The sequence below is a fragment of the Suncus etruscus genome, chromosome 20, assembly GCF_024139225.1.
Source record: "Suncus etruscus isolate mSunEtr1 chromosome 20, mSunEtr1.pri.cur, whole genome shotgun sequence".
In the NCBI taxonomy this organism is placed as follows: Eukaryota; Metazoa; Chordata; class Mammalia; order Eulipotyphla; family Soricidae; genus Suncus; species Suncus etruscus.
The window spans coordinates 44,275,513-44,563,870 of NC_064867.1; the positions used below are offsets into that span (position 1 = coordinate 44,275,513).

At 42.4% G+C, this 288,358-nt stretch overlaps 2 protein-coding genes across 2 annotated transcripts; both read left to right on the plus strand.

Moving 5' to 3' along the window:
- The first annotated feature begins 25,486 nt into the window (after window positions 1–25,486).
- Window positions 25,487–53,508, plus strand: LOC125998027 (asialoglycoprotein receptor 2-like). The gene is made up of 9 exons (XM_049766232.1): window positions 25,487–25,529; window positions 25,919–26,047; window positions 34,858–34,977; window positions 35,114–35,209; window positions 35,751–35,822; window positions 35,975–36,061; window positions 36,145–36,290; window positions 52,993–53,099; window positions 53,352–53,508. Exons 2-9 carry the CDS (start codon window positions 25,924–25,926, stop codon window positions 53,506–53,508), a joined length of 909 nt encoding a protein of 302 aa, XP_049622189.1. The 5' UTR covers window positions 25,487–25,529; window positions 25,919–25,923.
- A 67,082-nt stretch (window positions 53,509–120,590) lies between these two features.
- LOC125997947 (zinc finger protein 345-like) lies at window positions 120,591–242,869 on the plus strand. The gene is made up of 3 exons (XM_049766128.1): window positions 120,591–120,745; window positions 239,632–241,441; window positions 242,842–242,869. The coding sequence occupies exons 1-3, from the start codon at window positions 120,607–120,609 to the stop codon at window positions 242,867–242,869; spliced, it is 1,977 nt and encodes a 658-aa protein (XP_049622085.1). The 5' UTR covers window positions 120,591–120,606.
- Window positions 242,870–288,358: the final 45,489 nt, after the last annotated feature.

Genomic DNA, 288,358 nt, shown 5'->3' on the forward strand with positions numbered 1-288,358 from the left:
CGTCCTAGGTAAGCCTTACAACTTGTGCCACTGCTCCAGCCCCAAGAGTTAGTTTAAAAAAATCAACAAGATCGGGGCCGGGCGGTGGCGCTCGAGGTAAGGTGCCTGCCTTACCTGCGCTAGCCTAGGAGACGGACCGCGGTTCGATCCCCCGGCGTCCCATATGGTCCCCCAAGCCAGGAGCGACTTCTGAGCGCATAGCCAGGAGTAACCCCTGAGCGTCACCGGGTGTGGCCCAAAAACCAAAAAAAAAAAAAAAAAAAAAAAAAAATCAACAAGATCAACGAACCATTAGCAAGACTTACAAAGAAAGAGAACAATAATAATTATTAGTCAACAGAATTAATTAAAAGAAAAGGTCACTACAGATACTACAGAAATTCAGAGAGTAATGAGATTACTTTTTTTTTTTTTTTTTGGTTTTTGGGCCACACCCGGTGGTGCTCAGGGGTTACTCCTGGCTGTCTGCTCAGAAATAGCTCCTGGCAGGCACGGGGAACCATATGGGACACCGGGATTCGAACCAATCACCTTTGGTCCTGGATCGGCTGCTTGCAAGGCAAACGCTGCTGTGCTATCTCTCCGGGCCCGAGAGCTTACTTTTATTTAGACTATGTTACAAAGAGAACCTGGAAGAATTAGATTAATTCTTGGACTTCTATAATCTTCCAAGATTGAACCAAGATGATCTGGAATATCTGAACAGACTTATCACTATTGAAAAAATTAAAATGGTAATTGAAAAGGCTTTCCAAAAAAAAAAAAAAAAAAAAAAAGCAAGCCCAGGCCCAGACGGAATCACTAGTGAACTCTTTCAAATCTTTAAAGAGAACCTTTTCAGGTTCTTCTAGTAAATTGAAGAAACAGAAACACTCCAAAATAGTTTCTTATTTTTTTGAGGGGTCATGCCTGGCAGTGCTCCTGGCTTTGCACTCAAAAATTACTCCTGGCAGTTTCGGGGGAACCATATGGAATGCTGGGGATCAAACGCGGGTCAGCTGCATGCAAGGCAAATACTCTACCTGCTGTGCTATTGCTCTGACCTCACTCCCAAATGGTTCTATGAAGTGAACATTACCCTGATACCAAAAGCAGACAGAGATACCACAAAAAAAGAGAGAGAACAACAGTCAGATTCCTTGGTGAAGAGAGATGCAAAGCTCCTCAACAAAATACTAGCAAACAGAATCCAATATCTCATCAAGAAGGTTATACACCATGACCAAGTAGATTTCATCCCAGAGATGCAAGGATGGTTTAACATATGCAAGTCAATCAATATCATGCACCATATAAATAAAAGGAAAAATAAAAATTATATGATCATATCAATATATTCAGAGTAAGCATTTGACAAGGCTCAGCAACCTTTCATGATAAAAATGCTCAACAATGGGACAGAGAGATAACACAGCGGTAGGGCTTTTGCCTTGAATGCAGCCAACCCAGGATGGATGGTGGTTCGAATCCGGGCATCCCATATGGTCCCCGAGCCTACCAGGAGTGATTTTTGAGTGCAGAACCAGGAGTAACCCCTGAGTGCCATCTGGTGTGACCCCCCCAATAAAAGCTCAACAAGATGGGAATTGAATTAACTTCTCTTTATATAGTTAAAGCCATTTATCACAAGACTATGACAACATTATACTTAATGGAGAAAAACTAAAAGCCATTCCTCTTAAGATTTGACACTAGGGCCTGGAGCAATAGCACAGCAGGTAGGGTGTTTGCCTTGCATGCAGCTGATCCAGGACGAATGGTGTTTCGAATCCTGGCACCCTATTTGGTTCCCTGAGCCAGCCAGGAGCAATTTCTGAGCCAGGAGTAACCTCTGAGCAAAGCCGGGTGTGACCCAAAAACAAACAAACAAACAAACAAACAAAAAAGACCTGATATGAGACAAAGTTGCCTTGTCTCATCAATTCTGGATGGGGCCAGAGCGATAGCACACTGGTAGGGAGTTTTCTTGCATGTGGCTGACCCAGGACAGATCTAGATTCTATCCCCAGTGCCCCTTATGGTCCCCCAAGCCAGGAGCAATTTCTGAGTGTATTTCCAGGAGTAACACCTGAACATTACTGGGTGTGGCCCAGAAACCAAAAAAAAAAAAAAAAATAATAGTACTGTGAATACTTGCCATAGCAATCTGGAAAGAAAAAGATATTAAGGGTAACCTGATAGGAAAGCAAGAAGTCAAGCTCTCACTGCAGATGATATGGTGCTATACTTAGAAAACCCTCAAGACTACCAAAGGGGCCAGAGCAGTAGCACAGTGGTAGGGCATTGCCTTGCCCGTGGCTGACCTAGGACAGACCACAGTTCAATCCCCTGGTGTCCCATATGGTCCCCCAAGACAGGAGCGATTTTTGAGCACATAGCTAGGAGCATACCCTGAGCATCACCGGGTATAGCCCAAAAACAAAAACAAAAACAAAACAAAAAAGACTCTACCAAAAATTTCTAGAAACAATAGATTTGTATAGTAAAGTGGAAGGTTATAAAATTAATATCCAAATATTTGTGTTTTTGTAAATACAAATAATGACAGAAAAGAGACATTAAAAGAACAATCCCATTCACAATTGTGCCTCAGAAAATCAAATACCTCAGAGTCAACTTAACTTTTAAGGATATGAAAGGCTATATACAAAGAAAACTACCAAACACTGCTTCAAGAAAATAAAAAGGACAGAAGGAAAAGGACACATATACCCTGCTCATGGACTGGAAGAATTAACATAATTAAATGGTAATGCAAAGCATTGTACAGCATTGTACAGCTTTAATTTAATCCCTCAAAGGATATTCATGGTATTTTCCAAGGGAGTAGATAAAACACTAGAAGTTCATTTGGAACAATAATCATCCACGAATGGCTAAAGCAATATTGAGAAAAAAAAAGATGGGAGGCATCACTTTCCCTAAGCCTAAATTGTACTATAAAGCAATAGTCATTAAAACAGCATGGCATTACTAAATCCCATGACAATTATCTCTCTCAATGTCAATGGACTAAATGCACCACTTAAGAGACACAGAGTGGCAAAATGGATCAAAAAGCTGAATCCAACATGTTGCTGCCTACAAGAAACACATCTAAATAGTCAGAACAAACACAGACTCAAAATTAAAGGTTGGAGGAAAATCATCCAAACAAACAAGTCTCTTAAAAAAGTTGGAGGGGCCATATTAATATCAGATGACACAACTTTAGACTTAGAAAGTTATAAGGGACAAAAATGAACTTTTTTTTTAAATAATCAAGGGATATGTACAACAGGAAGAAATTATACTTTGATATATTGTTGAGATCGAGTCAATATGTTCATCAGAGACATGGTTCTGTAATTTTCTTTTTTTGTTGTTTTGGGGTCACACCCAGTGACATTCAGGGGTTACTCCTAACTACACTCAGAAATCGCTCATCGCTCAGGGGACCATATGGAATGCCAGGAATTTAACCCGTATTTGTCTTGGGTCATCCATGTGCAAGGCAAACACCCTACTACTGTACTATCACGCCGACCCTTGTAATTTTCCTTTTAAAAATAGTCTCTGTTGATTTTTTTAATTAATATTGGTCTCATAGAAGATATTATAAATAATTCCTACTTCTTCAATTTTCTGGAAGAGTTGAAATATAAAGATAATAGATCCTCTCTGAGAGTTTTATAAAATGTCATTAGTTAACCTAGCTGAGTACAGCAAGGTGTGATATTCCACCATAAGAGAAAAAGGTAGATAGATAAATAGACAGACAGATGATAGACAGATGGTTGATAGATGATAGATGGATGGGTGGATAGATACACAGATGATAGATTGATAGGTATTTAGATAGACAGATAGATAATAGAGAGATTTGTCTTTTGACCCCCCCCCCCCAGAGAGTGTCAGGGTCTACTTCTGGATCCGACTCATGTATCAGTCCTGGAAGAACTAGGAGACCATATGCAGTGCTGGAAATCAGCCCAGCATCAGCTGTGTGTGAGGCAAATGTCTTAACCTCTGTACTATTTCTCCGAACTCTTACATCCATTTTTAAAAAGCATAACATTTTTTACACCAGTAACGGCAGCAGTCACCTTTCATTTATTATGTGTGCTCCGCATTTAGAATCTCTTATGCAAGCTTCAAAAAAGAACCAGGACAAGTGTTAAATGGGAATAGCATTTCTCCTGGGGTGTTCTGGGGTCACAAGCATTTAAATCATACAGGAATTTTATTAAATAGATTCCTGAGCCTCACCCCAGAACTTCTAAACCAGACCCTCTGGAGCTGGAATCTGGGAATACACATTTTGTGTGGTAGTGGTTTGGGCCACACTGGTAATGCTCAGGGGTTACTCCTGGCTCTGCACTCAGAAATTACTCCTGGCAGTGTTTGGGAGATCATATATGACACCATGGATTGAACCCAGTTCAGCTGCATATAAGGCAAACACCCTATCTGCTGTTCTATAGCTCTGTTCATAAAATATACTACTTTTTAAATATATAGAATAATGTGTCATAACCCATATAATTTTTTAAATTATGGCTAGAGAATATAGGCTGCAGGAGTCCTCAAACTATGGCCCACCCAAAGCAGGCCCAGAATTTTCCTTGAAATACTTGGAAATTTGTTGATATTACTTTACTTGTTCTTCATTTTAAGTATTGTATTTGTTCCCATTTTGGTTTTATTTTTGTTTGTTTTCATTTTTTGGGCCACACTAGGTGACGCTCAGGGGTTACTCCTAGCTATGTGCTCAGAATTTGCTCCTGGCTTGGGAGACCATATGAGACGCTGGGGTATCAAACTGTGGTCTTCCTAGGCTCCATTTTTTTTTAACTTCAAAATAAGATACATGCAGTGTGCATAGGAATTTGTTTATAGAATTTTTTAAACTATAGTCTGTTCCTCCAGCGGTCTGAGGGACAGTGAACTGGCCCCTTGTTTAAAGAGTTTGAGGGGAAAAAAGCTGGAGGACTCTGCTATAGGGAATAGGTGATTGCCCTGCATATAGTTTTTCCTGGTTTTATTTCCCACACTGCATATATGACCCCCTGAGAACCACCACATGTGGCCCCCCCCAAATAAAATTTTTAAATGGAAATTACTGTACATGCATTAAAAGCCATTTATGATTTACCCTATCATCATTTAGATCGCTGGAAGGTCTTGTTCCCTCATTTATGGTCATACTGCCACCTTGTGGTTCACAACATACTAGTCTACAAGGACTCATTTCCAAGTTTTCCACCTTCCTTTCTCCCAGTAGCTTAAGTGAAACAGTAAACAGTAATGGGATTATATACAGCTTTTCAACAAACCGAAGATTTCAACAAACAAACAGATTGAGCCCAAGTGGGCCTGTTTCTTCTGATTATTTTTCTTTGATAACTTGTTCTAATTCTACAGATTTTCTAGTTACAATGACACAGATTTTAGTCAGTAAAGGTTTACAGAGTCCTGAACGTGTTAAGGCAGTCTAGCATACACCAGAAGGTGGTAGTGTCTCTCTGCTTAGTCCTCAGGTGTGATGAACTCAAGTTCAGAAACTAGGGTGATTGTTCAGACATCCCAAATTGATGAAAGCTCCTCAGAAAGGGCCCTTTTGGGTTTTACTTTATTGAAAATTGCTTTTCTATAAACCCCACCAGACCTTCTCTTCCCTTTCCTCTCAGTAAAATAAGGAAACGGTGAGTGAAGTGAGAGCTGCTCTCTCCTGAGGACACAGACACAGAGTGCCTCCTAAGGAGCTGCTGTGGAGGACCACTGACCACAGCAGACCACTGACCATAGTAGGTCACTGACCACAGCAGACCACTGACCATAGTAGGTCACTGACCACAGCAGACCACTAAACACTGCAGACCATCGAACATAGCAAACCACCAACCACAGAGCATCACCGACCATGGTGGATCACTGGCCACAGCAGACCACAGACAAGCACTCTCCTAGCACTGTCCTGCAAGTGTTTCAACAGCCCACAGGCTTAACCAACTGCCTCCTCAAATACTCAAAACTGCTCATCTACAAATTAGAAAGCCAGCATTTCTTCACCAATGCTAATTTAACAGTGAGTTTTGGAACCCAAAGCTCTATCTGGTTTTGTGTGAAACCAATTGTACCAAGAACAGGGACTGAACTTGGGAGAGGGACTGAAAAGGGACACCCCCTTGGGATAAAACTGTTCATGGTCACTTTCCCAGAGTCCAGAAGAAGCTTTAGTGAAGGGAGACTGGGAAGATCCATCTTCTTCTCTGTACTGAACCTCTGCAAACTCGGCTCTGCCCTGAACAATGTGATCCCCATTCCCTACCCAGTGAGCTGTCCTCCTCCTGATCCTCTACCTTATCCACTGCAGTATTACTCCAGCCTTAGGGACACGACACTGCTGGAATTCAGGGAATGGGGTCACCCTGAGCAGGTCATGCACTAGTAGTTTAAAAGTTGAAATTCTCCACGGCCTAGGCATATCTGGTGGCTTAAAAAAGGTCAGAGCTGGGGCCGGGTGGTGGCGCTAAAGGTAAGGTGCCTGCCTTGCCTGTGCTAGCCTTGGATGGACCGCGGTTCGATCCCCCAGTGTCCCATATGGTCCCCCAAGCCAGGAGCAACTTCTGAGCACATAGCCAGGAGTAACCCCTGAGCGTTACCGGGTGTGGGCCAAAAACCAAAAACCAAAAAAAAAAAAAAAAAAAAAAAAAGGTCAGAGCTGAGTACAGGAAGGATAGATTGACTGTTCTTCCTAAGTCGTGAGAACTACAGCAGACCCACAATGGCAATTGCACAGCCACGAGGGACAACCTTAGGCTGCACGTGACCTGTTTTTAGAAGCACCAGCTGGTAGTAGTGGCAGAGAGAGCCAAGGAATAGGAAACGGAGCTGAACTGGGCCACATGCTTTGCACGTAGACACTCCTAGTTCAGGTCTAGGCACCCATAGTACTCTGGTACTGCCAGATGTGGTCCTGAAACACTGAACCAGGAATAGTCTCTGTTCATACCTGTATATGGCCTAAAAATTCACAAAAGAAAGAGAGGAAATGAAGCCTGCTGTGGATGATACCCTCTGGCTCTCTGTCTGCAAGGCATATGAAAGTAGGTCAGGCCCTTTTTATCTGCCAATCTCTAAGTTCTCAAAAACTTGAACAAGGGACTACTCCCTAGATGATATAGCAACAATAATTTTGAGCATGAGAAAGAGATAATTTTATCATACCTCAAGCTAGAGAAACCAGACATATAGGTAGCAATATTTTGTCTTCCTGCTTTATATGAAGCAGAGAAAGCCCAGAAGCATTGCTGTGGGAAAGAAGACCAGGATTCCAGTTTGATCTCCAACAGGCTACAAACGAGAGATGACTTAAATATCTCTGTGTCAGAGAAGCTGGCATCTCCCTGCCCTACAGGGCAGCTGTCAAAGCTGCACCTAAAGTCCACGTGATCTGCATGGTACTGGACTGATCCTTACCACCTCAGTCTTTGGGGAGTCATGGACTTAGGCAGAAGTGAGGAAAAGAAAAGTCAGTTCTAATCACTGCTTAGATTTTTCTCAGAGCATCACCTTCCCTTGCAGAAAAGAATTTCAGGAGATTAATTAGTGAAGTAAAATAATTCTACTTAAAGCAATTTATTTAGCGCAATGTGAGGGGAGAAAAAAAAAAAAAGATAGAAACATGTTTCAGAGAGAACATGGGCTTCTCCAAAGGGGAAAGCCAAGAGCTCATGTCTCAGCTCAAGATGCCGGCGAATCTCCACAGAGCCTTTTCAAAATTGGTTTTATCTTGGGACTTCTTTCAAACTGCTCCCACTTGGGTAAGAGTCTATTGCTAGCACAAAGAAAAAAGACTTTGACTCTTGTTTGGTGGTTTTTTCTGTATTCTTATCAATCTTATAGATTCTCTTGAGTTTTCTTTTCTGAAAGGTTCAATCTTCTCTGGTTTCTACATCTGGGGGTGACTTATTTTTTCTATCTCCAAAGTGCTAAGGGTTTGTATCACAAAGACATGTGGTCTTTATACCTTTGGGCTACTTCTTTTTATTTTTATAATTTCCCAGAAAATTCATCACTTCTCCCCCCGCATCTCTGCCTGCAACACTAGGTCTGTTTTCTACCACTTGAGTTATTTTCCCTCCCCTTTAACCTTTTCTTCTAATTAATGTGTGATTAACATTTTGCTTTGCGTTGGTTTTAAGGATATAATACAATGATTCAATATTTGGATGCCTTGCAAAATGATCAGAGTAAGCCTAGTAATGTCAGTCACCGTAACTTTTTCTAAAGATAAATACTTATATTGCCTACTTTTTTTTTTTTTTAGCAACTTTCAAACTATGAGCTAAGATCCCCAAAAGACTTTTTTTTTTTTTACTGTAATTTAAACTTTTTGACCACCTTTCCCCTTTTTTCTCACTCCACTCACTGACCCTACCCCACCTCTATCTCTGGCAAACACCAATCTCTTCTCTTTATTCATGAACTCATTTTGCTGTTTTGATTTTCAACATGATATAATGTTCTCACGGTTCACCCAATTCATGTTGTTACAAATGCCAAAATAAAAAAAAAATGGAGGTGGGGGATTTTGTGATCTCTGTGCACAGGGATTACTCATGGCAGGGTTTGGGATACCATATGGAATGCTAGGAATTGAATCCTGGTTGGCTGTACTATTGCTCCAAGTCAAAAATCAAATTTACTGTTTCAATTTCAATTTAAAAATTAGTTCAAATACACTGCTAAATTACTTAACAAAAATCACGAATTTAAGCACAATAATTTGCATGGATTTTTTGTTTGTTTTGTTGGAGGGGGCATCTGAGCAGGTTGTACCTCTGTCAAGGAATTTGTTTAAAACGTTTCTAACAGGGGCCGGAGCGGTGGTGCAAGTGGTATGGCATTTGCCTTGCACGCACTGACCTAGGATGAACCGAAGTTCGATCCCCCGGCATCCCACATGGTCCCCCAAGCCAGGAGCAATTTCTGAGCACATAGCTCTGAGTAACCCCTGAGCATCACCGAGTGTGGCCAAAAAACAAAAACAAAACTCGTTTCTTTTTTTTTTTTTTTTTTTTGGTTTTTGGGCCACACCCTGTGACGCTCAGGGGTTACTCCTTGCTATGCGCTCAGAAGTCGCTCCTGGCTTGGGGGACCATATGGGACGCCGGGGGATCGAACCACGGTCCGTCCTAGGCTAGCGAAGGCAAGGCAGGCACCTTACCTCCAGCGCCACCGCCCGGCCCCACAAAACTCGTTTCTAACCATTTATTATTTTGGGGTCAAGGGAGAGGTGGACAATATCTGGCAGTGCTCATGAGCTACTCCTGACTCAAGGCTTTCCCCTGGCCATGCTTGGGAGACCATATATAGTGCTGGAGATTGACTGGGGTTAGCAGTGTCAAGGCAAATGCCTTTATGCCTGTACCTCCTCTGGTCCTCTACTTTGTTGTTTTTGTATTTGGCCTCATTTAAAATTTATTTAAATACTTTTTATTTAAAACTAATATTGAGGGGCCAGAGTGGTAGCAAAGTGGTAGGGCGTTTGCCTTGCATTCAGCTGACTCAGGTTTGATCCCCGGCATTTCATATGATCCTCTGAGTCAGGAGTGAGTTCTGAGCTCCAAGCCAGGAGCAACCACTGAGCACCATTGGGTGTGGCCAAAAACCCCAAAAGAAAGAAAGAAACAAACAAAAACAACCCAAAAAAACCCTAATAATGATTTTTTAATGGTGTTGACATTTAGGATTTTAGGATGCACCTTTTTTTCACCCCACCACCACTGATGTACCCAAAGCTCTCTGTGCCATGTCCCTGTGTCACATTCACCCAATTTGTTCTTTTTTTGTTTGTTTGTTTTTGGGTCACACCCAGTGGTGTTCATGGGTTATTCCTGGCTTTGCACTTATAATTGCTCTTGGCAGGCTTGGGAGACCATATGGGATGCCAGGGATTGAATCTGGGTCAATTCCAGTTCGGCCCTGTGCAAGGCAAATGCCCTACCGCTGTGGTATTGCTCCAGCTCCCCAATTTATTCTTATTTGGGGGGGGTTGGCCCACACCCAGTGGTAGCTCAGGGGTTATTCCTGGCTCTGCGCTCAGAAATCGCTACTGACAGGCATGGGGACCATATGGGATGCCAGGATTCGAACCATCATCAGTCCTGGATTGGCAGTGTGTAAGACAAACATCCTACCACTGTGCTATTGCTCCCCCCAATTTATTCTTTTTTTTTTGGTTTTTGGGTCATACCAGGCGGTGCTCAGGGGTTACTCCGGGCTCTCTGCTCAGAAATAGCTCCTGGCAAGCACGGGGACCATATGGGACACTGGGATTCGAACCAACCACCTTTGGTCCTGGATCGGCTGCTTGCAAGGCAAAGGCTGCTGTGCTATCTCTCCGGGGCCCCCCCCAATTTATTCTTAAATGTGTATCCCACAAGCTCCAAATCAGAAAATGCTGATAATAAAGAGCTCATTTGTTCCTAAAACAAACCTAACCTTTTTATTTCCCTAGTGAAAATATGGGCATGATTCTTTAAGGCCCTTGAATATTTGCAATAAAAATACAGTTATTCAGCAGAACTGATGTGTTTGTTTAAGAATTTTCTGCTTCCCTTGATCAAAAGACTGTGGTATTCAATCAAGCAACTTCCTCTTTCTAAGAAACATTGACATTTATTGTGTCTCTAAAACAGTATCCAAGAAAAGTACTCAGTTGTTAAATAGAAAACTATTACTAAAGTTGGGCTGACTCTTAGGGCACTGATTTTTGTATTTTAGGCTTGTAAATGGTTCTCTTTTCATTCACAAAAGCAGCAAATTCTGCCCTGCTATGGAAGACAGTTGAGACTGTAGGATGATGTTGGAAAAGGAGGACAATCCGATCCAAACCACAATTTGGGGGTGGGGGAAATCTGCCTAACGTTGAACTTTGTTCCTCAGGAACTTCTGTACATAAAAATAAACCTCTAAAATACAAGAGCTTGTTTGATGATGAATCCTTTCTCTGCCTCTGGACAGAAGAATGTGGATGGCTCAGACCATGGCTGCAGCAGCCACACATCTTTGCTGCAATTCTCACACACCAGGCAGTCATGTCCCGTGTTGCTGTGCTAGGAATTCCAGGCAACTGAGCTGTCAGGACTAAGCTCAGTTGCAAAGGGTGCAAGGCTGCTGGGCTGCAAGGGCCAGGAGACCTGGCTGCCACGTGGGGTGAGGTGCCCACTAGGGTCGCCAATATGTAGCCAGAGTAGAGATGGGGGGAGAGGTTGGGGGTGAGGAGAGGGGAGGGGGGAAGAGAGACTTGATTTTCATCCCACCAAGTCCATTTGGGATCCCCAGCTCTACATATATTCTCCAAAGCCTTGCCTAAGGTTGTTCCTGAACACAGAACCATGATAGTCCCTGAGCACTGTCAGGTATGGCACAAAAGCCAAAAAAATTAATAAATGAAGACCTTATTTCCAAGTATGGTCACAGTCTGCAGTATTGGTAGTTAGCAAACATGTAACTTTGGCAGGAGTAGAGGATAAAGTTGATGAGCACATGCTCTGATGTGATGTCCAACGTAAGATTTGTCTTGTGTTGGGGTGTTTGCCTTGCATGCGGCCAACACAGGACAGACCCTGGTTCGAATCCCAGCAACCCATATGGTCCCCTGAGCCTGCCAGGAGCAATTTCTGAGCATAGAGCCAAGAGTAACCCCTGAGCGCAGCCGCCGGGTATGACCCCAAAACCAAACCAAACCAAACCAAACCAAACCAAACCAAACCAAACAAAACAAAACCCTGAAAAACAAAAAAGATTTGTCTTGTGAACAAAAAAAAATATACTGCTTGCAGACAGCACCTTTATTTGGAGACAGGTATGTTCTTGCCTTCATGAATCACAATCTCCTTTCTGTAGCTTTAACACAACTCCCCTGATTCTCACTGATTGTGATATTAATATTTGATATTTGATATTAATATTTGGTTGTCAGGGAAACTGATACCAATGCATTGGTCATAAATATCTAAGGTAGAATAGGAGAACTCATCCTGAGGCTCACAAATCTGGTCCTTCCCACCTGCCTGATCCTAGATGATCTCCAGATACCATCTCATTGTGATATCTCTCTCTGTGGTGTCTGCTTTTAAGCGTTTCTCGTACACGGGCCACTTTGAAGTATAATGACTGTACAACTATAGCAGTTCTAAAGAAAAGGTGGTCTGTGGGATAAGGACATATAAATAGGCAGCCCTTGAGAGACTTTTGTCTCGTTTTTGTGTTGTCTATTTTGATCCATCAGATTAAAGAAAAAGGTTAGTGTGCCACCTAGGTTTATCATTGACAAGGGTGTCCTTCCTAGAGATTCTACGTTCATTGAGTTAGTCATGTCTCAGACTGCCTATAAAAAGGAAGAGACAAAAAGACACATACTTGAATGAGGCATACAGAAGGCAAGTGAGGAAGATGAACTTTGCAAAAACAGGGTTACAGAATTTACACCACCCATCCCACTCAAAGATATGCACAGATCAGTCAGGCATATGGAGAGCAAAGTCATGGAACTTATGAACAGCCAACTGGTGTCATTTATACCCGGGCTCAGGCCACTGTGACCTATGGGCTGACCACCTGTGCAATTTCTTTCTTTCTTTTTTTTTTTTTTTTTTTGGGCCACACCCGGCAGTGCTCAGGGGTTACTCCTGGCTGTCTGCTCCGAAATAGCTCTTGGCAGGCACGGGGGACCCTATGGGACACCGGGATTCGAACCAACCAGCTTAGGTCCTGGATTGGCTGCTTGCAAGGCAAACACCGCTGTGCTATCTCTCCGGGCCCGCAACTTCTTATGGACAGCCTCCCACTGGTTATCCTGCTCCAACTGCTCCCCAGGCATTAAGCCAGTCTGTCCAGAGCTATGGCACTGGTGCTTATAATGCTGCCATTGCAATGGTCACTACCACCCATGCCTCCCACACAGCTCAGTCTGCATATGCCACTCAGCTAATTAAGGATCCAGCAACTGGCAGCATCCGGCAACCACCACATGTACAAGACCACAGGATGGTAACAAGCTCATCGAGACTTGTCAACCTCAATCTAGCACAGGATTTTTCTTCTTCTTTTTTTTTTTTTTTTGTTTTTGCTTTTTGGTCTTTTGGAGACCACACCCAACTGTGTTCAAAACTTAACTCCTGTTTCTGTACTCAGAGATCACTGCTTGCAGGGCTCAGGGGACCATATGTGGTGCTAGGTTGCTGCATACAAGGCAAACTTCTTACCTGCTATACTCTCTTTGGATCTATTTCTTTTTCCTTTTTTTTTTCTTTTTTTTTTGGCTTTTGGGTCACACCCGGCAGCACTCAGGGGTCACTCCTGGCTCCACGCTCAGAAATTGCCCCTGGCAGGGATGCTGGGATTCAAACCAGTGACCTTCTGCAAGAAAGGCAAATGCCTTACCTCCATGCTATCTCTCCGGCCCTTCTTTTTCTTTTTTTTAAGCTTTTAGGCCACACCTCTGATGATGCTCAGCAATCACTCCTGGCAGTGTTCAGGGAACCATATGGGATACTGAGTCAGCTGCATGCAAGGCAAACACTTTACCCACTGTACTTTTACTCCAACTTCTCTGGTCCTATGTCTCATGCACAGCGTACTCTTGAGCAAACAATTTATTTTACAGTAAGAGAAATACATCACCGAGTTCAGCCTATGAAATTCACTAATATTTCCATGTTCCTTATTATCTAAAAGCAACTTGCTTAGTAAACTGGCAGGATAGTTTAGTCAACACTCCACAATTTGACAAAATGGGTAAGATCAGTGCTATACAGGAGTCTCTGTGGGGAATGTGGCTGCCCTTCCTGCAGGGACACCCCAGTTAAGATGTGGTTATTCTTTCTTGGAGGGAGACACAAACACAGAGACAGACAAACAAAGACAGACAAACAAAGACAGACAGACAAAGACAGACACAGAGACAGACAAAAATGGGAAAAGGATTTCAGCCAAGACTGAACCCAATTCCAATTTATTGAAACCCAAGGCCCGGCTTAAATATTTTTTGTGGGCATAGTTCTGCTCGTACCCATAGAACAGGCGTAACAGGATCCATTAGCAAATGAGATAATGAGATCTGTCTCTACGAGGTCAGGATGAACTGATAATGGAACTTATCTCTGGCAGGTGAGGTATACAAGTCATGTGACCTTAAATGTTTTCCATTTAATTCTCAAGGTTACCTTCTTTGAGCAAAGTCACAAGGTCCTAAGTATTCTGCCTGTTCTAAGGGGCTCTCTACAGGGGAGTATATAATGATTCCTCCCATAGCTATTATCCTTAGAGCCCAAAATAAATTTTTCTCTCCCTATTTAACTATTCACTTTTGTTTGACTTCTGGCATAGTAACATTTTTTTTTTTGGTGGTTTTTGGGTCACACCCGGCAGTGCTCAGGGGTTTTTCCTGGCTCCGTGCTCAGAAATCGCTCCTGGCAGGCACGGGGGACCATATGGGACGCTGGGATTCGAACCGATGACCTTCTGCATGAAAGGTAAATGCCTTACCTCCATGCTATTTCTCCGGCCCAACATTTTTAAAATTTATTTATTTAAACACCCACCAGGATTTAAAATGTTACACATAATCCAGTCATTTCTGACACTCAATGTTCCATTATAAGTAGAATATTCCCTCCACTATTGCCTCCAGTTACCCACCCTCCTCCAAGACAACCCCTTGGCAGATACAAATGATTTACTTAATACTGCTTGTTAAAACTAAATGATAATGGAATAACAGGAGGAAAGACTTTATTAAAAGAAAATTTGTTTTAAGCTCATTACATTGTATGTTAAAAATAATAAGAAAGACGAAAGATGGAGCTGGAGCCATAGCACAGCAGAGGGCATTTGCCTGGCATGCAGACGACCTGGAATTGACCCAGGTTCAATCCCTGGCATCCCATATGGTCCCCTGAGCCTGCCAGGAGCTATTTCTGATTACTGAGCCAGGAGTAACCCTTGAGTACTGTCATGTGGCCTCTTAAAAGCATTCCGTGCTTGGAAATTAGGGCCTCTAAAAGTTGGTAGAACAGGCATCTGCTACCATGTCTGTCCATACACTCAACTCATTTAACTCTCTGATCCCTGGAATTTAGAGATTTTTTTTTTTTTGGTTTTTGGGTCACACTCAGGGGTTTTGGGTCAGCGCTCAGGGGTTACTCCTGGCTCTATGCCCAGAAATCGCTCCTAGCAGGCTCGGGGGACCATATGGGATGCTGGGATTCAAACCACTGACCTTCTGCATGCAAGGCAAACACCTTACCTCCATGCTATCTCTCCGGCCCCTAGAAATTTCTTTTGAAAAAAAAAAGAAAAAAGAAAGGGAGTATTCTTTTTTTTTTTGGTTTTTGGGCCACACCCGTTTGACGCTCAGAGGTTACTCCTGGCTATGTGCTCAGAAATCGCCCCTGGCTTGGGGGGACCATATGGGACACCGGGGGATCGAACGGTGGTTCTTCCCTGGCTAGCGCTTGCAAGGCAGACACCTTACCTCTAGCGCCACCTTCCCGGCCCCGAAAGGGAGTATTCTTATAAAAATTAACCCAATGGTGCTCAGAGACCACCAAGGCCATACCTGACTACGGACTATAGGGACCACAGAGTGGCAGAAATTAAACACCTCATGTTCTACATGAGCCACACCCCAGTCATATCATTCAGGGATTTTCATAGTGGCTTCTTCAGTAGGCACAATCAATTATTAACTCACTCTTGGCCCTCTCCTCTCCATGGAGGACAGAAGAGGATATAGAAAAAGAGTCTGAGTTGAAAGTTTCCAAATTTCCACATTTCGAAATTCTATGGAAGACACAGATTCAATCCCAAGTACCACCCAGAGTGATCCCTAAGTACAGAGCCAGAATTAAGCCCTGAAAATTGCTGTATGTAACCAAAAAAAAAAAAAAAAAAAGGCAAAACAAAAAAAAAAACCTAGAAAACAAAAATAAAGTTAATTTACAATTTACTCAGAGCATAATTTAGAACTGGTAACTAAGTTTGTACCTCCCAATTTACAAACTCAAGTCAGCAAACAAATGCCACTATTAAATTTGATCAAAATTCCATTCCCAAGTGTTCAATTGCTTTAGCAAATAAATTATAAGAGGGAATTACAAGTGGAAAGGGAACCCAAGGATGTATTCAGTGTTAGAGCACTTGCTTTGTAGTATGTGAGGCCACTAATTCTGTCCCCGGAAGTGCCCTCCATCTCATCAAATTCGAACTGACATTGAATCCTCAAGTTACAAGTGCAACAACCTCCATCATACTACAATCAAGTATGTGATCAGAATTCACAACAAAAACGAATAGAAATTCATAATTTATTTTTTAAGGGAAACACAGAGCTGTTTTAGATTTTGAAGTCCCAGGGGGAGAGGAGATAGAGAAATAGTTCGACAGAAGGAGCACAGATTTTGCCTGAGGCGCCCTGGATTCAATCCCCTGTACCACATAATCCTCCAAGCACTACAAGAACTGAGTACAAAGCCAAGAGTGATTCCTAGGACCAAAACAAAACAAAATAAAGATAGGAGTTAGCGAGTACAGTGGACAGGGCATTTGCCTTGCATGCAGAGTACCAATATTTAATCTCCACAGAGTAATTCCTGAGCTCAGAGCCAGGATTAACCACTGGCTGGGTGTGGTCAAAAAATAAAAAATGAGGACCAGAGCAAACCCTGGCATTCTAGATGGCCCCACAAGCCCTTCAGGAGTGATTCCTGAGCACAGAACCAAGAGAAACTTCTGAGCACTGCCTGGTGTGGGCCAAAAACAAACAAAAAAGTAAATAAATAATTTTAAAACAAATCCGAAAAATCCTTAAGAGATATTCCAAGCATATAAGCAGTTCAGGGACTTTGGATCTGGACTTGAACAACCCAGTTGTAAAGCAAGTACATGGTATGATAGCACTATATTGTTTGGCTTGTCCACCCACACCTCTAATTCTCCAACCAACACCTCCTGTAAATCTTCCTCTTCCTTTCCGTGAGGTCCCTGAAGCGACTGACCTTGGCTCCAGTTTACAGCACATAGTTAGCCAGATGACTCAGAGGGAACTAATCATTGTCTTCTGTGGGAATAGAGGCATGAAGGAAAAGGAAGAATTAGTATGTAAACTATAGATCTCAGGGGTGTTGCAAGGATTTGTGAACTGAAGAGCAGAGAAGCCAATGTGCTATTAAAGGAAAGATGAGGCAGCTGGTTTAAAAGAATGTCCTGGGTCTCCTGCAGGGCCCCAGGGCCCATTTTTATTCTTAAAACTCAGATGCCTTCCTCCCTAGAGATCCCATGATATTATCTTCAATCTTATCTCTGTTCACACTGTTTCCCACTGAATTTCTGTCATTTGAAAACAAAATAGTCCAAATAATTCCTTGGATTTATTTCTAAAGTATTTTCTGTGCCTAATTTAGCTACCATTCCTTAGTTTTTGTTTTTGGGCCATACCTTGTAATACTCAGGGCTTACTTCTGGTTCTACTCTCAGGGACCACCCCTGGCAAGATCTGATAACCATTTTAGGCTCATGTTGTCAAATAGATTTTTTTTTTATTCTTGGGTCACACTCCGAAGTGCTCAGGAGTTACTCCTGGCTCTACACTCAGAAATTGCTCCTGGCAGGCATGGGGAACCACATGGGATGCCAGGATTCGAACCACTGACCTGCATGCAAGGCAAATGTCCCACCTCCATGCTATCTCTCCAGTCTGTCAAATTGATTTTTAAAAAATTACAAAAAAATTTTGAATTGTAAGCAGCAAAAGTCTTGGATACACCCTTCCCACACCTGAAAGCTGGGCACTCTCAGAGGAGGGGTGGGCCAAAATCCTGCCCTGCCAAAACCACTACTCACAACCCACAATCATCACCACATCAAGGCCCAACTTTACTGCTTGCCACTGATCTCTGCAGAGACACCCAACCAACCAAAACTCCAGGTATTCTGGGATTTGAGTTGAGATCTTCTGTGAGAGTGAGAGTAGGCAGCCTCCACTTACCCACTTTCATATTTTTAGAAGCCCTAATAACCACAGTTATGCCCCACAGTTGACACCTTGTCAGCCACAGAATGTGGAATTCCAGGACTGTGTAAGTAATTTTTTTTTTTTTTTGGTTTTTGGGCCACACCTGGCAGTGCTCAGGGGTTACTCTTGGCTGTCTGCTCAGAAATAGCTCCTGGCAGGCACGGGGGACCATATGGGACACTGGGATTCGAACCAACCACCTTTGGTCCTGGATCGGCTGCTTGCAAAGCAAACACAGCTGTGCTATCTCTCCGGGCCCCCAAATTTTTAAATACTAACATCCCAATAGAAACACATTAAATTAAATCTCAAAGTAGCATAAAAGCCACCTCTTAAAGCCATCTGGATTTCATTTTTTGGGTGGGGGGGCCCACACCCAGTGACACTCAGGGGTTACTCATGGTTATGTACTCAGAAATCACTCCTGGCTTGGGGGACCATATGGGACTCTGGGGGATCGAATCTTGGTCCATCCTAGGTCAGTGCATACAAGGCAAACACCCTACCGCTGTACCACTGCTCCAGCCCAGCCATCTGGATTTCTTTGAGGAAGTTTTTGTTCATCTCTTCTCTCCATTTATTGATGGGGTTAGATATTTTTCTTGTTAAGCTCTACCAGTGCCTTATATATTTTAGATATGTGTAAAAAAATTTCAAGAGTTGTAACATCACCCCAGAAACAGTATTTCTAAACCCCACACAGCTGGGTCTGAAGAAATAATCAACCAAGCTAGTCAGGAGAGAGTCACTGGAGTCAGTCTGCTTTTCACCTCATGGCCTCTCTGCCTCAGCTCCAATCCAGAAATGCCTTTCCCCCCAAAAACCAATTCCCAATACCAGGAGGGGATAGAAGAGGTTTAGGGAAGGAGGAAGTTGCGAGTACACCTTTGTTTGGTGTTAATAGCTTGATATCATCTTATAGAAATGAACCCTATATCAGTTGGGTATTGGGTGAATAATCTCTCCTATTTAGAGTGGTCTTTTTAAAAAATGAATTCTATAATTGAACCACCATGAGATATACAAAGACAATTTTGTTAAGATTGTGTTTCAGTCATACAAGATACAAACCTCTTCACCAATGTACATTTCCCACCACCAACGTACCCAATTTCCCTCCTGCCATCTCCCCATTCCTACCTGTCTCTGTGACAGACATTTTTCTTCTCTCTGGTGGACAGTTTTATTCTCTATCTCTTTTTATTTTATTATTATTTATATTATTATTCCAAAAATTCTTGTTCAGTGATCATTTTCAACTATCATTGTCATAGTTTTCTTCTCTGCCCCAGCTGCACTTTTCTGCTCTTATATGGTGAGCTTCCTACCATGGGCTAATCCTCCTGTTCCATGTTTCTACAGTCTTTGGGTATTAATATCATACTGCCAGTTTTATTTATCCCACAAAAGAGTGTAATAATTTTTTTAAATTTAAATTTGTTATAATTTAAATTTGATTTTTAATTTAAATTTGTTTAATTTAATTAAATTTATTTAAAATACTTCAAAATGTTTTTCGTTTTAATGTTTGTTTAAAAGACAAAAAGCAAAGAAACATTTTATACTGAATTCAGCAGCGGCCTAGGGAAACATGGAAAGGGAAGGCCTGAGAACAATGAAGTCAAGGATTATACTAATAGAAGACAGACAAGGGAATAATTACTGCATTTTTAGTTCCATAAGATTCCCCCCAAAAAAGTCCGTCTTGGGGCTGGAGAGATAGCATGGAGGTAAGGCGTTTGCCTTTCATGCAGTAGGTCATCGGTTCAAATCCCGGAGTCCCATATGGTCCCCCGTGCCTGCCAGGAGCAATTTCTGAGCCTGGAGCCAGGAATAACCCCTGAGCACCGCCGGGTGTGACCCAAACACACACACACACACACACACACACACACACACACACACACACACACACACACACACACACACACACAAAGTCCGTCTTATGGAGTGAAAGCCTGAGTGTGGAGAGGAGAGCATCTCCATGTGTCTTATGGTCAGGTGCGTCTCATAGAGCGAAAAATAAGACAAATGAGCTGGATGGTTTACAACAGCTTTCAGAAACTCATCATTTTCCCAAAAGAGTGTAATAATTTTATGACTATTTCTCTCTGACACATTTTGCTCAACATAATACTCTCCATATTAATCCATGTATAAGCAAATTTTATGACTTTATTTTGCCTAACAGTCACATAGAATTCCATTATGTAGATGTGCCACAGTTTTTTCATCCACTGATCTGTCCTCAGGAACTTGAGTTGTTCCAAATTCAACAAATTCTGGCTTTGTGGCTAAAAGGGACATGACAAAATGCTCCATATCACTAATCATCAGGGAGATGCAAATCAAAACAACTATGAGGTAACATCTCATGCCACAGAGACTGGCACACATCACAAAGGACAAGAACAATCAGTGCTGGTATGAATGTGGGAGAAAGGAACTCTCATTCAATTACTGGTGGGAATGCCATGTAGTCCATATGGAGATTTCTCCAAAAACTGGAAATTGAGCTCCTATATAATCCAGCTATAGCACTCCTAAGGATATACCCTAGGAACAAAAAACACAATACAAAAAGACCTGGGCAACTATATTCATTGCAGCACTATTAACAATACTCAGAATCTGGAAACAACCAAGATGCCCTTCAACAGACGAATGGCTAAAGAAACTGTGGAACATATACACAATGGAATATTATGCAGCTGTCAGGAGAGATGAAGTCATGAAATTTTCCTATACATGGATGGACATAGGTACTATTATGCTGAGTGAAATAAGTCAGAGGGAGAAAGAGAGATACAGAATAGTCTCACTCATCTATGGGTTTTAAGAAAATAAAAGGCAGTATTGTAATAATGCCCAGAGGCAATAGAGATGAGGACTGGAAGGACTAGCTCACAATATAAAGCTCACCACAGAGTGGTGAGTGCAGTTAGAGAGATGACTACACTAACAACTATCATGACAATGTTAATGAGTGAGAGAAGTAGAATGCATGTTTCTAATATAGGCAAGGGGCACTGGTGGTGGGAATGTTGCACTGGTGAAAGGTGTGTGTGTGTGTGTGTGTGTGTGTGTTTAATGACTGAAACCCAACTACAATCATGTGTGTAACCATGGAGCTTAAATAAAGATAATATTTAAATTTTTTAAAATTCAATTAAATTTTTGGTTTTTGGACCACACCCAGCTGCGCTTGGGGTTACTCCTGTCTCTGAGCTCAGAAATTGCTCCTAGCAGGCTTGAGGGACCATATCAGATGCCAGGAATTAAACCCGGTCGGTCCCTGGTCGGCAGCATGCAAGGCAAACACCCTCCCATGTGCTATCACTCTGGTCTCCATTGAGGATATTTCTATTCCTCTCTTCTCCCCGCCTTTTTTTTTTTTTTAAATTTTTGGGTCACACCCAGAGGCACTTAGAGGTTACTCCTGGCTCTGTGCTCAGAAATTGCTCCTGGCAGGCTCGGGGGACCATATGGGATGCCAGGAACTGAACCTGGGTCCATCCTGGGTTGGTCATGTGAAAGGCAAACGCCCTACTGCTGTGCTATCTCTCTGGCCCCATCATGGGTATTTATAGGGACTTTCCTGAATCTATACAATGCTTTGGGGAGTATTGCCACTTTAATGATGTTAATCTCCCAATCCAGGGATGTTTTCATTTCTCATGTCCTCTTTTATTTCTTGAAGCAGCATTTCATAATTTTCTTTGTATAGGTCTTTCACCTCTTTAGTGGAGTTGATTCTGAGGTACTTGATTTTCTGAGGCACAATTGTGAATTAAATAAAAAATCTATTTCTTCATTAATTGCATATAAGGAGGCCATAGACTTTTTTGTTAACTGTATAGCCTGACACTTTACTGTAAAAACCTACAGTATGTATATTAGGCTGGCCAGTGCCAAGCCTGTCAGCTTTGTAAGCAAGTGTCCATCCCAGTCAGTCTGCTTGCCTGGGATGGGAAGGGCTTACCTCAGGAATGTTGGCCCTCAGCCTGACTACTAGTGGCAACAAGGGAAATGCCTAGTTCTAGCACCATCTGATGTTCTCAATGTACAGAACCAGTATCTAGGAACTGTGAGTGCTCAGTTTAATCCCTCCTTGTTTACTTGTGCCTTTGAGCAGAGGGAAGTTCTGTTGCTCCCAAGTATGTGTTCCTCTGCTTTTCCTCATCCTTTATCTCTGCTGCTGCAGCTACTTGTAATTTCTCTTCTGGGGGCTGCCAGAATTCAGTGATGTTCTGCTGGAACTCCCCCAGGATTCTAGATTTCAAACCTGCCATTGCTTCTTGTTCCACAGGGTAGAGTCTTTGAAACATAATGGCTGGGTTCATCAGTCATAAAACTTTCTCAGTGGCACTCCTGTTGAGAATTCAGTATTTAATTCTGCATTTGATGAAGTTTCTGTTCAGCAGGGTCCTAGCAGCACTAAGTTATACATTTTTTGGGGTTTTTTTTTGGGGGGGGTAAGGAGTTTCACCTCTCAGTGTTCAGGGGTTACCTGGTTCTACACTCAAGAATTACTCCTGTTGGGGCCGGAGTGATTGCACAGTTGCCTTGCACGTGGCCAACATAGGACAGACCCCGGTTCAAATTTGGGCATCCCATATAGTCCCCCGAGCCTGCCAGGAGCAACTTCTGAGTGCAGTGCTAGGAGTAACCCCTAAATGCTGCTGGGTGTGACCCAAAAGCAATAAAAAAAAAAAAAGAATTACTTCTGGCAGTGCTTGGGGGGACCATATGGGATAGTAGGAATTGAACCTGAATTGGGCTCTTGCAAAGCAAGTGCTTTATCCATTGTACTATTACTCCAGCCCCTTTGAAAAATATATATTTTTGGTCATAACTGGCAATGCTCAGGGGTTACTCCAGGCTCTGTGCTCAAGGAACACTCTTGATGGTGTTGCATTAATTATTAATTAATGAGCCCTATAAGTGGATGGATGGTGAGGCCTTTCTTGGCCCAGCCCAGCAACTGCAGCCCCTAAGGCCTGGTAGGTCTGAAGGTATCAGGGTGGTGGTGAAGAAATGATCCACCACAGGCAGTCAGATGAAGCTTCAGGAGACATCAGCTTTATTACAAGGCCCTACCCGCCATGTGCATATTCCTCACACGACTTTTAAACTAAGCAGCCCCTCTGCATCCTAAACCTCCATCCTGTGTCTCCTCTCTACCTGCTGTGTCTTCCTTGCTGACTCTGTCCCTCAACCCTCCCTTAAGCCACTCTTAATCCCAACCACAGACCGGAGCCTCCCAGCTGTGGGGTCTCCCTTTCCTGGTGAGATAGGCAGGAAGTTGGGGGAGGGATAACAGATGGTACTTGGGAGACTATATGAGATGAGGGATAGAACTCTGGTTGGCCATGTGCAAACCTTACCAGCCATGCTTTCTCTGAGACCCCTGTTAGACACTTTTTATAACAAATGCTGCACCAGGACTGGGGAGTTGGCTGAAATGAGTGTAGCACACACACATTTTGCATGTGGTAGCACCAGGTTTGAAACCCTAACATTATATTGTTGCCTAAGCACTGCCAGGAATAAACCCCAAGAACTGAGTCAGAAGAATTCCTGAGCCCCATTGGCTATAATCCTAAAAGAAAACAAAACAAAAACAAAGCACTAAACCATAAAATCTTTCTTAAAGAATTATCGCTAGTAGTTGGACACAGTGTAGTGGGTAGAGTACTTACTTGGACACAGTTGACCCAGGTTCAATTCTGGCACCAAGTATGAACTTTGTGTCAGGGGGTCCTTATCTGGTAAAACACATCCTTATCTGGTGGAACATTCGAACCCACCTGGTTCCTCTATTTCAGCTGAATAGGGAGGGTTCTGCCCTTTACAGGGTGGGTACATTTTGCAGTTTATCTTTGGGCTAATCCTCTGCCCATGGGGAAGTTATAGAGTGGAAAAATATTTTACAGTGGCTTTACTGAGGACTTGGTCCTAGCTCAGGGGGCTTTGTTTCTCACAGGCCTTATCTCCAAATACCATTGCACAGGGAGTTAAGACTGACACATGAACGTGTGGGTGATTTGTAAGACAATTTCTGTCTGTGTTCAGCAGCCCAAGTTTGTTTTTCAGCCACCTCCGGCAGTGCCCAGGGGATACTCCTGGTTCTGGACTTAGGAGTTACTTATGGAAAGCTTAGGGGATCATGGAATCATGAGCCATGGGATGCCAGGGATTAAAGCCAGGTGGGAAGCATGCAAGCCAAACACTCTACTCACTGGATTATCACTGTGGCCGCCTCAGCAGCCCAAATTTGATGAGGCTCAGAAAGTGAAGTATAGGGGATAGAGTGATAGAGCTCAGCAGTAGGGCGTTTACTTTGCACGCAGCTGATCCAGGACGGACCTTGGTCTGATACCCGGCATCTCATATGATTTCCCAAGCCAGGAGCGATTTTTGAGCACTTAACCAAGAATAACCCCAGAGCGTCACCGGGTGTGGCCCAAAAACCAAAAAAGAAAAAAGGAGGAAAAAACAGAAAGTGAAGTATAGAGAGTTAATCATGCTTCTCACTTAATGGGTCCCCTGCCCCCATCTTCCTCAGAAGATTAGGAGGAATCCCTCTTTAAGTCTGCATTAGCCTCAGCTTCTCTGCTCTCTATCCCTCTACCTGGAGCATGACATGGCTGTTTCATTTACCTCATGCTCCATTACCTCTCCTGGAATAATGAAGTTTCCTCCCTCCTGTGTGTCTTGTGGTGGGATTGCTTGAGATGACATCTGTGGGCATTAGGAATGATGACAGGACAGGAGGATCAAGGCTATGTTGTCTAAGCAATGGAGGCTTAGGAAAGGTTCTCTTTCAAGTTCTTTGGCAAATTTCTCTTCCTGCAGAATCTGGTTATGGAGGCCATTTACTCCCCAGTAATGTAGAACCAGTTAGGCCAGAGTTGGGGCCTGAGCCTGCAGGAAGCAAATGCTTAGACACCAGGATCACAGGCCTGAATTGGGCAAGAGAAGAGAGCAGGTTCCTCTCATTCTGGTCAGGGGTGTTTGAACACACCAGCAATTCTGGGAAATCTAGAGGCAGGAAGTGAAGGGGGCAGGGAGAAAGTGGGGACAGAAAACGGAATCCTTCACCCCTTCTGGCTGCCTCCCCCCTCAAACTGTGCTATAAGAATGAAGTGACAAGCCTATGAGGCAGAGGCACTTCTATGGAAAGAACAGAGAAAATACCACCCCTACCCCCACTTTTCCTGCCTGAGTTCCAAGTTCATTTCTATTCTATTTGCTGTCCAAAGTCCCGGGGCAGGAGATGTCAGGTTAATAACACATGACAGACAGACAAACGAACTCAGGGTCCTCAAAGGGTCCAGCCCCCTTCTCTCTTCACCTCACCAGTACCACCTGCCCCACTTTTCCCGAGTCAGCTTTTCCTTTGCTCTGGGCTGGGGCTGCCTGAGGGACTCAGAGGTCAGCCCTCCACCCTTTACAAGGTAAAGTAACCCTGTAACTATGACACTGGAGTCAGGTAGGGCTGAGGAGATTTGAGATTAAGAAGGAATCCCTCTAGTTTAGGAACAGTGGGGACCAGATGGGAAGGTATGTATGTATGTATGTATGTATGTGCGTGTTTTTCCATGAGAATGTGGAGGGGAGGTTCTCCATTACCATGGCCCACACAAACTCTTGAGAAAGGACAATGTCTCACATTATAGCCCACAGTTCTATTTTAGACTCAGATCTAGACTAAACCTTCACTTTGACCAGATAGATAGATCCTACACTGAATCCCTTCATCAGTCGGTTTTCATCTGGATTATTTTATTACAAGCATCAGCTCAAACTTAGCCTAAGAACGTATCAACCGGTTCAACTCTTGCACCAGAGCCAGTATGCATAAGGAGCTGCAAGATATCCAGCAGCTGGACCTTGAGGAAAATGACCAGGAACTTGGTGCAGGGGAACTACCAAGCACTCCTGGGGGCCCTGCCAGGAGAAAGACTCCATTTTGGAAGGGCAAGTATCCAATTTCTGAGGCTTTACTTCACTTCTCTATGGTTCTTGATCACTGTCTTTTCCTTGTGGCTTCTATAATAGTAATTCTATGATTATACCCCTCCCAATGTCGTTCTTTGACTCCTAATGTCACCTTCTCCATTCCCAAAATCCAAGAGAAGGATGTGTGCTCAGAGGTAAAAAGTCTGGAGCAGGGTGTGTTGAGTAATGCTTGTTGTGTGTGCACAGAAGGAGGGAGAGAAGAGAGAAGAAAGGAGAAGGAGGAGGAAGAAGATAAAGAGAGAGGATAGGTATAGAGAGACAGAAAGATTCTAGAAAAATTCCTGCTATACTCCCTGCCCAGAACCTTCTAGGCTGAAGGGCAAGGACTAGGAACATCAGGTTGTGGGGGTGTTAGTGACAGAGAGAGGTAAAGACAGGGTGGGGGCTGTACTGGGAGTTTGGGGATGGGGGTTTCTTAGCTTGACCTGGGAGGAGGCTTTTACATTCCTGAGACTAGCAGACCCAGGCAGACTGTTGTTGGGGTTTTGGAGGGGAACAGTGTTTCCAGCAGGGACCTTTACCAGGGGTAGACAGCATGGGTGTGTCCTTGCCCTCTGTAGTGCCCTTATGATATCTGGTAGGAAGCTTGAAAATTATTTTGGATTTTCTTTGATCTTCTATGGTAGAGAGGGTTGGCAAGAGTTCAGAGGAATCTAGACTTCACTGGAGAGGAAACTTATACTGTGTCGGTGGGTGAGGGATCAGTTGTTTCCTTCCAGCAGCCTCTTTCTGCTGGCCAGCACTTGAGTGGGCATCGCACATGCCCACTGGGTACCACCTATCTACATTCCTTCTTGCATTTTTGCCTGTGGTTTTCTGTAAATATGCAAATGTTCTTGCCATTGTTTCATCAAATATTTTCTGTATTTTCCTTCTCTCCTTTTTTTCTTCAGGTCACCCATCTTCCCTTATGCGAGGCTTATCTAGCTTTAATACACTGGGTACAGCATTTTGGTTCTTACCAGACATTTTAGTTGAGCCTCTCCCAGTTCGTGTGTGTGTGTGTGTGTGTGTGTGTGTGTGTTTAGTTTTCTGTCTTGTGTGTGGAGTTGCAATAACTATATGAACACTTATTTGGGCCACACCCGTTTGACACTCAGGAGTTACTCCTGGCTATCTGCTTAGAAATCACCCCTGGTGGGGCCAGGCGGTGGCGCTAGAAGTAAGGTGCCTGCCTTGCCTGCACTAGCCTAGGACGGACCGCGGTTCGATCCCCCGGCGTCCCATATGGTCCCCCAAGCCAGGAGCAACTTCTGAGCGCATAGCCAGGAGTAACCCCTGAGTGTCACCGGGTGTGGCCCCCCCAAAAAAAAAAAAAGAAATCACCCCTGGCTTGAGGGGACCATATGGGACGCCAGGGGATTGAACTGCGGTCCATCCTAGGCTAGCACTTGCAAGGCAGACTCTAGTGCCACCTCTCCAGCCCAATATATCAACACTTTTATCTGAAAAAATATTTTGAAATTTTTTGGGTTTATTTTTATATTGATTTGCCTATTTCATAAATATTTCAAAACTATTTTTTGCATTATTAGATGTGAGATGCATAAGTATATCATATATTTTATACATATATATACACAAATTCATACAAGTTGTGAGAATATTAGAGCATGAACACGAGATCATCTGGAATCAAATCTAGGCATTAACATCTATAAGTCATCTGCTCTACAAACGGAACCACATACCTAACCTCTTCCTTCTCTTCTTTCTTCTTCTTCTTCTTCTTCTTCTTCTTCTTCTTCTTCTTCTTCTTCTTCTTCTTCTTCTTCTTCTTCTTCTTCTTCTTCTTCTTCTTCTTCTTCTTCTTCTTCCTCCTCTTCCTCCTCCTCCTCCTTCTTCTTCTTCTTCTTCCTCCTCCTCCTCCTTCTTCTTCTTCTTGTTCTTCTTCTTCTTCTTCTTCTTCTTCTTCTTTTCTTCCTCCTCCTCCTCTTCCTCTTCTCACTCTTCCTCCAACTCCTCTTATTATTCTCTTAACCTGGGTCTCTGGGACTCCAATGATACTTTTTTTTTTTTTTTTTGGTTTTGGGGTCACACCTGGAAGTGCTCAAAGGTTACTCCTGGCTCTATGCTCAGAAATCATTCCTGGTAGGCTCGGGAGACCATATGGGATGTCAGGATTTGAATCACTGACCTTTTGCATGCAAGGCAAACACCTTACCTCCATGCTATCTCTTCGGCCCCTCCAATGATTTTTTCTTGGTGATACATGTTTTATTTATTTATTTTTTGCCTCCCCAGAGCACTTCATTTTTGTTCATTTGGGAGATTATATTACACTTTTTTCCACTGCAGTTTTCAAGTGTGGAGGGACTGCCAATCAAAAACAAAGCAAAACAAAACCCCGTTTTCCAGGATGAAAAATGTACAGGTGAGGTCTATGGAATTCTGATAGTTGTTAGAATATGTGCAAGGCATGAGTTTAATCTGGGCTTAAATCCCTGGAAAAAGCCACAATGGCTCTGGTGGTCCTCGACATTGTCAGGTCAGAGCCGCACTGGACCACCTGCTGGTGGGCTGTGAATGTTATGTTGCTTCTGTTGAGTTTATCAAAGACTTCTATTTTCATCTGTTCACATCCTTTGAGTAGTTTTTTCTGATCATTTGCTTTAAAGTTCTTTTTCAATCTCTTCTGCTGTATGGAATTATTCTTCATTTTATCTTCCATCTCACTGATCCTCAGATGCTGCGACTCTGTTCAAGATGCTCTCCATTGAGATTTTCATTTTATCTACTGAGATTCTCAATCCTGTTGTTTCAGATTGGAGTTTTCTGATTTCTATCTTTGTGGTCTGTTCAGATCAATCCATGCTTTCTTTGAGTTTTATGAACATCCTCCATATTTCTTCTCTAAAAACTTTATCTGAGAGGATAGCTAGCTGGTTGATACTTTCCGGGTCATCAGAGCTGCCATCTTCATTTTTATGCATGGTGTTGTCCTGCATTGTTTCCCCATCACCACATGTGTAGTGTGGCTTTTAATATATGCTGTGGTGGGCATCATGGGTTAGGAGATGTGTGCAGTCATAGAGCAAAGTGAAGTGGCTTTGCTCCTCTGGCTTCACCCTTATTTGGAGGAGACAGCTTCTTGGGTGTTGGGCCCTGTCATCTTCTTGGCTGCCTCATGCAGTATAGAACTCTCCCAGTTCTTTTTTTTTGGGGGGGGGTCACACCCAGCAGCTCTCAGGGGTCACTCCTGGCTCTACGCTCAGAAATCGCTCCTGGCAGGCTCGGGGGAACATATGGGATGCCGGGATTTGAACCACTGTCCTTCTGCATGCAAAGCAAACACTCTACCTCCATGCTATCTCTCTGGCCCCACTCTCCCAGTTCTTGACTGAGAAAGTGATAGCAGTTATTTTCTTGAGTCCCATCTCATTTGTCAACCGAAGTCCAGTGTCCTGAAAATGGTTACTTCTTATAGCTGTCTTTTTTTTTTTTTTTGGTCTGGTTTTGTTTCAGTTGTTTCTGGGAGAAAGTAATCTAGTTCCTCTTATTCTATGTTGGGGAGATCCTTCCTTTTATTTTCAAGCTTGTCCATGCAGCACTTGACTTGTTCTTCCTAATTTTATTATCAGGACAACCCAATCAGGTGATTAATGTTTTACTTCCATCATTTTTATTGTGGTAAGAATACTCTATATGACATCTAGCCTTGTAACAGATTAAAATAATTTTAATATAAGTATCATTGGTGATCACTTTTATATAGGCTTCAGGCATACACCATTATAAACTGACATATTCATATTCTTCATTATGATGACCATTAAAAGTCTTTTCCATCCACATTCTTTGAAATTATTATTATGGTTTTGGGCCACACTCACCTGTGTTTAGGGCTTACTCCTGACTCTATACTCAGGGATCAGTTATAGAAGGGTTCAGGGAACTATAAGTAATGCCAGAAATTAGACACAGGGCAATCAGATACAAGGCAAGTGAACTATCTGCCCCCTAAAAATTATTTTTATTGATTGATTTTAGTTTGGACCATACTAGGCAATGCTGAGGAATTACTCCTGGAAGTGTTTGGGAAGAGGGGAAACCATATAGGATGTTGGGGATTGAACTCAAGTTAGCTGCATGCAAGACAAGCATCTATCTACTGTACAATCACTCCTGCCCTAATCGTTTTGTTAACATTTTTTTTTATTGAGACCAATGTGAATTACAAGTCTTCACAGTTGTATTTCAGGCACATAGTGACAGTGAATTAGGGCCATTCCCACCACCAGTATCGACCTCTGTCCACCATAGTTCCCAGCATGCATCCCATACGCATCCCATACCACCCCCTTAGCCTCCTGAACTGCTAGTGTAACAGGTCCATTTTGTGTAGCTTGTTATAGTTTGGATCTTTTTATTCTATTGTCGTTGACTTTGGTTTGGGTATTTAGATCTGATCATTTTTTATTTCCGCTCAATGCTCCTGAGACCAGTTGGCTCCCGAGTCCCATCCACTTTTACCCCTTAATTTGTAGGAAGACATAGAAATATGAGGCAGAACAAGATGCCTAATCATTATTTTTAAAAGAGTGAAATTTGGGGCCGGAGAGATACTACAGTGGTAAGGCATTTGCCTTGCATGCCACCAATTCCAGGCAGACTTGGTTTGATTCCTGGCATCCCAGATGGTCCCCCCAGCCTGCCAGGGACAATTTCTGAGCACAGAGCCAGTAATAACCTCTAACTGCTGCTGATGTCGCCCAAAAACTAATCAATCAAGTTAAAAAATTAAAAAAAAAAGGAGTGAAATTCATTGTATTTTTGGTATTTTTATTTTTTATTTTAATTTTTCTATACTCACAACTTCAGGAGGTGCCATATAGTTCTAGAGATCAAAACTTATACATTATACCATTTGGGCCATGTTCACATTAACCATTTTAGGAGCATGTCATTGATAACTGCAGACACTGTTTGGCAGCAGATCTCTACACTTTATTCATCACTATGTCTTTTTAAGGTTTGAACTTCCATTTCCCCTCCAATGCCCATGACAACCACCATTCTTCTCTCTGTGTTTAGATCTAAAGTAACTTTCCTGGGGCCAGAGTGATAGCACAGTGGTAAGGCATTTGCCTTGCATGCAGCCTACCCAGGATGACCCAGGTTCAATTTCTGGTATTCCAGATGGTCCCTTGAGCCTGCCAGGAGCAATTTCTGAGCACAGAGCCAGGAGTAATCCCTGAGCTCTGCTGGTGTGGCCCAAATCCCCACCCCCCAATAAAAGTAACTTTTCTGGGGTTTGAACAATAATAGCACAGTGTGTAAGGCACTTGTCTTTGTATGTGGCTGACCTGGACTCAATATCCTGGCACTGACTATGTCCCCTGAGCCCCACCAGGGGTAATTTAAGAGGCACAAAGTGTTTATTTGATATGATACATTTATAAACTAAAATAACATTGTCACCTATCAGCTATCTTCTCTATTTCCTATACTCTCAAGATCCTATTTTAGTCAACAATTATTCTCAGCTTTGAGAATCCAGCAAAAATAAAAGCAGGAAAAGTGCCATTCAGCTTCTGTATGGTAATGTCACATTTCTCAGTTCGTTTTTTGGGAGGTTGTATATCTGGGGGGAGCCACACCCAGCAGTGCCCAGGATTATTTCCAGCTCTGTGTTAGGAATTCTGTGTTGCTAGGCATCAAACTCAGGTCTCTTGCATGCAGAGCTTTCACTTACCTCATTGAGGTATTTCTCAAGCCCACTTTCTCAGTTCTTTAATTGGACTTCCCAAGATTTCATTGATGATTTTGATCTTTTCGGAAAGGGATTTTGTGAAAAGAGAAGAAAAAGAGAAGAAAAGAAAGACGAACTGGGGTCTGGGGCAATATAGAATGGTAGGTAAGGCTCTTCTTATCTTGCATGTGGCCAACCCAGGTTCAATTCTCAGCATCCCACATAGTCCATGAAGCAGCAGTAGGAGTAATATCTGAGCACAGAGCCAGGAGCAACTCCAGTACATTGCTCAGTGTGGTCCCAAAACACACAAAAAGACAAACCACGAAATTGAGAACATAATAGCAAACTACAACTTCAACTGAAGTTTAATGTCTGAAATATATAGAGAATTCCTCCAAAATACCTCTCTCCCAAGTATTGCCACATGTGACAGGAAGAGAAGAAAGAAGAAAGCAAGTAAGTGAAAGAGAGAGAGAAGGGCTGGAATGATAGATAATATAGCAGGTAAAGTGTTTGTCTTGCATGTGGCTGACTGAAGTTGGATCCCTGTAATTCCATATAGTTCCCCGAGCCTTCCAGGAGTAATTTCTGAGTGCAGAGCCAGGAGTAAGCCCTAGCATTGCTGATTGTGAACCCTCCACCAAAAAGTAACATTTCTCAAGTAAATGGATATAAGAAAATAAAACCACCAAGAAGTTGAACATTATGTCATGATCTCAGACTAGCACAACTAAATTCAGCCATGGGGAGACTGGGATTAGGGTAGAGGTGTAGGGGCATTGCTGAAATGACTCAGAGTGAGGGTTTGGAAGTAAGATAAGGTTTCACTGTGGGGACAGTAACAGAAAGAGTGATAGGGTCCGGGGCAATGAGCACCCCCCCCGTCCTTTCGGCGCCTTGAGGTCCCAAAGAGACACAGACCATGCACAAGCAACAGGTGAGTTTTATTTTGGCCGGTCAGGGTCATCTGCCGAGATGGATCTCAGAGCATAGACCCTGAGGCTCTTTTCTGCAGAGCTTATATAGGAATTTTCAAAGCAAGAACAGCACTTTTTCCTTATCAGTCACAGATGCAGCTGTGAACAAAGGCTTACAGGTACATTAAAAAAAAGACATCATAGCTTTAAGAGACACATTCAATGACCAAAGAGATGACCATTAAAACTTATCAACCCTGGTGTTACATATTGCAGGTGTCAGCTTATCACAGTGGGCCAGGATGGGAGCAACCTGGCCTTGTTAGTTACAGAGAAGAAAGGGGATCAGTAAAACTCAAGGTTCAAATGTAGCTAATTGTTAGATTCCTTTGTACAGAGTGGCACATACGTTAACCTTAGAAGCTTTTTGGCGCCAGAGCCCCCTCTGCTGAAATCACTCTAGGCTTATAATTATTAGCAATAATATAAGAGTACTTAACGACTAACTTAACTTATTGATATACATATATATCCTATAAAACTTAAAACTTACTTAAAGTGGCAGCTATAACAAAATAGTAAGTATAAACGGGCCTTGACCCCACATGCACAAGTCTTTATCTCCCAGGCTTGCTTTTGTTTTTTTTTTTTTTTCTGTGAGAGCAGAACTTGCTTATCTTAATTCGAGCTAACTGTCTGAGGCCTCTTGTTTCTGCGCTCCCCACTCTTCTGACAGGGGTTTCTGTTTGCAGGCTAGAATTCTAAAATGAGACAGTCTTTGAAAAAGAGAAGTTTAAAATATATGTAAGACCTAAAAAAATTTAAGAAATTTTTCCTCATCAAGAGACGTCATGGCATCAGCCCTAGGTGAGAGAAGACTAGTTCAGGAGAAGCTTCTGGAAACAAATGCGGAAATTAGGACAGTCATGTGGAGGAGAGTTCAAGACATGGTCAGATTGGGTATGAGCTGAAGAAAAGGATGAAAGAAAGTCCTAAATACAGCTGATGTGGAGGAAGGTGGCATCAGAGATCGAGAGTTCTGGGTAGTCATTAGCCAGTCACATCCAACTCAAGATTGTGAAGGATAGTGAACTGGGGAGAATTATGGGTCCCTAATAGATTCCTCTTAGAATATTGAGGATCCTAGCTTCAGTGAGGAGAGATGGAATGTTATGGTCTGAGACATAGAAAAGGAAGGTTGAAAGGGTTAATCAAAAAATGAGAGATCAGGGGGCCGGGCGGTGGCGCTGGAGGTAAGGTGCCTGCCTTGCCTGCGCTAGCCTAGGACGGACTGCGGTTCGATTCCCCGGCGTCCCATATGGTCCCCCAAGAAGCCAGGAGCAACTTCTGAGCGCATAGCCAGGAGTAACCCCTGAGCGTCACAGGGTGTGGCCCAAAAACCAAAAAAAAAAAAAAAAAAAAAAATGAGAGATCAGACTTGGAGGGCTGCAGTAGGGAGGAGGCTAGCTCATTCATGCAAAAATGTGTGTGTGTGAGTGAGTGTGTGTGTGTGTGTGTGTGTGTGTGTGTGTGTGTGTGTGTAAGAGAGAGATAAAGAGAAAAAAAAGAGAGAGAGATAGAGAGATATCAGCCTCTACTGACCTGAAAGGAGAAAGTCTCTGGGATGACTAGGGATAAGGGAGAGAATTTAAACTGGAATCTGGACAAGGAATGGAATAGCGAGAGAAGAGGCCCTGAGTGTGGGGCTTGGCTGTACTCCTTGGGAAGAGTGACTTGGACTTATGGATTCCAGTGGAACTGGAAGGAGATTGTTCTTATTTTGGATTTGTCTAAAGGGTCCACTAATAGGTCTGGGTCTCTAAGAACTCCAGGTTTAAGACAGAAGAGCTACATTCAGAAGCGTCACGTGCTACATGTGTTATATGTATGCACCCATATTAGGGATGTATGCGTGCTTAACATGTTTTCAAGTGGATTCAAGTGTGTAAATGCGTGTGCAATGTCTGAACGGTGGGGTCAAAGCACACGTTTGACCCTCTTCCCTTCTGTATGTCCTCCTCTCACCCTCGTTATACTCCCCTTGCTGTGTTTCCACTGTGGACTCTAATTCCATTGTGGACCCTAATTCCTTGTGGACTCTAATCATATCCCTGATGCCTTTCCTCCTGACCTTCTCCTTTTTTTTTTTTTTGCAGGGATATCTCCACCCCAGTCTTCACTGTGGCAGCGTCTCTGCTCAAGTCACAGCTTCAGCCTGATTATCCTGGGATTCAACATTGTCCTGCTGGTGGCCATCTGTGTGATCATCTCCCGAAGTGAGGGGCCAGGGGCAGAGGGATGGATCAATGCTGCGGCAAATATGGGGAGGCAACGAGTGGGGGGCAGGCAGTGGAAAGCTCATCTGGAATATGGCCCACATCATATTGTCCTTTTCTTTTGTCTCCTGAAAAGGAGCCCATCTGCAAGTGGAGTTGCGGACCCTGAAAGAAAAATGTGGCAACTTCTCCTCTGGCATTCTGATGGAGTTAAAGTCTCTAAGCTCCCATGGTGAATGGCATACAGTGAGGGCTGGGCAGCCTGGTTCCTGTTTATCAGTCTAGGTTTGGGGGCCTTCATGTTGAGTGCCCAGTGCTTGATCTGGAGATTACCCCATCTGAGAATTTGACAATATTTAAAAATGCTGATTCTGGGTTGAGGGACCCAGAGGGATGAATGGGGTTAGGCAGGCAAAAGGGAAGGAGGTTGGTGATGGGCAGAGGAATGAAACCAGTGACCCCAGGAGGTGAGGGCACTAAGTATTGTGTCAGGAGAGAAGGGGTGAGGGGTGGGTTACAGAAATAGTAGGTATAGGTAGGCCTCCTGAACTACTCGGGGCTTTATTGTACTAAAACAAGGACCTATAAAGGGGTCTATTTGAGTAGTGATATGAACTTCAGAAAAATCACAACGCGGAGACTCTTTAGAGTTGGGGGAGCCAGAGTTTGTGATGTACCAGGCCAGGGAGAAGGTGGACTTGTCAGTGTCCAGTGGTGGGAAGAGAGAAGGATGGTAAGGAGGCAGGCAAACTACTTAAGTTTCTTGTTTCCAGGAGGCAGTAAAGAAAACAAGGTGACATCTCTGGAAGACAAGTTGGAGAAACAATTGAAGGAGCTGAAAGCAGGTTAGGAGTGAGAGCATGGCATGAGTGTGTGTGTGTGTGTGTGTGTGTGTGTGTGTGTGTGTGTTGTTCTCAGTGAAGATTGGAGTCCTGTGTCTGCTTTAATGGTTGCTTCATCCACACTGCTAACATCATAACTTTCTTCTGTCCCCTAGACCATAGTGCTTTGTCTATCCATCTGAAGCATTTTCCAGTTGATCTGCATACTCTGGCTTGTCAGATGGCATTCTTCCGGAGCAAAGGTAGGGACAGGGAGGTCTCCAGTTCCTTTATACCTGCCCCATTTCAGCAAGGTTTAACCTCTTTCTGTTCTATCCTCCCTCAGGCAAAGAATGCTGCCCAGTTAACTGGATAGAGAATAAAGGCAGTTGTTACTGGTTTTCTCACACTGGGGGTAACTGGTCTGAGGCTGAGAGCTACTGCCAGCTAGAGAAGGCCTACCTGGTGGTAATCAATTCTAGAGAGGAGCAGGTGAGTCAGAACCTTCCCAAAGGCAAGTAAAATCACAGGAATTAAAAGTTGGAGATCTCAGGCTTGCTTTACCAAGACACTGGGGAGTGAGGGGACTGAAGGAAGAATCCAAAGTCTGTGGCTGGAAATCTGTAGGCTGAACTCATGCTTTGCATACTAATGGCCTAAGTTTAATACCCAGGATTGCATGGTCCTTTGAACAGTACAAGGAAGGATTCCTGAGCACAGACCAGGAGTTAGAGCCTGTGTGGTCCCCAAATTAGAACCTGGCAAACAAAGAAACAGAAGTCTAACGGGGGCCGGGCGGTGGCGCTAAAGGTAAGGTGCGCCTGCCTTGCCTGCGGTAGCCTTGGACGGACCGCGGTTCGATCCCCTGGTGTCCCATATGGTCCCCCAAGCCAGGAGCAACTTCTGAGCGCATAGCCAGGAGTAACCCCTGAGCGTTACCGGGTGTGGCCCAAAAACAAAAAAAAAAAAACAAAAAAAAAAAAAAGAAGTCTAACGGGACTCCAGGAATTAATCGTGCTGTTTCCATCAATTCTAGAAGGTGGGAAACTATAGTTAGGAGCTAGGGAAAAGGCACAGGAGCCAGTGAGCCTGTGATGAAGGTTGCATCACAATGTCACAGAAGGTGAGGCAGTATCGACTAAAGAGCAGGAAAGGGGCTGACGAGATAGCATGGAGGTAGCATGTTTGCCTTGCATGCAGAAGGACAGTGGTTCGAATCCTGGCATCCCTTATGGTTTCCCGAGCCTTCCAGGGGCAATTTCTGAGCATAGAGCCAGGAGTAACCCCTGAATGCTGCTTACTGTGACCCCCCCCCCAAAAGAGCAGGGAGATAGAACAAGGGCTGGAGCCTCTGCTCTGCTGTCTGGAGTCCCAGGTTTGAGGCCTGACACTGCATGGACCCACAGCATCACCGAAGTGAGTCCTGAGTGCTGAGCCAGGAGTAGCCTCCAAGCATGGTTGAATGTGGATCCCTGAAAAAAGATCAAATATATATATATTTTTTTCTTAAAAACTTTAAAAATTAGGGGCCGGAGAGATAGCATGGAGGTAAGGCGTTTGCTTTTCATGCAGGAGATCATTGGTTCAAATCCCTGCGTCCCATATGGTCCCCCGTGCCTGCCAGGAGCATTTTCTGAGCCTGGAGCCAGGAATAACCCCTAAGCACTGCCGGGTGTGACCCAAAAACCACACAAAATTTTTTTTAAAATTAAATTACAGTGATAAACAATTAAAACATGTTTATTTATTTTTTGTAAATCACAAATATTTCACAGTTATATTTAAGGTACATAGTGACAATAAATCAAGGGCATTCCCACCACCAGTGATGTCCTTCCTCCACCTCAACTGTATTTTTTTTAACTGAAACCCAACTACAAACATGTTATAATCACGGTGTTTAAACAAAGACACTATTATATGAAAATAAATTAAAAATAAACTTCAATCCATTTTCTTCTTTTTTTTCCTCCTCTTTTTTTCTTCCTCTTTTTGAGATCAGACAAGATCGGGCACTTTCAGGGTGTTGTGGCTGTAGACTCTTCCTCTTTCTTCTCTTCTTTCTCTTATTCTTCCTCCTCCTCTTCTTTCTTTTCTTCCTCCTCTTCTTCTTCCTCTTCTTTTTCGTTCTCCACCTCTTCTTCATTTTCTTCTTCTTTTCCTTATTTCTCTTTTGTCTTTTTTCTTCTCTTCTTTTTCTTCTTTCTCTTTGTCCTCTTCTTTTTCTTCCTCCTCCTACTCTTCTTCCTTCTTTTATTCTTCTTCTTCCTCCTCTTCTTTTTCTTTTTTTACTATTCTTTGCCTTCTTCTTACTCTCCTTCCTTCTCTTCTTTTTCAGAAGAAAAGGATGAATCCTTTTCATCTTCCCCCTCTTCTTACTATTTTTCACAATATACTTCTTACTTCTCTTCGCCTTATTCTTCCTCTTCTTTGCCTTATTTTTCTTACTCTTCTTCGCCTTATTCTTCTTAAAATTCTTCTTCTACCTCTTCCTGTTCTCACTCTTCCTTCAACTCCTCTTATTATTCTTGTTCTGGGTTTCTGGGACTTCATTGATTCCTAAGTTGTTTCTGTTGAGTTTCTCAAAGACTTCTATTTTCTTTTTGTTTTGTTTTGTTTTGTTTTTGGGCCACACCCGGCGTTGCTCAGGGGTTACTCCTGGCTATCTGCTCAGAAATAGCTCCTGGCAGGCATGGGGGACCATATGGGACACTGGGATTCGAACCAACCACATTTGGTCCTGGATGGGCTGCTTGCAAGGCAAATGCCGCTGTGCTATCTCTCCGGGCCCAAAGACTTCTATTTTCATCGGTTCATATTCTTTGAGTAGTTTAGACATTGTCTGATCATTTGCTTTAAAGTTCTCTCCCAATCTCTTCTGTTGTATGGAGTTGTTCTGGATCTCATCCTCTGGCTCACTGACCCTGTTTGCAGCTGACGTTACTCCAGTGGAGAAGTTTTCCATTGAGGTTTACAATTCATAAGCCGAGTTTTTCAGACCTGCTATTTCAGTGTGAAAATTTCTAATTTCAGTCGTCAAATGCTCTTCATGCTTATTTGTGCTCCAGTCAAGTCTATCGATGCTTTTTTTGAGCTCCCTGAACATCTTCCATAATTCTACTCTAAACATCTTTTTTTTTTTTTTTTTTTTTTTTTTTTTTTTGTTTTTTGGGCCACACCCGGTGACGCTCAGGGGTTACTCCTGGCTATGCGCTCAGAAGTCGCTCCTGGCTTGGGGGACCATATGGGACGCCGGGGGATCGAACCGCGGTCCGTCTCCTAGGCTAGCGCAGGTAAGGCAGGCACCTTACCTCGAGCGCCACCGCCCGGCCCCTACTCTAAACATCTTATTTGAGAGGATACTTAACTGTTTGGTACTTTTTGGATTATCAGATCAGCCATCTTGATTCTTTAAACATGGGATTGTACTGCAAAATTTCCCCATTGTTGAGGTTGTAGATTGCTTTTTACAAAGTGGAGAAGTGGAGTTCAGGGGTCCTGGAGAGATTATGATCCTTGGTGTCTCTGGGCTAGCTCCCGCAGAAAGAAGGCAGAGAGCAGGGCAGCATTCCTTTATAATGTCTGTGGGTGCCCAATCACATGGCAGAAATCGGCCCCAGATTAGTTGGGTGGGGACATCTTACTGGGTGTGGGTCCTTGGTGTCTCTGGGCTGGCTCTAAAAACATGTTGATGGGGCCGGGCGGTGGAGCTAAAGGTAAGGTGCCTGCCTTGCCTGCGCTAGCCTTGGACGGACCGCGGTTCGATCCCCCGGTGTCCCATATGGTCCCCCAAGCCAGGAGCAACTTCTGAGCACATAGCCAGGAGTAACCCCTGAGCATTACTGGGTGTGGCCCAAAAACCAAAAAAAAAAATAAAAATAAAAACATGTTGATAATTGAGTTTCAGTCATATAGTGTTCTCACACCAATTCCTTTACTAGCGTTCATTTCCTGCCACAAATCCCCCAGTTTTCATTCCATTTCCTCCACCCTCAATCTGCCTTTATGGCAGACACTTTTCATCTCTCTCTCTCTCTCTCTCTCTCTCTCTCTCTTTCTCTCTCTCTCTCTCTCTCTCTCTCTCTCTCTCTTTCTCTCTATCTTTCCCCAATTTTCCTTTTAGGCACTGTGGTTTGCAATACTGTTACTGAAAAGGTATCATGTATATCACTTCCTTTCAGCACACAGTTCTTGTCCAGAGTGATCATTTCCAACTATTATTGTCATAATGGTCCTTTCTTTGTCTTTTTTGTTTGTTTGTTTTTGGGCCACACCCGGTGATGCTCAGGAGTTACTCCTGGCTATGCACTCAGATATCACTCCTGACTTGGGGGACAATATGGGACACTTGGGGATCGACCCACGATCCGTCCTAGGCTAGCACAAGCAAGGCAGACGCCTTACTCTTTGTACCACCGCACCAGCCCCATTTTTTTCCCTTCTCTATCTTAACTGCATTCCCATCTATCATTTCTATTGTTTTTGGGTATTACTCTCATGCTATGGGATATTTTTCTATATCCTGCTGATGAGTATGATCATTCCATGTCTGTTCATCTCCCTCTGACTAATTTCACTCAGCATGATACTCACCATATCTATCCATGTCTAAAAAAATGTCATGACTTCATTTTTCCTATCATTTGCATAGTATTTCACTAAGTAGGTATACTATAGTCTCTTTACTCACTCATCTGTCTTGGGCAGTTGGGCTATTTTTAGATTCTGGCTATTGTGAATAGGGCTTCAATGAACATAGGAGTGTAAATGCCTTTTCTACATTGTGTTTTTAGGCCCGTAGGTTATATTGTCAGGAGTGGTATTGTTGGGTCAAATGGGAGTTTACTTTTTAGTTTTTTCTGAGGAACATCCATATTGTTCTCTAATAAGGCTGGACAGGTCGACATTCCCACCAGCAGTATATGAGAGTTCCTTTTCCTCTGTATCTGCACCAGCACTGCTTGTTTGCATCTCCCTGATGATTAATGATATGGATACATTTTCATATGCCTTTTGACCATCTGGATTTCTTTTTTGAGGAAATTTCTGTTCATCTCTTTCCTCCATTTTTTAATCTTTTATTTTTCTTGTTAAGTTCTACCAGTGTTCTATATATCTTAAATATTAACCATGTATCAGGTGGGTATTGGGTGAATAGTTTTTCCTAATCGATGACATTCTTTGTATCCTGGTAATTGTTTGAGGTAGAAGCTTTTTTTTTTTTTTTTTTTTTTTTTGGTTTTTGGGCCACACCCGGCGGTGCTCAGGGGTTACTCCTGGCTGTCTGCTCAGAAATAGCTCCTGGCAGGCACGGGGGACCATATGGGACACCGGGATTCGAACCAACCACCTTTGGTCCTGGATTGGCTGCTTGCAAGGCAAACACCACTGTGCTATCTCTCCGGGCCCGAGGTAGAAGCTTTTGAGTTTAATGTAATCTCATTTGTGTATCGTTGCTTCCTTTTGCTTGGACAGTGGTGTTTCATTCTTGAAGATGCCTTTAGCTTCAATGTCATGGAGAGTTCTACTTACAGTTTTGTCTATGTGCCTTATGATTTGAGCTCTTATATCAAAGTTTTAGCCCATTTTGATTTGGCTTTTGTGCATGGCATTAAAAAAGAGATCTGGAGGGGCCGGGCGGTGGCGCTAAAGGTAAGGTGCCTGCCTTGCCTGCGCTAGCCTTGGACGGACAGCGGTTCGATCCCCCGGTGTCCCATATGGTCCCCCAAGCCAGGAGTAACTTCTGAGCACATAGCCAGGAGTAACCCCTGAGCGTTACCGGGTGTGGCCCAAAAACCAAAAAAAAAAAAAAAAAAGAGATCTGGAGCTGTGATGCAGCAGTAAAGCGTTTTGCTTCTGACCTAGAATGGACCGCAGTTTGGTCCCCCGGCGTCCCATATGGTACCCCAAGCCAGGAGTGATTTCTGAGTGCATAGCCAGGAATAATCCCTGAGTATCACCGGGTGTATCCCCAAAAGAAACAAAAAAAGAGGTCTGAGTTCATATTTTTGCATGTAGATGTCTAGTACTTGCTCCACTTCATATTTTTGCTAATTAATCAAAATTAACTTATCATATACCTGTGGATATCTCTCAGGTATTCAACTCCATTCCACTGATCTAATCACTGATCTAATCTAATAGATCTAATCTAATCTAATTCCACTGATCACTGTTTCATCTTTATTCCAATACCATGCTGTTTTTGTAGTAGTTTGTAGTAGATTTTGAAATTGGGGAAAGTGATGCCCCCATATTCTTTTTTTTTAAATAATTGCTTTAGTTAATTGTGAAGGATTATTGTTCTATATAAATTTTAGAAGTGTTTGATCTTCTTTGAGAAACATCATGAGTGTCCTTATAAGATCTGCATTGAGGCTATACAATGCTTTGGAGAGTATTGCCATTTTAATTATGCTAATCCTCCCAATCACTAAGAAGGGATGTGTTTCTATTTATTTTTTCCTCATTTATTTCTTAAAGTAGTGTTATGGGAGCTGGAGAGATAGCATGGAGGTAAGGCCTGGGGGGAGGTCTAAATTGACCTGGGACAGGTCTGCCTTTCATGCAGAAGGTCGGTGGTTCGAATCCCGGCATCCCATATGGTCCTCTGAGTCTGCCAGGAGTGATTTCTGAGTTTAGAGCGAGGAGTAACCCCTGAGCGCTGCCGGGTGTGACCCCCCCCCAAAAAAAAGTAGCGTTTTGTACTTTTCTTTATATAGGACTTTCACTCCTTTATTTAAGAAGGCTCTGAGGTACTTGATTCCCATGACAGTGTACTTCAAGGGCGGAGAAACCCTGTAACTCTTAGGCCAAGAGAATTCCCTATCTAATTTCCCCAATATTTACTGTGCCTATGCAGAAAGAAAAAAAAAAGAAGCACAAAATAATTTGGGGGGGGGGGCTGCTAATGTTGTTGCTGTTGTTGTTTTCACTTTGTTTGCTTTGTTTTGTTTTTAGTTCAGGACCATGGGTAATGTGTGGTGGTTATCTTTATTGCTGAGGTGCTTTTTGTGGATTTTTTGACTATTCCTTTTGTATTGTAGTTGTGTTTCTCTCCCCTTTCTTCTCTCAAATTACTATTTATAGCCTCTAGAAGGACTCCATCCATTTGTTTTGCTTGTTTGATTCACTAGCAAAATATTGATGAAAGTGTAATATCACTTTCTTTTCTTTCATTATAGAAAAGCTGCCAACTTTTGTGTGTTAATGTTGTAGCCCTACACTTTATTGTTAAAAAATATATTGTTTCTAAAAACTCTTTTTTGTGGGAAGGGGATCGGGGCCACACCTGGAAGCACTCAGGGTTATTCCTGGCTCTGTGCTCAGAAATTACTCCTGGTAGGCCCAGGGGACTACCTGAGATGCCAGGGATCAAACCAGATAGGTCACATGCAAGGCAAACAACTTCCCTGCTGTGCTATTGTACTTTTTGAGGGCACAGTTCAGCACATACGCATGTTGATATGGCATAGATACATTGAACAGGCTGAAATACCTAGGTAACAGGACCATTGGCTAATGGGTTGGAATGGAATCTACAGATAATGAGACCCATCTCTATCGGGCTGAAGTGTACTGATAACTGGACCCACCTAGGGCAGGCCGAAATGAACAGACAACGGAATGCTCTGATAAGTTTAGACTCAGTTTCCCAGGGTTAAAATTCTATGCCTTCATTGTTTCTGTGCAAACCTTAAATGGTTACATTGATTTCTCAGGGCTCCCTGCTTTACCAAAGTTCTCTGCTTGTCACAAGAACCTGCTTTTAGCAAAGTTTTCTGTTTGTCACAAAGGCCCCCGGCATGCTATCACTCTTGCCCACTAAAAGCTTTTTTGTGTTTGTTTTTGTTTTTGGGTCACACCCGGCAGCACTCAGGGGTTACTCCTGGCTCTACACTCAGAAATCGCTTCTGGCAGACTCGGGACCATATGAGATGCCAGGCTTTGAACCACCGTCCTTCTGCATGCAAGGCAAATGCCCTACCTCCATGCTATCTCTCTGGCCCCCCAAAAGCTTTTTATTTTATTTTATTTTATTTTTATTTATTTATTTTTTTTGTTTTTTTTGGGTCACACTCGGCGGTACTCAGGGGTTACTCCTGGCTGTCTGCTCAGAAATAGCTCCTGGCAGGCATGGGGGACCATATGGAACACCGGGATTTGAACCAACCATCTTAGATCCTGGATCGGCTGCTTGCAAGGCAAACACCACTGTGCTATCTCTCCGGGCCCCCAAAAGCTTTTTAAAGTCTTCTAAATATAAAATCATGTCATCTACAAATAGTGAGAGTTTGATTTCTTCCTTTCCTATGTGAATACCCTTCATATCTTTTTCCTTGCCTAACTGCTATTCTGTACTATATTGAATAGAAGTGGAGAGAGTGGGCAACCTTATTTTGTGCCAGAGCTTAGAGAAAAGGCTTTTGTTTTTCCCCATTGAATATAATTTTTGCTGTGGGCTTATGGTAAATGACTTTTACTATAGTGAGGAAAGTTTCTTCATTTTTAATCTGGTTGAGAGTATTTTTTTTATTAAATAATTTCTTTATTTAAGCACCATGGTTACAAACATGTTCATATTGGGTTTTCAGACTTAAAATACACCCCCCGCTTCACCAGTGCAACTTTCCTGTTACCATTGTCCCCCCCATTGCCATTCTCCCCCCATCCCCTGCCTGTCTTTTAGACAGGCATTGTATTTCTCTATCACTGTCTTGGTAGCTGTTAGTGTAGTTATTTCTCTACTGCATTTACCACTCTTTATGGTAAGCTTCTTTTTTTTTTTTGGTTTTTGGGCCACACCCTGTGACGCTCAGGGGTTACTCCTGGCTATGCGCTCAGAAGTTGCTCTTGGCTTCTCGGGGGACCATATGGGACGCCGGGGGATCGAACCACGGTCCGTCCTAGGCTAGCGCAGGCAAGGCAGGCACCTTACCACCAGCGCCACCGCCCGGCCCCGTATGGTAAGCTTCTTATCATGGGCCCTCATCTCTATTCTCTCTGGTGTTATGCTGTGTTTTACTTTTCTTAAATTCCACGTGAGTGAGACTATTCTGTGCTTATTTCTCTCCCTTAACTTATTTCACGCAACATTATAGTCTCCAAATCCATTCATGTATAAGCAAATTGTTGAGTTTTTTTTTTTATCATAAATGGGTACTGGATTTGTTCAATACTTTCTCTACATTATTATATGATTATTATATGATCAGGATTTCTCTTTTATTGATCTGCTGTATTACATTGATTGACTTGTGTATTAAACTATTTTGTATCCCTGAGATGAAACCTATTCAATCAATGTATATGATTTTTTTTTATGAATTGATGGACTCTATTTGCTAGTATTTTGTTGAGGATCACTGCATTTATTTTCTTTTCTTTTTAAAATATTTTAAATAAGTTTATTTAAAGAAAATGTATCATAGTTGACATAACTGACCATAATACATTCGTTTCAGGATGACAGAAAGAGAAGTTATCAAAAATATAAATATAAATAAAATGAAAATCTAAAAAGAAAGGAAAAGAAAAGAAAGAGAATTGGAAAAAGAAAAGGAGAGTTCATTAGCAGTTATATTTGTGACAATTATTGTATCACCAATAAAGTCATTAATATAAGTACAGAATCTTTAGTATGCTCTTTTTTTAAGATAGTAGATGGACTAGAAAAAAAAGAAATATGTGTGGGGCTGGAAAAATAGCATGGAGGTAGGGCATTTGGCTTGCATGCAGAAGGACAGTGGTTTGAATCCCGGCATCCCATATGGTCCCCCAAGGCCTGCCAGGAGCGATTTCTGAATGTAGAGCCAGGAGTAACCCCTGAGTGCTGCTGGGTGTGACACAAAAACCAAAAAAAAAAAAATGTGTGTGGTAGTTGTTGTTGTTTGCATAAGCACAGCAAAATATGGGAGAAATTGGAAGGAGAAACCTTTGGCCTAAAAACATGGAGAACTCACCTCTGAAGTATTTTGGCAGAACACCAACTCCATGCTCCAGGCCTAATAGATTGTCCAACCCCTTAAGACATTCTGTATGGTCCCAGTAATAGTTCCTCACCATCACAGTTGTTGCTGTCGAGTTTCTGTAGTTATAGATCCTGGTTTCTCTGCAGGTCCTATGTCAAAGGCCCGGTGGTGTGTAGCGTCTTCTGGTTTTGTTTCACCTTTCGGTAACATTGCAGAGAATCCTCCCCTAAAAGCAGACTATTGTTCTTCCTAGGTTGTCAGGTTGTCAAAAGTGTCATTTTTGGAGTAAGTCGGTGCCATGGTGGTAGTGAAGCCTTCCTAGTTAGAATTCTTATTCTTGGGCCCGGAGAGATAGCACAGCGGCGTTTGCCTTGCAAGCAGCCGATCCAGGGCCAAAGGTGGTTGGTTCGAATCCCGGTGTCCCATATGGTCCCCCGTGCCTGCCAGGAGCTATTTCTGAGCAGACAGCCAGGAGTAACCCCTGAACACCGCCGGGTGTGGCCCAAAAACCAAAAAAAAAAAAAAAAATTCTTATTCCTGGTGATGGTGTAGAAAACCATGTTTGTTTCTGCAGATGGTATCCACGGTTCAGGGGTGAATGGTCAATGTTGGATCAAATGAAGTTTAAGCCAAGTCACTATCGGCATCTATTTTCATCAAAGATATTGGCCTGTAATACTTTTTTGGTGGTGTCTCTGTCTGCTTTTGGTATTAAGGTGCCATTAGTTTCATAGAAACTGTTTGGGAGTGTTACTGTTTCTTCAATTTCCTGGAAGAGTTCGGAAAGAATCGACAGGTCATTTTTAAAGGTTTGATAGAATTTATTAGTGAATTCATCTGGGCCTGGGTTTTTGTTTTGAGGAAGACTCTTTTTTTTTTTTTTTTGGTTTTTGGGCCACACCGGTGGTGCTCAGGGGTTACTCCTGGCTGTCTGCTCAGAAATAGCTCTTGGCAGGCTCAGGTGATCATATGGGATGCTGGGGATAAGACACAGGTCTGTCCCAGGTCAGCAGCAAGCAAGGCAAATGCCCAACCACTTTGCTATCACTCCAGCCCCTAATATCGTATTCTTTACTCTCCTATGCACCTTACTTGTTGGCTTTAATAGATGGGGGCAGCTTTTGTCATTAAATTTCATTAGCTTCATCCAGATACATTGTGATATTGCTCGTTTTCTTTATATTTTTGCTTTGAGTGACTCCTTTTAATATATAAAGCTAGTTTTTTTTAATTTTAGAAGTTTTATTGGAGGGAATACTAGGGTTTACTACTGGATTTATATTTAGAAATTACTCTTGGTATCTCTTGGAAACCATATGTAGTAGAGAGGATAAAACCTGGTTTGGCTACAAGCAAGTTTGCTCTGCTCTTTGCCTTCAGCTTATAGAAAAAAATTTAAAGTCTTTTTTTTTTTTTTTTTACAAATCTTTCACAGTTGGGGCCTGGCGGTGGCGCTAGAGGTAAGGTGCCTGCTTTGCCTGTGCTAGCCTTGGACAGACCATGGTTCGATCCCCCGGCGTCCCATATGGTCCCCCAAGCCAGGAGCAACTTCTGAGTGCATAGCCAGGAGTAACTCCTGAGCGTTACCGGGTGTGGCCCCCCCCAAAAAAAAATCTTTCACAGTTGTATTTGTGGTATATAGTGACAGTGAATTAGCGCCATTCCCACCACCAGAGTTGACCTTCTTCTGCCATAGTTCCCAGCATGCCTCCCATAACTCCACGTTGAGCTCCCTGGAATGCTAGTGTAACAGGTCCCTTTTGTGCAGTTTGTTGTAGGTTGAAGCTCTTGATTCTACTGTCGTTGACTTTGGTTTGGGTATTTCAGTTTGAGCATTTTTTTTATATCTGAGACTAGTTGCCTCTGGGTCCCATCCACAATTTTTTCTTTTCTCAGTTTGTAGGAAGATATAGAAATATGAGGCAGAACAAGATGATTGATGTTCTATGATCTGTAAAAACAAAGTGGACAGGAGTCCCTGTCTAGAAGCTATACATATAAATAAAACTAAACGGAGAAAGAAAAATAAAAAATAAAACAATTAACTAGGGGGCAGATGTGGCAGTTTTTTTTTTCATAGGTGCAGTAAATATTGGGGAAATTCGAAAGGAAATTCCCTTGGCCTAAGAGATACAGGGTGTCTCCACCCTTGAAGCATACTGTCATGAGACTGACTATAGGCTCCAGACATGTTAGTTGTCAAATCTTTCTTTATGGTGCCAAGAAACATTCTGCTTAGTCACCGTTATCAATGTCAGTTTTCTGTAGTTAGAAATCTTGGTTTTTGCACAGATCCTAGGATGAAGCCTAGAATAGAGTCTTTATTTATGATCCCAGGAAAAGTTTTGCTCAGTCGTGGTTGTTGTAGTCAGTCTTCTGTAATTAGTGATCTTGGGCTTTTTTTCTTTTTTAAGTTTTTGGTTTTTGGGTCACACCCAGTGGCGCTCAGAGCTTACTCCTGGCTCTGCTCTCAGAAATAGTTCCTGGTAGGCACCGGGGACTATCTGGGATGCCGGGATTTGAACCACCATCTGTCCTGAATCTGCTGTGTGCAAGGCAAACACCCTATCATTGTGCTATCTCTCTGGCCCCTGACCTTTTTTTTTTTTGCACAGGAGGGTCTCCTGATTTTTATCTCACCTCTAGGTGATGAGGTAGGGCAACCTGACCTTAAATCAAGAGCCTTGCTCTTACCTCATCATCAGGGTGTCATATGAACCTACCCTGGCACAAATTGGTGCCAAGAGGCATTAGGTCCTCCCCCTGTGGGGAGTTTGATTCCTGGTGTTGGTGCAGGGCACTATGCCAGTTCTAAGGTTGGGATCCGAAGTTTGGACAGTCAATGTCTGATCACTTGAGGCCTAAGTTGAGTCCTCATGACAAATGTTCAGGGTGGAAGGTGCTCCTGTGTTGTTTTAATATAAGTTAAAGAGTCCTACTGTTGGTAGGAGGATCGTGAGGCTTTTTTCTGCTGGCTGGGCCCAGCTCCTGCAGCCCCTATGGCCTGGCAGGCCTGAAGGTTGTAGGATGAGGACAGAGATTCACCAAGCAGTCAGATAAAGTGCTAGGAGTCAGCCAGCTTTATTTCACGTTCCTAACCTAACACATACATTTTCTCTCGTGGCTTCTATGCGGAGCCTTTACCTAACAGTTACTTCTCTACTTTTTCTGGCTCTCTCAGTCTCTGTCTCTCTTTCAGCTGCTTTTTCCAGGTTTCCTTGTTGACTAACTCCCTTTGCTGCTTCTTTGTTGATGCTCAATTGCTGATGCTGAATCTGATGCTAAATTGCTGATACTGAATCTAATGCTGAATCTCTCTGTTGATTCTTGCTTCTGTCCCTCACTTCTGCCACTCTTCTGACTCTCTTTGACTCTCCTTCTTAATCCCTCTATCCCCCAGTCAGCCTTCCCTATCATTCTCTCATTCTAGGTATGGGCAATTCTGATCATTCAGGTGGGATAAATACCTTTTTGTATGATTATGATAAGTCTAGAATATCCGAGTTTCTTTTCATAAGCTTCTATAAACAAAATCACAAGAACATTTCTGCAGATAATACAGTTTGAAAATAAGCTGCTATGTAAGATACACAATATAACATAGCAATTGAGAAACATTCACTAGGATAGCTGAGAACTTTCAAAACTAACATATATTTTCCCAGAATTGTGCAAACAATTATTAAAGCACTAAGTTAGATACAACATTTTCTGTTTGCAATGGGGCTTAGAACAAAACAGTAAGACCATAAATAAAACACAATTTAACCAGCAAGACAATGACCAATGCAAATAGGGTCAAGATTTTTAACCTGAACCAAAGTGAAGATGCTGGAAGTTCTGAAAGCAGCTTCTCTTTTATTGGTTTTCAGTTGGTATTGCTCGAACATCTTCTCAATCTTCACCTTCTGTGTTAGGCTGCCAAGGGCAAGTGGGCTGGAATCTGGGTTGTGTGGAATCCACTCCTCTGCCTGAAACTAGTCCCTTTCCAAGGAGATTTCTTTCTGGCTTTTTTCCAGTCAGTGACCTCTATTTGCAGTTTGGGAGGCTGTGGTTCTCAGAAAAGACACCTTTGGGAGGAGAAAGGTCAGATGCCTAGGCCTCTGCAGGGAAGATCCAAGTTTTCAGCTCTCCCCCTTCATTTTTAGTGCATGTCCCACCTGAAGGAACCTCCACCATGTTCAGAACAGATGCCACATGTGTTTTTTGTTATAAAAGGAAATGTATATGTTAGGTTAGGGTTTTGAAATAAAGCTGGCTGACTCCTAAAACTTCATCTGACTGTTTTGTGAATTTTTTTTGCCATCATCCTACAACCTGCCAGGCCATAGGGGCTGCAGGAGCCTGGCCCAGCCAGCTGAGAAAGGCCTCACCAATCCCCTACCAACTCTAGGACTTTTTAATTTAAATTAAAACAACAAATGGCACCCAAACCTTGGACTGACTTGAACCCTGGGCCCAATAAGAAGACTGCAACAATGGTGATGTCTTTGACCTTATGATGACTTGTCACAGCTTTGTTAAGCTGGACTGAGAATGGAGAGCCCAGAACACACCTGGCATCTGTTTTGAACATGGTGGAGGCTCCTTCAGGTGGGACATACACTAGAAATAAAGTGGAGAGAGCTGAAAATTTGGAACTAGCTCCACCCCAGATGCCTAGGCACCCAGCCTACTCCTACAAAGGTGCCTTTTCTGAGGACCATGGCCTTTCAAACTACAAATAGAAGTCACTAATTGGAAAAAATCTAGAAAGAAATTTCCTTAGAAAAGGACTGGTAGCAGGCAGAGGAATAGGATTTCTCGAAACCCAGATGACCTTGACAGCCAACCACAGAAGGTGAAGATTCAGAAGATGGAGGATCCAAGACCAGGTGAAGACAAACAAAGGAGAAGCTGTTTTCAGAACTTCCAGCATCTTAACTTTGATTTAGGTTAAAACTCTTGACTCTTATTTGCATCGGTCATTGTCTTGCTGGTTAAATTGTGCTTGATCTATGGATCTTACTGTTTTGTTCTAAGCCACACTTCAAACAAAAATTTTTGTATCTAACTTTAATATTTGTTTGCACAATTCTGGGGAAATGTATGTTAGCATTTTGAAAGTTCTCAGCTATCCTAGTGAATGTTTCTCAATTGCCATGTTATATTGTGTATCTTACGTAGCTGATTATTTCTGAATTGTATTATCTGCAGAAATGCTCTTGTAATTTTGTTTATAGAAGTTTATGAAAAGAAACGTGGATGTTCTAGATGTATCAATAATACTTCTGTCATAATACGAAAAAAGTGGAGAACGTGGGTATCTCCTTCTCCAATTTCCTATTTATCTCACCTCAATGATCAGAATTGCCCACACCTAGAATTGGCAGGTAGAGGAGTCTCCATGGGGGGATAGAAAGATTAAGAAGGACAGCTAGAGAGAGAGAAGAGTGGCAGAAGTGAGGAGCAGAAGCGAGAATCAACAGATTCAACACCAGCAGTTGAGCATCAGCAAAGAAGCAGCAGCAGTAGCATCAGCAAAGAAAGTTAGTCAACAAGTCAGAAAGCATCTAAAAGGGAGACAGAGGCTGAGAGAGCCAGGAGGAGAGAAATAGCTGCTAGGTAAAGGCTTTGCATAGAAGCCATGGGAGAAAATGCATATATTAGGTTAGGACTGTGAAATAAAGCTGGCTGACTCCTAACACTTTATCTGACTGCTTTGTGAATCTCTCTGTCTTCATCCTGCAACCTTCAGGCCTGCCAGGCCATAGGGCTGCAAAAGCTGGGCCCAGTCAGCTGAGAAAGGCCTCACCATCCCCACAACCAAAGATAGGACTCTTTAATTTATATTAAAACAATTGTAAAATTTATGGATTCTTATCCGTTTTAGATAAGAACTTGTTTCTATACATAAAATTTCCCTATTTTAGTTTGCCTGTGCAAAAAGAAATGATATTATATTGTTAGTGCTTTTGGGGGGTAAAAATGACTATCTATACAATCTGTGTGCCCTGCTTTTGACCTGAGCTCTTATCCCAAGCAAGACTTTTCTAGTAGAATTTCCTTTTAAGCAGAATGTAAACAACAACAACAAAAAAAAGGGAGATGGAGGAAGCAAAGTCGTATTTAAAAATGTTTTTCTTATCATGCTCTCTTTTCTTCTGGACCATATTTTCCAAAAAGGAGCATCATTATCACTCCTCCCAGGCATCATCTTGTGACTATTTAAAACCACCTTTTTCTCTGTATTTTTTCATTCCTTTCTTTTATATTTTAGATGTGTTTTTATGTTGTCACTCTTTACCACTTATTTTTGGGGGGGGGTCACACATATCTGTACTCAGGGCTTACTCCTAGGTTTGAACTCAAGGATCAGACTTGAAGGGGCTCGTTCCAGGCTAGTTGCACGAATGTCAATGCATGAGCATCATGGGGTATGGCTCAAAAACAACAACAACAACAAAATAGGTGAATACATCATCTTACACCAGCTTTGCAACCAGGGAACATAAATCTTCCCAATAACCATAGCTGTAACAGAAAGTTATGGGGAGTGGGGAGTGAGTTTACCTTCTAATAGTATGCATGAGTCCTAGAGATCTCTGTCAGGCTACTTACAATCCAGTTCTTACATTAGGGGCTGGCTGGGTTTCCCCTTATAACAAGGACATCCTCTTACTCTCAGCACTGACTGCAAGGTGGGCAGCTAATTAAGTCAGAACAGGATTCTGGGGAGAGATACCCAAGCTTGGAAGCTTGGGGTCTGGCAAATCTCTGAAATAACAGCTATGCAACAGGATTAGGGGCAAATATAACACAAGAACCTTAGTGGGTTCTGAGATCAATGGGGTTCACAGACACAAGAATAGCCGCTGTGATTTGGGAGTAAAGGAGAACCAAGGCCAAGGCACAATAATGAACTTTGGCACTGGATTGACTCTCAGACACTACCTATTCTCATAAGCCTCTTTAAGGACACAATATAGAGGGTTATGTGAGGATTAAATGAAACAATTCTTGTAAAGCCCTTAGTGTGAGGCCTAGTCCAATGAATATTTACTAAATAGCTTCACTAAATAGTTCACTAAATGTTCACTAAATGGTTATAGAAAAAAAAGCAAAGATTTTGTTATATTGATGTTATACTTAGGGTAAATCAGGTTGGTGAAGGCTGAGGGAAATAACTAATGCCTGCATGGAGGTATAAGGAACTAGAACCTTCCTTTCTGCTTGCTTTCCAGAAATTTCTTGAACCACACACTCAGTCCTTCAATAACTGGATAGGTCTCACTGACAGTGATGGCTCCTGGAAATGGGTGGATGGCACAGACTATAAGTCTAACTACAAGTAAGGAAACACATCCCCTCCCCCCACCATTTGTTAATTTGGCCTGTGAACAGCATCTGACCTTCAATCCCAATATATGTCCATTTCAAATACACCTTCCCTCTCTCCGACCTCCTAGAAACCTCAACCTTCAACACTGTTTCTATTCCCTGAACAGTCCCTTCACCAAGATTGCATGCTATTTTGAAGCTGGGGTGCATGTGACTTGAATTGAGGGTAGTTCAGAGCTTGAGTTTTGTCTTGCCTTTATAGGAACTGGGCTCGACTTGAGCCAAATAACTGGAAGGGTCGTGAGGTGGATGCATATGAGGACTGTGCTGAAATCCGATGGGATGGCCTCTGGAATGATGATATATGCTCACAGAAGAAACGGTGGGTGTGTGAGATGAAGACTAACTTTACCATCTAGGAGCTCTTACTGTAAAGAAAAAATTTCCCTGAGTTTCCTGACTGCCCTGATCACCTACCCCCCTTCACAATTCTGGGAACTTGTCAACCCAGTTATAGTTTAACTGCTTTTCTGTTCTGACATGGTTTTGACCTGGTCATGTTAACCCTGTAAGCTTACAACTAAACCTTGCAAAAATGTGATTGAGCAAATGCCAGATGTCATGTACTTCCTGAAGCAAATCAATCTACTGTAACTTTCTATTGTTTGAAATACTATATACATCTTGTAAGCCCATGGCTCAGGGCTGGCAGTTTCTGGCTTATGCTGGATTCTAGCACAGCCCCTTCATATGCTTATAAGAAAATAAATCCCCTGCTTTTGCATGAGACTGTGGTCTTGGTGTCTTTGAATGGCACATCATTCTCCTGGACTTAACATTGGAGGTTCCACCGAGATATTCACGCCTGTTCAGGGACATCAACACCTCACCTCGAGGTTTTGAGGACATCGGAGCCTAGGAGGTAAAATTTGCACTTGGTGTGGGTAGTGTGACTGCCGTAAGGGTCCGCAAGGGTTCTAGGTGGCAGCTGACAGATGTGTCTAGAAGGCCGCAGGTCACAGATCTCAGTGAGGTTTGGGGATTCCGAGGATGCTCGGAAGCCCCTTCTGTAAGTATACCCTTTTGTAAGTAAGTGGTATACATTTGTAAACTGCTCAAGAATTAGGACCTAGGTCGGACTTTGTCTGTCTGTCTGCTACTGTTTTGTGTGAGTTGTTTCTCCTTGTCTTGTGTGACTTGCTTTTCTTGAGGAGCCCTAGGGAGAAGTGGCCAGAGGGGCCCTTCTCATCAGGGAGGAGGTCGGGCGAGGCCTCCTCAGCAGGGAACAGAAATCTTGGCTCCAAACGAGGAGACTCTACGGAGCTCCAAGGATCAGTGCAAGTCCCTGTCGGGCTTTCCAAATTGGGCGTGAGCCCTTCGCAGATCCTTTCAGGTTGGTTTGATTTCATTTTGATCTCATTTTTTTAAATTTTGGTTTCATTTTTTTTGGCTTTCCTCTTTGATTTATTTTCTTCTGTCTCTCTTTCCTCAAACTGGAAGTTACTCAGTGAGGGAAAAATCTCTCCTGGAGAGGTGTGGAGTTCATTGGGCATGGCCCAGAGAGCAAAAGAAATTTGTGAAAGTTTAAAGTGAGAGTGAGGACCGGTCAGTGTGAGTGATGAAGTGCTTCGCAGATGTGTGGGGAATCTGTGTGATATCTGATTTCTTGACTGTTATTATCTATTGCCTTTTCTTAGTCAACCATGGAGCAGGCTCAGACTGCTCAGGCCAAGGTCTCTTGCTGGCGAACTTCCCAGAGGTGCAGAAAATGGTGTTAAGTGACAATTTCTATACTTGTTATTTTCTGTTTAATTGTTTTTTTATCTGTTTTTGTATTTCAAGGCAGGCTCTGTTAGGGACAGGGCAGGGTGGTGGTCGCAAACTCTGCCTCCTTACTGGCAAGAAGGACTGAAATTTGTCCTGGAGAGGCCGGACTTTGTGACTAAACACCTCAGCCGAAAGGTAAAAACCAGAAAAATCTTAAGAGCTGCCATCTTGTTTCTGGCTGGGAAGCTAAGAAATTGGTCAGTTAAAAATTCTTTACTGGAACTTATCCAAGAAAGGGAAAATTACCCAACTCCCCTCCCACCCCCCCCCACCCCCGGTTTACATATCAAAGGAGAGATGTGGTTGGGAGTCCAGAAGGAAAAATTGCGTCTTTAAATCTCTTGGAGAAATTCCTCTGACTTAAAGGTTTCTTAGAATAAATAATTTGGTGGAAAATGTTGCAAATTATTGTAATTAACTTTTCTGATGAAACTGAGTTGTAATACAGACTGAAAAATGTCACCTGCCGTAAGGAATTCCACCCACCCTAAGAAATTATCAATTGGGCCCGGAGAGATAGCACAGCGGCATTTGCCTTGCAAGCAGCCGATCCAGGACCAAAGGTGGTTGGTTCGAATCCCGGTGTCCCATATGGTCACCTGTGCCTGCCAGGAGCTATTTCTGAGCAGACAGCCAGGAGTAACCCCTGAGCATCGCCAAGTGTGGCCCAAAAACCAAAAAAAAAAAAAAAAAGAAAAAAAAAAGAAAAAAAAAGAAATTATCAATCAGTTCAGAGACAGGTTCCAACAGCATTGTAATGTGGGAATAATACAAATTTTTATATTTCTATTTCTGTTAAAAATAATATTAATTTTAAGAGGCCAAAACTGTTGGAAAATGTTGTGGTTAGCATTTTGATAATATTGTTAATCTTGTGAACGCTTAATATTGTTGAGATAACTAAATCTAGATAACATTATGAAATTTAATGTGGTTTTAAGGTCTTAATGTAAAAATGCCTAGATTGTCTTTACTAAGTGTATTAGAGAAAACTTGGTCCTGTCAGATGGAAGTAATTCTAGCAATTTGTTTTCTAATTGGGAAAAATAAAAGAAATAAAAAAATTTAAGTATTTGTATAAAGTGAAGACCTTTGAAAATTGAAGTAAAATTAGTCATATTTAATATCTCTAAGGTTTTTATAACTTAAGTTACACTGTAGTGCTTGGATGGTTACAATACCTACTTCTCATTTGCTGAAGTTGCATCTAGTAAAGCCTAAGTAACTTGGTAATTGGAATTTAAGATATAATATGTTCTGGACACTGTTATAAATTTGGAATTTTAATCAATAAACAGGGTAAATTTATAGTAAACTCATTTGGACCTATGATAAGTTATAGAGCAGTAAGAGATTGTAAGATAAATTTTTAGAAACTGCAAAATGCTATGTCTAAATAGTTAAAGAAAAATGACCATTTTGGATAAAGTTCTAAGTTGTTTAGAAAAGTAAAGTAATTAAAATTGAGTGAAAAGATCAGACTTTAAGAATTATAACTCCTCTAGATTGTAAATTTAAAATACTTTTAAGAAAAAAAATTTTTTTTGTGGTTTTTGGGTCACACCCGGCAGTGCTCAGGGGTTATTCCTGGCTCCATGCTCAGAAATTGCTCCTGGCAGGCACAGGGGACCATATGGGACGCTGGGATTCGAACTGATGACCTTCTGCATGAAAGGCAAACGCCTTACCTCCATGCTATCTCTCCAGCCCCACTTTTAAGAAAATTTATGTTTTGCTTTGGTCTAGAAATTTTGTCATATCTGGTATATAGAAATTTTAACATGAAATACTTATAAGTACAATAGGAAATCATAGCTTTTAAAAACTTATTTAATGTTTTAATTAAAAGTCTTATCAAATATTATTTATGTAGGAGGATATGTGATTACACAAAATGAAAAGATATGAATTTAATTCTGGGAAACAAAACTCTGAGAAAGAGCAGCCAGTTAGAAAAACTGAAGGAAATTTGTAGAGTGAATTTAGAAAGGAAAAATTTGAGAATGTGTAAAAGGAACTGAGGAGGTGTACTAAGAAATAAACTATCAAATTAAGTTAGATTATTACTGTTATAACTATTAAAATGCTGCTAACTCAAGAATTAGCCAATGTTTTGTGTAAAAGAAGTTTGAATGTTTTAAACCATGTTATAGTGTTCATATGTTATTGGGTGAAAATGAAATAATAATGAGGTATTATAAACACCTAAAAATTACATAAAGGTTTTTAAAGGAAATAATCAAGAATATAAGAAAAACATTGAGGTTCAGTTTAAAGGTGTTTTAAAAAAATAGTGATTGTTAATTGTATATTTTTTTAGAAGTCTAAAGTCTGCCAGAAAATTTTGTATAATTTGTGCAATAAATTGCTGGTGTCTAATATGTTTTCTGCTTTAAACTGAGGCCAGAAGAATAAGCAAACTTCTACTCTCTGTATGTTGAATTAAGCATGATTAAAACGCTTTTCCAATTTTTCATTATTTGCTGCCAAGAATATTAATAAGTGTATTACAAGGAGTGTTGTAAATATAGTCATGGTTTAAAGAATTAAAAATATAGGAACTCTTATTGTAAAAGCCTCTAGACAATAATTAGGATTTTCTGTGCCAAATTTATTAACATTTGCTTTTTCTTTCCTCCTAGCACCTTTTAGTACCGTTTTTATGTCACAGCATCAGTTTGCTTTGCATGAAATACAAACAGGTGAATTTCCTCTCTGCATGAGGAGTAATCCCCGTGCAAACAGGGAATCTTAAAATTAGTAAGGGGACCCCAGAGCCCTCTTTCGGGGAAAATAATCAGGCTTGAGGTGGTGTGATGAGCAGGCACCTTTAGGCATCTGGCTAACAAAACCAGGAAGACACCAAGATGTATGGCCTGAGAAAGAAAATGGGAGATTTCCTAGGAGTTTCTGGACCTGCACTAACTGGCCACAGCCATTCTCACCCTCCACCCTCAGTCTCAAGAAAACAGGATTTGAGGTCAGAGTCTCTTCCAAACCTGAAGAGGAGTGGAACAGGCAACCTCTAGGAAAATCCTGCAGAGGGTGAAAGACAACAGCCATCCATGAAATCATCACGCTGAACTAACCAACTTGTTCTTACATCAGCCTAGCCTAAGTGACTGTGACGTGACAAACCTGCTGTGTCCCCACCTTATCCTCAGAAATTCTTTGTGAGTAATGGGGGTGCCCCAGATGGAGATTTCTCCAGTAGTATTGTGTTTATGCAAAGGAAAAAGCCAAAAAAATTTCAAATATCTGGCAAGGTGCAGGGTGGAGGTGGAGAGAAAGATAATTTTTATAATTAAAGTAAAGTAACCTATGTGTGGAAGCATTCTCATTAATTGTACTAGAACAGGTCATAAATTGTAAATACAAGCATTAGTCTAATTAAAAGTAAATCAGAGCTGTGTTTGTTAATAATGCTATGATGCTTTGATTTTTGTTGTTTAACTTGTGTTATCATTAATTGTTACACACCAGGTGTAAGAGACGGTTCTCTTAGATACAGAACAAGTGAGAAACCCCCAGGAACATCTTCATAAGTCTTTTTCAGATACTTCTCAGAAGCCCACAGCCCGGGTAGTCAGTGGCCTGGATGGACTATCTGGTGACCTCAAAGGACCCCCCCCTGCATATCCATCTGACTCAACTTCCTGGACCAGGGCAAAATGAAGATCACCTAATGTATCAGATGACACATGGGACTGTGAAACCACCGGCCAGGCATACTGGAAGCTCACTTCCAGTTGGGACTGGATTGTGATAACCAGAATTGTAGTAGGGGGCATAAAAAGGAACGCCTTGCATTGCCCTTGAAGTTTTTTATCTGGCCTCCAATTATTGTGTGCTAATTCAGGAGCTGCCCAGAGTGCTATATTATAATTCTGATTCCTTTAAGGCAAGGTTTAATAGCTGCTCCACCCGGTACCCTCTAGAACCAGTTTCCCTCACCCTGGCAGTCATCCTAGGGATGGGGGTAGCTGCTGAAATTAAAACAGGAACAACTGCGCTCTTAAGGGGGCCAATCAAATCAGTCAGCTTAAAACAGCCGTCAGGCAGGATCTAAGAGAAATAGAAACCTCAGTTCGAGCTCTCAAGGACTTGCTAACTTCCCTGTCAGAAGTTGTGCTCCAGAATAGAAGGGGGTTAAATCTCTTTGAACAGGAAAGTGGGCTTTGCGTAGCCCTCAAAGAAGAATGTTGTTATTATACTGATTACACTGGGGTCGTACAGGCATCCATGGACAGACTTAAAAAGAGGCTAGACGAAAGGGAACAAAAATACTGAGTTCAAGACAATTGGTTTCAGTCCTGGTTCAATCAGTTCCCCTGGCTAACAACCCTAATATCTGCCATTACAGGCCCGCTTGTGCTCCTGCTGCTATTACTGACTATAGGACCTTGCACCATTAATTGTCCAGTGACTTTCATTCAAGAACGAGTGGGGGCAGTAAAATTAATTATTATAAGGCAGCAGTATGAGGCACTTAATCAAACAACCCAAGATCTCTAGAGATCAAACAAAAGAAAAGGGGGATGTAAAGGAAAAATTTCCATGAGTTTCCTGACTGCCCTGATCACCTACCCCCCTTCACAATTCTGGGAATTTGTTGACACAGTTATAGTTTTTCTGTTCTGTTCTGCTTTTCTGTTCTGACATGGTTTTGACCTGGTCATGTTAACGCTGTAAGCTTGCACCTAAACCTTGCAAAAATGTGATTGAGCAAATGCCAGATGTCATGTACTTCCTGAAGCAAATCAATCTACTGTAACTTTCTATTGTTTGTAATACTATATACAGCTTGTAAGCCCCTGGCTCAGAGCTGGCAGTTTCTGGCTTATGCTGGATTTTAGCACAGCCCCTGCATATGCTTGTAAGAAAATAAACCCTCTGCTTTTGCATGAGATTGTGGTCTTGGTGTCTTTGAATAGCACATTGTTCTCCTGGACTTAACATGACCTCCTGTAGATCTATCTAACATGAATCTCACTCAGCCCTGATTTCAACTTTTCTACCAGGAATTTTGAAGAAAGGAATAAAGTGAGAAGCAGGGAGGAAGAATTACTAAATGAGAGAGAAGATGCCAAGCTGAGGTTCCAATTCATTTTGTAATTTATTGTCATTGTTATACTTTAAATTTTTTCATTGGAGCAGAAAAGAAGAAACAAATATTTGGAGTTCTGTGTAGACTGGTTGTTGGGAACTGGGAAAGACAAGGTGAAAAGTGGAGTAAATAGGGCTTGTTTAAAATTCTAGATAGCTGCTTTGATATAGTCATATGAGACACAGGTCAGAGAGGAGAAAGAATAGGCTTAAAATCAGAACAGTCAGTGGAAATCACTGAGGAAGGTGGAGAGGAACCAGTTGGATTAGTGTTTGGATAGGGGTGGGATAATATCCACATCCTGAGGAGTTCCTGAAAGAAGCAAAGTTCCCTGCAGTTTTTGATCTTCTCCAGGAGAGGTTTCATCTATCACCACTACTTCACTGGCATTCCAAGAATTGTGTACTAAATCTGCAAAAACAAGTAAAAATGTCTTCTCAAAGGAGAAGGAAAGATACTTTCCATTGTTTTTATCATGCTTTTTAAACTCCAAACAGTTCCTAGCTTAAGATATCTCCACTATTTTTTATAGTGGATAAAGATCACCTTAAAAATCAGTTGCAAACTAACCTTAAAAAGATCTATACGGGGGCCGGAGAGATAGCATGTAGGTAGGGCATTTGCTTTGCATACAGAAGGATGGTGGTTCGAATCCTGGCATCCCATATGATCCTTCAGCCCACCAGGAGCGATTTCTGAGCACAGAACCAGAAGTATCTCCTGAGCACCACAGGATGTGATCCAAAAACAAACAAACAAACAAACAAAAGATCTTTATGCAAGGGTTAAAACAAGGATTTGGACCAATAGCACACCATGTAGAACATTTGCACTCAGCTGATTATTCCATAGAACAGGTAGGATAAGGGACCAATCCAGAGGTACTTATAGTCCATGAGTGACAAGCACCAGTAAAGAATTACCCTGAATAGAATGAAAACCGGTTATTCCCACTTCTTAATTTCATAGAAAATACAGAAATATGAGGTAAAACAAAATAATTCATGTCCCAAAGTTCTATGAAAAAGGTGTGCCCCTATCTAAAAGATAAAAAAGGTGGCAGTTTGTTGTAAAACAGATTAATTATGGAGTGTTGGATGGAGGTGGATGATGGTGAGATGGATAGAGAGGCCTTTCTCCTCCAGCTCAGGTCTCTCTCCTGCAACTCTCTTCAGCCGGCAGGTCTGAGGATTCAGGCGAGCCACATGGAAATGATCCACAGACAGTTAGGTTTCAGGAGATATAAGTTTTATTCAAGACCCTAGCCAACAGGTGTGGCTCCTATCATAACCTTCTACGCTGGATTCATAATCAGTCCTGCATCCAACATGTTTCTTTTCCCTCCATCCTGCCAGCTCTCTCTCGCTGAATCTCTCTCATCCTATCCTCCAAATCCTCTTCCTGCCCCTGAGGCAAACCTTCTGATATCTCCCAAAGACCCCTCCCAGAAATGGGCAGGTCTTACTATCCTGTAAGGTTATGTAGAAGATGGGGGTGGGGTGACATCTCCCCGTCTCTGAATAAATAATGAGAAAGGGTAATAAACTTTTGTTTTCCTGACTTCGCCAGCCAAAGGCAGGAATCTTAATATTTCCATAGCAACAAAGTTTAAAGTGAAAATTAACATATCAGCCTTTCCCATAAACATAACTTCTCTGCAAAATATACCTGTAACTTAAATTTTTCTTAATGCTTATTTACCAAGCACTATCCTGGAACTTCCTTGCTCCTATTCTTCTTAATGCTATTTAACCAAGCATTTTTTTTCTAGAACTTTCTTGTTCCTATTAACCTTTTACTAAACCAATTACAAGAACATTTATACAGAAAATACATTTAAAGGGCCCGGAGAGATAGCATAGCGGCGTTTGCCTTGCAAGCAGCCGATCCAGGACCAAAGGTGGTTGGTTCAAATCCCGGTGTCCCATATGGTCCCCCCGTGCCTGCCAGGAGCTATTTCTGAGCAGACAGCCAGGAGTAACCCCTGAGCACCGCCGGGTGTGGCCCAAAAAACAAAAAACAAACAAACAAACAAAAAAAAGAAAATACATTTAAAAACAGGCTACACATTAATGCATATAATAAAACATTATGCAGTTGGGAACATTAATTATGGAAAACTATAAAGCACATTTAAATCAGCAAGAAAATGACTTAGATAAGAGATACACCTGAAACAAAATTAGATGCAGGTGGTTTTAAATCAAATTTTTCAGTTGGGTTTCGCTGTTTTCTCCCAATTTTTAAATTTTATTTAAAATTTTATTTCATCACCAAGACCAATTGTCCAAACATGAAAAGTCTGTGGGGTCTCCCATTTTAACCCATCATCAAATTGTCCAGAAACTGGGCTTCTCCCAGGAAACTCACCATGTGGCTTCACTACCATGAAATCCTGGCCTGCAGGTTTTCTGGGGCTTTGGTTCACTCACGTCATTCCACTCCTTTGGTCAGGAGGGCGAGTCCCAGTAGGAGCTGCACGTGCACCTGCCACCTCTGGCCTGCTTGCGAGCTTTCCACTGTTTCTCTGTCTTGCCCAGCAGCAGAGCCACAGCTTCTTGATTGCAGCTTCTCAGCTGGGCATGTCTGGGTGTTCAGAGTTCAAAGTTATCCAAGCTGAGAGTCCGAAATTTCAAAAGTCGAAATCCATGTCCAGGCTGAAGGTCATAATCTGAAATCAGTTCACTCTCAAAGTCTTTTTTCTCATCCTTTTCCAATCAAGGCTCTCCATCAATTTCTGAGTAGGCCGAGGTCTTTGGAAAAAGGACCTTTTGCAGCAAAATCCCAGTCTTGGGCCTCAGATAGGGGTGATCCAAGCTTTCATTTCCCCTTTTTCACTGGCCCCTCTGCCCATATAAGGGGACTCCTCCATCTTAAAAATGACTCCACGTGGCCCAAGGTATTGGGCTCACTCCAGCTGAAAAGAGCCAAAATTAATCACAAGAACAAAAATCTCATGATTGTTGGCTTCTTGGTTCAGGGTTTAAATCAAAGTTTGAGCACCATTGTGTTGTATAACAGTCCTGGATAGTGATGGATGATGGTGAGATGGATGGAGAGGCCTTTCTCCTCCAGCCCAGGCCACAGTCCTGCAACTCTTTTCAGCCAGCAGGTCTGAGGGTTCAGGATGGCCACACGGAAATGATCCATGGACAGTCAGGTTTTAGGAGACATCAACTTTATTTAGGACCCTAGCCAACAGGTGTGGCTTCTATCATAACCTTTTACACAGGATTCAAATCAGCCCTGCATCTAACATGTTTCTTTCCCTCCATCCTGCCAGCTCTCTCTCACTGAATCTCTCTCAATCTATTCTCCAAATCCTCTTTCTGCCCCTGAGGCAAATCTTTTGATACCTCCCAAAAACCCCTCCCAGAAATGGGCAGATCTTACTATCATGTAAGATTAAGTAGAAGATGGGAGTGGGGTGACAGCAGTTTTTACATAGGCACAGCAAAAGTTGGGAAAAATAGAAAAAATCTTCTGGCCTAAAAACATGTTATTCCCACACATGAAGCATCTCATCACAGGACCAACTACAGGTTCCAGGCATACTAATTTGTCTAACCTTAAATTCTTCCTTCCTGGCCCAAAGAAAAGTTTTTATTACCACAATTATCATAGTAAGACTTCAGTAATTAGAGATCTTATTTTTACAATGATCCTGTGTCAAAGTCAAGGATTCATGAAATCATGAAATGTCTCCTGGTTTTATCTCACTGTCAGGTAGCTTGGCAGGGAATCCCACCCCGAAGGCAAGTAGTTGCTGATTTCCAAGTTATCAGGGTGGCATAGAGCCCACCATAGGGCAAGTAGGTGCCAGGGCAGCACTAGGGCATACACTGGTAGGTGTTAGTATGCCCCTGATGTTGATGAAGAAAACTGCCAGTTCCAAAGATGTGTTTGAAGGTGAATGGCTGATGTCCTAAGTCAAGTCACTATGACAAATGTTTAAGGTGGCAGGCCCCCCTGCAACAAAAAAATTTGGGAGCCTCCATTTCTATAGATAGGAACTTTTATTTATTTATTTTATTAATATCTTTATTTAAACACCTTGATTACAAACATGATTGTGGTTGGGTTTCAGTCATGTAAAGAACACCCCCCTTTACCAGTGCAACATTCCCATCCCCAATGTCCCAAATCTCCCTCCTCCCCATCCCACCACTGCCTGTACTCTAGACAGGCTTTTTACTTCCCTCATTCATTTTCATTGTTAGGATAGTTCTCAATGTAGTTATTTCTCTAACTACACTCAGCACTCTTTGTGGTGAGCTTCATGAAGTGGGCTGGAACTTCCAACCCTCCTCTCTTTTGTCTCTGAAAATTATTGCAAGAATGCCATTCATTTTTCTTAAAACTCATAGATGAGTGAGACTATTCTGCATCTCTCTCTCCCTCTGACTTATTTCACTCAGCATAATAGATTCCATGTATATTCATTTATAGAAAAATTTCATGACTTCATCTCTCCTGATGGCTGCATAATATTCCATTGTGTATATGTACCACAGTTTCTTTAGCCATTCATCGGTTGAAGGGCATCTTGGTTATTTCCAGAGTCTTGCTATTCATACTTAAGATTTATCTATTTTATTTCATTTTTTTGGTTTTTAGGTCACACACGACTGAGATCAGGGGTTACTCCTGGTTCTATGCACAGAGCTCCTGCTCTATGCACAGGCTCGGGGTATCATATGGAATTCCAGGATTAAAACCACCATCCTCCTGCATGTAAGGCAAATGCCCTACCTCTATGCTATCTCTCTGGCCCCAATATTTATCTATTTTATTGTGCTGATGCAAAAAGGAACAATGCTACAAGATACTATTGGTGCCTATGGGGATAATAATAAAAAACTAAACAATCCTATAATCTAGTTCTATCGGAAACACAGAGCCCAAGAGATACATATCTAATAGAATTTTCTACTAAGCAAATAAAAAAGGCAACCCCCTACATCTACACGAGGAAGTACACAAGAAAGAATTATACTTACTTAGGAAATACACCTAAAGCAATATACAAAAGATATATAATTATCCCCTTTAAGTCTTTTGAAATAGTCTTGAGGGATAAAATCCAGAGCACAGCTTCAGCACACAATGTGTCTAGTGGAAATTGAAAAATAGTCCACAGCAGTCATGGATCAGGAAATGTCTTCGAGTCGAGGGTCTCTCCAATGCCGAATCCAGCTATAAGCAACAGACCAAGATGCAGGGAAGAGGGAAAAAAGCAATCTTCCTGGGGCTGAGAGGGGAGACTGGCTGGAAGTGGGAAGAAATGTTCCATTTCCTAGGAGTGACAAACTGAGGGTAAAAAAGGTTAAATAGGAAGTCATGACAAATCAGGGGTGAGAGAGTGAAAGGAAACAATATAAAAGAATTTGTAGGGGAGTCTAGCAGGAGGAGGTTTGGCAGGCCCCAGCCATGCCGGAGGCCTGCTTGACCAGGCCTAGTGGGGGTGCGGGACTTGGGGAATCCCAGCACCCCTCTACCGCCTTGCTCCAGATCTCCAGGGCTTCTCCGGGCCACATGCCAGTGAGTTGGGTCCCTTGGTGGAGCTTGAAGGTACCCTAGGCCTTCCCCCATATCCATTCAGCTCCTTAGGGAGGGTCTGGGTGGGGCTCTGAACTTCTGGCCTCCCAGTTTCTTGAAGTCACTGGTAATCTCTGTCCAGTCTATATTTTCAAAATATACAAGAAACATTAATAGTACTCACACAAGAAACATTAATAGTACTCACTATTATTGAATTATGTTTTTATGTATGCAGAATGTCCATTTTGTACTCTGCCCTTTTGCATACCCCTTCATAAGTTCATATTTCTCTTTAACTTCTTTAACTCCTATCATCATTACTCCTCATTTACCCTTTCTAACAAGTACTGTAGAGTCCTAAGTCACAGACCAAAAGTGGTGCCCTGGAGTTAACACCCACCCAACTATTTTTAAAGGCATAAAAAAGACACATATCTTTTCAACATTTTATGGGTATTTTCTTTGACGTCTATAAACTTTTACTGAATATTTTCTTATACAGTGACGATCCCCCCATGTTTTTTATCTTCTCTTTGTGAACTGCTCAATATGGAATTTGGTGTGAAAGAATCCCTCAGTTTAATACTTATGTTTGAACCAAGTCATGGGTCTTGTTGGAAATGTTCTTACGCCCCCATATATCTGATAGCACCACTTGGCTTTATTTCTTGTTTGCTTAGGCACACTAAAATGGGAAAATACTATACATACCAATAAGTTCTTATCTAATAGAGATGGGAACACACAAATCTTGTAGTGCAATGAGACCTTACACCCTGAACATTGACATAAAGTCCTGGCACAGGCCTCAGAAGAATGGGCATTCTCCATTCACCCCTTGATCTACAGAAGACATTTACAAAACATCCAAGGTTGTATATAACATCACCTGGAGGTATTCCTGTACCAGGGAAGACCCTACAGCTGCTCGGACATATATCTACTCAAAAGAGACTTCCCTGGGCTGGGCGGTGGCGCTGGAGGTAAGGTGCCTGCCTTGCCTGCGCTAGCCTAGGACGGACCATGGTTCGATCCCCCGGCATCCCATATGGTCCCCCAAGAAACCAGGAGCAACTTCTGAGCGCATAGCCAGGAGTAACCCCTGAGCGTCACAGGGTGTGGCCCCCCCCAAAAAAAAGAGACTTCCCTTAACACTGAGAAGACAACAAGAAAAATGACCTGCTTACTGGACAGGGCTTGCTGTATTGCCCCTTAATTGTGAGGTTTGTCTATAACATCACCTGGAAGCAATCCTCTACCACGGAAGAGCCTACCACTGCTCAGACATCGTCCTGCTCAAAAGAGACTTCCCTTAACACTGAGAAGACTTAACAACAACAACCTGCTTACAGGACAGGGCTTCCTGCATTGCCCTTTCATGGTGAGGTGAAACGAGAAGACACTCCACATCATGACTTCAATGTAGGACATACAGATTCCAGAATCTTTAATACAGAAACATGATACCAACAACAGAGACTGTGTGAAAAGTGTGTTGGCACTACGGACAATGTCTTGGATCGGACGATAACTTGCCTGAAACCTAGAGTTGGTCTTATGCCAGGAAACTTCAGGGGTAGGATCTCTTTGTATTTAGGCCAAGGTTATTTCTTTCTATGCCTCTCATATTTTGGTGGGCCTATGCAAACAACAATTGCCACTCTAACACCGTTTTTACTGTGCTCCTTTGACTCTAATCCTTAAAACGCACCCACTTAAAATTTGAGGTTAACTTAAGCTAATATGCATGTACATGGAAATGTAAAAAATACTATGCCTCTAATGTTTGAGGAGTTACGCAAGTTTGATGGCTTTAGATTGCCTTGTGTGCTGTTAAGAAATATTATAATGTGCTACAATCTGGGGACTTGAGGGACAAAGTAATTGCACATGGATTCTGTTTTATTTATCTTAACTTTCTTTGGCTGAAAGTTCAAAGTTAAGATATCAGCAAGGGGACTTCTGAGAATTATGTTATGGGTGATTGTCCTTCCACTGTAACTTTACCTTGTCCTCTTTCTTTGCATCTTTTGTTCTCATAATTCAAAATAAAAAAATAAAAAAAAAGAATTTGTAAAGTGGTAAGCAGGGAAAGGAAAAGAAGGAAGAGCTATATAAACAAGGTAAGGACTATATACAATATAGACATTATTTAAAATACAAACAGACTTTAGACATAGAGATGGTCACCACACACACACTGTCTTGTCTCTGTGTCTCTCTTTTCTCTCACACACATAGACAAATATTGAAGATCTATCATTAGGTTACAGTTGGAAAGGGTCAAAGCACTTAAGATCAGCTGGTAAGTGTCCCAATTCCTAGGAAAATTACATTTTGTGAGGGTAAACTTTGCTGAAAAAGCTTCATAGATCAGATTGTGCATAGAACATTCTCAAAACAATTATACTTTCCAAGTCTAGAATGCTAAGTAATATGGTAATGAGCCTTAAAATAGTTTACACTATAAAGTGTCATATAAATCGGTCTTGAGCATCCAAGTTCCTTTCCTAAAAGCAGAAAAAAAGTATTATGATATTAGCGTAAACTAGCTTAAATTAAAATAAGTTGTGAAGACATACTTTAAGAATTGTAGCAAGAGTCTATGGCATGCAGATGACTTTTCGAGAGATATCTGTGGACAGAAACATTCGATCATATTAGCAAACATAATCAAATAGAAAATGAATAGATTGTATAATGAGCATGGTATTAGAAGTCTAAGAGGCGATAAAACTAGGGCATCCAACCTATTTCTCCAAGGGTCATTATGAACAAAAACATAAAGCATTTATTATACTCCTCATAGCATTAAAATTAAGATACTAAAACATTATGTTTTGTTTGGTTTGTTGTTTTTTTGGGTCACACATAGCAGCGCTCAGGTGTTACTTTCTGGCTTTATGCTCAGAAATCACTCCTGGAAATCACCATATTGGATTCCGGGATTCAAACCACCAACCTTCTGCATGAAAGGCAAACGCTTTACCTCCATGCTATCTCTCTGGCCACACTAAGACATTCTTATAGTGAGCACTATAGTGGGAGTCCATATTCTCTAAACACATTATGCAGTTGTTTCTGTGGGTAAAAGCATTAGGACACTATTATGGACACTATATTAAAGATCAGATAGTTCGAGAGATAGACACAGAAAAGTCTCACTCATTTATGGTTTTTAGAAAAATTAGGACATTATTATAATAGTGCCCAGAGACAATAGAGATGAGGGCTGGAAGGACCAGTTCACAATAGGAAGCTCATCACAAAGAGTGGTGAGTGCAGTTAGGGAACTAACTACACTAACAACTATCATGACAATCTTAATGAATGAGAGAAGTAGAATGCCTGTCTCAAATATAGGCAAGGGGCATTGGTGGTGGGAATATTGCACTGTTGAAGGGACAGACATTCTGTTTATGACTAAAACCCATCTACAATCATGTTTGTAATCACTGTGCTTAAATAAAGATTTTATAAAAACAAGATCAGTTAGTTGAACACCTGACTAATCTGAACAGCTGTATTAGTAGCCTCAGGTCTCTTTCAAGTATGGAAAAGAATATAAGTTGCTGAAGATTTCACAGATGAGGTAGAGATTTCTGAAACTTCTTGATCATTAACTTTAAACCAATATCATCTTTTTGTTTTGGTTTTGGGCCACACCCATTTAACACTCAAAGTTTACTCTTGACTATGGGCTCAGAAATCGCCCCTGGCTTTGGGGGACCATATGGAATTCTGGGGGTTCGAACAGCAATCTGTCCTAGGTTAGCGCTTGCAAGGCCAACACCTTACCTCTAGCGCCACCTCTCCCACCCCAAACCAACATGATCTTGCTGCATTTTCACAATAGAGCATACAATGACCCTTTTCCATTTCACCATAATGGCTCAAAACAGAGAATAAAAATATTCTTCAGGTTGTCCTTAGAATCTATAGAGTACTGTAACAAGTCAAATCTTTCTAAAGGAAAGTCCATGTAGGTCTGTAGTTTTTTTGGGGGGGAAGAGGTCACAGTGCTCAGGGGTTACTCCTGGCTCTATGCTCAGAAATAGCTCCTGTCTAAGGATGGTGAAAAATGTTCCCTTTATTATTTTATTTCTCAAATTTCTGGTCCTTTGCTCTTAAAATAGCCTTAGTCACACAGAACTACAGTACTGTGGGAGAGAATAAATTGTGGAAATAACCCTATCTTTTTGTGAAAGAGTAATATGGGAAAGGGGCCCTGAAAACTAGAAATTTGGAAGGAGAGAGGCTGGAAAAATTCAAAACAGCAAAAGTCCCAGGGCTCATCTCAATGTAAACATGGAGAACCCAGAAAGCATGGAAAAGGAACAGAGAACTTAATTATCATATAAAACACCACTTAGTTCAGATTAAACCCAAGTGATCTATTTGCTGGACTTCTACAAACAACATATCGAAGGCTGATATGAGCTGACTTTGCAACTATTGCTCACAGAAGGGCAAACATAACTTGTAGTCTGAACCTAAATTGTCTGCTAAAAATAATTTCCAGAATGCCGAGCAATAGTCCAGTGGGCAGGATGTATGCCTTGTGTGTGGCCAACCCAGGCTTGATTCCTGGCCTCCCATATTCTCCCTTGAGCCCGTCAAGAGTAATTCTTTTTTTTTTTTTTTTTTTTTTTTGGTTTTTGGGTCTCACCCGGCAGTTGCTCAGGGGTTACTCCTGGCTCCATGCTCAGAAGTTGCTCCTAGCAAGCACGGGGGACCATATGGGACGCCGGGATTCAAACTGATGACCTTCTGCATGAGAGGCAAACGCCTTACCTCTTATCTCTCCGGCCCCAAGAGTAATTCTTAAGTGCAGAGCATGGAGTAAGCACTGAATACTGTTGGGTGTGGCTCAGAAACAAAAAATATTTGCAGAAACAGAGTCCAGGGGTCCATGCCTTGCCTGTGACCAACTCCAGCTCATTTCTCAGCACCACAAGGTCCCTGGATATTATTGTCTAATGTAGCCCCCAAAGTTCCCACATCACAGGTATGGCTTGAATGACTGACCCCTGGCTCTGCAGGGCCACACAGCAGCACATCCCAGGACCCTTAAATGGAATCACACATTATGTGCATTTGGCCAATAATTGCCAGGAGAGGCCTGGAACACTACTTGGGAGATGAAAGAGTGTTTTTCTCCAGAGAACTTTAACAAGATCCAGAGTTTTGTTCAAAAAACCCGAGGACAATCTCTGGATAACTCAGCAGAAAAATGCATACCTTAGAAGCATGACAATCCAACCAACTCTACTCTCGTGAACCACCAGTCCACAGGGATCACAGGCAACCTTATGGTCACTCCTTCCTTCCTTCCTTCCTTCCTTCCTTCCTTCCTTCCTTCCTTCCTTCCTTCCTTCCTTCCTTCCTTCCTTCCTTCCTTCCTTCCTTCCTTCCTTCCTTCCTTCCTTCCTTCCTTCCTTCCTTCCTTCCTTCCTTCCTTCCTTCCTTCCTTTCTTCATTACTTCCTCCTTTCTTTTCTTTTCTTCTCCCCTCCCTTCCTTCTTCCACCCTTCCCTCCCTCCTGCCTTTCTTCCTTACCTCCCATAGTCTCCCTCCCCTCCCCTCCCCTCTTCCTTCCTTCCTTCCTTCCTTCCTTCCTTCCTTCCTTCCTTCCTTCCTTCCTTCCTCCCTTTCTTTATTACTTCCTCCTTCTTTCTTTTCTTTTCTTCTCCCCTCCCTTCCTTCTTCCACCCTTCTCTCCCTCCTGCCTTTCTTCCTTACCTCCCATAGTCTCCCTCCCCTCCCCTCTTCCTTCCTTCCTTCCTTCCTTCCTTCCTTCCTTCCTTCCTTCCTTCCTTCCTTCCTTCCTTCCTTCCTTCCTTCCTTCCTTCCTTCCTCCATCCCTCCCTCCCTTCCTCCCTCCCTCCCTCCCTCCCTCCCTCCCTCCCTCCCTCCCTCCCTCCCTCCCTTCCTTCCTTCCTTCCTTCCTTCCTTCCTTCCTCCCTTTCTTTATTACTTCCTCCTTCTTTCTTTTCTTTTCTTTTCCCCCTCCCTTCCTTCTTCCACCCTTCCCTCTCTCCTGCCTTTCTTCCTTACCTCCCATAGTCTCCCTCCCCTCCCCTCTTCCTTCCTTCCTTCCCTTCTCTCCACTCTATCCCTTCTTTTTTTTTTTTTTTTTTTTGGTTTTTGGGCCACACCCGGTGACGCTCAGGGTTTACTCCTGGCTATGCGCTCAGAAGTCGCTCCTGGCTTGGGGGACCATATGGGATGCCGGGGGATCGAACCGTGGTCCGTCTCCTAGGCTAGCGCAGGTAAGGCAGGCACCTTACCTCCAGCGCCACCGCCCGGCCCTACTCTATCCCTTCTTACCTCCCTCTCTTCCTTCCTTTCTAACTTCCTTCCTTCCCAACTTCCTTCCTTCCTTCCTTCCTTCCTTCCTTCCTTCCTTCCTTCCTTCCTTCCTTCCTTCCTTCCTTCCTTCCTTCCTTCCTTCCTTCCTTCCTTCCTTCCTCCCTCCCTCCCTTCCTTCATTACTCCCTCCTTCTTTCTTTTCTTTTCTTTTTTTTTGGGGGGCCACACCCGGCGGTGCTCAGGGGTTACTCCTCTGGCTGTCTGCTCAGAAATAGCTCCTGGCAGGCACGGGGGACCATATGGGACACCGGGATTCGAACCAACCACCTTTGGTCCTGGATTGGCTGCTTGCAAGGCAAACGCCGCTGTGCTATCTCTCCGGGTCCCTTCTTTCTTTTTCTTTTCTTCTCCCCCTTCCTTCCTTCTTCCACCCTTCCCTCCCTCCTGCCTTTCTTCCTTACCTCCCATAGTCTCCCTCCCCTCCCTCGCCCTTCCTTCCTTCCCTTCCCTTCCCTCCACTCCCTCCCTTCTTACCTCCCTCTCTTCCTTCCTTCCTTCCTTCCTTCCTTCCTTCCTTCCTTCCTTCCTTCCTTCCTTCCTTCCTTCCTTCCTTCCTTCCTTCCTTCCTTCCTTCTTCCCTCCTTCCATTACCTACCTTCCTTCTTTTCGTCCTTCCTTCCTTCCTTCCTTCCTTCCTTCCTTCCTTCCTTCCTTCCTTCCTTTCTTCCTTCCTTCCCTCTCTCCTTCCCTCCCTCTCTCCTTCCCTCCCTTTCTTCCTTCCTCACTCCCATCCTTCCCTTGCTCCCTCCCTCAGTCTCTCCCTCCCTCACTATGTCCCTCTAGTTCCCAAATTAACCTCAAAGATTTAAGACTGACTTTCTTTTCCCACAAATGTATGCTGGGCCATTGTCTGTCTTTATGTTTTGGGGAACACCCATAACAGAAGTATGAAGGTACAAATTTCTTTACTTGTTATGAAGTCATTGAAATACCCCATATAAAATGAAAATATGTATCTACCACCATAAAAAGATAGAAATATTTTGGAAAAAATGTCAACATGTGTAATATCCATTTGCCTCAATTCATTAGTTTGTAATCATCAGGGGTTGGCCCGAGATACCTGCGTTCTTTAATTCAAAGGTGCACAAATGGTACATATATCAAATACTTGTCTGGCTTGCTTCCATGGAATGTGATAGTTGACATGCAAATGACAACATTTGTATGAGGGGCTGCATGTTCTTCTGCAGGTGACTTAAATATTGACATGGCCAAACAATCAGCAGTTTTATTCAACTAAAGCCATAGGTCCCGGGAGGCTAGAGTGGGCTTTTTATGAATATTAAATATTGGCTTAGAATATTTTTGTGAAAGAGCTTGTAATTGCTGCAGCAAATCTTGAACAAGTTGGTCATGAGCATAAAAAGGCAGTAGTTTTTCCTGGGAACAATCTACTATGTAAGCTGAAATGCTTACTACATTGCACAGCCGGGCTCAGCAGGCCACCAGCCCCTTGCCCAGCACTGATGCCTTCTCTTCCCCAGCAGAAAGGACAGAGCCTCACCTCGTGACCAGAGGTTCTGAGACCAGCAGAGACGCTCTTCTCAGTCTTAGAGCCTGTGACCACTGCTGCCCAGCTGCCAACCCACTAGGCCCAGCCCACCTGCTCAGGCGGCCTGGTGAGGAGGCCCAGCTTTCCTGCAGTCTGAGGAGTCTCGGGTACTCCCACCATTTCCAAACATCCTCCTAGCAGAGCCCCCTCAGAGTCTCGGGTACTCCCACCATTTCCAAACATCCTCCTAGCAGAGCCCCCTCAGGGTTCAAACAGTGTCTTCTCTCCCCTTACTCTGTCTTTCCAAATGGTACTCAAGTATTATCTACTTAGGCCTGGGTGTGAGGGCAGAAAGGGAGAAGAGTGTTGGCAGACAAAGCAGAGCAGGGCTGGAGGCCTGGGGGACCTGCTGGTGGACTGAGCAGCCATTATGTGAGGGAGGAGAGTGTCCTGTCTCCTAGCCCCATGGCCCCTCTCCTTTTTCTCCTTTTCAGAACTCTTCCCAGGACCTCTCCTTCTGTCAACTCCCTTCTCATGTCCTCCTGCTCCTGTTCCAGAAGCTCTCTTTGTGCTGTCTCCCCTTCTTAATCTCTGCTTTTTCCCACTGCTGGCAGCAAGTTTACTAGACCTTAGAGTCCCCCTGCCCCTTCCACCTCTGTCTGTCTTTCCTGAGCCCCCCCAGGATGGCTCTTCCATGACTCCAAAACAAGTCCCCAGCCTCGAGATCCTGTTTCTATTTCCCTGTGACTTAGACCATCACCTCGCTTAGCTGGACACTCAAGTGTGGTGTTGGAGAAGCTCGCACCTTCTCTCTGTTAATCTGGTTTGTTCTCGAAGCTCATGTGTAGAACATTGTGCTGCCCTAGGAGTGTCCTGTAGCCTGATGACAAGATACGCAAATATGCTACATTACCCTCTTCATGTGTGTATCCACAATGAATGGGGAGTATGCCCAACCCCATTCACCCCCGTTCTCCTAGCTCTGCGCACAACCTCTGTTATGCAGCTGCCTGCTGGGTCACTGATCCTCATCTAGACACAAGAGGGCTGGCACCCAGGCAGCCAGGATGGGGAGCGGGTAGGGACTGTCCTGGTGGGCCCTGGAGAGGGGGCACAAAAGAACAGCGGGAAGGAGAGGCCATGGAAGTGCCTGACCAGGAGGAAATGTTCAGGGCTGCTATTGCCCAACTCTCCCTTCTGAGACACTCTGCAATTGGTTAGACTGCTAACTAATAATGTGGACTCTTCTGGGCCTACCTGGGGGTGCAGGTGATATCTTGGAATGGAGAGGCCTCTGAGACAAATTCCCCACAATCCGGAAGCACAAGTCTTCCACTGACAGGACCCTCCCTGTCCAGTGACACACACCCACATGGCCTGGTGCAGATACACGGCCATTTAAGGGAGAAAATAAGACAGAGAATGGCAGAGAATATCTCCCCTTTCCTCTCTCCCCTGACTCCAATGATCAGGACACTCCAGCCATCACAAAGAATGCTCAATCGCAAAGCCAGCTATAGTTAGTGATGCTGCCATGGTACCCTAATCCTGGCAGATGAGATTTCAGAGCGCACAGCCAGAAGTACCCAGAGCACCACCACTTGTGAGCCCAAAACCAAAAATAAATAAATAAATACATAAAATTATGTCGGGAAGGGTCAGGGAGGAGGATCCAGTGATGGTGCAGACTTTGCAGGAAGGAATTTCAAGTTCTTTCTCTGGCACCACATGGTCTTCTGAGCACAAAATGGGAGTAACAGCAAGGCAACTCAAATTAAAGATCTATCAAATCTTTTTCAGTCAATGGTCTCTGTGAAACAATTGCCATATTTTCTTTGGGTATATAAGATGACCCTCTACTCTTCTGTTAAAACATTGGTTTAGGTCTATATTAGCTATATAAGAACTACCTTCTTTAAAACGCACCAAATGGAAATTTAAAAAATTAAAGAGAAAAAAGGGTAGAACCCTCAAAGGTTAACAGTATATGTTTAATAAAGCTAGACTTTGGAGTGCCAAAGATCATTTTACATTTTACATTTGTAGTGAGTGACTGTGATTTTTTTTAAAATAAATTTTTATTGTGACCAAAGTGCATTACAAATATTTCACAGTAATATTTATGGTACATAGAGACAATGAATGAGGGGCATTCCCACCAGCAGTGTTGTCCTCCCTCCACCCCTCTTTCCAGCATGCGTCCCATATCTTCCTCCTTTACCCCCCAGAATACTAGTGTAACTGGTTTCCACTTTACAGCTTGTGGTAGATTGGGTATCTATTCTGTTGTCTTTGACTTTGGGTTTGGTGTTCAAGTCTGATAATTTTTTATTTTCACTACATGTTCATATGACTGGTCCTGGTATCATCCCCCCACCCAATTTGTGAGGCTGAATGATTCAAGTTATGTAATTCTGTTGGAGATAAAAAGGATAAGAAAAAGAAAAGAAAAAATTTGGTAACAATTACCAAAAAAATGCACCCAGCAAAAAAAGTCACCAAATTATAACCACAAAAGTGAAAAAGAAAGAAAAAAGTGGAAGAAAAAAAAGAGAAGGAAAATACTATCAAAAACAAACAAAACAAAACAAAGCAAGAAAAAGGGAGTGCTGTTGTGACAGGGTTTGGTGTTCCCCAACTTTTTTTTTTTTTTGCATAGGCACAGTAAGTATTGGGGAAGACAGGGAATTTCCATGACCTAAGAGATTCAGGATTTCTCCACCCTTGAAGCATACCGTCATGGGAACAACCACTGGCTCCATACATACTCATTACCACATCCCAAGGGCTTTTTTGTGGTGCCCGGAAACTTTTCTCTCAGTCATGGATGAGGAAGTCAGGCCACTGTCAGGAAGTCAGGCTAGAGATCTTGATATTTGCACAGGTCATAGGACAAGGTCTAGAATAGACTTTTTACAGTTCTAGAAGTTCTGTTCCATCATTGTTGTTGTGTTCAGTCTTCTGTAACAAGTGTTCCCTCTTTTTGCTTAGTCCCTAAGCCAAAGCCTAGGATATTACAGTTCCAAAGGTTCTGCTCAGTCTCTGTTGTCCAAGTTGGGCCTCTGTAATAAGAAATCTTGATTTTTGCAAGAGTCCTAGGCTACAGGCTAGGGTAGGGTTTTCTTTATTAGTCCCAAGGTAAGTTCTGCCCAGTCACAGTTGTCAAAGTAATTTTTTTTTGTAGTTAGTGCTCTTGGTTTTTGCACACATCAAAGGACGATACATCTTCTGATTTCCACTTACTGTTAGGTGATGTGATAGGAAAACCTGGTCTTAGATCAAATTGTCATTTCCTCTTTGTCCTCATTGTCATATCAGAACTGGCACAAGTTGGTGCCAGATTGGTGTTAAAAATCTCCCAATGAGTGCTGGGAGGCTTGGCAGGCCCCCAGCCATCCCCCTCTTCCTCCCCTCATCTCCAGGGCTTCCCTGGGAACCGGTCCAGGTGGACTCTATAGGGGTCATCAAGCTTTCCCCCTACCTCTCCCTATACTAATGGGAATGTGCTTTGGGAGGAGGGCAGGTCGTTGCAGCGCTGGTTTATGATGGGACAGTCACTGGAAATTTTTTCTCCTTGGTCTCCATTTCCAAAACCATGCGAGGCTAGTGCCCCCATGCGTACAATATATATTGATAGTATTTTATGCATATAATTTATATATGCATAATATTCATCTTGTATTGTGACCTTGATACTGCCCTACAAAGCTCATTTCTAATCTTTTACTGCCTCAGTCCCAACCATTATTTCCCCCCATTTACCCATGTAGGTGCATCTCATGACATGAAGCTCACCACATAGAGTGATGAGTGGAGTTAGAGCAACAACTATAATAACTATAATAACAATAATAAACTATAATAACAATGTGAATGAATGAGGGAAATAGAAAGCCTATCTCGAGTACAGGTGTGGATGGGGTGGGGAGGAGGGAGATCTGGGAAATTGGTGGTGGTAATCTTGCACTGGTGAAGGGGGGTGTTCTTTACCTGACTGTAATCATACAACTACAATCATATTTGTAATCACAGTGTTTAAATAAAAATAATTAAAAATTAAAAATTAAAAAAATCTCCCAATGGAGCTTAGTTCCTGGTGTTGTTGAGGGGGGCTGTATCAGTTCTACATCTAGGATATAGGGTTTGGGATTGAATTAACACTGTCCAATTTTGTGGAGACCGAGTTGTATCCACATGACTGATATTCAGGATTGGAGACACCCTTGTGTTATAAAAAGTGTGAGTTCTTATCCCTAGAAGATAAGATCTTGTTTCTGTGTCTATGATTTCTCCTTTTTTACTATGCCTATACAAAAGTGTCATATTGTATTGCTGGTGCTATTCTGGGTAAGGATGACAGGCTACACAGTCTCTGTGGTCTGGTTTTGATCTGAGCTTTTATCCCAAGCAAGACGTTTTCTTGTTTTTTTGTACCAAGCAGCACAAGAACTGGTGAGGATAAATAATATATGTATATATAAAAATAGAACAAATAAATAAAACTGAGTTAATAAAAGGGCATTTTAAGAAAACAAGTGATGAAAGGATCTACCTGTATATTTAGAAGTACACATCTTTAAATTCATTATTATATAGATATTAAACTTACAAAGGCAATATAGGCCTCCCAATTAGGTCTTTTGAGATATTCTTGTAGGGAGTAGAAGCCAAGGCACTTCTTTGTATCACAGACCTTGGTCTTGAGTTTGAGACATGATTTGCTGCATTACAGAATCATGCAGTGTCCTTGAGCTAGGGGTTTTTCTGAAGCTGATTCCAGTATCATGCAACAGTCCACGATTTGATGGGGGTGAGAGGGGCCACATAGCATGAGTCAGCAGGCATGTTGGTTGTAGTTTCTTGCCGAGGACGAGATGGTTGACCGAGTAGGTGTCTTTCATTGAGGAGCTGGGTGGTGGTTTGCTGGGGCTGGAGGTCTGTCTTGGTGCCTAACGAGTTAAGAACTCAGGGTAAGGAGGGTTAAATAAGAGAAGATAACTGATCCAGATTGGGGAGTGAGGGATAGTAGGTACTCTGGGGTGGGGGAGAAACAAGATATAAGAGGAGCTATATACATTATATAAATGGATTGTTTTATGGTTTGGCTAGGCAGTCAGAGAGAAGACCACTGTATAGTCACGCTCGCATATAGACTGACTTTAGAGATCTATTTGAGTGTTATCCTCCAAATCTTGGGCAATCCATTTCCTTTTCTAGGAACAGTCTAAAATTAAGAAAACTGTTGGATAGTGGTTAAAAAGTGTATTTGTCCCGTGGGGGTATGTGCCCGCATACTTCTGAAAATGAGTACTAGTAAGAAAAGACACCCCTGCAGGAGGTCCAGTATGCGTAGGGGAGAAGTTTCACTCTCACCCCATCCCCCCAGGGACCCAATTACCAGGCCTGGCCCTGAAGGCCAGTCTGCCATGGGGAGAGTGTAGTCGCCTGCACTAGTGGTCAGCACAGGGGGCCCTTTGGCTAGCTGGCTCTCTCAGTGTCCCCAACATACCAGTGGAAGAGGAACAGAGAAGTCCTGGCATGTGGAGTCCTCTGAGGCCGACCCTAGCCTCTCCAGGTTGTGTATGCGCAGGGGAGGAGATTCTCTCCCACCCCATTCCCCCAGGGACCCAGTAACCAGGCTGGGCCCTGAAGGCCGGTCTGACATGGGGGGGTCTGTTGGAGGCCCTTTAACTAAAGAGCAAAATGGAGTCTCTGATGTCTGAGTTAAAACTGTCTATGTGACAAGCTGCATGTTGCAGCTGCTGGCATTTCCCCCCTGGACCTAAAGAAAGGAGGGTGTAAACTGCAAGCCACAAGCTGTTCCCATAAAGATAGGTACAAGATTAGATATCCTGTTGCTAGGGTCCTTGAGAAAGGATGCTGTATTCCTGTAACTGTAAGATAAGTCTCCTGTAAAATGTAACTTTGAAAAACAGAATGTTACTGTGAGAAATTACCACCCCCTACTCCTTTGTTTTGCCCGTGCTATATAAAGTCTTCTTCTCCCCCAATAAATTTGACTCTTGATCAGAATTTAGTCTTGAGTCCATCACTTTTTCCAGCCCTCTTTTATTTTTCAGGTCGAATCCTCTTCGTGACTCACGAATAACTTTGTGACCCTCATCCATCCTGCGGGCCGGGGTCCCCGGGGTCGCAGGGGTCTAGTCTCCTGCACTAGTGGTCAGCACAGGGGGCCTTTTGGCTAGCTGGCTCTCTCAGTGTCCCCAACATACCAGTGGAAGAGGAACAGAAAAGTCCAGGCATGTGGAATCCAATGAGGCCGGCTCTTGACTCTCCAGGTTGTATATCGATTTTTAATTGTGATCTACATTGAGAGCAGGGAGAGGGGGCTCCTCCAAGAGCAGTTGGCTGGGGTGCAGTGATTAGTAGGGTAGCTAGAAGGAGACAGAATGCCTCCTGTGTGTCCCTTAAAAGCTGAACAGAAGTCTGAGCACCAGAGAGCCACATACTAGACAGCTAGATGGGATGCAGAGCTCGGTAACTCAGCTCCTCTGTGTGCCCTGAAAGATGAATCAGGACAAACAGGGGACTGAGTGATGATGCCTGGCAGCTGGATGGGATGTGAAGGTAAGAGGGGGCAGATCACTTGCTCCTGAAGCTGGAGTAAGTTTTGGCATGCAGTATACCAGATTATAAGACGACCCCTGACTTTTAAGAAGTTTTTCATGGGTTAAAAAGTCGTTTTAGGGGCCCGGAGAGATAGCACAGTGGTGGTGTTTGCCTTGCAAGCAACTGATCCAGGACCAAAGGTGGTTGGTTCAAATCCCAGTGTCCCATATGGTCCCCCGTGCCTACCAGGAGCTATTTCTGAGCAGATAGCCAGGAGTAACCCCTGAGCAATGCCGGGTGTGACCCCAAAACAAAAAAAAATTCGTTTTAGGAGTTTCTGCCAGCATGGGGTTTGGCAGGCATCCACCATGCCAAAGGCCTTTTTAACCAGGCCTAGGATGGGTGCGGGATTTGGGTCACCCCAACACCCTGCTACCTCCTTCCTCCGGAACTCCAGGGCTTCCCCTGGACCACATGCCTGGGCAAGCCAGCAAGGTGGGTCCCTTGAAGGAGCTTAAAGGTTACCCTAGGCTTTCCCCATTTCCCAACCAGCTCTGGAGGGGAGGGTTTGGGTGGGGACTTTGAACTTCTGGCCTTCCAACTCTTGAAGGTTCTCTTTCTTTCCTGGGAGCCGAGAGTTTCTGCCAGCATGGGGTTTGGCAGCAGAAGAGGTTCTGGCTTCAGGAAGTCCCAAGAAAGTTTTTTTACTTTACCTCTCCATTGTGAAACCGACATATAGACAAATATTTGGATATCATTGTGTTTAATCTGTTTGTCATATTCAGAACATCACCCAGAAGCTCATTTTATTCCTTTATTCCCTTACTCCCACCTACTATTACCCCACACTTAACCATTTTTTTGTCCTAATGATTTTTGTTTTGGCCAAGGTGTATTGCATATCTTTCACAGTAATGTGTTGTGTATGTAAATATTTTGGGGGATTACTATGTTACTCACCCTAAACTGATTGGTGATTGTGCCCTACCCTAGGGTGTGACCTGGCATTCTGCCCCCACCCTAGGGTAGGACCTGATTCTGCTTTCACCATTGGTTGGTATCTGATCCCACCATTGGGTGGTACCTGATTCTGGAGTATAAAAACAGGGGTCTGTGGAAGGCCGGGGCTTTTGCTGGCTGGAACTGAAGCTGAGTCTTTGGACTTCAGTTTTGTCCTCCGAATAAAGCGAATATTTCCACGAGCCTGACTGTCTGTGAGCTGTTTACCCGCCGTTTCACCTCAGAACCGTGGGCTAGACAGGGTGGCAGACGCGTGCTCCGAGCTGGAAGAAAAAGGCCTCATTCTCCATCCCACCATCAGTCAACCTCTTCAGGGGCTGTCCTGCTACATAATGGCGCCTGAACAGCCTGAACCTGGACCCTCAATAACTGTAAGTGAAATACTTCATTGGAAATTTCCTATGCTGACCATCAAATGGTTTCTGTGGTTAGTCATGTGGATTTTACCACCCTTTGTCTTACGCATTGGTGCTCTAGTATACAAGTGGATTATTCCATTTTGTTTAAAACTAATTGGTTTTGATCTAAGGACAATCACTGCAGTTGGATGGTTGTGGTCTATATTTCAAATGAAAACTGCAGTGTCTCCAGCCATCATAGTTTGTGGAATTTCTGTGTTGACTAACATTATTATGAGCATAGTTATTGGCTGGTATTTAGGAAATAGAAAGTGTAGAAATGGTGAGGCTAAAACCAGTATAGATAATAAGGAAATCTATCTGACGAAAACTCAGACCAAGGTGCGGGCTGACGAATCCAGCCCCACCATCAACAATATAGAAATTTTTGCTGGAAGAAAAACAACTCAGAATGCTAAGCCTGATTCTAGTGAATTGCTTGACAGTAGTGACTCAGATAATGATCAACCTCCTGTGCTAACTCCACGAGGGAGGCCTCCTTCTAGTCACAAAATTGAATCGCAGAGCAGAGCAGATTCAAACGATGAACCACACGCTCGGTCTCAGAGCTCTATTCAGAGTAATTTTGCTAATCAGGCCTTATCCCCTATAGACGGGGTAAATGTTTCTAACTATGTACCCTATCAGATGGAAGAATTAGATCGGTTTAAAAGAGCATGTAAAGAGCATGGGTCAAAATCGCCATACAGTGTGGAGTTATTAAGACTTTGGAGTCATAACTCATCTTGGACTTTGTATGATTTTAAAAGAATCGCTGAAATATGCCTGTCTTCTAAACAGCGAACTGAATGGGAAATGTACTATTCAGAAGGCGTAAAAGCTAAATTATATAGCCCGGATGGTATGAAAAAGCAAGTGGCAGGTGTTACTCTATTGTATGAATTATTGATGGCAGAAAATCAATTTGCAAATATTCAGACACAAGCAGCTTTACCTAAGGAAATCTTAAATTTAATTAGGGATATTGCATTGTCATCATGGGAAAAAATTGATTTTAACAGCATTGGTAGAGGAAACTTTTTAAAAATTACCCAAGGCCCTTATGAGTCATTGCAGAGTTTGTAGGTAAGATTAAAGATGCTCTGAAGTTACACGTGGAAGATGAGGAGATGAAAAACTTCCTAGTAAAATCTTTGGCCTATCATAATGCAAATTCAGCCTGTAGATTAGTATTGAATACATTAAATGAAAAGGCATATGTGAATGATTACCTTTATGCCTGCCGGAATGTCTATGGGGAACCCCAACCCCCACCCCACTTAGACTCAGTACAAACCTTCCCAGTTACCAAGGAAACAATGCCTTACTCCCCTCGGGGACAGAACACTTTCCGGAAACCAGGTCTTTGCCCAAAATGCAAAAGGGGTCGCCACTGGGCGAAAGATTGCAGATCCAGAAACCTCATTAATAATAACCTAAGTAGAGGTTTCAACACAGTCCCCAGGAGGCAAATCGCCTGCTACCATTGTGGAAAACAGGGACATATCAAAAGAAATTGTCGTCTCCTTATAAATTCAGCTCCCCAAGAACACACATACAAGATGCAGGGAAACACCCACAGGGCCTCCCCCCAGGCCCTTCCAAATCAGGGGCAAAGTTCACAGACAATAATCCTTCCAAGCCCAGCCCAAGAAAATTCATCACGATAAGGGAATTAATCCACTCCACTTGAGGGAGTGCCAGATTAGACATATTATGCCCAGAGGACATTACAATTTACCCAGGAGCATGCCCTTACATGTTAGAAACTGGCATTGTAGGCCCGCCACCCCCAGATACTATGGGTTTGATTCTTGGCAGAAGTTCCCTCAACATAAAGTTGTATATCAGTAATCACTGGTGTCATTGACTCAGATTATATGGGAGAAATCATTGTAGTTATTACTGTACCAGTTACATGGACCTTTAAAAAAGGAGAAGCAATTGCCCAGATAGTAATAGTGCCTTATGTCAAATTTGGGACTTCAGATAAGACTAGAATTGGAGGTTTTGGAAGCACAGATCCGGGTGCTGCTCAAAACCCAATCGTGGCTCTGGTTACTAAATTTTAAGATGAACACCCAATGATCAAATTTCTCTTGGAAGGCCAACCCTTTGATGGAATGATAGATACGGGTGCTCAGGTTACCGTAATTTCTGATAAAGAATGGCCAGAAAATTGGCCTCTTCAGGAAATCCCGTATTCCCTAGAAGGAATAGGAGGCCTGAGTTCCTGTCTGTTGAGTACGAGGACTATGCTATTTTACGGCCCAGAAAATCAAAAAGCAATAATCAGACCTCACGTGGGCCCATTTTCACCATCCCTGTGGGGCCGTGACCTACACAAACAGTGGAAAGCAGAATTCCACATCCCATTAGCTCCGGAAGAGCCCGAACCTTCTTTTGATTTAAAAACCAAAAATATTTAGTAGGGGCCACTACCATAAAAACACCAGCACCAATAAAAATAAAATGGAAATCTGATGAACCAATTTGGACAGGTCAGTGGCCCCTTAAAACTGATAAGTTAAAGGTGCTGACAGAATTAGTGGAGGAACAGCTAAGTTTAGGACATATTGAACCATCTTTTTCTCAATGGAATTCACCTATATTCACTATAAAAAAGAAATCCGGTAAATGGAGACTTTTGATGGATCTTAGAGCTATACATTTATCCATGATACCTATGGGCAAATTGCAGATTGGTTTACCATCACCTGTAGTTATTCCAAAGGAATGGCCACTAATTATAATTGATCTGAAAGACTGCTTCTACCATATTCCTATCCACCCAGATGATAAAAAACGTTTTGCATTCTCAGTTCCTTCTCTCAATAATACCCATCCCTGCAGACGTTTCCAATGGACTGTTCTCCCCCAAGGCATGCTGAATTCCCCAACCATGTGTCAGTTTTTTGTAGATAAGGTTTTGAGCCCTGCTCATGAAAAATTTCCTCAAGCCATGATATTACATTATACAGATGATATCTTGCTCACAATGAACAATAAAACAGATTTACAGGAATTATACTCTTATGTTACTGACTGTTTACAAACATCAGGACTGAAAATAGCTTTAGAAAAAATACAGATAATGCCACCGTATCAATATTTGGGTTTTATTTTGGACCGGATGTCTATACGTCCACAAAAATTTTCTATCAAAAAAGAAAACCTCAGAACGCTTAATGATTTTCAGAGACTTTTAGGTGACGTAAATTGGCTCCACCCTGCACTAGGAATCCCAAATGCAGAGTTATCTAATCTGTTTAAAACGTTGGAGGGTGACCCTGCTTTAGATAACCCGAGAAATTTAACAACAGCTGCCAAAAATGAATTGGACATCTTCTTGAGCAGATTACAAAAATCGTTTCTCTCAAGATTCATCCCAGGAGAAAAGGTATTTCTGTTAATCTTCCCTACTATAGAAACCCCCACAGGGGCCTTGATGCAACAGTCAGGACCTTTGGAATGGGTGTATTTACATAACAAACAACCTCGCTCAGTTGTCCCCTACTTGCAACTGATTTCAGAGATTATTATCAAGGCAAGACTCAGATCTATATCTTTACTAGGTTTTGACCCAGATATAATAGTTTTGCCAGTACCAAAAAAGGAAATTGAGTCAATATTGCCAATTAATGAATCTCTACAAAGGGCCCTCTCAGATTTCACAGGAGAAATATCCTCCCATTATCCAGCAGGAAAAATTTGGGACTTTCTAAAGAAAACTCAGTTTGTTATTTCTTCAATTGTTCGGGATTCCCCTATTCCCAATGCCAAGGTTTTTTACATTGATGGATCCCAAAATGGAAAAGGAGGAATAACTGGAGACAACATTAATATGACCATAGATACCAAATATAAATCTGCACAGAAAGTTGAATTAGCAACGTTAATTTACCTATTAGAAAATGTATCTGAAGCCATGAATATAGTTTCTGATTCTTTGTATGTGGTAAATTTATGTCATGTGATAGCCACTGCATCCCTTAATGCTAATAACCCGATCATACAGAACTTACTTAAACAATTACAGCAGCTTCTTCAAAAACGAACTGAGCCCATCTTCATCATGCATATTAGAGCCCACTCAGGTCTTCCAGGACCAATGGCTCAAGGAAATAAAACTGCTGACTTGCTAGCAATGCCTATATTTAAATCACCTGTAGAGGAACATTCAGCCCTACACACAAATGCTCGCCGTTTACATGTGAATTACCAAATTCCATGGAGGCAAGCTAGAGAAATTGTAGAAAACTGCAACGTATGTGCACCGTTAACAAAAAAGACTCACATAGCAGGAGCAAACCCAAGAGGCTTACAGTCTAACGAACTTTGGCAAATGGATATAACTCAAACAGATTTATTTCCAAGGAAACCTTATCTTCATGTTGTGGTGGACACTTATTCTCGGTTTATGTGGGCAATTCCCATGTCTTCTCAAAAATCTAAGGCTGCTTGTAGTTTTCTTTTACAATGTTTCTCTGTGATGTGTATTCCATATTCTATAAAAACTGATAATGGGCCAGCCTATGTTAGCAAAACTTTTGAATTTTTTTGTAAGGAATGGCAGATAAGACATCTCAGAGGAATTCCTTACAATTGTAGGGGACAGGCCATTGTACAAAGGACTCACAGAACCTTAAAAACTCAATTGCAAAAAAATAGAAAAAGAGATTTACCACCAACGGATTTGCTATCCTTGACTCTTATCACACTAAATTACTTTAACTTACCCCAAGGGGAAAGTTACACTGCAGCGGAAAGACATTTTAAAGAAGATATTCAGAGACAAGAAACAACCCATAAACCTATTTGGATCAAGGAGGATGAAAAATGGATAGCTGGATATCTTCTCCTAAGAGGAAGGGGTTATGCCTATGTTTCTATAAATGACAACCCTCCCAAGAAATTTTGGGTTCCATTACGCCTTGTTAGAAATCGGGCTAGCACAAATGATCAGGTTCAGACTACAAACTTTCCTTCAGAGCAAAAACAGAATACTTCAGACACTAACAGCAGTAATATTGCTGAGGTCTCTGGGGCAGGGAACAACGATTTAGCTGTCACACACCATACAATGAGTGAGACTGATGGTAGTGATAAACCCGTACACTCCAAGATGCAAAAGGAAAGACAGGAACCTGTCTTAACTGGGCTCCAAAATATAGGAAACTCTTGCTACATGAACTCAATATTGCAATGCTTGTATAATATTTCAGACTTGACTCAGTATTTTCATAAAGATCATTATAAAAAAGATATTAACAAGAAAAATCCGATGGGACATAAAGGTAAATTAGCAGAAGAATTTGGTTGGCTCATCAAAACCATGGGACATGGATTTCATAGATATATTAACCCTGAAAGCTTTAAAGTAACAATTGGTTTACTTAATGACCAGTTTGCTGGACACAATCAGCAGGATCCTCATGAACTATTGATGTTCTTAATTGAGGGACTACATCAGGACTTGCTTACCATAAATCTAATGCCAGACAAAACTACACATCTCATGGAAAATGAAAATTATGAACAATTTAGTCCAGAACACCAAAAGGCTCACAAATCTATTATTTATGACCTCTTTCAAGGACAATTCAAATCTATACTCCAGTGTCTCACTTGCCACCAAAAGTCTGAGGTTTATGAGACATTGGTTCATTTGTCTCTGGCTGTTACATCTACAGATAAATGTACATTACAGAAATGCCTCTCTGAATTTTTTAAAGAAGAAGAGTTAAGAAATGACAACAGGGGCTGGAGAGATAGCATGGAGGTAAGGCATTTGCCTTTCATGCAAGAGGTCATCGGTTCGAATCCCAGCGTCCCATATGGTCCCCCGTGCCTGCCAGGAGCAATTTCTGAGCATGGAGCCAGGAGTAACCCCTGAGCACTGCCGGGTGTGACCCAAAAACCACACACACAAAAAAAAAAAAAAAAAAAAAAAAGAAATGACAACAAAGTTCTGTGCAACAGTTGCAAAACTAGAAGGGATTTTTCAAAGAAAATTCAAAGAAAACGTACTTATGGAAACTGCCACCAGTACTTATAATACACTTGAAACATTTTGCTTTTGATGGCAAACAAATAAAAAAATTGCATACTTATGTAGATTTTCCTTTAGAAGACCTCAATTTAGAGGAATTCACTTCAGAGAATAAAAGCAAGATTAAGAAATACAACTTATCATCGGTGTCAAACCATTATGGTAAAGTTCACTATGGGCACTGTACTTCATACTGTAAAATTGCTGCAAAACAACACTGGATCAATTTTGATGACAAGAAGATCAAAAAAGTCCCTAATACATTGGTGAAATCCACAGCAGCATACATCCTGTTTTATACTTCTTTTTTTTTTTTTTTTTTTTTTTTTTTTTGGTTTTTGGGCCACACCCGGTAACGCTCAGGGGTTACTCCTGGCTATGTGCTCAGAAGTCGCTCCTGGCTTGGGGGACTATATGGGACACCGGGGGATCGAACCGCGGTCCGTCCAAGGCTAGCGCAGGCAAGGCAGGCACCTTACCTCTTGCGCCACCGCCCGGCCCCCTGTTTTATACTTCTTAAAGATCTACATTGAACACCAGATAATCATTTCACTTCCTTATCAGTTGCTATTAATGCTCTAGGATTCTTTCCACAGGCATGATCAATGAATATAGATTGAAAATCATGAATCCCCAATGTGTTTCTTTGTAGGATGGATTTATGTCTTAATTTCATTATTGCTCTAGGTCTCAGTTAATCCTGAAATTTTACATATTAATTTAGTCAAGGTTCACCTGAAAGAGAAATTTCTCATCATATTAATGTTGTTTTTCTTTCTAGGTATACTCATTTAACGACTTTTACTCTTTTTATTTTAACATCATTGCTTTATTTCCCTCAATTTAGGTTTTAAGACGCTGACATAATGATAATTTTAGGTGGACTTTCTTCACAGTGCTTCTTGCCTATGATTGATTATCATAAAGTTACTGTTATACAATAACTTTGTATATATACTGATATACACTTATAGTAGAGTTTTCCATGTTTGTATTATGCATGAAATTCTCTTTCAGATCTGCTCTGCTCTGCCAAAAAAAATTTTTTTTTGAATTTGAAACAATTGCCGGCTATTACATTTTAAGGCGGTTTTAGTTGATTCAGCTGAATTCTCTTTTCTTTTGCTCTATTTTGGATCCTTTCCAACAAATATTTTTAGTATGAGTGAGTGTTATGGCCATATTTTTTGTGAAGTCTGTATGTATATGTCTTGTTTAGTGTCTGTCTGTTCTGCATATTTTGTATATAGTTCCCTTTTTCCTAACTTTATCTTCCCCAATTTAGTCTTCCTTATCCTTCCTTCTCTCTTCCTAGTCCTTAACATTTTAATTTTCAGGATTCCCTTCACATGTGCAACTCATCTCCTTCACCCACAACTACAAGCTTCCTGATCTCGGCTGGAAGAAGAAATCCGTGACTGTTGGAGTTTTACACCATATATGCTGCAAACTTGTTGGAAATGAAGCCACCTGGAATTTGTGTCACAATGTAACCCCAGAGAAAAGATCCACAGTCTCTGGATCCCAGTTAAACTGTGCTATCTGAATTTCTGGTTTTCCATCCACATACACAGTGCTATTGTTGACCATTTCTACAATGGCTATCCCAAGATTGCACCGATCCCAAAGGAAATGCAGAAGCCCAACCAACTCATGATCTAATAATGTAACGCTTGGGGATGCCCCAACACATGGATAACTGTACTGGCCTTCCTTCTTCATTCAGCTTGATGTTATCTCCTGTACAAGGCTTCAACCCGCTTTTCCAGACCCATCAAGTGTCTTCTGCCGGTCTTTTTGGAGTTCCAGACCCCTCATATTTACAGATTGGTATTGAACTCTGTAGAAATTTCATCTGTTGTTTTTCCTATAACTATAATCCTTTGAAGTTATATTTGGTACTACACTTCTTTTGACTATCGTAATTAATGTTTTTCTATTTTAGTTTTTTTTTTTGTTTGTTTTTTGGGCCACACCCGTTTGACGCTCAGGGGTTACTCCTGGCTATGTGCTCAGAAATCGCCCCTGGCTTGGGGGGGACCATATGGGATGCCGGGGGATCGAACCGCGGTCCTTCCTTGGCTAGCGCTTGCAAGGCAGACACCTTACCTCCAGTGCCACCTACCCGACCCCTCTATTTTAGTTTTTAATATTAGGAATCGATGTTGTATTACATTAAGGTTTTGCTTTCTTGACTTTAGGTTTGTGAGTTAGATATTATTGTCTATAATTTCCTAAATGATATTTTTGTCTGTTCTCAGGGTTTTTTGCATGGGCGTATCATAGGCAAAATACTAGGTTTATAGAAGGTTCCATCCATTTTGGATGGGCCCTCAAGTTGTTTATTTACACAGGGAGGGTCTCTGCCTTAAACATTTTGTTTTGGTTTGTGACTTAAGCTCCCATCTATAAATAGTCGACATCAATTTCAGACATCTTATGGACTTCAGACAGGATTAAGAACTTGGACTAAGTTCAGATACCTATTGATCATCATTGCAGTGGCTCCCCACTGTGCAGAGGGTGTATGTGCCTCTTCTTCCGAAATAAAGGCCTAGTTCAATGCCCTCAAAGATGGGCTTTCTGGTCTACCTGAACTTGAATGAAAATGGAGCTGGAGAGATAGCATGGAGGTGAGGTGTTTGCCTTTCATGCAGAAGGTCATTGGTTCAAATGCCGGTATCTGCCAGGAGCGATTTCTGAACTTGGAGTTAGGAATAACTCCTGAACACTGCCAGGTGTGACCCAAAAACCAACAACAACAACAAATAAAGAAAAGGTGCTTCTTCTTGCCTGCTACACAACCTTTCTGGTGTCTCTTTGAAAGATCTATGTACGTCTTAGATTTATCTTCTCAGGAGCTTGTAGTTGATTCCTTGATACATGTTTCTGGTTTTAGACACCCTGTGCTTAGGTTAGAAGTTTTTCTTTACATTTTCCTGTGATGCGCTTATGCAAACAGCCGCTCTTTTATTATTGACTAATTTTTTCTTTTAATAATTGTAGACAATATTGTTTGTTTACTAAAAACAAATGGGGGAATTGTTGTGTATGTAAATATTTTGGGGGATTACTATGTTACTCACCCTAAACTGATTGGTAATTGTGCCCTACCCTAGGGTGTGACCTGGCATTCTGCCCCCACCCTAGGGTAGGACCTGATTCTGCTTTCACCATTGGTTGGTATCTGATCCCACCATTGGGTGGTACCTGACTCTGGAGTATAAAAACAGGGGTCTGTGAAAGGCCGGGGCTTTTGCTGGCTGGAACTGAAGCTGAGTCTTTGGACTTCAGTTTTGTCCTCCGAATAAAGCGAATATTTCCACGAGCCTGACTGTCTGTGAGCTGTTTACCCACCGTTTCACCTCAGAACCGTGGGCTAGACAGGGTGGCAGACGCGTGCTCTGAGCTGGAAGAAAAAGGCCTCATTCTCCATCCCACCATCAGTCAACCTCTTCAGGGGCTGTCCTGCTACAGTAATGTTTTGGGAGGAGTCTGAAGCTTCAGCAGGCAACACGGGGATGACATGGCTCCATGTGGTAGGCTTTTGGGCCAAGCTTAGGGGAAGATGCAGCCTCAGGATGCCCCCCACAGCCTTCCCTCCTCTTCCTTCCTGTCCCCAGGGTTACCCCTGGCCTCCTGCTCAGGGTCCCAGAAATGGGTTCCAATGAGGAGCAATTTATAGGAGACCCCAGGATTCCCTGTTCCTGCAGGGGGTGGGGAGGGGACTGGTGAACTTCTGGCTGCCAGCAATTAGGAAGCAAATGCCTCTGCGGGAGTTGGAAACTTCAGCAGGCAACATGGAGATTACATGGCTCCATGCGGTAGGCTTTTGGCCAAGTTTAGGGGAAGATGGCAGTCTCGACTGCCCCCCACAGCCTTCTCTCTTCTTCCTCCTGGTCCCCAGGGTTACCCCTGGCCGCCTGCTCAGGGTCCCAGCAAGTGGTTTCAGGCGAGGAGCAGTTTAAAGGAGACTCCTGGCTTCCCCGTTCCTGCAGGGGGCAGGGAGGGAACTGGTGAACTTCCGGCTTCCAGCAATTAGGAAGAAAACGCCTCTTGGGGAGTCAGAAGCTTCAGCAGGCAACATGGGGATAGCATGGCTTCATGCGCTCTTCACTTGGCAAAATCACAGACCAAAGTGGTGTCTCAGAAACAACACCCTCCCTCTTGACTATTTCTAAAACATAAAAGGGACACGCAAATCTCCTTTGTATATCTCAGATGTACATCTACAACTCTTTTTGAATATCCTCATATAGTGACAATTTTGTTCACTGGTTTTGTTATTTGATTGTTTACTTTTCCCCATATGAGATCTGTTTTATAAGCAATACTGGTAGAAAAGTATCTCTGTATAGAATGCATGTTTGAACCAAGTTATGGGGAACGTTGGACCTTATTCATCTGCCCCCAGATGCACCAACAATATTTTGTGGCATTTTTTCTATTTTGCATAGGCACATTAAAATGAGAAAATAATACATATGCAAAAAAGTTCTTATCTAATAGAGATGAGAACACAAATTTGGTAATGCAGTTAGGCCTTATCCCCTGAACATTGGCATAATGATTTGGCTTAGGCCTCAGAAGAATGGGCATCACCCATACACACCTGAACAATGGATACCATCTATGGAAACAACCACAATTCTCTATAACATTACCAGGATCCAAACCTCTACCAGGGAAGACCTATCACTGCTCTGGCATTGACTTACTACAAAGAGTGCTCTCAACACCCAGACGACTCAGCAACAGCCGGCTTGCAAGGCAGATCACTCCGCATCTAATGGTGTGCTGAAACTAGAGGATGCTCCACATCAGCCTGACTTCGATAAAAGAAATGCATATAATCCAGAATCTTTAAATATAGGAACCTGATACCAACAACAGCTAAAGAGTGAAAAAGTTTCACTGGGACCACGAAGAATGACTTGGATTGGACAGACTGGTATGCCTGAAGCCCAGAGTCTGTCTTATGCCAATAAACCTTGGGAGTGAGGCCTTCCTGTAAGCTGGCAAGGATTTTTTTTCCCGTTTTCCCCATATTTTTCTGGGCCTATGCAAACAACGGTGATTGCCACTGTCACACCTTTACTATTTTTCTTTAACCCTTATCCTTTAAGAAAAAAAAAAACAATTTACTGAACTTAAAGACAAATAACTGTAGTAGAATGCCTGTCTCGAATACAGGCAGGGGATGGGAGGAGGATATTGGGAGGGGGGAATGTTATACTGGTGAAGGGGGTGTTCTGTTGTTGACTGTAACCCAACTATAATTATGTTACTTAAATAAATAATATATTTATATAAAAAAGTCATTTTATATGCCAGAAAATATGATATTCAGAGAGGGGGTATGAAGGAGCGCACTGTCTTGAAAGGTACTATTCAGATGATTTTTGTTGCATTTCAGCCCAATTTTAATAATCAAAAAAGTCACTTTGGGAACAGACTAGCCTCTGTTGCCCTCCCCCACAAAAAGAACTGGCCAATATAAACTTTAGCTCTACTGAGTCTGAATTGGGAGCTGACTTGCCCCCCAGTGCAGGCAGAGTCTGCTCTGGGGAAGGGACTCCTGCAGCTTCAGTTGGCATAGAATCTGTGTGCCAGGAACTTTTGGCACTTTTGAGGGGGACTCATTTATTTCTGGCAAGGAAAGGAGGAAAAGGGCCTGGGTCCTTTCTCTCTGCCATTCTCTGTTATATTTGCACTTTTGTTCAAATAAATGGACTTGAATCTGCACCAGGCCTCTATGGGTGGCTGACACTGGACAGGGTGTGTCCTGCCAGCGGAAGGCACTTGCTCTGGATTGTGGGGAATTTGTGCCATGTCCAATCTTTACTGAACCTGGGGACCCAGGCCAGTCCACACTAAATGTCTCAAATACTGCTGACTGTCTGAGGAAGAAAAGCAGAATGATGACAGCCCAGAATTCTGCTTTCTCCGGGTATTTCTCACGGCCTCACCTTTCAGGTGTTCTTCAAATCCCATCTCTGCAGTGCCACCAAGGGAGAACCCACCTTGTCTTGTTCCTCCTGCCCCCCATCTGCAGAGCCCACCAGAAGTTACCCCACATTTTCCCCTGGGACCCCAGGTATTTGCTCCCTAGTGTCATAATCAGGTAAAAGAGGACAAGGACCTGTAAACCTCTAAGTATTGTCCAAGCCCTGTCTTGGACTGAATTGGCCCTTGTCTAGTCTCCAATCCTATGTTCAAGTTTTGAACTCTTCCCTGATAGAGCTCACAGACAACTCATGCCTTTAAGTACATTCATCTTAGTTATTCAGAAATGCTACTTGGGTGATTTCCACATGTTCCCTCAGAAATGATCAGGTGGTGGATGCCTGGTTCAGATGTGCTGATCAGAGTTAGAATCAATCAAGACCTAGCAGGAAGCATCTGGGAAGGGATTGTGCTCATCTTTGTTGTTTATGGCTGTGACTCTTCTCCAGAACTTTGGGAAATGAGACTTGCTGCTGCTGTCACCAGGTAAGGGGGAAGTGTGGGCTCTGAGAAGGACAGGATAGGGGGACAAAAGTGCAAGCCCCCGGTACCTGGAGGGCTCAGAGATGTTTTAGGAAGGAATATGGGGATGAGTGTGGCTGCTGGCACTCCTTCAGGGGCCCTGGTTTCTACAGTTTGTTGTTCTTTTCTTGTTTTTTTGTTTTTTTTTTTCACTTTTCTTTTGTTATTTTGCTCTTGTTTGCTGTCTTGTGTATTATTTTGAGCAAGTATTGCTCAATCTTCCTCCTGATTCAGTGGTCTTTGGTCATCTCCTAGGGCCCTGGATGAGCCTTGGCCATGACCCTCTCCTTTGTGTACTTAAGGCTTGGTGACCTTTATTGATGTGGCTGTGAGCTTCTCCCCTGAGGAGTGGCCATGCCTGAACATCTCCCAGATAAAGCTCTACAGATATATGATGCTGGAGACCTACGAGCACCTGCAGGCAATAGGTGCAAGTTTACTTGGCACTGCTGCTGAGGGCTACAAAATGGCGTGACAGGGAGGTACCTGGATATGCAGGGATATGTCCTCAATAGAAGACATGATTCTGCTGAGCCCAAGGTCAAGCCCTTCCCTATTGTTCTTTTCTGTTTTAGAGTTTTTTTATTTTGTTTTGTTTTGGGGTCACACCTGGCAGTGTTCAGGTGTTACTCCAGGCTCTGCCCCCAAAAATTGCTTCTGGCAGACTCAGGGGACCATATGAGATGCCAGCAATTGATCCTGGTTCTGTCAGTGATCCTCTACATGCAGGGTAAACACCTTATGGATGGGCTAATTCTGGCCCCACTTCCCTACTGTTCTGATCCCAGCCTCTGACTTTATTTCTCAGATGAATCCAACTTTATATTTGTAAATGTCTTTTCAGGGACTAGTGATAGACATTGTTTTAGGGGTTTGCTATATCTGGGCCAAACTGGGTTTGATTCTCAGCTCTGCATATGCTCCCCTAAGCCTGACAGCATCTTCCCTGAGCACAGACCCAGAAGTCGACCCTGATTACTGTGGCTTTGGCTAAAAGTGATGTAATTTCATGAACTGGGTGATCTTAGCCTCACCTGGGTTTGCTCAGGACTTTTTTCTGAACTCAAGAATTACTCCTGATGGGTTTTGGGATCATCTTGATTGCTAGTGATCATTCCTGGGTTGTCCTGTTTATAGTCCCATGCTCTCCTCTCTACTATTGTTTCAGTTATAATTAATCTGCAAAATTTATAAGTGAGTTAATTTCTTTCATGAATTCAAAAGTTCCACTAGGTACCTGGGGTCTCCCCAGTGCTTATTGAGACATTATTTTGGGCTAGTATCAAATCTGATGTTCCTGCATGCAGAGCATGTCACCCAATACATTGCGTCCTTTCTCAGGCCATGGACAATTCGACTTTTTGTTTGTTTTTGTATTTGGACTATACAAGAAGTCCAGTGGTTTATGCCCAGATATGCACCCAGAAATTCCTTCTGGTGAGGTTTGGTGAAAGCTGTACGGTTTCTGGGATCGAATCATTGTCAACTCTGATCATGTCACATGCCCTAACTTCTATAATATCAGTCTAGCCTCTCCTTTTTTTTTTTTTTTTTTTTTGGGTCACACCCGGCGGTGCTCAGGGGTGACTCCTGGCTGTCTGCTCAGAAATAGCTCCTGGCAGGCACTGGGGACCATATGGGACACCGGGATTCGAACCAACCACCTTTGGTCCTGGATTGGCTGCTTGCAAGGCAAACGCCACTGTGCTATCTCTCCAGGCCCTAGCCTCTCCTTTTTAAGACATCCTTTTGGATGAATGTCTTTCTGTCCTGAGGATACATATCCCAAAGAGGGTTTGCCTTGTCATATGGCAGCTCAATTTTGAGGACTATGAGAACCCTCCATACGGGTTTCCATAGGGGTTGGATCAGGCAGCATTCCCACCAGGAGTGCAGGAGAGTTCCTTTCTGACCACATCCCATTATCAGAGATTGTTCCCAGTATTTTTTTTTTTGGTTTTTTGGTTTTTGGGCCACACCCGTTTGACGCTCAGGGGTTACTCCTGGCTATGCGCTCAGAAATCGCTCCTGGCTTGGGGGGACCATATGGGACACCGGGGGATCGAACCGCGGTCCGTCCTACGCTAGCGCTTGCAAGGCAGACACCTTACCTCTAGTGCCACCTTCCCGGCCCCAATTTTTTTATATGTGCTATTTTCACTGGTGTAAGATGATATCTCATTGTTGTCTTGATTTGTATTTCCCTATGATAAGTTGTCAGGCTTACTGTTGGTGGCCCAGCATGCTGAAAAGGTTTGAAGTCTCCCCTTGATCAAGTTCTTTATGGAGTCTAGGACATGTTGGATAAAGGGTTCTCTGTAGGGTTGAACACAAGCAGACTCTAGGAGGGGGAAAACTGTAAAGCAGAATTGTTCATTATGAATAAAGGCAACCTTATATTTGTTAAGCTGAGCAGGCTTTAGTCAGGGAGTAATTTATCACCTGGGCACAGCTGCATGGGCTCATTTCCTGGTATCCAGGATGGCATGCCAGATAAGACTTAAAGGGTATTCTGTTCTCAGTGGCCAAAGACAAGATGAAAAGGTGACTCTGTGCAGGCCTTATTTGTCTCATTGTTAGGCCCATAAATTGCCAATTGAGGAGAGATTTAATTGCATGGGCAAAAAGATATATGAACACTGCTATTCATTGTAGCACTCAGCACAATAGCTAAGATTTGGAATCAACCTAGATGTTTATCAACCAAGAGGGGATCATGAAGTTGTGGTGCATGTATACAATGGAATACTACAGAGCTGTAAGGAATGATGCCATCATGCAGGTTGTGGCAACATGGATGGAACTAGAATCTTCTAGTTAAATCTCATGTTAAATGAAATAAACCAAATGAATGCATTCAGAATGACATTACTTACATGTGATATTTAGAATAACTGCATGAAAAACACAATGGTCTAACTGGTAGTTATCTCAAACACTGGTGGCTTCAGAGTAGAAAAAAAACAAGCGAGAAGAAAACAAACTGAGCAGAAGAGGAGAAACACAAAAGCTCATTTTCTCTTATACATCCAAGCGACCTGCAGCCTGGAGACAGATGTTTAGCTTGATCTGGTGTTCAATTAACTGTTCTTCATAGAAGTCTGTCATAATGTTCTCCTGCTTTTTTTTTTTCAGAAACAAGTGCAGAATGTGATTGGAAGTCATGGAGTGGAAGCACTCACTACAGTGCTCACTATAAGAATGCTTTAGTATCTTAAATTTATAATAATTCTTTCATCTTTTTATTCAGTGGTTATTGGTGATATAGGTTGTTATTCTTTAATATAGCATTACAGTGCTTTATTATATTAGATTCCCAATATACTCTGCATTATGATGTATTGATATTTAAATTTATTCACTTTTAATTTGATTATGCAGACTCTTATGATCTAATGTTTATGTCTACTATATGAAGATCATTGCCATTGGAATAGGCAACTGCATGTCAGACACTCTAGTTATAGTGCTCATTCATTGATGTTACCCCTCCCCAATGCTATACAGTATATGCTAACCTTCCCTGGATGGTGAGATCCACCCACAACTGGGAGGGGTCTGTGTTTGGTAATTAAGAAGTTTCCTGAGGGGAGGATAGAGAGAGGAGACACAGGATGGATGCAGAGCAGCAGGAAAGAGGCTGCTTAGCTTAGAGGTCATGTGAAAAAAGCACATTGCAATTAGGGCCTTGTAATAAGGCTGGATGTCTCCTGAAACTTCAACTTACTGTCTTTGAATTATTTCTTTGCTGTCACCCTGCACCTACAGACTCGCCAGCTGAAGGGGCTACAGGCACCAGTCCAAGCCGAGAAAGGCCTCACACCATCCACACCACTAGGACTCTATAATTAATACAACAAGTAAGTATGTTTTTGCAACTTATTTTCAATTCATACTAGCTGACTATTAGATAATAATGCCCATGTTTTCAGTTTTCTTTCCAGAAAGGAACCTGGATGCCCAAGACCTGTTAGAGATACTTCATGGTGTAGATTCCCTTTAGAGTGCTCATTGCCGTATTATTATTTTAGACTTGAAAATTAAGATTTTTTTTATTTAAACACCTTGATTACATACATGATTGTGTTTGGGTTTCGGTCATAAAAGGAACACCACCCATCACCAGTGCAACATTCCCATCACCCAAGTCCCAAATCTCCCTCCTCCCCACCCAACCCCTGCCTGTACTCTAATCAGGCTCTACCTTTCCCTCATACATTCTCAATATTAGGACAGTTCAAAATGTAGTTATTTCTCTAACTAAACTCATCACTCTTTGTGGTGAGCTTCATGAGGTGAGCTGGAACTTCCAGCTCTTTTCTCTTTTGTGTCTGAAATTTATTATTGCAAGAATGTCTTTCATTTTTCTTAAAACCCATAGATGAGTGAGACCATTCTGCGTTTTTCTCTCTCTCTCTGACTTATTTCACTCAGCATAATAGATTCTGTGTACATCCATGTATAGGAAAATTTCATGACTTCATCTCTCCTGACAGCTGCATAATATTCCATTGTGTATATGTACCACAGTTTCTTTAGCCATTCGTCTGTTGAAGGGCATCTTGGTTGTTTCCAGAGTCTTGCTATGGTAAGTAGTGCTGCAATGAATATAGGTGTAAGGAAGGGATTTTTGTATTGTATTTTTGTGTTCTTAGGGTAGAAAATTAAGATTTTTAAAATTAATTTTGGGGTCACACCCGGTAGCACTAAGGGGTTAGTTCTGGCTCTATGATCAGAAATCGCTCCTGGCAGGCTCGGGGAACCATATGGGATGCTGGGATTTGAACCACTGTCCTTCTGCATGCAAGGCAAATGCCTTACTTCCATGCTATCTCTCTGGCCCCGAAATTATGATTGTTGTAAGAACATTTTATGCACAATCTAACCGAGGAACCCTTTCTTCATCAAAGTTTTCCCTACCAATGATAATTTGCCTAGGAATTGGAAAACCTTTCCATCTGACCTGTTTGCTTGATATTTTTTAAGTGTTCTATCCTGTTCTACCTGGGTCAGTTTTTCTTTTTCTTTTCTTTTTTCTTTTTTTTTGCTTTTTGGGCCACACCCAGTGACACTCAGAGGTTACTCCTGGCTATGTGCTCAGAAATCGCTCCTGGCTTGAGTGACCATATGTTACATCGGGGGATCGAACCTGAGGTCAGGCATAAAAGGCAAACATCATACTGCTTGTGCCACCGCTCCAACTCCTGGGTCAGTTTTTCAACTGCAACCTATGGATCCATCTTCATTGTCTATGTGTTTGAGTGAGTGTGTGTGGTGGTTACCTCTCTGTCCGTCTAATGTCTATCTGTATTGTACATAAGGCCTATGTTGTATACAGTTTTTCTCCATTATATATAACCTTTCCTTTTCCCCCTTCCCTGCTCACCATATTACAAATATTTTTCTTTTCTTATTTTTTTTGTGTTTTGCAACGGACCTGGTGGAACTCATAGGATACTCCTGGCTCTGTACTCAGAAATAGTCCCTGGCAGGCTTAGAAGATCATATGGGATGCTGGGAATTGAACAAAGGTCTATCTCGGGTTGCCCACATGGAATGTTACTGCTGTGTTATCGCTCTGTCCTTTCATTCTCTCGCCCTTGATCTGTTATTTCTCCCTATATAACCCTTCTTATTCTTAGTTATTACTTCTTCAGGAATCAGAAAGTTCCCCTCAGCCCAACCTGCTGCCAGTCAAGTCCCAAAGTGAAAGGACAGCCGCCTTGCTTTGTCTGAGAAGAAGCTGCCTCCATCCCTGCTAATTTGTTCTTGGTGGCCTCTTTTTTTCTACTTTCCTTTGCTGTGGATGGTTGCTCACTACTGGATTAAAGTTTTGAGAGGCCCTTGAGGACATTTCCTGATCTGTGACTGCTGTGAGGGAAAAGTAGGGTGTGAACTCTGAGTGTTTCAGGTACACTATGGGCTGCTGGTTATCCAACCCAGTCATCCTTGTGCAAAGCGAATGCCCTACTGGATGTGCTATCACACTGGCCCCATCCAGTCTCTACTTTTCTACCTTTAATATATCTGCTTGGGTTTGGAGTAGAAGGATGAGACAACACAACTGGAATAAAGTGTAATACTTTTATCCGTCTGCCAACAAGTCCCTTATACTGACCAGCCAGGGCCACCTCCCAAAGTAGATGAGCCCCACCCAAGTTCATGAGAAAGATTATATAGGAAAAGGATAGAGGAAGGTTCCAGCTTTCTGATGATCCTTAAAATGATTGTCTATTTTCTAGGGTTATCTTTCTTTCTTTTTTTTTTTTTTTTGTGGTTTTTGGGTCACACCCGGCAGCGCTCAGGGGTTATTCCTGGCTCCATGCTCAGAAATTGCTCTGGCAGGCACGGGGGACCATATGGGACACCGGGATTCGAACTGATGACCTCCTGCATGAAAGGCAAACACCTTACCTCCATGCTATCTCTCCGGGCCCTAGGGTTATCTTTCTACTGCTTCCTTGTCCTTCCCTGATAGGTTACCTGGCATGGCCAGGTAGCTTGGAGCAGTATCTATGGAAATAGGCTTGTGAAGACCTACACCCTGTGGTTCTTAAAAAATGGTATATCTCTGGGCCTGGAGAGATAGCACAGCGGCATTTGCCTTGCAAGCAGCCGATCCAGGACCAAAGGTGGTTGGTTCGAATCCCGGTGTTCCATATGGTCCCCCGTGCCTGCCAGGAGCTATTTCTGAGCAGACAGCCAGGAGTAACCCCTGAGCACTGCTGGGTGTGACCCAAAAACCAAAACCAAACAAACAAACAAACAAGGTGTATCTCACTGCTCAGAACCCAAAGAAAAATGGCATCTCTCCTTGTTCAGAAGTCATGTCCAGGGGGCTGGGCGGTGGCGCTAAAGGTAAGGTGCCTGCCTTGCCTGCGCTAGCCTTGGACGGACCGCGGTTCGATCCCCCGGTGTCCCATATGGTCCCCCAAGCCAGGAGCAACTTCTGAGCACATAGCCAGGAGTAACCCCTGAGCGTTACCGGGTGTGGCCCAAAAACCAAAAAAAAAAAAAAAAAAAAAAAGAAGTCATGTCCCAACATTATCTACATTGTAGTATAGACTTTTTTTTATTAATTAAATACTTAAGTTAAATACATTGCTTAAAAGTTTATTCATGATTGAGTTTCAGTCATACAGTGTACACTCCTTTAATGGTACCCATTTCTTACCACCAATATGCTCAGTTTCCCTTCTGACCTCTCACTTGCTTGCCTATGGATATTTTATTTCTCTCCTATTTTTTCTTTGTAGACATTGGTTATCCCTCCAGTTAATGAGGGGAAACTGTGCATATCATTTCATTTCATTTTAGCATATAGTTCTTGTCCAGAGTGTTAAGTTTCAACTATCATTGTCATGGGCAATTATTCCCTTCTGTATCCTAACTGCAATTGCTGCTCCACAATTTGTGGCAAGCTTCTTACCAATGACTGGCTCTCCTGATATTCATCTCTATTGTCTCTGGATATTCTAGCTATACTATATTATTTTTTATATCCCACAGGTCAGTTAGATTGAGATTCTTCTATGTCTATTTTGCTCTCTATTACTCATTTCACTCTCCATAACCTTTCATGTATAAACAAATATCATGACTTCATTTTTTCCTGGTATTTATGTACATTAACGTACTCAAAAGATTCTTTATCCACTCATCTGATCTTGTGCAATTGGGTTGCTTTCCGATTGTGGCTTTGTAAATACTGCTTACCAAGTGTGATTCGTGAGCACACAGCCAGAGTAAATAGGAGCATGGCCTGGTGGGCACCCCAGTAGTATATAAAGGTAATTAAAAAGAAAAACAAAGTCATGGACGTTTCAGAGGACTATGCTATAGTGGGATGTTTGCAAAAATTATTTCTTGTATAGGCCACACATGGCAATGTTCAGGGGTTCCTCCTGCTGTGCAAGCAGGAATTTGAGCAGACTGCCTCCTGAGCCCTAGGTGGTGCGCCAGACATCAGCCCTCCCTATGTTCTGTGGCTCGGGCATCCGGAGGCCTCTTGAATGGCAAGTCCGTGCACTGTCTTCAGGTCCATGTGTGGAGGCCAGGGCGAAGACTGGCTGCACTGCGCTCTGAGCACGCAGCAGCGACGGGGCGTTTGTGTCTTTGAAGATGGCCTTCCCGTCTGCGGAGAACCTAGCTCGAGTGCTAGGAAAATGGACCTTCAGGCAGGAAGGGGCTGGGGCGGGACGGAGCTGGCCCTTTAAGACCGGCCGGAAGTCGCTCGACGTCACGCCGGCGCCATTTTTCTTGGGGGGGGGAGGGAGGAAGCGCCTCCATTAGTGCTGGGGGGGGGGGGTCCCGGCGGCCAGGGGGGTCCTCGAGGGACGACTTTCTCCCCGCCGTCCGTCCGTGGCTGCAGGCGGAGCTTCTCTCCCCTGGGGATCGTTTCCTGGGGGCTCAGGGTCTTTTCCGGGCTCTGCGCTCAGTGCTCACTCCTGTAAGCCAGGGAACCCCGAGCCGGGCGAGCGCCCCCACTCCACTATTTACTATTATTTCTATTACTATGATTATGTAGCATTATTTTATTATTATATAATTATATGTTATTATTTATTATTACTATTATTTAGCATTATTTTTATTATCATATCATTGTATATCATTATTATTTATTATTACTACCACTATTTTATTATTGGGGCCCTGGCTTGGCGACAGTTTCTCCAGAGAATGAATTCCTTCTCCAACTTGCAGAACATCTCCCCCACTTTCGCATTCTGTGAGCCGGTGACCACAGGCTTTTGGTATGTTGGGAAAGAGGTTTTTATTCTCAGTTGGACAGTTCATGCAGAACAGTTCTTTTGGCAAGGGAGTGTTGGGTCACACCCCGAAAGGTCAGGGCCACTCAGGTCCATCCCCAATTAGACAGTGTGCTCAGCTGCTGCAGGCAAATCCCTCCCCTACTGTCCCCGCCCCAAAGGTACAGAATGGAAAAAGGACATTTGAGTCTACAAGCTCCAAGCGGACACAGGTCCCATCATGGTCCTTAGCAAGCGCTGTGGATATTAGGATGGTTGTGCTGGGTAATAGGCTACTTAGTCGCTTTCTGCAGGTTCCCCCAGAAAGGGGCAGGTGGTGGGTGCCGGGTTCAGAGGTGCAGACCTAGTTAGGATCCAGCAAGACCCAGAGGGAAGCGGCTCCTCTGTGCTCATCTTTGTTGCTCATGCTGTGACTTTTCTCCAGGACTTTGGCCTTGCTGCTGCTCATTAGGAATAATCCAGGCTGTAGAAGATGGGGTCTCACCACCTGACGCCCTGTGCCCAGCTAAGTGGGCAGTGTGGGCTCTGAGAAGGACAGGGGAAGGGGAAGGAGTTTAAGGCCCCTAGGATCTGGGGGCTCAGATGTTTTAGGCAGGAATCTGGGAAGGGTATGACCGCTGGCACTCCTTCAGGGGCCCTGGTCTCTGCAGTTTGTTCTTTTTTTTTTCTTTTTTTTTCCTTTTGTTCTTGTTTGCTGTCTTGTGTTTATTTGGGGTGCTACATAGGTGTTACTCAGACCTTCCTCCTTACTCAGTGTTCTTGAGTCTCCCCTGTCAGTCTGAGACTCTTGGATGCCAGGTTCCAGAGCTGAGCTCTTGGTAATATAAACCTGGGTGTTGGTGAAGGAGTCCTTGATCCCAGAATTTCTGCCATAAAATAACATTCCTCCCTCACCTGGAGAAAGGCTCTGGAATGCTACTTAGTCTTCTCTTCTCTCTCCCCATCACTGCCTGCTTCTGCCTGAAAGGGTCTCTAACACATTCAGAACAGGGGCAATGTACACTGATGTTCCAGTGATGAGCACTGTACACTCAATCCAATTCAAGGAGGCCATCATAGCCATCCACCAGAGCTCTGGTCAAGGCAACATCATTGTGGTGTTCTCGGGTCCCTTGGTCCTGGGTGTCTGTTTGGAGGCCAGTTGTAAAATAAAATTTCCTGTGTTGGGAAATCATCCCATGCACTTTGTAGCTGTTTGCTTTGCTGTATATTTTATTGTTTCTAGAAGCTTTGTGTAGGCTCTTTATGTTCTTCTATTTGTATGGTCTTTTCATCTACAAATATAATGTTACTTCCTCGTTTTCTATTTGGATTTTTTGATTTCCTTCTCTTGCCTGATTGCTTTTATTTGGACTTCTAATACTATGATGAATCAGAGTGGAGGCAGAGGACATCCTTGCCTAGTGCCTGACCCTAGAGGGGTCATTAAGAATAATGGTGGCAGGGTCAGAGAGCTAGCACAGTGGTGTTTGCCTTGCAAGCAGCCAATCCAGGACCTAAGGTGGTTGGTTCGAATCCCAGCGTCCCATATGGTCCCCCGTGCCTGCCAGGAGCTATTTGTCAGCAGATAGCTAGGAGTAATCCCTGAGCACTGCTGGGTGTGGCCCAAAAACAAAAAACAAAACAAACAAAAAAATAATGGTGGCTGAGGCATTTTTATTTATTTATTTATTTTTACACTTCAATTTTTTTTATTGTGACTGAAGTTCATATACATAGAATTATTTATGATACATAGTGACAATGAATGAAGGGCATTCCCACCACCAGTGTTATCCTCCCTCTACTCGTTCCCAGCATGTCTCCCACATCTCACTCCTTTACCCCCCAGAATCCTACTGCAAATGGTCGCTGCCTTACAGCTTATTATAGGTTGTGTATCTATTCTGTTTGGTGTTCCACTCTGGTCATTTTTTTTATTTACACTACACATTCATATGACTGGTCCTGGTATCATTCCCCCCCCCCAATTTATGAGGTTGAATGATTCAAATTATGCTATTCTGTTGGAAGTTAAAAGGTTAAGGAAAAGAGGAGAAAGAATTTGGAATCAACTACTAAAAATAAAAAATATCCTAATAATATCCACAAAAGTGGAAAAGAAAGAAAAAGTGGAAGAAAAAGGAGAAGGAAGATAATATCAAAAAAATAAACAAAACAAAAAAACAAAACAAAACAAAACCAGAAAAAGTGCTGCAGTGGCAGGGTTTGTGTTACCCCACCATTTTTTTTTTGTATAGGCACAGCAAGTATTGGGGAAGGAAGGAAATTCCTGTGGCCTAAGAGATTAGGGTTTCTCCACTCTTGAAGCATATTGTCATGGGAACAACCACTGGCTCCATACCTTCTCATTGCCATATCCCAAGGTTGGTTTGTGTGTGTGTGTGTGTGTGTGTGTGTGTGTGTGTGTGTGTATGTGTGGTGTCAGGAACCTTTCTTCTCTGTTGTGGATGAGAAAATAAGGCCACTATAGCAAGCAATCTTGGTATTTGCGCAGGTTCTAGGACAGGGCCTAGGCTAGAGTCTTTAAGGTTCTAGAGGTACTGTTCCACCATTGTTGGTGTGTTCAGTTTTCTGTATCATGTGCTCCATGTTTTTGCTCATTCCCTAAGCTGAAGTCTAGGAAATTATGGTTCCAATGGTTCTGCTCAGTCTTTGTTGTTAGAATTGGGCCTCTGTACTAAGAAGTCTTGATTTTTGTAAAAGATCTGGGTTATAGCCTAGGGTAGGGTTTTCCTTAATGGTCTCCAGGTAGGTTCTGTTCAGTCACAGTTGTCAAAGTCAGTTTTCTATAGTTAGTACTTTTATTTTCCATAGTTCAAAGGACGATACTTCTTCTGATTTCCACTTAGTGTTAGGTGATGTGATAGTACCTCCTGGTCTAGGTCAAGTTTTCATTTCTTCGCTGTCCTCGTTGCCATATTAACACTGGCACAAGTATATCTCCCAATGCAGCTTAGTTTCTGGTGTTGTTGCATGGGTTTGTTTCAGTTCTACGTCTGGGATCTGAGATTTGAGAATGAACTAACACTGTCCAATCTCATGGAGACTGAGTTGTATCCACATGACATACATCCAGGATGGGAGGCACCCTTGTATAAAAAGTGTGAGTTCTTATCCTAGAAGATAAGATCTTGTGTCTGAGTCCATGATTTCCCCTTATTTACTGTGCCTATACAAAACTGTGTGGAGTCCTTTTGTATTGCTGGTGCTATTTCAGGTAAGGATGACAGACCACATGTACAGTATCTGTGATGTGGTCTGAGCTTTTATCCCAGGCAAGTCGTTTCCTTGGTTTTTGATCCAGCAGCACCAAAATTCGTGAGGGTAGAGTTAATATGTATATATAAAAAATAGATTATAAAGATAAAATTGAGATATATAAAAAAGGAAATTGAGAAAAAAGGGAGAAAAGGTATTTGAAAGAAGAAAGTGATTGGGGAGGCTATCTGTATGTTTAGGAATACATATCTTAAGATACATTTTTAAAAAGGTATTAAGTTAATGTAGGCAATATAGGCATCACAATTAGGTCTTCTGACATATTCTTGTGGGGAGCGAAAGCCAAGGTACTTTTTCATATCACAGACTTTGGTCTAGAGTTTAATATATGATTTGCGGCATTTCAGAGTCCTATAGTGTCCTTGAGCTAGGGGTTTTGCTGCAGCTGAATCTGGTATCATGCAACGATCCACGATTTAAAGAGGGTGAGAGGGGTCACAAGCTTGAGACACGAGGCTTATTGGTTGTGGTTTCTTGCTGAGACACCAGATGAGGGATCAAGAGGGTGTCTTTCATTGAGGAGCTGGATGGTGGTCTATTGCGAAGGAGGTCGGTCTTGGTGCCTAACGAGTTAAAAACTGAGGGTAAACAGGGTTAAATAAGGGGGAGACAACAAATCCAGGTTGGGATATGGGGGGGTAGAGAGGTTTCTGGGTGTGGAAAGGCAATATAGAAGAAGGGCTCTATACATTGTATAGATAAAATGTTTAAGGCTAAGGCTCTGTAGTCAGATAGGACAACTGTATAGAAAGTAATGTTTACTTAGACACTGACTTCAGAGATCTATTTGAGTGCTATCCTCCATACATAGTTATGGGGAGCCGAGCTGATGGAACCTAGAACAAAAGGGTGTCTCAGAAATCCCTGACCTTGTTACCCATGTGACCTGAGGACAAAGGAAATAGATAAACTCTAAAGTAAATTCAAAGCAGCCCACTACACCCAACCAGAGAGAAAGTTACCCATATAGAGCAACTTGCCTTTGTGTTAGCAAAAGATTAATGTGTTTATAGCTGATGTTTTATTTATGCTTGCTGAGTAAGATTTATAAGACCCTGTTTGGATCTTGTGCTTTCAGTATAAACTTGTGCTTTCAGTATAAACATGTGCTCAGGTCTACCTCTTTACCCCTCCCTATTTCCTGCCCCCAGCTTATGCTAATGAGAGCTTGCAAGCTGTAATTGGTGGAAACTTTTAACACCCCCTATGCCTTTAAAAGCTGGTCTCCCTGGGCAATAAATCCTCTTGAACAGCGAGAGTTGTCTAAAGCATCCTCTTTACTAACCTCTTAAGTTTACTTCACAGATTGGATCTGCTCGAGTGAACCCACAAATTACTAGCGACCTTCATTCTCACACCCCCGCGGGTCGGGGGTCCCTCATCGGGGGTCACAGGTGGCACCCACATGGGAGCTTGAGTTACAGACCACCGATTGGACGGCAGAGCGACAAGTCCGAAGCTAATTTGTAAGACGTCAGGTAAACCGGAGGGTGACGCAAAATTAGTCTAATACCTAGGTGAAAACTGCCGTCCCATTATAATCCCAGAGTAAGAATGGGGACCAGCCTGAGTAGAGGGGCAAAATTTATTAAAGGTATACAAGAGGAACTTAGAAGTAGACTTGTTGAAATTTTTGTTGGTTGTTAATAAAATTTGTCCCTGGTTTGCTATTACCTGCCCAAAAATAGTTTGCAGTACTTGGGATCTAGTCGGGGCGGAACTCACTAATCATTTTAGTACACATGGCAGTGAGTCCGAGAAAGAGATTATACAGCAATATTGGGATCTGCTCAAAAGCATTATTGTTAATTCTGATTTTGACCCTGAGAGCTTGCAGATTGTGAAAGATGCCCAGGACCATTTGCAGCACGTCTCCCGACTGTGCTCTCACCCCAGTTCCCGCTCCAGTTCATTTTTGCATATTGATTTCCTTCCTCCCCCGGAGGACCCTTCTCCTCCTATGCAAAAGACTCTTTATCCCTCTTTGCGGACTGTAGCCTCAGAGCCCCCTGAGGAGAAGCTGGACCCGGAGGAAGAGACCGAGTTGGAAGAAGAAGCTGCTGCCTACCATGGGCGTGCTGTCTCTCTCCCCTTGCAGCCTTCCCTGTATGATTTGCCCGCACCCATTAAAGTGCCCCTTCTAGAACCCGATAACCCTTTATTGATAGAAATTCAACAGCTCAGACAGCAAATTACCCGGCTTCAAGCTGCATATCCATCATCCCTGCACTTTTTGTTCCCCATCCATGGCCCAGACGGGGAGGACTGGGAGGAGGAGGGTGAGCTCCCCTCTTTACCCCTCGGTAGACCCCGCACTAGGGTTCAGGGCAGACAAGAAGCAGCAGCAGCTGCTGCTGCCGCCGCTTCAGCAACCAGCGAGCAGGGCGGACTTTCTGCCCCTCCCCCGCCAGCTCCAGTTCTGGCTGCCAGAGCCCTCCAGCCCCCAGCCCAGCCTGACAATGGCGCCCCGGCTCACAGTCCCAATCAAGCAGAACCTCCTGACATCCCTGAAGTCCCCATTTCGCTGGCAGCTGCGGCAATACAAGGCCCTCAACAGGAAAGATCTCAAAGAACTCTTTACTGCAGTCAGCTCTTATGGCCTGCACGCCCCCTATACCTTGTCTTGCCTTGAATCCATCAGTGGCGGTGGCACTGTTCTGCCAGCCGAGTGGCGAGATATTGTTAGAACTGCTTTAAAAAATGACGTTTATGTTTCGTGGGAAGCTGATTTCCTGTTAAGATGTCAGGGTATTACTGCAGGAAATGATGACCTTTATGCCCACATCGCAGGAATACCCCCATATCACATCCTCAAAGAACAGTGTAGACTCCCTAGAAGCTTGCTTGCCAACATGGCTCTTGCTGCCCTACGAGCTTGGAAGTCCCTTCCTTGGGCTGGTACCTCGACTGCCCCGCTCTCTCAGATTGTGCAGGGCCCAGATGAACCATACAGTTCATTCATTGGCCGCCTTTCAGAGGCTGTGGAGCGTGTCCTGGGCATCACCGCCACAGACACTGATAGTACTCTGGTAAAACAACTTGCTTTTGAGAATGCTAATGATACCTGTAAAAGTATACTTAGAAACAATCTTAAAGGGAAAACTTTGCATGATATGATAAACCTCTGCCAAGAGGCAGACCCCTTTGTCCATAAGATCACTAAAGCCCTTGTTGCCTTTCAAAGCCAGAATAAAGGAAAAACTTGTTTTCAGTGCGGCACTCCCGGTCATTTTGCCTCATGCTGTCCACAGCAGCAAACTCTGGTGTTACAAGCAGGCAGCACAAATCCCTGCCCTTCTCTCTGTCCTCGCTGCCGCTGTGGCAGGCATTGGGTTTCAACCTGCCGCTTCGTATTTGGTTTAGAAGGAAACCCTCTACCACCGGTGCAGGGAAATGTGCCCCAGGGCCAGCCCCGGGCCCCAAAACAAATTGTCTTCCAGCCGGCCTTGGGGAACAGCCGGCATAATCAAGCCCCTCGCTCTTTCCCACCGCAGCCAGCCCTATCACAGCAACCCCAGTTTGCGGCACTTTCTCAGACTCCAGCTCCCGAGGTTCAACCGCTGGTGCCAAGTGGTATGTTGCCCCCCCCCAGCAACCTCTCTTGTCAGGGCCTCCCCAGGAAGTGCCGGCCTGAACCTCAGTGCTGCTGTCCCAAAGTTATTGACCCCTGAGGACGGTGTCCAAATTATTCCAACCGGAATTTTTGGACTCCTGCCCCCAAAAACCTTTTTTATGATTATTGGCAGAGCCTCTGCCACAGTTAAGGGCCTCATTGTACAACCCTCTCTGGTAGACAATGACTACACTGGAGAGATTATGTTCTTGGCTGTCGCCCCCTACTACCCAGTTCAAATTGTTCCTGGCCAGCGCATTGCTCAGGCCTTACCTCTCCCTATGAATGTGCAGTTTCCCACCCTCTCCCACAGTCGCGGGTCTACCTCCCCCAGCTCCTCTGACATTTTTTGGGTATGCGCCATGTGCCGCATTCACCCGCCTTTACCCTTACCATCTCAGGTAAACAATTTACAAGCCTCCTAGACACTGGCGCTGATACCACCTGCTTTTCTCCCCTAGATTGGCCTCCTGACTGGCCCACTGCCTCCACCTTTGACAATGTCTCAGGCATAGCTGGCTCCATCAAGAGAGTTCTTGTCAGTGCTAACAAGCTAGTTTGGCAGGATGAGGATGGTGACACAGGTCTTGTCTGCCCTTATATTATTCCTGACTTACCCTTTAATCTTTGGGGCCAGGACATTATGGAACAAATGGGTATTTATGTTATAAAGTGTAAAAATCCTGTTGCATTGCAGCAAATGCTACAACAGGGCTACACACCCTCCAAAGGCCTGGGCAAACATTTGCAAGGTATCATTCAACCCATTACCCCTTTGCAAAAGTTAGATAGGGCTGGATTAGGTTTTTCACCCCCTGCTCAAAATTTTCGGTAGAGGTCACTGCCTCTCCTGCACCCCCGGCAGATAAAATAACCTGGCTTGATGATAAACCTGTCTGGGTTGGGCAGTGGCCCCTAACCAAAGAAAAATTAGCTGCAGCTCAGCAACTTGTGCAGGAGCAATTTAATGCTGGCCACATAGAATCTTCCACCTCCCCGTGGAACACCCCCATCTTTGTTATTAAAAAAAAATCAGGCAAATGGAGACTTTTACATGATCTTAGAGAAATTAATAAAACCATGGTGCCTATGGGGGCTACTCAGCCTGGGCTTCCCTGCCCCTCAGCTGTGCCCAAAGGAAGCTTTAAAATTGTTTTGGATCTTAAAGACTTTTTTTTTCCATCCCCCTACACCCTGAAGACTGTAAGCGTTTTGCCTTTTCAGTGCCTTTAACTAATTGCGTGGGCCCCAACCCTAGATACCAGTGGAAGGTCCTCCCCCAAGGCATGGCTAACAGCCCCACGCTCTGTCAAAAATATGTAGCATCCATTATAGACCCGTTTCGAACCCTTTACCCCTCAGTTTATATCATTCATTTCATGGATGATATTTTATTAGCCTGTGCTGATGATTCACTTGTCCTACACACCGCAAAAGAGCTTATTTTAGCTCTGCAACATCGCGGGTTTAAAATTTCTGAGGACAAGATCCAAATTCACCCCCCTCAACTTTTTCTTGGATTTGAACTGCTCCCCAATCAGGTTCGTACCCAGAAAGTACAACTTCGCACCCATCACCTAAAAACCCTTAATGATTTCCAACGCCTCTTGGGTGACATCACATGGCTGAGGCCTTACCTACAGGTCTCCATGGGCGACCTGAAACCTCTTTTTGACATCCTTCAGGGCGATTCTAATCCACCAGCCCGTGCCAACTTACCCCTGAGGCTTCCAAAGCCCTTGCCATTGTTAACACCGCCATTCAAAATCAGTTTATTACTTATTATGAGCCTTCCCACACCCTTTCCCTCATTATTTACCCTACTGCCATTTACCCACAGCTGTTTTGAGGCAGCTCGCCCCACTTTACTGGATCCATTTGCCTTCCTCCCCCGATAAAGTTCTAGCCACCTACCCCCACCTAGTGGTGCGGCTTTTAATGCAAGGCTGCACAGCCTCTCTGAAACTTTTTGGCCGTCAACCCATCAAGGCGATTGTTCCCTATACAAAACCTGAATTGCAATGGCTTAAGGAAAATCAACAAGATTGGGTTATTTTTGTGACAGGTTTTTCAGGAACTCTAGATAATCATTACCCACCTAATAAACTGCTTCAATTTTTGCGCCTTCACCCGGTAGTTTTTCCTAAGCTTACTAAATCTCAACCCATTTCTAATGCCTCACTAGTTTTTACAGACAGCAGCTCAAATGGCATGGCCACCTTCAAGGTCGATGGCATCATTCATCAGGTCCCCACCCAGCATACCTCGGCCCAGCTTGTAGAGCTTGCCGCTGTCCTCAGGGTTTTTCAGCTTGTCCCTCAGCCCTTTAATTTGTATACTGATAGCTGCTACATTGCAGCTTCCCTTCCCCTGTTGGAAACAGTTCCTTATATAAAGCCTTCCATCCCTGCAGCTGCTCTTTTTTCTAAAATTCAAGAACTCCTTTTGCTGCGCACCAATCCATTTTTTGTTGCCCACATTATAGCACACACTGGTCTCCCTGGCCCTTTGGCTGTGGGCAATGACTCAGTTGACCAGGCCACCCGTCTTTTACCTGTCTTTAATCAGCCTGACTCTTTACAATTGGCACAACAAGCCCATAAGTTACACCATCTTAATGTGCAGATGCTTAGGCTAAAATATTCTGTCACCCGTGAACAAGCTCGAGAAATCGTTAAGTCATGCAAAGCTTGCCTTTCCCTCTCACCTGAACCTCACACTGGAGTTAATCCTCGTGGCCTTACACCTGGAGAACTCTGGCAAATGAATGTTACTCATTATTCTGCCTTTGGCAATCTTAAGTATATTCATGTTACAGTAGATACGTATAGTGGTTTTATTTGTGCCTCTCTCCAAACAGGAGAGGCCACCAAGGATGTCATTGCTTATATTTTACATTGCTTTACTATTGTTCCTGTCCCTACGGTCATTAAGACTGATAATGGTCCAGGGTACATTAGTTCTAAATTCAAAGATTTTTGTGCAAAATTTGGTATCACCCTTAAGACAGGAATCCCCCTAAACCCTCAAGGCCAAGGCATTGTTGAAAGAGCTAATCAAACTTTGAAAAATACACTTTTTAAACTTACTTCAGAAAGCGAAACTTTGTACGCTCACAAAGGCAAACACCGCCTGCTTTTGAATCATGCACTCTTTGTGCTCAATTTTCTCTCCTTGGATACAAGCGGCCGTTCAGCGGCTGATCGACTCTGGCACCCCTCCACTCGTGAGAATTTTCAGCAGGTGCTTTGGAAGGATGTCCGTACAGGACAATGGCTTGGCCCACACCCCGTTCTCATATGGGGCAAAGGTCATGCCTGTGTTCATAACCCAACCACCTCTGAAACGCACTGGCTTCCAGATAGGCTGGTTAAACTCCATAACCCTCCCAGGGATAGCGCCCCTGAGGATTTTTTTGTTTCCCTTTCAGGTGCCGCTTCTGACAACACTCCCCCAAGGACACCACTGACTGGCAATCCTTGCCGCAGCACTCCAGAAACTTTCCCTCTCCGCACTCCACTTGACTCTCCCTTGCAAGACGATGACAACACCTCTGGTTCCTTCCCTTCCCCTTTTGACTTTTAGTTTTCATTCTATAATGGTGCCAGAGACATAGCCAACTCCCCTCCCACTCATCCCACTCCATCCCCTGACCCATTCTGGAAGTAGTCCTTTGTGCCCTCGCCATAGGTGCTGAGGAAGCGCGCACCCCCAATCAATTTTTACCACGACCTGGCCCGTTCACCCATTACCCAGGACACACTGGCAATGGCCGCCCTGACGAGAGAGCTAACGTCCCCCACTGTGGCCGGCCTACCTTTAGAGGATTTTTTCACTATCCCTTTTTATGTTTGTCCTGGACACCACCGTGATCGCTCACTTAACTCCAAGTGCAGCAATCACGCTGAATTTTTTTGTTTGAAAGTCTTGGAGCTGTGAAACCACTGCCAACACGAATTGGATTACAGTGTCTCATAAAATTGGAACCAACAAAGAATCTTGGGCAACCGGTGATCTTCCTGACATCCATGGATGTCGGCTCAACCTTTCCCACACCCCGAGCTCTTCAGGACTCTTCGTCCCTGCCTTTGCCTGCTTCCCCACCCTTCCAGCCCATGCTACCTTCTGGACCCCCCTCCTCTTCTCAGCTCATCCTCGTCATGATCAACGCCTCTGCCCAGGCGCTCTCCGGCACCTGCTATTCACCCATCCCACTGTTCTATAAAGGAATTGCTGCCTTCGGACTGCCTCACTTCACCAACAATACCAACTTTCTGCGATGGGTATGGAGCCTCAACGGCATGGCATGACTTTAAAACTAGTGGTGAAAATTGAACTTTGCCTTTTGGTACCCAATATGCTTCCCCCTATTCCCCTTATTGAAAATTGTAATCAAATTCTTGACGTTAATTCCTCCTTTCAGTTCATGATTGTCCCCAATTTAACGTTTTTTGCCTGTTTCACTGGTTTATCTCCCTCATTGTTTCACATTTGTTTCTTGAGTCCAAGGACTACTGTGTTTCAATTGTTTTAATGCCTAAATTGATTGTTAGACCAGACACTGCTTTATTACCTCTTAAATATAACTCAGTGTCTCTCTCCCGCTGCAGTAGGAAACCAGTCACTGCTTTCACCCTAGCCTTATTGATAGGCCTGGGTGTTACTGGTGCGGGCACAGGAATTTATTCATTGGTTCATACTCTAGAATCTGTTAATGCCTTAAGTATAACTGTTGTTAGAAATGTTTACAAACTTAATAGAAGTTTACACTACTTAGAGCACAATGTTGAATCCCTAGCAGAGATGGTGCAGCAAAACCGCCGTGGTTTAGATCTGGCTTTTTTTTTTTTTTGAGGAAGGGGGGAATTTGTGTCGACTTAAAGTAGAATGTTACTTTTTTAAGAATAAACTTGGCTTAGTTAAAGATAGCATTAGACATGTGGAAGAAAGTCTAGAGGATAGAAATAGAAGGATTAAGATGAGTCCTGATATAAAAAAAAATTGGTTCTCTACCTCATCCTGGCTGTCCAAGCTGCTGCCTAATTAGGTCCTTTCATTGGCTTTTTGCTACCTTTTTCCTTTGGCCCCTGGGCATTCCGTCGCCTCACAAGTTTTGTTAAGAACCAGGTTGATGAGGCTGCCTAACGTTCAGTGCAGGTCCAATATCAGTGGCTCTCTTAACATGACCCCGAAGAACATGAAGCTGTGGATAAACCTATGCTTCAACCTCTGAGCTTTAAGGAGTTTTGAGTATCTGGCTAAACACCCTCGCTCGCTCTGCTCCAGGCTGTGGAGATGCTTAAGACGGGGATAGCTTGGTGCCAGTGTCTGGGTGCAAACATAGCATTCCTAATATTTTGCCCGCAAAAACTTTTAATTTGGTCTCTTATTGCCATGTCCAGAACTGGAAGCCCATCAAAATAACCTAAGACAGGCACTCCACCCATTTTGCTCCTTTTGTTTTATTACAGAGAAGGGGGAACTATGGGGAGCTGAGCTGATGGAACCTAGAACAAAAGCGTGTCTCAGAAATCCCTGACCTTGTTACCCACGTGACCAGAGGGTGCACCCATGCCCTGAGGACAAAGGAAATAGATAAACTCTAAAGTAAATTCAAAGCAGCCCAATACACCCAGCCAGAGAGAAATTTACCCATATAGAGCAACTTGCCTTTGTGTTAGCAAAAGATTAATGTGTTTATAGCTGATGTTTTATTTATGCTTGCTGAGTAAGATTTATAAGACCCTTGTGGATCTTGTGCTTTCAGTATAAACTCGTGCTTTCAGTATAAACATGTGCTCAGGTCTACCTATTTACCCCTCCCTATTTCCTGCCCCCAGCTTATGCTAATGAGTGCCTGCAAGCTGAAATTGGTGGGAACTTGTAATACCCCCTATGACATATTTTGCCTCTAAAAGCTGGTCTCCCTGGGCAATAAATCCTTTTGAACAGCGAGAGTTGTCTAAAGCATCCTCTTTACTAACCTCTTAAGTTTACTTCACAGATTGGATCTGCTCGAATGAACCCACAAATTACTAGCGACCTTCATTCCCACATCCCCGCGGGTCGGGGGTCCCTCATCGGGGGTCGCACATTTCCATTTCCTTACCTACAAATAGTCAAGAATAAGAATATTTTTGGACTATGTTAAAAAGGGTATATGTCGCGTGAGCAGGCTTTTAAAAAAGGTTGAGATAAATCTGCTTTGGCTAGCTGTCCGGGGGTTCTTCGGCTAGCTGTCCAGCCCAGTGCTCACCACATGCCAGTGCAAGGGACCAAACTCCTGGCATGTAGCTTCTCCAGGCCCAGCTCTGCCTCTGTTGCTTTCGAATGAATGGATGGGGCGGAGATTTGCTCCACCCATCCCATCCCCCAAGGCCCAGGTTACCAGATCAGGCCATGAAGACCCTCTGGCGTGGGGGAGTCTGGGCCCCCGGACTGACTGGCAGTCCAGGAGTTCTTTGGCTAGCTGTCCAGCCCAGTGCTCACTACATGCCAATGCAAGGGACCAAACTCCTGGCTTGCAGCTTCTCCAGGGGCTGAGGCATTTTTATAGGTAGTTATTACTATCTTGAGGAAGGTTCCTTCCACATCTATTTTGTTGAGGGTTTTATTCATGAATGGGTGTTGGATTTTGTCAAATGCTCTCTCTGTAACAATAGATATGATTACATGCTTTTTATCCTTTTTCTTTCGTTTTTTTTTTTTTTGGTTTTTGGGCCACACCCGGCGGTGCTCAGGAGTTCCTCCTGGCTGTCTGTTCAGAAATAGCTCCTGGCAGGCACGGGGGACCATATGGGACACCGGGATTCGAACCAACCACCTTTGGTCCTGGATCGGCTGCTTGCAAGGCAAACACCGCTGTGCTATCTCTCCGGGCCCTTTCTTTCGTTTTTAAAAAAATTTTTTTTTTTGTTTTTGAGTCACACCCGGCAGTGCTCAGGGCTTAATTTTGGCTCTATGCTCAGAAATAGCTCCTGGCAGGCTCGAGGTACCATGTTGGATGCCAGAATTTGAACCACGGTCCTGCATGTAAGGCAAATGCCTTACCTCCGTGCTATCTCTCTGGTCCATGATTTTTATCACTTTCCCGATGTGTTGTATGATGTAGATTTATTTGTGTATATTGATCCATCCTTGTATTCTTTTTTTTTTTTTTTTTTTGGTTTTTGGGCCACACCCGTTGACACTCAGGGGTTACTCCTGGCTATGCGCTCAGAAGTTGCTCCTGGCTTGGGGGACCACATGGGACGCCGGGGGATCGAACCATGGTCCATCCAAGGCTAGCGCAGGCAAGGCAGGCACCTTACCTCTAGTGCCACCGCCAGGCCCCTGTCCTTGTATTCTTGAGATAAAAACCCATGTCTTGGACATGATCACAATCTTTTTGATGTGTTGTTGGATTCGGTTTGTTAAGATTTTGTTATGGATTTTTGCATTGATCTTCATTATTGAAATTGGTCTGTAGTTTTCTTTCTTGGTGGTATCTGTCAGCTTTGAGAATGGGTGTGATATGAGCTTCATAGAAGGAATTTGGGAAGATTCCTATCTTTTCTATGTTTTGGATAGTCAATGGTATCATCTCTGAATGATAAAATTCACCCGTCAATGGATAGTCAATGGTATCATCTCTGAATGATAAAATTCATCCGTAAGCCCACCTGGTCCTGGTGGGAGTTTCTTAATTACTGTTTCAATTTTCTTACTTGTTTGGCCTGTTTAGGCTTTTTACTTTCTCACTCAGTGTTGGAAGATATTTTTCCAGAAATCTGTCCATTTCTTCCAGGTTCTTTACCTTAAATAACTACAGTTGTTCACAATAAACTCTTATGTATCTTAAACTTCTTGGGGTTCTGTTGTAATCTCTCCCTTTCATTTCTGATCCAATGTATTTGAATATTTTCCTTTTATTTCTCTTGTGAATCTTGCCAGCGGTTTGTCTATCTTGTTTGTTTATTTTTAAAGATGCTGGTCTTGTCAATTTTTGTATTGATTTTTATTGATGCTTTATTGTTGATGTCTGCTCTGTTTTTTATTGTTTCTTTTCTTCTGCTTGTGTTTGGGCTCCTTTGCTATTGGTTGTCCAGATATTTAAGGTGTTCCTTTAGGCTGTTGATTTTGTCTTTTATTTCCTTATGTAGGTGTCTATTGCTATGAGTTTCCCTTAATTACTGTTTTAGCTTTGTCCTATAGATTTAGTGTTTTCTTCATTATCATTCATCTCAAGGAATCTCTTTATTCCTTGATTTCCTTTTTGATCCAGCTTTCTTTGGAGCAGCATGTTATTTAATTTCCAGGTGTTAGATTTTCTCCACATCTTTTTACAATCAATCTTGATCTCTTGCATCTTGGTCTGAGATGGTTCTTGGTATAATTTTTATATTTGTGAGTTTATGTTTGTTAGACTTGTGTCCTGAAATGTCTCTCCTAGAATAAGAACCATGTGTACTTGAGAAGAATGTATATTCAGTTTTTTGAGGAGGAAAGGTCCTGTATAAATCTATCAGTGACACTTCTAGTTTCTCATTATAGCTCTTACGTCTTTGCTAATGGATCTATCTAGTAGTGATAACATTTTGTTGAAACCTCCCACTGCTCTCATGTTTCCATCTATATTTTTCTCTAGGTTTATGAGTAAAAGCCTTACATATTTCACTGGCTCTATATTTGGTGCATAATGTTGATCAGGGTTAGTACTTCTTGGTCTTTTCTTCCCCTGGTCAAGAAGTAGTGTCCATCTTTGTCTCTACGTACTTTATTGAGGTTGAATACAATTTGGTCTGCTGTAAGCATTGATGTCCCAACTTTTGTTGGTTTTTCAGTAGCTTGTATAATTGTTTTCCATCCTTTTATTCTAAATCTTTGTCTATCCTGAACTTTGAAGTGTGTTTCCTCAGGCAGCAGGTGGCTGGGTTTTGTTTCCTGATCTGAGCTACAACTCTGTGCCTTTTGCTGGGTGAGTTTAGTCCACTGACATTTAAAGAAACTTAACAGAAAGGGCTCTTGTATCATATATATTGTGTGGGGTTGTTGCTATTCCAATTTGGTATTTGGTTTATGTAATTGTTCTTTGAATAGTTCATTCAGAGTCAGTTGTTAACATGAATATTGCTAGTTCTATTTTGTCCAGGAATGTTTGTAACCCTCCCACCCATATAAAAGAGAGTTTGCTCAGTAGTAGACTCTAAATTGAAAGTTTCTTTCATTAATACTTTGAATATGTCTTTCCACTCTTTTGCCTAGGTTGTTTTAAATGGGAGATCTGGTTTGAGTTTTATATTTTCTTTATACTTAAGGTTCTTCCTCTACTGCTTTAAAGAATCCATATCTCTGTTTGTTTGTTTGTTTGTTTTTGCCATTTGGATATGCCTTGCTACTTTTCTGTTGGGATCTATTTTGTTGGCACTTTCTTTGCCTCTGATTTGTATAGCAGCCTCTTTCCAGAGAGTTGAAATTTCTTTGTTGTTATCTCCCTCACTGTTTTTTCTTCTTTCACTTTTTTCTCCCACTCTGTCATTCAGAGATCATTTCTTTTGTCTTTGTTCAATAAGTACCTTACATTTTCTTTCAGTGATTTGTCTGTCTGTTTTTTGACTTCTTTATTAATGCTGGCTTGCATTTTTTATTTATTTATTTATTTGGTTTTTGGGCCACACTTGGTGATGCTCTGGGGTTACTTCTGCCTATGCGCTCAGAAGTCCCTCCTGGCTTGGGGGACGCCGGGGGGTCGAACCGAGGTCCATCCTAGGCTAGCGCTGGCCAAATAGACACACCTTACCTCTAGCGCCACCGCACTGGCCCCTGGCTTGCATTTTGTATTCAACTTTTTACAATTCTCCATCTGTGTATATCTGGTATTGTGGCTGATAACATGTTTATTTCCTTCAGTTTCATTTGTATGGAATCTGTCATCTCTGAAAGAGTTCTTTGAATTGGTTGAATTGTTGATCTATAGATATCTTATGTTTACCAGCTAGTGAACCATTGATTTCTGTTGCTGAAACATTAAGTGTTGATTTTAGGTCCCCATGTATAAGGTGGATTTGGAAATTTGCCAAGATTTCTCTACAAATCCCAAATGCAGGCATCTCAGATAGCCCATTGTTTTTTGCATTTGGTGGGTTGGAATGCTGCAGTTTCTGGGTGTTTAAGAAACTGACCTATTGAATGGATTCTATAAAACATGGCTAGAGGTATATCTGCTTTAGAGTTTATTTTCCTAAACAAGCAAGTATGATTAAAAAAATTGCAAGCTAATGGGCTGGAGCAGTGGCACAAGGAGTAACGTGTCAGCCTTGCCTGCTCTAGCCTAGAACGGGCCATGGTTCGATCCCCCTGCATCCCATATGGTCCCCCAAGCCAGGAGCAATTTCTGAGTGCATAGCCAGGAGTGACCCTTGAACATCACTGGGTCTGGCCCAAAAACCAAAAAAAAAATTGCAAACTAATTTATTGGTTTGTTCAACTGAGTTTTGAGGTATATATTTTCTAGGAAAAAGTGCTAGGTCCAGTCGGCCTGGAAATATATGATATCAATTGAAATGTCCTTACGCAAATGCACTAATATCCTTGTAGTTTTGGAAAAGGAGGATTGATGGGAAGGACCAGAGGGTCCCTATCTTCACTCAGCCACAGACCAGAAATCCTGAAAAGGCATATGATAATAGGGGGATCAGGTCCAGTAGCCTCCAGCCTCCACTACTTAAGACACATTTAGGCTTTGGTGTTTCTTGGTTTTGCTCCAGGCTTTTTCACTCATTGCTCACTCCCTGAGGTACTCAGAGAACTACTGGGGACTTCGATGTATTATCCTTTCCTCTCAATTAGATTCTTATTTTAATCTATTCTCATCTCTGTGATAACCAACATGCATGTAAAGAGCAGTGAATCTGTTCTTCATTTGTTCGATGATTTGACCATTTACATTAGGGATCCAGACTCATGCATGGACTCCTAGTCCCTTCATTGTCTCTAACCCAAGATTGTCTTCCTGCAGCAGAATATTTTGGGGTAAAGCCTGTGCTAATCTCCTGGTTAGAAGGAGGAGTCCTGGAGAGGCTGCCACAAAGCCTGTTTACTGGTGAGTGAGGAAAGAGCCTATGAAGCTCAGGGTTTGTTTTGGATATGGATTGTCATGGGCCTGTGTGAGATGAGGGCCCTGGGCTGGAGCCTTGGGACTCCCAGAGCATTGGTTCATGACCTCTCTTGCTCCCTTTCAATTCCCTTGATGCTGAGTTCCAGAATAATCTGCAGTTTTGCTGTCTTGCCTTTTCTCTTTCTGGTTCCATGTCTGTGGGTGTTTAGAACAGATCCTGCGATTCCTTCACTCGTTTGTGCTCTCAGTGTGGTTGCGCAGCCTCATGTTGGGGTGACTTTCTCAGGTCCCTCTGTCGTTTTCCTTTACTCTGGCCTTTGTTCTTAGTTCATTATGGGGTTTTTGATATTCCCAAGGAAGTGATTTTCTTTCCTTTTATTTTGAAGTTCCCTCAGTGATAATAGTTCGGGTTAATCCTGGCCTTGTGATTCAGGAATCACTCCTGGTGGACTTGGGAGTGATGGGAATTGAACTCGTGTCAGCCTCGAGGCAAACACCGTTCTGCTGTTCTTTCTCTCTGGCCCACTCCGAAATGTAGATTTTGCCAAGCTTCTCATTGTGGTGCTCCCAACGTGTCTTGCCTTTTCATGTCATCTTATTTAGTACCTAAAAACAACATGTATTCACTGCACTTATGTTGCTGCTTTAACCAGGTTTCATTCGACTAATTTTTTTTTTTTTTTTTTTTTTTTTTTTTTTTTTTTTTTTTTTGGTTTTTGGGCCACACCCGTTTGACGCTCAGGGGTTACTCCTGGCTATGTGCTCAGAAATCGCCCCTGGCTTGGGGGGACCATATGGGACACCGGGGGATCGAACCGCGGTCCTTCCTTGGCTAGCGCTTGCAAGGCAGACACCTTACCTCCAGCGCCACCTACCCGGCCCCATTCGACTAATTTTTATTCTAACACACTTCTCTCAACAAATTCTTTTTTAATAAGTTTTTATTTAAGCACAATTTTTATAGAAATTTTCATAGTTGAGTTTTAATCATAAATTGTACACTGCTCTTCATCAGTGCAACTTTCCTCTACCAGTTCCCTCATGTCCCTCCCCCGCAATACTCCGCTTCTGTCTAAGACTGTCATTCTGTTTCTCTCACAATCATTATCATGCTAGTAGTGCACTTACTGCTCTGTTCTCTCTGCTCCTTGTGGCAAGATTCATATCATGGACTTTTCCTGCTGGCTTTCTCTCTATTGTCTATTATCTCTGGATATTGTTACCTAACCCAAAAGGTCACTCAACATAATAAGTCCAAATGTTCCAGGTTAGAGGTCAAAGCAACTTCACGGTGGGTAGGAATGTTTGCCTTTCATGCACCAACCCAATTTCAATCCTTGGCATCCTATATGGTCTTCCCCAGCCAGCTGGAGTACTTGCTGAGTGAAAACTAAGAGTATTCCCTGAGTACTCTGAGGTATGGCACAAAACAAAAAAAAGTTATGAATTGTGCAAGATTTGGTGAATGCAGCTGGAATTTAGGGGCCAGAGGTATAATTCAGCATTCCATACAGTTTTTCAAGCCTGCCAGGAGTAATCCTAGAGCAGAGTCAGGAGTAAGGTCCTCCAGCTGTGGCCACAAAATACACCCAAACAGTAAAAGCCAGCAGACTATTTAGGAGCATGAAGATTTTATCTTGCTTTATCAACAAAATAAGGAAAGCTAGAAGAAGAGATATTAGCAGGAGATAGAACTACGGTCAGACAGCCTTGTGATCATCTGCTCTAATCAATAACTTTCTCTTCCAGCAGAACTCAAGCCAGACATCCATCCTTGTCCCTTCTGTTTTCTTACCTTCTCCAGTCAGAACTTCCTCAATAGTCACATGAAACGAAGTCATCCCTCTTGGATACCTCTGGGAACATCTGAAAGTAGACATCCTCAGTCAGAGAATTCCTATCCATGTGATCAGTACCAATGGCGGGAACATTCTGATCCATATGATGACAAACCAAAGAATGACATACTTGAAAGTCAAAAGCACCAAGAAAGCTCCATACATTTGGCTAATAGGAGACATGAAAGAATTTCAGCAGCCTTTTCTAAACCATTTAGTGGTTAAATTAATAGTTCTAGTAAACAGATGACAGTGGAGGAAGACATTAACACAGACCTGAAAGAAAATCCAAAGGACACAGGTGAAGTAATTCCAGGGATACACTTGCTAATAATTTTAAGAGACAAGTATGTAAGACCTGGGCAAGGCTTCAGTGATGGATCGAATCTCATCACACATCAAATAACTCAGACAGGGGAGAAACCCCATGTTTGCAGGGAGTGTGGGCAAGTCTTCAGTGTGAGGTTGAATCTCACCATACACCAGAGGACACACACATGGGAAAAGCCCTATATCTGAAGGTGTGGCTTCAGTCAGATGGCAGGTCTCATCAGACACCAAAGCGAACGCACAGGGGAGAAGCCCCATGTTTTCAAGGATTGTGGGCAAGGCTTCAGTCAGAGGTCAGGTCTCATCACACACTAGAGGACACACACAGGGAAGAAGCCCCATGTTTGCAAGGATTGTGGGCGAGGCTTTTTTTGGAGGTCACATCTTATCACACACCAGAGGACACACACAGGGGAGAAGCCCCATGTTTGCAAGGAGTGTGGGCATTGTTTCCATCAGAGGTCACATCTAATCACATCAGGAGACACACAGGGGAGAAGCCCCATGTTTGCAAGGAGTGTGGGTGTGGCTTCAGTCGGAGGTCACATCTGATCGCACACCAGAGGACATACACAGGGGAGAAGTCCCATGTTTGCAAGGAGTGTGGGCGTGGCTTCTGTCAGAGGTCAAATCTAATCATACACCAGAGGACACACACAGGGGAGAAGCCCCATGTTTGCAAGGGGTATGGGTATGGCTTTCATCAGAGGTCACATCTCATCACACACCAGAGTACACACAGGTGAGAAGCCCTATTTTTGTAAGGAGTGTGGGTGTGGCTTCCTTCAGAGGACAAATATAATCACACACCAGAGGACAAATGGGAGAAGCCCCATATTTGCAAGTAGTGTGGGTGTGGCTTTGTTCAGAGGTCCTATCACACACCAAAGGACATACACAGGGGAAAAACCCCATGTTTGCAAGGAGTGTGAGCAAGGCTTTGTTTGGAGGTCACACCTTATAACACACCAGAGGACATACTGGGGAGAAGCCCCATGTTTTCAGGAGTGTAGGCGTGGCTTGCCTCCATGGAATTTGATAATTCACATGTAAGCGGCGAGCATTTGTGTTTAGGGCTGAATGTTCCTCTATAAGTGATTTAAATACAGGCATTGCTAACAAGTGAACAGTTTTATTTTCTTGAGCCATGGATCTGGAAGACCTGAGTGGAGCGATAGCACAGCAAATAGGTCACTTGCCTTGTCTGTGCTGACCCTGGTATGACCCCCAGCACCCCAGATGGTCACCCAGTCAAGAGTGACTCCTAAGGTAGAAACTCACCAGTTTTTATCACCTCTGCATCTTTCTCGGATATCTCCAGAAGGTTCCGCAAACTGCTCCTAAAACAGGATAGAGTTAAAATTCCTCCAGAATGCCTGGACTTTAATGAAGCCCCTTTACCATCGGCTGGACTTGAATGTTTGTTTTCAGTCTGAGCAAGGAAAATATGCCTGACGGACCAGAGAGCTAGGCTGAGTGCAATCTTTTACATAGTCTTGCAGAAATCTTGGACTTAGTCACTGGCAACATGAATCCATAAACATCACCAGGAAGAACCCCTCAAAATGAAGCTGGTGGCCATGTCTGAACACCATTATTATCTGTGGCAACACCCCCAGAATAATAGAGATAAAATAAATGCATATATTTGGAATATAGCAAGGACTAAAATGCACATGGCAATCTTTGCGGTTATTAATAGTGCTACATTTTAGCTTTCTATCATGAATTTATGTTATGGTTTGGAACCATAATTCTTTGACAAACACAGTGGGTTTCCAGTAGAATCAAGCTATTTCTTGGAAATTTTTTGTTTTGTTTTTGTTTTGGGGGCCATAACCAGCAGTGCTCAGGAATTACTCCTGGCTCTGTGTTCAGAAGTTACTCCTGGCAGGCTCAGGGATCAGGGGATCAAACCTGGGTTTTCCGCATGCAAGGCAAACACTCTAGCTAATATACAATATGTTCTCCAAGACTGGAAACTGCCTTATGTGTTTTCTTTTTGATTCATACCTGGCATTGCTCCAGAGTTACTCCTAGCATTATGTATAGGGATCCTTCTTGGTGGGTTTGATAGACCATATAGGATGCTGGAAACATATTTCAGGTTGACTACATCTAAGGCCAACTCCTTTTCCACTGTACTATAGCATCAGCTCCTCTGAAGGAGATTTTCTTATAGGGTGTGGGCATCTCTGGAGGCACGATGGGACCCTCCTGACAATTCTCAGCCAGGAAATTCCATGCAGGTATCCAAGATGTGTCACTCTTGTGGTGCTCCCGAGACATACTTGGCAATGTTGGGTGGTCTTCAGAGCTGTACCTGAATTACCTAGGGTGAATTGTGCCTGTGTTATGCCTATAATCAGAACAACCTCAGCCCAGACCCTCTGTTTCCGTGCCATATATTTCTCCTCCCCAGAAGTGCAGACAGGGCAGGAGGTCCCACAGAGTTGCAGTCCAAGTAAACTGCCACCTCTCCTCCAGGGATCTTTCCAAGCAAACTTCAGAATCTGAACAGGTCAGAATGAACAAAGGTGCTGAACTGTTGCATTGGCTCAGAATCCAGACATCCTTTAGCACAAAGCCATGGGGCATCCCTGCTAGAGAGGGTGGCTATGTTGTCCAGGAACACAGCATTACCTATATGTAATGTGCAGCTATCTTCAATGAGGGCTGAGGTCTCTGGATTAAGTTGAAGCACTTCTACATCAGTATGCCCAACCATTCCATTAGTCTATTTCTCACCTGTGGAGCAAAAGAGGGTTGAAGATGATCAGCAGACAACCTGGATGGAGGTGTAGGGGGTGATGGAGGGTCTATGTGCAATTGGAAAATCTGGTAAAGAGCATCTTCAGCAGCATATTGGCTTCAGCCAGCTTCAACCTCTAGCTGAGAGATTCAGACTCACATAATACCACAAAAGAGCAGAATTAGATGCAATTTAAAAGAGACCCCAGGCTTCCTTGTTCCTGCAAGGGGCTAGGAGGGGACTGGTGAACTTTCAACTTCCAGCAATTAGGAAGCAAACGCCTCTCGGGGAGTCGGAAGCTTCAGCAGGCAACAAAGAAAGGACATGGCTCCATTTGCTCTTTGCTTGTCCAAATCATAGACCAAAGTGGTGTCTCGGAAACACGCCCCTCCCTTTTGACTATTTCTAAAACATAAAAGGGACACATGTATCTCCTTTGTATATATCAGATGTATTCCCTTAACATCTATAACTCTTTTTTTTTTTTTTTTTTGGTTTTTGGGCCACACCTGGTGATGCTCAGGGGTTACTCCTGGCTATGCACTCAGAAGTCGCTCCTGGCTTGGGGGACCATATGGGACACCGGGGGATCGAACCGCGGTCCATCCAAGGCTAGCGCAGGCAAGGCAGGCACCTTACCTCTAGCGCCACCGCCCGGCCCCAACATCTATAACTCTTTTTGAACATCCTCATATAGTGACAATTTTGCCCACTGGACTTGTTATTTGATTGATTTTTCCCCCTTTGAGATCTGTCTTATAAGCAATACTGGTAGAAGAGTATCTCTGTATAGATTTCACGTTTGAACCAAGTTATGGGGAATGTTGAACTTTATTCGTCGGCCCCCAGATGCACCAACAATATCTTGTGGCATTGCTTCTCTTTTGCATAGGCACATTAAAATGGAAAAATAATACATATGCAAACAAGTTCTTATCTAATAGAGATGGGAACACAAATTTAGTAATGTAATTAGGTCTTTTACCCTGAACATTGGCATAATGATTTGGCTTAGGCCTCAGAAGAATGGGCATCGCCCACACATACCTGAACAATGGATACCATCTATGGAAACAGCCACAATTATCTATAACATTACCTGGGTCCAAGCCTCTACCAGGGAAGACCTACCATTGCTTTGGCATTGACTTACTCCAAAGAGTGATCCCAACACTCAGATGACTCAGCAACAGTCTGCATGCAGGGCAGATCCCTCTGCATTTAATGGTATGCTGAAACTAGAGGATGCTCCACATCAGCCTGACTTCGATGAAAGAAATGCACAGAATCCAGAGTCTTTAAATATAAGAATCTGATACCAACAATAGCTAAAGTGTGAAAAAGTTTCACTGGGACCACAGAGAATGACTCGGGTTTGATGGACTGGTATGCCTGGAACCCAGAGTCAGTCTTATGCCAATAAACTTCTGGGGTAAGGCCTTTTTGTAATCAGACCAAGGATTTTTTTTCCATTTTCTCCATTTTTCTGAACCTACGCAAACAACGGCGATTGCCACTATCACACCTTTACTATATATTTTTTACTCTTATCCTTTAAGGAAAAAAAATACAACTTACTGAACTTAAAAACAAGTAACTATAGTAGAATGCCTATCTCGAATACAGATAGGGGATGGGAAGGGGAGGGGGTAATGTTACACTGGTGAAGGGGGGGTGTTCTGGTTATGACTGTAACCCAACTATGATCATGTTACTTAAATAAAAAATATATTTTAAAAAATAGATGATCTTCATTTTTTTTTTTTTTTTTTTTTTGGTTTTTGGGCCACACCCTGTGACGCTCAGGGGTTACTCCTGGCTATGCGCTCAGAAGTTGCTCCTGGCTTCTTGGGGGACCATATGGGACGCCGGGGGATCGAACCGCGGTCCGTCCTAGGTTAGCGCAGGCAAGGCAGGCACCTTACCTCCAGTGCCACCGCCCGGCCCCGATGATCTTCATTTTAATAGGTGGATCCTTTTATTTTATTGCATTTTAGTAGTCATTTTAATTTTATTTATTTAGAATTGTTCCATGGGCAGTGGTGGCTGCTATTCTCATTTTGTTTCTGTCCTACAATCAAAAGCAAAAGGTTGCTGAAGGGCTGTGGTTTCCCTCTGTCTCTGACAGGTTAATAGGCTGATGCATGTGAGAAATTCTTTTCAGGCTAATAAACTATAGGGGTAAGTAAGGCCCAGTCCTAGACAAGTTAAGACTATGGTTTATATATAGCCATGAACCTTCCCTATAGTCAGCACTTTATATTCAGGAACGAAGGATTTAGTTTAGAATATCATAATTTTGAAGTACACAGAGTTTTCCTCTTGATACTGTGACCAAAAGTTTTCAACTGTGCGTGAACTGCATTGATTTAATACTCATCAGAGGTGAACTCTACACAATTAGGATTTTAGTGTATCTTAACTGAACATAGAGCAATTATTCAAAGCTAGGCACAGTGCCAAAAATAGCCATACTAGAAATGTCAACACCTGTAACTGGAGGTTTTGATGACAATGAGTAGGATGGGCACATGATGATTTTTTGTGCACAGTGACCATGATGGCCAAGCTAACAATGAATTGACATTGGAACTTTGAGGAAAAAAATAACAGAAGAAAAGCATTGTCCTAAAGAAAGAGGAGAAAGTCTATTTGGAGCTCCATATAGGAATGTTATATGTGGATCTCATATCTCCAGAGGACTAAAGGGTTCTTAAAGACAAGTCTCAGCTCTGGACTGCATCTAGCATCCAATGTGTAGGAAAGAGCAGACTGACTCTGGGACTTCTCCCAGCCTCAGGGCTGGGAAAAGAGGTCACAGAGGGATTAGAGGTAAAATCACATGAGATTTTTTTTTTTTTGGTTATGAAGTTCAGTCACACAGTGTTGTGTATGTAAACATTTCCATGGAATTATTATGTTGCTGATCCTACTCTCATTGGTGATTGTGCCTTACCCTAGGGCGTGACCTGGCATTCTGCTCCCACCCTAGGGAGGTACCTGATTCTGCTCCCACTCTAGGGTGGTAACTGAGTCTGTGTATAAAAGCAAGGGTCTCTGGAAGGCAGGGGCTTTTTCCTGGGGCTGATTCTGGGGCTTTTGACTTCAGCCATATCCACTAAATAAAGCTGATATCTTCTGAAGCCTGACTGTCTATTAGCTTTCTCCCCGCTGCATTCACCTCAGAACCACCAGCTTAACAGGGAGGCAGACACATGGTCCAAGCTGGAGGAGAAAGACCACATCCTCCATCCCCCCCCATCAACCAGCCCCATCAAGGGCTATTATGCAACAACACAGTTTAGTTTCACTGCCAGCTTGGGTTGCCACTACCAGCCTTAGTAAACGGCAGCAGTTGGTGTATGTAGCCCCTAATGGAGCAGGGAATTTAGTTGGACAAGAGAGACAGTATGGACAGTGCCCTGGGTGTCAGATAATACCTGGAAAGTTCAAGGAGCATCATAGTCAAAGACTGGCCATGGTTACATCCAATTGACTACATATTCATGTGTGTTTACCCATGATTACTCAAGTCTTGGGTAAATGTGGGATAAGTATTGTTTTCACCAAGGTTCAGCAGAGAATTATTGGGAAAAAGCTTCAGGACCAATATTGAGAATCACCAATGTTTTAGGGAAACTAGCAGCATCAAAGAAATATGGACCTCCCAAAGCCATTTAGAAGAGACAGTATAAAGGGTCAGATGGTTGCCTTGCAAATGGCTGAGTGGGGTTCAATTCCTGGCAATACAAAAAGGGATTCCCCAAGCTCAGATCCAGGAGGACGACTTGAACACCACTGATGTGGCCAGGAGAAGAAGGATGCATGGGAGGGACAACTCCCTACATTGATTTTGTGTCCACATTCAAAGACACAGTAATAATAAAATGTGGGGAAAGTCTTGATAAAACAGTAATTAAATCTTTAGAAAGATATTATGTTTAACCAAAGAGTAAAGTTATTAGAGTCAAATATTCAAGTGTAATGAAAAACAAATATATGCAGGACAAATAAGATAAACATGTCAGAGAACATATAATATCTATTCATAAATCACACAATCAGCTTGAAGAGAAAAATAAAGACTGTTTTCTGCACTGACAAATGAGAAGAGTAATAATCAATGCCATGGGGGCTTCATGCTGCAATTTTAAGGCCACTATCAACACGTGTGATCCAAGTACCACACTTACATAGACCGCTGGACAATACTCAAAAAGGACAGGGAAGAAAAGAAACTTATGAAGCAGTAAAACGTGTTATATGTGAGATAACAAATGTAGGACCCAGAGACTTGAGCACATCAATGGTGTCTAGGTGCCATAAATGTACATACGTGGTATCGGTTGTAACTCCTCTTCCAATTTTCTCCTATCTCACCTGAAGAGGGAGACCCTCTCATAGTTGGGAGGGGTTTGTCATTGCTAATAAAAGGGGTTGCCTCAGGGGTGAAAGGGAATTTGTTGCATTAAGCCCTTTGGATGGTCTTGGATGGTGGTGGATGGAGATGGAGGCCTTTCTCCTCCAGCCCAGGACACATGTTTCTGCAACCCCCTTCAGCTGGCGGGTCTACTGGTTCAGGATGGTGGCACGGAGAAAATCCACTCACAGGCAGGCTTCAGGTGAAATTAACTTTATTCAGCCCTGGCCACCTAGGCTAACCATTTAAGCATGCTCCCTGCAATCAACCTCTTTCAGCCATCTCCTCTCCCTCCATCTTCCTTGCTGACTCCTCCTCATTCTCCATCCATCTAAAATTCCCCCTTGTCCCTGAGGCCAAACCTTTTATTACCTACCAAAGACCCCGCCCAGAAATGGGCAGCTCTTTCTTCTAGGTAAAGTTACACAGGAAGAATGGGGAGATGGGGCTACAGGATTCAGTGAAAGATTCAGGAGGAGAAGCCTAGGGAGAATGGATGGTTGAGGGAGAGATGTTAGAAATAAGTTGAGGGCCTGGAAAGATAGCACAGTGGCGTTTGCCTTGCAAGCAGCCAATCCAGGACCAAAGGTAGTTGGTTCAAATCTCGGTGTCCCATATGGTCCCCGTGCCTGCCAGGAGCTATTTCTGAGCAGACAGCCAGCAGTAACCCCTGAGCAATGCTGGGTGTGGCCCAAAAACCAAAAACCAAAAAAAAAAAAAAGAAATAGGTTGAGATACTGGGTGGCTGAAGGATCCTGCTCAAAAGGTTAGATTAAGACTCAGGACTTCAGGGGAAACTTCTACACCTCTCTGCCTGTGCTTCTGAATCCCCAAAGGTTTCCTCAGAGGCCTAGGGAGCGCACCCACAAAAACTGCATTTTGAAGCTGCTGAGTAAGTACATTCTGGCTGCGGGGGTCGCTGTCCAATAAGCTGAGGTCTCTGGCCTGTGGAGGCTCCGCCCTGCTGTGCCTTTGTTCACTCTGAAGACTTCAGGGAAAATTTCTTCTATGCCTGTCCGCCTGTGCTTCTGAATCCCCGAAGGTTTCCTCAGAGGCCTAGGGAGTGCACTCCCAAAAAACTACATTTTGAAGCTGCTGAGTAAGTACATTCTGGCTGCGGGGGTCACTGTCCAATAAGCTGAGGTCTCTGGCCTGTGGAGGCTCTGCTGTGCCTTTGTTCACTCTGAGGACTGTCAACTAGAGGCAGCAGAAGAGCGCGGCCGCTTCACTTCGCAGCTGCGCACTCTTTCTAACTAATGAACCCCACCACAACACGCAGGAAAAACCACACTACAAGCGTGACAATGGGGAAACCTCTCAGGCAAACACCATCCACAGAGAATGAAAACGAAAGCTAGGATGACCTAATAAATTCCAACCACCTGATTAACCTTTCAGATAAGAAGTTTAGAATAGAAATATGGAATAAGTTCATAGAACTCAAAAAAAGCATAGATCGATCTGAAGAGAACACAAAGACAGAAATCAGAAAACTCCAAACTAAAATAACAGATCTGAAAAAAACGGTTGCTCAACTGAAAACCTCAATAGATAGCCTCACCAACAGGGTATCAGCAGCTGAGGAGAGAATAGGAGTACTAGAAGATGTGATGCAGAAAAACTCAACACAACAGAAAAAATTGGAAAATAACCTTAAGACAAACAAACAGGCAATGGAAAAAGTACTCAAGGCATGTGAACAGATGAAAATAGAAATCTTTGATCAACTCAACAGAAACAATATAAGAATCATTGGAGTCCCAGAAACCCAGGAAGGAGATGTTCAGGAAGAATCAACTGTCAAAGACATCATCAAAGAGATACTCCCAGAGTTAAAGACTACATGCAATCAAATCCTGCATGCCCAAAGAGTACCAGCTAAAAGAGACCCAAAGAAAAACACCCCAAGACACATCCTCATTACAATGACAAATCCCACAGAAAAAGATAGAATACTGAAAGCAGCAAGATCAAAAAGGGAAATTACATTCAAAGGAGGATCCCTAAGACTTACAGCAGACATGTCACAAGAAACTCTCAAGGCCAGAGACAGTGGTGGGATATAGTGACAAGACTGAATGAAATGAATGCCTCAACGAGAATACTGCACCCAGCCCAACTCACGTTCAGGTTTGAAGGAAGAATACATAGCTTCATGGATAAACAACAGCTCAGAAACTTCACAGATGATAAACCAGCCTTAAAGGAAAAACTGACAGGTCTACTCTAAGACAAGAGAGACCAACAAACACAGCAAACTTATCTACAAAGATGACATTAAATCCTATGACAATCATTGCCCTCAATGTCAATGGACTAAATTCACCAATTAAAAGACACAGAGTGGCAAAATGGGTAAAAAGATGAATCCAACCTTCTGCTGCCTACAAGAAACACATCTGAATAGTCGGAACAAACATAGACTCAAAATCAAAGGCTGGAGAAAAATTATCCAAGCAAACAACACCCTCAAAAAAGCTGGGGTGGCCATATTAATATCTGATGACACCAACTTTATACTCAGAAAAGTGGTAAGGGACAAAGATGGACACTATGTACTAATCAAGGGATATGTGCAACAGGAAGAAATCAGACTATTAAACATATATGCACCCAATGAGAGACCAGCAAATTATCTAATACAATTACTGAAAAATCTGAAAGAAGAAATCAATAATAACACAATCATTGTGGGAGACCTCAACACGGCCCTATCAACACTTGATAGGTCAACCAGACTGAAACCCAACAAAAACATACTAGCCCTAAAAAGAGTTATGGAAGAAAGAGGACTAGTAGATATATACAGGACACTCCATCCCAAAAAACCTGGATACACATTCTTTTCCAATGTACATGGGTCATTCTCCAGAATAGACTACATACCTCCATAAAATTAAGAGGATAAAAATCTTGCAGGCTACCTTTGCTGACCACAAGGCTCTGAAATTAGATGTGAACTTCAAAGCCACACAGAAGAAAAACTTTAACAATTGGAAATTAAATACCCTGCTACTGAACAACCAGTGGGTCCGAGATGAAATCAAAAAGGATATCAAAACTTTCCTGGAAACAAATGATAATGAAGACACAAACTGCCAGAATCTATGGGACACAGCAAAAGCAGTCCTGAGAGGAAAATTTATAGCTCTACAAGCACACATCAGGAAGGAAGAAGGGGCATACCTGAATAACTTAATGATGCAGCTCAAAAAATTAGAAAATGACCAACAAAAGGAACCAAAAGTAGGGAGACAGAATGAAATAACAAAGCTGAAAGCAGAACTCAATGAAGTGGAAAATCAAAAAAACAATCCGAAAGATCAACAAAAGCAGAAGCTGGTTCTTTGAAAAAAAATAAACAAGATTGATAAAGAGAGAGAGAAATCTGATAACCCATATTAGAAATGAAAAGGGGGAGATCATGACAGAAATTGCAGAGATTCAAAGGGTCATCATAGACTACTTTGAGAAACTTTATGCTACTAAACATGAGAACCTAACAGAAATGGAAAAATTCTTGGACACTTATAACCTTTCACATTTAAGTAAGGAGGATGTAGGATATCTAAACACCCCCATCACTACTGAGGAAATTGAAACTGTAATCAAACATCTGCCCAAAAAGAAAAGCCCAGGCCCAGATGGTTTTCCTAATGAATTTTTTCAAATCTTTCAAGAGGAGCTACTATCAATCCTAGCCAAGCTCTTCCATGAAATTGAAAAAAACAGGAACACTCCCAAACAGCTTTTATGAAGCCAACATCACCTTGATACCAAAACTAGACAGAGATGCTGCCAAAAAAGAAAATTACAGACCAATATCCCTGATGAATGCTGATGCAAAGGTCTTCAACAAAATCCTGGCAAATAGGATCCAATGCATCATCAAGAAGATCATACACTACGACCAAGTAGGTTTCATCCCAGGAATGCAAGGATGGTTTAACATCCATAAATCTATCAATATCATACACAACATCAACAACAAGAAAAATAAAAATCACATGATCATATCAATAGATGCAGAGAAAGCATTTGATAAGGTCCAACACCCATTCTTGATCAAAACTCTCAGCAAGATGGGAATGGAAGGAACCTTTCTCAATCTAGTTGAAGCCATCTACCACAAGCCAATGGCAAATATTATCCTCAATGGAGAAAAACTAAAAGCCTTTCCTCTAAATTCTGGTACAAGACAAGGCTGTCCTCTCTCAGCACTCCTCTTCAACATAGTACTGGAAGTTCTTGCTATAGCGATCAGGCAAGAAAAAGATATCAAGGGAGTCTAGATAGGAAAGGAAGAAGTTAAGCTCTCATTGTTTGCAGACATGATACTCTACTTAGAAAACCCTAAAGACTCTACCAAAAAGCTTCTAGAAACAATAGATTCATATAGCAAGGTGGCAGGCTACAAAATCAACCTACAAAAATCAATGGCATTTTTATACACCAATAATGATAGGGAAGAGATGGAAGTCAGGAAGGCAATCCCATTCACGATAGTGCCACACAAACTCAAATATCTTGGAGTCAACTTGACCAAAGACGTGAAGGACCTATACAAAGAAAACTATAAAGCCCTACTCCAAGCAATAAGAGAGGACACACGGAAATGGAAACACATACCCTGCTCATGGATTGGCAGGATTAACATCATTAAAATGGCAATACTCCCCAAAGCATTATACAGATTTAATGCTATCCCCTTAAAAATACCCATGACATTCTTCAAAGAAGTGGAGCAAACACTTATGAAGTTCATATGGAACAATAAACACCCTCGAATAGCTAAAGCACTCCTAGGGAAAAGAAAAAAGGGAGGCATTACTTTCCCCAACTTTAAACTGTACTACAAAGCAATAGTTATCAAAACAGCATGGTATTGGAATAAAGACAGACCCTCAGATCAGTGGAATAGGCTTGAGTTCTCAGAGAACGTTCCCCAGACATACAATTACCTAATTTTTGACAAAGGAGCAAGAAATCCTAAGTGGAGGAGGGAAAATCTCTTCAACAAGTGGTGCTGGCAGAACTGGTTAGCCACTTGCAAAAAAGCGAACATAGACCCCCAGTTAACATCATGTACGAAGGTAAAATCTAAATGGATTAAAGACCCTGATATCAGACCGGATACCATAAGGTATATAGAACAACATGTCAGTAAAACATTCCATGACATTGAGACTAAAGGCATCTTCAAGGAGGAAACTGCACTTTCCAAACAAGTGGAAGCAGAGATCAACAGATGGAAATACATTAAACTGAGAAGCTTCTGCACCTCAAAAGAAATAGTGCCCAGGATACAAGAGTCACCCACTGAGTGGGAGAAACTATTCACCCAACACCCTTCAGATAAGGGGCTAATATTCAAAATATACAGGGTACTGACAGAACTTTACAAGAAAAAAAAAACATCTAATCCCATAAAAAATGGGGAGAAGAAATGAACAGACACTTTGACAAAAAAGTAATACAAATGGCCAAAAGACACATGAAAAAATGCTCCTCGTCACTAATTATCAGGGAGATGCAAATCAAAACAACGATGAGATATCACCTCACACTGCAGAGATTGGCACACATCACAAAGAATGAGAACACTCAGTGCTGGCGGGGATGTGGAGAGAAAGGAACTCTTATTCACTGCTGGTGGGAATGCCGTCTAGTACAGCCTCTATGGATAGCGATATGGAGATTCCTGCAAAATCTGGAAATTGAGTTCCCATTCCACCCAGGTATTCCACTCCTAGGTATATACCCTAAGAACACAAGAATACAATACAAAAATCCCTTCCTCACACCTATATTTATTGCAGCACTATTCACAATAGCCAGGCTCTGGAAACAACCAAGATGCCCTTTAACAGACGAATGGCTAAAGAAACTGTGGTACATATACACAATGGAATATTATGCAACCGTCAGGAGAGATGAAGTCATGAAATTTTCCTATACATGTTTACATGGAATCTATCATGCTGAGTGAAATAAGTCAGAGGGAGAGAGAGAGATGCAGAATAGTCTCACTCATCTATGGGTTTAAGAAAAATAAAAGTCATTTTTGTAACAATCCTCAGAGACAATGAGAGGAGGGCTGGAACACCAGCTCACTCCATGAAGCTCACCATAAAGAGTGGTGAGTATAGCTATAGAAATAACTACACAGAGAACTACCATAATCATGTGAATGAATGAGGGAACTGGAAAGCCTGTCTGGAGTACAGGTGGGGGTGGGGTGGGATGGAGGGAGATTTGGGACATTGGTGGTGGAAATGTTTCACTGGTGAAGGGGGTGTTCTTTACATGACTAAAACCTAATCACAATCATTTATGTAATCAAGATGTTCAAATAAAGAAGAAAAAATTTATTAAAAAAAAAAGAAATAAAGCAAAAAAAAAAGTTAGATTAAGAACACATGGTGACTAGGCTTCGATTAAAACCTTTTCTCCTGAAACTTCATGCTTGCCTGTGGATCATTCCCCTGCTGCTACACTGAACCTTCAGATGCGCTGGCTGGAAGGGGTTGCAGATGCATGGCCCGGGCCAGCAAAGAAAGGCCTCAACATCCATCTTACCATCATCCACAACCATCTAGGACTCTATAATTAATATGTATTTTTACATTTTCTGCCCGAACTTATTATTAGCTACAGAGCCAACAATATCACAAGCACCAGAACCAAACGACTATAAACTTTAAAATGTTTACGATGTGTCTTTAAAATGTTTACGATGTGCAGACTGAGGGTGGGAGGGACCTTGGGGACATTGGTGGAGGGAGGTGATATTGTTCTTGGGATGGGAGTTGGAACATTGTACTTATGAATCTCAATGATGACACTCTGCAAGTCATGTGTTGTCTTAGCTTCATATTGAAGTTTTAAAGTTAGTTTAAAAAATTAAAAATTGAATAAACTTGCTATCATAACAGAGGTCAGAGGAATGTGTAAGTAAAATTATGGGAGAGAAAAAGGTACAATGTATTCAATGTGAACCACAAAGAGGAAAATTCTAAGTTTCTCTGGGAAGCTTGGCAGTTTGGGAACAGGGTTTTGAGAAAACAAGTGGGTACTTTAGAAAAATCGACATGGGGATTCCTCCACAGTTACAAGTGTGTTTATCATATTTTCTTCACCTGAACACGTCTAGCATTTCCCGTCAAGATATTCATGTGTTTAGTGAAAAACTACTAAATATGTATCCTAAAGTACTATGTCACCCTGACCCTAACATTCATGAAGCCAGATTACCCCTGATTTCCCTCTTTGAAGCTTGTTCTGCAGCTCATACTCATAGATTTCTTCCCCAGTTGAAGAACTCTTTCTAGTAAGTCCCTCTTTGAATTTTGTTGTATCTGTACCTTTTGAATGACAAATAGAACTATGAAGGGCAATGCATTCCAGTAGAACCAATTAAGGTGAATTTAACCATGAAATGACAAATAGCTTTAAAGTGGACCATATCTGAACCTTCACTTTATCTTTTTGGCCCAAGACACTAATAAACATGCTCCCATTCATTCTTTTTTTTCCCACGTGAAGGATATGAGCCTCATATACACAACATAGGGAGCCTTGTGACAGAAACAGACATCTTTATTCTTCACCCCACCACCAACCTGAATTTTTCCCTAACCTTAGAAGAAATTATATATAAATATACTTCTATGTAATGTCCATATATTTATATTCATAGATTTGGAACATAGCAAAAGATCCATAGGTCAGGCCTTACACAAAAGTCAATTCAAAGTGTATCAGATACATAAAATACACGGAGCAAAATATAGGCAAAATGCCACACTTCTCTCAGCCTTTCCTACTCTACCTATAGTGGTAGAAACATACCCACCTGGGAGTGGGGATTGTGAGTTTCTCTAGACATGCTGAAACAGGACTAAAGTAAACTTTCCCTGAGGGTGATTAAGTACTAGAGCCCTTACGTGTAGGTGGAGGGCAGGGATGGAATAATTCTCACTGGCTTCATGACTTTTCATATCACGGAGCAGTTTTATCTGTATTCTTAAAAAATAATTATTTTAGTCAAGCACTTGGTACAAAATTATTGATGATAGAGTTTCCTCATAGAACGTACACCACCCTTCACCAGTGCACCTTTCCTGCCACTAATGTTTCTCATTTCCTTCCCACCCATCAAGCCCCATGGGATTCTGGAGCAGTCATTTACTTCTCTCTCACTTCCCCCTTTTCCCTTTTTGATACTGCTGTTAATGTTGGGGTACAATGCATGCCACTTTATGCCATTTCAGCAAACAGTTCTTGTCCAAAGTGAACAGTTCCAACTACCATTATTATAGTGGAACCCTCTAACTCCAACTGCCTGCACTGCTCTTTGTGGCACACTTCCTATCCTAACATGGACTGGTTCTCTTGGCCCTCATCTCTATTGGCACTGCATACTATTGCCATACTCTTATATTTTTCTTATATCCTACAAATGAGTGATATTATTCTATATCTAATCCTCTCCCACCGACTCATTTCAATCAGTGTAATAATCTCCATATCCACCCACCTCCCTTGCTCCAGCATCAGCCCAGATCCTTCTCTTGGTCCTACTGATTATTAAAAATTATTTTTATAGGGGTCGGGGTGGTGGCGCTAGAGGTAAAGTGATTGCCTTGCCTGTGCTAGCCTAGGACATCCCATATGGTCCCCCCAAGCCAGGAGCGACTTCTGAGCGCATAGCCGGGAGTAACCCCTGAGCGTCACTGGGTGTGGCCCAAAAGACAAAAACAACAAAAAAATTATTTTTATAAGTTTGATAAGGAGTGTGTTACCAAGTAGTATTGCTGGATTAGCAGCACAATGAAGTTCAGAAGGATATTCTGCACCTGGGAGGCACAGCCAGGGGAAGCCAGGGAAGAAAACCAGAGACTTTCTGATGACCTCTCAATTGTGCAAGAGAACCCAGAAAAGGATACAGAGGATCAGAGGAGGTAAGGGGTTTCCTCTAGAACACAAGACCTGAATGCCCTTTCAGGGAGCTGCAAACAGACCAGACACTTCTGGACTAAGCCCTGGAGTTCCAACAAGACTGGGCTCTCCTCATCTTACTGGAGAACTCTAAGCCCTTTGGATGCACATCTAGTTTCTTAAAGTAGTAAGACCTGAGGTATTGGAGTTGGAGAGAATACAAATCCTGGCCAGATACCACGATCTTGACCCCCCTTTGAAAAATCAAGCATGATCCCCAAGATCCTGCCCTCATCACTAAATTTTTGAAGAGGTAGTGTTGGATTACTGGTCCCACCTAATCAATATTCATACTCCACCCAAGGATGTGATCTGGTGATGGGATTATTAGATTATTCCCTACTTGGTATTCCACTCCCATCGTACGGTGTGTGTGGCCTGGTTCTTGTCAATAACATCAGGGGTCTGAGGAAGGCAGGCACTCATTCTTTTGTCTTCTTCCACGAAGAGCTTTCCTTCTTATTAGCAGAAGGCTTGTGTGGTGGGATTCCTTGCTTGAGTGCTATAATTCTTGAACCCATTCCTGTACTTTTTCACTGAGTGAATTATTTCCTGCATCAACATTTGCTTTCAGACCAATGTCTCACCAGATCCTCGTTTTGGAGTCTGGGGCTCCACCTATAAGGTAGCACTTTTTCCACTTAATTTTGTGAAATAATTCCCCTCAATTTTGTCAGTTCTCTTCATTTCATTCACCAAACCCATGGTACAGGGTGCACCTGCCCTATACAACAGTGAGATGGGGGTCATCCATGCTTCCTGCAACTCCAGAAGCAAAGCATCTGGCTAAAGAAGGCTTCTGCATCCCCAGTGAACTAACATATTGGGCTCATTGTACTATACATGCTGAAATCCTGACTTCAAGACTCAGCACCACAGGTACAACAAGAGTGCCAGGAATGATTCCTAAGTACAGAGTCAGAGTAACCCTCTGAGTATGACCCTGTGTTCCCCACTCAGCATCCCTACCCTAATAAAAGAAAAGAAGAGAAAAAGAAAGATGGTGCTGTTAACTTAGCACCACAAATGTTTCAGGTGTAAATCACATCACTTAATCCCCACTGGGCACACACATTGCAGCCACAGAAAAGCTTAGAAATGAGGTTAAAAGCAGCCATTCTCTTCTCATCCCTGATGAAATTTGGAAGAACCCAAATGTGACCCACAGAAATTCCTGGAACAGAGCATTGCATGAGGAAATCTCACTGTCCTCATACCCATCACCTCTGCTTTCCATCCCCATCTCCATCTCTGAAAGTCCTCAGTGCTCAGGGCCAGCAAAGTGTGTCTAGACACTGGGTGGAGATACGAAATCATCCCTGCATTGTTGGTGTGCTTGGCTCTTTTGCCCATTTCCCAGAGCTTTAGGGGGAGGGACAGTGGCCTATCAAACCTACAAAATACACACAACATGTCCTATTGCACGTTAGAACATCTCCATCTCTACCCAAAATACAGGTATTGGCCCTTTCTGGAAAGCCTGCAGTGTATGATTAAGGTCACTATGCAGATGAAGCCTGTACTGAGAGAAAGGCCCAGTTGATTGGGGGACACCATCACATTCAAGAGAGAAACTGAAAGCAGTCTAGAATTCTATCTGAGAGATGTTCCCAAACTGATTTGATCTACTTCTGCTCTGCAGAAAGTGATCCCTTGGTACCTGAATTTATCTGGGCTCATGCATCAGCAGATCATCACATATGAATAAGCATGATACTCTACCTAGAAAACCCTAAAGTCTCTACGAAAAAGCTTCTAGAAACAATAGATTCATATAGCAAGGTGGCAGGTTACAAAATTAACACACAAAAATCAATGGCCTTTCTATACACCAATAGTAATAAGGAAGAAATAGACATTAAGAAAACAACCCCATTCACAATAGTGCCACACAAACTCAAATATCTTGGAATCAACTTGACTAAAAATGTGAAGGACCTATACAAAGAAAACTATAAAACTCTGCTCCAAGAAATACAAGAGGACACGCAGAAATGGAAGCACATACCCTGCTCATGGATTGGCAGGATTAACATCATTAAAATGGCAATAATCCCCAAAGCATTGTACAGATTTAATGTGATCCCTCTAAAGATACCCATGATATTCTTCAAAGAAGTGGATCAGGCACTTTTGAAATTCATTTGGAACAATAAACACCCTAGAATAGCTAAAGCAATCATTGGGAAAAAGAATATGGGAGGAATTACTTTTCCCAACTTTAAACTTTACTACAAAGCAATAGTTATCAAAACAGCATGGTATTGGAATAAGGAAAGGCCCTCAGATCAGTGGAATAGGCTTGAATATTCAGAAAATGTTCCCCAGACATACAGTCACCTAATTTTTGATAAAGGAGCAAGAAATCCTAAATGGAGCAAAGAAAGCCTCTTCAACAAGTGGTGTTGGCACAACTGGCTAGCCACTTGCAAAAAATTGGACTTAGACCCCAAGCTAACATCATGTATGATGGTTAAATCCAAATGGATGAAAGATCTCGATATCAGAACTGAAACCATAAGAGATATAGAACAACACGTAGGTGAAACAATCCAGGACATTATCTTCAAGGAGGAAACTGCACTCTCCAAGCAAGTGAAAGCAGAGATTAACAGATGGGAATATATTAAACTGAAAAGCTTCTGCACCTCAAAAGAAATAGCACCCAGGATACAAGAGCCCCCCACTGAGTGGGAGAAACTATTCACCCAATACCCATCAGACAAGGGGCTAATCTCCAAAATATACAAGGCACTGACAGAAATTTACAAGAAAAAAAAATCTAATCCCATAAAAAAATGGGGAGAAGAAATGGAGAGACACTTTGACAAAGAAGAAATACAAATGGTCAAAAGATACATGAAAAAATGATCCACATCACTAATCATCAGGGAGATGCAAATCAAAACAACTATGCGGTACCACCTCACACCTCAGAGATTGGCACATATCACAAAGAATGGGAAGCAGTGTTGGCAGGGATGTGGAGAGAAAGGAACTCTTATCCACTGCTGGTGGGAATTCCATCTAGTTCAACCTTTATGAAAAGCAATATGGAGATTCCTCCAAAAACTGGAAATTGAGCTCCCATACAACCCAGCTATACACTCCTAGGAATATACCCTAGGAACATTAAAACACAATACAAAAATCCCTTCCTTACACCTATATTCATTTCAGCACTATTTACTATAGCAAGACTCTGGAAACAGCCAAGATGCCCTTCAACAGATGAATGGCTAAAGAAACTGTGGTACATATACACAATGGAATATTATGCAGCTGTCAGGAGAGATGAAGTCATGAAAATTTTCCTATACATGGATGGACATGGAATCTATTATGCTGAGTGAATAAGTCAGAGAGAGAAAGATGCAGAATGGTCTTACTCATCTATGGGTTTTAAGAAAAATGAAAGACATTCTTGCAATAATAACTTTCAGACACAAAAGAGAAAAGAGCTGGAAGTTACAGGTCACCTCATGAAGATCTCTGCAAAAAGGGATGAGTTTAGTTAGAGAAATAACTAAGTTTTGAACTATCCTAATAATGAGAATGTACGAGGGAAATAGAAAGCCTGTCTAGAGTACAGGCGGGGGTTGGGTGGGGAGGAGATTTGGGACATTGGCGATGGGACTGTTGCACTGGTGATGGGTGGTGTTCTTTACATGACTGAAACCCAAGCACAATCATGTATGTAATAAAGTTGTTTTAAAAATGCCAGTGGAGGGCCCGAAGAGATAGCACAGTGGCGATTGCCTTGCAAGCAGCCGATCCAGGACCAAAGGTGGTCGGTTCGAATCCCGGTGTCCCATATGGTCCCCTATGCATGCCAGGAGTAACTCCTGAGCACCGCCGGGTGTGACCCAAAAACCAAAAAAAAAAAAAAAATGCCAGTGAATATTATTTATACACCATCTTCAGGTTTTAATATTGTTGCGGTGGAGGCACACAGGTCCAGTCTGGCACTTCCTGGAGTTGCTCGGACAAGGGATGAGACTGTGGGGAGACCTGCTGGTTGTTCCCTGAGGCCGGCAGGAAGGAGGCTGAAATAGGGGTCCGGCCGGGGCTGGCCCCTTTGCCCATTTCCCTGAAGGGAAGGCAGAGGATTTCTAGGCGCATCTGTTTTAGAATGGCAAGTATTGGCCCAATGTCGGCCGCACCTGCAGCGGGGGCATACCTAGGCTGGCACCAGGGGCCGACCAGCCTGCAAGGTCGGAGGGCGGTTCCTTTCCCCCAGGCATAGGCGAGCAAAATGTCCTGTTTTTCCACACTTAATACATTCTTTGTTGGCTTCTTGATTAAAGGCGGCCCTGATGGCCAAGTGAACTGCCTGAGAAACCTTATGCACAAAGGAATCAGTCTCACTACACATTCGGATCATTTCATTTAAGATCTCATCCTTATTATTAATAGCCTCTTCCCCCAAGGCTCTTTCAGCTGCTTCCAGCAGGCGATTAACAAATTCACTATAATCCTCTTGAGCACTTTACACAATTTTGGTGATGGGGTTATGGCCGACCCTTTAAAAGGGAGTGCCCTCCAGGCCCCCAGGGCTGCGGTGGTGGTTTGGGCAAACATCCCCGTGGACATGCACTTCTGCATATCCTTAGAAGAGAAGCGACCTTGTCCACATAGTTGTTTATAAATCCAGGGGGTGCTCTGAGGCCCTGGGTTTTTGGTAGCGATGCTTTGGCAACGCTCCAGAAAGTCGCCCGACAAGTAAAATTGAGCTCTGGTGAGGACAGCACAGGTAACTTTAATCCATTCACATGGGAGCTGAAAGGGTATGGAGAATGCACTGAGTAAAGGGCGCATTAGGCCCATAAGTTTTAACAGCAAAGTGTAGGTCTCGCAAGGTTTTATGGCTTAGCTGCTGATATTCTCTAATTCTCTGGCTCACTGGGCGCTCACAATTATCTGCAGGTGCTGCAGCGGTTTCTGCCTCACGGCCCTTGGCCTCACCCTCATCTGCCTCTCCCTCTGGTAATGCGAACCTGGGTCAGTGAGGTCTGGCCTCTAGGGACTCCTCAAGAGAGGGGACTGGCCCTTGGGTTCGGGTGAGCATAGGACAGACAACTTTAGATTCAGGAGGGCAGGGGAAAGCCTGAAGGGCAGAAACTAGCAAATTAAGGGAAGCAACCTGTTCTTGAAGGCTCAAAATTCCTTTAATATCTTCAATTTGGCCAAGTAATTCCTTTTCTATAGCCTTAAGAGGGGTGGATCAATGAAGGTCAGGGCACAAAAATCCTAAATAGGGGAATATAGAGGAGGCTGTAATGGTGCAGTCGCTTGAAGCAGCCAGTCACGGTCATAATGGGTAGTCTCATTCTCCAAGGTTTGGGTATCCCTTGGACCAAGGGACTCCTCAGGGGGAAAAGACAGAGCGAGGTAAAGACGTTTAGGCAGGGGGAGATCATCTGAAATAGAAGGCGAAGGACTCGTATGACAGGAATGATCACATTTGGGAAGGGAGTGAAGGGAGGTCTCAGAGCTTGCCCTAGAGGCGGCTCGAGAGAGTGTGAGACAAAGGGCACAAGCAAAATTCAGCTACAGAAAGTTGTTTCTTGGGGTCACTAAAGATGTAATTTGTAACATCCTTCTGGCCTTCCTCCATTGGAATGATATTTCTCAGCCTACTTTTTGCCATTTTGAAGGATGAATATCTGGGCCAGTTATGATAAATTATGGGCACTTGTTATGAACACAAAAAATTTTCCTTTCTCTAAACCCTAACACTTCGTTCCCTGAGAGATGCCTTCAGTTTCTTGACAAAGACAGCCTGAGTCAAATATTGACCCATTCTGATGGGACGGAAATGTAAATGTGCACGAATTTGTCCACGCAACCCTGCAGGGGTTTTGCGCAGATTTTCCTGTCCATGCTGCCCTGATGGGGTTTTGCTGGCGTCTTACGATCAGGCCCTCGTGGTCATTCCGGTTCTGTCCGACTGGGGGGTCCGTACTCTACGTCCACGTGGGGTGCCACCTATCCTGGCCTGCAGGACAGGTTATTCGCGGGTGTAGAGGGGTCCCAGCCTGAAAAGGGAATGGGGGGGAAAGAAGAGGAGACCAAGTAAAAGTGTCTTCTCAAGTCCCATTTATTGAACAGCAAAAGTCTCCTTTTAAACACGTTTTTACAGGGGACAGAAAGTAGGATGAAACAGCCTGCATTACAGAGGTCATCTTGTGGGTAATCTTTACATGCCATCTTTACATAAGGAGCACAGGAATGCCTAAAAGTGAAGTTTCAAGTATGCCACAAGCTTCCTGGAATGTTTGACTGATAAGACACTTTGGTATTACGTTGGGCTCTGGGGCTAGCCAATGCCTTAGGTTACATACTCTGGCCACACCAGACTAGTTTCTCCTACTGAATTCCATATTAGGGTTTGGTCTCTGGCATTTTATATTGCAGCTAAGTTTTTTGACATCTGATCTCTGCCCCAGCCATCTTCCTAAAAACACTGTAGATTTTTGTTGGCTGCATTTATTCTCTGTGGATGCTATGAAGACTTTTCATTAATCACCTTTCAAACTTCAGCATTCTAACGTGTGTCTTATGTCATGTGATGAGATGCATAATCTGGCAGAAGCCTCGCATATACTCTATGGAAGCATCAAGTTTCTCCCATATCCACTGATGTCTGATGACACATGAACTCTGACTAAAGTCTCGTCCACTGCCTGCAAACATAGGGCTTCTCCCGTGTGTATTCTGTGGTGTGATTTGTCTTCACAATGAAGCCTCGCTCACTCTGCAAACATAGGGCTTCTCCCCTTCTCCCCTGTATGTATCCTCTGGTGAGGAGACTTGATCTGAGTAAAGCTTTGCCCACAATACCTTTCAAGATGGGTTTTTTTTCCCCTAATGTCCGATTTGTTATGAATCTTGACTACCCATTGAAGTTTTGACTACACAACTTGCAAACACAGAGCTTCTCTGATGTGTGTGTCATCTGGTGTCTGATGAGACCTCTAAAGACTTCCCCACATTCTCTGTAAGCATGGGCTCTCTCACCTTCGTGTGTCCTCTGGTGTGTGATAAGACTGACCTTGACTGAAGCCACACACACTCCTTACAAACATGGGGCTTCTCCCGTGTTTCCTCTGGTGTGTGATGAGACCTGACATCTAACTGAAGCCACACCCACAATCCTTGCAAACATAGGGTTTCTCCCCTGTGTGTGTTTTCTGGTGTTCGATAAGATATGACCTCTGACTGAAGCTTCATCCACACTCCTTGCAAACATGGGGATTCTCCCCCGTGTGTGTCCTCTGGTGTCTGACAAAATTTGACCTTCGATCAAAACCTCGTCCACACTCCTTGCAAACATGGGGCTTCTCCCCTGTGTGTGTCCTCTGGTGTGTGATTAGAATTGACCTCTTAAGGAAGCCACGCCCACACTCCTTGCAAACATAGGGTTTCTCCCCTGTGTGTGTCTTCTGGTGTTCCATAAGATAGGACCTCTGACTGAAGCTTCGTCCACACTCCTTGCAAACATGGGGCTTCTCCCTTGTGTGTGTGCTTTGGTGTGCAGTAAGATATTTCTTCAGCCTAAAGCCACGCCCACACTCCTTGCAAACATGAGGCTTATCCCTTGTGTGTGTCCTCTGGTGTGCAGTAAGATATTTCCTAAGAGCAAAGCCACGCCCACACTCCTTACACACATGGGGTTTCTCCCCTGTGTGTATGCTTTGGTGTGTGATAAGACCTGACCTTTGACTGAAGCTACGGCCGCACTCCGTGCAAACATGGGTCTTGTCCCCCATGTGTATCTTCTGGTGTGCATTAAGATATTTCCTCAGACCAAATCCACGCCCACACTCCTTGCAAACATGGGGCTTCTCCCCTGTGTGTGTCTTCTGGTGTACAGTAAGATATGACCTGTGAACAAAGCCCCGTCCACATTCCTTGCAAACATGGGGCTTCTCCCCTGTGTGTGTCCTCTGGTGTGTGATGAGACCTGACATCTGACTGAAGCCACGCCCACACTCCGTGCAAACATGGGTCTTGTCCCCCATGTGTATCTTCTGGTGTGCATTAAGGTATTTCCTCAGACCAAATCCACGCCCACACTCCTTGCAAACATGGGGCTTCTCCCCTGTGTGTGTCTTCTGGTGTACAGTAAGATATGACCTGTGAACAAAGCCCCGTCCACATTCCTTGCAAACATGGGGCTTCTCCCCTGTGTGTGTCCTCTGGTGTGCAATAAGATATGACCTCTGAACAAAGCCTCGTCCACACTGCTTACAAACATGAGGCTTCTCCCCTGTGTGTTCGCTCTGGTGTCTGATGAGACCTGCTATCTGACTGAAGGCACGCCCACACTCCTTGCAAACATAGGGCTTCTCCCCTGTGTGTGTCCTCTGGTGTGTGATTAGGATTGACCTCAGAAGGAAGCCACGCCCACACTCCTTGCAAACATGTGGATTGTCCCCTGTGTGTGTCTTCTGATGTGCAATAAGATAAGACCTCCGAACAAAGCCTTGTCCACACTCCTTGCAAACATGGGGCTTCTCCCCTGTGTGTGTTTTCTTGTGTGCGATAAGATTTGACAACTGACCAAAGCCTCGTCCACACTCCTTGCAAACATGGGGCTTCTCCCCTGTGTGTATACGCTGGTGTGCGATAAGATATTTCCTCAGACTAAAGGCACGCCCACACTCCTTGCAAACATAGGGCTTCTCCCCTGTGTGTGTGCGCTGGTGTTCCTTAAGATGTGACCTCTGAGCATAGCCTCGTCCACACACCTTGCAAACATAGGGCTTCTCCCCTGTGTGTGTCCTCTGGTGTGTGATGAGACCTGACCTCTGACTGAAGCCATGCCCACACTCCTTGCAAACATGGGGCTTTACCCCTGTGTGTGTCCTCTGGTGTATGATGAGACTTACCCTATGACTGAAGCCCCGTCCACACTCCTTGCAAACATGGGGCTTCTCCCCTGTGTGTGTCCTCTGGTGTGTGATAAGACTTGACCTGTGACTGAAGCCACGCCCACACTCCTTACAAACATGGGGTTTCTCCCCTGTGTGAGCCATTTGAAGTGTGATTTGATTCGATACATTACTGAAGTCTTGCTCAAGTCTTACATACTTGTCTCTTAAAATCATTGGCAAGTGTATCCCTGGAACTACTCCTGTGTCCTTTGGATTTCCTTTCAGGTCTGTGTTAATGTCTTCCTCCACTGTCATAGGTTTATGACAGCTATCAATTTGATTGCTAAATAGTTTAGAAAAGGCTGCTGAAATTCTTTCATGCCTATTAGCCAAATGTATGGAGCTTTCTTGGTGCTCTTGACTTTCAAGTATGTCATTCTTTGGTTTGTCATTATATAGATCAGAATGTTCCTGCCATTGGTTCTGTTCACATGGATAGGAATTCTCTGATTGAAGGTGCCTTCTTTCAGATGTTCCCAGGAGGATCCAAGAGGGATGACTTCGTTTCATGTGACGATTGAGGAAGTTCTGACTGGAGAAGGTGAGAGAACAGAAGGGACAAGGATGGATGTCTGGCTTGAGTTCTGCTGAAAGAGAAAGTTTTTGGTCAGAGCAGATGTTCACAAGGCTGTCTGAACCATAGTTCTATCTCCTGCTAAAAATCTGTTCTCCTAGCTTTGCTTATTTTGTTGATAAAGCAAGTTAAATCTTCATGCTCCTAAATAGTCTGCTGGCTTTTTCTGTTTGGCTGTATTTTGTGGCCGTAACTGGAGGACCCTACACATGTCTCTGCTCTGGGATTACTCCTGTCAAGCTTGAAAAACAGTATGGAATGCTGTATTATACCTCTGATCCCTAAATTGTGTTTTTTCATTCCAGCTGCATTCACCAAATCTTGCAAAATACATAAAGTATGTATCCAGTAACTTTTCTTTGTTTTTGTGCCATATCAGGGAACTCAGGGAATACTCTTAGTTTTCACTCAGCAAGTACTCCAGCTGGCTAGAGAAGACCATATAGGATGCCAAGGATTGAAGCTAGGTTGGTGTGTGAAAGACAAGCATCCCTATCCACTTTAACCTCTAATCTGGAACTTTTGGACTTACTTTGTTGAGTGACCTTTTGAGTTAGGTAATAATATCCAGACATAATAGACAAACAATAGAGAGAGTTGGCAGGACAAATTCATGGTATGAATCTTGCCACAAGGAGCAGAGAGAACAGAGGAATAAGTGCACTACTAGCATGATAATGATTGTGAGAGAAACAGAATGACAGTCTTAGACAGAAGCGGAGTATTCTGGGGGATGGACATGAGGGAACTGAAGCCAGAAAAGTTGCACTGGTGAAGGGTAGTGTACAGTTCAACTGTGAACATTTCTGTAAATATGGTGCTTAAATAAAAATTTTTTTACATATGGATTAGTTGGAAGTAGTAGGTTAGAAAAAAATTAGTTTATGTACCCTGGTTAAAGCAGCAACATAGGTGGAGTGAATACATGCTGTTTTCAAGTACTAAATAAGCTGATATGAAAAGGCAAGACAGGTAGGGATCACCACAGTGAGGAGCTTGGCAAAATCTACATTAGTTCTCTGCTGGGCCTGCTCATAAATGGTTTATAATACGGACAACAATATATTTCGAAGTGGGCCAGAGAGAAAGAACAGCAGGAGGGTGTATGACTCGAGGTTGACACAAGTTCAATTTCCATCACCCCAAATCCACCAGGTGGAATTCCTGAAGCATGAGGCCAGGATTATCCCCAACTTTTATCACTGAGGGAACCTCAAAATAAAAGGAAAGAAAATCACTTCCTTGGGGATATGAAAATCCCCATAATGATCTAAGGGCAAAGGTCACAGTAAAGAAAAACGACAGAGGGGCCTGAGAAGGGCACCCCAACATGAAGCTGTGCAACCACACTGAGAGAACAAACAGTGAGTGAAGGAATTGCATGATCTGTTCTAAACACCTACAGACATGGAACCAGTAAGAGAAAAGGCAAAACAGCAAAGCTGCAGATTATTCTGGAACTCAGCATCAAGGGAATTGAAAGGAAGTAAGAGAGGTCATGCACCAATGCTCTGGAGTTCCAAGGCCCCAGCTCAGGACCCTCATCTCACACAGGCCCATTATAATCCATATCCAAAACAAATCCTAAGCCCAGTAGGCTCTTTCCCCACTCACCGGCAAACAGGCTTCGTTGCAGCCTCTCCAGGACTCCTCGTTCTAACCGGGATATTAGCACAGACTTTACTCCAAAATATCCTGCTGCAGGAGGACAATCTTGGGTTAGAGACAATGAAGGGAACAGCAGTCCATGCAGGAGTTTGGATCCCTTAGGAAAATGGCCAAATCATCAAACAAATGAAGAACAGAATCACTGCTCTCCATATGCATGGTGGTTATCACAGAGATGAGAATAGATTAAAATAAGAATCTAACTGAGGGAGAGCCCACAGTACTTCCCTTAGTCCCTCGGGGATTGAGCAAGGAGTGAAAAGCCAGGAACAAAACCAAGAACCACCAAAACCTAAATGTGTCTTAAAAAGAGGAGCCTGGAGCTGCTGGTCCTGATTCCCCTATTATCATATGGCTTTTCAGGATTTCTGGTCTGTGGCCGAGTGGTGACAGGGACCCTTTGGTCCCTCCCATCAACCCTCCTTTTCCAAAACTACAAGGATATTAGTGCATTTGCTTAAGTACATTTCAAGTCATACCATATATTTCCAGACTGACTGGACCTAGCACTATGCCCTGGAAAATATATACCTCAAAACCCAGTTGAACAAACCAATAAATTAGTTTGCAATTTTTTTGTTTTTGTTTTTGGGCCAGACACAGTGATGTTAGGGGTCACTCCTGGCTATGTACTCCGAAATCACTCCTGGCTTTGGGGATGCTATGGGATGCCGGGGTATCGAACCAAGGTCCATCCTAGGTTAGTGTGGGCAAAGCAGATGCTTTACCCCTGCGCCACTGCTTCAGCCTATTATTTTGCAATTTTTTTTTTTTTTTGTGGTTTTTGGGTCACACTCGGCAGTGCTCAGGGGTTATTCCTGGCTCCAGGCTCAGAAATTGCTCCTGGCAGGCACGGGGGACCATATGGGACGCCTGGATTCGAACCGATGACCTCCTGCATGAAAGGCAAACGCCTTACCTCCATGCAATCTCTCCGGCCCCTGCAAATTTTTTTTAATCATACTCAGATAACCTCGCTTGTTTAGAAAAATAAACTCTGGGCCCGGAGAGATAGCACAGCGGCGTTTGCCTTGCAAGCAGCCTATCCAGGACCAAAGGTGGTTGGTTCGAATCCCGGTGTCCCATATGGTCCCCCGTGCCTGCCAGGAGCCATTTCTGAGCAGAAAGCCAGGAGTAACCCCTGAGCAATGCCGGGTGTGGCCCAAAAAAATAAAAAACAAAAAACAAAAAAAAACAAAAAAAAGAAAAGAAAAAGAAACTCTAAAACAGATATACCGCTAGCCAAGTTTTATAAAATCCATTCAATAGATCACTTTCTTAAACACCCTGAAACTGCAGCATTCTAACCTACCAAATGCAAAGAACAATGGACTATCTAAGACACCTGTAGTTGGGTTTAGAGAGAAATCCTGGCAATTTTCCAAATCCACCATAACAGCTGATCTTATAGATGAGGACCTAAAATCAACACTTAATGATTCAGCAACAAAAAACAAGGAATCACTAGCTGGCAAACATAAGATATCTATGGATGAACAATTCAACCAATTCAAGGACTCTTTCAGAACATGACAGATTCCATGCAAATTAAATTGAAGGAAATAAAAAATACGTTATCAGCCAAAATATCAGATATACACAGTTGGAGAATTGTAAAAAGTTCAATACAAAATGCAAGCCAGCATTAATAAAGAAGTCAAAAGAGGACAGACAAATCACTGAAAGAAAATGTAAGGTACTTATTGAACAAAGACAAAAGAAATGATCTCTGAATGATAAGAATGCTAATGGAAGGAAAAAGTGAAAGAACAACAAACAGTGAGGGAGGTAACAACAGAGAAATTTCAACTCTCTGGAAAGAGGCTGCTATACAGAGGCAAAAGAAATCAGAGGCAAAGAAAGTACAAAAAAATAGACCTCACCAGAAAAGCAGCAAGGCATATCCATATGGCAAAAACACAAACAAATCAACAGAGAGATGGACTCTTTAAAGCAGTAGAGGTTAGGTCAGGGTTAGGGTAGGGTTAACCCTAACCTTAAGTATACAGAAAATATAAAAATCAAACCAAATCAAACTCCTCCCCTATGCATTTTCAAACTGGAGAGGGAGGCTACAGAAGACTCCACATGTCAGAATTTCTGCTCCTCTTCTACTGGCATGCCCGGGAATCTGTGCAGACAGCAGGCCAAAGGCCTTCTGCACTGACCACATAGTCCAGGAGACACAGATCCCCCTATACCAGACTAGTCAGTGTCTTTTCTTACTTATACTCGTTTTCAAAATCATTTGAAAAGCATTTGGACCCGCATGACAAATATACTTTTAGCATTTTTTTTTGGGCCACACCCAGCGGCGCTCAGGGGTTACTCCAGGCTGTCTGCTCAGAAATAGCTCCTGGCAGGCACGGGGGACCATATGGGACACCGGGATTCGAACCAGCCAAGTTTGGTCCTGGATCGGCTGCTTGCAAGGCAAACGCCGCTGTGCTATCTCTCCGGGCCCTGCCTGGGTTGTTTTAAATGAGAGATCTGGTTTGATATTTTTTATTGTGACCAAAAGTAACTTCCTTTAACACTGAGAAGACAACAACGACTTGCTTCCAGGACAGGGCTTCCTGCATTGCCCTTTAATGGTGAGGTAAAACGAGAAGACACTCCACATCATGACTTCAATGTAGGATATGCAGATTCCAGGATCTTTAATACAGAAACATGATACCAACAACAGAGACTATGTGAAAAGTGTGTTGGCATTACGGACAATGTCTTGGATTGGACGATAACTTGCCTGGAGCCTAGAGTTGGCCTTATGCCAGGAAACTTCAGGGGTAGGATCTCTTTGTATTTAGGCCAAGGTTATTCCTTTCCATGCCTCTCATATTTTTGGTGGGCCTATGCAAACAACAATTGCCACTCTAACACCGTTTTTACTGTGCTCCTTTGACTCTAATCCTTAAAAAAAAAACCACTTAAAATTTGAGGTTAACTTAAGCTAATATGCATGTACATGGAAATGTAAAAAATACTATGCCTCTAATGTTTAAGAAGTTACGTAAGTTTTATGGCTTTAGATTGCCTGTGTGCTGTTAAGAAATATTATAATGTGTTACAATCTGGGGACTTGAGGGACAAAGTAATTGTACATGGATTCTGTTTTATTTATCTTAACGTTCTTTGGCTGAAAGTTCAAACTTAAGATATCAGCAAGGGGACTTCTGAGAATTATGTTATGGGTGATTGTCCTTCCACTGTAACTTTACCTTGTCCTCTTTCTTTTCATCTTTTGTTCTCATAATTCAAAATAAAAAAATTAAAAAAAATCAAACCAGATCTCCCATTTAAAACAACCCAGGCAAAAGAGTGGAATGACATATTCAAAGTATTAATGATAGAAACTTTCCACCTAGAGTTGACTACTGAGCAAACTCTCTTTTATGTGGTTGGGAGGGTTACAAACATTCTCACAGTAACAGAACTCACAATATGCATACTAACAACTGACTCTAAATGAACTACTCAAAGAACAATTACAAAAACCAAATACCCAATTGTAACAACAACAACCCCACATAATATAATCGCTCAAGAGCCCTTTCTGACCAAGTTTCCTTAAATGTCAGTGGACTAAACTCTCCCAGCAAAAGGCACAAAGTAGCAGCTCAGATCAGGAAACAAAACCCAGCCACCTGCTGCCTGAGGAAACACACTTCAAAGTTCAGGATAGACATATATTTAGAATAAAAGGATGGAAAATAATCATATAAGCTACTGAAAAAAACAACAAAAGTTGGGACATCCATGCTAACAGCAGACCAAATTGTATTCAACCTCAATAAAGTACTTAAAGACAAAGATGGACACTGCTTATTGAACAGGTAAGAGAAAAGACCAAAATTATGAGTCCAAAAATTTATCCATTTCTTCCAGGTTTTCATTTTTAGTGGCATAGAGTTTCTCAAAGTATTTTCTGATTACCCTTTGGATCTCTACCATATCACTAGTGAGCTCTCCTTTTCCATTCCTAAAATGAGTTATCAAGTCTCTCTCTCTCTCTCTCTCTCTCTCTCTCTCTCTCTCTCTCTCTCTCTCTCTCTCTCTCTCTCTCTCTCTCTTCTCTCTCTCTCTCTCTCTCTGTTAGTTTTGCCAGTGGTCTATAAATCTTGTTTATTTTTTCTTTTTTTTTGTTTTTGTCCACACCCGGCGGTGCTCAGGAGTTAGTCCTAGATGTCTGCTCAGAAATAAATTCCTGGCAGGCAGGGAGGACACCAGGATTCGAACCAACCACCTTAGGTCCTGGATTGGCTGCTTGCAAGGCAAACTCTGCTGTGCTATCTCTCAGGGCCCTTGTTTATTTTTTCAAAGAGCCAACTTCTGCTTTCATTGATCTTTTGGATTGTTTTTCGGGTTTCCACTTAATTGATTTCTGCTCTCAGCATTGTTATTTCCTTCTGTCTCTCTGTTTTTGGGTCCTTTTGTTGAGTACTTTCTAATTCTATGAACTGCGTCATTAAGCTATTCAGGTATGCCCCTTCTTCTTTCTTCATGTGTGCTTGCAAAGCTATAAATTTTCCTCTCAGTACCGCTTTTGCTGTGTCCCATAGGTTCTGATAGTTTGTGTCTCCATTGTCATTTGTTTCTAGGAAGGTTTTGATTTCCTCTTTGATTTCATCTTGGACCCACTGGTTATTCAGTATTAGGCTGTTTAACTTCCAGATATTAAAGTTTTTCTTCTGTGTCCCTTTGTAGTTCACATATAATTTCAGGGCCTTGTGGTCAGCGAAGGTAGCCTGCAAAATTTTTATCCTCTTGATATTATGGAGGTATGTTTTATGTGCTAGCACGTAGTCTATCCTGGAGGATGTCCCATGTACATTAGAGAAGAATGTGTATCCGGGCTTCTGGGGGTGGAGTGTCCTGTACATATCTACTAGGCCTCTTTCTTCCAGTTCTCTTTCCAAGTCTAGTATATTCTTGTTGGGTTTCAGACCTGTCAAGTGTTGACAATGACGTGTTGAGGTCTCCCACAATTATTGTGTTGTTATTGATCTTATTTTTCAGATTTGTCAACAGTTGTATTAAATATCTTGCTGGCCCCTCATTCGGTGCATATATGTTTAGGAGGGTGACTTCTTCCTGCTGTACGTATCCCTTGATTAATACAAAATGCCCATCTTTTTTTTTTTTATTTTTGGGCCACACCCGGTAATGCTCAGGGGTTACTCCTGGCTATGTGCTCAGAAGTAGCTCCTGGCTTGGGGGACCATATGGGACACCGGGGGATCGAACCGCGGTCCGTCCAAGGCTAGCGCAGGCAAGGCAGGCACCTTACCTTTAGCGCCACCGCCCGGCCCAAAATGCCCATCTTTACCCCTTACAACTTTCCTAAGTATAAAGTTTGCATCATCTGATATTAGTATGGCCACTCCAGCTTTTTTATGGGTGTTGTTTGCTTGGATGATTTTCCTCCAGCCTTTTATTTTGAGTCTATGTTTGTTCTGACTATTCAGATGCGTTTCTTGTAGGCAGCAGAAGGTTGGATTGAGTTTTTTTGATCCATTTAGCCACTCTGTGTCTCTTAACTGGTGCATTTAGTCCATTGACATTGAGAGAAAGAATTGTCCTGGGAGTTAGTGTCTTCTTTATATCGAAGATTGGTGTGTCTGTTGGTCAGTCTTGTCTTAAAGTAGGCCGTTCAGTTTTTCTTTTAAGAATGGTTTTAAGTCTGGGGCTGGGCGGTGGCGCTAGAGGTAAGGTGCCTGCCTTGCCTGCGCTAGCCTAGGACGGACCGCGGTTCGATCCCCCGGCGTCCCATATGGTCCCCCAAGCCAGGAGCGACTTCTGAGCGCATGGCCAGGAGTAACCCCTGAGTGTCACCGGGTGTGGCCCAAAAACCAAAAAAAAAAAAAAGAATGGTTTTAAGTCTGTAAAGTTTCTGAGCTGTTGTTTGTCTGTGAAACCATGTATTGTTCCTTCAAATCTGAAAGTGAGTTTTGCTGGGTGCAGTATTCTAGGGAAAGTATTTATTTCATTGAGTTTTGTCACTATGTCCCACCACTGCCTTCTGGCCTTGGGTGTTTCTGGTGACAGGTCTGCAGTAAATCTCAAGGATGTTCCCTTGAATGTAATTTCTCTTTTCGATCTTGCTGCTTTCAGAATTCTGTCTCTATCTGTGGGATTCGTCACTGTGACTAGGATGTGTCTTGGGGTGTTTTTTCTGGGGTCTCTTTTAGTTGGCACTCTTCAGGCATGCAGGATTTGATTGCATGTATTCATTAGCTCTGGTAGTTTCTCTTTAATGACGTTCTTGACCATTGACTCTTCCTGGAGAATTTCTTCCTGGGTCGCTGGGACTCCAATGATTCTTAAGTTGTTTCTGTTGAGCTTATCATAGACTTCTATTTTCATCTGTTCCCATTCTTTGAGTAAGTTTTCCATTGTTTGATCATTTGCTTTAAGGCTTTTTCCAATTTTTTCTGCTGTATGGAATTGTTATTCATCTCATCATCCTGTGTACTAATTCTATCCTCAGTTGCTGTTAACCCGTGGGAAAACTCAACCATGTTTTTCTTCAATTCATCTACTGAGTTTTATTTCAGTTTGGAGTTTTCTGATTTCTATCTTAATATTCTCTTGATTCTTATTAGTGTTCTCTTCTATACTTTCTTTGAGTTCTTTGAACATCTTCCATATTGCGACTCTAAACTCCTTATCTGAGAGACTGACTAGTTGGTTGGTCATGTTCAAGTCATCAGAGTTGCCATCATCATTCTCTATGTCTGGCGATGGCCTGCGTTGTTTCCCCATTGTCACACTTGTATTGTGTATTCTCTACATGTGTCTACATGTATTGTGTATTCTACTTGTATTGTGTATTTTCTACATGTTGTGGTTGTATTCATTGGCTAAATGATGTGCACGGCCGTGGAGCAAAGCAAAGCAGCCCTGCTCCTCTGGCTCCACCCTTTCTGGGCGTGTAAGCTCAGCTCCAGGGAAGGCTCCAGGGAAGGCGAGCCGTCAGCAGATGAGCCACACACAGGATGAAATCAGGCCGAAAATGGAGCACAGCTCAGAAGACAGGCAGATAAGGGTGCTGGCATCTGAGTTCCAGCAGAGTTCAGCGGCTTCCCCTTTCTCTCTCCCTTTTTTCTTATCCTTTTTATCCCCAATGACAGTGAATGGATGCTCAATCAAGCTGTAAAGTAAAGACCAGTTGCACTAGCATTCTGAGGGAAAAGGGGGGAGATATGGGATACATACATATATGCTGGAAACAGGGGTGGAGGGAGGACAGCACTGGTGGTGGGAATGCCCCTCATTCATTGTCACTATGTACCATAAATGATGCAGTGAAAGATTTGTAATACACTTTGGTCACAATAAAAAATATCAAACCAGATCTCCCATTTAAAACAACCCAGGCAGGGCCCGGAGAGATAGCACAGCGGCGTTTGCCTTGCAGGCAGCCGATCCAGGACCAAAGGTGGTTGGTTTGAATCCCGGTGTCCCATATGGTCCCCCGTGCCTGCCAGGAGCTATTTCTGAGCAGACCGCCAGGAGTAACCCTGAGCGCACCTCCAGGTGTGACCCAAAAAACCAAAACCAAAACAAAACAAAACAAAAAAAAAAAAAAAAAAAAAAAAAAAACAACCCAGGCAAAAGAGTGGAATGACATATTCAAAGTATTAATGTAAGAAACTTTCCACCTAAAGTCGACTACTGAGCAAACTCTTCTTTATGTGGTTGGGAGGGTTACAAATATTCTCACAGTAAATAAAACTCACAATATACATGCTAACAACTGACTCTAAATGAACTACTCAAAGAACAATTATATATATATTCATACATATATTTTATATAGCCCCTATCATTGCCTTTCTGTCAAGTTTCCTTAAATATCAATGAACTAAACTCTCCCAGTAAAAGGCACAGAGTAGTAGCTCAGATCAGGAAACAAAGCCCAGCCACCTGCTGCCTGAGGAAACACACTTCAAAGTTCAGGATAGACATAGATTTAGAAAAGGATGGAAAATAATTATATAAGCTACTAAAGAAACATCAAAAGTTGGGACATCCATGCTTACAGCAGACCAAATTGTATTCAACCTCAATAAAGTACTTAGAGACAAAGATGGACACTACTTATTGAACAGGGAAAAGACCAAGAAGTACTAACCCTGATCAACGTTTTGCACCAAATGTAGAGCCAGTGAAATATGAAAGGCTTTTACTCACAAACCTAGAGAAAAATATAGATCGTAACATGATAGTAGGAGATTTCAACACGCCATTATCTCTACTAGACAGATCCACTACTCGGAACACTAGCAAAGACATCAGAGCCCTAAATGAGAAATTAGAAATATCACTGATGTGGTGATGGGAATGTTGCACTAGTGATGGGTGGTGTTCTTTACATGACTGAAACCCAAACTCAATCATGTATATAATCAAGATGTTTAAATAAAATATTAAAAAAAAAAGAAGTATCACTGATGGATCTATACAGGACCTTTCCTCATTCATATGGGAAGGAGAACTAAAAACATTTTTAGACAAATAAAAACTCACACTATTTACACTAATCAAACCATCTCTAAATGAACTTCTCTAAGATGTTCTACACAATCCACACCGCTGACTGTAACAAAAACCACTCTGCTTAACACAATAGACAGCCTCTCTGGCAGTGATCTCCTTAAATGTCAACGGGCTAAATTTTCCTATTAAAAGACACAGAGTAGAGGGATGGATGAAAAACAAAAACTAGACATCTGCTATCTTCAAGAAACACACCTAAATGAACAAGACTGTCACAGGCTTAGAATTAAAGAAAGAGAATCAATTATTCAAGCCAATGCAAAACAAAAAAAAGCTGAGACAGCCATTCTTCTATTCAGACCAAATGGCATTCAACATCAAGAATGTACTTAGAGAACAAGAGGACCACTACTTACTGATAAGGGGAACATAAGATCAACAAGTACTAACCTGATCAATATTTATGCGCCGACTGTAGAGCCAGCAAAATATATAAGGCATTTATCTAGAGAAAGATATGGACGGAAATGTGATAGTAGTAGTAGATTTCAATACTCCATTATCACCACTAGACAGATCCACCAGGCAGAAAACTAGTAAAGACATAATAGCCCTAAATGAGAAATTAGAGGAAAAGGGCCTAACAGACCTATAATGGGCTCTCCACCCAAGAAAGTAGAATATACATTCTTTTCAAGTGCACATGGAACCTTCTCTAGAATAGACCATGTCCTAAGACATAAATCTAATTTGGACAAACTTACAAACATAAGGATTATTAGAAACAACTCATCAGAACCTTATAAAACAGAGATCAAGATGGATTGTAAAAAATAAACTGTGCAGAAAATCCAAAATCTGGAGATTAAACAACATGCTACTCAACAACAGCTGGATCAAAGAGGTTATCAAGGAAGAAATAAGAAGACTCCTTGAGATGAATGATAATGAAGATACAAACGGTCAAAATCTGTGGGGCACAGCTAAAGCAGTAATTAGGGGGAAACTCATAGCAATACAGACCTACATTAGGAGAGAGGAAAAGGACAAAATTAACAGTTTACAAGGACATTTTAAGGAGCTGGAAAAACAACAACAAAGAAACCCAAACACAGTCAGAAGAAAAGAAATAATAAAAACCAGGGCAGAAATAAACAACATTGAAACAAGAAAACAATACAAAAGAAACAATGAGACAAATAGTTGGCTTTTCTTTTCTTTTCTTTTCTTTTTTTAATTTTGATAGATTTTATTTTCTGTGTTTGTCTTAAATTTCTTCTATTTTCTTTTTTTTTTTTTTTTTTTTTTTGGTTTTTGGGTCACACCCTGTGACGCTCAGGGGTTACTCCTGGCTATGCGCTCAGAAGTTGCTCCTGGCTTCTTGGGGGACCCTATGGGATGCCGGGGGATCGAACCACGGTCCGTCCTAGGCTAGCGCAGGCAAGGCAGGCACCTTACCTCCAGCGCCACCGCCCGGCCCCAAATAGTTGGCTTTTCAAAAGAATAAAAAAGATGGGGCCGGCGAGGTGGTGCTAGCGGTAAGGTGTCTGCCTTGCAAGCCCGATCCCCCTGCATACCATATGGTCCCCCCCAAGCCAGGGGCAATTTCTGAGCGCTTAGCCAGGAGTAACCCCTGAGCATCAAATGGGTGTGACCCGAAAAACCAAAAAAAAAAAAAAAAAGATGGATAAACCACTGGCAAGACTCGCATAAAAAAAAATAAATAAAACACCCAAATAAACAGGATCACAATTGAAAGGGGAGAGATTACAACAAAAACCCAAGAAATCCAAGAAATCATGAGGGCATACTATGAACACCTGTACTCAATGCAACTAGAGAACCCAGAAGAAATGGACAGATTCCTGGAAAAATATCAGCTTCTGAGAGTAAACAAGGAGGATGTTAAGAAAGTCAAAACAGGCCAATCACATCGGAGGCATTTGAAACAGTAATTAAGAAACTCCCAAAAGTCAAGATGGTTTTACGGGTGAATTCTATCAGACATTTTGAGAAAAATTACTACCACTGATCCTCAGGCTCTTCCAAAATATTGAAAAGAAAGGACTCGGAAAATGGTTCCCCTGGAGTGAGTAAAAAATGGCTGACCGTGGGGACTGCCAGGTGAAGTGCTGATTGACTCACTTGCGGAGTCCCCGCCTGGCTGTGCTTCTTCTGAGGAAACTGAGGACCTGAAGGGAACCCTGTCCTGTGCTTTTCTGTCTTTTCTGAATCCTGAAACTCTCCTCAGAGCCCTGGGAAGCGAACCCCCAAAAACTGCATTCTGAAGCTACCCAGCGAGCCGGTGAGTGAGTAAAAAATGGCTGACCGTGGGGACTGCCAGGTGAAGTGCTGATTGACTCACTTGCGGAGTCCCCGCCTGGCTGTGCTTCTTCTGAGGAAACTGAGGACCTGAAGGAAGCCCTGCCCTGTGCTTCTCTGTTTTTTCTGAATCCTTGGAGCTCTCCTCAGAGCCCTGGGAAGCGAACCCCCCAAAACTGCATTCTGAACCTACCCAGCCAGCGGGTGAGTGAGTAAGAGGTGGCTGACCTTGGGGACTGCCAGGTGAAGTGCTGATTGACTCACTTGCGGAGTCCCCGCCTGGCCGTGCTTCTTCTGAGGAAACTGAGGACCTGAAGAGAGCCCTGTCCTGTGCTTCTCTGTCTTTTCTGAATCCTGAAACTCTCCTCAGAGCCCTGGGAAGCGAACCCCCAAAAATTGCATTCTGAAGCTACCCAGCGAGCCGGTGAGTGAGTAAAAAATGGCTGACCGTGGGGACTGCCAGGTGAAGTGCTGATTGACTCACTTGCGGAGTCCCCGCCTGGCCGTGCTTCTTCTGAGGAAACTGAGGACCTGAAGGGAGCCCTGTCCTGTGCTTCTCTGTCTTTTCTAAATCCTGAAACTCTCCTCAGAGCCCTGGGAAGCGAACCCCCAAAAACTGCATTCTGAAGCTACCCAGCGAGCGGCTCTCCTCAGAGCCCTGGGAAGTGAACCCCCCAAAAAACTGCATTCTGAAGCTACCCTGCAAGGGAGCGAAAAAGAACACCATCGGAACAAGAAGAAAAAAATCACACTAAGAACCGTGCTGGATCACAGAAGCAAGCATTTCTCTCCGGACTGTCTTCTCTGCTGCGTGCTCAGGCCTAAGATTTGATCCTGTGTGAGGCTTCATCCATTGAGGACTCCCCTCCCTTAGAGGCAAGTCGGCCCATCCAGAAAGGGCGGAGCCAGAGGAGAGTGGTGATGCATCATATAGCCAATGAATTCCACCACAACGTGTAGAAAAACCCACAATACAAGTGGGACAATGGGGAAACAACGCAGGCCAGCATCAGACATAGAGAATAAAGATGACAATTCTGAGGACCAGATAATGACCAACCAACTAATCAACCTCTCAGATAAGGACTTTAGACTAGCAATATGGAAGATGCTCAAAGAACTCAAAGAAACAATGGATCGAGTTGAACAGAACACTAATAAGAACCAAGAAAATATGAAGACAGAAATCACAAAACTCCAAACTGAAATAACATGTCAACTAACAGGTCTGAAAAAGTCAGTAAACGAAGTGAATGACAAAATGGATAAGCTCTGGGACAGGGTATCAGAAGGTGAGAATAGACTTGGTGCTGTGGAAGATGAGATACGTAACAATTCCATACAGCAGGAGAGATTGGAAAAAAAAACTTAAAGCAAATGAGCAGACAATGGAAAAATTAGTCAAAGAATGGGAACAGATGAAGAAAGAAGTCTATGATAAGATCAACAGAAACAACTTAAGAATCATTGGAGTCCCAGAGACCCAGGAAGAAAATTTCCAGGAAGAATCAACAGTCAAGAACATAATTAAAAAGAAACTTCCAGAGCTAAAGAATATATGTGATCAAATCCTGCATGCTCGAAGAGTACCAACCAAAAGAGACCCCAGAAAAACCACCCCAAGACACATCCTAGTCACAATGACAAATCCCACAGATAGAGACAGAATTCTGAAAACAGCAAGATCAAAACGGGAAATTACATTCAAGCAAGCATCCTTGAGATTTACAGCAGACCTGTCACCAGAAACACTCAATGCCAGAAAGCAGTGGTGGGACATTGTGACAAGACTGAATGAAATGAATGCTTCACCTAGAATACTGCACCCAGCAAAACTCACTTTCCGGTTTGATGGAAGAATACATGGTTTCACAGACAAAAAACAGCTCAGAAACTTTACAGACTCAAAACCAGTCTTAAGAGAAAAACTGAAAGACCTAATTTAAGACAAGACTAACCAAAAGACACACCAAATTTCGATATAAAGATGGCATTAAATCCCAGGACAATTCTTTCTCTCAACGTCAATAGACTAAATGCACCAGTCAAGAGACACAGAGTGGCTAAATGGATCAAAAAACTCAATCCAACCTTCTGCTGCCTACAAGAAATGCACCTGAATAGCCAGAACAAACATAGACTCAAAATAAAAGGCTGGAGAAAAATTATCCAAGCAAACAACACCCATAAAAAAGCTGGAGTGGCCATACTAATATCAGATAATGCAAACTTTATACTCAGGAAGGTTGTAAGGGACAAAGATGGACATTTTATATTAATCAAGGGGTATGTAGAGCAGGAAGAAATAACTCTCCTAAACATATATGCACCGAATGAGGGGCCAGCAAAGTATTTAATACAACTGTTGACAAATCTGAAAAATAATATCAATAACAACACAATAATTGTGGGGGACCTCAACACGGCTTTGTCAACACTGGATAGGTCAAACAGACTGAAACCCAACAAGAATATACTAGACCTGAGGAGAGAAATGGAAGAAAGAGGCCTAGTGGATATATATAGGACACTCCATCCCCAGAAACCTGGGTACACATTCTTCTCCAATGTACATGGGATTCTCCAGGATAGAATACATGCTGGCGCATAAAACATACCTCCATAATATCAAGAGGATAGAAATTTTGCAGACTACCTTTGCTGACCACAAGGCTCTGAAATTATTTGTGAATTCCAAAGGGACTCAGAAGAAAACTTTAACACCTGGAAGTTAAACAGCCTCATACTCAATAACCAGTGGGTCCGAGATGAAATCAAGAAGGAAATCAAAAGGTTCCTGGAAACAAATGATAATAAAGACACAAACTATCAGATCTTATGGGACACAGCAAAAGCAGTACTGTGAGGAAAATTTATAGCTTTGCAAGCGTACATCAGGATGGAAGAAGGAGCTTACCTGAGTAGCTTAATGACACAGCTAATAGAACTAGAAAGTGCTCAAAAAAAGGACCCAAAAGTAGGGAGACAGAAGGAAATAACAAGCTGAGAGCAGAAATCAACGAAGTGGAAACCCAAAAAACATACCGAAAGATTAACGAAAGCAGAAGTTGGTTCTTTGAAAAAATAAACAAGATTGATAGACTACTGGCAAACCTAACAAAGAAAGAGAGAGAGAGAGAGAAACTGGATAGCTCGTATTAGGAATGAAAAAGGAGAGATCACTACTGATATGACAGAGATTCAAAGGGTAATCAGAAACTACTTTGAGAAACTCTACGCCACTAAAAATGAGAACCTGGAAGAAATGGATAAATTCTTGGACTCTTAAAAAAAAAAAAAAAAAAAAAAATTCTTGGACTCTTATAATCTTCCACGGTTGAAGGAAGAGGATGTAGCATATCTAAACACCCCCATCACCATTGATGAAATTAAAATGGTAATCAAATGTCTGCCGAAAAACAAAAGCCCAGGCCCAGATGGATTCACTAATGAATTCTTTCAAACTTTCCAAGAGGAACTACTACCAATCCTGGCAAGACTCTTTCATGAAATTGAACAAACAGAAACACTTCCAAATAGCTTTTATGAAGCCAACATCACCTTGATACCTAAACCAGACAGAGATGCTACAAAAAAAGAAAATTACAGACCAATATCGCTGATGAATGCAGATGCAAAGATCCTCAACAAAATCCTGGCAAATAGGATTCAATGCCTCATTAAGAAGATCATCCACTACGATCAAGTAGGTTTCATCCCAGGAATGCAAGGCTGGTTTAACATCTGTAAATCTATCAACATAATACACAACATCAATAACAAGAAAAATAAAAACCACATGATCATATCAATAGATGCAGAGAAAGCATTTGATAAGGTCCAACACCCATTCTTGATCAAAACTCTCAGCAAGATGGGAAAGTTAAGGCCATGTACCATAAGCTAGTGGCAAACATTATCCTCAATGGAGAAAAACTAAAAGCCTTCCCTCTAAATTCTGGCACAAGACAAGGCTGTCCTCTCTCACCACTCCTATTCAACATAGCACTGGAAGTACTTGCTATAGCGATTAGGCAAGAAAAAGATATCAAGGGAATCCAGATAGGAAAGGAAGAAGTCAAGCTCTCACTGGTTGCAGATGACATGATACTCTACTCAGAAAACCCTAAAGACTCTACCAAAAAGCTTCTAGAAACAATAGACTCATATAGCAAGTTGGCAGGCTACAAAATTAACACACAAAAATCAATGGCCTTTCTATACACCAATAGTAATAAAAAAGAAATGGACATTAAGAAAACAACCCCATTCACAATAGTGCCACACAAACTCAAATATCTTGGAATCAACTTGACTAAAAATGTGAAGGACCTATACAAAGAAAACTGTAAAACTCTGCTCCAAGAAATAAGAGAGGACACGCGGAAATGGAAACGCATACCCTGCTCATGGATTGGCAGGATTAACATCATCAAAATGGCAATACTCCCCAAGGCATTATACAGATTTAATGCTATCCCTCTAAAGATACCCATGACATTCTTCAAAGAAGTGGATCAGGCACTTTTGAAATTCGTTTGGAACAATAAACACCCTAGAATAGCTAAAGCAATCATTGGGAAAAAGAATATGGGAGGAATAACTTTCCCCAACTTTAAACTGTACTACAAAGCAATAGTTATCAAAACAGCATGGTATTGGAATAAGGACAGGCCCTCAGATCAGTGGAATAGGCTTGAATATTCAGAAAATGTTCCCCAGACATACAATCACCTAATTTTTGATAAAGGAGCAGGAAATCCTAAATGGAGCAGGGAAAGCCTCTTCAACAAGTGGTGTTGGCACAACTGGATAGCCACTTGCAAAAAATTGAATTTAGACCCCCAGCTAACATCATGTACGAAGGTAAAATCCAAATGGATTAAAGACCTTGATGTCAGACCCAAAACCATAAGATATATTGAACACATAGGCAAAACACTCCAGGACATTGAGACTACAGGCATCTTCAAGGAGGAAACTGCACTCTCCAAGCAAGTGAAAGCAGAGATTAACAGATGGGAATATATTAAACTGAGAAGCTTCTGCACCTGAGAGGAAATAGTGCCCAGGATACAAGAGCCACCCACTGAGTGGGAGAAACTATTCACCCAATACCCATCAGATAAGGGGCTAATCTCCAAAATATACAAGGCACTGACAGATCTTTACAAGAAAAAAAACATCTAATCCCATCAAAAAATGGGGAGAAGAAATGAACAGACACTTTGACAAAGAAGAAATACAAATGGCCAAAAGACACATGAAAAAATGCTCCACATCACTAATCATCAGGGAGATGCAAATCAAAACAACGATAAGGTACCACCTCACACCCCAGAGAATGGCACACATCACAAAGAATGAGAATAAACAGTGTTGGCGGGGGTGTGGAGAGAAAGGAACTCTTATCCACTGCTGGTGGGAATGCCGTCTAGTTCAACCTTTATGGAAAGCAATATGGAGATTCCTCCAAAAACTGGAAATCGAGCTCCCATACGATCCAGCTATACCACTCCTAGGAATATACCCTAGGAACATAAAAATACAATACAAAAACCCCTTCCTTACACCTATATTCATTGCAGCACTATTTACCATAGCAAGACTATGGAAACAACCAAGATGCCCTTCGACAGACGAATGGCTAAAGAAACTGTGGTACATATACACAATGGAATATTATGCAGCTGTCAGGAGAGATGAAGTCATGAAATTTTCCTATACATGGATGTACACGGAATCTATTATGCTGAGTGAAATAAGTCAGAGAGAGAGAGAAAAACGCAGAATGGTCTCACTCATCTATGGGTTTTAAGAAAAATGAAAGACATTCTTGCAATAATAACTTTCAGACACAAAAGAGAAAAGAGCTGGAAGTTCCAGCTCACCTCAGGAAGCTCACCACAAATAGTGATGAGTTTAGTTAGAGAAATAACTACATTTTGAACTGTCCTAATAATGAGAATGTATGAGGGAAATGGAGAGCCTGTTTAGAGTACAGGCGGGGGTCGGGTGGGGAGGAGGGAAACTTGGGACATTGGTAATGGGAATGTTGCACTGGTGATGGGGGGTGTTCTTTACATGACTGAAACCTAAACACAATCATGTATGTAATCAAGGTGTTTAAATAAAAAAAAATGATCATTACAAAAAAAAAAAAAAAAGAAAAAGAAAACAAAGGACTCCTTCCTAACTCCTTTCACGAAGCGAATATCACACTCATTCCCAAAGACGGCAAAGACACTGCCAAGAAGGTAAACTACGGACCAATCTCACTAATGAACACAGATGCAAAAATCCTCAACAAAATCTTAACCAACAGAATCCAACAATACATCAAAAAAGTTACACACTATGACCAAGTGGGTTTCATACCAGGGATGCAAGGATGGTTCAACATACGCAAATCAATCAACATCATACATCACATCAACAGGAAGAAAGACAAAACCACATGATCATATCAATCGATGCAGAGAAGGCATTGGACAAAATCCAACCCCATTCATGCTAAAACACTCAGCAAAAGAGGGTTAGAAGGAACCTTTCTAAAGATAGTTTCAGATATTATGAAGAGCCCACAGCCAACATTATCCTTAATGGCAAAAAACCAAAAACATTTGCACTAAGGTCAGGAACTAGGCAAGGCTGCTCACTTTCCCCACTCTTATTCAACATAATTTTAGAAGTACTAGCAATAACAATCAGACAAGAGAAGGGAATTCCAGGAATCCAGATAGGAAAAGATGAAGTCAAATATCTCTTTTTGTAGATGATATCGATGATATACATAGAAAACCCTAAAGGGTCCAGAGTAAAACTAGAAACATACACCACATTAACATATAGTAACCCATGAACAAATACATGGGTTGAAAGGGTAAAATCTCCAAACACCGTAGGTGCCAACATATAACGTGGTGAAGTGTCCAAATGAAGTGCATGGTGGCGGTGATGCGAATACCCATTATAACCTAGAGAATCCAGCAATGACAGAGGCAACAGTTTTTGAGTGAACAGGTATGCAATCAACCTCTAACCACAAAGGTCTATAATAATGTATTTTTCCACAGAACCACGTGCAGGATATGATTGGAAGCCTGGTCTCCCGCTGCAGTGACTACTAACAATATGCTTTGATGCCTTAATTTTACCAAGTATAAAATAACACTTTGTCCACAGGGGGCCTTGGAAACAAAGGGTGGACACTTTAATTTTAAACTTTGGTGGTCAATCATGCTGAATACCATATACAGTGGCCATTGTGTCAATGTATTGATAAAATACTCTAACCCACTTCCTTTTGTTTATTCTTTTTGTAATCTTGTTGATATACCCTTATAGTTTTTGCTTCTGGTATGTATTGTTTTACTACCTTTTTCTTCTTCTATTTTCCTTCCTTCTTCTAAATAGATATTTATAACTCCAAGACAGACTCCTCCTAGTTCTGCTCTCTTTTTGTTTGCCCCCCCCCTTTTTTTTTTCTCTTTTCTCTTTTCCTTCTTCCCCCAGATGGTGCAAGGCCAGACAGTCGAATGTTCATTCGGTGGAAATAAAAACTGATCAGACATGAATACCATATCCAAAATCAACGACAACAGAATTGATACCCAATCTATGACAAGCTGTACAAGAGGGGGAACAGTTACTCTAGCAATATGGGTTAAAGGAGGGAGATGTGGGATGCATTCTGGAAACAGGGTGGAGGGAGGACAACAATGGTGGTGGGAATGCCCCTCACTCAACTCTTTGTGCCTCAAATATTACTGTGTGAGAGAATTGTAATTCACTTTGACCACTAACATTAATTAATTAACATTAATTAAAAAAATAAAAATGAAAGGGGAGAGATTAAAACAGAACCCCAAGAAATCCAAGATATCATAATAGTTTATTGTGAACAATTGTATTTATTTAATCTAGAGAACCTAGAAGAAATGGACAGATTTCAAGAAAAATATCTTCCAATACTAAGTGAGAAAGCAAAAAGCCTAAACAGTAATCACAAATAAGGAAATTGAAACAATAATTAAGAAACTGCAACCAGGAGCAGGAGCAGGTGGGCTTACAATGAAATTTATCATTCACAGATGAGATACTACCATTAACTATCCAAAAGATCGAAAAGATGGGAATCTTCCAAATTCCTTCTCTGAAGCTCATATCACACTCATTCTCAAAGCTGACAGATACTACCCAAGAAAAAAAATTACAGACCAATTTCAATAATGAACGTAGATACAAAAATTCTTAACAAAATCTTAGCAAACTGAATCCAACAACAAATAAAAAGATTATAATCAATCCAATACCCATTCATGAAGAAAACCATTAAGAAAATGGGTGAGGAAGGAACCTTCCTCAAGATACTAATATCTACCTATAAAATGTTTCAGGCAACATTATTGTTAATGGCAAAAAAAATGAAATCATTTCCACTAGGGTCAGGCACTAGGCAAGGATGTCCTCTGCCTCTTCTCTGATTCATCATACTATTATAGGTCCAAATAAAAGCAATCAGGAAAGAGAAGGAAATCAAAGAATCCAAATAGAAAAGGAGGAAGTGAAACTATATTTGCAGATGAAAAGATGATATAAATAGAAGATCATAAAGAGCCCAAACAAAAGCTTCTAGAAACAATAAACCAATACAGCAAAGTTTGTAACAGCTACAAAGCCAATACACAAAAGACCAATTGCATTCCTGTATACAAATAAGGGCTCAGAGGAGAAAGAGTCTATTCCATTTAAAATACGGTCCATGGGTCCAGTGTGATAACACAGCAGTAAGGCATTTGTCTTGCACACAAATACTGGACAGACCCAAGTTTGATATCCGGCATATGGTCTCCCATATGCCTGGAGTGAGTTCTGAGTTCAGAGACAGAAGTTACCCCCGAGGACCTCTGCATGTGACTCAAAAACCAAAAAAAAAAAAAAAAAAAAAGTGTCCAAAACTGTAATTTGACACCCAACCATCAACCCAAAACAAAGGTGCTCCCCCCATCTTCCTCTTTCCCTTAAATCTGTTTTAATATGTAGATCCCACCTGGTTTACTCTCTACCTTCTCCTGGTGTACTGGGAATCGGCTTAATAAAAAAACGAAGAGTTCTGGCTTTTGTCTCTGGCAGAGACCGGAAAGAGACCATGAGCAGCCACTGAATCCATTACTCTTTCCTGACTAGTTTGAGTGTTTATTTCTTCATCACTACCCTGCTTCTTCAGACCTGTCTGCATGGGGGGGATAGGTAGAATTACAGTGCATGGGGTGATTTCACAAGACTGGAAATTTTATTTTACAAATGGCCTCCAAACAGAGACCCAAGCCCAAGGGACCCAAGAACACCACAATGATGGTGTCTTGACCCTCTGGTGGGTGATTTGACGGCCAACTTGAATTGGATTGAGTGCACAGTGCCCATCATGGGAACATCGGTGGATATTGTCCCGTTCTGAAGTGTTAGAGACCCGTTCAGGAAGAAGAAAGCAGTGAAGGGGAGAGATGTGAAGTGTTACACCCCACTCAGGAAGGGCACACATCAGAAGTGTTGCACTCCTGAAAAAGAATTATTTGCCAAAAAGGCCCGCTTAGAGCAGTCAAATCAGTTGACCCTTCACGTGGATAGTTTGGCTATAATTCTAAACGTGGCTATAACTATCTCTTTATTTTTTTATTTATTATTTATTTATTTATTTATTATTAGAAATCAGGCCTTTTTCTAACAAAGGAGGACAGTGCCAGAAGCCTGCCAAAAGTCTCCTGCTGAGAGCTCCTTTGTGATCTCTTTCTCCACTCATTTCCTTAAAAGTATCTGGTTTCTCCTTACCTGTCTCTTCACATGCTAATTCTAGCTCTGATCTCATTGGTTTATCCCCTTTTCCTTTCTCCCTGGCTACGCCCCAAATATCCATCTATTTAAGGCCCAATAAAGCTCTGGCCTCACCTCTTGTTTTCACCATGTAATTCTGTGTGGTCTCATTTATTTCAAATTTCATAATTCATATTTCATATTCGCCTCTTTGTGCTTCCGCTTGATTCCCAGTGGGAAAATGAACTCACTAAGGTTATGCTTAGGGACTTTTTATCTCATTAGGATAAAGGGTCCGCAGCAGTGAAGACTAAGCAACATCCCAGAGACTGAGACACTACCACCTTCCTTCTACCAAAGTGTTTCGTGTGAGGACCTCGGCCCACCCAACGTATCGAGGTCACTGATGGTATAAAAGCCAAAGAGAAAGCTCCATTTGAGGGAGACATTACTAATAGCAGGGAGATGAGGGGTTCCACCACCCAGATTCCAGCTCAGAAACTGAAGGCCCTTCCATCTGAGATAACTTCATCATCCTACTACAGAAGATGGAGGACCAAGCCCAGCAGAAGATCATACTGAGGAGAAACTGCTTTCAGAACCTCTTGTGAACAACTTCCTTATAGGTTAATCTATTAATCCTATTTGCATCAGTCATTACACTGCTGATTAAATTGTGTGTTCTACCTGTATAGATTGGAATAATTTCTGTTTTGTTCTATTTCCCCTGGAAATAGAAAAATTTGCATTCAACCTTACTGTTTTAGTATTAGTTTGCATAGTTCCAAAGATGTGTAAAATGTTAGATTTTTAAAAGTTCTTAGCTATCTTAGTGAATGTTTCCTAATTGCTGTGATGTTAGTGTATATTATTTAGCAACTTATTCACAAATTGTATCTGCAAAATGTTCTAATGTCTTTGCCCAAAGAAGTCTATGGAAAAGGAGCTTTAATACTATACTCTTATTACAGTGCTCATTATAAGAATGTCTTTTAGCAAACTTATTTTCAACCCATATATATCTGTAGAAATGTTCTTGTGATTTTAAGAGATGTTATGAGAAGAAATTCAAATGTACTAGACTCATAGGGAGGTAAGGCGTTTGCCTTTCATGCAGAGAAGGTCATCCGTTCAAATCCCGGCATCCCATACGGTCCCCCATGGCTACCAAGAGCCATTTCTGAGCCTGAAGCCAGGAGTAACCCCTGAGCACTGCTGGGTGTGACGCAAAAACCAAAACAAATTTAAATAAATAAAAAAGAATTTTCAAATTAAGCGTATTTGCAGAAAGGTTCAGTTTATGTTCAGAGAAGTCTATGAAATAAAATTTTGTGATAGGCATAAAATCCTGGCATCCCATATGGTCCCCTGTGGCTGCCAGGAGCCATTTCTGAGTGTGGAGCCAGGAGTAAACCCTGAGCACTGCTGGCTGTGACCCAAAAACCAAACAAATTAAAATAAAACAAACAAACAAAAAAAAAGAATTTTCAAATTAAGCGTATCTGCAAAAAGGTTCTAATATTTATGTTCAGAGAAGTCTATGAAATAAACTTTTGTGATAGGCATAAGACAAAGATGAAAAAAGTAGACCGTTTTGAGAATGTATATACAATCTGACCATCGATGCTTGTATAGCTAACTTTGACGGTGCCTATTGCAAAATACCCATTTGTATAACTTCTGATCTAGGGTTCCTGCCTCTGATGGAGAAGAGTAGACCGAAACTTAGAGCTTTTCCTATTTTTGTTGTGTTCTCAACAGAAAGGGTGGGACTATAACATGACACCCTGCTATTAACCCAAAAGAAAGGCATCCCCCCCCATCTTGCTCTTTCCCTTAAATCTCTTTTGATCTATAAAGCACTCCTGGATCACTCTCAACCTTCCCCCTTTTGGTGTATTGAGAATTGGTTTAATAAAGTAAAAATGGGCCCGGAGAGACAGCACAGCGGCGTTTGCCCTGCAAGCAGCCGATCCAGAACCAAAGGTGGTTGGTTCGAATCCCGGTGTCCCATATGGTCCCCCGTGCCTGCCAGGAGCTATTTCTGAGCAGACAGCCAGGAGTAACCCCTGAGCAATGCCGGGTGTGGCCCAAAAACCAAAAAATAAATAAATAAATATGGCTTTTGGCTCTGGCAGAGACCAAAAGGGAGAGGCCATTACTCTCACCTTGGATTATTCCTTTGCCACTACTCTAATAAAGACATCTCCATGGGAGTTAGAAATATATATAGGGGGAAAAAGGCGATATCACAACTTGTGGATTTGTGATTTCCAATCACTTATCATTAGGGAATTCCAAATCAAGACAACAATGAGATATCATTTTACACCAGTGAAGATAGCACACATCAAAAAGACTGGGAGGGGGGCCGGGCAGTGGCGCTGGAGGTAAGGTGCCTGCCTTGCCTGCGCTAGCGTTGGACTGGAGGTAAGGTGCCTGCCTTGCCTGCGCTAGCGTTGGACGGACCGCGGTTCGATCCCCCGGTGTCCCATATGGTCCCCCGAGCCAGGAGCAACTTCTGAGCGCATAGCCAGGAGTAACCCCTGAGGACTGGGAGCAATCTCTGATGGTGGGGATGTGGTCAGAAAGGAACTCTCTTCTGCCTCTGGTGGGAATGCTGCCTGATCCAACCCCTATGGAAAACCGTATGGAGGGTTCTCACTCACCTCAAAATTGAGCTGCTATATATGACCAGGCAAATCCTCTTTTGGGAATGTATCCCCCAGACAGAAGTTAAGGTATGTGATATGATCAGAGTTAACAATAATTTGATTCCCCAAACCGTAGAGCTCGCACCACGCCCCACCCGAAGGGATTTCTGGGTGCATATCTGGGCATAAGCCAAGGCCAGGGCAGCTCTCACCTACTGCCTGCAGGTGCTCGTAGGTTTCCAGCATCACATCTCTGTAGAGCTTCCTTTGAGAGACATCCAGGTACATCCACTCCTCTGGGGAGAAGCTCACAGCCACATCAGGGAAGGTCACCAAGCCCTAAACACACAAAGGAGGAGGTCAGGTCCAAGGCTCATCCAGGAGCTGAGAGGGGAGATAGGATCACTTAGGTCCTAGAGGGACTCAGGGCCTCTCCAATCTCCCTTGTGAGCACCCAGCCTCCACATCCTCTCTCCAGGGGCACCCAGAGGGGAAGGTTCTCAGACATCTTGCTAGATAGGAAGCCTTATCAAGCAACAGGTTAAGCCAAGAGTACTCAAGGTTCTTGGAGGTGCTGCTTTGCACACAGACCACCCAGGGCCAATCCGTGCATTAGATTCTCTGAGTACTGGTGGATGAAACCAAGACTAAAAAAACGGAACAGAGCTGAAACAGCAGCTCTGGATGTGGCCCAAAATGCCAAACACCCACTAGCCCCTCCTGCCACCAGGGCCCATCTTTGCCTAGCATACAAGTGGCGAGAAGGTAGATTCATCCAAGGACTGAATCCAATCTGAGTTTGGGGATATCAGCACGCATGGTTCACACCCAAACAAATCCCTCCTGGTGCAGGTCAAATGAACCAACTCAGCACAGCACAAAGCCCCTAAAACTAAAACCAAACCAAACCCACAGGAAAGTGCACCTGCAGGAAAGGTCCCTGCTGTGTTCCTTCAGGTAAGCAGAAGATTCTCCACCAGGAGCCCAGAGTACGGGCCCGGGCATCAGCCTGGCATCCAAGAGCAGCAGAAAATCACTCAAGAACCATGTCCTGGGCCGGCCAGACCGTCCAGACAATTGGGTGGGCGCTTGCCTCAGGTGGGGCTGTCCCAGGCTGAATCCCTGATGCCCCACAGGTCCCAGCCCCAAAGGTATGACTCCAGAGTGCAGAGTCAGAATCGTCTTTCAGCCGTGGTCCCATAAATTAGAAACCAGCCAAAGAGCCTTTGTCAGGCGAGGGAGGAATGCTATTTCATGGCCGAGATCCTGGGACCAAGGTCTCCTTCCCAACACCCAGTCTGGATGACCAGGAGCTGCACCCTGGAACTGGCATCCAAACAGTCTCAGACTGGCAGGGGTGACCCGAGAACACGGAGTCAGGAGGAAGGTTTGAGCAACACCCGCGTGGCCCCCAAACACACACAAGACAGCAAAGCAGACAAGCAAGCGAAAAGGGCAGGCAGAGAGAGCAGACTGCAGAGACCAGGCCCCTGCGGGAGCGCAGCGGCACAGCCGGCCCAGACTGCGCCCGAAGCATCGCTGAGCCCGGGCTGCGCTTCCGAGCCCCGGGCCCCTCACCTGGGCCCAGGGCGCCAGCGCGTGGGACCCCATCCTCTCCAGCCGGGCTTCGGCGGCGGCGGCAGCAGCAGCAGCGAGGCCAAGGGTCGGAGCTCCAGCCGCAGCCACGAGCCTCGAGACGAGCCCCGGGGGAGAGAGAGAGAGAGAGCCGCTTCCCGCGGGTCTTGGGTCCCCCGGGCCCGGCGCCTCCGCCGCCCTTTCCCCCTTTCCGGGGCCCGGGCCGCCCGGCACCCGCCCTCCGCTGCCTCCCGCTGCGCGCGCCGGGCCGGGGCGCTCCGAGGGGCCCCCGACGGGCGGCGCGGGAGAAAGTCGGCCTCCAGGGCCCCCCGCGGGCCCCCTGACTGCGGCGGCCGACGCAGGCGGCGAGGCGCGGCCTTCCGCTTCTGGCCCTCGCGGCGGCGGCGCGGAGGAGGGAAAGAAACGCGGCGCCTTCCGGCGTGACGTGCGGCGACTTCCGGCGCCTTAAAGGGCCAGCGCCGTCCCGCCCGGCCGGCGCGTCCGCTTCCGGGCTCTTGGGCAGGGCCGGCCGTCGGGAAGCCATCTTCGAAGACACAGAGACGAGACGCCCGTCGCGGCTGCGTGCTCAGAGCGCAGTGCAGCCAGTCTTCGCCCTGGCCTAAGACAGTGCACGGACTTGCCCTTCCAAAGGCCTCCGGGGCCCGAGCCACAGGACGTAGGGAGGGAAGGAGGGCCGAGGCAGGGCAGACGACCTGACCTGCCTGGGTTCAAGCCCAGCGATCCCATAGGGAGGCTCCAGGAGGCAGCCAGCCAGGAGGCATTGCATTCCTGCAAGCAGAACCAGAGAAACGCCTGAACGTGGACTGCCATGTGCGGCCCGAAAGGCAAAACAACTTTTCCAAAGAGCCCACTGCAGCCTATTCCTCTGAAACATCAAGACTTGGGTCTTCAACGTGATTATCGTTGTGTACTTTTGGCTCCCCACCAGGCCATCCTCATAGTGACTCTGGCTGTGTGCTCACGAATCACACTTGCTAAGCACTATTTACAATAGCCATCATCTGGAAACGACACAATTGTCCAAGATCAGACGAGTGGTTAGAAAATCTTTTGCGTACATATATGCACGGGAATACCAGGTACCTGTTGGAAAAAATGAAGTCATAGCATTTGTGGATACACGGAAGGATCCGGAGCAAACTGCTGAGTAAAATGAATCATAGGGAGCAGAATAGAGACAAGAACCTCACTCACTTGTGGGATACAAAAGCATAATATAGTATAGCTGGAATTTTCACAGACAATAGAAATAAAAATCAGGACAACCAGTCATTGGTAAGAAGTTGGCCACAAGTTTTGGAGCAGTACAGTTAGGGTAAAGAAGGAACCACGCTGCCCGTGAAAATGATCATTGAGGGGCCGGGCGGTGGCGCTAAAGGTAACGTGCCTGCCTTGCCTGCGCTAGCCTTGGACGGACCGCGGTTCGATCCCCCGGTGTCCCATATGGTCCCCCAAGCCAGGAGCAACTTCTGAGCACATAGCCAGGAGTAACCCCTGAGCGTTACCGGGTGTGGCCCAAAAACCAAAAAAAAAGAAAAAAAAAGAAAAAAAGAAAATGATAATTGAAACTTGACACTCTGCAAAAGAATTATGTGTTAAAATGAAATGAAGTGATATGCACAGTTCCCCCTCATGAACAGGAGGACACACCGATGGAAGAGAGAGACATAAAATGCCTGTCCAGTGGCCACCAAATGAGAAGGAAGAAGAGAAACTGGGCATGTCAGTGGTAAAAATGGGTATTGTGAAAGGAGTGTACATTGTATGACTGAAACTCAATCATAGACAACTTTGTAATCAAGGTATTTAATTGAAGTATTTAATTAATAAAAGTGTACATTGAAATGTAGATATTGTTGAGACCTGAGTTTTGAACAAGGAGGGTCGCCACTTCGTAAAGGCCACATGCATGATTCTTTGGGTTCTGAGCAGTGAGAGGCGCCATTTTTTAAGAACCACAAGGTGTAGGTCTTCACAAGCCTATTTCCATAGACACTGCTCCAAGCTACCTGGCCATGTCAGGTAACCTATCAGGGAAGGTCAAGGGAGCAATAGGAAGATACCCCGAGACAATAGCCAATTATTGTAAGGATAATCAAAAACCTGGAACCTCCCTATATCCTTTCTTTATATAATATTCCTCATGACCTTGAGTGGGGCTCATCTACTTCGGGAGGTGGCCCTGGCTGGCCAGTACGAGGTACTTGTTGGCAGACAGATTGAAGTATTAAACTTTATTCCAGTTGTGTTGTCTTTTCCTTCTACTCTGGACCCAAGCAGATATATTAAAGGAAGGAAAAAGTAGTGACTGGATGCGGCCAGGGTGATAGCACATCCAGTAGGGCATTTGCTTTGCACAAAGATGACTGGGTTGGATCACCAGCAACCCATAATGTACATAAAGCACTCAGAGGTCACACCCTGCTTTTCCCTCACAGCAGTCATGGATCAGAAAATGTCCTCAAGGGCCTCTCAAAACCTGAATCCAGAAGTGAGCAATAGTCTACAGCAAAGTGAAGTGGGGAAAAAAAGAAGCCACCAAAGCAACTTAGAAGGAGTGGTGGCAGCTTCTTCTCAAACAAAGGTAAGTCGGGCTGGGTGACTATCCTTTCACTTTGGGACTTGACTGGCAGCAGGTTGGACTGGGGGGAACTTTCTGAAGAGTTAAACACTGAGGAAAAGAATGGTTATATAGAGATAAATAACAGATCAAGGGTGACAGAAAAAAAGACAGAGCGATAAAACAGTGATAGGGCATTTGCTTTGCATGCAGCCAACCCAGGATAGACCTGGGTTCAATTCCCAGTATCCCACATGGTTTCCTGAGCCTGCCAGGAGTATTTCTGAACACAGAGCTAGGAATAACCTATGAGTGTCATCAGGTGTGGTCCAAAAGACAAAAAGAACAAAAACAAAAACATATTTGTAAAGTGGTGAGCAGGGGAGGGTGAAATAGGAAAGTACAGTTTAACATCTAATTTCTAACCACCTGCATCTTTGTCTTAAATCATTTTCTTTATAATTTAAATGTGTTTTGTTGTCTTTCATAGTTAATATTTTCAATTGCAAAATGTTTTACTGTGTATTTTAATGTACTTAGCCTGTTTTTAAAATGTATGTTATGCATGTATGCTGGAGTACTTATGTATAGAAAAGGTATAGGAACAATGAAGTTCCCCCAATATAGTTTAAAAGTATAGGAACATAAAAGTTCGGAATAGTGCTTGGTAAAAAAGCATTAATAGAATTTTAGGTTACAGGTGTAAAGTATATTTTGCAAAAATATGTTTTTGAAAAGGGCTGGTATATTAATTTTCACTCTATTACGTTGGTGCATAAAAATATTAAGAAAAGGAGTAAATGTGGGTGTGCCTATTTGAGACCCTAAGACCCACCCATTTCTGGGAGGGGTCTTGGGAGCAGGATAGTAGGTGTAACTTTACCTGCGAGCCCCTCCCATTCATGGGAGGGGTCTGGGAATTGTTAGATAAGGCTTGGACCAAGGGAATTCGGCCCCTTTTGGCTCTTTGCCCTTTCTGCGCTGCTGTGCACTCTGGCTTCTGGGTTTCTGTGTTCTGGTCTTTGACCAACATGGAGCCCAAAGGGAAGATGGCTAACAGGAAATAAGATGCAGGGCTAGCAAAATATTGCTGTGCTTGAAAGGTTATGAATAGGCCACACACACGTGGTGGCTAGGGCTTGAATAAAGATGATTCTTCCTGAAGCCTGACTGTGAGTGAGTGATTTCACCTGGGCCTGGAACTCGCCGACTGCATGGAAGTTGCAGAGCCACGTGGGCTGGATGGCATCCTCCACCATCCAGCCCCATCGTTAATTATTTCATACAACAGGAAAGGTTATATAAAACGTGGAAGTACTGTATACAACATAGGTATTATGAATAATACTGATGGACATTAGACAGACATAGAGATGGCCACCACACACACACACACACACACACACACCCCTAGACAATGAAGATGGATCCATACGTTGCAGTTGAAAAACTGACCCATGGTCTAGAGCATTACACAAGGGGTAGGACGTTTGCCTTGCACGTCACAGCACGGTTCAATCCATTCAATCCACCATGTCCCATATGGTCACCCAAGCCAGGAGTGATTTCTGAGCGCATAACCAGGAGTAACCCCTGAGCATCAATGGTGTAGCCCAAAAAGAAAAAAGAAAAAGAAAGAAAGAAAGAAAAACTGACCCATGGTCTAGAGCATTACACAAGAGGTAGGATTTTTGCCTTACACACCAGAGCACGGTTCAATCCACCATTTCCCATATGGCCACCCAAGCCAGGAGTGAATTCTGAGCGCATAAACAGGAGTAACCCCTGAGCATCAATGGTGTAGCCCAAAGAGAAAAAAGAAAGAAAGAGAAAGAAAGAAAGAAAGAAAGAAAGAAAGAAAGAAAGAAAGAAAGAAAGAGAGAAAGAAAGAAAGAAAAAGAAGGAAGAAAGGTATAAGGAAAGAAGGAAGAAAGAAAGCGAGAAAGAAAGAAGAAAGGAAGGAAGGAAGACAGACAGAAAGAAAGAAGAAAGAAAAGAAAGAAAGAAAAGAAAAAAAGAGAAAGAGGAAAAGAAAGAAAAAAGAAAAAGAGAAAAAAAGAAAAAGAGAAAAAGATAAAGAATTGGGCCAGCTTCTCAGAGTGGGAAGCTTTTCCAGTTTCTAGGTACTTCTTCATTGAGAGGGGTAAACTTTGCTAAATGACGATTTAGGGTTAGATTGTGGATGGAGCATTTTAGGATAAGCATACTTTTCCCTTCTAGTTTATATGATAGTGAGCACTATAAGAGGTGTTTACCCTTTGTAGTGTCATCTGTCCTGTCTTGTGTATCGAGGTTTCCTTTCTAAAATGAAACTGACAGCATGCTTTTTATGATATCATGGTAACATAGTTGGAACTGAAGGAGGAGAATGAAGAGGATGGAAGAAAAACGAAAAGAGAAGTAAAGAGAAAAAAGGGAAAAGGATAATAGTAATTTGCAACAATGTACTGGGTGAGATGGACCTGCATCGTAAACCTGTAATGCTCAGTTGTCAGTTTCAGTGGTCACAATGATCATATGCTTTAGTTCATAATAGAAGACTTAATCAAAAGGAAATGGGTAAGGTTGAGGCCCAGATTGCAAAATTAGGGTGTCCACTCTATATCACCACAAGCCTCTGTGGACAAAGAAACTGAAGAGTTATTTTATACCTAGTAAATTTAAGGCATTAGCACATATTGATAATAAGCACTGCAGCAGGGGTCACAGGCTTTCAATCGTACTCTACACCTAGATCTGTGAATACATACATTAGAACATTGTTATAGGCCATTGTAGTGGGATGTCTATTGTGCACCTGTTCATTAGAAACAGCTGTTTCCATTGTTGCTGATATCTTTTTTTGTACAATATACTTTTTCTTTATTTTTTATTTTTAATTATGAGAACAATGATGCAAAGGGGACAAGGTAAAGTTACAGTGAAAGAACAATCGCCCATAAACAGAGTTCTCAGAAGAAATCCCCTTGCTGACGCCTAAGTATTGAACTTACAGTAAAAAAAAACATTAAGAAAAATATGGGAGAACCCATGTACAATTACTTTGTCCACAAGTCCCCAGATTGTAGTACATTATGACATTTCTTAGCAGTACACAAAGCAACCTAAAGCCATGAGATTTATGTGACTCCTTAATTTTGAAGGCATAGTATTTTTATATATTCATGGACATACATATTAGTTTAAGTTAACATCAAAAGTTTAAGAGGTCTTTTTTAAAGGGTTAGTCAAAAGGGCACAGTAAAAACGGTGTTAGAGGGGCCGGGCGGTGGCGCTAAAGGTAAGGTGCCTGTCTTGCCTGCACTAACCTTGGACGGACCGCGGTTCGATCCCCCGGTGTCCCATATGGTCCCCCAAGCCAGGAGCAACTTCTGAGCACATAGCCAGGAGTAACCCCTGAGCGTTACCGGGTGTGGCCCAAAAACCAAAAAAAAAAAAAAAAAAAAACGGTGTTAGAGTGGCAAATATTGTTTGCATAGGCCCACCAAAATGTTAAAATATTTGGATCTTTAATATTTATATTACAAAATTATATTGATCTTAAAAGTATATGGAAAATGTTGTGGTTAGCCTTTTTAAAATAATATTGTTAATAATATAAGAGTAACTAAATTTTATAAGCAGGTTGACAACAAGCATCAAATATAATTTTGGTCTTAAGCTCTTGGTGTGGAAATGCATCAAGTGTCTTTAACTATATTTTATTATGATCTAAACATTTTTCTCTAATTTGGTATATAATTTTTTTTTTACAAATTATTCACTTGAAGTCTTCAAAGTAGGAACAGTTGTTTGTTTTTTAAAGTCAGTTTTTCATAGCTTTAGTAGTCATAGTTTATGTTCTTGTGTTTAATCATTGAAATTTTAACACTTTATTGAAGCTGTCTTACTGTTCTACTATAAAACTAATGTAAAGGAAACCTGTTTATTTACAGCAGATGATATCATACTTCAGAATGGAGACTCCTTCTACAGTGCTCATTAACCAGTTTACTTAAACATTTTAAATTGCTTATTAACTATTTTACTTAATGTTTTAAACTTCAAATTAGAATTGTTTTGAAAATGTTTTGTGCTAAATTTAAACATTAAAGCTTTTTCAGCAAAGCTCCACTCCATCTACATTCAGTACTTCTAAAAACTGAAAAAGGTTTTCTATAAAAATATTTTCTGGGCCCGGAGAGATAGCACAGTGGCATTTGCCTTGCAAGCAGCCGATCCAAGACCAAAGGTGGTTGGTTCGAATCCCGGTGTCCCATATGGTCCCCTGTGCCTGCCAGGAGCTATTTCTGAGCAGACAGCCAGGAGTAACCCCTGAGCACCGCCGGGTGTGGCCCAAAAACCAAAATAAATAAATAAATAAATAAAATAAATTTTTTTCTTTTTCTTTTTTTTTCTCCATGCTATCTCTCTGGCCCCCATACTTAGATTATAATGAGGCTGTCTACACTTAACTTCTTTGGGGTGGTGACACATACTTATCCTCATGTGGGATGCCAGCTCTCAGGTTGAGAAACATTAGTATTATTATCAGTGACATGTGTGTGTGGAGGGGGATAGGGACTTCTCTTTATTTTTTTTTATTTAAACACCTTGATTACATACATGATTGTGTTTGGGTTTCAGTCATGTAAAGAACACCGTGCCGGCGAGATATTTAAAAGCACTTGTCCAATTTTACCCAGGTCATTTTTTCTAACCTAAGTTTTGGATCGATCCTTTTGTCTGTTTATGTGTGTGTTGTACTGAATGAAAGTGACCACAAGTGTAAAATGTTGTGTTTAGTGTTCTTTTGTGTTGTCTGTTTATTTGGTATCTCTACATTTCGTGATAAAATACAATTTTCAAAGCCTTATTCATTTTTGAGATTTTAATTAATTTTTTCACAACTTGGTCAGTCTGGTCACTTAGCAGCTGACAGACTGTGGCATCCTGCAACTAAAAATCACGTGTTAAAAATTATGTGTTAAGGGCCCGGAGAGATAGCACAGCGGCGTTTGCCTTGCAAGCAGCCAATCCAGGACCAAAGGTGGTTGGTTCGAATCCCGGTGTCCCATATGGTCCCCCATGCCTGCCAGGAGCTATTTCTGAGCAGACAGCCAGGAGTAACCCCTGAGCACTGCTGGGTGTGGCCCAAAAACCAAAAACCAAAAAAAAAAAAATTATGTGTTACGCTGGCTTTGTCCTTCTGGGAACATGGCAGAGGGTGTAGGGGATTATAAACCCGAGATTTCTCAATGTCCATTGGGGATAAATTTTCTTTGTTTTTGGGTCCTTTTGTTTAGTACATTCTAATTTAATGAGCTGCGTCATTAAGCTATTCAGGTATGCCCCTTCTTCTTTCCTGATGTGTGCTTGCAAAGCTATAAATTTTCCTCTCAGTACCGCTTTTGCTGTGTCCCATAGGTTCTGATAGTTTGTGTCTCCATTGTCATTTGTTTCTAGGAAGGTTTTGATTTCCTCCTTGATTTCATCTCGGACCCACTGGTTATTCAGTATTAGGCTGTTTAACTTCCAGGTATTAAAGTTTTTCTTCTGTGTCCCTTTGTAGTTCACATATAGTTTCAGGGCCTTGTGGTCAGCAAAGGTAGCCTACAAAATTTCTATCCTCTTGATATTATGGAGGTATGTTTTATGTGCTAGCATGTAGTCTATCCTGGAGAATGTCCCATGTACATTAGAGAAGAATGTGTATCCGGGCTTCTGGGGGTGGAGTGTCCTGTACATGTCTACTAGGCCTCATTCTTCCATTTCTCTTTTCAAGTCTAGTATATTCTTGTTTGGTTTCAGTCTGGTTGACCTGTCAAGTGTTGACAATGACGTGTTGAGGTCTCCCACAATTATTGTGTTGTTATTGATACTATTTTTCAGATTTGTTAGCAATTGTATTAAATATCTTGCTGGCCCCTCATTTGGTGCATATATGTTTAGAAGAGTGTCTTCTTCCTGCTGTATGTATCCCTTGATTAATACAAAATGTCCATCTTTTTCCCTTACAACTTTCCTAATTAACATTCCCACCACCAATGTTTCAAATATCCCTCCTCCTGACCCCGACCCCACCTGTACTCTAGACAGGATTTCTTTTTTTGGGGGGGGCCACACCCGGTAACGCTGAGGGGTTACTCCTGGCTATGCGCTCAGAAGTTGCTCCTGGCTTGGGGGACCATATGGGATGCCGGTGGATCAAACCGCGGTCCGTCCAAGGCTAGCGCAGTCAAGGCAGGCACCTTACCTCTAGCTCCATTGACCAGCTCCTCCAGACAGGATTTCTATTTCCCTCATACATTCTCATTGTTAGGATAGTTTGCAATTTAGTTAATATTTTTATTTTTATTAAAAATATTTCCAATTAGGGGCAGGAGAGATAGCATGGAGGTAAGGCGTTTGCCTTTCATGAAGGAGGTCATCAGTTCGAATCCCGGCGTCCCATATGGTCCCACTTGCCTGCCAGGAGCAATTTCTGAGCATGGAGTCAGGAATAACCCCTGAGCACTGCCGGGTGTGACCTAAAAACCACACACTCACACAATATTTCAAATTAAATGACAGCAATAAAAATTTTTATTATTGATAAGTCTAGAATATTCACGTTTGTTTTCATAAGCTTCTATAAACAAAATCAAAAGAACTTTTCTGCAGCTAATAAAGTTTGAAAATAAGCTGCTATGTAAGATACACAATTAACATAGCAATTGAGAAACATTCACTAGGATAGCTGAGAACTTTCAAAATGCTAACATATATTTCCCCAGAATTGTGCAAACAAATATTAAGACACTAAAGCTGTATGCAAATTTTTCTATTTGAAATGGGGCCTAGAACAAAACAGTAAAATCCATAGACAAAACACAATTTAACCAGCAAGACAATGACCAATGCAAATAGGGTCAAGATATTTAACCTGAACCAAAGTGAAGATGCTGGAAGTTTTGAAAGCAGCTTCTCTTTTATTGGTTTTCAGTTGCTCCTACATCTTCTCAATCTTCACCTTCTGTGTTAGGCTGCCAAGGTCAAGTGGGCTGGAATCTGGGTTGTGCAGAATCCACTCCTCTGCCTGCTACCAGTCCCTTTCTAAGGATATGTCTTTCCAGCTTTTTTTTTTTTAATTAGTGTCGTCTATTTGCAGTTTGGTAGGTTGTGGTCTCAGAAAAGGCACCTTTCTGAGGAGAAAGGTGGGATTCATAGGTCTCTGGGAGAAGCTCCAATTTATGAGCTGGTAGATCTGAGGGTTCAGGATAGCCACGGAGAAATGATCCACAGACAGTCAAATTTCAGGAGACATCAGCTTCATTCAGGGCCCTAGCCAACAGGTGTGACTCTATCATAACATTTTACACATAACAAATTACATTTTCATAATCAGTCCTGCATTCAACATATTTCTTCTCTCCATCCTGCTAGGTCTCTCTTACTGAATCTCTCTCAACCTATCCTCCAATTTCTTTTCCTTCCCCTGAGGCCCAAAGAAAAGTTCTTCTTACCACAATTGTTACAGTCAAACTTCAGTAATTAGAGATCTTATTTTTACACTGATCCTGTATCAAAGTTAGGGCTTCATGAGACATCTCCCGATTTTATCTCACTGTCAGGTGGCTTGACAGGAAAACCTACCGGGAAGGCAAGTAGTTGCTAATTTTCAAGTCATCAGGGTGGCACAAGAGCCCACCGTGGGGCAAGTTGGTGCCAGTGCAGCACTAGGGCATACACTGGTAGGTGTTAGTATGTCCCTGATGTTGTTGCAGAAAACTGCTGGTTCCAAAGTTGTGTTTGGGGGTGAATGGCTGATGTCCTATGTCAAGTCACTATGATAAATGTTCAAGGTGGAAGGCACCCCTGCAAAAAATTTTTGGGAGCCCCATCCCTATAGATGTACCTTTTCTTCATACTTCATACTTTTCATCATATTTTATTTTTTGGTTTTTGGGTTACACCTGGCAGAGATTAAGTGGTTACTCCTGGCTCTATGCACAGAAATTGCTACTGCCAGCCTAGGGGGACCATATGGGATTCCAGGATTCAAACCACCATCCTTCTGCATGCAAGGCAAATGTCCTACCTCCATGCTATCTCTCTGGCCCCAAGATTTATCTATTTTATTGTGCTGATGCAAAAAGGAAAAATGCTACAGGATACTACTGGTGCCTATGGGGATAATAATAAAAAGTAAACAATCCTATAACCTAGTTCTATCAGAAACACAGAGCCCAAGAGATATATCTAATAGAATCTTCTACTATGCAAGTAAATTAAAAGGCAAAAAACTACATCTACGTGAGGAAGTACACAAGGTAAAATTATACTTATTAAGGAAATACACCTAAAGAAATATGCAAAAGATAAATAAATATTCTCTTTAAGTCTTTTGAAATAGTCTTGAGGTATAAAATCCAGAGCACAGCTTCAGCCCACAACGTGGTTTAATGGAAACTGAAAATCAGTTACAGCAGTCATAGATCAGGAAATGTCTTTGAATCGAGGGTCTCTCTAATGCCGAATCCAGCTACAAGCAACAGACCAAGGTGAAGGGTAGTGGGAATAAAGGGCTATGAAAGCAATCAGCAGCTGCAGCAGTTTCTTCCTGGGGCTGAGATGGGAGACTGGCTGGAGGTGGGAAGAAATGTTCCAGTTCCTAGGAGCGAAGAACTGAGGGTAAAAAAGGTTAAAGAGGAAGTCATGACAAATCAGGAGTGAGAAAGTGAAAGGAAATAATAGAAAAGAATTTGTAAAGTGGTAATCAGGGGAAGGAAAAGTAGAAAGAGCTATCTACAACAAGGGAAGGACTATATACAATATAGACATCATGTAGAATACAATCAGACTTTAGACCGACATAGAGGTGGTCACCACACACACTCTGTCTCTGTCTCTCTGTCTCTTTCTCTCACACATACATAGACACACAATGACGATTGATCATTAGGTTGCATTTGTAAAACTGACCCACAGTGAAAGGGTCAAAGCACTTCAAAAATATAAAGCCAGAAGATCAGCTGGTAAGTTTCACAGTTTCTAGGAAAATCACATTTTGTGAGGGTAAACTTTTTTTGTTTTGGATTTTGGTTTTTGGTTTTTGGGCCACACCTGGCGTTGCTCAGGGGTTAGTCCTCGCTGTCTGCTCAGAAATAGTTCCTGGCAGGCATGGGGGGACCATATGGGACACCGGAATTCGAACCAACCATCTTTGGTCCTGTATAGGCTGCTTGCAAGGCAAACACAGCTGTGCTATCTCTCTGGGCCCCTTGTCCGGGTAAACTTGGCTGAAAAAGCTTCATAGATAAGACTGTACATAGAACGTTCTCAAACCAATTACATTTTCCAAGTGTAGAATACTAAGTAATACAGTAATGAGCCTGTAAAAAGTCTACACTGTAAAGTATCGTATAAGTCGGTCTTCAGCATCTAGGTTCCTTTCCTAAAAGCAGAAAAAAGCATTATGATATTAGAGTAAACTAGCTTGAATTGAAAGTAGTTGTGAAGACATACTTAAAGAATAAGAACTGTAGCAAAAATCTATGGCATGCAGATGCCTTTTCGAGAGATATCTGTGGACAGAAATATTCGATCATATTAGCAGACCTAATCAAATAGAAAATGAATAGACTGTATAATGAGCATGGTATTAGAAGTCAAAAAGGCTATAAAACTAGGGCATCCAACCTATTTCTCCATGAATCACTATGAACAAAACTTTAAATATTTATTATAATCTGGGGACGGAGAGATAATATGGAGGTAAGGCATATGCCTTTCATGCAGAAGGACAGTGGTTCGAATCCTGATTGTCCATATGGTCCCCCGATCCTGCCAGGGGCTATTTCTGAGCCTAGAGCCAGAAGTAGCTCCTGAATGCGTCTTGGTGTGACCCAAAAACCAAAAAAAAATTTATTATAATCCGCATAGCATTAAGATACTAAAATATTCTTACTGTGAGAATTATAGTGGGAGTCCATGGCCTCCAAACACATTCTGCAGTTGTTTCTGTGGGTAAAGCATTAGGAGACTATTATGGACATTATATTAAAGATCAGTAAGTTTCAGAGATAGCCACAGAATAAACTCACACATCTATGGGTTTTAAGAAAAAATAATGTGCTTCAGACGCCAGCGCCTCTAAGCAGCTTCTTCGTGGAGTCTGGGAAACCTTCACGGGGAGAGAGTGGGAACACGAAATGGGCGGAAAGATGGAACAATATTGTAGAAATGAATTACCACACACGATGCATGGGGACTTGCGTCTAGAAAGACGAAGACAAATTTATTTTTTGAGCTGGGTAACTTTTAAGGGGTGAGCTCTGGAATGCGGGGTGTAATTTTGGAGATCAAAGAAAGTGGGAGATGGTCAGGGAAACAGAATGAAAGGCCATGGCTAAAATGTGCATATTAAAGAACGGATACTGAAGGTGAAAAGAAGTTTCTGTTGTTTGTTTTGTTTTTTTCTTTTTTTGGTTTTTGGGCCACACCTGGCATTGCTCAGGGGTTACTCCTGGCTGTCTGCTCAGAAATAGCTCCTGGCAGGCATAGGGGACCATATGGGACACCGGGATTAGAACCAAACACCTTTGGTCCTGGATCAGGTGCTTGCAAGGCAAACACCACTGTGCTATCTCTCCAGGCCCAAGTTTCTGTTGTGGGTTAGCTTTGTTTTGGGTAAGCAGGAGAAAGCAGGTAATTTTCAGGGAAGTGGGAAGAGAGAGAAATGTTTTAGAGTTTGGGGGAAAACCGAAAATTGCTTTACTCATGAGCTAAGTTTTGGAAAAAAACATGATCTTGGCACCAAGGTAGCAGAGATCACAGAGAACTGGTCAGTGGGAGACTTTTGGCGGGATTTGATACTGTGCTTCTTCGTTAGAAAGAAATATTGAGGCCTGATTTCTAATAATGGTCAAAAATAGAGAGATAGTTACAGCCACGTTTAGAATTGTAGCCAAACAATCCATGCAAAGGGTCAACTGATTTTGACTACTCTAAGCGGGCCTTTTTGGCAAATAATTCTTTTTCAGGAGAGCACTACACCTAAGAAGGCTGAAAAGCGCTTCTGATGTGTGCCCTTCCTGAGTGGGGTGTAACAATTCACTCTTCTTTATTTTTATTTTATTTTATTTTTTGCATTTCAATAAAGGGTAAAGAAAGAAACAGTATCAAAGAGAAATTAAAAACTATCAATCTGGTCCTAATAAGGTAGGATTCAGAAGCAAAAAATAGCTATCAATACTTTGTAACCGAATTGAAATGGGTGGGACAGAGTTGGGAAAGCTCAAGTGGGAAGCAATTTTTAAAAGAAGGAAGAGAAGAGAGAAAAAAAATTTTTATTCAGGTGGCAGTTTTCAAGAGAGAAAGAAATAGAGTGCAGAAGAGAAAGAGAGAGAGTCTCCTGGCTGTCGTTTCTACTGACCTCCCCCTTCCCTGTCTGTTCGGTGCTTGCCGCAGGGGGTTGGGGAGCTGGGAGTTGGGGAGATAAATTTAATACAATAGACAACATAGCAAGGAACAAAGTCTCTGGAGTTGGAGGGCCCGGGGAGGCGGCAGCAATTCGTCTGGCTTTATTCAACATGGCCATTAGCTGCGTCCAAGTTGGAAGGTCAGATGTCGTCAGCGGTTGCAGTTTGAGATTCTGTTTCTGGATTTTGCATCATAGTCACCTCATGCTGCGTTTCCTCCTTCTCTTGGCTGTGGATTGCAGCCCGTGGAGGGGGATCCCTTGCTGGGCGGATGAGCCGATCCGGTATCCAGATAGGACACTGTGCATCCTGCGGGTAAACACAAGCATATTCCCGCTAGTAATATGTCAGGACCCTTCCAACATGAGGTTAATAAATCCTTCCAAAAAACCAGAGGCTTTTTCTCCGTGGGGAAATTCCAATGTCTATACATAGGCATAAGGCCTTTGTCATCCGTGTTTAAAAAGTTCAATACAAATAGAGAATGATTAATTAATTGATGGGGGGAATAATAGGGAAATTTTGAGTTCTCCAACCTTTCTATTTGGTGTTTTAGCGTTTGATGAGCTCTCTCCACAATAGCTTGTCCCTGGGGATTGAACAGAATTTCAGTTTGGGTGATAATATTCATGTTTTTACAGAACTTTAAATATGCTTTAGAAGTATAAGCTGGGGCATTATCAGTTTTAATACTGCTGGGCATGCCCAATATAGAGAAGCAGGTTACTAGGTGTTGAATTACGTCTTTTACTGCTTCACCTGTCCTGGCAGTGGCTACCATTGCGTGTGAAAAGGTGTCAATAGTGACATGCACAAATGACAAGCGGCCAAATTTTTGAATATGTGTGACATCCATCTACCACAACACATTGGGTTTCAAACCCCGGGGATTTACTCCCATTTGGGGTGAAGGGGACAAATTAGGGCAACTATTGCATTCCCTTACTATTTGCCGAGCCTGCTCTCTAGTGATGCCAAACATTCTTTTTAAAGCTAAAGCATTTTGGTGATGAATTTGATGACTTTAATGTGCAGCATCAATAACATTTAAAATACAATCCTTAGTATAGGCATCTGCCAACTGATTTCCTTCAGCAAGAGGTCCAGAAAGATTAGAATGACCTCTGATATGTCCAATAAAAAACTTTTCCTGTCTAGAATGAATGAAGGTTTGTAACTGTAACAGTAAGTCAGAAACAGTAGAACCAGTAGAGATTACAGCTGTTTCCACTCTCAGAAAAAACTTAAAAACATATAATGAATCAGTATACAGATTAAATTTTGGGGGGCATAATTTAAAAGCCTCTATTACAGAAATAAGCTCTGCCTTTTGGGCAGATATATCGGGAGTGTTTACAATAACAGGTGGTTTTCCTTCTATGAGGACCACGGAACGTCCTTTTGAGGAGCCGTCAGTAAAAATAAGTGTAGCACCATCTAGAGGTGAGTGGCTAATCTTAGTAGGAAAAATAATGTCTTTCTCTTTAAGAAGACTCAAAAGCAGGCCTGGAGAGATAGCACAGCGGCGTTTGCCTTGCAAGCAGCCGATCTGGGACCTAAGGTGGTTGGTTCGAATCCCGATGTCCCATATGGTTCCCCGTGCCTGCCAGGAGCTATTTCTGAGCAGACAGCCAGGAGTAACCCCTGAGCAATGCCGGGTGTGGCCCAAAACCAAAAAAAAAAAAAAAAAAAAAAAAAAAGAAGACTCAAAAGCGGGTGCGTTGGTAAGTGGTAAAACACTTGTCCACTGAAACCCTGTAGGGCAATGCCTCATTGGTCTTCAATTTGTAATAAAAGTTCAAATTGCTGTTTCGTATAAGGAATAATGATATTTGCAACTTTGTAGCCTGTAATATCTATACTTCTTAATCTTCCCTTGCTAATCACCAAAGCTACCATGTATGGATAGGAACAATTTGTCTTATGAGAGGAGTGTGGGAGATGAATCCACTCCACAGGTCCTTCTTGCCAGATGCAACCGGTGGGAGTGTAGGTAGTTTTCAAAATTAATAATTGTCACGGTCGGGAATAGTCTATTTTCAACAACCTGCTATTTTGGATGGCCTGATCAACAAGCTGCAATGCTTTCTCAGCTTCGGGGGTTAAGATTCTTTTTGAGTTCGGGGAAGTATCCCCTTTTAAAATGTTAAATAGCGGACTTAGATCTCCCGTAGTTATTTTCAGAAAAGGCCTGATCCAGGTTATGATACCTGATCATTTCTGGAAGTCATTGAGAGTTTTCAGCTTGTCTCTCCTAATTTCAACTTTTTGAATTCCTATATAATCATCCCTAATAATTCTGTCTAGATAATTAAAAGGTGGATTCAATTGAATTTTTTCATCTGCCACAAACAGCCCAAAATGGTTTAATTCCTTTACTGTCTCTTGCAATAACTGCAGAGTTAGTTCCTTTGTTTCACATGCTAAAAGAATATCATCCACAAAATGACAGATATAAGTGTTTGGATGAGCTTGACTTACATTTAAAAGAGCTGTATCCACAAATTTTTGACATAAAGTCGGACTATTTTTCATTCCTTGTGGGAGCACCTTCCAATGATATCTGCGATAAGGTCTTTGAAAGTTAGGAGAAGGAATGCTAAATGCAAACCGTGCACAATCAGAGGGGTCTAATTTAATAGAAAAAAAAAAACAATCTTTTAAGTCTATTATGACTATAAAAAAATCCTCGTGGGACTGCTACAGGGGAAGGAGCCCTGGTTGCAGGGTGCCCATGTCTTGCATACCTTATTGACTGCTCTAAGATCCTGTAATAATCTCCATTTTCCTGATTTTTTCTTAATGGTAAAAATTGGGGTGTTCCATGGACTGGTGGATTCCTCTAGGTGTCCCAGATCTAATTGTTCCTGCACTAAAAACTCAACAGACTGTAGTTTTTCATTGGATAAGGGCCACTGTTCTATCCAGACAGGCTCATCTGATTTCCATGTTATTTTTTCTGCGTAGTACTGAACAGTGGCCCCTAGGAAAAATTCTGATCCCTAGGAATTTGCATATTCTCTAAATGTTTTGTCTTAACAAAGGCAAGGCCCATCTCTTCTTGAACATCTCTGCCCCATAAAGTAAACGGCAATATGGACAGGACATACGGTTGAAATTGTCCTTTGTCCTCACTGTCATCCCAACTTAAAATTTTTGTACTTCTTGCTACATTATTTGCTAATCCAAGACCCATTAGTAACGAAGAAGTGTATTTTGTGGGCCAAGAAGAGGGCCAATCTTTTCCTGCTATACAGGAGACATCTGCACCTGAATCCATGAGTCCTAATATCTCCTTTCCCTGCACCTTTATTGGCCTTAAAGGTCTTTCCTTTTTTATTGTTTGAATCCAGGCAATTAGATCCGTGGAGCCAAAACCTTCTGTCCCTCTCTCCTCTTTTAGGGTGGGATTAGGTAGGTTGTAGTAAGGTAATAGTAATAACTGAGCAATTCGTTGACCTTTGCGGATTTGAATAGTCTTTGTCAACGATTGTACCATGATCTTAAACTCTCCTTGAAAATTAGAATCAACCACTCCTGGTATTATTTGGAGTCCTGATATAGAGACTGAGCTTCGCCCTAGAATTAATCCAAAGGTGCCTTGTGGCAGCGGACCACTGATTCCAGTTTCAATAAGTTTAATTTCTGAATCAGCTGGGATGATGTAGCTACGGCTAGAGGGCAGGTCTAGACCTGCGCTGCCAGGTGAAGCACGAGCCAAATCGAAAATAGACTGAGCAGGGAGTCTTTGTTCTGGATTCTTGCCCGAGGCTGTTGCATCTCTCTCTAGGGCTGGGGGAGGTTCTGAAGACGGATTGGTAGGGATTTTTTGCTGAATGTTCCCCTTATTGGTAACGGGGCCTGGGGATGGCCCCAACATTAGTTTTTTTGTTCAGGCATATCAGGTAAGGGGGTGCCGTTTTGTGAAATTTAGAGTGGCAATCCCTTTTCCAATGTTTTCCTCTCATGCAGCGAGGGCAAGGACATGGAGGAATAGGATTAGGGTTATTTTTATGAGCCATATTCCTTCTCTCCTGAGATTGTATATTAAAGTATCCTTTCCTCCTGCGACCCGAATATCCTGTTTTGCCTGTGCTTCGATCGGGTCATTTAATAAATTGGTCAAAGGTCTGCCCATTAAGGGCAGCTGCAAAAGCCATGCCCTGGATGGCGGCTGGTGAGACATCAAGGCAAGCTTTGACAAAATCCTAGATAGTGCCAGTACTACGGATTGTATGGATGAGAGACTGGCAATATGAAGTGGCATTTTCATATGCTAGTTGTTTTAGCAGTAAGTCAGCAGCTTCAGAGATGGGCATCATATGCCCTATGGCTTCTTCTAATCTAGCCACAAAAGATTCAAAAGGTTCATCAGGTTTTTGTTTTATTCCCACTAAAGTTGTTCCTTTAATCTCTGGGGGTTTTAACTTCTTCCAAGAAGCCAAGGCTAATTTTGAGGTCTCTTGCAGGACTGGCTTTCCTACTCTTACCTGCCTGTCCAAATTCTCATATTCTTCTGTACCTAGAAGTGCGGAAAGAGTTAATCTTCGCACTCTAGCTCCTGAGCGGAGGTTTTGCTGGATTAAAGCTTTAGCTTGCTCCGCATACTCTCTTCCAAATTACGTAATCTCCAGGACTTAACACAGATTTTGCTGTTTTATACCAGTCACTGACAGTCATCCACCTGGCTGCGACACTTTCAATTAGTTGAATGGTATAGGGGGATGATGACCCAAAATCTTTCACTGCCTGCTTAAGTTCCTTGAGGACATTTAAGGGCAAAGGTTCCCATTTTGGTTCAGCTTCATTATCTAGGATCAAAGGGAAACAGAATTCCAAATAGCCTGTCCTACGAGCTTCCTGGATAGTACCCTCGAAGGCCGAAGTATATTCTTGGTGCCTTCTGGTTGATTCCTTTGTCTCTAAGTTTAGAGATGCTATAGGAGGAACCAGCATTTCAGTTGTTAAAATTTCTGAGCCATCCTTTGCTCTATCAAGCCCCTGATCGCTAGTTTTCCTTTTAAAATTTATATTGGTCTTCTGCCTGGACTGCTGATCATGACTGTGCTCCATATCTGCCCTAGTTGTCTGAGCTGCATGTACTAATTCTTGTCTATCATCAATCACCTCCATAACCTCTGTCCAAATTGTATAGATAAGATTTAGGTGGGCATCAGGACCATACGTTTCATATACATCCTGAATATCCTGCTGTACTTGTAGCCAATCTTCCAAACATAGAGTACCTCTCTCAATAAACCAGAGGCTATAAGTCTCTAAGAATAGAATGAATTCCTGTATCTGTTGTTGAGATATGGCAGAACTCTTAGCTCTCAGAATATACTTTATAGTATCAGAAAGAATTTGTTGCTTAGAATAATTTTGACCCATGTTACCCGTATATCTTCTCGTCTTGAACCTGGTGCTGTCCAGGGGTTCCTAGGCAACCTGACGAGGTCCTACTTCATGTTCCTAAAAATGAAGAAGAAAAGGAAAAAAAAAGATAGGAGAAAAGACAAAGACATAGCTTACTCTCTCCGATGGCCCCCAAACGTTGAGCGCCAAACTGCTGCAGACGCCAGCGCCTCTAAGCAGCTTCTTCGTGGAGTCTGGGAAACCTTCACGGGGAGAGAGTGGGAACACGAAATGGGCGGAAAGATGGAACAATATTGTAGAAATGAATTACCACACACGATGCATGGGGACTTGCGTCTAGAAAGACGAAGACAAATTTATTTTTTGAGCTGGGTAACTTTTAAGGGGTGAGCTCTGGAATGCGGGGTGTAATTTTGGAGATCAAAGAAAGTGGGAGATGGTCAGGGAAACAGAATGAAAGGCCATGGCTAAAATGTGCATATTAAAGAACGGATACTGAAGGTGAAAAGAAGTTTCTGTGTGGGTTAGCTTTGTTTTGGGTAAGCAGGTAAAAGCAGGTAATATTCAGGGAAGTGGGAAGAGAGAGGAATGTTTTAGAGTTTGGGGGAAAACCGAAAATTGCTTTACTCATGAGCTAAGTTTTGGAAAAAAACATGATCTTGGCACCAAGGTAGCAGAGATCACAGAGAACTGGTCAGTGGGAGACTTTTGGCGGGATTTGATACTGTGCTTCTTTGTTAGAAAGAAATATTGAGGCCTGATTTCTAATAATGGTCAAAAATAGAGATAGTTACAGCCACGTTTAGAATTGTAGCCAAACAATCCATGCAAAGGGTCAACTGATTTTGACTACTCTAAGCGGGCCTTTTTGGCAAATAATTCTTTTTCAGGAGAGCACTACACCTAAGAAGGCTGAAAAGCGCTTCTGATGTGTGCCCTTCCTGAGTGGGGTATAACAATAATGATATTGTAATAGTGCCCAGAGACAATAGAGATGAGGGCTGGAAGGACCGGCTCACAATATGAAGCTCATCACAAAGAGTGGTAAGTTCAGTTAGGGAACTAACTACACTAACAACTATCATGACAATCTTAATGAGTGAGAGAAGTAGAATGCCTGTCTTGAATATAGGCAAGGTGCACTGGTGGTGGGAATGTTGCACTGGTGAGAGGGGCATTTTGTTTATGACTGAAACCCAACTACAACCATGCTTGTAATCATGGTGCTTAAAGATTTTATAAAAAATGATCAGTTAGTTGAACACATGATTAATCTGAACCACTGTATTAGTAGTCTCAGGTCTCTATGAAGTATGAAAAAGAATATAAGTTGCTGGAGATTTCACAGATGAGGTAGAGATTTCTGAAACATCTTAATGATTAACTTTAAACCAACATCATCCTTTGTTTTGTTTTGGTATATTTTTGGTCACATCCGTTTGACACTAAGGGGCTACTCCTGGCTACAGGCTCAGAAATTGCCCCTGGCTTTGGGGGACCGTATGGAATGCTGGGGTTTTGAACCCCGATCTGTCTTAGGCTAGCGTTTGCAAGGCCAACACCTTCCCTCTAGTGCCACCTCTCTTGTCCCAAACCAACATGATCTTGCTGCATTTTCACAATAGAACATACAATGATCCTTGTCCATTTCACCATAATGGCTCAAAACAGAGAATAAAGCATACACTTCAGGTTGTCCTTAGAATCTATAAAGTACTGTGACAAGTCAAAGCTTTCTAAAGGAAAGTCCATGTAGGTCTGTAGGTTTTTTTTGGGGGGGGGGTGGGAGTAACACCTGGCAGTGCTTAGGGGTTACTCCTGGCTCTAAGCTTAGAAATCGCTCCTGGCAGGCCCAGGAGACCATATGGGATGCAAGATATGAACCACTGTCCTTCTGCATGCAATGCAAACGCCCTTTCTCCATGCTATTTCTCCAGCCCTGGTCTGTATTTTTTTTAAATCCACTTGCCATCCTAGGAAAAATGCTTCAGATGCATTAGGAGCATAGGTGGCAGTTTCCAAATTTCTGTCCTTTTTAAAAAATTCTACGATGTTGCAGAGACTGCAATTTACCCTATTATTGTCTCTCAGTTCTTTGAAAAATAGCTGAAGGCAATCTTGCAACATACACTTATCTGTAGATATGAAAGGCAAAGATAAATGTATAAAATATCAAATGTGGGCCCGGAGAGATAGCACAGCGGCGTTTTCCTTGCAAGCAGCGGATCCAGGACCAAAGGTGGTTGGTTCGAATCCCGGTGTCCCATATGGTCCCCCGTGCCTGCCAGGAGCTATTTCTGAGCAGACAGCCAGAAGTAACCCCTGAGCACCGCTGGGTGTGGCCCAAAAAAACAAAAAAATAAAATAAAATAAAATGCTCCCCTGTGGACTCATGCTGCGAGGCCCTCCCTACCAACTCCCTCTAATGCGGACTGTTCCTTGAAACCGGGCCTAGGTCCAAAAGTATCCCCAATGCAAGAACTCTTCCAAGACCTCCCTGTCGCAAATTTTTACCAATCTGAAGAAGGTCAGGGGATGTGTTAGGAAGATGCCTGGGAACCCACACACCACAAGAAAAACCCAAAAGACAATGGGAAAAACTGTACTTCCAACATAGGCATAAAACCTGTAATACACCACCTCTTTACCTGCTCTCCCCCAAATGTAAGGTAGTCCTCTGCACCACTCTGGTCCCTTAAAAACTTCGCTAACTCATTTTATTTCTTTTTTGTTTTGTTTTGTTTGTTTTTAATTTATTTATTTATCTTTTTTAAATGATTATCCTACATATATATTTGTGAGCACATACATTTTTAATTCCCTTTTTTTTCTTTTCTTTTTTTCTCCTCGTTTTTGGGTATGTGACCTGTTTCGGTTATCCCATCAGTCCACCCACAAATACACAGACATTATAATGTAGCACCACTTCCCCCTGCAAAGGCACACTAAGTAAAGGGGAAATGTTACGTATAAAAAAAAAGAGCTCCTATCTACTAGAGATAGGAACTCATAGTTGTTTACAATATAGGGATATCTCCTGCCTTGAAAATATGTCATGTGGAATCAACTCAGACCTCAGGTGATTAGATACCATTCATCCAGCCTTGAACCCTTGATCCCCGACATAGAAACGGCACAGCTCTTCACAACAGCTGCAGGAAACAAACTCCATCCGGGACAGCCTTGATACGGCGGGACCAACAACAAGGCCCAGCTCTAACATGATATCCTGACAACGAGGAAAATGCGAACATCTTGACCTTAAAGCAGATTAGCCTACCTTACCAACTAACGACAAGACAAAACCAGAAGTCTTGGCACCCTTTGGTAGGTCCAAAAACCAAGATCGGGATTTGCAGGTGACTGGCTGCTAGAACCACGACCAGACTGTATACCTCTTGGGACCAATAAAAAAGCCCTAGTTTAGGGTTTGAACTATGACCTGCACAATAATCATGATCCCCAGTCCCAAAGGTTCGGCAGAGACAATTGTAACGGAATGGGGCTTTTGGAAGCACAAAGAAAGACGCTATCCTAGGTGCCACCCTAGGTTCAGTGCAAAGACCAAGATCACCAACCACAGAAGATGGATTAAAATGACACTGAGGTAACAGAACCTCTAGAACCACAAAGACTGACTTCATCATAAGTCCCACCTCAGGATCTGTGCAGATACTGAGACCTCTAAACACAGAGCAGAAGTCTTCCACACACCAAAAAAAAAAAAAAAAAAAAAAAAAACACCACCGGGAAAGTAAAGGATCCTGAGCAAAGTCTAGAGTTGATCCCATGACAGTATGCTCCAAGGACGGAGAAACCCCATATTTCTTAGGCCAAGTGAATTCTTTTTCGAATGACCCCAATATTTACTGTGCCAGGGCAGGAGGGAAAAAACAAATACAAAAAAGCACAAAACCTTGGTTATTTTTTATATAAATATATATATTACCTTCATTTATTATTGTTATTATTATTTTTGATTTACCTATCTATTTTGGTCGATTTCTCTGTTTGGGTGCGATTATTGAAAGTGTTGTCCCCAATTATACTTACTTTTTTTCTCTCTTCCTTTCTTCTCTTTCGTTATGTGGTATGCCATGTTTCTCAATTCAAGACCATGGCGTGATTTTTGTTTGTCTGTTTTTGTTTTTGTTTTTTGTTTTTTGTTGGTTTGTTGTTTTGTCTGTTCTTTGAGGTGCTTATCGATATAGCTGGAGCCCTCACTGGATATTTGATACTTCTTTTGGTACTAGTGGAGTGTTTCACCTTCTTTTTTCTCCATCTCCCAAATTGATGATGAGAGCCTTTAGAAGGACTCTGCCCATTTTCGGGGTATTAGACTCTTACCCCAGTTTATTACTTTTCTCTTTTACAAACAAAACCACACAACTTGAACTAGCTAGTCTTGCCTCCAGTTAGAGGGGGAAATAAGAGAGGCATCAAGACCAAACAGGTGCAAGACTACTAAGTAGTGGGTTGGATACAGAGGGGACCACATATTCTAGCCGCCCTGGGGTGAGGGAAAAGGAAATGGGAGGTAGGACAGAAACGGAGGTGTAGGGAGGACAGTTTGGCGATGGGAATTCCCCCTGATTTTATGTAAATATGTACCTTAAATATTATTGTCAACAATATGTAAGCCACTATGATCAAAATAAAAATTATATTAAAAAAAAGAATTCAGACTGTTTTCGATATTTAAAAACAATTTCACTTATGATGTGTTTGGATTTAATGGTCGTTAGCATTCATTCACGGGTCAGCATGAAGAGAGAACAACTCGCCTCATATTGTTATATTACCAGTAAGTGTTAACTCTGATTAGCACGTAATTCAGATCATGCTGAAGAATGATGAGCATAGAAATTGATTTAAGAGCATACTTTAAAAATATCAATTGGTATTGGTCTGAGCAAAAATCACAAGATTGGAAATAGAAACAGTTAGGTTGTAGAATAAATCCTTAATCTTACATCAAGGACACTTGCATACACATGCAATTATTAATAATTTAACAGTTCAGCAGGAAATATTTATTCAGAATTTCTGATTGTGATGCAAATGCCAGGTGCTAATGTCAAAAAAGCAAAGATGCCATTTATAACTTGAGAGCTTGGTTGAGTGATTGTTATTCTTAAGTATTCTGTGAATGATACTTGATTTTTTTTTCTCGCTACCTAAATGTTTGATGGATTCTTGTATCCCCAAACACTACTTTGAAATTCCTACTAAAAAAATAATACATTATAGAATCAGATTGGAAAAATACTCAGAGTTATTGTTTCTTTTCTTCCTACCTCTAGAATTTTTGAAAATTCCCAAAATCATATAGTAATGTGAAAGGAAATTCTGTAAAATTAATAGTCCACAGTTAATCACTCAACCAGTCCTGTATAATATTATGTTACCAAAGTTGCATTTAAATTCTTGGCTATGTAAGTACTTATTTTCATATCAAAAATAAACATTCTATTTTATAGTTTAAAAAAAATAAAATATAATAAAATAAAATATCAAATGTCTGAGATTCTTTGTAACAGGAGAGGCCATGGCTGTAGAATTAAACTGGCCTTGGAAAATTGTAACGATAATAGACTCATGAAACTGCTGTGTCTCTGCCAAGCTTGTTCTGTGGCTTTTAAGTCAACTAGATGATGACTATGTTCCTCTTTGTGTCTTTTCTGCCTATCCACTTCGTTCTAGTCCTGATGAAAACCATCCATCACCTTAAAGTGTTTTGGTTTTATATACATGCTTTCTATACCATAAGCCTTTCATAAATTTGCCAAATATTTCTGTCCTGTTGCCTTTATGTCCTAATGGATTTGACCTCTTTTTTTTTTAATTTTTATTTTTAATTATGAGAACAAGGGTGCAAAGAAAGAGGACAAGGTAAAGTTACAGTGGAAGGACAATCACCCATAACATAATTCTCAGAAGTCCCCTTGCTGATATCTTAACTTTGAAATTTCAGCCAAAGAACATTAAGATAAATAAGACAGAATCCATGTACAATTACTTTGTCCCTCAAGTCCCCAGATTGTAACACATTATAATATTTCTTAACAGTACACAAGGCAATCTAAAGCCATAAAACTTACGTAACTCCTTAAACATTACAGGCATAGTATTTTCTTACATTTCCATATACATGCATATTAGCTTAAGTTAACCTCAAATTTTAAGTGAGTTCTTTTTAAGGATTAGAGTCAAAGGAGCACAGTCAAAATGGTGTTAGAGTGGCAATTGTTGTTTGCATAGGCCCACCAAAATATGAGGGACATGGAAAGAAATAACCTTGGCCTAAGTACAAAGAGACCAGACCCCTGAAGTTTCCTGGCACAAGACCAAGTCTAGGCTCCAGGCAAGCTAGATCGTCCAATCCAATACATTGTCTGTAGTGCCAACACACTTTTATTTTTCACACAGTCTCTGTTGTTGGTATCATGTTTCTGTATTAAAGATCCTGTAATCTGCATATCTTACATTGAAGTCAGGATGTGGAGCATCCTCTCCTTTCACCTCACAATCAAAGGGCAATGCAGGGAGCCCTGTCCTGTAAGCAGGTCGTTGTTGTTGTTAAGTCTTCTCAGTGTTAAGGGAAGTCTCTTTTGAGCAGGTCGAAGTCTGAGCAGTGTAGGTCTTCCGTGGTAGAGGATTGCTTCCAGGTGATGTTATAGAGCAGCCTGGATGTTTTGTGGATGGCTTTCCTGGTTCAGGGGAGAATGGAATATGCCCTTTCTTCTGAGGTCTGTGCCAGGTCGTTATGTCAATGTTCAGGGTGTAAGGTCCCCTTGCACTACAAGATTTGTGTGTTCCAATCTCTATTAGATAGGATCTTATTTGTATTTATACTATTTTCCCATTTTAATGTGCCTATGCAAATAAGAAGCAATGCCACATGGTGTTATTGGCGCATATGGGGGCCATAAGAACAATTACAATGATTCCCATGACATGGTTCAATCATAAGCATTAAACTGGGGGACTCTTCCACCAAAATTCCTTGTTAAACAGCTCAAAAAGAGAAGATAAAAAGTGGTTAAAATCATCACTGTATAAGACAACATTTAGTAAGAATTATAGCTGTCAGAGAAAAAACACAAAATATTCTAAAGAAATACGTGTCCATTGGATTTGACCTCTTAATGTCTTCCTTGGAATGGTTCATGTTAAAATAATCAGCCTAACTTGGAATATTACAAAGGCACTTATTATTGGTGAATGTAACAAGTGTTTCCTAAATTATGAAGCCCGTGAGAACTGGACCAGTTTCTTCATCTACATAACTGAGGTTCTGGAATTGGTCATTTCCAATGTTGGTAGTCTTTGTCTCAATGTGAGGTGTTGTGTCCTGGTTACTTGTTAAGATCACAGCTGGTTTCCTACTCTTGTCCTCTTGAGTAGTGTATTGGATCTGGGCAGTGAGTCATGCAGTCTTAGGTTTTTGGGGTTCCTTATCACATACCTGTATCTGAATTTCATTGTTTGTGAGAATCCTGCTTCTGACAAGGCATAGTGGGACCCAGAGTTTTTTTGGCAGGGTTGCCATCTGTGGAAATATAATCATATACTTTTCCTGGAATGACATTAGCAGCATACATTATCATTCATTTTCATTTTTTTCTTTTTGTTTTTTGGGCCACACTCAGTGTTGCTCAGGGGTTCTCTGGCTATGTGCTCAGAAATCGCTCCTGGCTTGGGGAATCATATGTGATGCCAGGGGATCAAACCATAGTCAGTCCTAGGCTAGTGTGTGCAAGGCAGATGCCTTACACCCTGCACCGTCACCCCAGCCCCACATTTTCATTTTTTATTCAAATAGATGAATTAATTTTTGTACCAGTGCATTCTCTTTAAAATGTCTCTCTTCAGTTTTTTAGGACTCTCCTTGGTGTAAGTTCAAGAAGTTTAGTGAAAATGGTGATACGGATAAAATGTCTGTTGGTAGCATGCCCCTTTTCCTGTATTTTAATAATTGAGCTTTGAGGGCGTCTGTGGGATATGCCTTCTCCTTGAGGGTTATAGGAGATACCAGTGATATGTTTGATTTGTCATTCTCTGAAAAAGATTTAAAAGTTTTATTGCCATAGACAGCACCATTTTTGTTTTTATGGATTGGGGAATGCCCATGACAAAAGACATTGTAGCAAAAGGTGAAACCATCTTTAGGTCTTTCAGAAGTCATCAGATTCTCCATATAATGTGAGAATAAGTGGCAACTGCCACATGAAGATAAGGTTTCTTTGGAAAGAAATTAACATGTGTAATATCCATTTTCCATGTCTTATTTGTCTGCAAGCATTGGGGGATGGCCCCATCAACATGTGTTCTTTTATGTGAAGGTAATCTATCAACAATTTGGCTTGCCTCCATGGAATATATACTTTATGTGCAGGAATATATAATTTATGTGCAGGCAGTATGAAGGGTTGCATGTTCTTCGGTAGGTGACTTAAATATTGGCATAGCTAAATGGTCAGCAATTTCATTTCCTTGATCTATTGGCCCTGGGAGGCCATAATGAACCCTTAAATGAGTGATGAAAATTGGGTAGGAAAAGTTTTATCAAAAGTTTGCTGAAACAAAGTTTGAACAACCTTTTTATGAGCATTTAAAGAAGCAATTCCAGAATATAATCCCATGATGCAAACTGAATCACTTATTATGTTGCATGGTTATGAAACATGAAATAGTAAGTAAATTAAAGTGGCGAGTTCCTCTCATCCATTGCTGGTGGGAATGCTGCCTGGTAAATCCCCTATGGAAAATGGTATGGAGGGTGCTCAGTAAACTCATAATTGAGCCACCTAATGGCCCAGCAAACGCACTCCTGGGTATCTATACCCAAGACAGAAGGACACTCATCTCAATGTATGTATGCACTCCACTATTTATCGCAGCACTCAGCACAATAGCCAAAATTTGGAACTAACCTGGATGCCCAACAACACATGAGTGGAACATGAAGATGTGGTGCTTATACACAATGGAATATTACATAGCAGTTATAAACGATACAATCATGAATTTTGCTGCAACATGAATGGATCTAGAAAGTATTATATTATTAAATGGCATAATTCAGAAGAAGGATAAATACAGAATGATAGGTATTAACAACATATATAATACTCCATAAAAAACAAAATGGTCTCAATAGTAAAACCTCTGAACATCATAGGTGCCTCGATAGAGTGAGGAGAAGCGACCAAAATCCAGTGAAAAAGGGGAAACACAAGACTTCAAAGATCTCTTATATCATAAAGATATCAGCAACAAATGGGACCTTACACCCTGAACATTGACATAAAGACCTGGCACAGGCCTCAGAAGAATGGGCATTCTCCATTCACCCCTGATTTAGAGAAGACATCTACAAAACATCCAAGGTTGTCTATAACATCACCTGGAGGCAATGCTCTACCAGGGAAGACTCTACAGCTGCTCTGACATCGATCTACTCAAAAGAGACTTCCCTTAACACTGAGAAGACTTAACAACAGCAATGACCTGCTTACTGGACAGGGCTTGCTGTATTGCCCCTTAATTGTGAGGTGAAACTAGAGGATATTCCACACCAGCCTGACTTCAATGTAGGATGTGCAGATTCCAGGATCTTTAATACAGAAACCTGATGCCAACAATAGGACTGCATGAAAAATAAAATTGTATTGGCACTACAGATAATGACTTGGATTGAATAAACTAGTTTGCCTGAAGCCTAGAGTTGGTCTTATGCCAGGAAACTTCAGGGGTAGTGGTCTCCTGGTATTTAGACCAAAGCTATTCCTTTCTATGACCCCCATATTTTGGTGGGCCTATGTAAACAATATTTGCCACTCTAACACCGTTTTTACTGTGCCCTTTTGACTAACCCTGAAAAAAAGACCTCTTAACCTTTTGATGTTAACTTAAACTAATATGTATGTCCATGAATATATAAAAATACTATGCCTTCAAAGTTAAGGAGTCACACAAATCTCATGGCTTTAGTTTGATTTGTGTACTGCTAAGAAATGTCATAATGTACTACAATCTGGGGACTTGTGGACAAAGTAATTGTACATGGGTTCTGCCATATTTTTCTTAATGTTTTTTTTTTACTGTAAGTTCAATACTTAGGCGTCAGCAAGGGGATTTCTTCTGAGAACTCTGTTTATGGGCGATTGTTCTTTCACTGTAACTTTACCTTGTTCTCTTTGCATCATTATTCTCATAATTAAAAATAAAAGTAAAGAAAAAAGTATATTGTACAAAAAAAGATATCAGCAACAATGGAAACAGCTGTTTCTAATGAACAGGTGCACAATAAACATCCCACTACAATAGCCTATAACAATGTTCTAATGTATGTATTCACAGATCTAGGTGTAGAGTACGATTGAAAGCCTGTGACCCCTGCTGCAGTGCTTATTATCAATATGTGCTAATGCCTTAAATTTACTAGGTATAAAATAACTCTTCAGTTTCTTTGTCCACAGAGGTTCGTGGTGATATAGAGTGGACACCCTAATTTTGCAATCTGGGCCTCAACCTTACCCATTTCCTTTTGATTAAGTCTTCTATTATGAACTAAAGCATATGATCATTGTGACCACTGAAACTGACAACTGAGCATTACAGGTTTACGATATAGGTCCATCTCACCCAGTACACTGTTGCAAATTACTATTATCCTTTTCCCTTTTTTCTCTTTTCTTCTCTTTTCGTTTTTCTTCCATCCTCTTCATTCTCCTCCTTCAGTTCCAACTATGTTACCATGATATCATAAAAAGCATGCTGTCAGTTTCATTTTAGAAAGGGAACCTCGATACACAAGACAGGACAGATGACACTACAAAGGGTAAACAGCTCTTATAGTGCTCACTATCATATTGCTTAATAAACTAGAAGGGAAAAGTAAGCTTATCCTAAAATGCTCCATCCACAATCTAACCCTAAATCGTCATTTAGCAAAGTTTACCCCTCTCAATGAAGAAGTACCTGGAAAAGCTTCCCACTCTGAGAAGCTGGCCCAATTCTTTATCTTTTTCTCTTTTTCTTTTTTTCTTTCTTTTTCTTTCTTCTTTCTTTCTTTCTTTCTTTCTTTCTTTCTTTCTTTCTTTCTTTCTTTCTTTCTTTCTTTCTTTCTTTCTTTCTTCTTTCTTTCTTATTTCTCTTTCTCTCTTTCTTTTTTTTTTTTTTCTTTCTTTCTTTCTTTCTTTCTTTCTTTCGTGCTTTCTTTCTTTCTTTCTTTCTTTCTTTCTTTCTTTCTTCTTTCTTTCTTTCTCCTTCCTACCTTCCTTCCTTCCTTCCTTCATCCTTCCTTCCTTCCTTCCTTCCTTCCTTCTTCTTCTTTCTTTCTTTCTTTTCTTTCTTTCTTTTTTCTTTCTTTCTTTCTTTCTTTCTTCCCTCCCTTTGGGCTACACCATTGATGCTCAGGGGTTACTCCTGGTTATGCGCTCAGAATTCACTCCTGGCTTGGGTGGCCATATGGGAAATGGTGGACTGAACCGTGCTCTGGTGTGTAAGGCAAACGTCCTACCTCTTGTGTAATGCTCTAGACCATGGGTCAGTTTTTCTTTCTTTCTTTCTTTTTCTTTTTTCTTTTTGGGCTACACCGTTGATGCTCAGGGGTTACTCCTGGTTATGCGCTCAGAAATCACTCCTGGCTTGGGTGACCATATGGGACATGGTGGATTGAATGGATTGAACCGTGCTGTGACGTGCAAGGCAAACGTCCTACCCCTTGTGTAATGCTCTAGACCATGGGTCAGTTTTTCAACTGCAACGTATGGATCCATCTTCATTGTCTAGGGGTGTGTGTGTGTGTGTGTGTGTGGTGGCCATCTCTATGTCTGTCTAATGTCCATCAGTATTATTCATAATACCTATGTTGTATACAGTACTTCCACGTTTTATATAACCTTTCCTATTTCACCCTCCCCTGCTCACCACTTTACAAATATGTTTTTGTTTTTGTTCTTTTTGTCTTTTGGACCACACCTGATGACACTCATAGGTTATTCCTAGCTCTGTGTTCAGAAATACTCCTGGCAGGCTCAGGAAACCATGTGGGATACTGGGAATTGAACCCAGGTCTATCCTGGGTTGGCTGCATGCAAAGCAAATGCCCTATCACTGTTTTATCGCTCTGTCTTTTTTTCTGTCACCCTTGATCTGTTATTTATCTCTATATAACCATTCTTTTCCTCAGTGTTTAACTCTTCAGAAAGTTCCCCCCAGTCCAACCTGCTGCCAGTCAAGTCCCAAAGTGAAAGGATAGTCACCCAGCCCGACTTACCTTTGTTTGAGAAGAAGCTGCCACCACTCCTTCTAAGTTGCTTTGGTGGCTTCTTTTTTTCCCCACTTCACTTTGCTGTAGACTATTGCTCACTTCTGGATTCAGGTTTTGAGAGGCCCTTGAGGACATTTTCTGATCCATGACTGCTGTGAGGGAAAAGCAGGGTGTGACCTCTGAGTGCTTTATGTACATTATGGGTTGCTGGTGATCCAACCCAGTCATCTTTGTGCAAAGCAAATGCCCTACTGGATGTGCTATCACCCTGGCCGCATCCAGTCACTACTTTTTCCTTCCTTTAATATATCTGCTTGGGTCCAGAGTAGAAGGAAAAGACAACACAACTGGAATAAAGTTTAATACTTCAATCTGTCTGCCAACAAGTACCTCGTACTGGCCAGCCAGGGCCACCTCCCGAAGTAGATGAGCCCCACTCAAGGTCATGAGGAATATTATATAAAGAAAGGATATAGGGAGGTTCCAGGTTTTTGATTATCCTTACAATAATTGGCTATTGTCTCGGGGTATCTTCCTATTGCTCCCTTGACCTTCCCTGATAGGTTACCTGACATGGCCAGGTAGCTTGGAGCAGTGTCTATGGAAATAGGCTTGTGAAGACCTACACCTTGTGGTTCTTAAAAAATGGCGCCTCTCACTGCTCAGAACCCAAAGAATCATGCATGTGGCCTTTACGAAGTGGCGACCCTCCTTGTTCAAAACTCAGGTCTCAACAATATCTACATTTCAATGTACACTTTTATTAATTAAATACTTCAATTAAATACCTTGATTACAAAGTTGTCTATGATTGAGTTTCAGTCATACAATGTACACTCCTTTCACAATACCCATTTTTACCACTGACATGCCCAGTTTCTCTTCTTCCTTCTCATTTGGTGGCCACTGGACAGGCATTTTATGTCTCTCTCTTCCATCGGTGTGTCCTCCTGTTCATGAGGGGGAACTGTGCATATCACTTCATTTCATTTTAACACATAATTCTTTTGCAGAGTGTCAAGTTTCAATTATCATTTTCTTTTTTTCTTTTTTTTTCTTTTTTTTTGGTTTTTGGGCCACACCCGGTAACGCTCAGGGGTTACTCCTGGCTATGTGCTCAGAAGTTGCTCCTGGCTTGGGGGACCATATGGGACACCGGGGGATCGAACCGCGGTCCGTCCAAGGCTAGCGCAGGCAAGGCAGGCACGTTACCTTTAGCGCCACCGCCCGGCCCCTCAATGATCATTTTCACGGGCAGCGTGGTTCCTTCTTTACCCTAACTGTACTGCTCCAAAACTTGTGGCCAACTTCTTACCAATGACTGGTTGTCCTGATTTTTATTTCTATTGTCTGTGAAAATTCCAGCTATACTATATTATGCTTTTGTATCCCACAAGTGAGTGAGGTTCTTGTCTCTATTCTGCTCCCTATGATTCATTTTACTCAGCAGTTTGCTCCGGATCCTTCCGTGTATCCACAAATGCTATGACTTCATTTTTTCCAACAGGTACCTGGTATTCCCGTGCATATATGTACGCAAAAGATTTTCTAACCACTCGTCTGATCTTGGACAATTGTGTCGTTTCCAGATGATGGCTATTGTAAATAGTGCTTAGCAAGTGTGATTCGTGAGCACACAGCCAGAGTCACTATGAGGATGGCCTGGTGGGGAGCCAAAAGTACACAACGATAATCACGTTGAAGACCCAAGTCTTGATGTTTCAGAGGAATAGGCTGCAGTGGGCTCTTTGGAAAAGTTGTTTTGCCTTTCGGGCCGCACATGGCAGTCCACGTTCAGGCGTTTCTCTGGTTCTGCTTGCAGGAATGCAATGCCTCCTGGCTGGCTGCCTCCTGGAGCCTCCCTATGGGATCGCTGGGCTTGAACCCAGGCAGGTCAGGTCGTCTGCCCTGCCTCGGCCCTCCTTCCCTCCCTACGTCCTGTGGCTCGGGCCCCGGAGGCCTTTGGAAGGGCAAGTCCGTGCACTGTCTTAGGCCAGGGCGAAGACTGGCTGCACTGCGCTCTGAGCACGCAGCCGCGACGGGCGTCTCGTCTCTGTGTCTTCGAAGATGGCTTCCCGACGGCCGGCCCTGCCCAAGAGCCCGGAAGCGGACGCGCCGGCCGGGCGGGACGGCGCTGGCCCTTTAAGGCGCCGGAAGTCGCCGCACGTCACGCCGGAAGGCGCCGCGTTTCTTTCCCTCCTCCGCGCCGCCGCCGCGAGGGCCAGAAGCGGAAGGCCGCGCCTCGCCGCCTGCGTCGGCCGCCGCAGTCCGGGGGCCCGCGGGGGGCCCTGGAGGCCGACTTTCTCCCGCGCCGCCCGTCGGGGGCCCCTCGGAGCGCCCCGGCCCGGCGCGCGCAGCGGGAGGCAGCGGAGGGCGGGTGCCGGGCGGCCCGGGCCCCGGAAAGGGGGAAAGGGCGGCGGAGGCGCCGGGCCCGGGGGACCCAAGACCCGCGGGAAGCGGCTCTCTCTCTCTCTCTCCCCCGGGGCTCGTCTCGAGGCTCGTGGCTGCGGCTGGAGCTCCGACCCTTGGCCTCGCTGCTGCTGCTGCCGCCGCCGCCGAAGCCCGGCTGGAGAGGATGGGGTCCCACGCGCTGGCGCCCTGGGCCCAGGTGAGGATGGATGGGGGCCCACGCGCTGGCGCCCTGGGCCCAGGTGAGGGGCCCGGGGCTCGGAAGCGCAGCCCGGGCTCAGCGATGCTTCGGGCGCAGTCTGGGCCGGCTGTGCCGCTGCGCTCCCGCAGGGGCCTGGTCTCTGCAGTCTGCTCTCTCTGCCTGCCCTTTTCGCTTGCTTGTCTGCTTTGCTGTCTTGTGTGTGTTTGGGGGCCACGCGGGTGTTGCTCAAACCTTCCTCCTGACTCCGTGTTCTCGGGTCACCCCTGCCAGTCTGAGACTGTTTGGATGCCAGTTCCAGGGTGCAGCTCCTGGTCATCCAGACTGGGTGTTGGGAAGGAGACCTTGGTCCCAGGATCTCGGCCATGAAATAGCATTCCTCCCTCGCCTGACAAAGGCTCTTTGGCTGGTTTCTAATTTATGGGACCACGGCTGAAAGACGATTCTGACTCTGCACTCTGGAGTCATACCTTTGGGGCTGGGACCTGTGGGGCATCAGGGATTCAGCCTGGGACAGCCCCACCTGAGGCAAGCGCCCACCCAATTGTCTGGACGGTCTGGCCGGCCCAGGACATGGTTCTTGAGTGATTTTCTGCTGCTCTTGGATGCCAGGCTGATGCCCGGGCCCGTACTCTGGGCTCCTGGTGGAGAATCTTCTGCTTACCTGAAGGAACACAGCAGGGACCTTTCCTGCAGGTGCACTTTCCTGTGGGTTTGGTTTGGTTTTAGTTTTAGGGGCTTTGTGCTGTGCTGAGTTGGTTCATTTGACCTGCACCAGGAGGGATTTGTTTGGGTGTGAACCATGCGTGCTGATATCCCCAAACTCAGATTGGATTCAGTCCTTGGATGAATCTACCTTCTCGCCACTTGTATGCTAGGCAAAGATGGGCCCTGGTGGCAGGAGGGGCTAGTGGGTGTTTGGCATTTTGGGCCACATCCAGAGCTGCTGTTTCAGCTCTGTTCCGTTTTTTTAGTCTTGGTTTCATCCACCAGTACTCAGAGAATCTAATGCACGGATTGGCCCTGGGTGGTCTGTGTGCAAAGCAGCACCTCCAAGAACCTTGAGTACTCTTGGCTTAACCTGTTGCTTGATAAGGCTTCCTATCTAGCAAGATGTCTGAGAACCTTCCCCTCTGGGTGCCCCTGGAGAGAGGATGTGGAGGCTGGGTGCTCACAAGGGAGATTGGAGAGGCCCTGAGTCCCTCTAGGACCCTAAAGGATCCTATCTCCCCTCTCAGCTCCTGGATGAGCCTTGGACCTGACCTCCTCCTTTGTGTGTTTAGGGCTTGGTGTCCTTCCCTGATGTGGCTGTGAGCTTCTCCCCAGAGGAGTGGATGTACCTGGATGTCTCTCAAAGGAAGCTCTACAGAGATGTGATGCTGGAAACCTACGAGCACCTGCAGGCAGTAGGTGAGAGCTGCCCTGGCCTTGGCTTATGCCCAGATATGCACCCAGAAATCCCTTCGGGTGGGGCGTGGTGCGAGCTCTACGGTTTGGGGAATCAAATTATTGTTAACTCTGATCATATCACATACCTTAACTTCTGTCTGGGGGATACATTCCCAAAAGAGGATTTGCCTGGTCATATATAGCAGCTCAATTTTGAGGTGAGTGAGAACCCTCCATACGGTTTTCCATAGGGGTTGGATCAGGCAGCATTCCCACCAGAGGCAGAAGAGAGTTCCTTTCTGACCACATCCCCACCATCAGAGATTGCTCCCAGTCCTCAGGGGTTACTCCTGGCTATGCGCTCAGAAGTTGCTCCTGGCTCGGGGGACCATATGGGACACCGGGGGATCGAACCGCGGTCCGTCCAACGCTAGCGCAGGCAAGGCAGGCACCTTACCTCCAGTCCAACGCTAGCGCAGGCAAGGCAGGCACCTTACCTCCAGCGCCACTGCCCGGCCCCCCTCCCAGTCTTTTTGATGTGTGCTATCTTCACTGGTGTAAAATGATATCTCATTGTTGTCTTGATTTGGAATTCCCTAATGATAAGTGATTGGAAATCACAAATCCACAAGTTGTGATATCGCCTTTTTCCCCCTATATATATTTCTAACTCCCATGGAGATGTCTTTATTAGAGTAGCGGCAAAGGAATAATCCAAGGTGAGAGTAATGGCCTCTCCCTTTTGGTCTCTGCCAGAGCCAAAAGCCATATTTATTTATTTATTTTTTGGTTTTTGGGCCACACCCGGCATTGCTCAGGGGTTACTCCTGGCTGTCTGCTCAGAAATAGCTCCTGGCAGGCACGGGGGACCATATGGGACACCGGGATTCGAACCAACCACCTTTGGTTCTGGATCGGCTGCTTGCAGGGCAAACGCCGCTGTGCTGTCTCTCCGGGCCCATTTTTACTTTATTAAACCAATTCTCAATACACCAAAAGGGGGAAGGTTGAGAGTGATCCAGGAGTGCTTTATAGATCAAAAGAGATTTAAGGGAAAGAGCAAGATGGGGGGGGATGCCTTTCTTTTGGGTTAATAGCAGGGTGTCATGTTATAGTCCCACCCTTTCTGTTGAGAACACAACAAAAATAGGAAAAGCTCTAAGTTTCGGTCTACTCTTCTCCATCAGAGGCAGGAACCCTAGATCAGAAGTTATACAAATGGGTATTTTGCAATAGGCACCGTCAAAGTTAGCTATACAAGCATCGATGGTCAGATTGTATATACATTCTCAAAACGGTCTACTTTTTTCATCTTTGTCTTATGCCTATCACAAAAGTTTATTTCATAGACTTCTCTGAACATAAATATTAGAACCTTTTTGCAGATACGCTTAATTTGAAAATTCTTTTTTTTTGTTTGTTTGTTTTATTTTAATTTGTTTGGTTTTTGGGTCACAGCCAGCAGTGCTCAGGGTTTACTCCTGGCTCCACACTCAGAAATGGCTCCTGGCAGCCACAGGGGACCATATGGGATGCCAGGATTTTATGCCTATCACAAAATTTTATTTCATAGACTTCTCTGAACATAAACTGAACCTTTCTGCAAATACGCTTAATTTGAAAATTCTTTTTTATTTATTTAAATTTGTTTTGGTTTTTGCGTCACACCCAGCAGTGCTCAGGGGTTACTCCTGGCTTCAGGCTCAGAAATGGCTCTTGGTAGCCATGGGGGACCGTATGGGATGCCGGGATTTGAACGGATGACCTTCTCTGCATGAAAGGCAAACGCCTTACCTCCCTATGAGTCTAGTACATTTGAATTTCTTCTCATAACATCTCTTAAAATCACAAGAACATTTCTACAGATATATATGGGTTGAAAATAAGTTTGCTAAAAGACATTCTTATAATGAGCACTGTAATAAGAGTATAGTATTAAAGCTCCTTTTCCATAGACTTCTTTGGGCAAAGACATTAGAACATTTTGCAGATACAATTTGTGAATAAGTTGCTAAATAATATACACTAACATCACAGCAATTAGGAAACATTCACTAAGATAGCTAAGAACTTTTAAAAATCTAACATTTTACACATCTTTGGAACTATGCAAACTAATACTAAAACAGTAAGGTTGAATGCAAATTTTTCTATTTCCAGGGGAAATAGAACAAAACAGAAATTATTCCAATCTATACAGGTAGAACACACAATTTAATCAGCAGTGTAATGACTGATGCAAATAGGATTAATAGATTAACCTATAAGGAAGTTGTTCACAAGAGGTTCTGAAAGCAGTTTCTCCTCAGTATGATCTTCTGCTGGGCTTGGTCCTCCATCTTCTGTAGTAGGATGATGAAGTTATCTCAGATGGAAGGGCCTTCAGTTTCTGAGCTGGAATCTGGGTGGTGGAACCCCTCATCTCCCTGCTATTAGTAATGTCTCCCTCAAATGGAGCTTTCTCTTTGGCTTTTATACCATCAGTGACCTCGATACGTTGGGTGGGCCGAGGTCCTCACACGAAACACTTTGGTAGAAGGAAGGTGGTAGTGTCTCAGTCTCTGGGATGTTGCTTAGTCTTCACTGCTGCGGACCCTTTATCCTAATGAGATAAAAAGTCCCTAAGCATAACCTTAGTGAGTTCATTTTCCCACTGGGAATCAAGCGGAAGCACAAAGAGGCGAATATGAAATATGAATTATGAAATTTGAAATAAATGAGACCACACAGAATTACATGGTGAAAACAAGAGGTGAGGCCAGAGCTTTATTGGGCCTTAAATAGATGGATATTTGGGGCGTAGCCAGGGAGAAAGGAAAAGGGGATAAACCAATGAGATCAGAGCTAGAATTAGCATGTGAAGAGACAGGTAAGGAGAAACCAGATACTTTTAAGGAAATGAGTGGAGAAAGAGATCACAAAGGAGCTCTCAGCAGGAGACTTTTGGCAGGCTTCTGGCACTGTCCTCCTTTGTTAGAAAAAGGCCTGATTTCTAATAATAAATAAATAAATAAATAATAAATAAAAAAATAAAGAGATAGTTACAGCCACGTTTAGAATTATAGCCAAACTATCCACGTGAAGGGTCAACTGATTTGACTGCTCTAAGCGGGCCTTTTTGGCAAATAATTCTTTTTCAGGAGTGCAACACTTCTGATGTGTGCCCTTCCTGAGTGGGGTGTAACACTTCACATCTCTCCCCTTCACTGCTTTCTTCTTCCTGAACGGGTCTCTAACACTTCAGAACGGGACAATATCCACCGATGTTCCCATGATGGGCACTGTGCACTCAATCCAATTCAAGTTGGCCGTCAAATCACCCACCAGAGGGTCAAGACACCATCATTGTGGTGTTCTTGGGTCCCTTGGGCTTGGGTCTCTGTTTGGAGGCCATTTGTAAAATAAAATTTCCAGTCTTGTGAAATCACCCCATGCACTGTAATTCTACCTATCCCCCCCATGCAGACAGGTCTGAAGAAGCAGGGTAGTGATGAAGAAATAAACACTCAAACTAGTCAGGAAAGAGTAATGGATTCAGTGGCTGCTCATGGTCTCTTTCCGGTCTCTGCAAGAGACAAAAGCCAGAACTCTTCGTTTTTTTATTAAGCCGATTCCCAGTACACCAGGAGAAGGTAGAGAGTAAACCAGGTGGGATCTACATATTAAAACAGATTTAAGGGAAAGAGGAAGATGGGGGGAGCACCTTTGTTTTGGGTTGATGGTTGGGTGTCAAATTACAGTTTTGGACACTTTTTTTTTTTTTTTTTTTTTGGTTTTTGAGTCACATGCAGAGGTCCTCGGGGGTAACTTCTGTCTCTGAACTCAGAACTACTCCAGGCATATGGGAGACCATATGCCGGATATCAAACTTGGGTCTGTCCAGTATTTGTGTGCAAGACAAATGCCTTACTGCTGTGTTATCACACTGGACCCATGGACCGTATTTTAAATGGAATAGACTCTTTCTCCTCTGAGCCCTTATTTGTATACAGGAATGCAATTGGTCTTTTGTGTATTGGCTTTGTAGCTGTTACAAACTTTGCTGTATTGGTTTATTGTTTCTAGAAGCTTTTGTTTGGGCTCTTTATGATCTTCTATTTATATCATCTTTTCATCTGCAAATATAGTTTCACTTCCTCCTTTTCTATTTGGATTCTTTGATTTCCTTCTCTTTCCTGATTGCTTTTATTTGGACCTATAATAGTATGATGAATCAGAGAAGAGGCAGAGGACATCCTTGCCTAGTGCCTGACCCTAGTGGAAATGATTTCATTTTTTTTGCCATTAACAATAATGTTGCCTGAAACATTTTATAGGTAGATATTAGTATCTTGAGGAAGGTTCCTTCCTCACCCATTTTCTTAATGGTTTTCTTCATGAATGGGTATTGGATTGATTATAATCTTTTTATTTGTTGTTGGATTCAGTTTGCTAAGATTTTGTTAAGAATTTTTGTATCTACGTTCATTATTGAAATTGGTCTGTAATTTTTTTTCTTGGGTAGTATCTGTCAGCTTTGAGAATGAGTGTGATATGAGCTTCAGAGAAGGAATTTGGAAGATTCCCATCTTTTCGATCTTTTGGATAGTTAATGGTAGTATCTCATCTGTGAATGATAAATTTCATTGTAAGCCCACCTGCTCCTGCTCCTGGTTGCAGTTTCTTAATTACCGTCTCAAATTCCTTACTTGTGATTGGTCTGTTTAGACTTTTTACTTTCTCACTCAGTATTGGAAGATATTTTTCCAGAAATCTGTCCATTTCTTCCAGGTTCTCTAGCTTAAATAAATACAGCTGTTCATAATAAACTTTTATGATATCTTGGATTTCTTGGGGTTCTGTTTTAATCTCTCCCCTTTCATTTTTATTTTTTTAATTAATGTTAATTAATTAATGTTAGTGGTCAAAGTGAATTACAATTCTCTCACACAGTAATATTTGAGGCACAAAGAGTTGAGTGAGGGGCATTCCCACCACCATTGTTGTCCTCCCTCCACCCTGTTTCCAGAATGCATCCCACATCTCCCTCCTTTAACCCATATTGCTAGAGTAACTGTTCCCCCTCTTGTACAGCTTGTCATAGATTGGGTATCAATTCTGTTGTCGTTGATTTTGGATATGGTATTCATGTCTGATCAGTTTTTATTTCCACCGAATGAACATTCGACTGTCTGGCCTTGCACCATCTGGGGGAAGAAGGAAAAGAGAAAAGAGAAAAAAAAAAGGGGGGGGGCAAACAAAAAGAGAGCAGAACTAGGAGGAGTCTGTCTTGGAGTTATAAATATCTATTTAGAAGAAGGAAGGAAAATAGAAGAAGAAAAAGGTAGTAAAACAATACATACCAGAAGCAAAAACTATAAGGGTATATCAACAAGATTACAAAAAGAATAAACAAAAGGAAGTGGGTTAGAGTATTTTATCAATACATTGACACAATGGCCACTGTATATGGTATTCAGCATGATTGACCACCAAAGTTTAAAATTAAAGTGTCCACCCTTTGTTTCCAAGGCCCCCTGTGGACAAAGTGTTATTTTATACTTGGTAAAATTAAGGCATCAAAGCATATTGTTAGTAGTCACTGCAGCGGGAGACCAGGCTTCCAATCATATCCTGCACGTGGTTCTGTGGAAAAATACATTATTATAGACCTTTGTGGTTAGAGGTTGATTGCATACCTGTTCACTCAAAAACTGTTGCCTCTGTCATTGCTGGATTCTCTAGGTTATAATGGGTATTCGCATCACCGCCACCATGCACTTCATTTGGACACTTCACCACGTTATATGTTGGCACCTACGGTGTTTGGAGATTTTACCCTTTCAACCCATGTATTTGTTCATGGGTTACTATATGTTAATGTGGTGTATGTTTCTAGTTTTACTCTGGACCCTTTAGGGTTTTCTATGTATATCATCGATATCATCTACAAAAAGAGATATTTGACTTCATCTTTTCCTATCTGGATTCCTGGAATTCCCTTCTCTTGTCTGATTGTTATTGCTAGTACTTCTAAAATTATGTTGAATAAGAGTGGGGAAAGTGAGCAGCCTTGCCTAGTTCCTGACCTTAGTGCAAATGTTTTTGGTTTTTTGCCATTAAGGATAATGTTGGCTGTGGGCTCTTCATAATATCTGAAACTATCTTTAGAAAGGTTCCTTCTAACCCTCTTTTGCTGAGTGTTTTAGCATGAATGGGGTTGGATTTTGTCCAATGCCTTCTCTGCATCGATTGATATGATCATGTGGTTTTGTCTTTCTTCCTGTTGATGTGATGTATGATGTTGATTGATTTGCGTATGTTGAACCATCCTTGCATCCCTGGTATGAAACCCACTTGGTCATAGTGTGTAACTTTTTTGATGTATTGTTGGATTCTGTTGGTTAAGATTTTGTTGAGGATTTTTGCATCTGTGTTCATTAGTGAGATTGGTCCGTAGTTTACCTTCTTGGCAGTGTCTTTGCCGTCTTTGGGAATGAGTGTGATATTCGCTTCGTGAAAGGAGTTAGGAAGGAGTCCTTTGTTTTCTTTTTCTTTTTTTTTTTTTTTTGTAATGATCATTTTTTTTTATTTAAACACCTTGATTACATACATGATTGTGTTTAGGTTTCAGTCATGTAAAGAACACCCCCCATCACCAGTGCAACATTCCCATTACCAATGTCCCAAGTTTCCCTCCTCCCCACCCGACCCCCGCCTGTACTCTAAACAGGCTCTCCATTTCCCTCATACATTCTCATTATTAGGACAGTTCAAAATGTAGTTATTTCTCTAACTAAACTCATCACTATTTGTGGTGAGCTTCCTGAGGTGAGCTGGAACTTCCAGCTCTTTTCTCTTTTGTGTCTGAAAGTTATTATTGCAAGAATGTCTTTCATTTTTCTTAAAACCCATAGATGAGTGAGACCATTCTGCGTTTTTCTCTCTCTCTCTGACTTATTTCACTCAGCATAATAGATTCCGTGTACATCCATGTATAGGAAAATTTCATGACTTCATCTCTCCTGACAGCTGCATAATATTCCATTGTGTATATGTACCACAGTTTCTTTAGCCATTCGTCTGTCGAAGGGCATCTTGGTTGTTTCCATAGTCTTGCTATGGTAAATAGTGCTGCAATGAATATAGGTGTAAGGAAGGGGTTTTTGTATTGTATTTTTATGTTCCTAGGGTATATTCCTAGGAGTGGTATAGCTGGATCGTATGGGAGCTCGATTTCCAGTTTTTGGAGGAATCTCCATATTGCTTTCCATAAAGGTTGAACTAGACGGCATTCCCACCAGCAGTGGATAAGAGTTCCTTTCTCTCCACACCCCCGCCAACACTGTTTATTCTCATTCTTTGTGATGTGTGCCATTCTCTGGGGTGTGAGGTGGTACCTTATCGTTGTTTTGATTTGCATCTCCCTGATGATTAGTGATGTGGAGCATTTTTTCATGTGTCTTTTGGCCATTTGTATTTCTTCTTTGTCAAAGTGTCTGTTCATTTCTTCTCCCCATTTTTTGATGGGATTAGATGTTTTTTTTCTTGTAAAGATCTGTCAGTGCCTTGTATATTTTGGAGATTAGCCCCTTATCTGATGGGTATTGGGTGAATAGTTTCTCCCACTCAGTGGGTGGCTCTTGTATCCTGGGCACTATTTCCTCTCAGGTGCAGAAGCTTCTCAGTTTAATATATTCCCATCTGTTAATCTCTGCTTTCACTTGCTTGGAGAGTGCAGTTTCCTCCTTGAAGATGCCTGTAGTCTCAATGTCCTGGAGTGTTTTGCCTATGTGTTCAATATATCTTATGGTTTTGGGTCTGACATCAAGGTCTTTAATCCATTTGGATTTTACCTTCGTACATGATGTTAGCTGGGGGTCTAAATTCAATTTTTTGCAAGTGGCTATCCAGTTGTGCCAACACCACTTGTTGAAGAGGCTTTCCCTGCTCCATTTAGGATTTCCTGCTCCTTTATCAAAAATTAGGTGATTGTATGTCTGGGGAACATTTTCTGAATATTCAAGCCTATTCCACTGATCTGAGGGCCTGTCCTTATTCCAATACCATGCTGTTTTGATAACTATTGCTTTGTAGTACAGTTTAAAGTTGGGGAAAGTTATTCCTCCCATATTCTTTTTCCCAATGATTGCTTTAGCTATTCTAGGGTGTTTATTGTTCCAAACGAATTTCAAAAGTGCCTGATCCACTTCTTTGAAGAATGTCATGGGTATCTTTAGAGGGATAGCATTAAATCTGTATAATGCCTTGGGGAGTATTGCCATTTTGATGATGTTAATCCTGCCAATCCATGAGCAGGGTATGCGTTTCCATTTCCGCGTGTCCTCTCTTATTTCTTGGAGCAGAGTTTTACAGTTTTCTTTGTATAGGTCCTTCACATTTTTAGTCAAGTTGATTCCAAGATATTTGAGTTTGTGTGGCACTATTGTGAATGGGGTTGTTTTCTTAATGTCCATTTCTTTTTTATTACTATTGGTGTATAGAAAGGCCATTGATTTTTGTGTGTTAATTTTGTAGCCTGCCACCTTGCTATATGAGTCTATTGTTTCTAGAAGCTTTTTGGTAGAGTCTTTAGGGTTTTCTGAGTAGAGTATCATGTCATCTGCAACCAGTGAGAGCTTGACTTCTTCCTTTCCTATCTGGATTCCCTTGATATCTTTTTCTTGCCTAATCGCTATAGCAAGTACTTCCAGTGCTATGTTGAATAGGAGTGGTGAGAGAGGACAGCCTTGTCTTGTGCCAGAATTTAGAGGGAAGGCTTTTAGTTTTTCTCCATTGAGGATAATGTTTGCCACTAGCTTATGGTACATGGCCTTAACTTTCCCATCTTGCTGAGAGTTTTGATCAAGAATGGGTGTTGGACCTTATCAAATGCTTTCTCTGCATCTATTGATATGATCATGTGGTTTTTATTTTTCTTGTTATTGATGTTGTGTATTATGTTGATAGATTTACAGATGTTAAACCAGCCTTGCATTCCTGGGATGAAACCTACTTGATCGTAGTGGATGATCTTCTTAATGAGGCATTGAATCCTATTTGCCAGGATTTTGTTGAGGATCTTTGCATCTGCATTCATCAGCGATATTGGTCTGTAATTTTCTTTTTTTGTAGCATCTCTGTCTGGTTTAGGTATCAAGGTGATGTTGGCTTCATAAAAGCTATTTGGAAGTGTTTCTGTTTGTTCAATTTCATGAAAGAGTCTTGCCAGGATTGGTAGTAGTTCCTCTTGGAAAGTTTGAAAGAATTCATTAGTGAATCCATCTGGGCCTGGGCTTTTGTTTTTCGGCAGACATTTGATTACCATTTTAATTTCATCAATGGTGATGGGGGTGTTTAGATATGCTACATCCTCTTCCTTCAACCGTGGAAGATTATAAGAGTCCAAGAATTTTTTTTTTTTTTTTTTTTTAAGAGTCCAAGAATTTATCCATTTCTTCCAGGTTCTCATTTTTAGTGGCGTAGAGTTTCTCAAAGTAGTTTCTGATTACCCTTTGAATCTCTGTCATATCAGTAGTGATCTCTCCTTTTTCATTCCTAATACGAGCTATCCAGTTTCTCTCTCTCTCTCTCTTTCTTTGTTAGGTTTGCCAGTAGTCTATCAATCTTGTTTATTTTTTCAAAGAACCAACTTCTGCTTTCGTTAATCTTTCGGTATGTTTTTTGGGTTTCCACTTCGTTGATTTCTGCTCTCAGCTTGTTATTTCCTTCTGTCTCCCTACTTTTGGGTCCTTTTTTTGAGCACTTTCTAGTTCTATTAGCTGTGTCATTAAGCTACTCAGGTAAGCTCCTTCTTCCATCCTGATGTACGCTTGCAAAGCTATAAATTTTCCTCACAGTACTGCTTTTGCTGTGTCCCATAAGATCTGATAGTTTGTGTCTTTATTATCATTTGTTTCCAGGAACCTTTTGATTTCCTTCTTGATTTCATCTCGGACCCACTGGTTATTGAGTATGAGGCTGTTTAACTTCCAGGTGTTAAAGTTTTCTTCTGAGTCCCTTTGGAATTCACAAATAATTTCAGAGCCTTGTGGTCAGCAAAGGTAGTCTGCAAAATTTCTATCCTCTTGATATTATGGAGGTATGTTTTATGCGCCAGCATGTATTCTATCCTGGAGAATCCCATGTACATTGGAGAAGAATGTGTACCCAGGTTTCTGGGGATGGAGTGTCCTATATATATCCACTAGGCCTCTTTCTTCCATTTCTCTCCTCAGGTCTAGTATATTCTTGTTGGGTTTCAGTCTGTTTGACCTATCCAGTGTTGACAAAGCCGTGTTGAGGTCCCCCACAATTATTGTGTTGTTATTGATATTATTTTTCAGATTTGTCAACAGTTGTATTAAATACTTTGCTGGCCCCTCATTCGGTGCATATATGTTTAGGAGAGTTATTTCTTCCTGCTCTACATACCCCTTGATTAATATAAAATGTCCATCTTTGTCCCTTACAACCTTCCTGAGTATAAAGTTTGCATTATCTGATATTAGTATGGCCACTCCAGCTTTTTTATGGGTGTTGTTTGCTTGGATAATTTTTCTCCAGCCTTTTATTTTGAGTCTATGTTTGTTCTGGCTATTCAGGTGCATTTCTTGTAGGCAGCAGAAGGTTGGATTGAGTTTTTTGATCCATTTAGCCACTCTGTGTCTCTTGACTGGTGCATTTAGTCTATTGACGTTGAGAGAAAGAATTGTCCTGGGATTTAATGCCAACTTTATATCGAAATTTGGTGTGTCTTTTGGTTAGTCTTGTCTTAAATTAGGTCTTTCAGTTTTTCTCTTAAGACTGGTTTTGAGTCTGTAAAGTTTCTGAGCTGTTTTTTGTCTGTGAAACCATGTATTCTTCCATCAAACCGGAAAGTGAGTTTTGCTGGGTGCAGTATTCTAGGTGAAGCATTCATTTCATTCAGTCTTGTCACAATGTCCCACCACTGCTTTCTGGCATTGAGTGTTTCTGGTGACAGGTCTGCTGTAAATCTCAAGGATGCTTGCTTGAATGTAATTTCCCGTTTTGATCTTGCTGTTTTCAGAATTCTGTCTCTATCTGTGGGATTTGTCATTGTGACTAGGATGTGTCTTGGGGTGGTTTTTCTGGGGTCTCTTTTGGTTGGTACTCTTCGAGCATGCAGGATTTGATCACATATATTCTTTAGCTCTGGAAGTTTCTTTTTAATTATGTTCTTGACTGTTGATTCTTCCTGGAAATTTTCTTCCTGGGTCTCTGGGACTCCAATGATTCTTAAGTTGTTTCTGTTGATCTTATCATAGACTTCTTTCTTCATCTGTTCCCATTCTTTGACTAATTTTTCCATTGTCTGCTCATTTGCTTTAAGTTTTTTTTTCCAATCTCTCCTGCTGTATGGAATTGTTACGTATCTCATCTTCCACAGCACCAAGTCTATTCTCACCTTCTGATACCCTGTCCCAGAGCTTATCCATTTTGTCATTCACTTCGTTTACTGACTTTTTCAGACCTGTTAGTTGACATGTTATTTCAGTTTGGAGTTTTGTGATTTCTGTCTTCATATTTTCTTGGTTCTTATTAGTGTTCTGTTCAACTCGATCCATTGTTTCTTTGAGTTCTTTGAGCATCTTCCATATTGCTAGTCTAAAGTCCTTATCTGAGAGGTTGATTAGTTGGTTGGTCATTATCTGGTCCTCAGAATTGTCATCTTTATTCTCTATGTCTGATGCTGGCCTGCGTTGTTTCCCCATTGTCCCACTTGTATTGTGGGTTTTTCTACACGTTGTGGTGGAATTCATTGGCTATATGATGCATCACCACTCTCCTCTGGCTCCGCCCTTTCTGGATGGGCCGACTTGCCTCTAAGGGAGGGGAGTCCTCAATGGATGAAGCCTCACACAGGATCAAATCTTAGGCCTGAGCACGCAGCAGAGAAGACAGTCCGGAGAGAAATGCTTGCTTCTGTGATCCAGCACGGTTCTTAGTGTGATTTTTTTCTTCTTGTTCCGATGGTGTTCTTTTTCGCTCCCTTGCAGGGTAGCTTCAGAATGCAGTTTTTTGGGGGGTTCACTTCCCAGGGCTCTGAGGAGAGCCGCTCGCTGGGTAGCTTCAGAATGCAGTTTTTGGGGGTTCGCTTCCCAGGGCTCTGAGGAGAGTTTCAGGATTTAGAAAAGACAGAGAAGCACAGGACAGGGCTCCCTTCAGGTCCTCAGTTTCCTCAGAAGAAGCACGGCCAGGCGGGGACTCCGCAAGTGAGTCAATCAGCACTTCACCTGGCAGTCCCCACGGTCAGCCATTTTTTACTCACTCACCGGCTCGCTGGGTAGCTTCAGAATGCAATTTTTGGGGGTTCGCTTCCCAGGGCTCTGAGGAGAGTTTCAGGATTCAGAAAAGACAGAGAAGCACAGGACAGGGCTCTCTTCAGGTCCTCAGTTTCCTCAGAAGAAGCACGGCCAGGCGGGGACTCCGCAAGTGAGTCAATCAGCACTTCACCTGGCAGTCCCCAAGGTCAGCCACCTCTTACTCACTCACCGCTGGCTGGGTAGGTTCAGAATGCAGTTTTGGGGGGTTCGCTTCCCAGGGCTCTGAGGAGAGCTCCAAGGATTCAGAAAAAACAGAGAAGCACAGGGCAGGGCTTCCTTCAGGTCCTCAGTTTCCTCAGAAGAAGCACAGCCAGGCGGGGACTCCGCAAGTGAGTCAATCAGCACTTCACCTGGCAGTCCCCACGGTCAGCCATTTTTTACTCACTCACCGGCTCGCTGGGTAGCTTCAGAATGCAGTTTTTGGGGGTTCGCTTCCCAGGGCTCTGAGGAGAGTTTCAGGATTCAGAAAAGACAGAAAAGCACAGGACAGGGTTCCCTTCAGGTCCTCAGTTTCCTCAGAAGAAGCACAGCCAGGCGGGGACTCCGCAAGTGAGTCAATCAGCACTTCACCTGGCAGTCCCCACGGTCAGCCATTTTTTACTCACTCCAGGGGAACCATTTTCCGAGTCCTTTCTTTTCAATATTTTGGAAGAGCCTGAGGATCAGTGGTAGTAATTTTTCTCAAAATGTCTGATAGAATTCACCCGTAAAACCATCTTGACTTTTGGGAGTTTCTTAATTACTGTTTCAAATGCCTCCGATGTGATTGGCCTGTTTTGACTTTCTTAACATCCTCCTTGTTTACTCTCAGAAGCTGATATTTTTCCAGGAATCTGTCCATTTCTTCTGGGTTCTCTAGTTGCATTGAGTACAGGTGTTCATAGTATGCCCTCATGATTTCTTGGATTTCTTGGGTTTTTGTTGTAATCTCTCCCCTTTCAATTGTGATCCTGTTTATTTGGGTGTTTTATTTATTTTTTTTTATGCGAGTCTTGCCAGTGGTTTATCCATCTTTTTTTTTTTTTTTTTGGTTTTTCGGGTCACACCCATTTGATGCTCAGGGGTTACTCCTGGCTAAGCGCTCAGAAATTGCCCCTGGCTTGGGGGGGACCATATGGTATGCAGGGGGATCGGGCTTGCAAGGCAGACACCTTACCGCTAGCACCACCTCGCCGGCCCCATCTTTTTTATTCTTTTGAAAAGCCAACTATTTGGGGCCGGGCGGTGGCGCTGGAGGTAAGGTGCCTGCCTTGCCTGCGCTAGCCTAGGACGGACCGTGGTTCGATCCCCCGGCATCCCATAGGGTCCCCCAAGAAGCCAGGAGCAACTTCTGAGCGCATAGCCAGGAGTAACCCCTGAGCGTCACAGGGTGTGACCCAAAAACCAAAAAAAAAAAAAAAAAAAAAAAAGAAAATAGAAGAAATTTAAGACAAACACAGAAAATAAAATCTATCAAAATTAAAAAAAGAAAAGAAAAGAAAAGAAAAGCCAACTATTTGTCTCATTGTTTCTTTTGTATTGTTTTCTTGTTTCAATGTTGTTTATTTCTGCCCTGGTTTTTATTATTTCTTTTCTTCTGACTGTGTTTGGGTTTCTTTGTTGTTGTTTTTCCAGCTCCTTAAAATGTCCTTGTAAACTGTTAATTTTGTCCTTTTCCTCTCTCCTAATGTAGGTCTGTATTGCTATGAGTTTCCCCCTAATTACTGCTTTAGCTGTGCCCCACAGATTTTGACCGTTTGTATCTTCATTATCATTCATCTCAAAGTCTTCTTATTTCTTCCTTGATAACCTCTTTGATCCAGCTGTTGTTGAGTAGCATGTTGTTTAATCTCCAGATTTTGGATTTTCTGCACAGTTTATTTTTTACAATCCATCTTGATCTCTGTTTTATAAGGTTCTGATGAGTTGTTTCTAATAATCCTTATGTTTGTAAGTTTGTCCAAATTAGATTTATGTCTTAGGACATGGTCTATTCTAGAGAAGGTTCCATGTGCACTTGAAAAGAATGTATATTCTACTTTCTTGGGTGGAGAGCCCATTATAGGTCTGTTAGGCCCTTTTCCTCTAATTTCTCATTTAGGGCTATTATGTCTTTACTAGTTTTCTGCCTGGTGGATCTGTCTAGTGGTGATAATGGAGTATTGAAATCTACTACTACTATCACATTTCCGTCCATATCTTTCTCTAGATAAATGCCTTATATATTTTGCTGGCTCTACAGTCGGCGCATAAATATTGATCAGGTTAGTACTTGTTGATCTTATGTTCCCCTTATCAGTAAGTAGTGGTCCTCTTGTTCTCTAAGTACATTCTTGATGTTGAATGCCATTTGGTCTGAATAGAAGAATGGCTGTCTCAGCTTTTTTTTGTTTTGCATTGGCTTGAATAATTGATTCTCTTTCTTTAATTCTAAGCCTGTGACAGTCTTGTTCATTTAGGTGTGTTTCTTGAAGATAGCAGATGTCTAGTTTTTGTTTTTCATCCATCCCTCTACTCTGTGTCTTTTAATAGGAAAATTTAGCCCGTTGACATTTAAGGAGATCACTGCCAGAGAGGCTGTCTATTGTGTTAAGCAGAGTGGTTTTTGTTACAGTCAGCGGTGTGGATTGTGTAGAACATCTTAGAGAAGTTCATTTAGAGATGGTTTGATTAGTGTAAATAGTGTGAGTTTTTATTTGTCTAAAAATGTTTTTAGTTCTCCTTCCCATATGAATGAGGAAAGGTCCTGTATAGATCCATCAGTGATACTTCTTTTTTTTTTAATATTTTATTTAAACATCTTGATTATATACATGATTGAGTTTGGGTTTCAGTCATGTAAAGAACACCACCCATCACTAGTGCAACATTCCCATCACCACATCAGTGATATTTCTAATTTCTCATTTAGGGCTCTGATGTCTTTGCTAGTGTTCCGAGTAGTGGATCTGTCTAGTAGAGATAATGGCGTGTTGAAATCTCCTACTATCATGTTACGATCTATATTTTTCTCTAGGTTTGTGAGTAAAAGCCTTTCATATTTCACTGGCTCTACATTTGGTGCAAAACGTTGATCAGGGTTAGTACTTCTTGGTCTTTTCCCTGTTCAATAAGTAGTGTCCATCTTTGTCTCTAAGTACTTTATTGAGGTTGAATACAATTTGGTCTGCTGTAAGCATGGATGTCCCAACTTTTGATGTTTCTTTAGTAGCTTATATAATTATTTTCCATCCTTTTCTAAATCTATGTCTATCCTGAACTTTGAAGTGTGTTTCCTCAGGCAGCAGGTGGCTGGGCTTTGTTTCCTGATCTGAGCTACTACTCTGTGCCTTTTACTGGGAGAGTTTAGTTCATTGATATTTAAGGAAACTTGACAGAAAGGCAATGATAGGGGCTATATAAAATATATGTATGTATATATATAATTGTTCTTTGAGTAGTTCATTTAGAGTCAGTTGTTAGCATGTATATTGTGAGTTTTATTTACTGTGAGAATATTTGTAACCCTCCCAACCACATAAAGAAGAGTTTGCTCAGTAGTCGACTTTAGGTGGAAAGTTTCTTACATTAATACTTTGAATATGTCATTCCACTCTTTTGCCTGGGTTGTTTTTTTTTTTTTTTTTTTTTTTTTTTTTTTTTGTTTTGTTTTGGTTTTGGTTTTTTGGGTCACACCTGGAGGTGCGCTCAGGGTTACTCCTGGCGGTCTGCTCAGAAATAGCTCCTGGCAGGCACGGGGGACCATATGGGACACCGGGATTCAAACCAACCACCTTTGGTCCTGGATCGGCTGCCTGCAAGGCAAACGCCGCTGTGCTATCTCTCCGGGCCCTGCCTGGGTTGTTTTAAATGGGAGATCTGGTTTGATATTTTTTATTGTGACCAAAGTGTATTACAAATCTTTCACTGCATCATTTATGGTACATAGTGACAATGAATGAGGGGCATTCCCACCACCAGTGCTGTCCTCCCTCCACCCCTGTTTCCAGCATATATGTATGTATCCCATATCTCCCCCCTTTTCCCTCAGAATGCTAGTGCAACTGGTCTTTACTTTACAGCTTGATTGAGCATCCATTCACTGTCATTGGGGATAAAAAGGATAAGAAAAAAGGGAGAGAGAAAGGGGAAGCCGCTGAACTCTGCTGGAACTCAGATGCCAGCACCCTTATCTGCCTGTCTTCTGAGCTGTGCTCCATTTTCGGCCTGATTTCATCCTGTGTGTGGCTCATCTGCTGACGGCTCGCCTTCCCTGGAGCCTTCCCTGGAGCTGAGCTTACACGCCCAGAAAGGGTGGAGCCAGAGGAGCAGGGCTGCTTTGCTTTGCTCCACGGCCGTGCACATCATTTAGCCAATGAATACAACCACAACATGTAGAAAATACACAATACAAGTAGAATACACAATACATGTAGACACATGTAGAGAATACACAATACAAGTGTGACAATGGGGAAACAACGCAGGCCATCGCCAGACATAGAGAATGATGATGGCAACTCTGATGACTTGAACATGACCAACCAACTAGTCAGTCTCTCAGATAAGGAGTTTAGAGTCGCAATATGGAAGATGTTCAAAGAACTCAAAGAAAGTATAGAAGAGAACACTAATAAGAATCAAGAGAATATTAAGATAGAAATCAGAAAACTCCAAACTGAAATAAAACTCAGTAGATGAATTGAAGAAAAACATGGTTGAGTTTTCCCACGGGTTAACAGCAACTGAGGATAGAATTAGTACACAGGATGATGAGATGAATAACAATTCCATACAGCAGAAAAAATTGGAAAAAGCCTTAAAGCAAATGATCAAACAATGGAAAACTTACTCAAAGAATGGGAACAGATGAAAATAGAAGTCTATGATAAGCTCAACAGAAACAACTTAAGAATCATTGGAGTCCCAGCGACCCAGGAAGAAATTCTCCAGGAAGAGTCAATGGTCAAGAACGTCATTAAAGAGAAACTACCAGAGCTAATGAATACATGCAATCAAATCCTGCATGCCTGAAGAGTGCCAACTAAAAGAGACCCCAGAAAAAACACCCCAAGACACATCCTAGTCACAGTGACGAATCCCACAGATAGAGACAGAATTCTGAAAGCAGCAAGATCGAAAAGAGAAATTACATTCAAGGGAACATCCTTGAGATTTACTGCAGACCTGTCACCAGAAACACCCAAGGCCAGAAGGCAGTGGTGGGACATAGTGACAAAACTCAATGAAATAAATACTTTCCCTAGAATACTGCACCCAGCAAAACTCACTTTCAGATTTGAAGGAACAATACATGGTTTCACAGACAAACAACAGCTCAGAAACTTTACAGACTTAAAACCATTCTTTTTTTTTTTTTGGTTTTTGGGCCACACCCGGTGACACTCAGGGGTTACTCCTGGCCATGCGCTCAGAAGTCGCTCCTGGCTTGGGGGACCATATGGGACGCCGGGGGATCGAACCGCGGTCCGTCCTAGGCTAGCGCAGGCAAGGCAGGCACCTTACCTCTAGCGCCACCGCCCCCCCAGACCTTAAAACCATTCTTAAAAGAAAAACTGAACGGCCTACTTTAAGACAAGACTGACCAACAGACACACCAATCTTCGATATAAAGAAGACACTAACTCCCAGGACAATTCTTTCTCTCAATGTCAATGGACTAAATGCACCAGTTAAGAGACACAGAGTGGCTAAATGGATCAAAAAAACTCAATCCAACCTTCTGCTGCCTACAAGAAACGCATCTGAATAGTCAGAACAAACATAGACTCAAAATAAAAGGCTGGAGGAAAATCATCCAAGCAAACAACACCCATAAAAAAGCTGGAGTGGCCATACTAATATCAGATGATGCAAACTTTATACTTAGGAAAGTTGTAAGGGGTAAAGATGGGCATTTTGGGCCGGGCGGTGGCGCTAAAGGTAAGGTGCCTGCCTTGCCTGCGCTAGCCTTGGACGGACCGCGGTTCGATCCCCCGGTGTCCCATATGGTCCCCCAAGCCAGGAGCTACTTCTGAGCACATAGCCAGGAGTAACCCCTGAGCATTACCGGGTGTGGCCCAAAAATAAAAAAAAAAAAGATGGGCATTTTGTATTAATCAAGGGATACGTACAGCAGGAAGAAGTCACCCTCCTAAACATATATGCACCGAATGAGGGGCCAGCAAGATATTTAATACAACTGTTGACAAATCTGAAAAATAAGATCAATAACAACACAATAATTGTGGGAGACCTCAACACGTCATTGTCAACACTTGACAGGTCTGAAACCCAACAAGAATATACTAGACTTGGAAAGAGAACTGGAAGAAAGAGGCCTAGTAGATATGTACAGGACACTCCACCCCCAGAAGCCCGGATACACATTCTTCTCTAATGTACATGGGACATCCTCCAGGATAGACTACGTGCTAGCACATAAAACATACCTCCATAATATCAAGAGGATAAAAATTTTGCAGGCTACCTTCGCTGACCACAAGGCCCTGAAATTATATGTGAACTACAAAGGGACACAGAAGAAAAACTTTAATATCTGGAAGTTAAACAGCCTAATACTGAATAACCAGTGGGTCCAAGATGAAATCAAAGAGGAAATCAAAACCTTCCTAGAAACAAATGACAATGGAGACACAAACTATCAGAACCTATGGGACACAGCAAAAGCGGTACTGAGAGGAAAATTTATAGCTTTGCAAGCACACATGAAGAAAGAAGAAGGGGCATACCTGAATAGCTTAATGACGCAGTTCATAGAATTAGAAAGTACTCAACAAAAGGACCCAAAAACAGAGAGACAGAAGGAAATAACAATGCTGAGAGCAGAAATCAATTAAGTGGAAACCCGAAAAACAATCCAAAAGATCAATGAAAGCAGAAGTTGGCTCTTTGAAAAAATAAACAAGGGCCCTGAGAGATAGCACAGCAGAGTTTGCCTTGCAAGCAGCCAATCCAGGACCTAAGGTGGTTGGTTCGAATCCTGGTGTCCTCCCTGCCTGCCAGGAATTTATTTCTGAGCAGACATCTAGGACTAACTCCTGAGCACCGCCGGGTGTGGACAAAAACAAAAAAAAAGAAAAAATAAACAAGATTTATAGACCACTGGCAAAACTAACAGAGAGAGAGAGAGAGAGAGAAGAAGAGAGAGAGAGAGAGAGAGAGAGAGAGAGAGAGAGAGAGAGAGAGAGAGAGAGAGAGAGACTTGATAACTCATTTTAGGAATGGAAAAGGAGAGCTCACTAGTGATATGGTAGAGATCCAAAGGGTAATCAGAAAATACTTTGAGAAACTCTATGCCACTAAAAATGAAAACCTGGAAGAAATGGATAAATTTTTGGACTCATAATTTTGGTCTTTTCTCTTACCTGTTCAATAAGCAGTGTCCATCTTTGTCTTTAAGTACTTTATTGAGGTTGAATACAATTTGGTCTGCTGTTAGCATGGATGTCCCAACTTTTGTTGTTTTTTTCAGTAGCTTATATGATTATTTTCCATCCTTTTATTCTAAATATATGTCTATCCTGAACTTTGAAGTGTGTTTCCTCAGGCAGCAGGTGGCTGGGTTTTGTTTCCTGATCTGAGCTGCTACTTTGTGCCTTTTGCTGGGAGAGTTTAGTCCACTGACATTTAAGGAAACTTGGTCAGAAAGGGCTCTTGAGCGATTATATTATGTGGGGTTGTTGTTGTTACAATTGGGTATTTGGTTTTTGTAATTGTTCTTTGAGTAGTTCATTTAGAGTCAGTTGTTAGTATGCATATTGTGAGTTCTGTTACTGTGAGAATGTTTGTAACCCTCCCAACCACATAAAAGAGAGTTTGCTCAGTAGTCAACTCTAGGTGGAAAGTTTCTATCATTAATACTTTGAATATGTCATTCCACTCTTTTGCCTGGGTTGTTTTAAATGGGAGATCTGGTTTGATTTTTTTTAATTTTTTTATTTTGAATTATGAGAACAAAAGATGAAAAGAAAGAGGACAAGGTAAAGTTACAGTGGAAGGACAATCACCCATAACATAATTCTCAGAAGTCCCCTTGCTGATATCTTAAGTTTGAACTTTCAGCCAAAGAACGTTAAGATAAATAAAACAGAATCCATGTACAATTACTTTGTCCCTCAAGTCCCCAGATTGTAACACATTATAATATTTCTTAACAGCACACAAGGCAATCTAAAGCCATAAAACTTACGTAACTTCTTAAACATTAGAGGCATAGTATTTTTTACATTTCCATGTACATGCATATTAGCTTAAGTTAACCTCAAATTTTAAGTGGTTTTTTTTTTTTAAGGATTAGAGTCAAAGGAGCACAGTAAAAACGGTGTTAGAGTGGCAATTGTTGTTTGCATAGGCCCACCAAAAATATGAGAGGCATGGAAAGGAATAACCTTGGCCTAAATACAAAGAGATCCTACCCCTGAAGTTTCCTGGCATAAGGCCAACTCTAGGCTCCAGGCAAGTTATCGTCCAATCCAAGACATTGTCCGTAATGCCAACACACTTTTCACATAGTCTCTGTTGTTGGTATCATGTTTCTGTATTAAAGATCCTGGAATCTGCATATCCTACATTGAAGTCATGATGTGGAGTGTCTTCTCGTTTTACCTCACCATTAAAGGGCAATGCAGGAAGCCCTGTCCTGGAAGCAAGTCGTTGTTGTCTTCTCAGTGTTAAAGGAAGTCTCTTTTGAGCAGGTCGATGTCTGAGCAGTGGTAGGGTCTTCCGTGGTAGAGGATTGCTTCCAGGTGATGTTATAGACAAACCTCACCATTAAGGGGCAATACAGCAAGCCCTGTCCAGTAAGCAGGTCATTGTTCTTGTTAAGTCTTCTCAGTGTTAAGGGAAGTCTCTTTTGAGTAGATCGATGTCAGAGCAGCTGTAGGGTCTTCCCTGGTAGAGGAATGCCTCCAGGTGATGTTGTATACAACCTTGGATGTTTTGTAGATGTCTTCTCTAGATCAAGGATGATTGGAGAATGCCCATTCTTCTGAGGCCTGAGCCAGGTCTTTATGTCAATGTTCAGGGTGTAAGGTCCCATTACACCACAAGATTGTGTGTTCCCATCTCTATTAGATAAGAACTTACTGGTATGTATAGTATTTTCCCATTTTAGTGTGCCCAAGCAAACAAGAAATAAAGCCTCGTGGCGCTATCAGAGTATATGGGGGCGTAAGAACATTTCCAACAATACCCATGACTTGGTTCAAACATAAGCATTAAACTGAGGGATTCTTTCACACCAAATTCCATATTGAGCAGTTTACAAAGAGAAGATAAAAAAAAATGGGGGAGGGGGCGCGATCGTCACTGTATAAGAAAATATTCAGCAAAAGTTATAGCCGTCAAAGAAAACACCCATAAAATGTTGAAAAGACATAAGTGTCCTTTTTATGTCTTTTAAAATAGTTGGGTGGGTGTTAACTCCAGGGCACCACTTTGGTCTGTGACTTAGGACTCTACAGTACTTAAGTTAGAAAGGGTAAATGAGGAGTAATGATGATAGGGGTTAAGGAAGTTAAAGAGGAATATGATCTTTTGAAGGGGTATGCAAAAGGGCAGAGTACAAAATGGACATTCTGCATACATAAAGACATAATTCAATGATAGTGAGTACTATTAATGTTTCTTGTGCGCGCGGGGTCTACCGATTTTGAAAATATAGACTGGGAAGAGATTACCAGTGACTTTAAGATGCTGGGAGGCCAGAAGTTCAGAGCCCCACCCAGACCCTTTCTAAGGAGATGAATGGATAATGGGGGAAAGCCTAGGGTACCTTCATGCTCCACCAAGGGACCCAACTCACCGGCTTGCCCAGGCATGTGGCCCAGAGAAGCCCTGGAGATCTGGAGCAAGGCGGTAGAGGGGTGCTGGGGTTACCAAGTCCCGTACCCCCCCCCCAGGCCTGGTTAAGAAGGCGTCTGGCATGGCAGGGGCCTGCCGAACCCCATACTGCTAGACTCCCGGCTCCCAGGAAGGAGAGAGATCCTTCGAGAAGCTGGGAGGCCAGAAGTCTAGCAGTATGTGGTTCGGCAGGCCCCGCCATGCCGGAGGCCTTCTTAACCAGGCCTGGGGTGGGTACGGGACTTGGGTAATCCCAGCACCCCTCTATCCCCTTGCTCCATATCTCCAGGGCTTCCCTGGGCCACATGCCTGGGCAAGCCGGTGAGTTGGGCCCCTTGATTTTTTATTGTGACCAAAGAGCATTATAAATCTTTCACTGCATCATTTATGGTACATAGTGACAATGAATGAGGGGCATTCCCACCACTAGTGCTGTCCTCCCTCCACCCCTGTTTCCAGCATATATGTATGTATCCCATATCTCCCTCCTTTTCCCCCAGAATGCTAGTGCAACTGGTCTTCACTTTACAGCTTGTTGTAGATTGAGCATCCATTCCATCGTCATTGGAGATAAAAAGGATAAGAAAAAAGGGAGAAAAAAATTTGGTAACAACTACCAAAAAAAGAAAGAAAAATGGAAGAAAAAAGAAAAAAAATGTACCCGGCAATTAAAAATAAAAATAAAAATAAATCACCTGACCACAAGAGTGAAAAAAAAAAGACAAAAGTGGAAGAAAAAAGAGAAGGAAAATAAAGCCAAAAATTAAAAAGTCAAAACAAAACAAGAAAAAGTAGGGGTGCTGGAGTTTGGCGTTCCCCGCACTTTTTTTTTCTTTTTTGCATAGGCACAGTAAGCACTGGGGAAGAAAGGGAATTCCCGTGGCCTAAGAGACTCAGGGTTTCTCCATCCTTGAAACATACCATTATGGAATCAACCTCTGGCTCCATATATACTCATTACTTCATCCCAAAGGCTTTTTTTTGTTGCCAGGAAACTTTCTTCTCAGTTGTGTGTGAGAAAATCAAGCCACTGTAGCTATTGCGATCTTGGTATTTGCGTGGGTCATAGATCAGGGTCTAGGATAGAGTCTTTACGGTTCTAGAGGTTCCTATCCATTGTTGTTGTGTTCAGTCTTCTTTAACACTTGCTCACTGTTTTTGTTCAGTCCCTAAGTCGAAGCCTAGGATATTATGGATCCAAAGGTTCTACTCAGTCTCTGTTGTCCAAGTTGGGCCTCTGCAATAAGAAATCTTGTTGTTGGGGCCAGAGAGATAGCAGGGAGGTAAGGCGTTTGCCTTTCATGCAGGAGTTCATCGGTTCGAATCCCGGTGCCCCATATGGTCCCCTGTGCCTGCCAGGAGCAATTTCTGAGCCTGGAGCCAGAAATAACCCCTGAGCACTGCTGGGTGTGACCCAAAAACCACAAAAAAAAAGAAAAAAGAAATCTTGTTGTTTATGTTGCTTTTTGTTGCTTTTGTTGTTGTTGTTGTTGTTGTTGTTGTTTTATGAGTCCTGGGCTACAGCCTAGGGTAGGGTTTTCCTTATTGGTCCCAAGGTAGGTTCTGTTCAGTCACGGTTGTCAAAGTCAGTGTTCTGTTGTTGGTGCTCTCATTTTTCACAGTTTAAAGGACGATACCTCTTCTGATTTCCATTTAGTGTTAGGTGATGTGATAGGACAACCTGGTCTTAGGTCAAGTTGTCCTTTCCTTGTTGTCATATCAAAACTGGCACAAGTTGGTGCCAGAGCAGTGTTATAAATCTCCCAATGGAGCTTAGTTCCTGGTGGTGTTGCCCGGAGCTGTATCAGTTCAACATCTGGGATCTGGGGTTTGGGATTGGACTAACAGTGTCCAATCTCCTGGAGACTGCATTGTATCCACATGACACATGTTCAGGATGGGAGGCACCCTTCTGCTGTAAAAAGTGTGAGTTCTCATCCCTAGAAGATTAGATCTTGTTTCTGTGTCTATGGTTTTCCCTTTTTTACTGTACCCATACAAAACCGTATGGTGTCATACAGTGTTGCTGGCGCTATTCTGGACAGGCTGTACACACAGTCTCTGTGGTCTGGTTTTGATCTGAGCTTTTATCCCAGTCAAGGCTTTTTGTTCCAAGCAGCACCAAAACTGGTAAGGGTAGAGAAAAAAAATGTACACATTAAAATAGAACAAATAAATAAAACTGAGTTAAAAAGAAAAGTTACTCGAATAAAACAAGTGGTGGAGGAGGCTACCTGTATATTTAGGAATACACATCTTAAGATGCATTATTATACAGGTATTGAGCATCCATAGGCAATATAAGACTCCCAATTAGGTCTTTTGATATATTCTTGTGGGGAGTTGAGTTTGAGACATGTTTTGCGGCATTACAGAACCCTCTAGTGTCCTTGAGCTGGGGGTTTTGCTGAAGCTGATTCCTGTATCATGCAATATTCCACGATTTGGTGGGGGGTTGAGAGAGGCCATCAAGCATGAGTCAGCAGGTGTACTGGTTGTAGTTCTTTGCTGAGGCATGAGAACAGGGACCCAGAGGGTGTCTTTCACTGAGGCGCTGGAAGGTGGTCTGTTGGGGCAGGAGGTCAGGAGGAGATAGGAACTAAGGGTAAAGAGGATTAAATTAGGGGAAGATAAAGGATCAGGATTGGAAAGGGAGGGGTAGAAGAGACATAGGAGTAGGGGAGAGGCAATGATTGGGGCTATATAAAATATATCTATGGATATATATACTATATATATATATATATGAATTGTTTATGGTTACGGCTTGGAGTTCGTACAGAAAGTCACATCCACATAAAGGCTGACTTTAAAGATCTATTTGAGTATTATCCAAATCGTTGGCATTCCGTCTTCTTTCCTAGGAACTGTCTAGAATAAAGAACACTTTTAGGTAATGCTTTAAAAGTATATTTGTCATGCGGGCACAAATGCTTTTCAAATGGTTTTGAAAACGAGTATAAGTAAGAAAAGACACTGACTAGTCTGGCATAGGGGGATCTGTGTCTCCTGGACTATGTGGTCAGTGCAGAAGGCCTTTGGCCAGCTGTCTGCACAGATTCCCGGGCATGCCAGTAGAAGAGGAGCAGAAATTCTGACATGTGGAGTCTTCTGTAGCCTCCCTCTCCAGTTTGAAAATGCATAGGGGAGGAGTTTGATTTGGTTTGATTTTTATATTTTCTGTATACTTAAGGTTAGGGTTAACCCTACCCTAACCATGACCTAACCTCTACTGCTTTAAAGAGTCCATCTCTCTGTTGATTTGTTTGTGTTTTTGCCATATGGATATGCCTTGCTGCTTTTCTGGTGAGGTCTATTTTTTTGTACTTTCTTTGCCTCTGATTTCTTTTGCCTCTGTATAGCAGCCTCTTTCCAGAGAGTTGAAATTTCTCTGTTGTTACCTCCCTCACTGTTTGTTGTTCTTTCACTTTTTCCTTCCATTAGCATTCTTATCATTCAGAGATCATTTCTTTTGTCTTTGTTCAATAAGTACCTTACATTTTCTTTCAGTGATTTGTCTGTCCTCTTTTGACTTCTTTATTAATGCTGGCTTGCATTTTGTATTGAACTTTTTACAATTCTCCAACTGTGTATATCTGATATTTTGGCTGATAACGTATTTTTTATTTCCTTCAATTTAATTTGCATGGAATCTGTCATGTTCTGAAAGAGTCCTTGAATTGGTTGAATTGTTCATCCATAGATATCTTATGTTTGCCAGCTAGTGATTCCTTGTTTTTTGTTGCTGAATCATTAAGTGTTGATTTTAGGTCCTCATTTATAAGATCAGCTGTTATGGTGGATTTGGAAAATTGCCAGGATTTCTCTCTAAACCCAACTACAGGTGTCTTAGATAGTCCATTGTTCTTTGCATTTGGTAGGTTAGAATGCTGCAGTTTCAGGGTGTTTAAGAAAGTGATCTATTGAATGGATTTTATAAAACTTGGCTAGCGGTATATCTGTTTTAGAGTTTCTTTTTCTTTTCTTTTCTTTTTTTTTTTTTTGTTTTTTGTTTTTTGGGCCACACCCGGCATTGCTCAGAGGTTACTCCTGGCTGTCTGCTCAGAAATGGCTCCTGGTAGGCACGGGGGACCATATGGGACACCGGGATTCGAACCAACCACCTTTGGTCCTGGATAGGCTGCTTGCAAGGCAAACGCCGCTGTGCTATCTCTCCAGGCCCAGAGTTTATTTTTCTAAACAAGCGAGGTTATCTGAGTATGATAAAAAAATTGCAAAATAATAGGCTGAAGCAGTGGCGCAGGGGTAAAGCATCTGCTTTGCCCACACTAACCTAGGATGGACCTTGGTTCGATACCCCGGCATCCCATAGCATCCCCAAAGCCAGGAGTGATTTCGGAGTACATAGCCAGGAGTGACCCCTAACATCACTGTGTCTGGCCCAAAAACAAAAACAAAAAAATTGCAAACTAATTTATTGGTTTGTTCAACTGGGTTTTGAGGTATATATTTTCCAGGGCATAGTGCTAGGTCCAGTCAGTCTGGAAATATATGGTATGACTTGAAATGTACTTAAGCAAATGCACTAATATCCTTGTAGTTTTGGAAAAGGAGGGTTGATGGGAGGGACCAAAGGGTCCCTGTCACCACTCGGCCACAGACCAGAAATCCTGAAAAGCCATATGATAATAGGGGAATCAGGACCAGCAGCTCCAGGCTCCTCTTTTTAAGACACATTTAGGTTTTGGTGGTTCTTGGTTTTGTTCCTGGCTTTTCACTCCTTGCTCAATCCCCGAGGGACTAAGGGAAGTACTGTGGGCTCTCCCTCAGTTAGATTCTTATTTTAATCTATTCTCATCTCTGTGATAACCACCATGCATATGGAGAGCAGTGATTCTGTTCTTCATTTGTTTGATGATTTGGCCATTTTCCTAAGGGATCCAAACTCCTGCATGGACTGCTGTTCCCTTCATTGTCTCTAACCCAAGATTGTCCTCCTGCAGCAGGATATTTTGGAGTAAAGTCTGTGCTAATATCCCGGTTAGAACGAGGAGTCCTGGAGAGGCTGCAACGAAGCCTGTTTGCCGGTGAGTGGGGAAAGAGCCTACTGGGCTTAGGATTTGTTTTGGATATGGATTATAATGGGCCTGTGTGAGATGAGGGTCCTGAGCTGGGGCCTTGGAACTCCAGAGCATTGGTGCATGACCTCTCTTACTTCCTTTCAATTCCCTTGATGCTGAGTTCCAGAATAATCTGCAGCTTTGCTGTTTTGCCTTTTCTCTTACTGGTTCCATGTCTGTAGGTGTTTAGAACAGATCATGCAATTCCTTCACTCACTGTTTGTTCTCTCAGTGTGGTTGCACAGCTTCATGTTGGGGTGCCCTTCTCAGGCCCCTCTGTCGTTTTTCTTTACTGTGACCTTTGCCCTTAGATCATTATGGGGATTTTCATATCCCCAAGGAAGTGATTTTCTTTCCTTTTATTTTGAGGTTCCCTCAGTGATAAAAGTTGGGGATAATCCTGGCCTCATGCTTCAGGAATTCCACCTGGTGGATTTGGGGTGATGGAAATTGAACTTGTGTCAACCTCGAGTCATACACCCTCCTGCTGTTCTTTCCCTCTGGCCCACTTCGAAATATATTGTTGTCCGTATTATAAACCATTTATGAGCAGGCCCAGCAGAGAACTAATGTAGATTTTGCCAAGCTCCTCACTGTGGTGATCCCTACCTGTCTTGCCTTTTCATATCAGCTTATTTAGTACTTGAAAACAGCATGTATTCACTCCACCTATGTTGCTGCTTTAACCAGGGTACATAAACTAATTTTTTTCTAACCTACTACTTCCAACTAATCCATATGTAAAAAAGTTTTTATTTAAGCACCATATTTACAGAAATGTTCACAGTTGAACTGTACACTACCCTTCACCAGTGCAACTTTTCTGGCTTCAGTTCCCTCATGTCCATCCCCCAGAATACTCCGCTTCTGTCTAAGACTGTCATTCTGTTTCTCTCACAATCATTATCATGCTAGTAGTGCACTTATTCCTCTGTTCTCTCTGCTCCTTGTGGCAAGATTCATACCATGAATTTGTCCTGCGGACTCTTTCTATTGTTTGTCTATTATGTCTGGATATTATTACCTAACTCTAAAAGTCCCTCAACAAAGTAAGTCCAAAAGTGCCGGGTTAGAGGTTAAAGCCACTGCATAGTGAATAGGGATGTTTGCCGTTCATGCAGGAAACTAGCTTCAATCATTGGCATCTTGTATGGTCTTCCCTAGCCAGCTGGAGTACTTGCTGAGTGAAAACAAAGAGTATTCTCTGAGTTCTATGATATGGCACAAAAACAAAGAAAAGTTACTAGATACGCACTTTATGTATTTTTCAAGATTTGGTGAATGCAGCTGGAATTAAAAAAAGCACAATTTAGGGGCCAGAGGTATAATACAGCATTCCATACTGTTTTTCAAGGCTGCCAGGAGTAATCCCAGAGCAGAGACACGGATAGGGTCCTCCAGGTGTGGCCACAAAGGACAGCCAAACAGATAAAGCCAGTAGACTATTTAGGATCATGAAGATTTTATCTTGCTTTATCAACAAAATAAGCAAAGCTAGGAGAACAGATTTTAGCAGGAGATAGAACTATGGTCAGAAAGCCTTGTGAACATCTGCTCTGACCAATAACTTTCTCTTTCAGCAGATCTCAAGCCAGACATCCATCCTTGTCCCTTCTGTTCTCTCACCTTCTCCAGTCAGAACTTCCTCAATCGTCACATGAAACGAAGTCATCCCTCTTGGATCCTCCTGGGAACATCTGCAAGAAGGCACCTTCAATCAGAGAATTCCTATCCATGTGATCAGAACCAATGGCAGGAACATTCTGATCTATATAATGATAAACCAAAGAATGACATACTTGAAAGTCAAAAGCACCAAGAAAGCTCCATACATTTGGCTAATAGGCATGAAAGAATTTCAATAGCCTTTTCTAAACTATTTAGCAGTCAAATTGATAGCTGTCATAAACAGATGACAGTGGAGGAAGACATTAACACAGACCTGAAAGGAAATCCAAAGGACACAGGTGGAGTAGTTCCAGGGATACACTTGCCAATAATTTTAAGAAACAAGTACGTAAGACCTGGGCAAGGCTTCAGTGATGGATCGAATCTCATCACACATCATATGGCTCACACAGGGGAGAAATTCCATGTTTGTAAGGAGTGTGGGCGTGGCTTCAGTCACAGGTCAAGTCTTATCACACACCAGAGAAAACACACAGGGGAGAAGCCTTATGTTTGCAAGGAGTGTGGGCGGGGCTTCAGTTATAGGAAAAGTATCATCACACACCAGAGGACACATACAGGGGAGAAGCCCTACGTTTGCAAGGAGTGTGGACGAGGCTATGCTCAGAGGTCACATCTTATCGAACACCAGCGCACACACACAGGGGAGAAGCCCTATGTTTGCAATGAGTGTGGGCGTGCCTTTAGTCTGAGGAAATATCTTATTGCACACCAGAGCATACACACAGGGGAGAAGCCCCATGTTTGCAAGGAGTGTGGACGAGGCTTCGGTCAGATGTCAAGTCTTATTGCACACAAGAAAACTCACACAGGGGAGAAGCCCCATGTTTGCAAGGAGTGTGGACAAGGCTTTGTTCGGAGGTCTTATCTTATTGCACATCAGAAGACACACACAGGGGACAATCCCCATGTTTGCAAGGAGTGTGGGCGTGGCTTCCTTCTGAGGTCAATCCTAATCACACACCAGAGGACACACACAGGGGAGAAGCCCTATGTTTGCAAGGAATGTGGGCGTGCCTTCAGTCAGATGGCAGGTCTCATCAGACACCAGAGCGAACACACAGGGAAGAAGCCCCATGTTTGCAAGCAGTGTGGACGAGACTTTTATCGGAGGTCATATCTTATTGCACACCAGAGGACACACACAGGGGAGAAGCCCCATGTTTGCAAGGAGTGTGGACGGGGCTTTGTTGATAGGTCATATCTTACTGTACACCAGAAGACACACACGGGGGAAAAGCCCCATGTTTGCAAGGAGTGTGGGCGTAGATTTGGTCTGAGGAAATATCTTAAAGTACACCAGAGGATACACACAGGGGACAAGACCCATGTTTGCATGGAGTGTGGGCGTGGCTTCCTTCAGAGGTCAATTCTAATCACACACCAGAGGACACACACAGGGGAGAAGCCCCATGTTTGCAAGGAGTGCGGCCGAGGCTTCAGTCAGAGGTCAGGTCTCATCACACACCAAAGTATACACACAGGGGAGAAGCCCCATGTTTGTAAGGAGTGTGGGCGTGGCTTTAGGCTGAAGACATATCTTACTGCACACCAGGGGACACACACAGGGGAGAAACCCCATGTTTGCAAGGAGTGTGGGCGTGGCTTCCTTAGGAGGTCTATTCTAATCACACACCAGAGGACACACACAGGGGAGAAGCCCCATGTTTGCGAGGAGTGCGGCCGTGGCTACAGTCAGAGGTCAGGTCTCATCACACACCAAAGCATACACACAGGGGAGAAGCCCCATGTTTGCAAGGAGTGTGGGCGTGGCTTTAGGCTGAAGAAATATCTTACCGCACACCAGAGCACACACACAAGGGAGAAGCCTCATATTTGCGAGGAGTGTGGACGAGGCTTCGGTCAGAGGTCATATCTTATGGAACACCAGAAGAGACATAGGAGAAAACCCATGTTGACAAGGAGTGTGGGCTTGGCTTCCTTAAGAGGTCAATTCTAATCACACACCAGAGGACACACACGGGGGAGAAGCCCCATGTTTGCAAGGATTGTGGGTGTGGCTTCAGTCATATGTCAGGTCTCATCACACACCAGAGGAAACGGGAGAAGCCCCATGTTTGTAAGGAGTGTGAGTGGCTTCAGTCAAGGTCAATCTTATCACACACCAGAGGACACAAAGGGGAGTGAGCCCATGCTTACAGAGAATGTGGGGAAATTTACAGAGGTCTCATCAGACACCAGATGACACACACATCAGAGAAACTCTGTGTTTGCAAGTTGTGTAGTCAAGGCTTCAATGGGTAGTCAAGGTTCATAACAAATCAGACATCAGAAAAAAGGCCCCATCTTGAAAGGTGTTGTGGGCAAGGCTTTACTCAGATCAAGTTTCCTCACACACCAGAGGATACATACAGGGTAGAAGCCCTATGTTTGCAGAGTGAGCGAGGCTTTATTGTGAAGACAAATCACACCACAGAATACACACGGGAGAAGCCCTATGTTTGCAGGCAGTGGACGAGACTTTAAGGACATGGGAGAAACTCAATGCTTCCATAGAGTATATGCGAGTCTTCTGCCAGATTTTGCATCTCATCACATGACATAAGACACACGTTAGAATGCTGAAGTTTGAAAGGTGATTAATGAAAAGTCACTTCATAGCATCCACTGAGAATAAATGCAGCCAACAAAAGTCTACAGTGTATTTAGGAAGATGGCTGGGGCAGAGATCTGATGTCAAAAAACTTAGTTTTCTGCAATATAAAATGCCAGACACCAAACCCTAATATGGAATTCAGTAGGAGAAACTAGTATGGTGTGGCCAGAGTACATAACCTATCCTAAGACATTGGCTAGCCCCAGAGCCCAACGTAATACCACAGTGTCCTATCATTCAAACATTCCAGGAAGCTTGTGACATCCTTGAAACTTCACTTTTAGGCGTTTCTGTGCTCCTTATGTAAAGATGGCATGTAAAGATTACCCACAAGATGACCTCTGTAATGCAGGCTGTTCCATCCTGCTTTCTCTCCATCCCCTGTAAAAACATGCTTAAAAGGAGTCTTTTGCTGTTCAATAAAGGGGACTTGATAAGACTCTTTTACTTGGTCTCCTCTTCTTTCCCCCCATTCTCTTTTAAGGCTGGGACCCCTCTACACCCGCGAATAACCTGTCCTGCAGGCCAGGACAAGTGGTGCCCCACGTGGACCTAGAGTATGGACCCCCCCACCCCCAGTCGGCTGAAACCATGTCGACCTCGAGGGCCTGATCGTAAGACGCCAGCAAAACCCCATCAGGACAGCGTGGACAGGTAGAAAATCTGCGCAAAACCCCTGCAGGGTGGTGTGGACAAATTCATGCACGTTTACATTTCTGTCCCATCAGAATGGGTCAATATTTGTCTCAGGCTGCCTTTGTCAAGAAACTGAAGGCATCTCTCAGGGAAAGAAGTGTTAGGGTTTAGAGAAAGGAAATTGTTTTTGTATTCATAACAAGTGCCCATAATTTATCATAACTGGCCCAGAAAATGGCAAAAGTGGGCCAAGAAATATTCTAATGGAGGAAGGCAAAGTATGTTACAAATACCATCTTTAGTGACCCCAAGAAACAACTTTCTGTAGCTGAATTTTGCTCGCACTCTTTGTCTCACACTGCCTCTGGAGCCGCCTCTAGGGCAAGCTCTGAGACCCCCCTCCATCCCTTCCCAAATGTGATCATTCCTGTCATACGAGTCCTTCGCCTTCTGTTGCAGATGATCTCCCCCTCCCCCGCCTAAACATCTTTACCTCACTCTGTCTTTTCCCCCTGAGGAGCCCCTTGGTCCAAGGGATACCCAAACCTTGGAGAATGAGACTGCCCATTATGGCCGTGACCAGCCGTTTTAAGTGACTGCACCATTACAGCCTCCTCCATATCCTCCATTCAGGATTTTTGTGCCCCGACCTTCATTGATCCACCCCTCTTAAGGCTATAGAAAAGGAATTACTTGGTCAAATTGAAGATCTTAAAGGAATTTTGAGAACAGGTTGCTTCCCTTAATTTGCTAGTTTCTGCCCTTTAGGCTTTCCCTCGCCCTCCTGAATCTAAAGTTGTCTGTCCTATGCTCACCCGACCCAAGGGCCAGTCCCCTCTCTTGAGGAGCCCCTAGAGGCTGGACCTCACCGACCCAGGGTCGCATTACCAGAGGGAGAGGCTGATGAGGGTGAGGCCGAGGGCCGTGAGGCAGAAACCGCCGCCGCGGTGCCTGCAGATAATCACGATGCCCAGTGAACCGGAGAATTAGAGAATATCAGCAGCTAAGCCATAAAACCTTGCGAGACCCACAATTTGCTGTTAAAACTTATGGGCCTAATGCGCCCTTTACTCAGTGCATTCTCCATACCCTTTCAGCTCCCATGTGAATGGATTAAAGTTACCTGTGCTGTCCTTACCAGAGCCCAATTTCTTACTTGGCGGGCCAAATTCTTGGAGAGTTGCTAAAGCATTGCTACCAAAACCCAGGGCCTCAGGGCACCCCCTGGTAGTATGAACAACTATGTGGACAAGGTCGCTTCTCTTCTAAGGATATGCAGAAGTGCGTGTCCACAGGGATGTTAGCCCAAACCACCACTGCGGCCCTGGGGGCCTGGAGGGCACTCCCTTTTAAAGGGTTGGCAGTAACCCCATCACCAAAATTGTGTAAAGTGCTCAAGAGGATTATAGTAAATTTGTTAATTGCCTGCTGGAAGCAGCTGAAAGAGCTTTGGGGAAAGAGGCTATTAATAATAAGGATAAGATCTTAAATGTAGTGATCCGAATGTGTAGTGAGGCTGATCCCTTTGCCCATAAGGTTTCTCAGGCGGTTCACTTGGCCATCAGGGCCACCTTTAATCAAGCAGCCAACAAAGAATGCTTTAAGTGTGAAAAAATGGGACTTTTTTTTGCCTATTCCCCGGGGGAAAGGAACCACCCTCCAACCTTGCAGGCTGCTTGGCTCCTGGTGCCAGCCTCAGTCTGCCCCCACTGCAAGTGCGCCAACATTGGGCCAATACTTGCCATTCTAAAACAAATGCGGCTGGAAATCCTCTGCCTTCCCTTCAGGGAAACGGGCAAAGGGGCCAGCCCCGGGTCCCTCTATTAGCCTCCTTCCTGCTGGCATCAGGGAACAACCAGCAGGTCTCCCCACAGTCCAAGCAACTCCAGGAAGTGCCAGACTGGACCTGTGTGCCTCCACCGCAACAATATTAAAACCTGAAGATGGTGTATAACTAATATCCACTGGCATTTTTAAAACCCCCGCTACCAACACATTTTGCCTGGTCAGCATTTAGCTCAGGCCTTGCCACTCCCACTTGATACCTCCACACCAGCCATAGACCAACCCAGTGTTGGTCTGAGGTTGGTCAACTCATAATCAGGTTCCTCTGACATCTATTGGGTCAGAACCATAAGCAAGGCCAGATCCTCCCCTAAAAATTAAAATTGAGGGCCTGGAATTTATAGGCCGTCTTGATTCTGGGGCAGATACAACATGTATGTCCCCTTATCAGTGGTCACCCTCCTGGCCTGCCTTCCCTACCACCGATGGCGTCTCCGGTGTGGCAGGACAAGCCAGAGAAGTCTTGCAAAGCACCAGGGAATTAACCTGGGAGGATGAGGATGGTGATAAAGGCACTATGAGATCTTACATTGTGCCTGCCCTGCCTGTTAACTTGTGGGACCGAGATGTTTTAGAACAAATGAAAGTCTATATGATTAAATGTAAAAACAAAGCTGTTATACAACAAATGATTGCTCAGAGCTATTCTTCTAACAAGGGCTTAGGTAAATATCAACAAGGAATTGTAGAACCTATTATCTCCTCTCCCAAAAATGATCATCCAGAATTAGGCTTTAATAACCCATTTCCATGACAGCCACTGCTTCACCTGCACCCCAGGCAGACCAAAATCCTTGGCTTAATGATGAACCAGTCTGGGTGGACCAGTGGCCCCTCCCTTCTGTGAAACTGTCTGAATTAACGGAGCTAGGGCAGAAGCAACATTGCTGCGGGACACATTCAGTCTTCCAATTCATCTTGAAATACCCCAACTTTTGTTATTCAAAAGAAATCTGCAAAGTGGCATAATCTTTTTTTTTTTTTTTTGGTTCTTGGGTCACACCCGGCGGTGCTCAGGGGTTATTCCTGGCTCCATGCTCAGAAATTGCTCCTGGCAGGCACGGGGGACCATATGGGATGCCGGGATTCGAACTGATGACCTTCTGCATGAAAGGCAAACGCCTTACCTCCATGCTATCTCTCCGGCCCCATCTTGCATAATCTTAAAGCAATTAATAAGACCATAATCCACATGGGTGCTTTGCAACCCGGACTCCCCTCCCCTATTGCCATTCCTGTAGGATTTTTTAAAACTAGTTATTAATATAAAAGATTGCCTTTTTTTCCCATTCCTTTACATCCTGCTGATTGTAAAGCAATTTTAGTCTCACGGTGATTAACTGTGCTGACCCCTCCCCGCATTATCAATTGAAGTTTCTGCCTCAAAGCATGGCTAACAGCCCTACACTTTGTCAAATATATGTAGCACAGGTAATGAATTTTGCAAAAAAAAATTTTGGAAAGAAACCTAATTATCTTATTCAACCTTATAATAAAACAACACATTAACTGGCTGATGCAAAATACAAATAACTGGCCTTTTGACATGTGCCTCCTTTTACAAAAAAGTTGATATTCATTATTCAGCAAATAAGTTTATACAGTTTTTTAAAAGATGCATGTTTGTATTTTTCCCATTATAACAAAATCCTCTCCTATTAATAATGCAAATGTCATAATTATGAATGGGTCCTCTAGTGAAAACGCTGCCTATATAATTAATGATGTGTTCATTATAATATCCACTAATCACTTCTGCACAGGGTAAAATTATGAGGTTTTAAAAGTGTCTAAAAATGTCATAATGAGCCTTTTAATCTATGCCGAGGTAGTCTATATATGGCATATTCTATACCTGTATCGGAGACAGTAAGTTTCTGTGTAGTCAAAACACAGAAAAAAAATTTGAAGAGAATATCACCTCACCTTTAAAGTTGGTAAAAATTGGCTTAAGTCCAGCAGAAATAGTCTGTGTGTGTCTTTGTAGTAACAAGTTTGATTGCTCTGCTACAGGTGGCAAATAGTGGTGGAGGTATAAAATAATAAAAAAAAAATCAGCAACTCTGTTCATGTGGAATTTATAATAAGAATTGTCAGATTTGTTTGTGAGTTAAATTATGAGGCATGAGTGTGCCTTTTCTAAAAGCATTTGTATAATTAAGCTTTGTGCATTGGGTGGTGTAAAGTAATTATTAACATATTGGAAATTAGAAAACCTTCTAAATTCAGGTTTGTAAGGGTTAAAAAATTCTCTGGGGAGAAAGAGCAAGAGGGAGATAAGGGCACTAAACTTTCTTTGTTTATGCCTCTCAGGAATTTTAAAGCAAGATAACAACTCTATCACTTTTAATAACAGATTATTAGTAAAAGAAAAACTTTTGGTGTTTTTAAATATGAACAGACACAAAAATGTTAAAATATTTGGATCTTTAATATTTATATTACAAAATTATATTGATCTTAAAAGTATATGGAAAATGTTGTGGTTAGCCTTTTTAAAATAATATTGTTAATAATATAAGAGTAACTAAATTTTATAAGCAGGTTGACAACAAGCATCAAATATAATTTTGGTCTTAAGCTCTTGGTGTGGAAATGCATCAAGTGTCTTTAACTATATTTTATTATGATCTAAACATTTTTCTCTAATTTGGTATATAATTTTTTTTTTACAAATTATTCACTTGAAGTCTTCAAAGTAGGAACAGTTGTTTGTTTTTTAAAGTCAGTTTTTCATAGCTTTAGTAGTCATAGTTTATGTTCTTGTGTTTAATCATTGAAATTTTAACACTTTATTGAAGCTGTCTTACTGTTCTACTATAAAACTAATGTAAAGGAAACCTGTTTATTTACAGCAGATGATATCATACTTCAGAATGGAGACTCCTTCTACAGTGCTCATTAACCAGTTTACTTAAACATTTTAAATTGCTTATTAACTATTTTACTTAATGTTTTAAACTTCAAATTAGAATTGTTTTGAAAATGTTTTGTGCTAAATTTAAACATTAAAGCTTTTTCAGCAAAGCTCCACTCCATCTACATTCAGTACTTCTAAAAACTGAAAAAGGTTTTCTATAAAAATATTTTCTGGGCCCGGAGAGATAGCACAGTGGCATTTGCCTTGCAAGCAGCCGATCCAAGACCAAAGGTGGTTGGTTCGAATCCCGGTGTCCCATATGGTCCCCTGTGCCTGCCCAGGAGCTATTTCTGAGCAGACAGACCAGGAGTAAACCCCTGAGCACCGCCGGGTCGTGGCCCAAAAACCAAAATAAATAAATAAATAAATAAAATAAATCTTTTTTCTTTTTCTTTTTTTTTCTCCATGCTATCTCTCTGGCCCCACCATACTCTAGATTATAATGAGGCTGTCTACACTTAACTTCTTTGGGGTGGTGACACACTACTTATCCTCATGTGGGGATGCCAGCTCTCAGGTTTGAGAAAAATTAGTATTATTATCAGTGACATGTGTGTGTGTGGAGGGGGATAGGGACTTTCTCTTTATTTTTTTTTATTTAAACACCTTGATTTACATACATGATTGTGTTTGGGTTTCAGTCATGTAATGAACACCGTGCCGGCGAGAATATTTAAAAGCACTTGTCCAATTTTACCCAGGTCATTTTTTCTAACCCTAAGTTTTGGATCGATCACTTTTGTCTGTTTATGTGTTGTGTTGTACTGAATGAAAGTGACCACAAGTGTAAAATGTTGTGTTTAGTGTTCTTTTGTGTTGTCTGTTTATTTGGTATCTCTACATTTCGTGATAAAATACAATTTTCAAAGCCTTATTCATTTTTGAGATTTTAATTAATTTTTTCACAACTTGGTCAGTCTGGTCACTTAGCAGCTGACAGACTGTGGCATCCTGCAACTAAAAATCACGTGTTAAAAATTATGTGTTAAGGGCCCGGAGAGATAGCACAGCGGCGTTTGCCTTGCAAGCAGCCAATCCAGGACCAAAGGTGGTTGGTTCGAATCCCGGTGTCCCATATGGTCCCCCATGCCTGCCAGGAGCTATTTCTGAGCAGACAGCCAGGAGTAACCCCTGAGCACTGCTGGGTGTGGCCCAAAAACCAAAAACCAAAAAAAAAAAATTATGTGTTACGCTGGCTTTGTCCTTCTGGGAACATGGCAGAGGGTGTAGGGGATTATAAACCCGAGATTTCTCAATGTCCATTGGGGATAAATTTTCTTTGTTTTTGGGTCCTTTTGTTTAGTACATTCTAATTTAATGAGCTGCGTCATTAAGCTATTCAGGTATGCCCCTTCTTCTTTCCTGATGTGTGCTTGCAAAGCTATAAATTTTCCTCTCAGTACCGCTTTTGCTGTGTCCCATAGGTTCTGATAGTTTGTGTCTCCATTGTCATTTGTTTCTAGGAAGGTTTTGATTTCCTCCTTGATTTCATCTCGGACCCACTGGTTATTCAGTATTAGGCTGTTTAACTTCCAGGTATTAAAGTTTTTCTTCTGTGTCCCTTTGTAGTTCACATATAGTTTCAGGGCCTTGTGGTCAGCAAAGGTAGCCTACAAAATTTCTATCCTCTTGATATTATGGAGGTATGTTTTATGTGCTAGCATGTAGTCTATCCTGGAGAATGTCCCATGTACATTAGAGAAGAATGTGTATCCGGGCTTCTGGGGGTGGAGTGTCCTGTACATGTCTACTAGGCCTCATTCTTCCATTTCTCTTTTCAAGTCTAGTATATTCTTGTTTGGTTTCAGTCTGGTTGACCTGTCAAGTGTTGACAATGACGTGTTGAGGTCTCCCACAATTATTGTGTTGTTATTGATACTATTTTTCAGATTTGTTAGCAATTGTATTAAATATCTTGCTGGCCCCATTTGGTGCATATATGTTTAGAAGAGTGTCTTCTTCCTGCTGTATGTATCCCTTGATTAATACAAAATGTCCATCTTTTTCCCTTACAACTTTCCTAATTAACATTCCCACCACCAATGTTTCAAATATCCCTCCTCCTGACCCCGACCCCACCTGTACTCTAGACAGGATTTCTTTTTTTGGGGGGGGCCACACCCGGTAACGCTGAGGGGTTACTCCTGGCTATGCGCTCAGAAGTTGCTCCTGGCTTGGGGGACCATATGGGATGCCGGTGGATCAAACCGCGGTCCGTCCAAGGCTAGCGCAGTCAAGGCAGGCACCTTACCTCTAGCTCCATTGACCAGCTCCTCCAGACAGGATTTCTATTTCCCTCATACATTCTCATTGTTAGGATAGTTTGCAATTTAGTTAATATTTTTATTTTTATTAAAAATATTCCAATTAGGGGCAGGAGAGATAGCATGGAGGTAAGGCGTTTGCCTTTCATGAAGGAGGTCATCAGTTCGAATCCCGGCGTCCCATATGGTCCCACTTGCCTGCCAGGAGCAATTTCTGAGCATGGAGTCAGGAATAACCCCTGAGCACTGCCGGGTGTGACCTAAAAACCACACACTCACACAATATTTCAAATTAAATGACAGCAATAAAAATTTTTATTATTGATAAGTCTAGAATATTCACGTTTGTTTTCATAAGCTTCTATAAACAAAATCAAAAGAACTTTCTGCAGCTAATAAAGTTGAAAAATAAGCTGCTATGTAAGATACACAATTAACATAGCAATTGAGAAACATTCACTAGGATAGCTGAGAACTTTCAAAATGCTAACATATATTTCCCCAGAATTGTGCAAACAAATATTAAGACACTAAAGCTGTATGCAAATTTTTCTATTTGAAATGGGGCCTAGAACAAAACAGTAAAATCCATAGACAAAACACAATTTAACCAGCAAGACAATGACCAATGCAAATAGGGTCAAGATATTTAACCTGAACCAAAGTGAAGATGCTGGAAGTTTTGAAAGCAGCTTCTCTTTTATTGGTTTTCAGTTGCTCCTACATCTTCTCAATCTTCACCTTCTGTGTTAGGCTGCCAAGGTCAAGTGGGCTGGAATCTGGGTTGTGCAGAATCCACTCCTCTGCCTGCTACCAGTCCCTTTCTAAGGATATGTCTTTCCAGCTTTTTTTTTTTTAATTAGTGTCGTCTATTTGCAGTTTGGTAGGTTGTGGTCTCAGAAAAGGCACCTTTCTGAGGAGAAAGGTGGGATTCATAGGTCTCTGGGAGAAGCTCCAATTTATGAGCTGGTAGATCTGAGGGTTCAGGATAGCCACGGAGAAATGATCCACAGACAGTCAAATTTCAGGAGACATCAGCTTCATTCAGGGCCCTAGCCAACAGGTGTGACTCTATCATAACATTTTACACATAACAAATTACATTTTCATAATCAGTCCTGCATTCAACATATTTCTTCTCTCCATCCTGCTAGGTCTCTCTTACTGAATCTCTCTCAACCTATCCTCCAATTTCTTTTCCTTCCCCTGAGGCCCAAAGAAAAGTTCTTCTTACCACAATTGTTACAGTCAAACTTCAGTAATTAGAGATCTTATTTTTACACTGATCCTGTATCAAAGTTAGGGCTTCATGAGACGTCTCCCGATTTTATCTCACTGTCAGGTGGCTTGACAGGAAAACCTACCGGGAAGGCAAGTAGTTGCTAATTTTCAAGTCATCAGGGTGGCACAAGAGCCCACCGTGGGGCAAGTTGGTGCCAGTGCAGCACTAGGGCATACACTGGTAGGTGTTAGTATGTCCCTGATGTTGTTGCAGAAAACTGCTGGTTCCAAAGTTGTGTTTGGGGGTGAATGGCTGATGTCCTATGTCAAGTCACTATGATAAATGTTCAAGGTGGAAGGCACCCCTGCAAAAAATTTTTGGGAGCCCCATCCCTATAGATGTACCTTTTCTTCATACTTCATACTTTTCATCATATTTTATTTTTTGGTTTTTGGGTTACACCTGGCAGAGATTAAGTGGTTACTCCTGGCTCTATGCACAGAAATTGCTACTGCCAGCCTAGGGGGACCATATGGGATTCCAGGATTCAAACCACCATCCTTCTGCATGCAAGGCAAATGTCCTACCTCCATGCTATCTCTCTGGCCCCAAGATTTATCTATTTTATTGTGCTGATGCAAAAAGGAAAAATGCTACAGGATACTACTGGTGCCTATGGGGATAATAATAAAAAGTAAACAATCCTATAACCTAGTTCTATCAGAAACACAGAGCCCAAGAGATATATCTAATAGAATCTTCTACTATGCAAGTAAATTAAAAGGCAAAAAACTACATCTACGTGAGGAAGTACACAAGGTAAAATTATACTTATTAAGGAAATACACCTAAAGAAATATGCAAAAGATAAATAAATATTCTCTTTAAGTCTTTTGAAATAGTCTTGAGGTATAAAATCCAGAGCACAGCTTCAGCCCACAACGTGGTTTAATGGAAACTGAAAATCAGTTACAGCAGTCATAGATCAGGAAATGTCTTTGAATCGAGGGTCTCTCTAATGCCGAATCCAGCTACAAGCAACAGACCAAGGTGAAGGGTAGTGGGAATAAAGGGCTATGAAAGCAATCAGCAGCTGCAGCAGTTTCTTCCTGGGGCTGAGATGGGAGACTGGCTGGAGGTGGGAAGAAATGTTCCAGTTCCTAGGAGCGAAGAACTGAGGGTAAAAAAGGTTAAAGAGGAAGTCATGACAAATCAGGAGTGAGAAAGTGAAAGGAAATAATAGAAAAGAATTTGTAAAGTGGTAATCAGGGGAAGGAAAAGTAGAAAGAGCTATCTACAACAAGGGAAGGACTATATACAATATAGACATCATGTAGAATACAATCAGACTTTAGACCGACATAGAGGTGGTCACCACACACACTCTGTCTCTGTCTCTCTGTCTCTTTCTCTCACACATACATAGACACACAATGACGATTGATCATTAGGTTGCATTTGTAAAACTGACCCACAGTGAAAGGGTCAAAGCACTTCAAAAATATAAAGCCAGAAGATCAGCTGGTAAGTTTCACAGTTTCTAGGAAAATCACATTTTGTGAGGGTAAACTTTTTTTGTTTTGGATTTTGGTTTTTGGTTTTTGGGCCACACCTGGCGTTGCTCAGGGGTTAGTCCTCGCTGTCTGCTCAGAAATAGTTCCTGGCAGGCATGGGGGACCATATGGGACACCGGAATTCGAACCAACCATCTTTGGTCCTGTATAGGCTGCTTGCAAGGCAAACACAGCTGTGCTATCTCTCTGGGCCCCTTGTCCGGGTAAACTTGGCTGAAAAAGCTTCATAGATAAGACTGTACATAGAACGTTCTCAAACCAATTACATTTTCCAAGTGTAGAATACTAAGTAATACAGTAATGAGCCTGTAAAAAGTCTACACTGTAAAGTATCGTATAAGTCGGTCTTCAGCATCTAGGTTCCTTTCCTAAAAGCAGAAAAAAGCATTATGATATTAGAGTAAACTAGCTTGAATTGAAAGTAGTTGTGAAGACATACTTAAAGAATAAGAACTGTAGCAAAAATCTATGGCATGCAGATGCCTTTTCGAGAGATATCTGTGGACAGAAATATTCGATCATATTAGCAGACCTAATCAAATAGAAAATGAATAGACTGTATAATGAGCATGGTATTAGAAGTCAAAAAGGCTATAAAACTAGGGCATCCAACCTATTTCTCCATGAATCACTATGAACAAAACTTTAAATATTTATTATAATCTGGGGACGGAGAGATAATATGGAGGTAAGGCATATGCCTTTCATGCAGAAGGACAGTGGTTCGAATCCTGATTGTCCATATGGTCCCCCGATCCTGCCAGGGGCTATTTCTGAGCCTAGAGCCAGAAGTAGCTCCTGAATGCGTCTTGGTGTGACCCAAAAACCAAAAAAAAATTTATTATAATCCGCATAGCATTAAGATACTAAAATATTCTTACTGTGAGAATTATAGTGGGAGTCCATGGCCTCCAAACACATTCTGCAGTTGTTTCTGTGGGTAAAGCATTAGGAGACTATTATGGACATTATATTAAAGATCAGTAAGTTTCAGAGATAGCCACAGAATAAACTCACACATCTATGGGTTTTAAGAAAAAATAATGTGCTTCAGACGCCAGCGCCTCTAAGCAGCTTCTTCGTGGAGTCTGGGAAACCTTCACGGGGAGAGAGTGGGAACACGAAATGGGCGGAAAGATGGAACAATATTGTAGAAATGAATTACCACACACGATGCATGGGGACTTGCGTCTAGAAAGACGAAGACAAATTTATTTTTTGAGCTGGGTAACTTTTAAGGGGTGAGCTCTGGAATGCGGGGTGTAATTTTGGAGATCAAAGAAAGTGGGAGATGGTCAGGGAAACAGAATGAAAGGCCATGGCTAAAATGTGCATATTAAAGAACGGATACTGAAGGTGAAAAGAAGTTTCTGTTGTTTGTTTTGTTTTTTTCTTTTTTTGGTTTTTGGGCCACACCTGGCATTGCTCAGGGGTTACTCCTGGCTGTCTGCTCAGAAATAGCTCCTGGCAGGCATAGGGGACCATATGGGACACCGGGATTAGAACCAAACACCTTTGGTCCTGGATCAGGTGCTTGCAAGGCAAACACCACTGTGCTATCTCTCCAGGCCCAAGTTTCTGTTGTGGGTTAGCTTTGTTTTGGGTAAGCAGGAGAAAGCAGGTAATTTTCAGGGAAGTGGGAAGAGAGAGAAATGTTTTAGAGTTTGGGGGAAAACCGAAAATTGCTTTACTCATGAGCTAAGTTTTGGAAAAAAACATGATCTTGGCACCAAGGTAGCAGAGATCACAGAGAACTGGTCAGTGGGAGACTTTTGGCGGGATTTGATACTGTGCTTCTTCGTTAGAAAGAAATATTGAGGCCTGATTTCTAATAATGGTCAAAAATAGAGAGATAGTTACAGCCACGTTTAGAATTGTAGCCAAACAATCCATGCAAAGGGTCAACTGATTTTGACTACTCTAAGCGGGCCTTTTTGGCAAATAATTCTTTTTCAGGAGAGCACTACACCTAAGAAGGCTGAAAAGCGCTTCTGATGTGTGCCCTTCCTGAGTGGGGTGTAACAATTCACTCTTCTTTATTTTTATTTTATTTTATTTTTTGCATTTCAATAAAGGGTAAAGAAAGAAACAGTATCAAAGAGAAATTAAAAACTATCAATCTGGTCCTAATAAGGTAGGATTCAGAAGCAAAAAATAGCTATCAATACTTTGTAACCGAATTGAAATGGGTGGGACAGAGTTGGGAAAGCTCAAGTGGGAAGCAATTTTTAAAAGAAGGAAGAGAAGAGAAGAGAAAAAAAATTTTTATTCAGGTGGCAGTTTTCAAGAGAGAAAGAAATAGAGTGCAGAAGAGAAAGAGAGAGAGTCTCCTGGCTGTCGTTTCTACTGACCTCCCCCTTCCCTGTCTGTTCGGTGCTTGCCGCAGGGGGTTGGGGAGCTGGGAGTTGGGGAGATAAATTTAATACAATAGACAACATAGCAAGGAACAAAGTCTCTGGAGTTGGAGGGCCGGGGAGGCGGCAGCAATTCGTCTGGCTTTATTCAACATGGCCATTAGCTGCGTCCAAGTTGGAAGGTCAGATGTCGTCAGCGGTTGCAGTTTGAGATTCTGTTTCTGGATTTTGCATCATAGTCACCTCATGCTGCGTTTCCTCCTTCTCTTGGCTGTGGATTGCAGCCCGTGGAGGGGGATCCCTTGCTGGGCGGATGAGCCGATCCGGTATCCAGATAGGACACTGTGCATCCTGCGGGTAAACACAAGCATATTCCCGCTAGTAATATGTCAGGACCCTTCCAACATGAGGTTAATAAATCCTTCCAAAAAACCAGAGGCTTTTTCTCCGTGGGGAAATTCCAATGTCTATACATAGGCATAAGGCCTTTGTCATCCGTGTTTAAAAAGTTCAATACAAATAGAGAATGATTAATTAATTGATGGGGGGAATAATAGGGAAATTTTGAGTTCTCCAACCTTTCTATTTGGTGTTTTAGCATTTGATGAGCTCTCTCCACAATAGCTTGTCCCTGGGGATTGAACAGAATTTCAGTTTGGGTGATAATATTCATGTTTTTACAGAACTTTAAATATGCTTTAGAAGTATAAGCTGGGGCATTATCAGTTTTAATACTGCTGGGCATGCCCAATATAGAGAAGCAGGTTACTAGGTGTTGAATTACGTCTTTTACTGCTTCACCTGTCCTGGCAGTGGCTACCATTGCGTGTGAAAAGGTGTCAATAGTGACATGCACAAATGACACAGCGGCCAAACTTTTTGAATATGTGTGACAATCCATCTACCACAACAACATTGGGTTTCAAACCCCGGGGATTTCACTCCCATTTGGGGTGGAAGGGGGACAAATTAGGGCAACTATTGCATTCCCTTACTATTATGCCGAGCCCTGCTCTCTAGTCGATGCCAAACATTCTTTTAAAGCTAAAGCATTTTGGTGATGAATTTGATGACTTTAATGTGCAGCATCAATAACATTTAAAATACAATCCTTAGTATAGGCATCTGCCAACTGATTTCCTTCAGCAAGAGGTCCAGAAAGATTAGAATGACCTCTGATATGTCCAATAAAAAACTTTTCCTGTCCTAGGAATGAATGAAGGTTTGTCAACTGTAACAGTAAGTCAGAAACAGTAGAACCAGTAGAGATTACAGCTGTTTCCACTCTCAGAAAAAACTTAAAAACATATAATGAATCAGTATACAGATTAAATTTTGGGGGGGCATAATTTAAAAGCCTCTATTACAGAAATAAGCTCTGCCTTTTGGGCAGATATATCGGGAGTGTTTACAATAACAGGTGGTTTTCCTTCTATGAGGACCACGGAACGTCCTTTTGAGGAGCCGTCAGTAAAAATAAGTGTAGCACCATCTAGAGGTGAGTGGCTAATCTTAGTAGGAAAAATAATGTCTTTCTCTTTAAGAAGACTCAAAAGCAGGCCTGGAGAGATAGCACAGCGGCGTTTGCCTTGCAAGCAGCCGATCTGGGACCTAAGGTGGTTGGTTCGAATCCCGATGTCCCATATGGTTCCCCGTGCCTGCCAGGAGCTATTTCTGAGCAGACAGCCAGGAGTAACCCCTGAGCAATGCCGGGTGTGGCCCAAAACCAAAAAAAAAAAAAAAAAAAAAAAAAAGAAGACTCAAAAGCGGGTGCGTTGGTAAGTGGTAAAACACTTGTCCGCTGAAACCCTGTAGGGCAATGCCTCATTGGTCTTCAATTTGTAATAAAAGTTCAAATTGCTGTTTCGTATAAGGAATAATGATATTTGCAACTTTGTAGCCTGTAATATCTATACTTCTTAATCTTCCCTTGCTAATCACCAAAGCTACCATGTATGGATAGGAACAATTTGTCTTATGAGAGGAGTGTGGGAGATGAATCCACTCCACAGGTCCTTCTTGCCAGATGCAACCGGTGGGAGTGTAGGTAGTTTTCAAAATTAATAATTGTCACGGTCGGGAATAGTCTATTTTCAACAACCTGCTATTTTGGATGGCCTGATCAACAAGCTGCAATGCTTTCTCAGCTTCGGGGGTTAAGATTCTTTTTGAGTTCGGGGAAGTATCCCCTTTTAAAATGTTAAATAGCGGACTTAGATCTCCCGTAGTTATTTTCAGAAAAGGCCTGATCCAGGTTATGATACCTGATCATTTCTGGAAGTCATTGAGAGTTTTCAGCTTGTCTCTCCTAATTTCAACTTTTTGAATTCCTATATAATCATCCCTAATAATTCTGTCTAGATAATTAAAAGGTGGATTCAATTGAATTTTTTCATCTGCCACAAACAGCCCAAAATGGTTCAAATTCCTTTACTGTCTCTTGCAATAACTGCAGAGTTAGTTCCTTTGTTTCACATGCTAAAAGAATATCATCCACACTAAATGACAGATATAAGCTGTTTGGATGAGCTTGACTTACATTTAAAAGAGCTGTATCCACAAATTTTTGACATAAAGTCGGACTATTTTTTCATTCCTTGTGGGAGCACCTTCCAATGATATCTGCGATAAGGTCTTTGAAAAGTTAGGAGAAGGAATGCTAATGCAAACCGTGCACAATCAGAGGGGTCTAATTTAATAGAAAAAAAAACAATCTTTTAAGTCTATTATGACTATTAAAAAAATCCTCGTGGGCTACTGCTACACAGGGCGAAGGAGCCCTGGTGCAGGGTGCCCATGTCTTGCATACCTTATTGACTGCTCTAAGACTCCTGTAATAATCTCCATTTTTCCTGATTTTTTCTTAATGGTAAAAATTGGGGTGTTCCATGGACTGGTGGATTCCTCTAGGTGTCCCAGATCTACTTGTTCCTGCACTAAAAACTCAACAGACTGTAGTTTTTCCATTGGATAAGGGCCAATGTTCTATCCAGACTGGCTCATCTGATTTCCATGTTATTTTTTCTGCGTAGTACTGAACAGTGGCCCCTAGGAAAAATTCTGATCCCTAGCGAATTTGCATATTCTCTAAATGTTTTGTCTTAACAAAGGCAAGGCCATCTCTTCTTGAACATCTCTGCCCCATAAATGTAAACGGCAATATGGACAGGACATACGGTTGAAATTGTCCTTTGTCCTCACTGTCATCCCAACTTAAAATTTTTGTACTTCTTGCTACATTATTTGCTAATCCAAGACCCATTAGTAACGATGAAGTGTATTTTGTGGGCCAAGGAAGAGGGCCAATCTTTTCCTGCTATACAGGAGACATCTGCACCTGAATCCATGAGTCCTAATATCTCCTTTCCCTGCACCTTTATTGGCCTTAAAGGTCTTTCCTTTTTTATTGTTTGAATCCAGGCAATTAGATCCGTGGAGCCAAAAACCTTCTGTCCCTCTCTCCTCTTTTAGGGTGGGATTAGGTAGGTTGTAGTAAGGTAATAGTAATAACTGAGCCATATCGTTGACCTTTGCGGATTTGAATAGTCTTTGTCAACGATTGTACCATGATCTTTAAAACTCTCCTTGAAAATTAGAATCAACCACTCTGGTATTATTTGGAGTCCTGATATAGAGACTGAGCTTCGCCCTAGAATTAATCCAAAGGTGCCTTTGTGGCAGCGGACCACTGATCTCCAGTTTCAATAAGTTTAATTTATGAATCAGCTGGGATGATATAGCTATGGCTGGAGGGCAGGTCTAGACCTGCGCTGCCAGGGGAGGCCCGAGCCAGATTGAAAATAGACCTAGCAGGGAGTCTTTGTTCTGGATTCTCGCCCGAGGCTGTTGCATCTCTCTCTAGGGCTGGGGGGAGGTTCTGAAGACGGATTTGGTAGGGATTTTTTGCTGAATGTTCCCCTTATTGGTAACGGGGCCTGGGGATGGCCCCAACATTAGTTTTTTTGTTCAGGCATATCAGGTAAGGGGGTGCCGTTTTGTGAAATTTAGAGTGGCAATCCCTTTTCCAATGTTTTCCTCTCATGCAGCGAGGGCAAGGACATGGAGGAATAGGATTAGGGTTATTTTTATGAGCCATATTCCTTCTCTCCTGAGATTGTATATTAAAGTATCCTTTCCTCCTGCGACCCGAATATCCTGTTTTGCCTGTGCTTCGATCGGGTCATTTAATAAATTGGTCAAAGGTCTGCCCATTAAGGGCAGCTGCAAAAGCCATGCCCTGGATGGCGGCTGGTGAGACATCAAGGCAAGCTTTGACAAAATCCTAGATAGTGCCAGTACTACGGATTGTATGGATGAGAGACTGGCAATATGAAGTGGCATTTTCATATGCTAGTTGTTTTAGCAGTAAGTCAGCAGCTTCAGAGATGGGCATCATATGCCCTATGGCTTCTTCTAATCTAGCCACAAAAGATTCAAAAGGTTCATCAGGTTTTTGTTTTATTCCCACTAAAGTTGTTCCTTTAATCTCTGGGGGTTTTAACTTCTTCCAAGAAGCCAAGGCTAATTTTGAGGTCTCTTGCAGGACTGGCTTTCCTACTCTTACCTGCCTGTCCAAATTCTCATATTCTTCTGTACCTAGAAGTGCGGAAAGAGTTAATCTTCGCACTCTAGCTCCTGAGCGGAGGTTTTGCTGGATTAAAGCTTTAGCTTGCTCCGCATACTCTCTTCCAAATTACGTAATCTCCAGGACTTAACACAGATTTTGCTGTTTTATACCAGTCACTGACAGTCATCCACCTGGCTGCGACACTTTCAATTAGTTGAATGGTATAGGGGGATGATGACCCAAAATCTTTCACTGCCTGCTTAAGTTCCTTGAGGACATTTAAGGGCAAAGGTTCCCATTTTGGTTCAGCTTCATTATCTAGGATCAAAGGGAAACAGAATTCCAAATAGCCTGTCCTACGAGCTTCCTGGATAGTACCCTCTGAAGGTCCGAAGTATATTTCTTGGTGCCTTCTGGTTGATTCCTTTGTCTCTAAGTTTAGAGATGCTATAGGAGGAACCAGCATTTCAGTTGTTAAAATTTCTGAGCCATCCTTTGCTCTATCAAGCCCCTGATCGCTAGTTTTCCTTTTAAAATTTATATTGGTCTTCTGCTGGACTGCTGATTCATGACTGTGCTCCATATCTGCCTAGTTGTCTGAGCTGCATGTACTAATTCTTGTCTATCATCAATCACCTCCATAACCTCTGTCCAAATTGTATAGATAAGATTTAGGTGGGTGCATCAGGACCATTGAGTTTCATATACATCCTGAATATCCTGCTGTACTTGTAGCCAATCTTCCAACATAGAGTACCTCTCTCAATAATCCAGAGGCTATAAGTCTTCTAAGAATAGAAATGAATTCCTGTATCTGTTGTTGAGATACTGGCAGAACTCTTAGCTCTCAGAATATCCTTTTATAGTATCAGAAAGAATTTGTTCGCTTAGAATAATTTTGACCCATTTTACCCGTATATCTTCTCGTCTTGAACCTGGTTGCTGTCCAGGGGTTCCTAGCAACCTGACGAGGTCCTACTTCATGTTCCTAAAAATGAAGAAGAAAAGGAAAAAAAAAAGATAGGAGAAGGAAAGACAAAGACATAGCTTACTCTCTCCGATGGCCCCCCAAACGTTGAGCGCCCAAACTGCTTGCAGACGCCAGCGCCTCTAAGCAGCTTCTTCGTGGAGTCTGGGAAACCTTTCACGGGGGAGAGAGACGGGAACACGAAATGGGCGGAAAAGACTGGAACAATATTGTAGAAATGATTTACCACACACGATTGCATGGGGCACTTGCGTCTAGAAAGACGAAGACAAATTTATTTTTTGAGCTGGGTAACTTTTAAGGGGTGAGCTCCTGGAATGCTGGGGTTGTAATTTAGGAGATCAAGAAAAGTAGGGAGATGGTCAGGGAAACAGAATGAAAGGCCATGGCTAAAATGTGCATATTAAAGAACGGATACTGAAGGTGAAAAGAAGTTTCTGTGTGGGTTAGCTTTGTTTTGGGTAAGCAGGTAAAAGCAGGTAATATTCAGGGAAGTGGGAAGAGAGAGGAATGTTTTAGAGTTTGGGGGAAAACCGAAAATTGCTTTACTCATGAGCTAAGTTTTGGAAAAAAACATGATCTTGGCACCAAGGTAGCAGAGATCACAGAGAACTGGTCAGTGGGAGACTTTTGGCGGGATTTGATACTGTGCTTCTTTGTTAGAAAGAAATATTGAGGCCTGATTTCTAATAATGGTCAAAAATAGAGATAGTTACAGCCACGTTTAGAATTGTAGCCAAACAATCCATGCAAAGGGTCAACTGATTTTGACTACTCTAAGCGGGCCTTTTTGGCAAATAATTCTTTTTCAGGAGAGCACTACACCTAAGAAGGCTGAAAAGCGCTTCTGATGTGTGCCCTTCCTGAGTGGGGTATAACAATAATGATATTGTAATAGTGCCCAGAGACAATAGAGATGAGGGCTGGAAGGACCGGCTCACAATATGAAGCTCATCACAAAGAGTGGTAAGTTCAGTTAGGGAACTAACTACACTAACAACTATCATGACAATCTTAATGAGTGAGAGAAGTAGAATGCCTGTCTTGAATATAGGCAAGGTGCACTGGTGGTGGGAATGTTGCACTGGTGAGAGGGGCATTTTGTTTATGACTGAAACCCAACTACAACCATGCTTGTAATCATGGTGCTTAAAGATTTTATAAAAAATGATCAGTTAGTTGAACACATGATTAATCTGAACCACTGTATTAGTAGTCTCAGGTCTCTATGAAGTATGAAAAAGAATATAAGTTGCTGGAGATTTCACAGATGAGGTAGAGATTTCTGAAACATCTTAATGATTAACTTTAAACCAACATCATCCTTTGTTTTGTTTTGGTATATTTTTGGTCACATCCGTTTGACACTAAGGGGCTACTCCTGGCTACAGGCTCAGAAATTGCCCCTGGCTTTGGGGGACCGTATGGAATGCTGGGGTTTTGAACCCCGATCTGTCTTAGGCTAGCGTTTGCAAGGCCAACACCTTCCCTCTAGTGCCACCTCTCTTGTCCCAAACCAACATGATCTTGCTGCATTTTCACAATAGAACATACAATGATCCTTGTCCATTTCACCATAATGGCTCAAAACAGAGAATAAAGCATACACTTCAGGTTGTCCTTAGAATCTATAAAGTACTGTGACAAGTCAAAGCTTTCTAAAGGAAAGTCCATGTAGGTCTGTAGGTTTTTTTTTGGGGGGGGGTGGGAGTAACACCTGGCAGTGCTTAGGGGTTACTCCTGGCTCTAAGCTTAGAAATCGCTCCTGGCAGGCCCAGGAGACCATATGGGATGCAAGATATGAACCACTGTCCTTCTGCATGCAATGCAAACGCCCTTTCTCCATGCTATTTCTCCAGCCCTGGTCTGTATTTTTTTTAAATCCACTTGCCATCCTAGGAAAAATGCTTCAGATGCATTAGGAGCATAGGTGGCAGTTTCCAAATTTCTGTCCTTTTTAAAAAATTCTACGATGTTGCAGAGACTGCAATTTACCCTATTATTGTCTCTCAGTTCTTTGAAAAATAGCTGAAGGCAATCTTGCAACATACACTTATCTGTAGATATGAAAGGCAAAGATAAATGTATAAAATATCAAATGTGGGCCCGGAGAGATAGCACAGCGGCGTTTTCCTTGCAAGCAGCGGATCCAGGACCAAAGGTGGTTGGTTCGAATCCCGGTGTCCCATATGGTCCCCCGTGCCTGCCAGGAGCTATTTCTGAGCAGACAGCCAGAAGTAACCCCTGAGCACCGCTGGGTGTGGCCCAAAAAACAAAAAAATAAAATAAAATAAAATGCTCCCCTGTGGACTCATGCTGCGAGGCCCTCCCTACCAACTCCCTCTAATGCGGACTGTTCCTTGAAACCGGGCCTAGGTCCAAAAGTATCCCCAATGCAAGAACTCTTCCAAGACCTCCCTGTCGCAAATTTTTACCAATCTGAAGAAGGTCAGGGGATGTGTTAGGAAGATGCCTGGGAACCCACACACCACAAGAAAAACCCAAAAGACAATGGGAAAAACTGTACTTCCAACATAGGCATAAAACCTGTAATACACCACCTCTTTACCTGCTCTCCCCCCAAATGTAAGGTAGTCCTCTGCACCACTCTGGTCCCTTAAAAACTTCGCTAACTCATTTTATTTCTTTTTTGTTTTGTTTTGTTTTGTTTTTAATTTATTTATTTATCTTTTTTAAATGATTATCCTACATATATATTTGTGAGCACATACATTTTTAATTCCCTTTTTTTTCTTTTCTTTTTTTCTCCTCGTTTTTGGGTATGTGACCTGTTTCGGTTATCCCATCAGTCCACCCACAAATACACAGACATTATAATGTAGCACCACTTCCCCCTGCAAAGGCACACTAAGTAAAGGGGAAATGTTACGTATAAAAAAAAAGAGCTCCTATCTACTAGAGATAGGAACTCATAGTTGTTTACAATATAGGGATATCTCCTGCCTTGAAAATATGTCATGTGGAATCAACTCAGACCTCAGGTGATTAGATACCATTCATCCAGCCTTGAACCCTTGATCCCCGACATAGAAACGGCACAGCTCTTCACAACAGCTGCAGGAAACAAACTCCATCCGGGACAGCCTTGATACGGCGGGACCAACAACAAGGCCCAGCTCTAACATGATATCCTGACAACGAGGAAAATGCGAACATCTTGACCTTAAAGCAGATTAGCCTACCTTACCAACTAACGACAAGACAAAACCAGAAGTCTTGGCACCCTTTGGTAGGTCCAAAAACCAAGATCGGGATTTGCAGGTGACTGGCTGCTAGAACCACGACCAGACTGTATACATCTTGGGACCAATAAAAAAGCCCTAGTTTAGGGTTTGAACTATGACCTGCACAATAATCATGATCCCCAGTCCCAAAGGTTCGGCAGAGACAATTGTAACGGAATGGGGCTTTTGGAAGCACAAAGAAAGACGCTATCCTAGGTGCCACCCTAGGTTCAGTGCAAAGACCAAGATCACCAACCACAGAAGATGGATTAAAATGACACTGAGGTAACAGAACCTCTAGAACCACAAAGACTGACTTCATCATAAGTCCCACCTCAGGATCTGTGCAGATACTGAGACCTCTAAACACAGAGCAGAAGTCTTCCACACACCAAAAAAAAAAAAAAAAAAAAAAAAAACACCACCGGGAAAGTAAAGGATCCTGAGCAAAGTCTAGAGTTGATCCCATGACAGTATGCTCCAAGGACGGAGAAACCCCATATTTCTTAGGCCAAGTGAATTCTTTTTCGAATGACCCCAATATTTACTGTGCCAGGGCAGGAGGGAAAAAACAAATACAAAAAAGCACAAAACCTTGGTTATTTTTTATATAAATATATATATTACCTTCATTTATTATTGTTATTATTATTTTTGATTTACCTATCTATTTTGGTCGATTTCTCTGTTTGGGTGCGATTATTGAAAGTGTTGTCCCCAATTATACTTACTTTTTTTCTCTCTTCCTTTCTTCTCTTTCGTTATGTGGTATGCCATGTTTCTCAATTCAAGACCATGGCGTGATTTTTGTTTGTCTGTTTTTGTTTTTGTTTTTTGTTTTTGTTGGTTTGTTGGTTTTGTCTGTTCTTTGAGGTGCTTATCGATATAGCTGGAGCCCTCACTGGATATTTGATACTTCTTTTGGTACTAGTGGAGTGTTTCACCTTCTTTTTCTCCATCTCCCAAATTGATGATGAGAGCCTTTAGAAGGACTCTGCCCATTTTCGGGGTATTAGACTCTTACCCCAGTTTATTACTTTTCTCTTTTACAAACAAAACCACACAACTTGAACTAGCTAGTCTTGCCTCCAGTTAGAGGGGGAAATAAGAGAGGCATCAAGACCAAACAGGTGCAAGACTACTAAGTAGTGGGTTGGATACAGAGGGGACCACATATTCTAGCCGCCCTGGGGTGAGGGAAAAGGAAATGGGAGGTAGGACAGAAACGGAGGTGTAGGGAGGACAGTTTGGCGATGGGAATTCCCCCTGATTTTATGTAAATATGTACCTAAAATATTATTGTCAACAATATGTAAGCCACTATGATCAAAATAAAAATTATATTAAAAAAAAGAATTCAGACTGTTTTCGATATTTAAAAACAATTTCACTTATGATGTGTTTGGATTTAATGGTCGTTAGCATTCATTCACGGGTCAGCATGAAGAGAGAACAACTCGCCTCATATTGTTATATTACCAGTAAGTGTTAACTCTGATTAGCACGTAATTCAGATCATGCTGAAGAATGATGAGCATAGAAATTGATTTAAGAGCATACTTTAAAAATATCAATTGGTATTGGTCTGAGCAAAAATCACAAGATTGGAAATAGAAACAGTTAGGTTGTAGACTAAATCCTTCAATCTTACTATCAAAGGACACTTGACATACACATTGCTAATTTTTATTAATAATTTAAACAGTTCAAGCAGGAAATATTACATCAAATTTCTGATTGTGAGGCAAATGCCAGGTGATAATGTCAAAAAAGCCAAAGATGCCATTTATAACCTTGTAGAGCTTGGTTGAGTGTGATTGTTATTCTTAAGTATTCTGTTGGAATGATACTTGATTTTTTTTCTCGCTACCCTAAATGTTTGATGGATTCTTGTCTATCCCCAAACACTACTTCTGAACTTCCCTTACTAAACAAAAATATATACTATTTAGATTCAGATTCTGGAAAAATACTCAGAGTTATTGTTTCTTTTACTTCTACCTCTAGAATTTTTGAAAATTCCCAAAATCATATAGTAACTGTGAAAGGAAATTCTGTAAAATTAATAGTCCACAGTTAACTCACCTCAACCAGTCCCTGTATAAATATTATGTATACCAAAGTTGCATTTAAATTCTTGGCCTATGTAAGTACTTATTCTTCATATCAAAAATAACACATTCTATTTTATAGTTTAAAAAAAAATAAAATATAATAAAATAAAATATCAAATGTCCTGAGTTCTTTGTAACAGGAGAGGCCATGGCTGTTAGAATTAAACTGCACCTTGGAAAATGTGTAACGATAATAGACCTCATGAAACTGCTGTGTCTCTGCCAAGCTTGTTCTGTGGCTTTTAAGTCAACTAGATGATGACTATGTTCCCTCTTCTGTGTCTTTTCTGCCTATCCACTTCGTTCTAGTCCTGATGAAAACCATCCATCACCTTAAAGTGTTTTGGTTTTATATACATGCTTTCTATACCATAAGCCTTTCATAAATTTGCCAATATTTCTGTCCTGCTTGCCTTTATGTCCTAAAGATTTGACCCTCTTTTTTTTTTAATTTTTATTTTTAATTATGGAGAACAAGCGCGTAGCAAGAAAGAGGACAAGGTAATAAAGTCTACAGTGGAAGGACAATCACCCATAACATAATTCTCAGAAGTCCCCTTGCTGATATCTTACTTTGAAATTTCAGCCAAAGAACATTAAGATAAATAAGACAGAATCCATTGTACAATTACTTTGTCCCTCAAAGTCCCCAGATTGTAACACATTATAATATTTCTTAACAGTACACAAGGCAAATCTAAAGCCATAAAACTTACGTAACTCCTTAAACACCTTACAGGCATAGTATTTTCTTACATTTCCATATACATGCATATTAGCTTAAGTTAACCTCAAATTTTAAGTGAGTTCTTTTTAAGGATTAGAGTCAAGGAGCACAGTCAAAATGGGTGTTAGAGTGGCAATTGTTGTTTGCATAGGCCCACCAAAATATGAGGGACATGGAAAGAAATTAACCTTGGCCCTAAGTACAAAGAGACCAGACCCCTGAAGTTTCCTGGCACAAGACCAAGTCTAGGCTCAGGCAAGCTAGATCGTCCAATCCAATTCATTTGTCTGTAGTGCCAACACACCTTTTAATTTTTCACACAGTCTCTGTTGTTGGGTATCATTGTTTCTGTATTAAAGACTCCTGTCTAATCTGCATCATCTTACATTGAAGTCAGGATGTGGAGCATCCTCTCCTTTCACCTCACAATCAAAGGGCAATGCAGGAGCCCTGTCCTGTAAGCAGGTCGTTGTTGTTGTTAAGTCCTTCTCAGTGTTAAGGAAGTCTCTTTTGAGCAGGTCGAAGTCTGAGCAGTGTAGGTCTTCCGTGGTAGAGGATTGCTTCCAGGTGATGTTACTAGAGCAGCCTGGATTGTTCTGCTGGATGGCTTTCCTGGTTCAGGGGAGAATGGGAATATGCCCTTTCTTCTGAGGCTGTGCCAGGTCGTTATGTCAACTGTTCAGGGTGTAAGGTCCCCTTGCGACTACCAAGATCTTGTGTGTTCCAATCTCTATTAGATAGGATCTTAATTTGTATTTATACTTATTTTCCCATTCTTAATGTGCCCTATGCAAATAAGAAGCAATGCCACATGGTGTTATTGGCGCATATGGGGGCCCATAGAAACAACTTACAATGATTCCCATGACATGGTTCAATCATAAGCATTTAAACTGGGGGACTTCTTCCACCAAAATTCCTTGTTAAACAGGCTCAAAAAGAGAAGATAAAAAGTGGTTAAAATCTCAATGTATAAGACAAACATTTAGTAAGAATTATAGCTGTCAGAGAAAAAAACAAAAAATATTCTAAAGAAATACCGGTGTCCCATTGATTTGACCCTCTTAATGTCTTCCTTGAATGGTTCATGTTAAAATAATCAGCCTAACTTGGAATATTACAAAGGCACTTATTATTGGTGAATGTAACAAGTGTTTCCTAAATTATGAAGCCCGTTGAGAACTGGACCAGTTCTTCATCTACATAACTGAGGTTCAGGAATTGGTCATTTCCAATGTTGGTAGTCTTTTCTCAATGTGAGGTGTTGTGTCCCTGGTTACCTTGTTAAGATCACAGCTGGTGTCCTACTCTTGTCCTCTTGAGTAGTGTATTGGATCTTGGGCAAGTGAGTCATGCTAGTCTTAGGTTTTTGGGGTTCCTTAGCACATACCTGTATCTGAATTTCATTGTTTGTGAGAATCCTGCTTCTGACAAGGCATAGTGGGACCCAGAGTTTTTTTGGCAGGGTTGTCCATCTGTGGAAATATAATCATATACTTTTCCTGGAATGACATTAGCAGCATACATTATCATTCATTTTCATTTTTTTCTTTTTGTTTTTTGGGCCACACTCAGTGTTGCTCAGGGGTTCTCTGGCTATGTGCTCAGAAATCGCTCCTGGCTTGGGGAATCATATGTGATGCCAGGGGATCAAACCATAGTCAGCTTCCTAGGCTAGTGTGTGCAAGGCAGATGCCTTACACCCTGCACGTCACCCCAGCCCCACATTTTCATTTTTTATTCAAATAGATCGAATTAATTTTTGTACCAGTGCATTCTCTTTAAAATGTCTCTCTTCAGTTTTTTTAGGACTCTCCTTGGTGTAAGTTTCAAGAAGTTTAGTGAAAATGGTGATACGGATAAAATGTCTGTTGGTAGCATGCCCCTTTTCCTGTATTTTAATAATTGAGCTTTGAGGGCGTCTGTGGGATATGCCTTCTCCTTGAGGGTTATAGGAGATACCAGTGATATGTTAGATTTGTCATTCTCTGAAAAAGATTTAAAAGTTTTATTGCCATAGACAGCACCATTTTTGTTTTATGGATTGGGGGAATGCCCATGACAAAAGACATTGTAGCAAAAGGTGAAACCATCTTTAGGTCTTTCAGAAGTCATCAGATTCTCCATATAATGTGAGAATATGTGGCAACTGCCACAAGAAGATAAGGTTTCTTTGGAAAGAAATTAAACATGTGTAATATCCATTTTCCATGTCTTATTTGTCTGCAAAGCATTGGGGATGGCCCCATCAACATGTGTTCTTTTATGTGAAGGTAATCTATCAACAATTTGGCTTGCCTCCATGGAATATATACTTTATGTGCAGGAATATATAATTTATGTGCAGGCAGTATGAAGGGGTTGCATGTTCTTCGGTAGGTGACTTAAATATTGCATAGCTAAATGGGTCAGCAATTTCATTTCCTTGGATCTATTGGCCTGGGAGGCCATAATGAACCCTTATAAGTGAGTGATGAAAATTGGGTAGGAAAAGTTTTATCAAAAGTTTGCTGAAACAAGTTTGAACAACCTTTTTATGAGCATTTTAAAGAAGCAATTCCAGAAATATAATCCCATGATGCAAACTGAATCACTAATTAAGGTAGCCTGGTTATGAAACTTGAAATAGTAAGTAAATTAAAGTGGCGAGTTCCCTCTCATCCATTGCTGGTGGAATGCTGCCTGGTAAATCCCCTATGGAAAATGGTTATGGAGGGTGCTCAGTAAACTCATAGTTGAGCCACCTAATGGCCCAGCAAACGCACTCCTGGGTATCTATACCCAAGACAGAAGGGACACTCATCTCAATGTATGTATGCCACTCCACTATTTATCGCAGCACTCAGCACAATAGCCAAAATTTGGAACTAACCTGGAATGCCCAACAACACATGAGTGGAACATGAAGATGTGGTGCTTATACACAATGGAATATTACATAGCAGTTATAAACGATACAATCATGAATTTTGCTGCAACATGAATGGATCTAGAAAGTATTATATTATTAAATGGCATAATTCAGAAGAAGGATAAATACAGAATGATAGGTATTAACAACATATACTAATACTCCATAAAAAAACAAAATGGTCTCAATAGTAAAACCTCTGAACATCATAGGTGCCTCGATAGAGTGAGGAGAAGCGACCAAAATCCAGTGAAAAAGGGGAAACACAAGACTTCAAAGATCTCTTATATCATAAAGATATCAGCAACAAATGGGACCTTACACCCTGAACATTGACATAAAGACCTGGCACAGGCCTCAGAAGAATGGGCATTCTCCATTCACCCCTGATTTAGAGAAGACATCTACAAAACATCCAAGGTTGTCTATAACATCACCTGAGGCAATGCTCTACCAGGGAAGACTCTACAGCTGCTCTGACATCGATCTACTCAAAAGAGACTTCCCTTAACACTGAGAAGACTTAACAACAGCAATGACCTGCTTACTGGACAGGGCTTGCTGTATTGCCCCTTAATTGTGAGGTGAAACTAGAGGATATTCCACACCAAGCCTGACTTCAATGTAGGATGTGCAGATTCCAGGATCTTTAATACAGAAACCTGATGCCAACAATAGGACTGCATGAAAAATAAAATTGTATTGGCACTACAGATAATGACTTGGATTGAATAAACTAGTTTGCCTGAAGCCTAGATTTGGTCTTATGCCAGGAAACTTCAGGGGGTAGTGGTCTCCTGGTATTTAGACCACAAAGCTATTCCTTTCTTATGACCCCCATATTTTGGTGGGCCTATGTAAACAATATTTGCCACTCTAACACCGTTTTTACTGTGCCCTTTTGACTAACCCTGAAAAAAAGACCTCTTAACCTTTTGATGTTAACTTAAACTAATATGTATGTCCATGAATATATAAAAATACTATGCCTTCAAAGTTAAGAGTCACACAAATCTCATGGCTTTTAGTTTGATTTGTGTACTGCTAAGAAATGTCATAATGTACTACAATCTGGGGACTTGTGGACAAAGTAATTGGTACATGGGTTCTGCATATTTTTCTTAATGTTTTTTTTTTACTGTAAGTTCAATACTTAGGCGTCAGCAAGGGGATTTCTCTGAGAACTCTGTTTATGGGCGATTGTTCTTTCACTGTAACTTTACCTTGTTCTCTTTGCATCATTATTCTCATAATTAAAAATAAAAGTAAAGAAAAAAGTATATTGTACAAAAAAAGATATCAGCAACAATGGAAACAGCTGTTTCTAATGAACAGGTGCACAATAAACATCCACTACAATAGCCTATAACAATGTTCTAATGTATGTATTCACAGATCTAGGTGTAGAGTACGATTGAAAGCCTGTGACCCCTGCTGCAGTGCTTATTATCAATATGTGCTAATGCCTTAAATTTACTAGGTATAAAATAAACTCTTCAGTTTCTTTGTCCACAGAGGTTCGTGGTGATATAGAGTGGACACCCTAATTTTGCAATCTGGGCCTCAACCTTACCATTTCCTTTTGATTAAGTCTTCTATTATGAACTAAAGCATATGATCATTGTGACCACTGAAACTGACAACTGAGCATTACAGGTTTACGATATAGGTCCATCTCACCCAGTACACTGTTGCAAATTACTATTTTCCTTTTCCCTTTTTTCTCTTTTCTTCTCTTTTCGTTTTTCTTCCATCCTCTTCATTCTCCTCCTTCAGTGTCCAACTATGTTACCATGATATCATAAAAAGCATTGCTGTCAGTTTCATTTTAGAAAGGGAACCTCGATACACATGACAGGACAGATGACACTACAAAGGGTAAACAGCTCTTATAGTGCTCACTATCATATTGACTTAATAAACTAAGAAGGGAAAAGTAAGCTTATCCTAAAATGCTCCATCCACAATCTAACCCTAAATCGTCATTTAGCAAAGTTTACCCCCTCTCAATGAAGAAGTACCTGGAAAAGCTTCCCACTCTGAGAAGCTGGCCACAATTCTTTATCTTTTTCTCTTTTTCTTTTTTTCTTTCTTTTTCTTTCTTCTTTCTTTCTTTCTTTCTTTCTTTCTTTCTCTTCTTTCTTTCTTTCCTTTCTTTCTTTCTTTCTTTCTTTCTTTCTTTCTTTCCATCTTTCTTTCTCTTTCTTTCTTATTTTTTCGTTTTTTCTTTTCCTTTCTTTCTTTGTCTTCTCTCTTTATTCCTTTCTCTTTCTTTCTTTCTTTCTTTCTTTCTTTCTTCTTCTTCCTTCCTACCTTCCTTCCTTCCTTCCTTCCTTCCTTCCTTTCCTTCCTTCCTTCCTTCCTTCCTTCTTTCTTTCTTTCTTTCTTTCTTTCTTTCTTTCTTTCTTTCTTTCTTTCTTTCTTTCTTTCTTCCCTCCCTTTGGGCTACACCATTGATGCTCAGGGGTTACTCCTGGTTATGCGCTCAGAATTCACTCCTGGCTTGGGTGGCCATATGGGAAATGGTGGACTGAACCGTGCTCTGGTGTGTAAGGCAAACGTCCTACCTCTTGTGTAATGCTCTAGACCATGGGTCAGTTTTCTTTTCTTTCTTTCTTTTTCTTTTTTCTTTTTGGGCTACACCGTTGATGCTCAGGGGGTTACTCCTGGTTATGCGCTCAGAAATCACTCCTGGCTTGGGTGACCATATGGGACATGGTGGATTGAATGGATTGAACCGTGCTGTGACGTGCAAGGCAAACGTCCTACCACCCTTGTGTAATGCTCTAGACCATGGGTCAGTTTTTCAACTGCAACGTATGGATCCATCTTCATTGTCTAGGGGTGTGTGTGTGTGGTGTGTGTGGTGGCCATCTCTATGTCTGTCTAATGTCCATCCAGTATTATTCATAATACCTATGTTGTATAACAGTACTCTCCACGTTTTATATAACCTTTCCTATTTCACCCTCCCCTGCTCACCACTTTACAAATATGTTTTTTGTTTTTGTTCTTTTTGTCTTTTGGACCACACCTGATGACACTCATAGGTTATTCCTAGCTCTGTGTTCAGAAATACTCCTGGCAGGCTCAGGAAACCATGTGGATACTGGGAATTGAACCCCAGGTCTCTCCTGGGTTGGCTGCATGCAAAGCAAATGCCCTATCACTGTTTTATCGCTCTGTCTTTTTTTCTGTCACCCTTGATCTGTTATTTATCTCTATATAACCATTCTTTTCCTCAGTGTTTAACTCTTCAGAAAGTTCCCCCCAGTCCAACCTGCTGCCAGTCAAGTCCCCAAAGTGAAAGGATAGTCACCCAGCCCGACTTACCTTTGTTTGAGAAGAAGCTGCCACCACTCCTTCTAAGTTGCTTTGGTGGCTTCTTTTTTCCCCACTTCACTTTGCTGTAGACTATTGCTCACTTCTGATTCAGGTTTTGAGAGGCCCTTGAGGACATTTTCTGATCCATGACTGCCTGTGAGGGGAAAAGCAGGGTGTGACCTCTGAGTGCTTTATGTACATTATGGGTTGCTGGTGATCCAACCCAGTCATCTTTGTGCAAAGCAAATGCCCTACTGGATGTGCCTATCACCCTGGCCGCAATCCAGTCACTACTTTTTCCTTCCTTTAATATATCTGCTTGGGTCCAGAGTAGAAGGAAAAGACAACACAACTGGAATAAAGTTTAATACTTCAATCTGTCTGCCAACAAGTACCTCGTACTGGCCAGCCAGGGCCACCTCCCGAAGTAGATGAGCCCCACTCAAGGTCATGAGGAATATTATATAAAGAAAGGATATAGGGAGGTTCCAGGTTTTTGATTATCCTTACAATAATTGGCTATTGTCTCGGGGTATCATCCTATTGCTCCCTGACCTTCCCTGATAGGTTCCCTGACATGGCCAGGTAGCTTGGAGCAGTGTCTATGGAAATAGGCTTGTGAAGACCTACACCTTGTGGTTCTTAAAAAATGGCGCCTCTCACTGCTCAGAACCCAAAGAATCATGCATGTGGCCTTTACGGAAGTGGCGACCTCCTTGTTCAAAACTCAGGTCTCAACAATATCTACATTTCAATGTACACTTTTATTAATTAAATACTTCAAATTAATACCTTGATTACAAAGTTGTCTTATGATTGAGTTTCAGTCATACAATGTACCACTCCTTTCACAATACCCATTTTTACCACTTGACAGCCCAGTTTCTCTTCTTCCTTCTCATTTGGTGGCCACTGGACAGGCATTTTATGCTCTCTCTCTTCCATCGGTGTGTCCTCCTGTTCATGAGGGGGAACTGTGCATATCACTTCATTTCATTTTTAACACATAATTCTTTTGCAGAGTGTCCAGTTTCAATTATCATTTTCTTTTTTTCTTTTTTTTTCTTTTTTTTTGGTTTTTGGGCCACACCCGGTAACGCTCAGGGGTTACTCCTGGCTATGTGCTCAGAAGTTGCTCCTGGCTTGGGGGACCATATGGGACACCGGGGGATCGAACCGCGGTCCGTCCAAGGCTAGCGCAGGCAAGGCAGGCACGTTACCTTTAGCGCCACCGCCCGGCCCCCTCAATGATCATTTTCACGGGCAGCGTGGTTCCTTCTTTACCCTAACTGTACTGCTCCAAACTTGTGGCCAACTTCTTACCAATGACTGGTTGTCCCTGATTTTTATTTCTATTGTCTGTGAAAATTCCAGCTATACTATATTATGCTTTTGTATCCCACAAGTGAGTGAGGTTCTTGTCTCTATTCTGCTCCCTATGATTCATTTTACTCAGCAGTTTGCTCCGGATCCTTCCGTGTATCCACAAATGCTATGACTTCATTTTTTCCAACAGGTACCTGGTATTCCCGTGCATATATGTACGCAAAAGATTTTCTAACCACTCGTCTGATCTTGGACAATTTGTGTCGTTTCCAGATGATGGCTATTGTAAATAGTGCTTAGCAAGTGTGATTCGTGAGCACACAGCCAGAGTCACTATGAGGATGGCCTGGTGGGGAGCCAAAAGTACACAACGATAATCACGTTGAAGACCCAAGTCTTGATGTTTCAGAGGAATAGGCTGCAGTGGGCTCTTTGGAAAAGTTGTTTTGCCTTTCGGGCCGCACATGGCAGTCCACGTTCAGGCGTTTTCTCTGGTTCTGCTTGCAGGAATGCAATGCCTCCTGGCTGGCTGCCTCCTGGAGCCTCCCTATGGGATCGCTGGGCTTGAACCCAGGCAGGTCAGGTCGTCTGCCCTGCCTCGGCCCTCCTTCCCTCCCTACGTCCTGTGGCTCGGGCCCCGGAGGCCTTTGGAAGGGCAAGTCCGTGCACTGTCTTAGGCCAGGGCGAAGACTGGCTGCACTGCGCTCTGAGCACGCAGCCGCGACGGGCGTCTCGTCTCTGTGTCTTCGAAGATGGCTTCCCGACGGCCGGCCCTGCCCAAGAGCCCGGAAGCGGACGCGCCGGCCGGGCGGGACGGCGCTGGCCCTTTAAGGCGCCGGAAGTCGCCGCACGTCACGCCGGAAGGCGCCGCGTTTCTTTCCCTCCTCCGCGCCGCCGCCGCGAGGGCCAGAAGCGGAAGGCCGCGCCTCGCCGCCTGCGTCGGCCGCCGCAGTCCGGGGGCCCGCGGGGGGCCCTGGAGGCCGACTTTCTCCCGCGCCGCCCGTCGGGGGCCCCTCGGAGCGCCCCGGCCCGGCGGCGCGCAGCGGGAGGCAGCGGAGGGCGGGTGCCGGGCGGCCCGGGCCCCGGAAAGGGGGAAAGGGCGGGCGGAGGCGCCGGGCCCGGGGGACCCAAGACCCGCGGGAAGCGGCTCTCTCTCTCTCTCTCCCCCGGGGCTCGTCTCGAGGCTCGTGGCTGCGGCTGGAGCTCCGACCCTTGGCCTCGGCTGCTGCTGCTGCCGCCGCCGCCGAAGCCCGGCTGGAGAGGATGGGGTCCCACGCGCTGGCGCCCTGGGCCCAGGTGAGGATGGATGGGGGCCCACGCGCTGGCGCCCTGGGCCCAGGTGAGGGGCCCGGGGCTCGGAAGCGCAGCCCGGGCTCAGCGATGCTTCGGGCGCAGTCTGGGCCGGCTGTGCCGCTGCGCTCCCGCAGGGGCCTGGTCTCTGCAGTCTGCTCTCTCTGCCTGCCCTTTTCGCTTGCTTGTCTGCTTTGCTGTCTTGTGTGTGTTTGGGGCCACGCGGGTGTTGCTCAAACCTTCCTCCTGACTCCGTGTTCTCGGGTCACCCCTGCCAGTCTGAGACTGTTTGGATGCCAGTTCCAGGGTGCAGCTCCTGGTCATCCAGACTGGGTGTTGGGAAGGAGACCTTGGTCCCAGGATCTCGGCCATGAAATTAGCATTCCTCCCTCGCCTGACAAAGGCTCTTTGGCTGGTTTCTAATTTATGGGACCACGGCTGAAAGACGATTCTGACTCTGCACTCTGGAGTCATACCTTTGGGGCTGGGACCTGTGGGGCATCAGGGATTCAGCCTGGACAGCCCCACCTGAGGCAAGCGCCCACCCAATTGTCTGGACGGTCTGGCCGGCCCAGGACATGGTTCTTGAGTGATTTTCTGCTGCTCTTGGATGCCAGGCTGATGCCCGGGCCCGTACTCTGGGCCTCCTGGTGGAGAATCTTCTGCTTACCTGAAGGAACACAGCAGGGACCTTTCCTGCAGGTGCACTTTCCTGTGGGTTTGGTTTGGTTTTAGTTTTAGGGGCTTTGTGCTGTGCTGAGTTGGTTCATTTGACCTGCACCAGGAGGGATTTGTTTGGGTGTGAACCATGCGTGCTGATATCCCCAAACTCAGATTGGATTCAGTCCTTGGATGAATCTACCTTCTCGCCACTTGTATGCTAGGCAAAGATGGGCCCTGGTGGCAGGAGGGGCTAGTGGGTGTTTGGCATTTTGGGCCACATCCAGAGCTGCTGTTTTCAGCTCTGTTCCGTTTTTTTAGTCTTGGTTTCATCCACCAGTACTCAGAGAATCTAATGCACGGATTGGCCCTGGGTGGTCTGTGTGCAAAGCAGCACCTCCAAGAACCTTGAGTACTCTTGGCTTAACCTGTTGCTTGATAAGGCTTCCTATCTAGCAAGATGTCTGAGAACCTTCCCCTCTGGGTGCCCCTGGAGAGAGGATGTGGAGGCTGGGTGCTCACAAGGGAGATTGGAGAGGCCCTGAGTCCCTCTAGGACCTAAGTGATCCTATCTCCCCTCTCAGCTCCTGGATGAGCCTTGGACCTGACCTCCTCCTTTGTGTGTTTAGGGCTTGGTGACCTTCCCTGATGTGGCTGTGAGCTTCTCCCCAGAGGAGTGGATGTACCTGGATGTCTCTCAAAGGAAGCTCTACAGAGATGTGATGCTGGAAACCTACGAGCACCTGCAGGCAGTAGGTGAGAGCTGCCCTGGCCTTGGCTTATGCCCAGATATGCACCCAGAAATCCCTTCGGGTGGGGCGTGGTGCGAGCTCTACGGTTTGGGGAATCAAATTATTGTTAACTCTGATCATATCACATACCTTAACTTCTGTCTGGGGGATACATTCCCAAAAGAGGATTTGCCTGGTCATATATAGCAGCTCAATTTTGAGGTGAGTGAGAACCCTCCATACGGTTTTCCATAGGGGTTGGATCAGGCAGCATTCCCACCAGAGGCAGAAGAGAGTTCCTTTCTGACCACATCCCCACCATCAGAGATTGCTCCCAGTCCTCAGGGGTTACTCCTGGCTATGCGCTCAGAAGTTGCTCCTGGCTCGGGGGACCATATGGGACACCGGGGGGATCGAACCGCGGTCCGTCCAACGCTAGCGCAGGCAAGGCAGGCACCTTACCTCCAGTCCAACGCTAGCGCAGGCAAGGCAGGCACCTTACCTCCAGCGCCACTGCCCGGCCCCCCCTCCCAGTCTTTTTGATGTGTGCTATCTTCACTGGTGTAAAATGATATCTCATTGTTGTCTTGAATTTGGAATTCCCTAATGATAAGTGATTGGAAATCACAAATCCACAAGTTGTGATATCGCCTTTTTCCCCCTATATATATTTCTAACTCCCATGGAGATGTCTTTATTAGAGTAGTGGCAAAGGAATAATCCAAGGTGAGAGTAATGGCCTCTCCCTTTTGGTCTCTGCCAGAGCCAAAAGCCATATTTATTTATTTATTTTTTGGTTTTTGGGCCACACCCGGCATTGCTCAGGGGTTACTCCTGGCTGTCTGCTCAGAAATAGCTCCTGGCAGGCACGGGGGACCATATGGGACACCGGGATTCGAACCAACCACCTTTGGTTCTGGATCGGCTGCTTGCAGGGCAAACGCCGCTGTGCTGTCTCTCCGGGCCCATTTTTACTTTATTAAACCAATTCTCAATACACCAAAAGGGGGAAGGTTGAGAGTGATCCAGGAGTGCTTTATAGATCAAAAGAGATTTAAGGGAAAGAGCAAGATGGGGGGGGATGCCTTTCTTTTGGGTTAATAGCAGGGTGTCATGTTATAGTCCCACCCTTTCTGTTGAGAACACAACAAAAATAGGAAAAGCTCTAAGTTTCGGTCTACTCTTCTCCATCAGAGGCAGGAACCCTAGATCAGAAGTTATACAAATGGGTATTTTGCAATAGGCACCGTCAAAGTTAGCTATACAAGCATCGATGGTCAGATTGTATATACAATCTCAAAACGGTCTACTTTTTTACTTTGTCTTACGCCTATCAGAAAATTTTATTTCATAGACTTCTCTGAACATAAATATTAGAACCTTTCTGCAGATATGCTTAACATGAAAATTCTTTTTTTTTTTTTTTTTTTGGTTTCTCGGGCCACACTCGTTTGATGTTCAGGGGTTACTCCTGGCTAAGCGCTCAGAAATTGCCCCTGGCTTGAGAGGACCATATGGGACAGGGGATCGAACCGCAGTTGTGAACGTGGCTAGCACTTGTAAGGCAGACACCTTACTCTAGCGCCACCTCTCCTGCCCCAATTTGAAAATTCTTAAACTTTCTTATGCTGAACATTGCAATATGAGTCTAGAACATATGAGTTTCTTGTCATAACATCTCTTAAACAAAATCACAAGAACATTTCTGCAGATATATATAGTTTGAAAATAAGTTTGCTAAAAAACATTTTTATAATGACCACTGTAATAAGAGTATTAAAGTTCGTTTTCTATAAACTTCTTTGGGCAAAGACAGAACATTTTGCAGATACAATTTGTGAATAAGTTGCTAAATAATACACACTAATGTCACAGCAATTAGGAAACATTCACTAGGGTAGCTGAGAACTTTTAAAAATCTATCTTTGGAACTATGCAAACTAATACTAAACCAGTAAGTTTGAATGCAAATTTTTCTATTTGCAGGGGACCTAGAACAAAACAGAAGTTAATACAATCTTTATAGGTAGAACACAGTTTAATCAGCAATGTAATGACTGATGCAAATAGGATCAATAGATTAATCTATAAGAAAGTTGTTTATAAGAGGTTCTGAAAGCAGTTTCTCCTCAGTAAGGTCTTCTGCTGGGCTTGGATCCTTCATCTTCTGTAGTAGGCTGATGAGGTTATCTGAGATGGAGGGCCTCAATTTCTGAGCTGGAATCTGGGTGGTGGAACCCCTCATCTCCCTGCTGTTAGTAATGTCTCCCTCAAATGGAGCTTTCTCTTTGGCTTCTACACCATCAGTGACCTCGATATGTTGGGTGGGCCGAGGTCCTCACATGTAACACTTTGGTAAAGGAAGGTGGTAGTGTCTCAGTCTCTGGGATGTTGCTTAGTCTTCACTTTTCTCCCCTTCACTGCCTTCTTCTGCACATTCAGAACAGGGGCAATGTCCACTTCAAGGAGGCCGTCATAGTCATCCACCAGAGGGTCAAGGCACCATCGTAGTGGTGTTCTTGGGTCCCTTGGTCCTGTGTTGTGTATGTAAATATTTTAGGGGATTAGTATGTTACTGACCTTAACCCGATTGGTGATTGTGTACTACCCTAGGATGGGGACCTGGGGGGTCTCTGTTTGGAAGCCAGTTGTAAAATAAAATTTCCAGTGTTGTGAAATCACCCCATGCACTGTAATTCTACCTATCCCCCCATGTAGACAGGTCTGAAGAAGCAGGGTAGTGATGAATAAAGAGTAATGGTGTCAGTGGCTGCTCATGGTCTCTCTCTGGTCTCTGTCAGAGACAAAAGCCAGAACTCTTCATTTTTTTATTAAGCCAATTAACCCAATACATCAGGAGGAGGGAGTTGGTAGAGAGTAAACCAGATGGGATCTACATATTAAAACAAATTTATGGGAAAGAGAAAGATGAGGGAACACCTTTGTTTTGGGTTGATGGTTGGGTGTCAAATTACAGTTTTGAACACTTTTCTTTTTTTTTTTTTGGTTTTTGTGCCACACACAGAGGTGCTCCAGGTAACTCCTGTCTCTGCCTTTAGAAATCACTCCAGTTAGCCTCCAGAGACCATATTTGGGTACAAGAGAAATGCCTTACTGCTGTGTTATCACTCTGGCCCCATGGACAGTATTTTAAATGGGATAGACTCTTTCTCCTTTGAGTCCTTATTTGTGTAAAGGAATGCAACTATCTTTTTTGTATTTGTACTTGTAGTGTTAACTTTGCTGTTTTGGTTTATTGTTTCTAGAAGCTTTTGTTTGGGCTCTTTATGGTCTTCTATTTATATCATCTTTTCATCTGCAAATATTGTTTCACTTCCTCTTTTTCTATTTTGATTCTTTAATTTCCTTCTCTTGCCTGATTGCTTTTTTTTTTTTTTTTTTTTTTGGACTTCTAATAGTATGATGAATCAGAGTAGATGCAGAGGACATCCTTGCCTAGTTCCTGACCATAGTGGAGATGCTTTCATTTTTTTGCCATTAACAATAATGTCAGCTGAGGCATTTTTATAGGTAGCTATTAGTATCTTGAGGAAGGTTCCTTCCTCACCTATTTTGTTAAGGGTTTTCTTCAAGAATGGGTGTTGGATTTTGTCAAATGCTTTCTCTGCAATGATAGATATGATCACAAGATTTTTATTCTTCCTTTTACTGATGTGTGTGATGTTGGTTTGTGTATATTGATCCATCTGTATATTCTTGAGATAAAACTCACTTGAACATGATTATAATCTTTTTCATTTGTTGTTGGATTCAGTTTGCTAAGATTTTGTTAAGAATTTTTGCATTTATGTTCATTATTGAAATTGTTCTGTAATTTTCTTTCTTGGTAGTATCTGTCAGCTTTGGGAATGAGTGTGATATGAGCTTCATAGAAGGAATTTGGAAGAGTCCCATCTTTTCGATCTTTTGGATAGTCAATGGTAATATCTCATCTCTGAATGATAAATTTCATCCATAAGCCCACCTGCTCCTGGTGGGAGTTTCTTAATTACTGTATCAAATTCCTTACTTGTGATTGACCTGTTTAGACTTTTTACTTTCTCACTCAGTATTGGAAGATATTTTTCCAGAAATCTGTCCATTTCTTCCAGGTTCTCTAGTTTAAATAAATACAGCTGTTCATAATAAACTCTTATGATATCTTAGATTTCTTGGGGTTCTGTTTTAATCTCTCCCCTTTCATTTCTTTTTTTAAAAATTTTATTGTGGTCAAAGTGAATCACAATTCTCTCTCACAGTAATATTTGAGGCACATAGTGACAATGAGTTGAGTGAGGGGCATTCCCACCACCATTGTTGTTGTTCCCTCCACCCCTGTTCCCAGCATGCATCCCACATCTCCCTCCTTTACCCCCATAATGCTAGTGTAACTGTTTCTCCCTTGTATAGCTTATTGTAGATTGGGTATCGATTCTGTTGTTGTTGACTTTGGATTTGGTATTCATGTCTGGTCAGTTTTTATTTCCACCAAATGAACATTCGACTGTCTGGCTCTGGTACCATCTGGGGAAAGAAGGAAAAAAGAAAATAAAAAAAAAGGCAAACAAAAAAGAAAAACTAGGAGGAGTCCATCTAGTTGTTATAAATATCTATTTAGAAGAAGGAAGGAAAAAAAGAAAAAGGCAGTAAAACAAGACAAACCAGAAACAGAAAACTATAAGGGAGACAACAAGATTACAAAAATAATAAACAAAAGGAAGTGGATTAATTAAGAGTTTTTTTTATCAAGACATTGAAATAATGGGCACTGTATATGGTTTCCAGCATAATTGACATTTAAAATTAGGGTGTCCACCCTTTGTTTCCAATGCCCCCTGTGGACAAAGAAGCTGAAGTGTTATTTTATACTTGGTAAAATTAAGGTATCAAATCATATTGTTAGTAGTCACTGCAGTGGGAGACCAGGCTTCCCATCATATCCTGCACACGGTTCTGTGGAAAAACACATTATTATAGACCTTTGTGGTTAGAGGTTGATTGCATACCTGTTCACTCAAAAACTGTTGCTCTGTTATTGCTGGATTCTCTAGGTTATAACGGGTATTCACGTCTTTGTGTCACCACCCTTCCACTTCATATGGACACTTCACCACGTTATATGTGGCACCTACGGTGTTTGGAGATTTTACCCTTTTGACCCATGTATTTGTTCATGGGTTACTATATGTTAATGTGGTATATGTTCTGAATACCTCAAAGAAGTGCTATCATTCTCTAATTATCTTCTGGCTTACTTCGTTTACCATAATAGTTTGGAGATCCATGCATGTTGCTGTAAAATCCATGATTGTATCATTTCTACATTGTGTATAAATACCACATCTTCATGATCCATTGCTAACCATCTTCATCCATTGCTGGGCATCGAGATTGGTTCCAGTTCTTGGCTATTGTGTGGAATGCTGTGATGAGTAGTGGAGTGCATACATACTTTGGGATGAATACTCTTTCATCTTGTGGGTAGATAACTAGGAGTGCAATTGCTGGATCATATGGCAGCTCAGTTCTGATTATCATAGAGATTGGACCAGGCAGCATTCCCACCAGCAGTGGATGAGAGTCCCTTTCGTACCACATTCTCACCAACAGAGATTGGACCCATTATTTTTGATGTGTGCCAGACTCACTGGTGTTAGGTGGTACTTCATTGTTGTCTTAATTTGGATTTCTGTAATGATGAGTTATGGTGAACATGTTTTCATGTGTTTCTTGGCTTTCGGTCTTCCTTGGAGAAGCATCTATCCATTTCTTCTCCCCGTTTTTCTATGGCTTTATTGCGTTTTATGGAGCTCACCTTACGGAGTTCTTTGAATATCCTAGATATCTGATGTGTTGAGTGTGAAAACTTTTTCCCATTCTGTTTAGCTGTCTTTTAGTTTTAACCAGTGAATCTTCTGCCATACAGAAACTCTTTAGTTTAACGGAGTCCCATTTGTTTACATTTGATGTTACTACTCTTGCCATTGCCATTCCATCGTCAAAGACTTTTTTGAGGTATAAGTCTTGTAGTGTTCTACCTGTTTTTCCCTCAATGAACTTTATAGTTTTGGGTCTGATTTCCAGGTCTTTAATCCATTTTAGTTAGTTTTTGTGTAGGGGGTGAGATATGGATGAATTTTTTGTTTCTTACAGGTGGTTATCCAGTTGTTCCAACACCATTTGTTGAAGAGACTGTCTTTGTTCCATTTCAGGTTCTTGGATCCTTTGTCAAATATCAGTTGACCATATATTTGTGGGTATGTCTCTGGATATTCTGTTCTAACCCACTGTTCTGATACTCTGTCTTTGTTCTAGTACTATGCTGTTTTGATGACAACAGCTTTATAATAAAGCTTCAGGTTAGGCAAAGAAATGCCACCCTGTTTCTTGTTTTTCAGTATGGATTTGACTGTCCTAGGTATTTTGTGGTTCCAGATGAACTTTAAAATTGATAGTTCTAGTTCCTTAAAAAATGGCGTCTGAGGGCCGGAGAGATAGCATGGAGGTAAGGCATTTGCCTTTCATGCAGGAGGTCATCGGTTCGAATCCCCGGCACCCCATATGGTCCCCCATGCCTGCCAGGAGCAATTTCTTTCTTTCTTTTTTTTTTTTTTTTTTTGTTTTTGGGCCACACCCTGTGACGCTCAGGGGTTACTCCTGGCTATGCGCTCAGAAGTTGCTCCTGGCTTCTTGGGGGACCATATGGGACGCCGGGGGATCGAACCGCGGTCCGTCCTAGGCTAGCGCAGGCAAGGCAGGCACCTTACCTCCAGCGCCACCACCCGGCCCCGCCAGGAGCAATTTCTGAGCCTGGAGCCAGGAATAGCCCCTGAGAACTGCCGGGTGTGACCCAAAAACCACAAAAAAAAAAAAAAAAAAAATGGCGTCTGAATTTGGATAGGGATTGTGTTGAATCTACATAGTAATTTAGGTAAGATAGTCATTTTGATTATGTTGATTCTTCCTACCCATGAGCAGGGGATGTTCTTCCATTTCCTTAGGTCCTCTTCAATTTCTTTCTGGAGCATTTTGAAGTTTTCATGGTATAGGTCTTTCACTTCTCTTGTCAGGTTGATTCCCAGGTACTTGATATTTTTAGACACTATTTTAAATGGGGTCAACTCCTTAATATCTTTCTCTTCTGCTTCATTATTTGTATAGAGGAATGCTATTTTCTTTTGTGTATTGATTTGTAGCCAGCCACTTTGCTGTATTGGTTTATTGTTTCTAGGAGTTTTACTGTGTATTCTTTAGGGTTTTCTATGTATATCATCGTATCACCTGCAAAAAAGAGATAGCTTGACTTCAGCTTTCCCTATCTGGATTCCTTGAATTTCTTCTCTTGTCTGATAACTATTGCTAGTACTTCTAAAACTATGTTGAACAAGAGTGGGGAAAGCCTTGCCTTATTCCTGACCTTAATGGTAATGTTTTCACTTTTTCGCCTTTAAGGATAATGTTGGCTGTGGGCTTTTCATAAATAGCTGAAACTATCTTCAGAAAGATTTCTTCCAACTCTATTTTGCTGAGTATTTTCAGCATGAATGGGTGTTGGATTTTGTCAAATGCCTTCTCTGAATCGATTGATATGTTCATGTGGTTTTTGTCTTTCTTGTTGATGTGATGTATGATGTTGATTGATTTGCGTATGTTGAACCATCCTTATATCCCTGGTATGAAACGCACTTGGTCATAGTGTATAATTTTTTTAATGTATTGTTGGATTTGGTTTGCTAAGATTTTGTTGAGGATTTTTGCATCTATGTTCATTAGTGAGATTGGTCTGTAGTTTTCCTTCTTGGCAGTGTCTTTGCCATCTTTGGGAATGAGTGATATTTGCCTCATGAAAGGAGTTAGGAAGGATTTCTTTCTTTTCAATATTTTGGAAGAGCCTAAGGATCAGTGGTTGTAATTCTCAAAATGTCTGATAGAATTCACCCATAAAATAATCTGGACTGGGCCCGGAGAGATAGCACAGTGGCGTTTGCCTTGCAAACAGCCGATCCAGGACCAAAGGTGGTTGGTTCGAATCCCGGTGCCCCTTATGGTCCCCCGTGCCTGCCAGGAGCTATTTCTGAGCAGACAGCCAGGAGTTAACCCCTGAGAACTGCTGGGTGTGGCCCAAAAACAAAAGCAAAAACCATCTAGACTTTGGGGAGTTTTTTTACTGTTTCAGTTGCCTCAGATGTGATTGGCCTGTTTAGGTTTTCTACAATCCTCCTTGTTTAGTCTCGGAAGCTGATATTTTTTTCCAGGAATCTGTCCATTTCTTCTGGGTTCTAGTTGCATTGAGTACAGTTATTCATAGTATGCCCTTGTGATATCTTGTATTTCTTGGGGTTCTGTTGTAATCTCTCCCCTTTCATTTGTGATCCTGTTTATTTGGGTGTTTTCTTTCTCTTTTTTTTATTTTCGCGAGTCTTGCCAGCGGTTTATCTTGTTTATTCTTTTGAAAAACCAACTATTGGTCTCATTTTTTTTGGTATTGTTTTCTTTGTTTCTATGTTGTTTATTTCTGCCCTGGTTTTTATTACTTCTTTTCTTCTGACTGTGTTTGGGTTTCTTTGTTGTTTTTCCAGCTCTTTAAGATGTCCTTGTAAACTGTTGATTTTGTCCTTTTCCTCTCTCTTGATGTAGGTCTGTATTACTATGAGTTTCCCCCTAATTACTGTTTTTGCTTTGTCCCACAGCTTTTGACATTTCTCTCTTCATTATCATTCGTCTCAAGGAATCTTTTTATTTCTTCCTTGATTTCTTCTTTGATCCAGCTGTCATTGAGTAGCATGTTGTTTAATCTCCAGATTTTGGATTTTCTCCACAGTTTATTTTTACAATCCGTCTTGATCTCTGTTTCATAATGGTCTGATGGGGTGTTTTTAATAATCCTTATTTTGTAACTTTGTGCAAGTTAGATTTATATCCTAAGACATGGTCTATTCTAGAGAAGGTTCCATGTGCACTTGAGAAGAATGCATATTCTACTTTCTCGGGTGGAGAGCCCTGTATAGGTCCATTAGGCCCATTTCCTCTAATTTCTCATTTAGGGCTCTTATGTCTTTGCTAGTTTTCTGCCTGGTGGATCTGTCTAGTGGTGATAGTGGAGTATTGAAATCTACTACTACTACTATCACATTTTCTTCCTTATATTCCTGCCTTATATATTTTGCTGGCTCCACAGTAGGTACATAAATATTGATCAGGGGTAGTATTTGTTGATCTAATGTTCCATGATCAGTAAGTAGTGACCCTCTTGTTCTCTAAGCACTTTCTTGAGGTTGAATGCAATTTAGTCTCAATATATGTATGTCAGTCCCAGCTATTTTTGTTTTGTGTTGGCTTGAATAATCGATTTCCATCCTTTAATTCTAAGCCTGTGCCTGTCCTGTTCTTTTAGATATGTTTCTTGAAGATGGTAGATGCCTAGTTTTTGTTTTTGATCCATCCCTCTACTCTGTCTTTTAATAGGGGAATTTAGCCCGTTGACATTTAAGGAGATTACCACCAGAGAGGTTGTCTATTGTATTGAGTAGAGTGGTTTTTGTTACAGTCGGGGATGTGGATTGTGTAGAACATCTTAGAGAAGTTCATTTAGAGATGGTTTGGTTAGTGCAAATAATGAGTTCTTTTTTGTCTAAGAATGTTTTTAGTTCTCCTTCCCATATGAATGAGAGTTTTGCTGGGTAGTGTACCCTAGGTTGTAAGTTTCCACTGTTTTCTTGCTTGAATTGTTTCAGATGGGAGGTCTGGTTTGATTCTTATGTCTCTTCCTTTGTATTTGAGGGTTTTTTCTTTCCCTTATTGCTTTAAAGAATTTATCTTTCTCTTTGTTTTTTGCAGTTGAAATACCGTATGTCTTGGTGTTGGTCTGTTAGGATCTATTTTATTGGGGACTCTTTGCCTCCTGGATTTCTATGGGTTTTTCTTTCCAGAAGGTGGAAAAATTCTCTTACTATTTTCCTGCACTTAAAAAGGAAATGGGTAGGAAAAAGGGGACCACCAAGGATTCTGATTATGGCGTCGATTTATTTTTGAAATGTCATGACATATAGTTTTTACACAAAGGGAGGAGGGGACAATGCTAACATTTGTCAAGCATACATTTGTCATCATTCAGTTCAAAAGGTTTGGCATGTGCCTGTTAATGTAATACAAGTTTCCTGAGGAATATCCTATTATCACACCAAATGCTCTATCTATAGGTCTGAGTTTCCTGAGCCAGAGGAGTGTGACCTTATGGTTCTTTTGATCTGCATCAACTCATGGCCAGTTGGCATGTATACAATTCAACTAAAGGACAGGCCTGTTAGAAAATGGCAGTTTGCTACAAGATGGCTGTCCTTATGCCAAGACTGTGAGGGAGAATCTGGCTCCCTACAGTTCCCCCTCTCTAGTATAGTAAAGCAGAAGGGCAGTACAAAGTTATGGGTGATGCACCTGTCTTAGGCTACCTGGGCTGCTACCATAAGGGGCACCTGAGAGAGGGGCAAGTGTTGCATCCACCTTGTGGGCCCAAGCTAATCCTGTCATGGGCAACATCGCAGCCGGTCCCACCAGGAAGAAGCCTGATCCACAAGAGTCTGAAATTCTTCAAAATCTAAAGATTCAGATGGAACGACAGCTAATTGCTGGTAATAAACTGCTACATGCTTTTTTGTGGCACTGTCCACTTGATGTTTAACAAAATCTGTTAATTTCCTAAAGGCCCATGACCCAAATGAGATGAGGCAGAGAAAACCCAATAAGGGTCCCATAATGGTGGGGACGAGGGTAGTGAGCCATGGAGAAGTTGAAAACCAATTTTTTTACCAGGACTCACTTTGTGTAATAACTTGGTTCCATTCCTCAAGGCTTTTTTCTAGCTCTTTAACACTGTTTCTAACAATACCAGTCTTATCTTTATAAAAACAACATTCCTCCTTGAGGGCCATGCAGACTCCTCCCTCCCTGAAAAAGGCGAGGTTGAGACCTTGGCAGTTTTGCAAAACCATTTTCGCAAGGGAGGACAGTGATTGCTCAGAGTATTAAGACCAGTTTGAATGGTTTTGATGTCTTGCTGAACCTTTAGGGAGAGAAAATCAAAGTTTTGTTGAGAAGTAACTAGGGCAGCAATGCCTTTGCTAGTGCCCACGACACCAAGACTGAATACAACATCAAGAGTAATGGCTGTAACAGGCTCCCTACGGGCTGTAGAAAGGGCTTTGGGGAGTGATACCAGAGAAAGTCATGGGGGAGAAGAACAAGGACACAGTAATCATGATCCCTAAGGAAAGCAGGAACAATAATGTGGGGGGTTAGGCCAGAGG

What these genes read in the sequence shown, in the direction of transcription:
- LOC125998027 (XM_049766232.1), top strand. Translation starts at nt 25,924, where the DNA reads ATGCATAAGGAGCTGCAAGATATCCAGCAGCTGGACCTTGAGGAAAAT. An exon ending in CTGTGTGATCATCTCCCGAA is followed by an intron (nt 34,978 to 35,113) that starts GTGAGGGGCCAG and finishes TCTCCTGAAAAG; the next exon opens with GAGCCCATCTGCAAGTGGAG. An exon ending in AAAGTCTCTAAGCTCCCATG is followed by an intron (nt 35,210 to 35,750) that starts GTGAATGGCATA and finishes TCTTGTTTCCAG; the next exon opens with GAGGCAGTAAAGAAAACAAG.
- LOC125997947 (XM_049766128.1), top strand. Translation starts at nt 120,607, where the DNA reads ATGCATGGACTCCTAGTCCCTTCATTGTCTCTAACCCAAGATTGTCTT. An exon ending in GCCACAAAGCCTGTTTACTG is followed by an intron (nt 120,746 to 239,631) that starts GTGAGTGAGGAA and finishes TTTCTCTTTCAG; the next exon opens with CAGATCTCAAGCCAGACATC. An exon ending in GGCCGTGGCTACAGTCAGAG is followed by an intron (nt 241,442 to 242,841) that starts GTCAGGTCTCAT and finishes TTCTCTTTTAAG; the next exon opens with GCTGGGACCCCTCTACACCC.